Source organism: Necator americanus, chromosome V (genome assembly GCF_031761385.1).
Source record: "Necator americanus strain Aroian chromosome V, whole genome shotgun sequence".
Taxonomy (NCBI): Eukaryota; Metazoa; Nematoda; class Chromadorea; order Rhabditida; family Ancylostomatidae; genus Necator; species Necator americanus.
Genome location: NC_087375.1, coordinates 11,063,806 through 11,305,899, shown reverse-complemented (window position 1 = coordinate 11,305,899; position 242,094 = coordinate 11,063,806). Strand labels below are relative to the sequence as shown.

The following is a 242,094-nucleotide window of genomic DNA, read 5'->3' as shown; positions in this document are numbered from 1 at the left end:
AAGAAAAACGTCTACGAAGAAAAAGTAAATTTAATTTGTTTTTGGGTAACGAACGAAAATGTTATCTTTTTAAAATACTTCAGCAAATATGTCAGAAAAGGTAAAGGGTAAGTATAGAAAAATATAAAAAGATGAAGCACAGAAAAGAATTGTTTGAGCATATATAGCATGAGGATACCACTGACTTATATAATTAGGAATTCTCATTGGAGAAGAAAATTTGGCAGTTTTTTTTAGAAGACAAACAGACAGTGAGAAGATGAGGGGAATAGTATAGAGATGGGAAAGATTGACGTGAAAGCCATCGTGGATGGGATCAATAAGAGCGGACATAGTTAGTTTTCTTTTATCTCTGCTGAAATTGTCCTGCACTCCCACAGAACAGCAACTTATTTTTATTCAAACACTAAGTGTTAACTGGTTACCCGACAACAAAAAAAAAATAGAAATGACCTCAGTGGCTGAAGTAAATGTAATAGATGTTGCTGGTTAGTAAGTACTTTTTCATTCTTTTGGATCGCACATCATCATCAGTGACTTTTTTTTTGTTTTAAACAGCCGAGTCGAATATTGATAATCGTATATTTATTCATTTATTTATTTATATTTCAAATTTTAGTTTTTTCTTAGACATTTATTTATTTATATATATATTTTTTTAAATTTTAATTTTTTATTTATTTTTTATTATTTTATTATTTTATATTTATTTTTTGTTTACTTATTTATTTATATATAAATTTTTTGAATTTTAATTTTCTCAGACAATTTTAGATCTCGAGATATTTCTAGCTCTCGTAAATGTGAACATAATGTTGAGTTTCAATTCCAATTTTTCGGTTTTCGTACGCACGTGGAGATAAATCTGTGCAGTTCTTGAGGTAACGTTCACAGGAAGACACGTTAATGACCAGTTGGAAGACAGAGGAAAAAGAGGAATAATTAGAAAGAAACGGTGATTTTTCACTAGAACATAGAATTCTCCTCTACTACACATTCTTCTCTCTATTCACCCATCCAATTTATTTATTTTAATCGCAACAATTTCTTTTTTTTTACAGATATCTACAATATGTTTTATACCCTACGAAAGAAAATAAACTAGATGAATGAAAGATGAATAAAATACGATTTATAGGAAAATACTATGTAGCTGCTGTGATGGAACACACATCAGCGCTTTCTAATGGCTTTAGACGAGACGAGCATTTATAGCAGGAATAATGTATCCGTCATGATTCCCCACTTATCTAATAAAAACAACAATATCTCATCTGAGTATTGCCCATGTTCGACTGCCTTTGAATCTCGGCATGTTGAAACGTAGTTTTAATTGATTTTCTTGAGCTGTAGCCAAAATTGCGATTGATCGTCTTTATTAAAGAACAACTAACGTTTCGGAGTCATCGCCTTTCGTCAGAGCCTGGAAAATCCAAAGCCATTAGTGATTTATCCTCTCAAGCGCCTCATCACTCTACAGAAAGCATCCAAACGGTACACAAACTCAAACAAACACGTTGGTTAGTGCTCACCTCATTAGCTAGATCTGGTTACGCAACAGACCACCACGTACCACAACCATGAGTCACAAGGGTTTTATATAGCGATCTCATGGCCCGCCCCGTAGATCAAAACCCGCATAGGTCTTTGTGATAGCAATGCACTCATTCGATCAATAACTATCTTGGCTACAGCTCAAGGAAATCAATTAAAATTAATATTTCATCTCTTTTACATTAATTTCGCATTTATTGTTATATTATTTAATTACCAGTCTGAACGTCATACTAGTGCCCGACATCAGACTTCTTGCGGTGCTCGCTTTCACTGTTCAATAGAAATTAAACGCAGTGGCAATTTCCTAGGAATTGAATTATTTTAATTAAAGTTGCATCTCTTCATCCTTTTTTTAGGGATTGGAGCATTCACGAGATGACTATTCACTGAAATGATGAAACGTACCATTCCATCTTATCGCACTGCGCGGCCATCAGCTATCTAACGCCGTTCGACCCGTCTCAGTGCCTAGGAATTTCGTTGCATACCTACATACATAAATACATACATATACACATATACATATACATATATACATTCTGATTGTATTAATATTCCATTAGTTATTAGTTTCATTCATTAACTACATATTTGTAATTCTAACGGACATATTCCTGAACTTATGTGATGGATATTTTGATCTGTATCCATGCCAATGTTATTTTATCCTCACTAAAAAACAGACTAAAAATAGAAGATTTGGGAAGACGAAAGAATGAGAAAAATCTCGTGTTATCCACAGCGATATCCGAATTTTCTTCATCAGCAGGAGAAAGCAAAAGAAAAGAAAAACAAAGGAAATCGGAACTACAACACCGCTACTAACTTGTGTCCCAAAATCCGTCGCCGACGGATTAATCCGTCGCAAACCGTCGGAATTCTTGGAAGTGGTCAAAATTAAATTTTGAAAGTACCATTCGAAAGTAAATGAGCTGCTGATTCCAAATATACTTCGAGAATTTACTTTTGACAAATGTGTGGCCTGAAAGCGGGCAAAGTTTCCTCAAGCCCCGTTAATTACTTTCACACCTCCGCAATCCTGCCATTGGCATATCCCGCGGATACATCACCATGGAAGGAAGGGGTGTTCATCGGATTTCCGCTTATTTCTCGAAATTGGACAAAATGTTTATTACATCCGTAATCAGGAGGTTATTTAGAGCATTTTGGTACCCCACATCATATGTTGGTCCGAAATTTCCATTCTCTTCAGAAATTCACGAAAGTGCTCCATCGAAGATTAATAAAAAGCCATTCTTTCCAAGCTGTGAAAAATCTCCTCGGAAATTTTTCAGTGAACAACTTGTACTCAACAATAGTTTATATTGTAAGTTTCTAGCTTTGAAAATGTCTAGTTTTTCCAGTGTCAAACTTACAACATTACTCTATTTCGCTATTTGGTCCAATTTTTGAACAGCTGTCAACAGCTTAGAATGAACGCTTAAGTCTCGCGATTCGGTACTTGCCTAGAACTCTCCTTCCCTTACGAGAAGTGAATAAGGCGCTAACCTTGGATGAGAGCTAGATGTGGTTTTCGAGTGACCAAATTGGAGAAAATTTCGTCTGTTTTCACAAAACAGAAATTTTTTCAGTACCTCAAATACCCGGTTCTTCTCACAAAAAGACGCTCTTTCGAATGTTGAATTCACTTTTATTTACAAACTTCAGAATTTCAACACTGACTCCGCCCTCTTATAAGGCAGGCGATATTCTATAGCTGGAATCGTTATCGCGGCCCAGGCATGGTCTGCCAGGCATTTCACACCTTCGAGATTTGACTCCTGTGGCGATTTGGCGTCACAGAGAGACAATAATGTTTGAACATAAGTGAACAGTGACAACAATTCTACATAGTTCTCAGTCTTCAGAAATATACAGTTTCAATTTCACAAGCTTTCGGAAAGAAATACAAACAAGCGAAACAAACCTCCTGAAAAAGACAGACATGTAACAAATTAAGACGTTTTATGGAGGAAAAAATCGGAACTTTTTAAATTTTTGAATTTTTCGTGTCTTGCAGTTCAATTCGAATAATATTCACTTCTTCTTTTTCTTCCCTCTCCTTTTCTTTTTGATTGGTTTAGTTTCGTCAGTCATTTTCCTTCCTAGCCGTTTCAAATTATCACTGCTGTTTTTACAAATAAGAACTGTGTAGAATTCTCGTCAAAGTTCATTTATGTTGGAACATTATTGTCTTTCTGTGACGCCGAATCGCCAGAGGAGTCACCTAGCGAAGGTGTGAGATGCCTGGCAGACCGTGCCTGGGCCGCGATAACCATTCCAGCTATAGAATACCGCCTGCTCTATAAGAGGGCGGAGTCAGTGTTGAAATTTTGAAGTCTGTAAATGAAAGTGAACTCAACATCATTCAAAAGAGCGCCTTTTTGTGAGAAGAACTGGCTATTTGAGGTACTGAAAGAATTCATAGAGGCTGCAAAAATTTCTGTTTTGTGAAACCAGACGAAATTTTCTCCAATTTGGTCACTCGAAAACCATGACCAGCTGTCATCCAATGTTAGCACCTAATTCACTTCTCGCAAAGGAAAAAGAGTTCTAAGCAGGTATCTAATCGCGAGACAGAAGCGTTCACTCCAAGCCGTTGACAGCTGCTCAAAAATTGGACCAAATAACGAAATAGAGTAATGTTGTAAGTTGGACACTGGAAAAACTAGACGTTTTCAAAACTAGAAACTTACAATATAAACTATTGTTGAGTACAAGTTGTTCACTGAAAAATTTCCGAGGAGATTTTTCACAGCTTGGAAATCGTGAATTTCTGAAGAGAATGGAAATTTCGGACCAACATATGATGTGGGGTACCAAAATGCTCTAAATAACCTCCTGATTATGGATGTAATAAACATTTTGTCCACTTTCGAGAAATAAGCGGAAATCCTATGAGCACCCCTTCCTTCCATGGTGATGTATCCGCGGGATATGCCAATTGCAGGATTGCGGAGGTGTGAAAGTAATTAACGGGGCTTGAGGAAACTTTGCCCGTTTTCAGGCCACACATTTGTCAAAAGTAAATTCCCGAAGTATATTTGAAATCAGCAGCTCATTTACTTTCGAATGGTGCTTGCAAAATTTAATTTCGGCCATTTCCAAGAATTCCGACGGTTTGCGACGGATTAATCCGTCGGCGACGGATTTTGGGACACAAGTTAGTAGTGGTGTTGTAGCATCGCTCGTGAGATCCTTTGTTCTACTGTTTTTAATCTTATAAATATGTGAAAAGAAGACGAAAGGAACCCATGTAACACAGAAGCTTCAGGAAAAATTCTTTTTTCTTTGTAATTCACCAGATAAACACAAATATACCGTGGTTGCAACTTTGTGATTAAACAAAATGTCATGTACAAGACCGCGTGTTGAATAATTTTAAGTGAGAAGAAGGCCATCAGCAGGAATATCGCTTCCAGAAAAGCTGCCGGAATCGTAGAGTATCGAGAAACGCAGATTGTACAGAGTTCCGGTATTTTCCTACCTTATAGAAGTTCATCATTGTGAATGGTCATAGGAGAGCTGGATTTTTTAAAGTGAAACTGGATAGGCAGAACATCTCTTCTGAATACCAAATGTTTAATTCTCCCTGTCCCATCGTTAATCTTTGGTAAATTTGATCAAAGACAACTAACGGCTCCATTTCTGTTCATCGTGTACGAGAGTGTCCTAATGACTGCTTTTCACTCCAGAGAAAAGAAAAGTATTACATTTTTCTTCAAAGAACTTCGCAAAAAAAAAACTTTATAGTCTGTAGGTGGTCTTTCTCTTGTTATCTTTTATTAAGGCTACCACTATTATTACTGTCATTTATTATTATTTGCCTTTATCTGGTAAAACTTTGTTGTCGTGGAATTGTGTTGCATATACATAAATCTCACTCGATTTATTTCCCTTTCCTTAAAAGAGGATGCCACCTCCATCATGAAATAAGGCTCACACAATACTGATACGAAAATTAACAAAAATTAAACCAACATAAAAAAACCATTGACACCATCTTGTCAAAACGCCATAAAGCCGGGAGCAACTGCGCTCGAAACAACGCGGGTGGACCGTAGAGGTTAGGATCGAGGGGGGACCCGCCCATTGTTCCACACTTTGGCCCGACATACTGACAGAAAAGAAAGGAGAAGAAAACCATGACTACGTAATCAACGTTTCACTCGTTTCTGTACAACAATCGTCCGAAGCTTCAACGTTTAACCGGAATGATTATTCTACAGAATTGTTACCAGAATTGATTAGTTTTGTTTGAAATTAGCTGATATTTAACAGCCAAAGCATCAGTCCAAAACAGTTGTTAAAATAGGTCGTAAATTTATTTTTGAGGTACGGTTTCTTCAAATCTCAACGTTATATCAGTTTAGAAACAGCGTTACTAATGCTAATTTCTCCTTCCCACGCGTCGCGTCAACCTGGTCCTAGAATTCTTACGGAGAAAGAAATACGTAGGTTCTTTCCCACTGATTTGCTTGAGAAAATCAAAGCTATCAATGAGTTATCCTCTCAAACGCCTTATCACATTCCAGAAAACATTCAAACGTGAGGCAAACTCAAAGAAAAACACATCGGCCGGTGCTTTGCAAAATTTGCAAAATCTGTTAACGTAACAGATCACCATGTACCACAACCATGTGTCACAAGGATTTTTATAAGGGGCCTAACGGACCGCCCCGATTCCAAGGACAGTCGAAAATGCGAACTAGTCGAAGACGAAATTTTCGAAGAAAAGACTGTGTGAATCCTTCCGAAAATCATCCACTTTTTGCTTTGCAATTTCTAGAGAAATTGATGCCGGATAGCACCCCAAAACCATTGATGCGATAGTTAGAGCCGGAGCTCCGACCGCCTTCATTTTTGGACAATTACTTTTGGTTGGTTCGGTAAGGGATTCTTATCAGTTGAGCTGGACCCCATGAGCTACAACACTGTCGGAATTCTTTGAAGTGGGCAAAAATTAATTTTGAAAATACCATTCGAAAATAAATGAGCTGCTGATTTCAAATATACTTCGAGAATTTACTTTTGACAAATGTGTGGCCTGAAAACGGGCAAAGTTTTGTCAAGTCCCGTTAATTACTTTAACACCTCCGCAATCCTGCTATTGGCATATCTCGCGGATACATCTCCATGGAAGGAAGGGGTGCTCATAGGATTTCCGCTTATTTCCCAAAATTGGACAAAATGTTTATTACATCCGTAATCAGGGGGTTATTTAGAGCATTTTGGTACCCCACATCATATGTTGATTCGAAATTTCCATTTTCTTCAGAAATTGACGAAAGTGGTCCATCGAAGATTAACGAAAAGCCATACTTTCCAAGCTGAGAAAAATCTCCTTGGAAATTTCTCAGCAAACAACTTCCACTTGACAATAGTTTATATTGTAAGCTTCTAGCTTTGAAAATGCCTAGTTTTTCCAGTGTCAAACTTACAACACTATTCTATTTCGTTATTTGGTCCAATTTTTGAGCAGCTGTCAACAGCTTAGAATGAACACTAAAGTCTCGCGATTCGGTACTTGCCTAGAACTCTTCTTCCTTTACGAGAAGTGAATTAGGCGGTAACATTGGATGACAGCTGGTCATGGTTTTCGAGTGACCAAATTGGAGAAAATTTCGTCTGTCTTCACAAAACAGAAATTTTTGCAGTCTCTATGAATTCTTTCAGTACCTCAAATAGCCAGTTCTTCTCACAAAAAGGCGCTCTTTTGAATGATGTTGAGTTCACTTTCATTTACAAACTTCAAAATTTCAACACTGACTCCGCCCTCTTATAGAGCAGGCGGTATTCTATAGCTGGAATGGTTATCGCGGCCCAGGCACGGTCTGCCAGGCATCTCACACTTTCCATAGGTGACTCCTCTGACGATTCGGCGTCACAGAGAGACAATAATGTTTGAACATAAATGAACAATAACAACATTTCTATACAGTTCTTATTAGGCTCCCTCCACCTGAGAAGGGTCCGGCTCCTCCTATGCCCAAAACACTCACTTACAAGTTATTATTAATAGTTAGTTGTACGCAGACCGTGAACGACGCATAGTTAGCTAATTATACTCGCAAATGGACAACAGCTGAGGATCGCATTAGGAACATGCACATGCATTAATTTGTTGTTCATTTTATTCTCTTATTTATTTACACGTTTCTAACTCGGACTGAAACCCAAAGCGAAGTCAGGAAAGCTTTTAAAAGGACGAAATAATAAGTGAAATTTTAAAGGATTCTTTAACTAAAAGGCTAACACCTCTTTTTTCACATTCAGGCTACTATCCAAAAAGCCAAACAAAGCATCATTAATGAAGTTTTGCATGGTTAATGTACCTCACTTCGGAACGTAAGTTGTCGCAACTGTTGATGCTCGTTCTTGATATGAAAATGACGCCAAGATGAGATCAATGAGAATTATAAAGTTGAAAATTATTACTTCGAACTATCAATAGAAATGAAAAGTTAAAAACGATATATAGCCAGATACGAATGTGTAGTCAGTTTATAGAATCCTCGGAAAATTTTCAACCAGCTATTAGCGAATGAACGTCCCACATCCCCATTCCCTCGGATCTATCTTCAGTCGCTCACTTCACTATATTGTAGGTCTCTTCGGCTATTTCTAGTGCTTCAATGGAACAAACGCCTAAGAGAACATTTACTGTGTCCTAAGAGTGTTATTTATCGGCAAATCTATTCCACAACATCATACAAATAAATCCCATAATTGTAGTGACGCTCTAATAAATCCATGAACTTGAATGTTAAAAGAAGCCTGAACCTAAGAATGAAGCCGTAAATTGAAGTGAAGTATCTTTAGGGATTCTCAAATCTCCTAAGCGAAAGATGGAACACCAAAGAGCTGTTTTCTGGAAGAAATAAAAATACCTCTCGGCGAGAAAAGTGATCGAAAAAAGCCTCATTAGAAACGAGAATGAGGAAAGTGGTTTTAAAGTTCGAACGTAGAAACGAGAATGAGGAAAGTGGTTATAAAGTTCGAACCTGTTTTCGAATCGGAAGTTTTATCTAACAGTGCTCGGTATCAAAATTTCAAAATAAAAGCATTAGATGGAGAGAAAAAAATTTGTTGCAACAATGTTTTTGCACTAGCAGAGAGACTGATAGGTAAACATGTGCTCACCTTAAGCGTATTGTGTAAAATTTTCAGATTAAGAGTTTAATGATGCATGAACACTTACCATGTTTCACCCAAACCTATATATATCTCGCAGGAAACGTTGGTCGCAATTATTAGACATTTTTCCATCTTTTACTACAATTACCATGTAATTTCTCATTTTTTCCCTTGCTGCAGCTAAAGAGAATTTCTATTCATGACAAATGGATGAAATAACTATTTTCTCGGGAAATGTGAACGAATCTCTTAAAAAAGCAGGAAAGCATCTTCCACTGTAGTCCAATGAAAACGTATCAAACTGTAACGTTGTGGACATGATTGTGATTTACTTGCAGTTTAGTGGGACCCTAAACGTTAGTGCTTTACTACATAGATCACACTATGAAGCGAAGAAAAAATTGAACAGAAAGTGAGGAACTGAATGTATCTGATGCAAGTGAAAAAAGGAATTCTGCTCCGAATGCTCCTTCTATGTCCAATATTTGCGGTAAGCGCTCGCGACGATGTTATTGTTATGAAGCAGCGGAATAATGGCGACCAATTTTTGTTGTTCGGTCACACATATTCAGAAAACATGACCTAGAAATTTAACCTGATGAAGGGGCTTTAAACCTTCGACCACCTTGCTACTGTTTAAAATAGTGCGCAGCCTGCTTCTCTACTGTTATATGGTAGAGTCAAAACGACATGAAGCAAGGTCAGTTGCGTAAGCGATTGCGTTCGAAGCGGTGCGGTGGAGCGTAGCGGTTAGGACCGAGTGAGAAACCTTGCTACCACCGTTTATTGCTACAGTTTGCGATGTCACCACCTCAATTCGAACTGCCATCTCTACCGCGTCGAGCGCAACCTCTCACGCGACTGGACCGTGCTTCATGTCGGTTTGACCCGACTGTACATCGACCAACGAGTTATTAATCCTTGAAGTATTTTCTGGAGGTCAAGGCAACTGTTAGGACAAACGATTTGGAGTCTACACATTTCGGGTAAAATTTAGGTGGGAACACTCAGCGGCGCATTTATTTCTCGAATCTCGTATTTTTTCATAAACAGTTTAATCAATCAGGCCTCTGAAGCCTTAGCATTTGTTTTAGAGGATCTATGATATGTAAACTAAAGTAGTAAGAGAAAAAAAAGTAAGTTAAAGCTTCGAGAAATATGGGCGCCGCTGAGTGCCCGCCAACTACATTTTCCTCCACATTTCTTCACAACGCTCATTTGTGTAGTAAACGACAGCTGATAGAATTCACTGAGACATTGTTGCGTGCTTCATCATAGCGAAAATCTGAGCAAGGAGATTTGTAATACAATAGAAACATAGTTCAACGACCTCGGAGCAATAGAATGCTTGTTTCGCCTCGAGCAGAATTAAATCATGTCGACGTGCACATGTTGCGGACCACTTTTACTACTACACCACGTCCGATCACCACCCTTTGATCTTTGATTGATTAAAGAGAGCGTATCGTCAAATCGGCGTGTTATGGAAACCCCAGGGAAAACGTAAAGTTCGGATTGTAGATTACAGAAACAAGCGTGGCTCTGCTCTTCCCCTAATCGTCGTAAAAAACAAACAGCGCGTAAGACAGCGTTGTTTCCTACGAAATCGGTTGCAACGCACCACCTTTTCGCCCGCGTCCAGTAGCGAACGGTCGAAGATTGATGAGGTCTCCCACCAGCTTATTCAAATAGAACCTATGAATAGGCTGATGAGGGAACAGGAGCGTGTACAAGGGATACGTGTTCTAAGTTATCAACATCCTCTAATCGTCGACCTTTTTTTACGACGACTAAGGGAGGAAGAGCGGAGCCACGCTGGCTTTCGAATCTACAACCCGAACTCACGGTCACGGTTCTCCCGTAGTTTCCGTACTCATCTATCTCGTGATACCCTGCCTTTAAGAAAAAAGGATGTATTCTGTGGAGTGTACATGACTTGCGAGGCCAACTGCTTCATTATACCATTTCATCGGCTTAGGAAGTATAGAGCGCTGGTTTGCCCTCGGGAGACTACTGGACCTTCAACATTCAGTCCTCTTAGCGTCCACGACGTGCCACAACTCATCCTACCAGGCATCCTTGACCTCTCTTCTACTGAAACAAGGAAAGAAAGGCAGATAACTCCAGGAGGAGACAGGGACTTCCATTGGAAGTTAACCTTTTTTGTCATTGGCAAGCAACCGAAGAGGAAGACAACTGTGCTCGAATGTCGAATGGAGCGCGCCATAGCGTGATGCAAAAAAAGCTAGGATTTTTCGCGCTCCGCTCCTAGTCATACAGTGATTCCTAGCTCAATGTCTTCCTCGGAATCCGCTACACCAAATATGTCTGGGGTTGAATCTGACTATTCGTATGACTCACGCGAGGGTCCATCATCAGGTAGGAGAATTAGATTTTACGCCTTAAGTTCTTATTTTGTTTATTAGGTTGTACTATAAGTTTTTTCTTCACGATCATCAACACTTTAGTTCACAACAGCCTGAGTCCTAGCCTAAAAGAATCAACAATATATCGCAAGACCAAGACTACTGACTATCCTGTTGATTATATTGTTAATTGGAATATCTTTCTTGTTGAATAAGAAAAACAAATGTCGGAAAAGTAGGAAATAAACTCATGGAAGAACCTAATACTTATTTATTTTCACTACTATGAGATGGTATTCATGCAATTCCTGTTGTGTGGATTCCGCATCTAATATTTAAAAGGTTCGACGGTACCTGTGCCGAAGAACGTTTGCGTTAGTGCTCGAATCGTCGCATAGCTGCGGCAAGGAGGCAAGGAGGTCCTCAGGTGAAAGGAGTCTGGCTCAAAGGGTGCGGCTCAGCTGATGAGGATCCCTCCGCGGACCGTATACAAGTGAAAGGGTCCCTTCGCCGTTTGCCCAAGAATGAATGGGGTCGCGTGTATGGGGTTTCCGTTGGTTTTTCTCAAATAATAAGCTCGTTTAGCGACCGTTCGTAAGAAAAGCAGCAGAACAATGCGAAACTTTCCTTACGAATTCAGAATCTAGATAGACGGATTGTCGTTGCTTCAAACCTGTACGAATAATGAAAGAAAGCGCGTAGCGTTGTCTTCGTCGCCAATTCGGGAGCGAGAGATTGCTTCATCGACGAATTTAACCATAATCTAAGCTTTTTTAATGCTTCGTATAGGATGGATGCAAACAGTTGCATCCTCGGGTAAACTGATTTCCCTGCCGCTCGTGACTCATCCATCTATTTCCTGAATTTGTAAAGAGTATTTGCGTTTTAGCTGTTGCAGTCGCTCTCGAGAGCTTCCTTTAAAACCCTTCGCATCGACGAAGTCAATCTGCTAGAATCAAGGATTTAACGACAAATCTGAGTATATCAATAAAAGTTAGGTCACATAATTAGAACTCAAGCACTGGCAAACGTAGGAACTCCTAATTCGGAATGAGCGGCACTAGCAGTGGAGTGCACGGAAATGAAAACCTATACTTATTTTTGCAATCGACCCTTAGATTTATTCCCTTCGCCGTCAGTGCGGAAGACTATCCCTCGATGTCCCCCGACTGTCGATCAATCCCGCTGCTCTTTGATTCTGGATCAAACCCTTATTCTCGAATTCACATGTTTCTTTTTGTGTTCCGAGTCCAATTTCAGGTGAGAAGAATAGCCACTTCGAAGAAATTAGGGGGAATTAGGTACTGGGTAATCTACTATCAACATCAAAGTGAGTATCGTTTGAGCATGCAAGTTTTGTCGTTTTGATTCCATTGAATCGTACGGACTTGGTGAAGCTCGAAAAAAGTGTTTGCTCACGAATGAATCTAACTAGAGAATTACGATGAGACTAACCTCGTCACCTGTTCAAATGATCGGATTGCTGAGCGTAAATCTCAGTCCTTTTCATGTGTTTCATTCCTTCCAAGTGGCAATCGTGCACACTAACCCCTGTCTCCAGGGTCCTATAAGCACTTTTATGGAATTTGATTGGAAAAGCATTGAGAACTGTCCTCACAGCCAGTAAGGAAACGCCAAGACCTAAGGGTAAAATGTAGTTGGAGGTCACTCAGTGGCACCGTCATTTCTGGAAGTAAATAACTGGTTGGGACCTCAAGATCTATAGCCGGGTCAAAACGACACGAATCACGAGTGCAGTTGCGGTGCGTTTGCGTAGGAGCTAAACGCCGCGGTACATGCAGCAGTCGGAACCGTCGCAAACTGCAGCGATGGATATTGGCGGCAAAGGTTTCGCCACGCCCCAAGCCGCTACGCTTCACCGAAGCGCCTCGAGAGAAGTCGCGTACGCAATTGCGTACGTCCTCCATGTCGTTTTGACCCTACTATACGTATTAGTCTAAGAGGATCTATGACATGTAAACTGAAGTCACCAGGAGAAAAAAGTAAGATAGAGCGTCCAGAAATAAGGGCGCCACTGAGTGCCTCCTTCCCCCACTCAACTATATTTTCCAGACCCTATTTTGGGGAATATGTGATCGTACGAATTTCCTCAAGAAACCCCCACCGTTGTAGCCTCTACAAGGTGAAACTAGTATCCAGCTCGGTAAAAAATCCGCAATTGTCGTGCCGCATTCCGTCGTGCTCCCAACGGATGTACAGAAAACATCTGCGCGGTGGGACCTTCGATCACCTCCTGCCAATCCGAGCTGAACCCACGAGCTACGTCGCTATGAGGCGCTCGTCGATATTTTTGTGTTTTTGGGAACCACATCGCTTTGCCTGCAACTCCTTACACCATATTCCACTATTAATGAAGTAGTTTTAACGGTCATGCTAAGGTATTTGGGGGGAGGGGGGGGGGGTACTCAGTACTGCTCTAGTCGAACTGTACTCTAACTGCATCTGGAGGCAAAAAAGGTGTTCCCAGAGCACAATAACCGTCCTTGACTGTCAAACGCTGATTGTGGAGTAACCACCTCTCAGACTATTTCTGATTCTTTTTCCTCCTTTAAAGTACTAGACGGTATGGCTTAGCTATTCACTTCCAATAAGCTTCTTTGGAACGTTTGGTAAAGTTAAAGCAGTAGTTCCACCTCTATCTTCCTCTTTTCTCTTTGTAACTTTAACCCACAGTGTTGAGTGCAGTTTAATTGATTTTCTTGAGCTGTAGCCAAGATTGGTGTTGATCGTCTCCACGAAACGATACGATGGAGCGTAGCGGTTAGGATCGAGTGGAGAGCCTTGCTAAGACCTCTCATCGCTGCAGTTCGCAACGGTCGCATCTCCATTCTAACCGCAGTCTTCACGGTGGCGCTTGGAACACAGCAGTTTATGCCACTGGTCCGTCCAACATGTTGTTTTGACCCGAAAATACCTTCTACCTCACTACAGAAATCAAAGTCGTGGTTATGAATGGATGGAAGATGAGCATTAAAAAGCGGACTTCAAACGATGTCAACAGTGGAAAATCGAGAACCTCACACGTTGGTCGTGTTTTACGTAAGTAATGGGTAATCCTATCGCAAAGATTCAGCTGTTATTGCAACCATACTTCTGTTAAATCGAGTTACTGCGGACCATGCGTTCATGATTTGATTGTAATAATGCAAGTAATCGGTAACACTCGAAAAATAGAATAGAAACTATAGGAGAAAAAAAGAAGGGACTTTAATGAACTTATCGGCGCCACTGCACTATCGATTATCGTCCTATCGATCGATGGACTGACAGGCCCTGCTGAAGAGCCACATTGATTCCAAATCAACCTGAATTGCGGTCGTGATGGGAAATACATTGATTGAATCGAACTATAGAGCTGAGCGGGATATGTACCGTACCATTTTGGGCACAACCGTTTATGCAATTGAACAACAGGTCAGGTTCTTTTGACACCATTGTAGTGCGCCAGGCTGAACGATACGTTCGACCGTTTTCTCCCTACCTCTCAGTCCTGTCTCAGTCGAAAGCGCATTGCGGCAGCAAACAAATATTCTGTGAACCAACCTATATTCACACTTTAGAACACAATCATCATCAAGACTGAATGGAGTGGAACATCTGTGAATATAATTGTACCTACTCCTCCTATGTACCTGGATTCATGGTTTGGCTATTTTGTTCCAATGCAGATTTTTTCCAGTCGTCATTTTTCGAATAAAATGTAGTCGGGGAAGGAGATGCGGCTACTCATTGGCGCCCTTATTTCTCGAAGTTCATAATTAAATCAGTCGGGGCCCTAAGGCGTAAGCATTAGTCTTGGAGGATATATGACATGTGACTTAAAGTTAATAAGAGAAAAAAGTAAGTTGGAGCGTCGAGAAACAAGGACGCCACTGAGTGCAAGACCCCCTCTCCAACTACATTTCCCCCTTTTTTGTCTATTTTTGAACTTATGCCTCCTTTTAATGAATTATGAGGCTCTTCAACGAGTTCTTCAACGAACGGGACTCTTACAACGAGTTCGATTTCAGCGCACCATCCTTGTGCACGCGCCGCATCTTCGGCGCCATTTTTTTACGGCAATAAGGAAAATATGAACGGAATCGCTTTCCTCCCAATAATCTACGACCCCGTATAGGCATAACCAATCTGAACCCCCCACCACCCCAGATTCGTGGGGTGATGCCTTTAACACTTATTCTGGGACTAGAATCTAGGAAATGATACTGGTTATATTAAATAATTTCATAGTTCCTACAAAAATTCATTTAGACAGCCGTTTTAAACAAAACCGTTTCAGGCTACTATGTTTTCGAGTTCGATGATGAGCCCAAGCGTCACATGAGTAGAAGAGATTTCGTATTTGATATGGTGAGCTATTTCTCGGCATAGAATTGTACTCTTGAGATAAAGTTTTGGCTACATATCTTGCTATAACCGCTACCTCTAGGATCTTTTTGCATTATTTTGCGTTATTTGCTTGCGGAACATATTGTATGATTGCATAGATTCTTGCATTACTTACACAGATGGTATTGAAATGTATTGCGTAGTCAAACTCCTCTATTTTTATAAACTTTTTTTGCATGCCGTGAAAAGTGTATAGTGTCTTGTTTCCCGTTATTAGGAAACATTGTTCAAATAAGTCGATTTTACTCAAGGGAATCTTCTTCAAATTGAGTGCGAACAAGTGCATTTCCCGCCTGTAATGAATAAGTCGATTTTACTCAAGGGAATCTTCTTCAAATTGAGTGCGAACAAGTGCATTTCCCGCCTGTAATGAATAAGTCGATTTTACTCAAGGGAATCTTCTTCAAATTGAGTGCGAACAAGTGCATTTCCCGCCTGTAATGATATTTGGGAAGGTGTGAGTGTTGGGACTGCACAAAAAAAAAATTCCGGACGTTTATTTGGATCATGCTTTTGCTCCCAGAGCAGTCAAAAGGTGCTTTGGCAGATTTCGAAATGGAGTTTTCTTTTTGTAAGATCAACCCCTCTCTAGATGAACTTTCGACATTGATGATAATATTGTGAGTAAATTAGTGGAAGAAATCACAAGGATTACAACTGAGAAGATTTCTGAAAGGTTGAAAATGGATACTATTCATCTACATTTATTGAGTGTACATTTCCTAAAGTTTCACCTGTTGAAATTTATCACTGGATCAGCCTCGAACTTATGCAGTCATCCAAGATCATAACGGACATTGACATTTTAGCTCCTATTGTTCGAATTTCCGCTCATTTTAACATCTTCACGTCAATATTTACAGGTTTCGGCCATGAAGGAATGGGACTACTACAAGGAACGTGAAGGTACGTTTACTCTCTTGTCATTTTTACTGAACTCCGAAAATGAGATGTATTTCGACGGATAACTGTGCCAGCATATTTTGCATTGGGTTATAGCGTTTGCTCTATCTTGGCTACAAAGAAACAATCTCGCTTCTTTGAGGTCTCACAAAAAGACTTAACCATTATTTCACAACCAAGTGAATTGTGACAGGTGACGGTTCAACACATGTTTATAGATTTAGATTTTTTGACAGAATTAATTCATATTTTTCGCCGCTGTCTAGTATGTGCTTTTTTTTTTCTGCTCTTCCGTTTTTAGCTCTACAGAAGCGCTTAGGCGATAAACACCTAGAGGACGATTCTGTCCCCAGCGAGCGTCTCGAAATTCGACACAAAGACTTACCGTCGAAATTCAGAAAGCAAAGGTAACCATAGCTATTTATGGTCCATTCACTGAATCACACGGTTTCATTTTGTAGTTCTCTCGACTTTCTACAACGCTGTGTTGCAAAAAATGTTCTTGCTGGTAGAAAACATTCTGTGGGACCGCTTTTGCCGTTGCAGCAGTATATGATTCCACTTGTACTCTATGGTATGTGTGGAACCTACATCTACTTAATATCATTTTTGTTGGTCATTACCACGAATGAAAGAAAAGGTCCAGGCTCCAAAAAAAAAACGTCGTGAGTTGTTCTTTATAAAGTACGGGGATGATTTGTGAATTACTTCAAGATGAACAAATTGCACGCATAGGTATATCTCTGGAAGTGGTGTCTATAAAAGAACAGTTTTCAGTGACAGTGGATCACTTAGATTTTACTTAGCTCGAAAAGCGTAAATTCTGCGTGAGGTATTGTATTCAAGGCGGAGTTTAGATGTACCTTAACCTCAGAACTTTGAATATTAGCTCTTCTTTTCAGAGATTAGCTTCTTGGCAATGGGTCCAGAAGGATCTGGAAAGACGAGTGGATATTTACTACCGTTAGTGAATAAACTTGTGGAGTTTAAGGAGATCGAGGTTCGTTCTTTAAATTAAGTTCATTCTTTTTTCTCCCCTTATCTCTTTCTGCATTCCGTTGTGTTCTTCAGTCCTCTGATTTTGGACTGCTTTTTAAGGCGCGCGGTCGAAGAGGTCCTCTTGCACTGATAATAACGTATACTGAGAGCAAACTGAAACACATCAAGAATCTCTGTAGTTCCTTCTGTGCTGGTAGTTTTATAATTTTTAGAATATCTTATACATCTGAAAACTTTTGTTACAGGCACTCCTTTAACCAAGCTGTTTATGACGGAGGAGGACGTCGATGTTATGACTCCATCTCCTAATACTGTTATTGATTTGTTATGCGCAACACCACGCACTATGATTAACGTTGTGCAAAAATTTCAGGTAAATCTGCTAGCTCTCACTCATTTTTATCTGTGACTAGTGTTCAGATTCGGAGTATTCTTACTAGTGCACAAAAATCTTCCACTGTTCACTGTTCAACTCATATCACGAGCTGTCTTATCCCATTTCCTTTTTTTTTCCAAACTCATCTCTTCACAATAGACGAATACCATGTATGCTGAGAAAGGGCCATTTTCTTGTTTTTTCTTCATATTTTAGACCATAGATTAGTGAATTTACGTGTATGCTTTGATTCATCGGTAGTTCTTATGCATGATTTTTTAGAAACCCAGGAATATTTGTTTTCTTTTCGGTTCCTTAGAAATATCTATTCAATGTGTTCAAAAGCATGGTACCAAGGATTTTCAGATATCGCCGAAGCACTTGAAGTTTGTTGTGGTCGAAGAATTTCACTATTGCACAAGGGATTCTGATTATAAGGAGGATCTGACTGCATTAACAGGTCTCCTCAACAAAAATGTCTCGGTAGTTTTATTCTACGACTAATTGATAGGTGTTATCATGGTACTTCTATTGGTTTCGTTTCAGCCAGCTTACATGTTTATTTCTCTTCTCATCTCACCACAAAAGCTGTTTGACAAGAATTTCATGAAGGAAGTGGCCCGGTGCAAGCTTGTCAAGCTCATTGCACCACCAGGAGTCGACCATATCAAAATACTAACTATTCCGGTCAGTTTTGCGGTGTGGGATCTTATGAAACAGTTTCTATCAGTTATTTATTGCGTAATTGTAAAATATTAAAGTTATTTCCCATTGTTTGGCGAGGGCAACATTGATTTCATGAAATGATGTTTGTACTTCACCTTCTTTTGCAGACTCGACTCATACCTGATGTGAATGAGGTACTAAGTCTAAGACTAGGGCTGTGAAAAGAGTCTTATTCCTAGTGGTGCGTTATGCAACATGTATTTTGATAGAGGGGATGAGCTGACCTGGTTTTTTTTTATTAGGTGTCGTAGTAGTCGAAGACAAGATCAGGAAACTATGTTTTTACAACAGTAGAGCTTCCATGAAAAGTTGCACTCAGGAGATACCATAAAGCCCGACAAGCTTCACATTAAGTCGCATAGACCCGATTATAGCCATAACTGTTTCTCGTTGTGCCGTTTCTGTATGAAATCTGTACCTGAGACTGAGGAGATGGTGAATTCTCCTAGCGTTTGTTAAATTTCTACTTTCTGTGCGCCATGTAGATAGATTTCCAAGTTGATACGCTTCTTTACAGTTCAAATGGCTCCCAAACGGTTTTGTTCAATTACCTCAGTGTTTTTGTTCGTCGCTGCCCTTGTCGACCTAACGCTTTTATGGGCATCTTGTATGCTTCACTTTGTATTATATTTGATTTCTCAGTCGCATTGTATGTGTGTCCATGCAGAAGGAAGACTATTAGATGTTATTTCTGGGACTAATACCATTATTAGATGTGCTTAATTGTGGTTTATCCATGTACTTTGCAGTGCAGATCAACATGGTGCCATTTTGAGTGGACGCTAAGCTTTTTAGCAGGTATGACAGAACAACTCAGTTCTCCCGAACTTTATTCGTGCGTCTTCGAATTTTAGGTGACGGTGTAGCTCCAAGGAAAACAGTAGTGCTGGCGAACGATCCATGGGTGGTTCATACTCTGACACTTCGCCTCACATTAAATGACGTTCCCAGCATATATTTGACCCAGTGAGTATAATAGGACAACGCACAAATAAACCTTTGCTGAGCGTCATTCATTCATTGTACTATGTGTTTCATTCTAGCAAAGATAGTCTGCTTGAAGCTGAAGAAGCAATTCGATTGTGGCGTACTGAAGAATGCCGGGTGATTGTTGCCGACTATAAATCTTTAAGCGAACTAGACTACGGTTTTGTGGAGACGGTGTGTTACAATTCCAGTAGTTTTTAGTGCATATCTATAAAATTACATCTTTTATATCCTTCATATCCTTTTTAATGTGTATCCCTTTTACGTTATTTAGCATAATTTTTGAAGTTGAAAGTAGAGCAGAGGAGCAGAGTAAAACGAGTAAATGTGAGAGACGCTGATCGTTATGTTCTTTTTTCAGCCTAAACGTTCTTATCAACATCATTTTATTATAAAGAAAATAGCAAGAGATGATTTTTCGGAGCAAATTCTAAAGAACTTCTGCGCTACTTTTAAAAGTGGTTTGGGTGCGCACTCTTTGCGTTTGTGCGAATTGATCAATCTAGCGTCGTTGAGACATTCTTGAGGGTTGGAGATACACTGTTTGCATGGGAAATCGTACTTATATCACGTCGCCTAAGTTTAAGGAAAGGTCGTGTCCAGAATATGTAGCTTTGATCTGAAAAGGTGTAAAACAAAAGACTGTAACCTAAATAAAACAGTACTCTTTCTCAATCTCGCGCATATTCTTACTCTTTCATACCCTAAATCGCAATCCCTACGCTTTAACGTTTCCTATTAAGACTTCCTTAGTGCATATTATTTCCTTGTTTTCCAGTGTATTTTATTCGAGCTGCCTAATGATGATTTTTGTTCGTATCAAAAGCGTATTGTCGAGCTGTCTGCCAAGTTGAATCATCGAAGGCGGATCATAATTATGGTTAATTTGGAACTTGATTTGAAGAATACGAGTGCTGTAATAAATGTGAGTTAATAGAATGAATACTTTTTTGGTCAGTTTCGTAATGTGAGAAAAAATGTATTCGATTTTCTTCATTCTTTGTTTTTCAGTTTATGAAGGACTTTAAGCAACCATATCCCAACTTTCTTGAAGTCATGGAGAAAAATTACATAGTGACTAGATCGAGTGGTTATGCATGAACTGCGTGAACTGAATCTTCGAATTAGTCTCTTTAATTCAAGACTAATCTCTAGAATGTGCTCGAGTTCAGTTAGTGACTCGTCCCTGTTTCATTTTTCCCTTGTGGAATTGTTTGGTTAAATCCAGAATGGAGCACAGATCCACAAATGTTTCCATGTTGTGGATCGCTTCTGCATCCACAACAGTTGGTTTTGAAATTTGATTCGAATTTTATTGTATAATTCGTTATTTTGTTTGTGGTTATTGTATTATGTGATGTACTTTTCTGAGTTCCTTCGTTTTTGTTTTCTTTTTGAACTGCCTCGTCTCCATGGTTTCGACGCTCCAAATTGTACTATAAATTGTTCAATTGTCCGAAGCTCTTCTAGATCTCCACCTTGCCTTGTTTGCACCTGTTCTTTCCAGCACATTTTCTCCATGCTTGATAAAGCAATTACTGTTATGTTAAGTAGTGATCTGTTCTCTACAGCTGTGAAACTTCAGGTTTCCCCTCATTCTAGCAGCGGTATTCTTAGATCAACAGTGATAGAAAAAATGAACTTTTACTCTGGCTCACGATTAGAAAGCTTCATTGGAGGCTTGCTTTTGCCGTGACCTTGTCAAGTCCCTCTCGTAAATTCAAAGATTCATAAATTATTGTAGTTATTCATCGAACGGAAGTCTAGTCGATAATGTGTTGTACTGTACACAAATACGTCGAAACATTTGCTGTCCGGACGTTTTTTTTCTTGAGTAAGGAATTGTTATTTAGGGTCATTCACGCCATAAGTATACGGTGCAATGGGATCCTATGAGAGGTTGGTTATAGCTGAGTTCTTATCAACGACGTATGTTTATCATTTTGTCTTTAAAGAGCAGGAATGCCAATCTTAAGATTTCACTCCGTCTAGACACGAACTGTCATTGAAAAATTTGTTACTGTGGAATTCGCTGAAGCCGTCTTCCATCAATGGAAGTAATCACATGTATTTTTCTACGGCAGCTCCAACACTACTTGTTATTTGTAATTGTTGTACAAAAGGAAGTACCTGATTAAACATGACAGTCGTTTTATAGGTACTGTAGAGTCAGAACGACACGAAGCACGGTGCAGTTGCGTAAGTGCCTGCGCTCGAAGCGGTGCGATGGAGCGCAGCGGTTAGGATAGAGTGAGGACCTCTGGTACCACCGTTCATTGCTGCAGTTCGTGATAGTCCCACCTCGATTTCAACCGCTATCTCCACCGCGCCGCTTCGAGCGCAACCGCTTACGCAACTGCACCGTGTTTCATGCCATGTTGACCCGACCATACAGGGATGCGATTTCTAAAGGAATTTGAGAGGAAGGAAAAAATGCAGTTAGAACGAAAAAAATTCTCGAAGAACACAAAACCATTCCTATCTGCAAGATGCAAATTGCGGAAATGTCAAATCCCAGGCCACATTCGGTTCGAGCTCGTCTCAATCTACTTAAAGGCATCACCCCACGACTCTGGAGTGGAATCAAAACGAATTCGCTCACCTCTCTTTAACTAGTTGAAGCCGCAAGACCGCCGAACAGCTGCAAACGTGTAGAGTTAGAGTCGCCACGATCCAGCTTCCTCCAAACCTACCAGAACAGCTGCCACGCGACCGCTCTTGCAGTCGTTTAAGTAGATTTGGATGGGACCCTTTCGGTTCTTTCATTAGCCGTTCTGGCTGAATTTCCCGTCTTTTTTTTCTCTCGGTAAGCTTAGTCTCCACCTCATAAATCCTCGAAGACATATGCCTAGGTTTTAGAGCCCCGACTGACTCAGCTATTCTTTTACAGTGATGAAGTCTCGATTAATGGATGCTCCTCAAATGGGAAAAACATTTCACAGTTAAAGACGGTTTTATGCTCTAGGCGCGATTTTTCGCGCTCTGAATCCATCTCGAGTGCAGTTCGATTAGAGCAGTATTGAGCTCATACACAAAGTACCTTTGCGCCGAAATTTGTAGTTACTTTCTGAAGTGCTTCATGTATTATGTTTAGTGTACGTACATCTTTTTTTTTGTAGAGACAGCGACGTCGGGGATCAGGCAGCCGGTATGTCACCTACGCTATTCGGTAAGTTACAGACTGCTGACATCCAGTATTGTTTGTCTTTCATTTTTTTTATGTATTACTTTGCAAACTAGGACTACCTAAAGAATGTTCGTTTTAATATAATATTTTAAGCCACCCACACAGAATGTGAATTCTTTTCAGAGCGACGTATGAGCGATAACGGATCAAGCACTCTCAGGTATAATGAGCAATTCTCTGAGCGTTCATTTAGTTAGGGAAAATTTTGCCTGAAAGAAGCTTTTTCCGCGACTTATCTCTTGAGATGTGCAAAATAGGACGAAACTATATGGTTTCTCCTCGACCAAAAATTTTCCAAAAGTTTTTCTTGCTCTAAATATTTACAACCTGCGATGTATTCTATTGTTTTCCATTTCCGTTTGCTCATGCAAAGAGAGTTCAAATCATACTTATAAATTGATTGAGATGCTCCGACTCATTACACTTGCCTCGCAATTTACATGGATCATCTAGTATGTACGAGGATTTTTCCCGTTTTGGAACATGTCGTTGAACATTGAATTTGAATACAGTACAGCGTACAGTGGTGATTTGCCTTATTATATTTCTTCTATCTATCTATCTACCTATCTATCTATCTATCTATATCTTTACATCTCTTATTTTTCTAAACAGTATACAAGCAAATAGGGAAAACACAAAGAGCCGTTAGTACGTCGGAAAGTGACTAGTACATATTAGGAGCAGTATATTATAAAGTTAAGCTTTTAACGACTCTTGAGTACAATGAAGTCGCGGGGCAGAGGTGATAAATCTAATCATCACTGCTCATTAGTTCAAATATGATACTATTAATCTGCTAGAGACGATGCGATTCAGTTCTTCCCTCCGCTTCATGTCGTAATCAACTGCGCTCAGACCCGAATGATTTCCTGTAACGAAAAGGTGTTAATTGTTCGCATGGCCTTTGTCGGGATTCGATTTATTATATGTTAGGTAAAAAATGGACTGCGTCATAATAAGAATGTAAAAGAAAAAAATTTTTCTTTTTGTAAACGCCCCCAGTATGGGGTTGCGATATCATGTTTTTCAAACGTTTAACTGTTACGTAGTCCTTCTCCAGGGAAACACCATTTCATTAGTTCTCCTTCACATCTGGAAGTTCTCGGTGTAGAATTTGTGTTACACCTTGTATTTTTTTTCTCGTTTTTATTTAGATTCATCCAGAGATACGATTTTACTATTTTCTTGAAAAAGAAAGGATGTGCAGAATCCTTAGGAAATAGAAGAAAAACAAAAATAGTGTGTTAGTTGTCGCACACCCTCATTTCATTTCTCATTATTTGGAATTTTTCTTTCTTCCATGAACACGTGCTGAGGAACGTGAGATGAATCATCTCTCATTCGTCGTATCATTCTGTAGCTCTTCTCAGCTGTGTTTCCAAAACATTGCCGTTTCTTTCAATGTCATTTTCCTTTGGCATCATTTGCAGAAGAATGTCCTCAACCACTTATTCCACCGACGAAACAGCTCGTGGAAGCAGTGAGCTCCGTTAATTCTTTCTCTTTTTTCTTATTTCTTTCTATATATATATATTCTACTATCGACTGCAAAGAATTCTATGTTATGTCTATGTACGTATGTACCTAGGCAGTGGAAATGATCAGAATGGTTTTGAGAAGTTTGTTCGTGATCAACAAGATAGCATCACCGTTCAACCACCACACTTTAAACCTCTTAGGTAACTGTTTTCTTTGATTTTTGCTTCTGTTTGCTGGCCTCAGCTCATCATCTTCTCATTTCATCTTTGTTTGCTCCATTTCGTCCGTTTTTTTTTAAATCACATTTCCTTTTTCAATCTACATTCTAAATTCTGCCTCGAAATGAAATAATTGTGCTCTGTTTCCACTGTTCGTCGGATATATGAATCTATCGGTTTGCTTGTAGTTCGATCAATGTGCTCAACGAGAAACTAGTGAAAAATCTGCGTGGAATGGAGTACGAAAAACTGCTTCCTCTGCAAGCGTATTCTACACAGATACTACTATCAGGTACAGTCGAGTCAAAACGACATGAAGTACGGACAGTTGTGCAAGCGGCTGCGCTCGAAGCGGTGGAGACAACGATTGGAATCGTGGGACCTTGACGATCTGCAGAGATGGGTGGCGGTAACGAGAATCCTCACACGATCCCAACCACTACGCTCCACCACGCCACTTCAAGCGCAACCGCTCACGCAACTGTCCGGCTTCATGTCGTTTTGACCCAACTATGGATAAAATAGATCTTGACCAAAGTTAGCCTCTAACTTGTTTCATTTCACAGGCTCACATTTGCTAGTGCGTGCTCCAACCGGGAGTGGGAAGACGGCTGCTTTTTTGATACCAGCCATAGAGTATGTAATTAGATATAGCGAGTCTACCAATTGGTAAGCTTTTCAGCCCTTACTTTTCCGTTTTGATCGATACTGTCTTTGCTCCATGTAGGAGAACGAAATTTCCTCTTGTTTTGATTATTGGAAATACACAAAATTTGATGGAGCAGACATTCAAATTTGCTTGCGCAATGGCTGGTTATGACCCGGATCGAGAAAGTAGGTTTGTTTTTTTAGATGCAACGTTACTCAGTTATTGTTTCAAAATTGTTTATTTTTTGCAAATTATATCGTGAGAAAAGATATTAACGATTTCCTTAAAGTTTACTTCTCCTCCGTTTAAAGGGGAATTTTTTCCACGACTCTAAGTAAAGAGTCTAATGAGGTTTGCTTATGTTCTCTTTCAAGTTCTTCTCTTGTTTGAAGAACTTTAGATGTGCCCTGTGTAAGAAGCGATCTGTGGATATTCAAAACTTCAGTATTTCATCTGTATTGACTCTTCTTCCTTTGCATTACGGCCTAACGTAGCTTCAACTTACCTACACATGTAGGTACATCCGTTCGATCACGCTTTTATTTTCAGTTTCTACAACCCAAGTATGTGTATTAGATCTGTATTCCGGCGGCTCCGGTTTCCAAAGAATGAGATCCAACAAGTCAATGGAGCAGCAAATAGTTATTGCCACATGTGGTGGAGTGCTTTTAGCAGTTGAGAAGCAAAAGGTGCACACAAGCTTTTTTGAAAAAAATTGGAGCAGTCTTCGTTGCATTGCATCTTTCTATTTCAGTTAGATCTTTCACAACTCAAACTACTCATAATTGATGAAGCAGATAAAATGGTGGATATTTCACGTGGATTTGGTTTTGACGTGCAAAATATTCTTTCGAAAATTCCACAAGAAACAAAAGTAAGTTGCCTTTCGTAAATTTCGGGAGAGATACAGTTTCAAAGATTCAGGAACAACTTGTTGTCGCAGAGTTCTCAGCGACATTCTTCTCGGAGGATAACGAAATACACATTTCTGATTTGGACAAAGAGCTTTTTCGGTTTGTTATTCCTATTCTAACTCGGTTCTTGCGATTCGTCACACTAGTTCGTTGGAACAAGATTTTTTTAAAAATATGAATACCATTATGGTCAGTTGAAGAGTGGTAATTAAATGTTGTTGTGAGAAGAAATTAACGCTAATTCTGAATTTCGCATACTTGCTATTGAAGAGGGCAAAGTATGTGGTAGGTCAAAATGAAATGAAGCACGGTGCAGTTGCGTAGATGCCTGCGTTCGAAGGGGCGCAGTGGAGTGGGCCATCGCGAACTGATCCTAACCGCTACGCCCCACCGCGCGGCTTCGGGCGCAGCCGCTTACGGGACTGTACCGTGCTTAATGTCGTTCTGGCACTACCGTACACGGAATTGACGCTGTTTCGATCTTTCCTCGGATGGATAGAGGCAAGGATATAGTTCATGACTACGAGCGTGGTCATGCTCAATTCACGACTATAATCTTATAATCCAGAAGAATACGCGCGAAACAGCCTTGCGCGATTCCTTCTCACCTACTGTACAACTTATTACGGATAAAAGAACGAGTGCACTTCGCAACACGTCTACGATTATGTGAGTGGGGCAGCTTCTGCTGTTTGAGTTCTCTTATTTGGACTGCGATCGCTGGACTTTACTTAGGTTTTATCGTGTAATAAGTTGGATCTTTAGTGAGGTTGGATCAAAGCTTGTTTTTTTCTGGATTGATAGAGAGAATCGATTGGGGTCAGGCTCATACTTATGAACTACACCTCTACCCTTATATTCGTGATGAGATCACAGGATCGTCAGTTCCTTGATGCCCTTCCTTCAATGTTATTTCTTGTTTCAAAAATAGAAGTTGAGTCTACTAGAATGAAAACGACATGAAGAACGGTGCAGTTGTGCTCGAAGCGACGCGATGAAGACAGGGGTTGGAATCGAGGTGTGACTATCGCGCAGCTAGGAATTTTGTCAGCAAGGGTCTGCCTAGATTCTAACCGCTACGCTCCTCTGCGCCACCACGAGCACAGTCGTCTACGCAACTACACCGTGCTACATGCCATTCTGACCCCACTATACATTGAAAATATTTTTAATATGAGCTCGTTAAATTAAAGTAAATAGTAAATATGCTTTGGGCAGCAGTGACGGCTGCAATTTTTTTTTCTGTGGGAGATATTGAGAGAAGAATGGAGTGATTTCCGCGAGCTATTTTGGAAACTGTCTCAAGACCAAAACAGAGTAGAAACAAATCATTTTAGGAATGATAAGAAAGGATGAATGACAACGTGCGTGAACATTCGGTAAATTCGCGAAGATTTCTAAAAAAATTTTCTTGACCCGTTTTCAGTAGAGGATTGGAAGTTTAGTCTCCTCAGATTGCCATTGGAAAAAACTCAACCGAACTTTATTTTTTCAGAGGTGAGATCCCCGCACTCATAGATATTCCTGCCCCTAGAGGTTATATTACTCAGCGAGTGATAGAGGTTGGAGTTACTACCAACTATAATTTTCAATCGTCATCTCTTCTCTTCTGTTTAGAAGGGCGAACGTGTACAAGGCTCGCCTGGATGGGTACCTAATTTTGATAAGGATCTTAGTTGGTTGGTTGGGTTACTTGAAGGTGATTTGAAGATGTATGGTATGAAGAAAGAAGGTTGGATAAAGTTTTGTTATGCTTAGAACAAGTCACAAAGAAATCATTTTCAGGACCTTTCACAAAGTCAACAGTGATATTTGTGGAACGAAAAATCACCTCGAATTACTTAGCAATATTTTTCCAGCTGCTTGGCTACCGTATGGAACCCTTGAACTCGTTGGTTCTATTGTTTGAAGCAAAATTTTTATAATTAGCATTAGCTGATACATTTGCAGAGACTACACCACAACGGACAATAGGAATACACTTGCAAAAATGGAGAATGGTGAGATTCAAGGAGTAGTAGCGACAAACAAGCTGGCTCGAGGACAAGATATTAAGGCAGTGGATCATGTGAGCAGAGAGTTGTGATTCATGTTTATGCTTTAGGAGCAAGGATTTTTTTCTTATGGAAATCCTATCTACTACATTTTAACGTTTCTTAAGTGAACTGACTTGGTAAAGAGTTCAGTTCACCAAAGTAATGGTTGCTTTTTATGCAGATCAATAATAGTCAGCAACTGTTTGTGAATGTGGTTTGTTTAGGTCATAATTTATGAGATGGCGCAGAATTTTGACGACTACACGCATAGGTTAGTTTATGCATTAAATTTATATATGACTAGTCTTTCTTCTCATTTCTTTTTTGTTCAAATACTTGAGTTCAATGAGTAAGAAGGTTAGAAATGTTGGTAATTGTTCTCTAATTTGCTGCAAGATAGTAAAATAAATAAATATAGTAAATAGTAAGTGAATACTATCTGATACTGGTACTGATACTGATAGTGATACTTTTTTTAGTCGTGACGCACATAAACGATATGATATGTATTTTAAACAAAATTATTATGATATCCAATGCAGGATATGCGTTTTATATCCATGCTGTGATATACAAGATATATATATACATAAGTCAATTATCGTTTCTGGCGTTAAAAGAGACCACTAACGAAGCTGTTTTGCTGAATGAAAACTAAGTTTACAAAGATTCATAAATAAACCACTTTTAGAGTCCTGAGTCTATAACATTTGTAGTTATCTCAAATAATTTTAATAGGAGCTGTCGGATAGTCCGGTTAGCTTCTTAAATTTAATTATAAATTCAGGCCCTTTCATCCAGCTGTGGCAAAAATTCCATCCAGTTGCAATTGAATGGACTGCAATTATTGTTAAAGAATGTAATACAGTTATTATGCTTCTTATGCGTTATGAGTTTGTCACGTGACGATAGAAATTACTATCTAGCTGGTAGTAACGAGTCTAAATGTGGCTTTTCCGAGCGAGGAGGGATTATGGTGTTTATTTAGAGATATAATAGTCACCGGCACCTTCTATGGGCGCTTTTGTGTGAAACTATAAACTCCCTTATAGGTTTCATAATGTTTTTACGCTTGCTCTATGTTTTCCTGATTCGAAGTCTGGCATTTGTAGAATTGGTCGCACTGGTAGGATGGGAAAAGGCGGAAGAGCAACAGTGTTTTTCAGTGTCCTCAACGATTACCCTCATGTAGTACCATTGTTTGAGGTGAATCCTAGGGTTTCTTTTGTCCACTATTTCAAATCATTCTTGTTTAATTATGCGGTCCTTTTCTGTTCCTTTTCACCTTCCTCATTCTTTCCCACTAAATTTTCTTCTGCTTTTATATATGGCAAATAACTGGTTTTTTTTCTAGTTCATGTCCTACCACAATCAAGTCATTCCAAAATGGCTCTTCGATGAATATAAGAAGATAAAACGCATTGAAAGCCAGTGGGTCTTCAAAAATTATTCCTGTTTTGATCTTATTTCCGATAAGTCGGTGTTGCACTAATCTATTTTTTAAGAGAAGCGTCGGATAGTTTTGTATCGGCTACTTCGAATGTGTCATCTGAAGAATCTGATGAAGACAGTAATGAGGAACTGATTCAGATTGAGAATAATCGAAATGCTCTGGATTGACCCTACTACATTTCGTAAAAGGCAACATTAGAATGTTCTGCCTCTGTTCACGTCCATTTGTGTCGTTATTTTAATCTTCTATTTTCTCTTTCCTCTTTTTTCAACTTAACTACTACTTTGACTTATATATTTTTTCCTCGATGAACTTCTATAGTCGAGATTTTCCTTTGAAAAAAATAGCAGTTTTATTTTCCTTCTTCCTTCACATAATTCCACGACAATTCTTATTTTGTTGAGGTCTCATGAGCGAATCGAGCTTCTTCCTTTCCCTTTCTTTACGTGAACCAACACCTCTCCAGGATATGAGAATCTAAGACCTGAGAAGAAGAAGAGTCCATGATGCATTACGATGATCGACATGGCTTCTTTAATCTTCTTAGTCGATCTAAAACAATTCATTTTTTTAATTTTGTAGTAAAGTTAGCCGGTGAAGTGATTGCATTGCCACCAGTGTAAAGTAATTGTGTTCTGATTTTGATTTATTTCGCTTCGAGTTCGTTTGCGAACTTTCTCTTGTGTTTAATTGAGTTATAACGAAGTGCTCTTATGTGGAACATGCCTGCATCGGAACTGTATAGTACGTCCGAATTTCCTCTCTTTTTTTTTTGCTCCCAAGTGATAAATGATGGAATTAATCTTTAGCTGATGGATTTGTTTCTGTGGTCGGGTCAAAACAACATGAAGCACACATGCAGCTGCGTAAGCGGCTCTGTTACAAGCGGCGCGGTCAAGATAGCGGTTGTAATCGAGATGGGACCATTGCGAACTGCAACGGTGAAGGATGCTAGCAAGAGTGCTAACCGCTACGCTCCAGCGCACCGCTTGGAGCGCAGCCGCTTATGCCAGTGCAGAATGGTTCATATCGTTTTGATCCTGTTATGGTTTTAAGATATGGAAGGAGCACACTGTTGTTCCTCGAGTAGGAAGAAATGAAAGATAGTACGATGACCATGACCGCTCCAAAATTTAGTCCTGCTGTTTCATCAGCGCCAAAATGAGCTACAGATCATAGTCATAAGTAGCATAGCAGTACGTACGGCAATTAAGTTAAATAATGAAATTACTAATGGTGATCTAAGCTTTTAACAATAAGCATGTTGATTGATCATCATCTATATGTAGACAAATTTTGTTCTGGATTCTAGGATTTCTGCGAGGAACGATTTTGAGAGTAACCTGATAGCAGTTCTTCGTTGTTGTCGCAAGAAGTCATCTCTGCTTTTACTGGTTTATCTACTTTTATTGATTTATCTTATTTAAAACCACTTTCAGCGGCGGTAAAAGGGCATATGCAAGAACTATATGATAGCTCCACGTTCTGCTCTACCTAAATTGGATGTAAGCGCTGCTTTTGATCGAATATTCGATTAATCGCTAGTATGATTTGCCCAAATGGAAGAAAAGCGCCATCGGTAACCTTTTCACTCCCTCAGTGATTGTAACATGAAGAAGATCGATGTATTGTTCAATTAAGGAACGTGATAATGGGACACGTCGTTGATATCCCCGCGAAGCCTGCGCTCTCTGGGAATTCATCAAAGTTCGTGGAAGATTTAGATCAACCAGGCGGTGAACAAGTAAGTAGGTTACTGGTTAATAAACAGGTGAGTAAATTATTGCTTACTGTGCTTTCTTATTTTTTTTTCTAAATTTGATCCAGTTTATGAACTAAGGAGTGGTCGTGTACTCGCTTTGCATGTTTTCAATTTTCTTGCAGTTCTGTGAGTCCTTTTTCTTTCTAAGTCCTAGAGTTCTTCGTAAATGTTTAATGTTGTTGTACTTTGACACTTGTTGTCCACTAGAAACAAAATTGGTGAAGTCCCGTTTTGCAGGGATCGTCTGGATGTTTGTATTTTCGAAAATATTTCTGATTCTGTTAGTGTTTTAGTGTTTTGTATTTGACAAGAGCTGACAGTAATTACTTTAGTTAACCGTTCCTCACAGCTCATGCTGAATATAGCCAACTTCACCAGTTTCCAGGTTAATCTTAGCTCTAAGAAGACTAAGAAGCATCAGTATGTGTACATCACGAAGCATCCCTTTGTTATTTGCGTCGTATGAGACGAATTCGTTATTCGTTCGCCTTATTAACATCAAGTAATGAGGTAGCGACCTCATCTTGAAATTTTTTTACCATCTTCTATTTTGATGTCGTTGTGCATGTATATGTGAAGAGTGGCAACCCATTTTCTGATTCTTAGGAAGTGTGGATAGTAGATTAAGAAGTGTGGATAGTAGAGCTGTTTGCAAATGTTTGGTGGTTTTTCGTTATTTTGGCTTAAGTTTATTTTTGCAAACGGGCAGGTCCTTACCCTTTTTTAATGAAGATAATGTTCGCAACATAATGAAGAATGTTGGCTTCGAAGTCTAATGAAGGTCGTATTTTGGACATCTCATTAGCCGACAGAAACTCTTTGGAATTTTATCGATAAGTAAAATGAAATAGTCGGTGAGAAGGTTCAACCATCTGGAAAAGAGTCTATGAAACAAATATGGAGCATTACGGATGAAAATGTTCAGAAACGAAAAAGTAATGAAGGAAAAAGAGAGTGAAAAGCGCTTTTTCCAGTTTTGTTTTTGGATTTCTGTCAACTTTTCTACTTTCCAGTAGTCCTATGTTCTAGTATATGTCTTACTACGCCATCCGCTTCAGTTATCCTTCTATTCTAAAACCTCAATCCTGGACTACCATTTGGTTATAGTAGTTTCTACTTATCTAGTTCAAATAACTGTAGTTGAACAAAAACCTTAAAATATCCACTGTGATCAGTACTATGCTGTTTACAACGTATCTTGTACTCGCTCTACTTCCGAATGCCCTTTTGAAAATTATATTTACTATCAAATACATTCCCTTACGATGAATTCGTGAAAACGGAGTTCATTAGTCTTGTTGCGGGGATGATTTCTCATTTTCATGCCATTAATTCTGCCGAACGATCATCTTTCGTACGCGGTCAGTTGTCAAAGGCACAACCCACTTACAAATATAATTTTTCGTGATCTTCAAGAATTTTGATAGATTGAACTTGGGCTAAGGTCAGCTGCAAACAGATCCCCTCAAAAATAATGTCAGACTCGAAAAAAGTAACTCTGTAAGTGTGTTTTTCGCGTTTTTCACTCCCTCTTCAAATTTCAATTGAATAATTCATTTTCAATTAATTTCCAAGTTGGTTGACGAGTTTACAGGCGGCGCTTCTCACTCGGACGGCCACCATAAACAGGGCGCGAGCTGTGTGCGAAGCGCAGAGCTGTCGCCAATGCTACTGTAGCAGCCATAGTCGAATCAAAACGTCATGGAACACCGCCCAGTTCCGTAAGCGGCTGCGCTCGAACCGGTGCGGTGGAGGTAGCGTCTGGGATTCAGGTAAGACCATCGGGAACTGCAGCAGCGAGTTGTGCTAGCTAGGGTCCCAGTCGAGTCTAATCGCTCCGCACCACCGCGCTGTTTCGGACGCAGTCGTTTACGGAACTGGATCGAGCTTGGTTTCGTTTTGACCCGACTATATTTACTCTCCGGCACTGTTCATATCGTTGTCGCTTGACGCTCTTGTCGCATTCCGCCATCCATGTACTGGGATTAAATGGGAGTCGCCAGAAAGCAAGAAGACGAGCTTGAAATGCGAAGGTTGGAGGTTTTAAGTGGAAATTTGGAGCCATTGCAGTTCCTGGATAACTTTTTAAGGCGGGAGTTATCGGCCATATCTATGCGATCTATTGGGCTGGCAACTAATTGCTGTCACATTTCAGAGATTTCGCTCAAGGAATTTATCTTGTTGACCTGTTGGTCCAACACTAAAGATTACTAATGTATGATAAATGCTCCATATTCTATCATTAATGCTTTCCCTTGATGGTTTCTTGTGGGAGGGCTTTCCCCCTACCTCGTGAAGCGAGTCCCAACCTCTCGAACCTAGTCCATCAGGATGATGTGTTGCTGGTCGAACGTCAAGGAAGTTGAGGGGTCTCTGCTACATACATGGTTCTACTATCAATGTTGAGGAGCAGCTGGACCAGATGTTCCAAGTTTCATTCATCTCATTTATCCCAAATTTTGTGAAGCTTTATTCTTGGCGGGTATTTTGGATTTGCCATAGGTTTGGTTTATTCTCGTACATTACAGTTCCATGGGTAGCCCTGGATTATTCTGGATGTGTACTCTATTAGAATTGGCCTAATCATATTCCTAGGTTTTATTTTTATAGATAAAGTTTCGGTCGAATTTCTTCCGGGGAACTTCTCCATCTATATCCTAACTTCTGCCTATTTTGCAGTATTTTTAGAGCTTACATCTGAAAACTGAAAACGGCTCATTTGCTGTAGTTATAATTTAAAGGAAAATGTAGGAGATGTAAAAGAAAAAACTCCGTATTCATTAGATATTGATGGACTCTAACTATCTGAACTCCACTAGCAAATTTTCTCTTCCTCTTCTAGCCCTTAGTAAAATTTTTCTTCTTCCTGTGCTATTCCGTGTTTTCTCAGCAGGACTTGCACAGTCCAATTTTGATAATCGTTTGCGAAACAATTAATCGCTTAGTAATTTGACACGTTTCGTCCTATAATTGAAGTATAGATCTCATTGCAAAAATTTGGCGCATTTATGCGTGCAGGATGCTGTGCCTTGCAAGCGTAACTCAGTATGCAGAATAGGTAATTGTGCTGGCAGCTGCAAATTCTGCAATATCTGCAAATACAGTAACGGGCGGTGCCTCGGCGCTTCTTCCGTCACGTTCAGTAGTTCTGTGTCCGTTTTGACCAGATCTTCTCTACCCTTGTAGACGGTGTAAAAATGAATGATTTAAAATGGGTCGTGTAGGCGAAGGGAGGGTTTATGTTTGTTGTTTCTCATCTTCATGGATGAACTCTCGGTCGTTTTTTTTTCTCTCGAGGAAATTCCGCATCTATATCCAAACTTTTGTCTATTTTGCTGCATTTTCAAAGTTTGCTTTTAAAAACTGAAAAGAATTGATGTTGTCGTTGCTTAGGTTTTCTTGCTTTCTGATTTTCGCTCTTTTCTCTGTTTATCTTTCGGGACCAAGTAATCGACCGATGAACTGACATCTTTCTACAGAAGAGCACCTAGGTTACCTGCTCAAGTTCTGTTCTTGAAAACTTCTATTAAGTGTTTTTTTAGTGTTACGTACGAGAACTGCACTTTAACTAAGTTCCACCTTTCATTCTAATTTTATCAAACTTTTTTCTCTTGAATTAATTAAAATATTTTGCACCATTTTAGGCCCTTTCCCGAACGTGGCGCATATGGTCACGAGCACTTTTTCTATTCGTTTTCAAATTTTCTGCTCGGTTTTATTTGCTTTTCAAGAAACAAAGAAAAACAGAGTTCCATGCATTTCTCAATTAAACTTTTGATAGTTTTCAACTTCTACATGTTCCCCATGGGTGACAGATGGAAATTAAAGGAACTCTGAAAAATTGTTATTGCTGCGTGCAAAGTTGTATCTGTAAGTTATGCAGATAGGTACATAGATATCGCTTTCTAAGTGATTTCCGGGAAAATGTTCTCTAGAAATCATGAACACATTGCTACAAAAAGTCGAGGGCGAACGTGAATGACAATTCCGGGGTCACTTTTCTATATTTCCATGGGGAATTTTCGTGCTCCTTTCTTCATGTCAAACTTTATTCATTGCATTCTGAAATTGTATACGTTAGTCTCTTCTTCTTTTTCTGCACTGATTCAACAACATCTACTTAGAAATAGAGTTGCTAAAAATAGGAGAGCGAAGGAAAAATTGGCCAGAAGCCTCCTATCACCGTCAGAAATCTCTATGTCTTTTTTTTTAAATGTTTGGGTTTGATTCGTGGGGTGATGCCTTTAATACATGCTGCAAAAGGATAGTGTCGACTAGGTCGCTTAGAACAACGCCGAATGATCGAAAATGCTGAGTTTGATAATATCAGTTTCTTATCGTCATCTCAGACGATATAGATATTAATAAGGGAATTCGAGAATGTGTGCGAAAGTGATGTCACGTCGATCACTTGTGAGTTGCAGAGATACCGCTCACTAATGTACAAAAACAGTTTGTTCGAAACCGATTCTGCGATCGCTTAACACCTAGTTGCCCAATATGTGTAGTTGTTAGGAACAGAGACTGCGTGACGTCGGATACATTCTCTTTTATAACTTGTCAAGCATGTGGAGAACGACCATTTTGTTCTGTCTGCTCTGTGCGTAGAACGTTAGAAACGTTTGCCATAACTCCAAAAATTGACAAAAATTAAGAGCACATCCCGTGACCAACAAGCTGGTCTCGCACCATGACCTTTGCAAGTTTTGATCTCTGGGACTGATACACGTTTTACTAACGATACAGTTTCGCTGCGCGGAAGTCCGCTTGCATCACGGCCAGACGTCTATTAGAATTATGTTAGCGGTTTGGCAGCACTCTGACCTGTCTCTTGCTCTACTCTTTTGTTTAATGGTAACTTGTGTTGTGATGCCAAAATAAAGCGGTTTTAACAATCTCGTTTCTGTGCTCCACCTGAACGAAAAGGAAAGGTATCCTCAATTTGATCCATTCGATCACTGGTACTTCTTTCTGTTTCTTTCACGTTTCATCGAATTCGACCAGCACTCGTTCCGCCCGATTGATGCTTGATGTTATCAAAGCGATATCATCAGCGAAATGGAAATTTCGGTGTGGTGTAAATGCCGTTCATCAACTCTCACTCCCATGTCGTCCCATTGCAATCCTCGCATCGCGTTCTCGACAGTGGCACTGAATATTTTTTGGTGAGATTGTGTCATCCTGACGAACCCCCTCTCTCTGTGACATTATTGTAGAAGAGGGAAGTTTTGGTTGTGAGGTAGTTATGAAACTCACGCTGTACTTTATGTACGGAGCAGAGACGCCTTGATTCAAAAGAGTTCCATGACCGCTTTGGTCTCAACTGAATCGAAGGCTTTTTCAAGTCGATGAAAACAAGACACAGCAGCATCTTTTATTCTCGCGATACTTCTATGAGTTTTGAAACTGTGTGTATGTAGTCGGTCGCACTGAACCCTTTTCCAAAGCATGCTTGCTCATACGAGTGTCCGCCGTCTAAAATTTATTCTATCCTGTTTAGGATTACTCTTGTGAAGGGCTTGTTGACAGACAGTAGGCAGATTCGGCGATAGTTGCCGATGTCCTGTGCTTCTTTTTTGTACAAAAACACGCTCTTGTTGGTTTTCCATTGCTCAAGAACTTAGCATTACGACAGATAACCAGTGAGCAGCTTAGCCAGTGTTAAAATTTATTCCAGAACTATTATTCTATGCGGAAAAAACAAGCTTTTGCTCTCACTCAGATATCGCTTTCTAAGCGATTTCCAGAGAAAAAAAATTCTCCAGAAATCATGAAGACATTACTACCTTCACTAATTTTTCTGCTTTTGTCTTGTTTTTTCTTTAAAAATCAAATTATAGGTAAAATAAATGAATAAAAGATAGGTATAAACCAATTAAATATGGAGAGGTTCGGTTAAATAAGTGATTGATTGACACTTGTTTTGAAAAGGTGAGGAAATCTAAGTACTACAGATGAAATGAAAACCTCTTATCTATTCGATGTTTTGTTCATCGGTTTGAAAGTTGTTTTTTGCAAAATTAACTCATTTAATAAATTATTTAATTTTTAATCTAAAGCAGAATCGGACCGACTCTGCTTAAGATTAATCTCTATTTCGGGTTTATTAATCTCTACTTTCGTTTCTTCGCTTGGTCCCATTTTTTGCACTTCTTATTTACGTTCCAGTGTAATCGCATTGGAAGTGCACCATATTTATATGGATTTTTTTTCTGGGCGAAAACCTCCGACTAGCATTCAAAAAGATCGGCGCACAGGCGCTTGCATGCGATCCACACATCTGACGGCAATAATTGAAAGTATGCTCGCGGCTCTGACATCCATCACCCACTAAGTTCATTATCAAATTGTCGGCAGCCATAGAGCGGAGCACTCGGACGCAAATACGCACATACACACATATATGCCGCAGGATTTGAGGTCCCGAATGTCCTTTTGCAGGAAACCACCGCCGCCTATTCACCTCGAAAAGTCCGCTGTTGCCGTGCCAGTGTCGACGGCAGCCTGCTACTGAGAAGTATGTCCCGGTGAGGGATGCCGCCACCGGCCGCCGTACGCGACGCTACGCGACCGCTTGTACTCGCCGTCGTGCTGTTCTGTATGATATTCATCCTCATCTATATACTAATTACATTCCCACGTCCCCTAGTTACCGTACCATCTAATACCGCTGCGACTACGAAAATCGATGGAGCGGTTGATGATGATCCGTATCGATTCGCTGATCAGCCATTCCACAGACGTCATATTCCGAATATTGTTCGGCCGTCGCTGTATCAGGTCCAACTAAAGCTCTACCTCCCATGGAGACCGTGAGTGATTTGCATATTTCTAGTTATCCTTAAATTTTCTCATCACCTCGTTTTTTTTCTTTCCCCTGAATTCTCCGAGAAATTCTCTTGCGTCATTTTGCATTTGGTTGAGGTCTTTGACGTTTTTTTTTCTGTGAAGGTCATCATTTTTTCTCCATGAAATACTCCTGGAAAGCCACCAATTCAACAGAATTAAGGTAACGGTTGTCCTTCTCTGCGATTATAGATTGCAAAAAATTCGTAGAGTTTGCTATAGAAAATTTCACTGATCACCCAAAACTTCAGTGATGCGAAATTAAGCGCCCATCGAAGAAATTACTGCTAGAATTCCATTTTTTTAATGGTACTTTCGGTAAAGTCTCAAGCTTAACAATTTCTTCGTCATTACGTACGTAGAGCAAAGACAAAAATGAAATTTAGATCTTTTCTACGATACTCTACAATTTAAAGGTATCCGTGAATGTATGAGAAAAAGCAGAAGAAATTTTGCCTTTTATTGCTGGGTCAGTGTCTGGAGGCAAGATCGTTGCTTGGAGTGAGTTAGGCGGTGAAGTTGGCCAGAGTCAGGCTAAAACATACGACGATGACTGTGTTTTAGTTATTTTCTAGTACTAAGTATTGTGAAAAGCGTTTTTCTTTTCTTTGATTTTTTTCTATCCCTATTTACCTTCAAACCGTGCTTTTCACAACGTCAAGAGAAAAAAAGGACAGAAAAAAGTGTATGAGAAGAAGAGCTGTATTCTACACTTCGTACTTCTTCTAGGAAACGAACACTGTCCTTTCCTACATAGAATCTAGCTGAAATATTTTACTTAGTAGATATCCGGATTTTTTTGTATCCCTATGTAAATTACAAACTTTTTTCCAATGTTCTCCTGTTTGTACTACACAGCTAGATGCCTTCTCGTTGCTGCATTATAGGTAGTGATCTAAAAGATTTTTGAGCGCGAATAAATAAATTTTGAGAAGTGAAGGCACTTTTCGCTTGTATTGCAAATGAGGTTTAAGGGTGTGAATAATTGGAAACATGATTCCACTCGATATGATGAACGAACGACATTTCATGGTGGTGGACGGTAGATAAATTGCTCAGTGTCATTAAACTCGGCAGTTTCAGCCTGCAATTTCGCTGCTAAACTGAATGAATCCAATTTGAATCGGATTGCAACAAAAGTTGAATGATTGGGCTTGCACTATGACCAGAAACAATCATAGAAATGGCTGTGACACTGAAAGCTATCATCCTGGATAGAGGGACATTCCTATAAAGGAAGACCATGTTTAACAAATGGACGGCTGGGAAAATTTCTTTGTTCATTCCGTGTAACGGCAACAAAAATATTGAGATTCTCTATTTGATTAGTAGGGTTCGAGACATGATTTCTAAGAATGGTGGAGAAATACCCGGATACATCTCCGGTAATCCCGAAGGACGTGGTTCACAAGCGTTCTGTGGAGGCGAATATCTTTCTGAGAAATTCCGGACTTTTTCGGAGCACTCAGTAATTATCATCATCGTCGATCATATGAATTGCATAGGTTACATACTTCAGTAGGGATAGTCTTAACACTTCTAGCTTCATAACGACAACATACCACGAAATTGTTTATGTTAATTTCTCCTGATGTAGGGTTAGGGATGTGGATGACGAATATGCACGGGATCACGCTCGATTCTCCATAATCGTCTTCAAAGATGACGTGAAAAACGGCTTTCGGGTTCGAATTTTCCTACGAGACACCTTACGACGCCCTACTCATAAGCAAGCGCTACATCTGCAAGCGAACGGAGGATCAATGAGGCCTGCCCAAGTAGAACGAATGAATAGAACACTGAGCAGGAGCATGTATAGAGTTGACGTGCTATAAGGTGCTTTGTTGGAAAATTTGTTCATGATGGCCGTTTCCCACGCCGTTTTGATGAGGTTTTGGAGGGATTTGGTGTGATCGCGTTCATACTCGTGATCTACACCTCCAATGTTGGCTTTTTGTGGAGAGATCCTAACGCAGGCAATCTCGTGGTATGCTGCCTTCAAAAGATGAAGAGGTTTTAGTGGAATCGGTGACTAAGTAGAAGCCTCGTTCTATTTAAAAAAAATTGAGGCCTCTCATTCCTGGTTTTGTTCAGAGTGTCTCGCGTATTTTTCGCCACTAAAAAAAAGGAAAACAAAAAAAAAACATGAAAAATTACATCCTCTCGAGAGTTGAACTCAAATGCAATCATGAACGCGTTGATTAGGGTTTCGAGCTAAAACTAAATGGTTTTAGTGATTAATAATCACTTAGCCAATGCGTCGATGTTCGAACCTTTGACTCAATGAGTTCTTTTGAACAATGGTTTTGGAGAACTACTTTAGGACTCTTCCGAAGCTACTGTTCCCTACCAAACATTTTTCAGGGGCATTACATTTGGCGCGCTCGATTTCACATTGGATGGTGTGACTCGTATGGAATTCACTGTACAACAAGCCACAAGACGAATACAACTGAACATAAAAAATCTGAACATAACCGCTGTGCGCCTTTACAACAATTCAGGAGAAATCGGCGTCGATAAGGTTTCTCTTTGGATGTAACCGTGATCTCAGTGATTTTTCTCTGTGAAGAATAAAAAAATTACCTCTACAAATGTTGTATAATTCAGAAGTGTGAAGATTTCGCACAACTTCTGGACATTTTCTCCTCGACGGATCTACTACCCGACTATAACTATATTCTTGCACTAGAATTCCGTGCAAAAATCAACAATCCGAAGTATGCTGGGATATTTACAGCGCCATATATGCATGGAGCAGAGAATAGGTGAAGCGAGTCAGCTTATAAATATACCCGTTAAATGAGAATGGAAAAAAGAGCTGGAACCACTTCGAATTTCGATTTTTGAAGGATTTGCTGTTTTTGTTCAGGTATAAAACCGCCACGCATTTGCAGCCACAAGAAGCACGCAGTCTCTTTCCTTGTATTGATAGTCCTGAAGCGAAAGCTCGTTTTGATGCTACCGTAATACATCCGGAAGGGACATATGCATTGTTTAATATGAAAGAGACGAATATATCGACTGAAAGGCGAGTTTTGTTTTCTCGTAGCATCTCTGTACGCAAAGCAAAATATACTTCATATCGATTTCTCGCTTGAACTCGCTTGCCCTTAGTTTTTTTTTGCTGCATGTGCTCAATAGATCTTATTCTGGAAATTTAACTTTTTAAAATTGCTTAAGATCATTGTGCATTTGTATGTGGAGTACGCTGAACGAGGTAGTGAACATATCTTTGAGCGTACAAATGTCGCTTGATCTCGCTAGATGCCGCTTGCTCGTATTTACTCTGTCACCCAGGTTTTTGCTGTCTGTTAGCTTGAGATGCTATTTATTTATATATTCATACATTCATCCATTTACTCGTTCATTCATTCATTCATTCACTCATTCTCATTCATTCTCATTCTCATTCATTTGTTCATTCCTCATTCATTCAATTATTCATTCATTCATTCCGTACTGCGTTTTTTTTGGATTCTGTCCTGTTTGAAGTAAAAACATGGGAATTTTTGGTGCAAAAACAAGGCTATGCGCATATCTACGGATTTTAGTCATTTTCTTGGCATATCGCGACCGCATTGTAGTTTTGTACTCGATCGCTGCATGCAATATTCTATACGTTTTAATTTTTCAGATATTAAGACAAACAAAATTAGTTTTTAATTTTAACCAGATTTTAAATATATAGTTCTTCATTTTTAACAGGCTTCTACATCGCTATGATAGTTGTTTTCAATGCATCGCTTGGAATTCACGTGAGCAAAAATGAACCATCAGTGCCTCTGAACATCTGAAAAACCAGATCATTTGTGGGATATGTAATAAATCAATGCTTACATTCTTTGTTTTTATCACTTTAAAGCAACCTTTCACGAAATTCACCGTGTTGGAGAGTGTGGTTATGGTGGCCATACTCAATTGCCTCTAATCGTTCTGAAAAACAGCGTGGGAACCGGCGTTTGTTCCTACGAGGTATGTTAGAACGCACCAGTCCTGTACACGCCCCCCGTCAGCGAGTGAGCGTACGAGAATCATTGAGATCTTTTCAGCAGTCTACTCAAGTAAAACCAGTGAATAGGTTGCTGAGGGAACAAAAGCGTGTATACGTGTGACGCGTCTTAAGATGCATCGTAGGAAGTAATGGGATTTCCCACGTTATTTTCCCAGAAGTGTTGCGTTAATCTAAAACCCAAAACCTGTATTGTCCCATGGGGCACCCAACATAGTTGATTACTTGATATGCTATCTTTTACAAATGTCCTAATTTAAAGGGGCTGGACAACCACCACATTCCTACGATCTCCTGTCATGTCCACATATCTTTTCGCAATGGTTGTCGGCACAATGCCATACAAAGAGACTTATACGAAAAGAGGAGTGCGGGTAGGCGTAGCTTACACTACTACTGATTGATCCCTGACAATTGAGGAAGTAAATTTTTTAAGATTCGAATCTATGCTGAAGCGGAGAAGTTGGAAGACACCAACTTTGCACTCTCGATTGTTCCAAGACTTCTCGCATTCTTCGAGGACTATTTCCAACTTCCGTATCCACTGGAGAAACTTGGTTTGCTCATTTTGGTCGATTTATTGACTAGTCGGCATTATTCTTTATTCAGTTGACGACAGTTATCATAACAACCTCTAGCTCTACTATACACTCATATTATAGAAATAGTAGTAGATGCAAAAGTTGTTTAATAATGCTAGCAGTTTTGAACTGCAGATGAGATCACGGTGCTTCTTCCTAAGATCATTGGAGGGTTACGGTATCTAGAAATTACGGTACGATTACGGTATAATGATGTGTTTGGCGAACAGTCGGCACAATCGTTCCATCCACGCGGTGTGTTCACCTTGTTCACGTCCTCGCGTATTTGTGAGAATTGCTACCTGAACGTTAGGGATTTTGTGCGGTTTTGCGTTCGTTCGCCCTCATAGAGCGTACGAATTGAGTTATTAGTGTTATTCATAGTGTAAGACATGTGATGATGTGATATATGTAACGTACCTGTAGGTCCCGTCTTGAATACCCTATTCCTTCTGACCCAGCTAGTGAGCCAAGGTGAAATAATGAGCCATCATCTCCTGAAAAATGTCTTAGAGCTGGAAATTCACAACCATATTTCCCCGGGATCGGCTATATTTCTCTCTTTTTCTTTTGCAAAATTACCTATTTTTCGTTTTTTCGAAAGGTATTATGGAGTAGCACCATTAAAATTTTATTTGCTTTATCTAATTAATCATAATTTCCATTTCGAGAAATCAATTGAGAAAAACGGCCATTACCTAATTGCAGTCCTCTTCCATAGCTACGTTTAACGGAGCTTGGCTGCGTCAACATTCGATACCATGAGAATTTTCCGGATTCCAGTAGCATAAATAGACGAGCAACCTAAATACAATAAATATCAGCGAAATGTTTTCAAGCACTTTTAACATTGCGCAATCATTAGAAGACTATTTATGCATCCACACTCACTTTCTTACATGATTTCTGCGAGAACTGGTCCTAAGAAAGAAATCCCCACAGAATTTCCCCGAAGAAGCATGCTTGGCAAAGTATAATGTTAGATCATCGCAGTTGCTCAGTTATCGGTAGGATGATGGGTATCGAAATTTTTCTGGAGCGAAAACTGGTCTTTTCACCGGAATGAGGACCTCATCGCATTTCGTCGTTCTATCTCAAATTCTGAATTTTCTGGGTGCATTAATCTGTTATCTGAAACATTAAGTTCCACTAGTCTTGGAGGGAGGGAACAGAGAAGTATGAGCGGATACCAGGAATTGACATTAAACGGAAAATCCTGATGGTCAAGCCGTGGGTACCAGTTCTCGCAAAGAACGTTACAAGTTTCACAGATGAAAATGATGGTTAGGATTTAGCTGTCTTCGGATGTGTTGTACAGAAATAAAAGGAGAAAACGTCAGCAGAACTCTAACAAAGAAGCTACGTAATTGTAAATAAATAATTACCTTAGTGGATTTTAACGTATTAAAGAAAAGTGCAATAGTTCATTAAAAACTATGTGTTTTAATAAATTATTTCATTTTAATTAACTCTAATATTCAGTTTTTTTTTAAAACTAACGTTACCAATTTTTGAAATTTTTCATTTTATTTTTATTATTTTTAACTTTTCGAAATTTTATTCTATTTCTTACCTCCTCTGCTCGCATCACCCATCCAGCGGCAGCATTCAGCTTTGATGGTGTCCAATAAGTGTAAGGATTGGCATTATCCGTAGAGTAATAGGAGACCTAAAAGGAATCCTTATACGTTCATAGCAATAAATATTTCTCTCATACTGATTTTATATAGGAGGTGTATGCTCTATATTTGTTTTATTCTGACCTCAAATTCTCCATTTTCCACTCCACCGATCCGTCCTTCAATCTTATTGGGGTTCAGAATGACGTCCTGTATGAATTGGTCGTAGGGTCTCAAGCTGATCTGAATATATGTACTGTAATCACTGATGCTCCCGTGAGGAAAGTTAGAGGCTTAGAATAAATGTATGTAAATGTAAAGAAATGTAAAAAATTAAATTTTAAATCAAACAAAGAAAAGTTAGATGGAAAGTTTAGTATTGAAGAGGTAACTAGTAGAGATTTTCCTATTTACTGTTCCATTACTTGGGATTCGATATCCTCATATACCCAGTCTCACTGGCACGAGGTTGAAGAATATTTTGATTTAAAAAAAGAGAGAAGAAAAACGGAAACGCACATTCGAGAACAATTATTCCATTTACAGTCACATTGTAACAGTAACTAATTTCTGAGTGATCGTACCTGTTCAATAATTTTCCCAAGCATGACATAGGCAACATTTGAGTACAAATATCTGGTTCCGGGTTGGAATTTCGGACTATATGATTTGATGTAGAAGTCGAGTAGTGCTGTTCCATTGAGTTCCTTCCTGAATTACTTGAAAAAATCTGAATCCTTCCTCCATTGAAATAGTACGTTTTTCTATAGGCGGAAAAAAGGAGAAAAAACGTATTACTTAGGGATATTTTGAAAGGTTTGCTCGAATTCCTAGTCTTTTTTGGATTTTCTGAACAATAATCTTCTCTTTCTTTCCAACTTCTGTTTTTCTCCAAACTTAGAGACTTTTGACGGTACTTTGTGATAGAATTTACTATAAAGCTTTGAGTATTCTGCTACTGTAGATGTAATGATGGGTAGGCAATTTGCTATTGATTGATTTCCTTTGGAACTCAAAGGCATCACTCCACGAATCTGAGGTGGTACGGATTTCAGGTGGAGTATTCGTATACGGGGTCGCAGGTTATGGAGAGGGGAGTGATTCCGACTATTTCTTCCTAATTGCCGTAAAAAACGGCCCGGAAGATACGGTGCGTTCACAAGGCTGACGCGCTCCAATCGAACTCGTTGTAGAAAATGGCGCGCCGGAACGCCCGAAGCCGTATCTTCTGGACCGTTTTTTACGCCAATTAAGAAGAAATGGACGGAATCACCCTTCTCTCCATAATCTACGATCCCGTATACGAATACTCCACCTGAAATCCGTACCACCTCAGATTCGTGGGGTGATGCCTTGAAGGGAGGTATGACGCTTTATAAAAGCACCAATGATGGATAGAACCCTGACAAACAGCAAAACAGAGCTAGGTTTTTTTTTCTTCCGAAGCAAGTGAAAAGGGAAGATAATAAAGAGAATGTTATTCTTCTATGACATGACAGTATCGACATTTGTGGATATTTTTTTTACGACAGTATCATACATTATTTATCAGTTTATCAGTATTAGTATCATACATTCGTGGATTTTAATGCAAAAAAGGACTACATTCCGTCTTGAGCTAACATTAAAGAGCTTACGTTTGAGGTGTTCGATTAAATTCAATCTTCTCCATATTGCTCCATCCCCCTGATGAATGCTCTAGTAGGTGACGTATGGTTATGAATCGCAACCATGGATGTGCTTGGCTGACGTCAAGCGAAGGCAGGACACCTCGAAAAATATTTACACACATATAATGGCTACATTAAATTTTTATTGCTGAGACTTGATTGAGCGTTGGAAAATAGAAAACAATAAATGATAATATAGTGTAATAAAATGTAATATAATATCATAATAGACAATAAAAACTCAAAAGATCTTAAGTGGAAAACTTCCGTTTTGAATGGAGAAAGGAAAAACCAGGAAGTAGCGAATGAGAAAAAAAAACGCCGTCTCCTTGAAAAGGTGATGTGCTTAGTGGAGGTGAAATTATGTATGAAGCTATGTATAAACGGTATTGGTTACATTCACGATAATATGCAAGAAGGACAAAAGCGATAAATTAATTCTAAGATCGTAGACTCTCACGCACCTTTTAAACCAAACACTCGAGCATCCAAGCTTAGAACTCGCCGATTAATGAGTTCAGCGATCCCCATTGCGGTGATCGTTTTGCTGATCGATGCTATACGGTAGCTGTTTATCGGATTCGCCTGTATACTGCCCAGGTTAGGAAGCTCTTCATGCAATCGTTTGAAAATAGAGTCAAAATTCACCTTCGTGTCGGTTCTTAAATCAGAATATCCATAGGAAACAGATAACACCCGTTTTCCTTGTCGATAAATACACAGCGAAATAGATGGAATGTTAAAGGACCGCATCTAAAGCATGATAATCAGGGTAGCTAATCCGAGGTATCGCTATAAACCTCTTGTTCAATGACAAGATCGAGCTCTGTTGCGTTCGTAGGCTTTGGATCGAAAAGCGTTGTTCGGGGTATGTCACGCTCCGCCCACGAGAACTCGTCCGAACGCCAGATCACATAGTGCTTCGATGAGTGTCGCGTTGACTTCCCAAAAAGAAAAAAAAGAATTAATGCGCTACTGCAGAAATGTCAATGAAAGTGTTGAAAAAGAACGGATACCCAGGTAAAGTTGAGATTTGAGAAGGTCGCATCCTCGTTCCTCGCATCTCTTCCTCCATCTGCGTTAGATTTGATCCGCTTTGGATACGGTACCTCAACGATCATCTTAATATGGATGGAAGAAAATGTTGGTACCATTTTCCCAACCTCACGCCATATCCTTTTTCCCATATGATCAAAGCTGTTGTTTCGTTTTCCAGGCGGTATATCTAGAATATCTACTTGTAATTGTCTATGGCCAGTAACGGTTATCGATTGATTGATCCAAATGTTTGATTCACCTGCAGCGATGCCGGATAATAACCTTGCCTTCCATGTTTCGCGTCCTCTTTGAAGATTGTTCTTATCTCACCTTCTTGCACTATATAATGTCGTAGGTACTCCTTAGAGCCTCGCCAGACGGCCCTGAGATATGGCGAGAACAGGTCCTCAAATTTCTCTGATCCAATTACAAACAATTATCAGAAACATTAAAATCCTCTCAGATAAAGTTCTGACGAGAAAAGAAAAACTTCTTAAAATGTGAAACTTTTTCTCGAGAGTTTCGATGCTAGAGCGATAGAGGAAAACTCGTCCATATGCTAGAACTCAAGTAACTGGTGAGCTTCTTTTTTCGCTGTTTGCAAAAAATGGTGTGATGATACGTTTTTTTAATGCAGAAAACTGTTTTAATAAACTTGTTGCTTGCAAAAGCTGAATATTCGTGTTTTTGTTACTTTTTGAAAGTGAGAGTTATTGTTGAAGGTCTGTTTCCTATAATTACTTCCTCCATCTTCAATAATTAGAGATTTTTTAACATCTGAACGTGAAGGTATCAAAAAAAAGGTAATTTGAATATTTGAATTGTGAAGAAAATTTTAATAGTTTTGACGAAGATAGGTCAAATGAGTTTTTGGTGGTTTTTGAGAAATATTGAATAGCAAAAAATAAAACAAACAAAAATAAAAACAATAAATAAATAAATAATGAAAAGAAAAATAGGGATGAATAGATATTTGTGTTTGTTTTTGACGCCAATCATGTTTGTCCGAAAGACCGCGACGCACCCGCAGCACTACACGCTCCTTCCCTACCCGAGCCATATTAGTTGCGCAGCGTGCTTTCGCCTGGTAGAAGTCACGCTTCATTAGCAGAGCAGTGAAGCAAAACATAGAACTCGAGATTCGTTGCATACTCAATGAGTGAATGAGCCCATGCGTGACTTTTGGGACAGACGATTTTCAGATGTGCAAATTCCTTACTGAAAACGTCCATCAGCTCCTCGGCAAATGTATGACGGCTTCATTTGTTTCGCCAACATTTCCTCCGTGGTTGTCTCCAGTTCGAGCATTGTCAAGTTCAGCGAGATCTCTACCGTGTCTCCGTTGAGAATTTCATCCGTGTTCACAACATAGAAGACCGACTTCATATAGGTGTACGAGCAAATTGATATCACTTCTGATCCATTCAATTCTTTCGCGTAGCTCTGCACGTCTTCCGTTGACATGTGAATACGACTCGCACCAGTGTCTCGTTTAAATCCTGCGAATCCAGGGTATACGGAAGAGATTAGTGTGGGGAAAAGGTGAACGCCACTAGAGCGGCGCGTTCGCCACAGGTCTCGCAAGTGGTACTGGACCAGAACTTGGCCACAGGAGTAAGGAATGAAGTGTGGAGTTATGAGAAGGAGGAACGGCAGCAGCGAGGCGATCATGGCGCGAAGCTCGAAAGCTTTGCTGCTAGTTATGTTCGTCTTGTTCTTGTTCCATGTAGGTGGGACCACAAACAACCAGAATGATCGATTGAGGTGAATGACTGGAATGATCGGATGTAAGCCAATGATATAATCGAAGAAGGCGACTGAGATGGTTGTCGATCGCACCGAGGCGGCCAGTTTTATGCGACAAAACATGATTATCGTTGCGTCACTGCGAACAAGTGATCCGTACAAGGCTGTGCGAATAAAAATAACCACCAAAGAAATGAAAATAGCGAAATTTCCAAAAGTACGTGGTGATCTTGGCATTTGAATTTTAACTTTTTCAATTCTTTTTTGAGTGGAAATGTAGAGTGAAGTGGTTTTTACTTCCAACTTTCTTTCAGACTGTAATAGTCTTTTAATGTATTTCATGATGATATTATACCGTATTTAAAAAACTGCTAGCGGTATTCTGAACAGAAAAAAGAATTCTATCTCTTTTTTGAAATTATTATCAAGAAATTGATTTTTTTCTCACATTTTTCTCTAGTGATAACTCATTAAAAATTTTTGCTTTTTTCTCCTTTGGACGGTAACTTCTGCTAGTCATTCTCTAGAATAAGTTCAAATAAATCTCAAAATCTTTCAATAATTTTTCCTAAGAGAAATACATACATCCTACAATAGGGGTTGGGATAGCTGAAGTATTCACATCTATTGCAGTTTTGAAAATCTTGTTTTATGTCTTAACTATAAATACGCGGTCATAATTTATCGATTTTATTTGAAACCTGCTTCGTCACATCACAAGTTTTGGGATTCGAATTTTTTGAATTAATTTTTTAATGTTTTGGGATGTCGTCGATCGGAATCAAGAGATCCAAGTGAAAGGTAGCGGTGGTTTCGTACGGTTTCCTTGCCGGTTTTTTTCTTTCCGAATCCAGAATTTTCTCGGCATTCGTAACGAACGGAGAAAATTTTTTCAGATGAATCTTTGAAACTGGAAAATGCCGTATTACTAAAAAACACTAACCAGTTAGTTTTTTTATAGCTTTGTATCATTTATTTTGCAGACATCTACGGAATAACAATGATGAAAGTGGCTGCGATGGAAAATTGGGGTGATTTCTCGTTGTTGTGTCGTGGTTGTTGTTAACATCGTTGTGGTTGAGTCCTACTTAACGTCTGCCGTAATTAATGCACTTTTCACCTTATTTAAGGCCTTATTACTGTCCGACAGAAGCTACTGTTGAACAACAGCACCATCTCCACGTTGACGGAAACTCGTCTCACATCGATTGTGCTCGCACATGAAATCGCTCACCAGGTGAGCTGTCAGCTTTTTTTCAATTCTGGCATACAGCCATGGGAAACTTAGACGATAATGCAAATTACAGTGGTTTGGAAATTTGGTGACGATGAAATGGTGGGATGATCTATGGCTTAACGAAGGTTTCGCATCAATGATCGGCTTAAAGGCGAACGATGTCGTGGATAATTCGCCTCTTAGTCGGGTACTTGTGTAGTGATCCAACATAAGACCTTAAGATCTCAAGACAACACATCTCATTCTCAATTTTTCGCAGAACATTACAGTCCTCATTTGAAAAGCAAAGAAGGTAAATATGTAAATTTAAAGAGTGATAGAGGAAAAAGTGTGTAGAAGAAGATAGACCAGGTACCTAACTGGCCTAGTTTTCTTTTTACCATTGAATTTTCAAACTATAGCTTAAACCCCGTAGTCTCAGCAATGTAGACGTTAGACGAGAAACGTTGTGGTTGTGGTTAGCTAATTTTTTATATCAAAATATTTCTCAGCGAATGTCTTTTTTGTTTAAAATGGAATTTCTTTTAAATTTTAAAAATCTGTTCGGATACAGCTCTGGTTTAAAAATTCTCCTTGATAGAAACGATCACTTTTTAATGTTGACCTAAATTTTTAAACTTAAGTATTACTGCGTTTTGCCGAATCACACTCAACCAAAAACACTTACTGAAGGATTTTACAAAAATTGCGCAGTCAAAGATACAGGTACCAGAATTACCGTATTTTCTACAGCAGTGCTTGCAAAAAATCTAGAAAGTCTACAATAAAAAGCTTTTACTTGACTTTATTTCGTTAACAAATCTAGTTTGCGACTGGTATAAGACAGCCATAAATTGTCAGCGAGAAATCTTTCTGTTAGTTCCTTGTATTCGTTCTGATTAATCCCTCAATAGGGCGAGAAAGAGTGAAGGGGAAAAAAACAGAAATACGTAGAATTCAAAGGAAACAGAAGTAGATGTCACATGCTGCTTCGGGTTATGTGAATTAATAAGCTTGTAAGTTTTAGGACGAGTTATCTGTGGACATAGCCAGAGCGATGCGAAACGATCAATTGCCGAATAGTTTACCAGTTTCCAGACGTGATGAAGCATTCGATCCAGAAACAGCATTCACGTCGAACACCTACAAGAAGGTCAACATTTTTGCAAGTGACTTTAGTGTGAATTTTATTCGTGTGTTTTGATGCTTAATCAAAACACAAACAAGCAATATTGTAATGAAAAGGCTTTTTGAATATGCAACTAAAAATTGAATCCTTTAACGACAGCGCGGCTCAACAGTGGTCTGCGCAATTTTTAACGGTTATTTTTTCATGACTTCCCAAACTTTTTTTTCAGTTATTCATACTTAATACCATTATTTATTATTATTATTATTATTATATTATTTATTTATTATTATTTATTTTATTATTTTATTATTTCATTATTATTACTACTTATTATTATTACCTCCTTCCTCGAATATAGTTTATAAAAGTCAGATGTCGGCACAACGATCGTATCCTCGTTTTAGTCCTTAAACTGTTAATGGTCTTTTTCGTTTCACTTCCACTCTAATTCCAATTTTTTAATCTTTATCTTTCTTATTCCTTACTGCGTTTGAATTTTATATGCTGAAGACTTCATCACATTAAACAAATCGATGGATCAATACACATGTGCTTGTTTTAGGCGATGTTGATCATTTTGATGGTGGAGCATATCGTCGGTGAAGTGTCATTTCGCGATGGTCTACGGTTGTTTCTCAATCAGTTCATGTACAAAAATGTTGATCATAATGATCTTTTGGCCATGATCACGAGGTACTACTTAGATCAATCGATGCATAATTGGTTTTCTCGAAATTATTGCGCGTTCCATTTGAACTTCTGTACTAAGTGTTGAATATAGCTTTCTTAAACACGTTGGAAATAGGATAATGAAAACAGCTTGAAAATAAGGAGTAAGAACTTGTTTAAACATTTCTTTCAACACTTCTATTTGAAAGATTCTTGGAATCACTTATGTTCAAGTTATTAAACCTTAAAAACGAATTTAGGCACTTTAAGGTTTTGATTGTTGCTTGCTCTACCATTCACACGTAATATTAACGTCGAATTGACTTCTTTTGGTGGTGATTTAGAGCTAATGAACAAATTCAGGAAAAATACATAGGAATCAAATAACTTCCAAAAGATGGAGACCAGTTCTCGTAGAGCGAACATTCTTTTTTAGAGTTTATACTGGCTCTTCTGTCGGTGGTCGCTTAGCTGACCAAAATTTCACTTTGGCTGAAGTTATCGAGACATGGATCTATCAAAAAGGCTTTCCTATATTATACGTTCGAAAGCGGCCAGATGGGAAAGTGCAAGTCACTCAGGAAATCTACAGAGTGAATTACCACTAATTCTACTTGTCACTTCAAATGTATCTAGTTTAGGTTACGGTATTTTAGCATGTTCCCGGTCATAAACACAGTGGTGTTCAGTGGAAAATCCCGTTATTCCTTCGTGATCCACTCACTTTGGAGCCAACTGTAAAATGGTTGGTTGAAAACAGTACGGGTAAGTGATATCTGCGCTGCATTTCCATTGTCAGCAAAAGGAGTGATTTTTTTTTCGGATTTTTTACTCTTAAAATTTAAGGTGCAAACTAGTGCTGAAACAAAAATTCGAGGAAGACTAGTCTCTTCGAACTTTCGACTAGCCGAATAACTGAAATCTCCATTATGTCGTATTGATTTTTTAACGGCCTGTACACGAGGTTGTTAAATAATTCTACTTATTAACGTTTCGGCAAAATCTCCTTCTTCAGGAGTTTCCAGCTGTCGTGCTCGTACACTTCGGTATCGTCTTTTTTCAGACGATCGATTCTCATAACCACTAGAGACAGCAATTTTGCGAGGAAAAGTTATCTATTCTCTTCTCTCCTCAAGTCCATCACAAACGTTTTCTGTGGGAACATATTGTTAATTGTAGCTTTCTTGTTTTCAAAAGAATAGGCTACCGGAGTGGATACCATTAGGCGACCGTAGAACACAAAAAAACGACGAGGACAATTTTGAAATCACGGTTCAAACGTTAGCGCTCGAATCTAAAACGTTGGAGGAATTTTAGATCCACGCTGAAAATCCTAAAATGAACCTCAAAAGTGAATGTTTCTTGATAGCGCGGGAACTCGCCCCATATCTCGAATGACTCATTCGATCTGAATGAGATATTTGAATCATTCGTTCTCGTGATCGATCATTCAGCGATCAACAGTAGGCTTCTCCAACCTAAGATGAGGATTCAGCGTAGTCGCTACGTTAGTTTTTGAAAAAAAAGGCTTATAGTTTATCTGTTAGTTGTGGAGAGGTTTGGTCGGTTAGATTGTAAATAAAATTGCTCATTTCAGGATCTGAAGAAGACGATTTTGCCAAAACGATAGCCAATAAAATTACTTATTTTTATTATCATTATTTTTTCAACTTATAATTACTAATTATCTTAATATTATTTTATTTTCAACTACATATTATTGTTTTCAATTATTTTCAACTTATAATTACTAACTTATAATTAATTATCATCAGCTATTACATTATCCTTTTTTTCAACTTATAATTACTTCGCGTTCACGTCATTTAAAATCAATACGACATCTTACTATCCTGATATTCATTGACAGTCGAACCTTTCGAAATTTCCCATATTCGAGTTTTCTAATTCTGATATCTTTGAAGTTTAAAGATAATATTTTACTGGTCTGTCCGCATATTAGAATGAAGAATGTTGACTTTACGCCCCGCTCCGCGCCATGGCATCTGTCAAAGTCCCTTATTCAAAAACTACAGCATTACAGCTATTCTTGACCTCGGCAAGGATACGGTACTCGATCGAGAAGGCAGAAGTTTTGTTCGAATACGCTACGATGCGGAACTCTATCTGGACATTACCGCACGACTTCACGCTGATCCGAATTGTATCCCGGTGGCAGCACGGTAAGTTGTTCCTACCACGAATTTCTAGGAAAAGCTTAAATATGCCCTACGTTCAGCACTCGTCTTATGGACGACTCGTTTACACTGGCAGAAGTGGGAAATCTATCGTATGCGCATGCGTTGAACATTTCGGTGTACTTGCGGAAGGAGGTGAGGTTACTGAACGCCAAGGTACCATAGTCCATCCCCATCTTGTGCGCAATCCCACATGAGTTCATAGTGCCGTGTGGCTCAGTGGATGGATTTACATGAGAAGTATGGAACAGAAATTTTTTCAGTAAATTTAGAAAATTAAGACGAAAGAAAGACGCATTAATGGAATCAACCAGAAACCCACGCAGAGCTCTAGAGAATTTTGCATAAATTTCTCGTATTTTTCAGGATAGTATCTATTTGGTCATTTTTTTCATTATAGACTGCTTATCCACCGGTGAAAATGCTACATGCGCACTTGGATTTTCTCGTATCACGCCTCACCGCACATCCAAAGTTTCCGTTATTTCAGGTACCTATTTTTCTCGGAGAAATTTCTAAAGGGTCCATAAAAGTACGACTAAAAAGGAACGAAATTAAGGGAATATCATAGAACAACTGCATTTGGGAGCTCCAATACATACTCATTATTTTTTACTTGAAGATTTTTTTAATGTTTGAGAAGGATCCGGAGTTATCTCACTGTTTTCAAATTTCGCAATTTCAATTTGAGGGCCTTGATTTTATCTTTCGAATTAGGCTTGGTAATATTTCCAAATTATTTCATAATTATATCTATCAATTTATTTCATCAGTTGCTTCGAAATAAAATATTCTAAGTGGAGAATTGTGTTTCGTAAACAACTTTTACGCAAAAACAAGCTTCATTTGCATATTTATTTTGTGTTAAATGTTGATATGCTCAACTAAGCGGTAGTAGATTGACTTACTTACTTACAGACACTTTTTTGCCGTGTACAACAATTTCCGATGATGTTGGGGGATCCATAGAAAAAAATTACCATGAAGATTTGTTGAATATTTAATGTTCTGTAATCTGTTTTCTGGAACATAGTCCGACAATCCAGCCGAGAAACTGACGCGCGAGAAAAAAGGTGGTCACACGTGGTCCCACGCGGCGGATATGTAAGGCGCCGCTTGGTCTTCAATTTGCTAGTCGGCGTGGTGGTGCTAGTGTCTGGCGTGGCCTCACACAGAATCCATCCATTCGTCCATCCGAGTGACCCGAGTACCTTAGGTTGACAACGTCGGACTGTTCAGAGTAACGAAACGGAGTTACCACAGATTCCACGGACACTAGGTATTTGATCTACTGCGCTTGGGTTTTGATTGTGGGCTGGACTTTGCAATATTTCTCTTCTATCTCTAAATATTACTATTCATGGTATCTTCAAGTGCATAATTATTAATAAAGATGTCACATGCAAATACACGGAATTGCACAAGATCTCCCTAACAAAGAGGATAAAGTCACCGATGTATCAATCGGAGAGTTGTTCATGAAGATTCCGCGCTCTGTCTAAATATTGGGCCTATTTTGTTTGTGTTTTGCTGGTGTGCTGGGCGACAGTACCTTTCTTGCAATATCTGGATAACGTCCGCCTTATAGCAGTGGAACTAATACAGTTTGTACGTCTCCAGAGCGTATACTCAAGTGCCTGACTGCATTTAGAAAAAACAGAGCGACAGCGAGAACAGGCAGCAGACAAACTCGTGCGCGCACCCTCGCTAGACTGGGCTACACAATCGCTTACGGGGGCTAGCTGATGTGTCAAGTCAGTGTTTTTAACCTCCTAGACAAGTCTGGTAGCACTTTATCTGCCCTGGAGGAATGAAAGCTTTGGTTGAGACTTGGAGGTTTCAAACCATCGATCGTGCCGTCATAACCAAACCTCCTACCGACTGCGCTACAGTCGCCCCTCAAGAATCAGTGAAATCAGTAAGAGCAACTTACCCGAAGCTCTACAGAGCGCTAAAAAAGGCGAAAAAAAATCCCTGATTTGCATGCCTTCGTTATTTGATCTGTCTGTGCTTCAATTTTTAGCTTACACTCTACGCTTTAGCTGAACAATAAGTATTTTTTGTTGCTAAATAATCCATAATTTTTCGAAATACAGTTTCTCCCTACTTTTAGAAATTCATCATCGCTATCTTGGAGCCATTGTTCGAACATTTTCAACGGCATCCACTCGAAAATGATGTAAAAATCCACGAGGAGTAAGTTCACAACAACTTCTTCTCTAATATAGTTCGTTTTTTTGCTACACTCGGGCAGTTATTTGCGTTTTTTATGTGACCATTCAAAATTTTTCCATTATTGATCATAATGAAAAGGTGTTGGCTTCTGCTTCTGTGAACACATATCATACAAAAAATTTTTATTATTTTTTTTGTAACGAACATGGATGCTGCTCTTTCAGTGCTTCTTTCAGCGATCTACGAGGTACTGTATACACTCGTGTATGTTTAAATGGTCATCGAGCATGTGTCGATTATTCTTTGGAGCTATTAAATAAACTAAGGATATCTTGTGCGAATAGTATGCTGAGTAACAGGACGTGTAATACGTGAGTGGTTCCGGATTGTTCTCGATCTTCATTCAACGAGAACAGATGCAATGCGAGCAAGTATGAACGCTACTTAATCCCCGGCAACAGCGGGCGAACAATCTAGGCGCGGCGCGTGCGCAATGGTGGAACGGTTTCACATACCTCGTAGGACCAAACGCAGTTTATCCCGCCGTTTAAAGGCATCACCCCACGAATCTGAGGAGGTGCAGATTTCAGGTGGAGTATTCGTATACGGGATGGGAGACTACGGGGAGGGGGGTGATTCCGTCCATTTCTTCCTAATTGCCGTAAAAAACGGCCTGGAAGATGCGGCGCCGCACATTCATTCGTTCATTCGTTTTGGCGCACCATTTTGTACAAGAGGTTCGATTGGAGCGCGCCAGTATTGTGCGGCGCCGCATCTTCCGGGCCGTTTTTTACGGCAATTAGCAAGAAATGGACGGAATCACCTCCCTCTCCGTAGTCTCCCATCCCGTATACGAATACTCCACCTGAAATCTGCACCACCTCAGATTCGTGGGGTGATTCCTTTAAGTGGCGTTCGTACTTGGTCACAATGCATCCGTCTTTGAATGGAGATTCTATAACTTTTGAAGGCAGCCTATCACGAAAATTATGTGATACCTAAACCCCTTAATACCAAACACGTAGAGTTCGGGTTGTAGATTAGCGTGCCTCCGCTCAATTCTCCCTAGTCGTCTTATAGACGGCGTGGGAAACTTTGTTTATTCCTACGAGGTACGTGAAAACGTTTCACCTTTGCACGCCACCTCCTCGAGCTAGTAGTCGAAGAACAGTGAGGTCTCCACATCGGCCTTTTCAGGTAAAAGCAATGAATATGTTGCTGAGGGGAACGGAGCGTGATAAGTTTGCGCGTTCCAATGTGCATCGTAGGAACTAGAGCGCTTCCCACGCCGTCTAGAACGACTAGAAGGAATCGAGCAGGACCACCAGGATTTTATTTCCCTAATCTACAACCTGAACTCTACGTTCTTTTTGGGGTATCCTTACCACGTTGATTTCGTGACACGCTGCTTTTAAAAACTGCTGTCTTTCTAGAATTCCTAAAATCCTTCTATATTTTACATTTTCTTATAAGTTTTCTTCTTGCTGTAACAGAGATTAAATCCTCAGAGAGCACCGGTGTGATATTATGAAATACTAAATCTTTTGCACCATTGTACTGCAACTTATAGGGTTTCTTTACCCCGAAATCGCGAACCAATCCTTGAAGGGGTTTGCAGCGTGCCTTCATCGTTCTAGCAATCTATATCTACTTTAGAATCCCACCGTATCTTCGACAACCCTTGTATTCGACAGCTGTGATGTATGGTAACGATGACATATTCGAATTTATGTATTCGAAATGGGAAACGGAAATTTATCAAACGGAAAGGGAACGAATATGGATAGCGCTGGGAGCGAGCAAGAAAAAAGAGCATATCCATCGGTAAACAAGTGAAATTAAATCAGTGACCTAGCGAGTGTTTCTTTTTGGCTTTTTTTCAGGATATTCGATGGGCTCTTCTTCAACGAGGTACCAGTAGATTTACTACCCATGTGTGCTGGTTATGCTAGGTTTGTTTCTTGAAGATGTTATTGTATTGGTGCTGCTTGGAAAATTTTCACGACAATTTAATCGTTTTGTGGAAACCTATCCTTTTTTTAACTTTGAAAGATCGAGGGGACGAGTTCTCGCTCTTCTTACAAACTATTCCGCGGGGAAAAATTATCCTTTGAGTACTAATATCTGAATCTACGTATTTCTGTAAACAATTAACATAGAAGATTTCTAACTGAACTTATATAACAAAATATGTTGAGTTGTGTGAGAAAAATACCTGGAATTCTTTTTTCCTCCATTTTTCTCCGAATTTCTCAATTTGTTCATCTGCTTCGCTTCGTTTTTGAATTTTTTTCGAACTCATTTTCAACTTTACCTTTCTTGCAGCTACAATCACCCAGTCAACCATTTTACGTCGTATGTTCTGGAGAATATGGATCGACTCAAAGAAGCGTAAGTTCCCTTTTTATAAATGTTGCAATAACATTGAACTTCGTCATTTTCAGTCAAAATAGAAATCTGAATTTGTTTGGAAAAATGAAAGCAGTGACTGGAGTTAAAGGATTTTTTTCTTTTCTTTTTTCTGTCACCTTTTAACTGTTAGCTCCATTCTGCTTCGACCTTGCGTAGTTTTCTGGTTTTCTAGATTTGAAAACTTGATATTTACTTCAAGATGATTGCAGCAACACGGTAGAATTCGAAAACATTGAGGTGTTTGGAAATATGAGAATTTTGGTCTTGGTTATTTTCTCCGGCGTTTTTCAGAGATTATTTTCTTCTTTTGTATCAAATTCTTTTTTTTTTAATGCGATGAAGTTACTGTTCACACCTATTTGGTTTCTCCGACCTCTCATGTTTTCAGTGTTCACGGCAATAGACTTCCGGTCGACATTTTCCTTCAGACGTTTGCGCGAGGTATAGTAAAAATTGACGACATTCCAAAGGTACGATAGTTTATTTGAGCTCCTTTAGTAAGGACCCTAATTGCTCCAATTAACGAAACTTTTAGTTCAACTCGTTCGTTGAGCGTTTGGCTCCAGCAGTTCCGATGAAATTGTCGGCGATGCTAAACTCCAGAGTACGCTCAGTTAGCGTCTGGATGGCACGCTACGGAGATAGTGTCATCAATAATATTACGGTAATTATGCGCCAGATCAATACAAAGGAATCGATTGAAAGTATCGATCGACTGGCTGTTAACAGGTCGTCCGATAATGGACGAACGCCAGCGGGCGATTTTTTGGATCACAAATAGCCATTTACTTGTTTCATTGGTTTTATTGATTTTTTGTTTGTATCTTCCGGATGCGGGTGTTAGCAATGCATAACATATCGTTCTCCCATATCGTGACGTCATCAGAACTTCCTGCGAATGTTGAACAAAACATAATCGCTTCCTTATTTGTTTCTGGATTTTTCCTGGCAGCAAACTGGGGTACATTGTTAGATCGTAAAATTTCTTCGCATTTAATTACAGAAACATACCAGCGTATTACTTTTCTAGGAAATACACCAGCTGATTTCTGCAATTTGCTAGAAGTATAATTTTTTTGAAATCTCTATTTTCGAATTTCCGAAATTTAAGAATTCACAGTCGTTTGTGCATTTGCAGAATTACGTAAGTAAATGTACCAAACTTAGGAAAAAAAAGTTCTAGAAATAATCTCAAACACGCACCTATTTTGTTGTACTTCGCACTTTATTGCTAGAATAGAAAATTCTCTCAGTAAATTGCTTACTTCCTGCACACACGTACACAGTTGCAATAGATGTTGTGTGCAGTTGCGTACAAGCGCAGCTGTGTTTCAGTTCTGTGATGTTTCTGAGAAAATCCTACCGTAATTCCCCACTGTTAATGTAGTCATTTTGCAGATATCTAGTCAATTCGAGAGATTCGGGGAAATTTTTGTAAGTACGCAAATCCAGAATCTGGAGAGTACCTGTGTCTCTCTCATCTCGTCGATCTCTGCTTGTTGATCTATTGATTTATTGTGTACAGTCTCTAACAAATTCTATTAATTATTTTCTTATTCTTATTGTTTATTCTCGTTGTTTGAAATTTCAATTCCACAATATTTTTTGTCTTCTATTTTATCCCACCGTGGTGATCGCAACGTCACGCTTGTGGTGATTTCTCATTCTAAATATTGTATCCACTAATCGGCGATAAGTATAATCCTCATGAAATCCTTGAAACGTCCATTAGCGATGATTACAAAACACTATCATTATTGCTGTTCTCATTATGAAAGTAGTGTGCTGCGGTTGTTCCTCTTGATTTCAACATTTACGTTAACGTGTATCGCTTTTCAATACTATAAAGCTTATCTATTCACCCTTTTCAACTATATCTTTAAAGGGGAACTACTTCGTGTTTCAGCGATTTCAATGGCGTAATTTTTCAGAATTGAAGTTCCCCCTCTGTCTCTTTGGAATTCATCTAAATTATGGATTCATTTCCCTTTGAAGTTAAGTTATGTCAATGATTCCAGCATTGTGGTGCTTGGGATGCCACACTTCGTCGTAGCTTTCTCTCTTTTTCGTTCTCAAAACATAAATTATTTCCGATTCACTTTTTCTTAATTTCTAATATTTAATATTAGTGATATAATATTTAATTTTAGTGTCATTTCAAAATTTCGTTGCCGGGAAATCTTTGGAAAATCGAGGAACAGCTTAAAGGCATCACCCCACGAACCTGAGGTGGTACGGATTTCAGGTGGAGTATTCATATACGGGATGGGAGACTATGGAGAGGGGGGTGATTCCGTCCATTTCTTCCTAACTGGCGTAAAAAACGTCCCGGAAGATGCGGCTTCAGGCGTTCTGGCGCACTATTTTCCACGACTGGAGCGCGCCAGCCTTGTGCGGCGCCGCATCTTCCGGGCCGTTTTTTACGGCAATTAGGAAGAAATGGACGGAATCACCCCCCTCTCCATAGTCTCCCACCCCGTATACGAATACTGAACCTGAAATCCGTACCACCTCAGATTCGTGGGGTGATGCCTTTAACATATCCTATGCGCATAGAAGTTTTCGAGCGATCTTCTCCATAGGTGCGATAGGAAGAAACCGGACCCTCAAGTGAAGGGGGTCCCTTCCCCAACTGTTCAAAAGTGAAGGGGGTCAGGGCTCCGACTATCGCATCCATGGAGCTCTGATCTGTAGTGGCGGTGATCTTCGCTTCACTGGTGATGAAGTCAGCATCTTGGACCCCCGCTAGTAGTTTTTCGAATTTCCGTTAGGAGTTAGGTGCCAAACGATAGCTAGTTACAGAAGCTTTAGTTACTGTAGTTACGGAACCTGCATAAAATACCTTCAGTTTGTAAAATCGGTTAATTAATACAGAATGAATGAGTATCTTTTATTCAGAGAAGAAAAAAACTTCTTTTGGCTTGGCGAAGTCCTATAAAGGCATGTGGATTTACGCAGACCAAATGAAATCTTTTCCCGGAAGGATGTCGAAACCTTGGGAATGTAGTCCCGGAAGAATGTAGAAATACTTTTAAACATATTTGCGTAAAATGCTCAGTAACAATTGACACAATTTTTATTAATCCTCTGCTTGGTTTTCCGACTCTCAGCGCCAGCGAAACTTTTTTTTCCTGAAATTGTCAACATCACGACATAAATAACCGCTGTCGTTGGTCGGAAAGAAAAAAAAAAATGAGAAAAAAAAATAGAAAAAAAAGAAAAATAATTGCAGCCTAGTTTTGGCGACAGGAACTATGCCAAACTTAGCTTTACGAATTCACACCTTTTATTGTACTTAAACATAAAAATTACGTTTGTAGCTGTTTTGGAGGCAAACTGGTTACCTATTATTTAATTTTTTTCATGAGCAATTACATTTTGTCGCAACGTGTGATTCAGTTTTTTTTTTTGCTAAAGAAAAATAAATGCGTTAAGGTTCTAACTTAGAATGAATGTGCTCAGGAAATAATATGAACTCACTTTTCCAAAAGTATTTGCGGGAATTTCAAGCAGATCTTCGTTCCCGTGTGCAAAATTTGCTAAAACACCTCTAGACCATCGCGATTCCCGCCATCCAGGATATGGATGACGTCACGAGCAGGTAGTGGGCGTGGCGGCCATGTTTTCGGCGTGGATGCGAACTCAAGCAGCGACAAGAGCAGAAGCGGTAACCAGCGCTGCCTCCGCCGCCGCCGACCCTATCGACAACATCGTCGACGCACGTCCGGTGGCGGTCGAAATTCCCATCGACGACGACGAACCAAATACAACTATCGATCGCGTAGGGTTGAACATCGATCGACGGTTTACGGTCAAAACGGATTGGTCGAAGAAGAGCTGGAAGAACCCTGCCGTGCAGCGGAACCAGCGGCTACGCAAGCAAGGGTGAGTCTTTATTTCGTCAGATGAGGTGCATTTTGCATGGTTAGATCACTTCAAGAGATAAAAGGTGACTATGTATTACAGTTAGATGATCAGCAGCTACTAATTGACATTGACTTATTGACTGTGAGGAAATTCTGGCTGCCAACCGTATTTTATTTAATTTATAGTCTCCTATCGTGTTTAATACAGCATAATTGCATAAAAGTGCCTCCACGAGGAAAACTTTTTTCACTTTCATAGGTTTTCAGCAAATTTCTTGCATTTAAAACCCATGTGCTTGTCCTGTAATAGCGTCTGGATACTGTATTAGCACTCTTCATTAATGCACTTTACATATTGTTTTCTGTTTGAATACATTTCTGAAGTCCTACGTATTGTTGTAAATTTCTTAGGTACTCCAAATCTAATTCCCTAGGAAAAAATCCACATTCTACTGAAAAATTCTCACAAATATTTAGTTTTCAAATAATATGTGCTCGAAACCCAAGAGTCTTGAGGATTTTTCTTTTGGCGGGAGCAATTTTATTGAACATGTGATGAACATCACTTAACTTCTTTAACTTTCTTTGTTCTGCTTGATTGTGCAGTTTTCTCAGGAATTTTCCTTTTCTCCCATAGTTTATTTCTCGTGCGAATTACATAGGGAAATATCTCCTCGATGTCTCTTCGAATATTTTGCCATTCTCATTATGTTCCTGCATCTTCAAGGATCTCAAAAAATTTTGGATTCCTGCAAATAGATCTCGTCTGCAATTTTTTTCTTAGATCCCACTTATTGATGTCTATATTCTCTCTATATTCTCTTCGTTTCACTGCCTACTTCTCATAAATATGGTACTTCCCGAAAAGGCTAATCTAATGGGGCAACGGGCCATCAAATCCAGGAAATATCGTATCGGCCTACATAGGCCGTTATAGTGATGGCTTTTGAACGGAGTAGATTGGCAATAAAAGTCATGTGAACTTTATTTTTTTCTGGAAAACTAATATATTGTATGCAAATGAAGCGCTAACGAATTAACCATAGATCCTAAGTGGAGTCTAGAAACTTTGTGTGTGTGTTCTTTAATCCGAAACAATAAAGTTTTTTCTCTCTGTCTCAACTTGTATAATAAAATAATTAGTTTTCAAATAATATGTGCTCGGAAACCAAGAGTCCTGAGGATTTTTCTTTTGGCGGGAGCACTTTTATTAGTAACAGTAATAATAATAATATACTCCCTAGCTAACAAACCCAAACGAAATTTTCGGGAAACATTCAGATTCTTTCTCGCTTCTAGAAGACAGCAAAAATACTGAGGAGTTTTTTAACATTCAAAATGTACCTGTGGAGAGGTGAATATTTATTCTTATCTTACGACTTTCTAGCGACATTCTTTCCTTTTCTTTTCATTCTCTGCGTTCATTTTGCATAAAATTCATTGGAAACGCATAAGAAGGTTATGGTATGTGCCAAATGTAATGTGTGGATTTTCGTCATTTTTGGAGCAGTTCTTCCAGATGAACGTGGTCAAAATTCCCAATCATCAATCAACATAATCGATTAGTTATACGGAATCAGCCTTTATATATGTACCTTCACGCAGCTATTTTCTTCATGAGATTTCTGGAGAAGAAATCCTTTTCATGGTTTTGCATTGAAAATTTGGAAAAAAAAGCTTGATGCTAAATGTCTTCATTAGGATCGCCGTGCATTCTTCATCACTTCGTCCTCAATATCGTACATGGAAAACTTGTGGAATTCTCAACCGCACACATTTTAAGAAAACTCCCTTTGAACTGGATAGTAAAAAATGTAAAATGTTGTCTTCGTTGATTAGTACTGCTACAAATTCCCCTGCCTAAGGATTACTCTCCATTAGAACACAATAGAGTAGCAGAGAGGATGAGTCCCCGTACATGATTGGAAAATGTCACCGTGGTAAATGTCAGATTTTCCTTTGGTATACGTTGCTATACGTTCTCTTTTAAGTCCGTATATATCTGCCACACATTCCACATTTTTCAGAAATTTTTGTTGATTTCGCCGAAAATCATTAGTTTTCTTTTGAAAAACTTCAATTTCCATTGCATTTTGGACATTTTAACCGTTATAATGCTAGCAAAGCTTGACTTTCCCGGAGAAGAATGTAGCAGTCATTAAAGCGATTCCAGAAAACCAAGCGAACCTTCATTTAATGCTTAGAAAAATGACGAAAACAGTTACAAAAGAAAGGTTTTCCAAGGACGAAATTCGTAACCAAGAGTAAGTAAGGCCATCTTTTGTGCATATAACGCTTTAACGGCGTTTAAGTTATAACGCTATAAAACACCATTTAAAATTTTGTTAATTTTAAACCCAATTGATCATGTAACGAAGTCTTTTGAGCAGCCTTTTTTTTTGTGCCTAGGCTTAGCCACATTTCTTAATTTCAGCATGATTTCCGTCGGTGAACGAACAATGGAAGCGATGGAAAACAACCTCTTTTTCGCCAGTAGAGGGTGGGTTATTCTATTATTTTAGATAGATTGTTTACATTATACGTGGTACGAGTTCTGAAGAATGCTGAAAAATGCTTAGGAAGAAAGAATGTTCAACGTAAAACTATAGGGAGTTGGGACATGAAAGAAAGATCAAGAAGAGTGAATTGAGAGGGCTATTGGGAATTCTCTACGCTTCCTAGTTTTTACTCCTTCTACCGTTATCGGTTCAAGTCATCTAATTCCGCGATCTTAATTGTTTTTAATCTTATCCGTTCGCTATTTTATTTCGAGCAAAGGTTAAATACTCCACTTTCAAAGAAGTTATTCTCCTATTCTGATTACGAAAAATGTTTCCCAGCCTTTTGCTCACAGTATATGCAAAGGAAATAATGCAAGTAAACAGCAAAAAATCACCTTTCGTTCGGTGCATTATATCATATACTTTTTTTAATGGAAATATTCTATTACTCAGCCGACTATAACGTTTCTTATGGTGCGTTATTCAATTCTCAAGTTCAGCAGATCCCAAAAAACGGTAAACAATTTGAGAAATGATGTTGGCTTGTCTAAGTGAGCACGTGAATGGTAGACAAATTTTTAAGAAAAAGATCGTTTTCGAATTTTCCGCTAGTTCACGGGAAGTTAGGGAGCTACAAGAAGTTATTAGGGTAGAAACGTGAAACTCTAAAACAACTAGCACCGAGGAAAACATTTGAAATCTTTGGAAAATAATATCTGTGTTAATAATAATATCTGTTTGTGAATATGTGAAGTTTTTGGAAAAGTCTCAAAATACAAGATTGTGAATTTAACATAGTAATATTATGAAGGTTATGGGAAGAAAATAAGTTTTTTTGAGAATGACCTTCTTTCCGTGTACATTTTTTGTCCGTCGCTTCATACGGTTCTACTTCGATGCCATTTTTATAAGAACTAATAAAAGATGGAAAATAGAGATTGAATCTACATGAAATTGTTCTACCGGTATTGCGGATGAGAACGTCGTCAACATAAGATTTATTTATTTATTTATTTATTTGAGAACACTCACAGGAACCTATAGAATTGAAACAAGGGACACAGCACTCTGAATTTCGGCCTAAATTTTACACAATATGGTTTGGCCTTCATAGCTCATTGTCTGGAGCGTTCACAGGTCAATCTCCTGCTCCAAGAGATGAGAAATCCTCGGTAGAGATCCTTTTCTCAAGCACAGAACCCTGCCATTTGCATTTCCGAATAATCGATGCCGTAGGCGATTCACGTCTGGCGCATACGGAGAAGTAGAGCGAAGCTACGTCTCGATAGCATGCTTTGCTTATATACATATTCGTGGACTATGTCATAAATGCTGATTATCCAGAGGCGAGATGAAATATGCTAACTTCGAATGAATAAAATGATGCTTAAGACCTTTCGTGTGTCACGCGAACACATTGAAAATTAATTCCTCGATAAGAACTTTGAGAATTTTCTATGATTTTTCCATAAAGTACAGAAAAAAACTTAGATGATAAAGATTTTCTGCAAAAAAACCTACATTTTGCAGTTCTCTATTGTTCAGGTTCTTTTCAGAATGATGCTGGATAAAACGGCTATAATGTTTCCAATCAATGCATTTGAGAACCTTTGCAAGTGTAATTATTATTTATTTATTAATACATTACTTCATGTAGACCGGGAAAAATGGGGAACAGATCAATGACTTGATAAAATCGATATTTCTACATTCTTATATATTTTATACTACACCTATTTTTGTTTTATGAAGTCGAAAATATTTTTCGGATTTCTACGACGACCGATAATCTTTTGAATCACAAACTCACTTGTTTTGGCAGGATTTGATAACGCACAAACATAATAAAATCAATAAAACCAATAAAATCAATGTAATTGTAGATTATTGAACATATCAGCGGAAAAGGAGGTCTATTATCTACATATCCTTATCTGATCACCCACCCCAGTATGTCTTCTTATAAATTTTGATCGAAATCTGTTTACGTTGTGGTATTTTTTAGCTCATAGGAGATCAATTATGAGAATCAATAAATTCGAATGACTATTCAGGTGTCGAGATTTTCTGGCATTTCCTGCAAACCATTAAAAACGGAAGCGATCAGATAAATGCATAAACTCGCTACCATGTAGTATGATTCACCTGCTTCTAAATCTGCTCCATTTTGAGGTGTCTACGAGAGTTTCCATGGTAGCGCAAGGATGTCGAATTCCTCACTAACTTCCTGACTAAAAGCGCCCATTAATAATCGAGCACTTTGCGCGCGATGACGGCCTAAGTAGGGCCAAGCACGGAAATTACGGTGGAAAACACTATGTTTTCAGGAAGGTTGCATGATGGAAGTCCACGTTTCCCGCAATGATTACAGGCGTTGTAAGAACCTCGAGAGAGCGTCTACCCAATATCGGCGGGGATGGGTCTACTATTCTAGTGGAAGTGGAACGGGAAATTGTTGAGGATTTTTATTATTAAATATTAATCATTATTATAATTTTTATTACTAATTATCATTTCTGTTATTATTATTATTATTATTTTTTAACGGAATCCTTTTCTGAAAAAAATACACTAATCTTGAAGTATAGCCTTTTCTGGTGAGATATTGTAGAAAAATGCAGTTTAAATTAAAAAGATTAAATAATATAGAACAAAATACAAAAATAAACTAGATGTTGCCGGAAAATTCGTAATTTTGGATTAGTTTTTGAAAATTCCATTATAAAAGGGATTAATTCGATTATCCATTATCATTTATTGCTATGGGACCCAAGGACAAGCCGTCATTATTATTGATTGCTTTGAGGCTCTAGGGATCTCAGTGATGTACGTATGTGCACATTGACTAACCCTTTGTGACAGAATTTAATTGCTTTGTTTTTTTTAATGACAATATTTGCGACCAATGTGATAACTAATGCCAAACTTGTGGGACAAACAATCTGAAAATAAACAGGAAGTTTAAAAAAGAAGTCTAAATGTAATATTAAAAATCTAATAAGTATAAAATAAGTCGTAGCAACTCGTGTTTCTCTCTTATGCATAGTGTTTTTTAATGGAGCGTTTTTTTCGACTGGAGATCACTAAGCAAGCCTCATTTAAAAAAGTTAACAAAGTAGTGAATATTGTCCTCCTTCCCTCCTCACCCTCTGCAGTAACCGCTATGACCAATCACCGAGGAAATGTTTGTGCTAAGGGTTTTTTACCGCCATCCGTTCCACCTAGCGGTACCACTTGGTGTCGATATTTTCAGGAACCACAATTGACCTCTGAACTGTGGTAGACGCATAGGGCGCATAATTATTGCAGTTAATGCTGCCCGACACCGGACACGTGCCAGCATGCACCGGAAATGTCCCAATGTGTTCAGAATGTTTTCCTACATCACATTTCCGGCCGTCGGTTGTTGGATGCTTGACTGCCGCAGACTTTCACGGATGTGAATGAAAAGAGATGCAGGGCGGGGATGAAAAGGGTGAGGTAAGAGTCTTAATAGTTACCTGTTGACTAAAATTACGGTGTCAAGAAAAGCTATATGGACAAAATACAATTTTATGCATGGGCACCTGAGCGAATTACTGTTAATGGAGCATATTCTTCAAGTTACCGTACCCTTTAGGCACATTCAATTAGCCATCTATTGGCAGAATATCGCCTGATATTTTTTATAAGTCCTGAACTTCTACTCAATTAGTTCTCGGAAGTGGAGAAGTTGAACGAGGTTGAAATATCGACTTTATCATCAACGAGAACATACGTTTCATCCGTCTCAATGTTTATTTTTTGAGTCATCTAATTGAGAGGAAGAGTTCGAAATGATGCTTAATACTAACCTGGGGAAAAACCGACATACCGTCATGACGAGGTTCATGAATAGTCGAAAATTGCGATTATTCGGTGTCGATCGAAAGGATTCCCCTTCGTATTAGAGAATGACTCCGTGAGACCAACTTCGCCGAATCTTTCGTCGTTCAACCTTTTTACGCCATCGCGGCGGCATGGGACCCGTCTCAGCCCCTTTTATACGCTTCACTGTTGTGCATAAAGTAGTCCTGTGACACATAGATACAGACTAAGCACATTGTAAAGGATTATTATGCATATATTCGGGGCTTATTTTTATTATTTACTCACTGATTCTACTTGAAACGTAGTGTATGCTATTAGATCTTAGCTTCAAATTCGTGCCTTTCGAAAAATCGATAGAATGCTGCTAATATTACAGCGAGGTGGATGTAGCGCAGTCTGTAAGAGGTTCACCTGTGACTGCTCGGTCGGTAGTTCGAAACCGAACTACTGTGTACCAAGACTTTCGTCCCTCAGGGATCGACAAATTAGTACCACACCTGTCTGAAAGGATAGAAAAAATGATTTCATGGATTGGTTCCCTCAGCAAGTCATTGTATAGGCATCCCAATCCTTAAACGATTCTGAAGAAAGTCAAATGCGCGGACACATCACCATGGGAGTAGGTCAGTGCCATGTGCTTTATCCATTGTGTTTATCCTTTATCACCTCTTTTGATCGATAAAGCAATCGATCAAGCAAATTGAATTTATTCTAAGCATCAGTCGCGAAATATTAGGTACTATCAAAGATTATATGGCTCTAACGTGTGATGTGTGCACTATATGTTCTTTTTTCACTCATGATTTATATAATAGTTTGTCGTCTCCCTTATCAAAACATTGCTCTAATTTAACTAGGCTAATTATAACCAAGACTTATGTCTACTGGGACAACCGCCACGCGTCTGCAGCAACTCACTCGCTTTCTAGTCCTTACCTACACACACTCCCTCTGCGCCTCGCTCTCACTCGCTCGAACATGGGTCTTGATCATTTCAGTTGACGGAAATAACGTAGCATATGCTGAATGATTTCGCCATCGTGTGAGAATATCTGACCATTTTAATCTGAAAGTGAAGGAATTAAAATTTCGTATCGTTCATCTTTTTACACTTTTTTTCCAGAAATTACTGTGAGGTTCATTTTCAAGTCTAATCTTTTTCGAAGATAATTTTACGGATATATTTTGAAGCACATACGGAACTCTGTTAATTTTTTTCTTTATCTCATTGCTCCCCGTCGCCTATCATGAATTTAACGAGTGTATTGCTCTACTGGTTGCTCCGCAATCTTTGATAATCACATCCGCATCAACGATGTTTATTGCCGCTCCTGCAATTATTAATATTTGTGCAGGCCATTGCTTTCGATCATTAACGTGACAGGAATGCGTGGAGCTGGTCATATTTCCTTATTACTATTCACTTTTGGGCAGAAAACTTTGCGGATATCTTTGGATTCTTCTGAAATTTTGGATTTATTCTAAGCATCAGTCGCGAAATATCAAGTATTATCAAAGATTATATGGCTCTAATGTACGATGTGTGCACTATATGTTTTTTTTTCTCTGTTAAGGTCAGCTTTCTGTTTGGGAAGTCCGCGAACATGACAAAAATAACACATACTCTTCGTGGTAATTGGATGACGTAAATTTTGAAAAGGAAACAATTGTGAATCGTGGGAGATTTGAAGAAGTTCAGCTAGACTTGGGTGTTTTAATCTCGAAATGAGATTTGTTCCCAAACATGAAACTGATTTTTCAAAAAGAAATTCCATTTAAAGATTAGACGCATAGAAAATTTTTTACTTGAAAAATGCACAGCCGACCCTTTTATACTTCAGATCATACCATCTAATCTCACGTAAATTTATTTTTTCACAACACAGAAGTTATATTTCTTGACGTTTGAAATATCATAGCCACTAAAATCCCTGAACAGAATCCGAATCCCTAAGCTCATCAGAAACCCACATCGTTGACAACGACGAGCAGCATCGGGCCCAGCGGCTGCGCTTCGCCGCCGCCGGTCTCCATGGCGATCGACTATGCGTGAATTATTGTTGCCAGAAAACAGTACAACGGTTTCCCACTTGCTACTGATACAGTTTCCCTCAGTTACTGCTTACTACATCTTACTAGTACGTAGTACTAGTAAACGGAAGAAGCAGAAGCACTAGTTCTCTACTTCACATCTATTGTCTGCCCACTGATTTTTGCTGGAAATAAAACAAAATGCGCGGATCTTTCGGTGTAAACAAGCTTTTTTTTGGCTTTTAACGTCACTCGGCTGTACTTATCAGAAGAAAAACAGTGTACTGAAGTTTTTTTGATAGTTCAGTTTGTTTGAAATTTCACTCCATATTATCTTCCTACACTGTATTCCAAAGAATTTTCATCTCGTTTATCATTTTGTTTTTTTTTCCCAAATCTTTGTTTTTCTCATAGTTTACCCGGGGATTTGTAATGATCCACAATGCTCAGAACCTTTAGTACACAATCCGCGTACAGATTTCTCACGAAAACTAATCAGACGTTTTATATACGGTAGAAAATCGGTTGCTAAGCTCTGCTTTGCGTTGCTAGAATCAAATTATACCGTTGCATTGCGCAAAAACATCAATTCCTGCTAGGCTTGAGCAAATTTTCCAAACGCTGCTTTGCCTATCTGTCTGTATGTCGCTTACACTCTTGTTGTTAAAATAATTGCTCTTGAAACTTTAGATCAGTCACGAACAAGTGATTCGTGAAAAAATCAATCAATTTTGTATATTTTCGGGACGAGAACGGAGCAAATTATGTACCGTAATTGCAAGGGAAAAGGACACCTTTTCCGAAGGGCTGAGGATAGTCAGACGTATTTATAATATTATCCTTTCGCTCCGAAATTTCTAGCAATTTTCCTGAGTCAACAACTGAGCATAGTTCTATTACATTTCTTCTATTTATCTGTGATTTATAGTTGTTCTGGTACTTATGTTTATCCAGACGACCGCCACCCCTTCGTCTTAGTACATACTCTCTTTGTCTCACACACATCTTTGCCGCAGTCCATGTCGGTTCACTTTTACCGGGAAAAATATATGTAACGACATTCCAGAAATATTGTTTCTCCATTTATTTGCATGTTTCTTGAAAGTCTTCGATTTGAACGGCACGTAAATTAATACCGCGAGAAATGATCCCCGACAACTTCTCAGTGTATTAGTTGCCGTTGGTAACAAACTGTATTAGCCTTCATTGTTCCTCGCTATTATAAGCCTAAGCAAATTTCAATTTCAATAATTGAAAGCAGCAACATAGATGGGACCCTCTTCGTCTGGGCTAGGGTCCAACTTTATGCACAATTACTCAGCTTTTTGTGCATTGCAACTGTGGGGAATAACACCACGATTCTTGGTTAAGTGGTTTTTCTTCGTGTAGTTACTTGAATCATAGTTATTATGCATACATATTCCCGGTAAACAGTAATTTTCCTACTGTAGGTACTAATAAGTTTATTGTTTTTCCAACTTTCTAGCTTTTCTCTAGCATCAATCTTAGTGACACTGTAAAAAGCACTGGGTTCAAATTTTTTTTAGTTTGAAAATTCACTGTATTACTGCTACATTAGTTATTATTTACCATTTTTGCCTGTAGTTAGCAGCAGACTGAGTCAAATAGTTGGTGGCCGCTTCTTGTTTATTTGTTTGTTTTATTTCTTTATTTATTACTTACTTACTTTTTTTTCTTGCCTAATCGATGGACTGCTGTTAGGACCTGACGTGGTCGCTGGCATCTTCGCCGAGGCGTGTCGTCCTTGAACACAGGTCTGCCGAACCTTCTCGATTTACAGCTGAAGCTCGTGCAGAATCCATACATCCGTCACTGTTCCACATCCTGCGAGACTTGGGATCTCACTGCCTGCCTGTGAACTGCCTATCGACACCGAGTGACCCGAGCACCTTAAGTTGACCATGTCCAGCAGTTTAACGTAACGAAAAGAGTTACCACAGATTCCACGGTTCCTCCAGTTATTTGACCTGCTAGGGATGGGTTTTGGCAGTATTCTGTACAACAGCACTTTTTACAATATTTCTCTTCTATTTCTAAATATTACTATTCATGATATCATCAAATGCTTAACTACTAATACGCGTATCACGTACAAATATAGGGAATTGCACAAAATCTTCTTAATAAGATTTTTTTTCTAAACTGCTATTATCTACTCTGTTTTTAGGATATCCAGCTCCTACACTCACCGTATCTCCATGGTTATTTAAACCCTCCTCTTGCCTCACTAGAGGCGGTTGTGGTGTAGCGGTTAGAGGTTCCGCTTCCTGCGCGATCGATCGGAGGATCGCATCCGTTTTTTTTTTTTTTTTTGGGTTCTTGGGGGGTTTTTTTTAACCCCGGGATTTTTTTTTTTTTTTCTTTTTTCCTTGTTTCATTGAAGCTAAATAAAGGTAGTTTTTCCACATCGTCATAATTTCACACTCACTTCTTCTTACTGAAGACCCCCAAGTGATCTCTTTTTACTTTTGCCCTTGAGATTCTTGCTTCTAACCTATCCTTCCGTCTGAAAAAAGATGTAGTACCTTTTTATAATAGTTTTATTCTTATAATTTTTTTACGTAACTTTCGTCGTATAATTGTGCAAGTTACTACTCACATACTAGTTAATCAGGCATTTCAGTATACTGGCCCAAGATGTGTACTGAAGCGAAAATTCTGAAACCGTAAACCTGGCAAAGCGCCAACTTCACGTCACATTCGTGCGCTTTGTTCGTAATCGGCGGGTAGTGATTACCTCATATATAATTTGCAGAAAATTGCTGTTAATTGCTCCCTTGAGAACATCTACCTAAAAGGCTATCTCAAAAAACTGCAAAACAGCGTAGCATATTTTTTTCCATTCTCTTCCACTTCTCTACCTTACCTTTACCGCTGTACGGTTTCAGCCTACTTGTATCTGTTTGTCTTCAATGTGTTTTAAGGGGAAAATTACCTTCTGTAGAAACACTAGTCCGCATTTTTACGTCAAATGTAGCTTGAAAGTTAATGAGCTAATCTATCCATTGTAAATTAGTCGTAGAAACTTTTCGTTAGCGATGAAATTGCACTTTTTTCCATCGTGCTAATCGTAACGTGTATCACGTGAGGCAAACAATCCCTCCACACGTCACGATTTGATGAGGTAGTTCAGTGAGTTTCTAACTGAAGAAGCTCAAAGTGGATGTAGTAGCCTGCTAAAATCTGCACATTTTACGACGGTTGGATCTTAGCGTCTTATTGGTACTGATACTGTATCGTACAGTATTCGCATAAGCCGCATAAGATAAAAAACGAAAGGAACGAAATCACCATTAGGGGAAGCCATTTTCTGCTTTTTATCTGTTTGTTCTTCTTTTCAAATAGCTTTCAGAGCTCGCAATTAAAACGATGAATCTCGTAACTAAAACAGAGATCACAACATTCAATAAACATGCAACAGTTTCCACTTTGTGTTTTTTTTTTCAAACTTCTCACGTAAAATTGCACAGAACATCATTTTTGAAAGGATAAAGGATAAAATCACTGGCGTATGAATCCACTTGGGATGCGCCAACGCCTATTACTGGAATTCGTAATCGTTGAGGTTTTGGAACGCGTGTTGGCCTATACAATGACTTGCGGGGGCCAGCCGATGATCAAGTCAGTGTTTTTATCCTCACAGACAAGTCTGGTGATAATTTATCGACAACAGAGGGATGAAGGACTTGGTTTGCGCTACGGCGGTTCCGAACCCTCGACCGTGTGGCGTGGCAACAACAGGCCTCTTACCGACTGCGCCACACCCGATAACATCACCTTAATGTGTGATTAATTAAAGTGGAGCTGCGCTATCTCATGATTTCATGCATTTTGCATCTAAATTTTATGAAAGTTTCGAATATTTAGCTTCTTATTCCTTATTACCTTGTTTTGGTAGAAATTTCATAACTTGACAATTGGAATTATTGGATATACTTTTAGGATTTTCCCTTTTTTAGAATATTTTGTTCTATACTGTTTCTGATTGGACATTTCCATCGAAACGTGAATAACTACGTATCGTATCGTATTCAGAATACAATAACAATAATCTCATATACTTTTTTTTTTTAAAATGAATCAATGGTATAAGTGTTCTTTTGAAATGTAACAATTCCCCAATTTTTTTTTTAATTATTTTTTTTTTTTTTTTTTTTTTTTTTTTTTTTTTTTTTTTTTTTAATTTTTTTTTTTTTTTTTTAACCCTTTTTTTTTTTTTAAAATATCCTTTTTTTTTTTTTTTTTAAAAAAAATTTTTTTTTTTTTTTTTTTTTTTTTTTTTTTTTTTTTTAAAAACCCCCTTATACTTTTGGTTTTTTAAAAATAAATAAAAAGGCTTAAAAAAGGGGTTTTTTTCGAATCAGCGTACAAAAGTGCTAATTAGTGGAGTTCCCCATTATTCAACCGAACGTCAGTCAGGTTCTTTGTCATTTTTACTGAAGAATGCTCATTAGTTCTCTTTTTTCAATTAGAAGAGAGGGAAGCGACAGAAAAGAAAACAGCTAGCCCATTGTTGTGAAAGACCTTGATGGCTAGCGTTCTTTGTCTGAGCAAGTTCTCATGTACTGTCAGCATGTAATTATTTCCTCTAAGCGGTTAGTTTTCAAATTATTTTAATTCTGGATAACCATCAAAATTTACCTCCATCGTTAAAACTTTGCAGATGGTTGGCGAAAGTCTGAAATTTTTAGGAAGAAGAAAAATCCAGGAAAAATATGAACTTTTGTCATTAAATGTAAATTATTCAGAACTTTTTTCTTTAGGATTTTATGAATGCTTGAAGGCATCACCCTCGAATCTGGAGTGGTGCGGGTTTCAGGTGGGTTATGCCTATACGGGGTCGTCGAATATGGGGAGGAGGGTGATTCCGTCCATTTCTTCCTAATTGTCGTAAAAAACGGCCTTGAAGATGCGGCTTTGAGAGTTCCGGGGCGCTATTTTCTACAACGAGTTCGATTGGAGCGCACCGGCCTTGTGCACGTGCCGCATCTTTTGGGTCGTTTTTTAAGGCAATTAGGAAGAAATGAACGGAGTCACCTTCCTCCCCATAATTACGACCAAGTGTATAGGCATAACCCACCTGAAACCCGCACCACCCCAGATTCGTGGAGTGATGCCTTTAAGTGACCTGGGGGTGAGGGTAAGGCAGGAGAAGGCCACAGTGTTCTAGTCATGTTGACTTACAAAGACTTTTTACTTTATTATTTCCATATTTTCATATTGAATGATAAAAGTTGTTGAAATGGGGGTTCTCTTCCGTTTTCGGCATGGCAAAAGTGATCCTTAGGCACCATTCCTTGTTTTTTTTTATCCTGAGACACATAGCTAAAAACGGGTGCCCGACAACAATCTTCTATAATTCCTCCTTCTCCGCGCATGCATTTTTTTCTCTTTTGAAGACATCCACGGTTGCTTAGTGCAACGAAACCTATCACTATGGTGAAAACCATTTGCCGCTCCCATGATGCTTGCCAGATGGGGTTCCATCCCTTTACCTCCTAGAACTGCTCAATCAATACCTATCATATCCGTGTAAGAATCTATCCGTAGGTTTATTCTGTAAAAAAGTGAGATGTCGACGATTTCAGGGGAATCCGACGAAAGGTGGAAGCGATGGAAAAGTACGAAAAATTGGGGAAAATCGGTGAAGGATCTTATGGTGTGGTCTACAAGTGCAGAAACAGAGATAATGGACAGGTGACCTATTTATTCTGTACTTACTTAAATTACGACCTTTTCTCCCACAGTTGAGTAAATAATAAACATTCTGAAAAAATCTTCTAGACTGAGCAAGCTAAAAAAACCGCGAAAGCGAAAGCAAAGCGAAACAAAAAACACTCTTTTTAGATTGTTGCTATAAAAAAATTCGTGGAAACAGAGGACGATCCACAAATCAAAAAAATTGCGCTGCGTGAAATTCGAATGTTAAAGGTATGTTCATTTAAAAGTTCCAACAAATAGAAGCAAATCAGTGGAAATCGGAGCTAATCACTAAGTTCCCCAAACGAATGCGGGAAAACCAGACGAATTTGTGTGGATACTAAACTTATTGTCATACACGTGACATCCTCGTTGGGATTTTATTAACTCTGCAAAATACTTACGTTCAAAGTCTGGGCGAAATTTACCTGTGGAGCTTGTTTTTCTGGATTTTTTTTTCAATTTATTTTTTTTGCGTGGAAATTATCAAATTTGGTGAGTCTGCACGAAAACGATAATTTTTCTAGGGTAAAGAGGTCTAGAGTAAAGCCTCTTCCAATAAAGACAGGCTTTTATTTTCTCCCATGCGGAAATAAAACATTAAGGCAATAGGCGAATTGAAGCTAATTTCTGGTGCCTTTTTGTCCAATATATTAGGTACTGATAGCCAGGAAGAAACTCTTGAAAAACACTATCCGATCAATAACCATCTACTACACATTCCAGCAACTGAAACATCCGAATCTCGTCTCATTATTGGAGGTTTTCAAGCGGAATAGGAAACTACATCTGGTGTTCGAGCATTGTGATCGTACCGTGCTACACGATCTGGAGAAGTATCCAAATGGGTAGGTCCTGTGGCGAACGAAGCTAAATGAACTTTTCCGAAAGCATTTTATGATAAGCAGTCTTTAAAAGAAACATTCTTGAGACGGAGTGGAAAAAACAAATCCTAAACCATTCTGAGATTGATTCTCTATTTTCATTTCCAGATATTTGAACTGCTTCGTCTTTTTAAACTTATTGTAGAATGTCTTTCGAGAAAAGAAACGAAATCACTTCTGGAGTGCTCAAAGAGTCCCACAGAGCGCTACCATTTCCTTCATCGCGATTTAGGCGAGCACTAATATACATGTATAGTACAGTATACTACGCAAAAATAAGGGATACATGAATGCAAGTGGTACCTTTAGTGTGCATCGGAAATGTTTGCCTCTGCAATAAAAGTACAGCTACTTTAAAACTTCAAAAAAATTACAGTGATGTCAACAGGTTCAAATAAAACTTGGTACAAGCATTCACCGACATTAGTACTGTACTACTTAAAAAACTGAGCATTCATACTGTACCTGCGTTATTTTATGTTCTTTATAATATATCAGTAGATTTTGAACTCAAGTCCAAAATAGCTGGAAATTTTCACGCGTCTCACTTTGCTGAGCAATGCTGTCACCCTTTTTTTTTACGGAGTTTTGCAAAATTCTCCAAAATCTAAGGCATAACTTATCCTCTGGTTGTTGTTTTTGTTTGTTTTCTGCGTTTTCATGTTAAAAACATCAACAATATTGAGGCGTATCTTTTTCACGTTATCTTATATGAAAACGATTCGAATTTATTCGAGGGGCTAAGACCTAGGTTTGTCTGGGCGGTCGCAGAGCGTCCGCAGCAATATTAGCACCGTACTGCGGTAAAAACTAATCAGTCGTGCTATACCTGAGTTACTTTATGTATGTCTTTCTAACCCATTTTTTCGTCGCGCTCGGTCCTCAGCAAATCGAGCGCCTACTACGGGCTTTCTGGCAAGCATAAGTTACGGAATATGCATGTTCTTATGACTTTTCATTCACTTCATGAGCTGTAGCCAAGAGGGGTACTATTGATCTTTCTTTATTAACAGCTAGCGTTTCGGCATTATCGCAGCCATCGAATCCGGAAAAATCGAAGCCATCACTGATTTATGTCCTCAAGTGTCTTCTGTCTTCCCCATTTGTTGAATCTGGTAACGTAACAGAACACCACGTCCCACAACTATAAGTCACTAGGGTTCTTGTAAGGGAACTGACCACCCGACCCGTAGATCAAAATCCGCACAGAGATTGATATGGAGCTAGTGCGTTTCTGATCGCAATGCAATCATCTTTTCTGCTCATTTCTGGATTTTCAGTATTTATTCAACCTGTTTCTATGACTGTTCTTTGAATGATTATTTGCAGTGTTCCTGACGAGTTGACGAAGAAAATAACATGGCAGTTATTGGAAGCGCTACGGTTTTGCCATTCTCATAAATGTATACATCGGTGAGTAGAACTGTTGACGATTTACAGGAGAAAAAATCAAAAATTAGTCTAGTCTGATTTAAATGAAATTTCACACCCACAACTCTGGTATGGATCTCTTCATCGTTCTGATCTTTTATCGTCCCAAAATCTTTCTGATAACTGCGTCCCTAAAATGTCACTTAAAATATAGTTTTGATCATCCTGAGCTACAATTCCAGAGATGTGAAACCCGAAAATATTCTGCTAACAAAAAACGACGTCGTCAAACTAGCCGACTTCGGATTCGCACGTATAATTAGTTAGTTATTCACTTATTTGTTTATTCGTTGCTTTCAATCCCGTGCTAAAAACAGCGAGTAGAAAACATGAGAGAGTTAGTAACAATTTTTATTCAGTTACTTATTTGCCTCGTTTTAATTATTTGGTTGTTTGAGCCTAAACATTGTCTGATTCAGTTCCTTTTCATCAAAGCAATTAATTTTTAAATTCAGATCCGCAAGAAATGTACACCGACTACGTGGCCACACGATGGTACCGAAGTCCAGGTATGCATTTATTTCCTACCTCTGCTTATTTGACAGAATATTTATATTTTTTTCGTTTTATAAACATATACAAGTGAATTGTTCCTTAGTTAGCCGTAAATACTCATATGCTCAGTCTTTATCTAACAAGAGGGCGCAAAATTAGCGATTTGTCACACCTCGTCATTGAACTCCAATAAGAATTAGGAATTCAACTCATGAAAAGTTTACCTACCCCTCTCATACTTCTATCGATTACGTTAGTTCTACATTTGAAGATGTATTTTTTAAGGAAGAACTAACCGAACTTTTCTCCACTTTATACCACCATAATTATTTCGTCTACATAGAATTGCATTTCTTGCTTAATCGCACGACAGGGCGGGTGCAGCGCAGGTTCCGCTCTGACGGCACGGTCGATCGGAAGTTCGAATCTCCTCTAGAGCCAACCAAGCGTTTCATCCCTGCATGCTCGATAAACTGGTACCAGGCTTGTCTGGGAGGATAAAAACGCAGACTTCATACATCGGCTGGCCCGTGTACATATAGAGTGAGCACATATCGGTCGTAAACCTCAAAAAATTCTGAACTGAAGTGAATGTGGTGGCGCACCTTAGGCGGATTGATTAACATCACACATTTCACCCTTTATCTTCTAATCACGCGATATTCTCAATTCTAATAAAATTTCAATCTTACTATAATTATCCCAGTTAGTTCAAATGTGTATTAAAGGGAGCGTTTCACAATTCTGACGTGCTGCGGAACCCACAACGAAAACGTTTGGTTTGGGAAGTAGTTTGCGGGATCAGGGATGGTTCCGTTCATCTCTCACTGATCGTCGTATGAAGCAGTGTGGAAGAGACTTTTTTGAGACGATTTCAGTTGCAACCGCCTCGTGATTGTGCATGCGCCGCATCCAGGTGCGAGCGGTCGAAGATCGGTGATGTCTTCTCAACCAACCAACCTACTCAAGTGAGACCAATGAATAGGCTACTGAGGGGACTGGAACGTGTACATGGAAGCGTGTTTCAATGTAGCTCGTAGAAATTAAAGTGGTTCCCACGCTGTTTTATTTATGGCTAGCGTAGCGTATTTACGGTCAGCGTAAAGACGCTCACTCTACGCTAACCGCCATGAATAAATCGCGGTTAGCGCAAAATCGTGATACTCTGCTTTTAAATACTCGTAGATTTCCTACACTGTCAAAACTACTAGAAATTCTTCATTCCATTCTCGCTACATCTCAGCTCTTCTTTCCAGAACTCCTCGTCGGCGACACGGTATACGGTCCACCAGTGGATATATGGGCAGTTGGATGTGTATTGGCCGAACTGATCACAGGTGAAGCACTATGGCCTGGAAGAAGTGACATTGATCAACTCTACCTCATTAGGAAGACTATTGGTGGGTTGTTCTTTACATTATTGTAGTTATTGGAATTCGCTTGAGCAGGCGTCCTTCTTTAAAGTACTGTATTTTGTTTAGAGGTGGGACCTCATCGAAACTATCTAGTATGTTTTTATGTTGATATAAGTCGGATCAGAACCATCTGTGCCTAGCACTGTTGCGTAAATGGCTGTGCTCGAAGTGGAGGGGTGACGCTAGCGGTTGCGCTCGTGCCGGGACCCTCTCCCACTTCCGTAGCCCGATTGCAGTAACCGAGTCCGATCTCGTTTACGCAAGACATCAGGGATCAGCTTGTTTTAACCGGTCTGTGCCGACATATCCCTACGTTATTTATATTTATATTATCTATATTATTTATTATTTATATTCGGGGGCATCATGCGTTTCCCTGGCAAAAATTATTGTTAACTCTTGTATTCTATTTTTTTTTGCAGATTTGGCCTTGTTTTCATGGTAATCTGACAAAAACAAACAAGTACACAGCTGTTCTGGATTCTGAATTTCTCAGCTTTGAATGATCGCTGGTGTTTGCAGCAATGGTAACAGTGATCGATTGCCACCATTAGTCCCCCTGAAGTTGAGAATCCAGAAAAGTGGCGAAATTCCGAAACAAACGTCACCGTGACTGGGATCATGCATATCTAGAAAAGAATTCTTTGAAGTGATCCTGCAAGTATGCAGCTAATCCTCAAAGCCGAAAAAAAAATTGAAGATTTCTAGTAGTTACTTCTCCTGAGTGATTCCTAACGAATTCGAGTCAATGGAAATCGATTTTCGAGAGCAAAGCTGAAAATTCTATTTTAAAAATATTTCTCGCAATTTCGGCACAATATATAAGGAATCATCCCTTTACATTCTCTAAATAAAAGAAAGAAAAAGAAAAATGCTGCTTTGTCTACACCTGCGTTTCTCAAAACAGTTCTTGGGTATCTTGTTGGTTAGTTATCAAATAAATAAAAAAGTAAATCCAACTAAAGGAATAAAATTAATTCTCCGGCGAGTTAGTCATGTTTGTGCTCGTCATAAAGAATTATTTTTTCCATACTTTAATACTGACTGTGCTATTTTTTTCCACAATAAAATAGTTGCTATGGCAGCCTACATATGTAGTTAGAGGAAGAACACCTAGCAATTAGCGATACGCGGCCATAGGTGATTACAGGCGCGTTATCTTCGATAATAAAGTTCACGGAGACTTTTTTGTGCTTTGGAATGATTAGTAAAAAAGTAAAAAAAAAAACTACTTCTTTATTAGGTAATTAGAGCTACACTGTACATGTGTGTGGGCGTGGCCTAACAATCTAATTACTTTTATTTTCAATCACATGGGTGGTCATTTACTTAAGTTTTAACGGTTTATACGTTATAAAAACAGTCCAAATTCTAGAAAATATAATTATACTTTGTATAGTAGTAATCTACATACAGTAATATTATCTACTGTAGTATTGTCTTGTGAAATTGAGTCACCCAATAAATAATGTTTTTTTTCATAGCTTAAATTTGTACTTTTCGTCACAGGCAAGTAAATTTTGGAAGAAAAACATTGAAAATCCGGCAGAAAGATGAAAGAGGATTGTAGAAAATGAAAAAGAGTATACCTTGGATTGAAAGGATAGTTTGGTTTGTCATAAATTTGGAAAACAAAACGGTTATGGATTAGTGTACTACATATTCATGACCTGCCCCGATATATTCGTGAATCACCAGCACGTGAATCAGCACGTGAACGCAAGTGAAGCACGTGAGTATTGCTCCAGTAGATCAAAAAAGAGAAAATTAGTGAAGTAGTTCAAGAATTTCCATAGCATCACTTCATGACCCATACGCGAAGCATTAAAAGCGGTTAAAAGGAGATGAAATTTGGATTAAATGAAGAATCTCACAAATGAAAAATTGAAAAAAAAAACAATTGAAAAAAGACCATAAGTTCCAAAATTATTTTGAATAGAAATGTGGCGGGTGTGGCGCAGCCGGTAAGAGGTTCCACCGTGGCGGGGCGATCGATCGCTAGTTCGGATCCATCCTAGTCCCACAAACAATGACTTGATACATTGGGTACCGCTCGCAGGTCATTGTTTAGGCTGGACACTTTCGTGAACTTCAAACGGTTTTGAATTTAAGCCCGTAGGGCTTGGTTGACACCGTGCAGTTTATTCTTCTATCCTTCATGGGAATTTATGGGATGGGAGTTTGAAGTAGATTTTTGTCTTTTCTTCTCTAGTTTTTTGTATTTTTAGCATGTCTTTTGTATTTCCACTATCTCAAACCTTTGGATTATCGCGACATGACATGAGTTTTTAAGGGGAACTCCTGCCACGACACGTGTCCGTCTTCCGCTCGAATCAATTCTTCTTCGGTCTTTCCATTCCAGAACCTGATCAACAGGAACCATTACCGCTACGTTTACCGAATGCAACCAGTGTTCAGCTTGATTTTTTATACGTAAGTATTAAATTCCACGTACAGCTCGACACCTACCAGGTTTTTCCCACCTTTTTTTCAGAAATGCTTCGAAATGAGCCCGGATCGACGATGGAGCGCTCCCGAATTGTTGCAGCATAGTTACTTTAGCGGTTGGCAGTTGCGTTTGCGACAAGAGGACATTAATACATCCGCGATTAAAAAAGTATATACACACATATCATTTGTCTTCTGTGGATTCTAATCTTTGATACGGATAGTTGATTTTTCTTAAACGTTTCCTTTCAGATATCCAATTTTCAGCAGCCTTCAACGAATTATCTGCCTTACTTGAACGGAAACGTGAGCACATTGAAACAACAAAACTTGCAAACAACCAATAACAATAGAAGTTATTTGCCGTCAATATAACAATGTTTTCTTCTTTTCATGTACACTTCATGTATGTATTAATAAATACTTTCAATTTCGTCAATAGAAAGTGCTGGAAATTACGTTCCCGTCGACGTAACATTCTGAGGTACTACAATGGGAAATATTATTTTGCTGGATTACCGACTTAAATCAGTGGACTCATCTGACTTCCTTTTTCCATCCAGGTGTTCTTTCACGCAAATACATAGCGGTGTGGTTGTCTCCATTGTACATTCGTGGCGGGATTGGTTACAGAAAATCAAATTAGCAATACATAGACTCATCGTTTCCCTCCATTCCTCTCACCTCATGAAGCGCAACTGACAGAATTACACCATAGATCATGCTATTTCGACAGGATATATTTGAATTTCATTTCTATTTCGCATTGGGAGAGATTACTGTACAAGCAATGTTTGCTCCGGAAGCAAAGTATAGTCGGTTAAAGGCAGCATACCACGAATCTGAGGTGGTGCAGATTTCAGGCGAAGTATTCGTATACGGGATGGGAGACTACGGAGAAGGAGATGATTCCGTCCATTTCTTGCTAATTACCGTAAAAAAACGGCCCGGAAGATGCGGCGCCGCACAAGACTGGCGCGCTCCAATCGAACCTCTTGTACAAAATGGTGCGCCAAAACGAATGAAGCCGTATCTTCCGGGCCGTTTTTTACGGCAATTAGGAAGAAATGAACGGAATCACCCCTCCCTCCGTAGTTTCCCATACCGTATACGAATACTCCACCTGAAATCCGTACCACCTCAGATTCGTGGGGTGATGCCTTTAAAAACATGAACATGACATGAAGTGCAGTTGCGTAAGCGGCTGCACTCGAAGCCGCTATGCGGTAGACAACGGTTGGAATCGAGGTGGGACCATCTCGAGCAGCAGCAATGAGTGGTGCTAAGGAGGGTATCCTCGATGGTGACCGCTACGCTTCACTGCACCGGTTCGAGCGCAGCCGCTTGCGCAACTCCACCGAGCTTCCTTTCGTTTTCACCAACTATACCCTCACTTGTACTCAAATTGAACCTTCACAAATTTCAGATAGAATTTTCACGAGCGTGTCAGCCTTGGCCTATAGTTTAGAAGAAAAGAAGAAACCCCATCGCATTCAGCTAGGACCGGAAAAAAACAGCAATCTGTCCCAGTGGTGTTCAACCAGGCTAACGCAACGCGCATATGGCAAAGGCAGCCACTAATAGAGCAGCACAATCGACGGCAAGCGCATGAGCCAGAGCACAGGTCCTCGCCTTCGCCGCGAATGCGTTGCATCAGCTGTGGTTGAACAGATACGATGCGTATTGCGTAAAAAAACAACAACTACGATCTGGTAAGAAGACCATTTGCTCTGTAATGTCTGAGTTATACTCATTTTGGATCGATATCGAGTCGTTCCAGTAGGAGAAATCATACACATTAGCTAGATCCTGTGGATGAGCCTCAAATCCTGATCCCAATCCTTAGTCTTCAGAAGCGCACGTTCAAATTCCCGCCCTAACCAAAAACAATAGGACTTCCATTCACAACTGGCGTCAATTTCTATCCGTTCGTAGCGCTTTCACTTTCTCGGATTCCAAAGTTCAATCAGCAATATCGATCCTCTATCCTGATTAGCGCTGACTATGCTTCCAGCGTTCATACTTCCACTCTTCTTAACCTCAATTTTTGCGTACAACCTCGGACCTCCTTGCCTCCCGCAAAGAATTAACTATAAAATTCATTATCCATGTTTAGAGAGAACTGGACAAAGTGAGTTGTTTCTGGCGAGTACTGCACGTATAATAATATTCACATTTGAACCGTTGGTACAAAGTCTACTTTTTTGATATTTTTTCAAGAATTTAGACGAATATGATGACAGGATGAGGCTATTACGCGGTGAACCGTCATCATTTGCACGTACTGGATTTTACGACAAATTATTTAGGTGAGAAGATTCTGTACAATCACATTGGTAAGACCTAGTTCCCTAAATTTTTCCGTTTCCTTCCTCTGTATTTCACATACTCATTCACTTCTATTTGCACACATTTATATCAAATTTATAGTTATATGATATCGTTTTATTGACTACTAACTACTGGTTGATGGATTTAACTCCTTGGGAAAAAAAAGAAACTCTGCTTCAGAACTGGCAACACCAAAACATGGCAAGGAACGTACCTCTACGAGCCAACCTACGGATACAATCCAAACCTACCGAACAACGGACCATATTTTGTTTACCGATACAGTAATTTCTTTGCTGATTAACTGCAATGCATTAAATTTTAAAAACAGATAAACATTTTTCAAACTGTTTTCAATCGTTGTGCAGTCACGGAGAAATCGCTTCGTTTCGTATGCGTAGTCGGCGCCGAACATGTTCGACCGGATGAGCGCGATGCGCCTTCGATCGCGGCGATATAAGAGAGAGCATGTATTTGGCAGAGAACGAGGTTGCGTTGCAGCATACGCGTCACGTCAACCCGAGTGAACACAGTCGACGGCGACTATAGAGCTAATTACCAACGAAGACCACAAAAGATGACTTATTGCTTTTAAATGAAGAAAAATTCAAGGGCTGTTAAGTGGTCAGTTACGAATCAATATGTCCATTCAATACAGCATGAGTGATCCGATCAATCAGTGGTTACACAGATGGAGAGAAATGGACTTTCATATCCGGAAATAACGCAGCCGCTCAGCGGTTGCCTTACTGTTGCGCTCATGAAAACCACAAGGTGCTTCTCCTCCACTGCCAGCATTACATTTCTTTGGCGAAAAGGGAGTTGGGATTGGGACGGGGGAGGGAGCACACCAAAAGAGATTAAGGATTTTTAATACCTTATTTGAACGGACCGAGACGGTTGTTCAGTGGAATAATTTATTGTACAGACGGAGAAATGTGCAATGAAGGTGGACGACTGAATGAGTGGGCAGAACGTTGTATGCCGTACTCTAAAGCGATGCAAGTAGTTATGGCACCAAATAACCGAAACAGCGGAGCGCATTTCATACCACGTCCCTTTACGATTATCGTAGTCGATGGTACATTTAGGACTGCTCTCGAATCGAGCTACAATCAGAGCGAAAAAAAAATCGTCCTTGGAGCACAAAGGACTTAACTGTTCTTTTTGCTCCGAGGACGATTTTTTTCTTAACTGTCAAATGGTTTGCCCAGATTTCCGATAATTAGACCTTTCCGGTGCAACACACCAGTTCTCTGATACTAAAGAAAAGACACTCTTAGAAAATTTCCACTCCACACGAATACTCGCAACGTTTTTCTCGCTCAGAAGATTTATGTTCGCCTTTTTAAGTCAGGGCTCTAAGACCTAAGCATAGGTCTTAGAGGACATAAAAGCTAAAGTTATGAAGAGAAAAAAAGTAAGTTAGAGCATCGAGGGATAAGGGCGCCTCTGGTGTCCCCCTCCCTCAACTTCACACACAGCTGGAGCTATGTTCTAACTTTACCAAAGACTTCAAACAGGCTTACTGGAAGTGAATAGCTAACTCATATGGTAGGGTCAAAACGACATGAAGCACAGTGCATTTGCGTACGCGCTCGAAACGGCGCGGTGGAGGCAGCAGCTGCAACCGAAGTGTGAGCATCGCAAACTGCAGCGATGGGTGGTGCCATCGCTGCAGTTTGCGATGGCACCACCCATCGCTTGCAATCCCTATGCAAGGATTCCAGTACGGTCCTATCCGCTACGCTCTACCGCACCACCTTGAGAGAAGCCGCGTACGCAATTGCACCGTGCTTTATGTCGTTTTGACCCACCTATACCATGTAGTGCTTCTAACAGAGAAAATGAGCCAAAATGGACAAAGAGATGGTTTCTCCGGAATCCTCCATTGACATTTAAGAACGATCTTTGTGCTCTAAAAACGATTCTTTGAGCTCAGCTGCAAGTGCAGTTCGGTTAGGGCAGTTTTGCGCTGCTTTTGCAACTCCCTTTTCGCCCAGTTCTGCAATTACTTCACTTCAGGTACTTCAGGTCACTGTCCTTTACTCCTAACTGTCCCGTCAGCCAATCTACCAGATCGAATGTAAGAAGTTCCACAACACCCCAAACCGTCTTCTACGCAAGAGAGAAAATCTCACACAAAATACCCCGTACATTTTGCGTCCTTACTCCAGCAGAAACTTACTTACTTTAGAAAATACGTTGCAGATCCATTCAAGGGAGAAATGATTGAAAATAACCAAATAGCACAATAGTTCACAAACAACTAGACTGCGTCAGTAGTTGTATGCGCCAATGACAAACCTTGCTCCTTTCCATGTTCTCAATGTGTCCTTTAAAGTTTTCGCCAATGTGGAGAATAGTTTCATGCTTGTTTTGTCTTAGTTATTTCTGCTGTCCAGTATGACAGTCGAAGTTGTTGTTCCTTCCTGTTACGACCTTTAATTTCTCATTTTATTCCTAGTTTGGTATTCCCTGTATTTTTTATTTTCCGCATTAAATGCTGTCTGGATGAAATAGGTAATTGAGTAGGTTGGAAGCTGTTTCTACGATTGACCACAAAATTAGCTATACTATTTCAGGCTAATTACCAATTCCCAAGTGTATTACAGGCTGCAGTTATAGGATTTATGCTTTCCTCTGTCCTTGTTTTGCGTGTTTTATATGTAGATGGGGAAGTTTAAAAACTGATTTAACGAGACGTAGGCGCTGTAGTTAGTGTATACTAACAACTCACTGATTTTCCTCTTCTTTCCATCTTTGCTGGTTGAGATTTTAACCAAAGATTTCAGGTCGATATCGAAGGGAACAGTGGAAGTAGTAACTAATGTTCGTTCCAATACCAGCTGAACAAAAAAAAAATAGTTCTGGGGACTAGTAGTAGTAATATAGGCTGACTTTCACCATTCCGGTTTTCTTCTAACTGTATGATGCGGGTGTGATGACACTTCAAATGAAATATGATCAATGAATGCGGTCTTTATACGAAGACCATTCCATACTCTTCGATAGCAGTGTTGTTGTTGTTGTCTTCCTTCGATCTTCTATTACTTCGATCCCGAAAAGACTGAATATGAGCGTATTTGGCCGAAAAGAAATAGCCCTTCAGATTTTTTAGTATCCTATGTTTACTGTTATAATCTCTGAGGGAATCTGCATCTCACTAGTTGGATTTGGTGTAGTGTGGTTGGAGGTGTGGATCCATGACATGTAAACTTAAGTTACTATTAGAAAAAAGTAAGTAAGAGCTTTGGGAAATAAGGGCGCCACTGAGTGCCCCCTCCCCAACGACACTTTACCCGGATTTGGTAGGTCTCCGAATAAAATTGTATAGAATATGTTTGTCCCATACATGGCGAAGCTTCTTCTTACTTTTTGATAGTTTTCATTTTCCTTCTGATGGTTTTCAGATAGTTCTTCAATACGGCACAATGCCAACTAATTAAATGTGCAGTGAAAGTTTTACCCTACTGCAACACTTTTGTCGTTGAGAATTGCATTTCACTAGAAAAGTTCAGGAAACAGCACTTTTTTAGAAATAGAATTTATTATAAATATCTAGAATTGCTTGGTATTTCTTTTTTTTTTTGTGATTTCTGCCTTGTATTCACACTGTTATCTATTTCTTACCGTATTCTGTTCTTTTTGGACTTGTCTTGTTTGATCAGTAAAAATACGAGTGTATTTTATCATTCGTAGTATTTTGCTCTTTTTGGGGTTTTGTTGTTTCAGATTGATTGATTGCATTCGAGAACATCCTTTTAGGTTTCCAGTTTTTTGTCATTTTAGGTGAATTCCCGGAAGCCGTCGTGCACCGTGGAAATGTCGAGTGGTGGGTGGAATGTGAATGCGGCAGCATTCGTACCCAATGTGAACGCACGACCGTTTGTGCCCGGTCAGCCATACATTCCGTCGGAGCCTGTTCCACCACCAGCATCAGCTCCTGCTGAACCTCCAGCAGAAGGTAAATGTGTCTCCTCAGAACTTCTCAAGTGGAATCGATTCATAAAATTGTGGAACTCAAAAATGATGCTAAAATGCAAGTTGCTGGTAATCCATTTGCTGTTTAAGAATGGGATGCTGAAGTGCCGGATGCTCCCGTAGAAGAAGTACAGCAAGATGTGCCTGTTGTTGCTTCTGAACCTGAACCAGAAGTTAAGGTTAGATTGTTTTCTCTTTTCTTACGTATGGTACCATTTAAAATTTGCCATTTCCCTAATAATTTTATTCAAACGGTTTTGTGTAGAAATTCATCGTTCGGATTTTAGTATTTTTGAACTCTTATGCTCTTGATACCGGGCTAAAGAACTTCAGTTCTTCTCTATACCACATTACCTATATATGGTATTTATGAATAGTTTTCCCGATAACACTAACAAAAACGAACATTAGGTATTTGTCTCTTGCGCGATAATTTTAAGCTGGTTAACATTTGCTCTTTTTCCAGCAATTTCATTTGAAATTTTGTGAGGTTTCTATAACGCAATTTCGTTAGTTTTTGACTTTTTTTAAACATTGCGGCTTCACTGTATTTTAGATGTTCACAATTATCGAAGTAGATAATTTCATTCCAATATTGGAAGCACTCCTTTGTTTTTTTGCCAACACGCTTCTTATGTCATTTCCTGCATTTCAGGCCGAACCTGTTGTAGACACATTAGAAGAAGCTGTCGGTGATGAAGATAAGGATGCTTCAGAAGCTAGTGACGCAATAGCTCCTCTAGCAAAGAAGTTTGAACGTATCGCATATGTTGACGGTAATTATTATGTGTAATCTCTTGATTTGACCCTGGCAAGTACAATCTGACAAGCAGTCATGTGAGAACGATGTCTGTTCTCATATATTTTGTCTCTTCATAAGTTAGTCTTTTGTTGTGCCATATATATATATATATATATATATATATATATATATATATATATATATATATATACATATATATTATATATATGCTTGTTTATTTGTTAATTTATTTTGAATTATTAAATGTCATATTAATTGCCCTATTACCTAATCAGTGTGCACACGTGCTGCCTTTTGAGCAATAGTTTTAAAATTTCACTTAGATGGAACACATAAGGAGCATGTCAATATGGTATTTATTGGACACGTCGATGCGGGTAAATCAACTATTGGAGGTATGTGAAGTTTTTTTTTTCTGTGTTCAGCATTTATATGTTTACAAGATGTTTCTGTTTAGGGCAACTTATGTATCTTACTGGAATGGTCGACAAGCGAACTCTGGAGAAATATGAACGAGAAGCGAAAGAAAAGGGTCGTGAGAGTTGGTAAGCAAATTTCTCTTCAAGTTTTTTTCTCTCTGTTCATTTACTTAAATAGGATAAAGATTAGCGTTATGATATTCGAGGATTTCCCCCGGTGTTGATTGCAAATGTCATAGTTCTGCTCTGGATTGAAATCTGCACTTATTCTTTTTGTCAATTATCTTTCATTACTTTTGTTACTTCTCAAGAATTTCATTTCGATTCCTTGCGTATGCGCTCATTCACAATTTTTAGGTATTTGTCATGGTGTATGGACACCAACGAAGAAGAGCGGGAGAAAGGAAAAACGGTAGAATGTGGTCGTGCATATTTCGAAACGGAGAAGAAACATTTCACGATTTTGGACGCACCCGGACACAAAAGTTTCGTGCCGAACATGATCAGTGGAGCAACACAAGCGGATTTGGCTGTTCTGGTTAGTTTTCATTACATTGAGTAAACTCTAAGTGGTCCTCTTAATTACTGCCCGAAATTGAAGGTCATTTCCGCACGTAAGGGAGAGTTTGAAACTGGATTTGATCGAGGAGGTCAAACGAGAGAACACGCTATGTTGGTGAAAACAGCCGGTGTTCGTCATTTAGTTATTCTCGTTAACAAAATGGATGACCCAACTGTGAAATGGGATGAAGCTAGGTTGGTGAACACAGCTATGATTCCGAGATTACGCATACGCAGATACGCCGGCTAAAGATTCTCCTTTCCAGGTTCAACGAAATCCAGGGAAAACTCACCCCATACCTTCGTAAATGTGGTTTTAATCCGAAAACTGATATGACTTACATTCCCGTTTCTGGACTGACTGGTGCTTTTATTAAAGACAGGCCAAACTGCGACCAGGGAGGATGGTATAGGTTGGTTGATGTTATCTCCAGTAGAAAAAATTACTTAACATTTATACGCTCAATCAAAATAGAAAGTCTTGAGAAGTTCTTAGTACTGGCTAATTCTTCTTGAGCAGGGATGTACTTTAAGAGATTAACTACTTCTCCCATATGTAAATTTGTGCTGCGCCTCAGGCTTTTTATTTTCCAACGTTGACGTACATCTAAGTGGAACAATTTTGGTTGTATTTGGTTATTATGTGCTTTTCTATTAACCTAAAATCTCTGAGAATTATTGTTGTAACGTAATTTTTTAATACTATCCATTACAGCGGTCCGTGTTTCATCGATTACATCGACAACCACCTTGTCTCAATGACTCGTGACTATAATGGTCCTGTTCGATGTATTGTTGTTGATAAGTTCTCTGTAAGTCCTTTTTATATCTTGTTTTCGTGGAGGTAATACTAATTTTTTTCATTAGCTCGACCACAGTTTTCTTCAAGTTGATCTCAGCTCCTTTTCTGAAGTCTGACTTCAGAGACGGATTTACTTATCACATACTGCTTGTCAGTTGAGGGTCTCACTTCTCAGGCTATGTTTTTTTTTTCAGGATATGGGTACCCTAATTATTGGCAAAATGGAGTCTGGTGTAGTCGTCAAAGGCCAGAATTTGATACTAATGCCGAACAAAGTAAGACTTATCTGTACTTTCTCTAAAGGTAGGGTGTCACAAAACTTACGAAGTTGGGGTCTCTGGGGCAAAAATGGAGTTTGGAGTATGGACTATGAAAGCGAGCGCAGCCCCACTCAATTCCCACTGTTTGTCCTGAAAAGTGGGGAAAAGTTTAAGTTTAAAGATTTAGTTCCTACGAAAGATGTTAGAACGTCCCATCTTGGTTCACGTTCCTTTTCTGTCAGTAGCCTTTCTATTGTTTTACTTGAAAAAGCTGCTGAGGAGACCTCACTGATTCTCGACCGATAATGCTGGAACAAATTTGAACACAATTACAGCAATCTGTGCAAGTGATTCAAATTTGGTCAGACGATGTGGAGACTGATCGCGTGGTTTCTGGAGATAATGTGAAGTTCAAATTGAAAGGTTTGGGAATTTCTCAACATATATGCGGTAGTCGGATGCGGTGCTCCGACCGCCTTCACTTTTGCACTGTTGGCGAAAGGACTCCCCTCACTTGAACTTAGATAGACCCCTTCACCTGAGGAGGGTCCGACTCCTCCCTATCGCACCTATGTTTTTGAACTTTTATAGAATTGAGCATTGTAGTCACGCATAGTAGGGACAAAACGACATAAAGCACTGTGTATAAGTAAGCGTAAGTATGCGGCTGTGCTCCAAGCGACGCGGTGGAGATAGCAGTTGGAATCGAGCTGGGACCATTCCGAATTGCAGCGATGAGAGGCGCAAGCATGGGTCCCCCTCGATCCTTACCACACAGGGCTTACACAACTGCACCGTGCTTCATGTCCTTTTGACCAAACTATAACTGTTTTATCGAGACTCTTTTCTGCATTACTTTAGTTTCGGGTTTACTTGCAATGCCCTTACAACTAAACCACGATCTTGTTCAGTTTACATCACAAGCAGTTTTTGTTAAGGAATTGAAGAGAACGAAATTCAGTCTGGATTTATCATTTGTTCGCCAGATGCACTGTGTAAAGTTGGCCGCGTGTTCGACGCTGAGGTGGACGTTTCTCTTTTTTTTTTGCTAACGTTGATTACATTCGAAAATGTTTGTTCCCACAAGTTATATGGAGGTGTTTTTCACAGGTTGTTATTTTGGAGCACAAATCCATCATAGCTTCTGGATATACATGTGTTCTTCATATTCAGTCAGCAGTGGAAGAGGTTGCTGTGAAGGTTAGTGATTTTCACGTCTACTAAATATTGGCTGCGCTCATTCTTGTTTATTAGTTCTTTTTTTACCGAACAAGAAAACCAGAAGGAGTGAACGTTATTGAACGTAAAGGTCTTCTGGGAATATGATCTATTGTAAAAGACATTTTTTCACCGCTTAAGTAAATTGTATTTTATTTATTTTTATTCGTTAAGTCCAATTGTAGTGCACCAACACTTTTTCTGGAGGAATCACACTTTTTTAGATGGTTATCTGTACCATTGACAAGAAAACTGGCGTTAAGAAAAAGTCGAGATTCGTTCGACAAGACGAGAAGTGCATAATGAGGCTTGAAAGCACGGAAGCGTTCTGTCTCGAACCCTTCAAGGTAACCCTCATTTTAATTCTACTCTTGATCGTATTTCATGGTTAGTTCCTGGAAATTATGTTTTTACCTTCTCTTTGATGTTCTTCCTTGTAGGAACTACCTCAGCTGGGTCGTTTCACGTTGCGTGATGAGGGACGTACCATTGCCATTGGAAAGGTTTTGAAAGTCATCGAATAGTTGTGATTCTCTCCACAAACTTTGTCATGTTATCGCCAATCGATGTAAAGAACTTGAGTTTCGAACATTTCTCGTAATCTAGCCTTCTATTATGAGTTGTTGCGTAAACTAATAGCAAGATGTTTCAATGTTGGTAATTATTCCGAAAAAAAAAACTAATTTCTCATTTATTTTAGAATGATTTATTTGATTTTACTTGTTGATTGTTATCGCTTCGAGGACGACCACTATCACTTTACTGGGTGGTTTTCTTCATACTTTCCGAGTCCAAAGTGTTTCGCGTCGGGACCTTTTTGGAGTTATATTGTTGTTCACGTCGTTTCATGAACTGATTTTCTTTATGGTGAAATTTCAGTGAATATGAATGGGTTGTGCGCCCTATTTGCTTCTTTTTCTTCTTGAAGATCGGTGATTCGTTCAGATTTATGTTCTAATAAATGTTTATGGGAGCATTGTTATGAAAAAAAAAACTTTCGATCTGCCTTTCGGTTAGAACTGCTTGTCAGAAATACTAATAATATAATACCAAATACTTTGTTAGAAATCCATTTTGACGCAGCTACATCTACATATTTTCACTCTTCGTTTTTTAAATAGTAGCTCATTATCAGTCATCGGTGATTTGAGCTCACTATAATACTAATAATCTTTGTATTGCATGGAGGCTTGAGGAACGTAAATCTCTTATCACAGAGGCCTGTTGTAGGTTAGAGTTGGATGACTTTATTTTCTATAATCGACCGTGTGACCGCTGTACGGTAGCAATTACTACTCATATTCCATGGTTACACATTTGTTCTCGAAGTTAGGACTAAGATCTAAATAACTCGTAGGAGCTGCATGGTGTCGATTTGTTCTGTCAGCAATGTTACTTTAACACGTAGCGATATTCTTTGTTAAGAATCCCTAAGCAAGACCCGTCATCCCTTTGCTAAATAAATTACGTGTTATCCTAATAGGTGGTAGATGCTACACCATCTACACGAGTGAGTTCGTCAATTCTCGATAGGACTACGCAATGTCCTTAATATTCTTTAGTTGTTGCTGACCGCTGCACTATGATCATTGTAGGCAATTGCTACTTAACTCACTAAGAATCTTTGCAATGGTCGTCGATCGACAAGGTGACCGATTTTGAACAGCAACCGTTCCCAAATGGGTGTCAAATAGGAAACGTTACATCCAATTTACTATTAATTCGGTGGCTTTCATACTGTATTGAACGACATAATGCTATTGTGGTCTTCAGTAAAGAATATGGTTTCTTTCGGTATAGAATACAGTCAGGTAAAAAAGACCTGAAGCTCGGTGCAGTTGCGTAAGCAGCTGCGCTCCAAGCGATATGGTAGATCGTAGGGTGAAGTGGGACCCTTGCTAGCACCATTCATCGCTGTTGTTCACGATGATCCCACTTCGATTCCAGTAGTTATCTGCAGCCCGCCGCTTACGCAATAGCATCGTGCTTCATGTCTTTTTGGCATACTATATGACTGGTTTTTGTGGCATATTTCCTATCAGGTATAATTTCGTAACAATGTTTGAGTCGCTTTTCCTGTTTTTTGCTAGTTGTATTCCTCGTTGTAGACATCAAAATGCTGATGCAAAGGTAGCGGGGCGATAGCAATCGACGTTGCTCCAATCGAGGTGTACTTTGGCAAAAAAAGCTTCCCTAGAGCGCAAGGACCGTCCTCAACTGCAATTGTCTTTGTCATTTGAGAAACATTTGAGAATGCGACAATTCACCAATCGATAGTTCATCGCGAGAAATGGATAGCTAAGTGAGTTGAGGTCCTAAAACCTAAACATTCATCATTGAGGACATGTAGATGAATGCTACTGAGAGCAAAAAAGAAGACTGAACTGGAACTACCAATGGTTTAACTCTAAGAAGGTTTAACCAACATGTCATGGGTCCTCGAAGACTGATGCTTAGGTTCTAGAGCCCCGAGTGACTTAACTATTAACTCCCAGTGATGAACAGTCGATAGATGAACTAGCGTCTTCTTAACTGGGAAAGATATTTGTTGCTTAAGAATGGTTTTTTGGGTAGAATGTAGTTGGCAGAGGGGGTCATTCAGTGACGCCCTTGTTTTCCGACGATCTAACTCACTTTCTTCTCTTAATAACTTTAGTGTACCTGTCATAGATCCTCTAAGACTAATGCTTAGGCCTTAGGGCCCCGACTGATTTGATTATTCACTTCGAGAAATAAGGGCGCCACTGAGTGCCTCTCCCCCAACTACTTTTGCAGCAGGCTGTTTATGTTTACAAGCGTTTTAATTAGTTCCTGTCTTCACAATGAATACTCCCTTAACTTGTTTACTCGTTTCATTTCAGCGCTTCTCGGATGAACCAACGACAAGCTGTGATCGCACTCTACAGACAGTTGTATCATTTGGGGAAAGACTATCCAAGAGGAAAAGACTGGTTCCACCCTAGGTTGAAGGCTGCATTTCTGAAGCATAAAGTTAGTTCTATTCCTCATTATCGCAATTGTTCGTGTTTGCGGTTTCATAGCACTACCGTAAGCTTGTACTCATGCTCCTGGCATTCCGTTGTGTTACACATTTGATGGTTATGACATCTATTTTATTTAACGGGTAGTTATCTAAGCTACTAACTATGCTCTTATTAACCATACTTACAACAGCTGGAGAATCAGGATGCAGGAGTTCTCTTATTTCAATATATTGTATGGCGACCGTAATGTTTTCAGAATGAAACTGATCCGGAAAAGATCGAAGCGTTGATTAATAGGGCGGAATTTGTGGTGAAGGAAATCGAAGCGCTCTACACCCTTCGGAAATATCGTGCGATGAAAAGCAGATATTATGATGACAAAAAGTAATTAGCTTTCTTTCCTTTAGAATAGTGCAGTATATCTCTTGTCTCTTGTGTATGCTCGAGAGCTGTGCTCATTTTGATGATTCGGACACATAGGTACTTGCCTTATTTGTATAGTATGTACATGATGATACTGTAATTACTTTTGTGCTACCTCATCTACTTGAACCTCGAAACCTCGAACTATAGTCTAATAAAGATTATAATATTGCTGTCGAGATTTATTTTTACTTTCTTCTGTCCGCTGCTATGTAATACCTTAGTGGTTTTCTATATTGATTAGAAAGGGTTTAAGATAGTTCGTCTGGAAGAGGTAGTTAACTAGTGAAGAAGGAAGGAAGGGTGGGGAGGGGGTAAGCACTGCTCTAATCGAACTGCACTCGAACCGCACTTGGAGCGCAAAAATCGTTCCTAGAGTTTAAAGACGAGGAAAATGTAGTTGGGGGTTCATTCGGTGACCCTTCTCGACGATCTAGCTTACTTTTTTCTTTTAGTAACTTCAGCTTACATGTCATAGACCCTCTAAGACTAATACCTAGGCCTTAAAACCCTGATTGATTTGATTATTTCCTTCGGAAAATAAGGGAACCATTGAGTGCCCCCCCACCAACTACATTTTATCCCAAAAACGGTCCTCGAAGGCATCACCCCACGAATCTGGGGTGGTGCGGGTTTCAGGTGGGTTATGCCTATACGGAGTCGTAGATTATGGAAAGAAGGGTGATCCCATCTATTTCTTCCTAATTACCGTAAAAAACGGCCCGCAGGATACGGCTTCGAGCGTTAAGGTGCGTTATTTTCTACAAGTTCGCCTGGAGCGCACCAGCCTTGTGCACGCGCCGCATCTTCTGGGCCGTTTTTTTACCGCATTCACGAAGAAATGGACGGAATCACCCTCCTCTCCATAATCTACGATCCCGTATAAGCGTGAGCCATCTGAAATCGGCACCACCCAGATTGGTGGGGTGATGCCTTTAACCGTCAAATACGGATTGCGGGAAAGCCATCTCTCAGGCCGTTTTCGGTCCTTTTTATCTTTGAAGGTACTACAAGATATGACTTCGCTACTCAATTCCAGTAATTCTGGTTGGAGAGTTTAATGAAATCAAAGTATTCGTAGTTCCAACTCTATCTTCCTTTTTTTATTGGTTTTAATCTACACTTCACCATAGTAACCATAGATCCTCGAAGGCTAATGTTTAGGTGCCAGGGCCCCACCAGCTATTCACTTCCAGTGAACTGTCGATTGTTGGGCTATCTCCTTCTCAAATTGGAAGGAAATTTGACAGTCAAGAACGGCTTCCTGTACTACAAGAGCGATGTTGCGCACTAATATGGAGTTCGAGAGCAGCTCGATTAGAGCAGTGTTGAGTACCTCCAACCCACTTTTGCCTCAGCAAGAAATTCTGTAGGAAACGAAGTATCCTCATTGTAGATCGGTACATCACTTTAACTTTACACCTTAAAGGTTAAAGTTTTAAGCATGGGATTTGAGTTGTTTTAGTTTAGCATTGCAAAAGTTTGTCTTAGGATAGGTCTTGATCCGACCAGTCGCAGCATGACATTACACAACTGAAATAGACGGGTAGAATGTTGAATATGGACCGAGGATCACTTCGTGGTTGCTCTGAAGTTCCATACCATCACGTTGTACATTTGTGCCAAAAATAATGGGACCCTATCAAAACCCTCATGAGGAGTTTCTCGCCGATAGTGTAGAAATAGTAAATGCTATTCCTCCCGAATTTGAAAGAGCTACTAACACTATAGCATCATAGAGGTTAAGGGTGCAGTCCTGGCTGGTCTCCCAACAACGTTATATAAGCTGGATAATCTTCAAAGCATTCAATTTCTGACTTCATAGATGTTTCCCTCAAACCTATTTCTTAAGATTTTACACTCACCTAATTTTTTGCTTTATCTTCAAAGTTCTTCATATTTAGTATCTGTCATCGTCATCCACATTCGACGGTATGAGTGAGATTAGAGGTATAGGATCAAGACGACATGAGGAAAAAAAAAAACTGGTACAGCGGCGTAAGCGGCTGCGCTTGAAGCGGTGCAAAGGAGAAAGCGGTTGGAAGCGAGAAGGGACCATTACGGAGTGCAGCGAAGATTTGTGTCACCAACTGTCCTGCTTTGACCCTACTATATGCTCGAAAGTTTTGTCTCAAAATGGAAACTAAAACAGAAGCTCGAGAAACTTCGTAAGCTGAATCTCTTTCAGGTTTCAGGGAGCCAGCAGGTGCACAAATTGTTTTCTTTAGGTTATGAGGAAGACTAAGGGCTACTATCAGAAATGTTTGGATGAAGGTATTAAAAGAACTCCTGAAGTTTATTTGGAGCTTGAAAAGCTTAGTGATTGCTTGAATGCTACCTTGCTTATCGCTGGGAAGTAAGTCCACTTTGATGTGATGCCCAGAAAGATGTTTCAGTTTCCCAAGAACTATTCCACAGTGTAGTTGGACAATAAAAAACTATGTCATACATATTATGCCAATTAGATTGGTTATAGAAGTTCTTTTAATTGTCTCGTTGAATAAGCGCCTGCATTAAAATATTGTAGAATGTTTGAATGCCATTTCAAATAGGAGTTCAGATGTATCTCTTTCCGCGGCAAAATATGCGACAATAAAAGCTTGAAAATGTAGGATGCATGAGACATTTGCGCCGTAAGGGTAGCAAGACGTAGTTTTCTATTGTCCAACTACACTGTGGTTGGTTTTCTTACAGCTGATAAGTTTTTTATTGTCCAACTACACTGTGGTTGGTTTTCTTACAGCTGATACCGGGGCAGCTGAAAGTGAACATCGAAAGCGTTGTTTTTGATGCACGATTTCAGCTGTCACGGTAGATTTTTGATATAATAGCTAGGTTCAGCTTTTTTGTTTTTCTTATCTCTTATTATCTCATTTTCTCTCTCTTTTTTTAAAAACATTAAGCCCTCTTTATATTGATTTACAACAGTTTTCTTCTCTACTTCGTATTCAATCATCAACAGCGGTTACTGCGAGGTTTCTACTGACTTGAACTAATCAAGCACAACAAGAAATGACTACGAAAGCATTTGGTAGAAATAATGAAATTCAAAATGAAAGTAAAAAGCGTTGTCTGGCTATAAAAAATCAGAGGAATGTGGTAAGTAAAGTTATTATAATTGATTGATAACTTCCAGGTGAATTCTGCAGAGAGAACTCTACGGTAAACCTTTTTTCCTAGCCTTTTTCCATACTGTAAAGTCGTGATGTTGAAGGAGTAATGCCAGAAATTAGTTTTTGTTTAATAATACCTCGACCATGTTCTGAACAAAGTTCAACAGGGCTTTTTCTATCTTTCTAGAGAAGTGCACTGTCCATTTAGTCAAGCTTCGTTCAATGTTAGCATAGCTCGTTCCAGCTTTTTTTTAAGAAACGTAATTAGATCGCGGAGCTCACCACATGTTTTCTGAACAATAATGCTTTCAACTGACAGGTGCATAAATTGGAATTTTTATTCTGGAAATCTCTGCAGTTCCCTGCATCACGTTTCTCAAACTTTTAAGATGTCATGTGAATTGAACTCTCTTTGTTGCGATGGAACTTGTAGTAGGGTATAGTAGGGTCAAAATGATATGATGCACGGTGCAGTTGCGTCAGCGGTTGCGCTCGAAGCGGTGCATCGGAGCGTAGCAGTTAGGATCCAGGAGGGACTCTTGCTGCTCCTTGCTCTATATCGCGATGGTCCCATTTTGATCGTTTTGACCCGACTATATGTACATGTATATTACAGATGCTTAAAAAAAAACTGGTTTTAATGCCACTATATCAGACTTTTCTCAGAAACTTTCGCCAACTATTACTACGATGAGTTCTTGAAAACAACAGTAAATTAAAGGTGGGATATTACGAAATTGACAATGTTGTGGTTTCTGTGGGACAAGATAGGGCTCAGGTTGTAGATTACGAAGACGAGCGTTGCGATGCTCAATTCCAGCCAAGTACCCTCGAAAACGGCGTGAGAAATGACCTTAGTTCCTACGAGATACGTTAGAACGCACAACCTTTGTACACGCTCCGGTTCCCTCCCGGCAGCCTAATCCTTGGTTTTTTTCAATAGGTTGGTGATGAGACCTCCGCAGTCTTCAATCGCTCGCTCGCGCACGCTTTGCGTGTACAAAGGTAGTGCGTTCTAACGTATCTCGTAGGAACGTTTCTCACGACGTTTTCTCACGACGACATCACAACGCTCATCTTCGTAATCTACAACCTAAGCTCTATATTGTCCCACAGAAACCCCAACATCATTGTTTAGTGATATGCTGCCTTCATTCAGCGATTTTTTGGAGATCAGAAGTGAAGCAGGAAATGTTCTAACATCTCTTGTTGAAAATTTAGAGGTATTGTTAACTGAAGCACTCATCATTCGATATCGCTTACAATTGACACCGACATTCTATATCCAGTTGACTCTAGTGTAGATCGCTTTGAGGATTGGAGGTGTCAAGCGGATGAAAGACATCTGTTACGCCAAACGCGTCGACGTTAGCCGGTTGTAGGATTTTGGTGTTGATCGAAGAACTTGGTTGAATCATATCCGGTTTTCAACATTTAAAAAGAAAATGAACCTCTTCTGACGTAGCACTGGTGTGATACATTCCGGATCATTTAGATTTAAATGTTCAGCTCTGATTATGAGGTTTGCCGACTGCAGTGATTCTATATGTAAGCTCTACAAAAAGAAAGCAAGTTTACCGCTCCATAAGTATGGCGGCGTTTTTTTTCGAACCTTCTGCGGAGTGAAATCTCATTTATACTTCTTTCACTGATCTGACATCAATGGGGCAAAATTAAATCTTGACCGACACTTTTTAAGAAATTTCAAGCGTTCTAAGTGTTTCCCCGCTGCCAATACGTACACTATGCTACTGCCTAGTTCGTATAATTAGTTGTGCTAAGGAAAAAGCATACACACTACTATAATGTTAACGTTATTGTTTCTGTAGCCTTCTCTTCAGGCGTAAAAGCAGAGAGGATTAACAAACTATTTGTGGTGTTGAGGTTTGTGAGCGTTTGTGCATCCAATCTTCGTTTCCCATTGTTATAGAGGGGTAATAGTGCCAATTTGATATTGAATTAATCAAGTTTGTGTATATCATGATACCTTGAATTTTTCTGCACAGACTCTTCTGTACAATTGTGTAGCATTAAAATTTTGTTGTCTTGTATAGTGTTGTTGACTTGTAGTAGAACTTTGGAAGAATTTGTTGCCGTTGATACAACCAACATCATGAAGTTTGAAGTTTGTGAAAGTTCGTTCACCTCAATTCAGAATCGTTTGAGGTTTACGAACGTGTATCTGGCCTATACAATGGCTTGCGGTGGCTGGCCGATGTGTCAAGTCAGTGTTTTTATCCTCCCTGACAAGTCTGGTACCAATTTATCGACCCCGGAGGGATGAAAGGCTTGGTGAGCACTAGGGCGGATTCGAACCTCCGATCGATTGTGCAGGAAGCGGAACCTCTAACCGCTACACTACACCCGCCCTTAACCAGTATCATAATTCGAACTATTTAGACTAATCCTTGAAAATTAGTGAGAATTTTAATTAATAAATTAGATTAATTTCTGCTGCTACTGAGCGATCGATCGCTAGTTCAAAACCTCTCCAGTGCCAGCCAAGCCTTTAATCCCTCTGAGACCGGTAAATTGGTGCTAGATCTGCATGGGAGGATAAAAACACTGACTTGACATATCGACTCGCCTTCGCAAGTCAATGTAAGGCGCGTTCGTAAATCTCGAACGACTCTGAGTTGAAGTCGAACTCGTAGACTCGTCACCATAGGTATTCATCAGCGTCGTGCACTTTATCCATCTATCTTTTAATGTTCGAAAATTACGGGAAATTACCAGCTTATACGGACTAATTATCGGAGAAAAAACACGGCAAATACAATTTGGATTGAGAAGAATTTCATTGTTAGGTTTTTTGCACCTAAACGTCCCACTCTGAAAAGAAATGCTGCTTTAGATTAATGCACGTATTGTCGATACTGGAGGCCCTGTACATTTCTTCTTAACAATTATATATCGACGGTCATTCTAGTAATTTTGAACATAATTTGTACAAATCAACGTATAAGTGGTGAAATTCAATTAAAATTTATTCGAGTTACAAATGGTCAACATAGGAGAGTCTTAAAATTGATCAACATCTTTTTCTGCAGTCTATCAAAGATTTTTTCTTTAAAGTTTCTCAGTGCAATGGATTGTTTCCAACAGGGCATTGCTAGAATTCACTGCTCTTAGAACTCTTAGTACTTCACCACAAGCTATATATCTATCCGCTCATCATATTAAGTTCGATTTTCATCTCGTTACTGTAATATGACCAAATTATTTTCGAGTTATATGTAGGTGCTGGGCAGTGAAAATTTGAATTAACCCGAATTTAACTCATCAGCTAAAAACAGGGCAAATCATGGTTCCGGATAAGCTACTATTACTATTACCAGCTATTTTGTGTGTCTAATTTTTTAAATTTAATTTTCAAGTATTTAACCGTAGTGTCAAATGTGAACAGGTGAAAATCGAACTTAATATGATGAGCGGTTAGTATGTAGCTTGTGGTGAAGTACTAAGAGTTCCAGCAATGAATTCTAGCAATGCAAAGTTAATTGAGTATAGTCGGGGCTGCTAAAACTCAGCAGAAGCTTAGTTGTTATTATTCCGCTCTTTTCAATTTTGTGACATTTCTCTACCCTTCTCTGCTCCTTTTCCTCCGCCCACCGCCTCGTAAGGGAGGGGAGTGCGGAGGGACCATTTGTGCTCTTAATTCTAGTTCTTCTAAGAATGCCGACTTTTCTTTTTAGCTTATAAATCTTGAATGACTATTGTTAACCATTGCGCAATTCCCACAGGTTTCGAACTTCCGCAAATTTCAGATCTTAGAACAATGTATGAAATTTGCGGAAGTTCGAAACTTTCTCTTCTCGTTCTTATGAATGTTTTTTTGTGGCAGAAGTCGGGTTGTAGCGATAAGATGTAAAATGTATAACATTTTAACGTATTGTAGTCTACTATGCTACTTCTTCATGGTTTATCAAGATAGAAAAGTTTTAGCCTGTTCTCTTTTGCGCTCATATTTCGTAGATGGCTCACTTATTCAGGGATACAAATGAATGCTACACAAGTGGATTGCGATATAATGGAATCGTTAGCGACATCGACAAAGCTTATTCTAATGCTTTCTATACACTTGATTTGTTCAACAATTTCAATACCTATTTTATTATTCACTGTTATAAAAATCAAAAACATGAAGCTTTTACATCCAAACACGAGAGTTATATTACTTGCATATATTCTTTTTCTTGGAATACACTCCCTATCCAGGTAACCGAAATCTAGTCTATTATGCCACTTATTATTATAAAAGTCGTTCTGAGGTTCATGGATAATAAGGGTTACTGGTCATCTTCATTGGTCGTTTTCTCATAAAATCCTGATGCACCTCTCCAGAGCGCACACTTCTTTTTGTTCTCCTTTTCCCTGAAGAAAAAATGAAGAGAAAAACCATTCAAGTGTGTGGTCTTTAGCGGAATTATGAATAGTAACCTGAACTGCTTACAAATGTAGTTATATCTATTCAGTCAAGTTATGATGATTTTTCGCTCTTCTATACCAGGATGGGTAAAAGAAAAACGTTGGCCGTTTTTGATGTCCTCGAGCCTTATCTTTCTATCTATTCTTATATATCTTTTCTTCTACGGCTAGAAACTACAGAATGAGAGCTTTATAAATTGATATATATACATATATACATACATACTGGACGAGATTCCTACGCCATGGTGAGATCAGCGATCAACAGCCGCGAGTATCTCTACAGGCGCCTGAAAATGGGAATTAAAGGTAGAACGTCGAGTGTTAGTGTGTTTGGTGATTGCAGGAGGACACGTTTACGCTGTTCTGCTTCTCTGTCCATTGGAGCTGCATATAGTAAGGTCAAAACGACGTGAAGCACGGTGCACTTTCGTAAGCGGCTGCGCTAGAAGCGGCGCGGTGGAGAGGTTAGAATCGAGGTGAGACCATCTCGAACTACAGTGAGAAACAGTGTCAGCAAAGTGCAACTGAATTCTAACCGCGCACGCTCTGCCGCATTGCTTCTACTGCGGCCGCTTACACAACTTCACCGTGGTTTATGTCCTTTCGACCCCAATTTAATTACCCAAGTTTGAAGTAACTGTCGTTCTTTTTTTGTTTCGAACTGTTGCCGGTTTTCGTTCGGCCGCTTCTCCGATATTCTCAGAAGATACAAAGTTCCCGCTTGTCGGTGGCGCCGGTTTGATTGTCCACGTTTGAAATGTTAGTGTGGATCCACTTAACTGACAGGGAGGCGGGGGGATTTGTTGCTTTAGATAATTGCGCAGCTCATGCATCGACAGTCAAGAAGCTGTCGTTCGAGGAACTAGTTGGAAAAACCGATGCATATACACATTCATCCTAACTTCATTATATTCTGACATTTTTTGATTTGTATACATGTGAAGAATGGAAATAGTGTTTTTCTATGAACATGCACTTGCTTGACTTAAAAGCATCGCCGCATGAATCTGAGGTGGTGCGGATTTCAGGTGGAGAGTTCCTATACGGGGTCGTAGATTATAGAGAGGAGGGTAATTCCGTCCATTTCTTCCCAATTACCGTAAAAAAACGGTCCAGAAGATGCGGCCCATGCACAATCCTGGCGCGCTTCAACCGAACTCATTGTCGACAATAGCGCGCCGGAACACTCGAAATCGTATTTTCCAGGCCGTTTTTTTACGGCAATTAGAAAGAAATGGACGGAATCACCCTCCTCTCCGTAATCTACGGCTTATAAGTATAACTCACTTAAAACCCGCACCACCCCAGATTTGTGGGGTGATGCCTTCAATCGGTGAGCTGGTTAATCGGTGCCTGGCGCGGTTCGCGGAATCTTCACGGAGGTGTGTCGACCTTTAACATAGCTCTGCCCAACCTACTCGATCCTCAGCAAGGTTTTGCAAAGAATCAGTCCATTTGTCGCTTTTTATGGAAAACAGGTACATATACATATATACACAAAGAATTAAGAAGGACCTTCTTTTGTTTTGGAATGATCTTATTGCCGTTAGTACGGTTGTTAATTTCAGAGTTGTGCTGTATGGGACCGAATTGCTTCGATTCGCATTGCCGCGCGAAAGTGGCTGTGATGTTCTACCATCATTAATGCGATGCTTTATCCAGCGACTTCCTCTAAACTACTCCATGTTCTTTATTGGCAGGTTAGTTTATCGCCAATTTGTAAAACACGAATTTTCCTTAGAGATTAGGAAAATAAATTTTCACAATGAAACAAGTACTATCAATAGGACGTTGTATTATTCCTGCGGTATTTCCGCAGATGTCACCACCTCTCACAATCGTTGTTCTTGAATCTTTCAAAGGCAGCACTCTGCGGAACTGACGGCGTTGTAATCTCTCTTCGAAACGACAATGTTAGAAGTGTACATCACCAACATGGGCACACCGCGCTTATTTTCCCCCAATTGTCTAAAAAAAAACCACTCACCACCTCCGCAAGCGCTTTTCCGAGCGACGAAAATTCGATGTTTCCTCAATAGCCTATCCAAGCAACGCCCATACTTGTGATCTACATCCCCAACCCTACTTTTCCATGAATAAGTCTCAACATCGTCAATTCCGCGGTATGCTGCCTTCAATTGACCAGTATTTGAGAAGGGAACGTACCGGCAAGTGGCTCTCAAAGAGCTTTTTTCTCAAAAATAAAGTATGAAGTGCAGTATTGTGTTCGATATGGAGTAAGTCAAGTCTTCTTTGAATTTTTTGTACGATATTTATCACAGCTTATCAAATTTCGCCTACAGTTGCTCTGAATGCGCTATGTTTTTATTTCATTTTATTTTCATATTCTCATTACGCGTTGTTCCGTTTCTAGCTCTCCTTTTATGATATCTATCGAGCGTTCAATTTCGACTATCAAAATTTCTAAATACGAAGAAAACAGAGCGATTGGACCAATACTTGTTGTCTTACAGGTATGAACGTGTTTCTATGCAAGCTTTTTAGTGTTCTTCCTCTCACGGAAGGAGAAATTTCATAGTTTTCTACTGAACGTTGCAACATTTTGTCTTTTTTCTCTCTACGGAGCATGCGTGTTTGAACCGTTGCTGATTTGAACTAGGGAAGACATTCCGAAAAAGTTTCTCGTAATGCTTCATACACTTTTTGCTGATTGAGGCTAGACAGTATTTTCCCGTAAATTTGCTATCTTCTATCACTTTCAATCAATCAGGTAACAATCATTGGTTGTTAGCTGCTCGTGGTCCCCCTGCATTTGCTAAACGCAATCAGGCACGTTTAGTATGTGCTTATGAGCTATATATATTCGCGCTGTTATATGGCAGAAACTTCCCTAACATTGCAAAAAGATTCATTCGTCTAGCACCTCGCTAGAGCTCATAACCTGGAAGGTAAACTGCTTGAAGGGAAACATGGAATCTTTGGCAACAAACATCCATCTCGTAACACAACACAACTGCCGGTCGCTGTCAAGTGAACTCCAACAAGCCGCTGTGTCCAGACTTCTGCGATATCTGTATGCCCCGTTTGCTGTATTTCAGGAAACACGCATCAGGGATCACCCCTTCATCAATATTGAAAACTACACCATCTACTGCGGCGACGCTGATGAATGGAAAGTAGAAAGGTGCTCAGTAGCTATGAGGAACGACTGCAACTAACTGGTGGAGGAGATTGGATCAATGTTGTCAAGATGCACCTTTGTACGACTGCGGGATCCTAAGAGACTCAATTTCTGGACCGTAAGTGCTCAAGCACCTGCGGAAACGGCTGAGGACTACAACAAAACCGCATTTCATGATGAACTCAATACGTTCATATACAAGATATCAAGCCAGCAGGCGGAAATTTCGAAATTAATGCGAATGCAAAGATGGTATTTGAACAACAATCCAAAAGCTTGGAAAATGGTTCTATCCAATGAAGCAAACATCGACAACGGAAGTCGTCTGACTAGCTCGAGTACGTTCTGACAAAAAAAAACATCATTTGTGAGGTATCTGAAAATCTAGAGTTGCGTGGAATGTCGCATTTGATTCCGACCACCGCCAAATTCTTCTCGGCTCGATGGTGCAGTTCCAGAAAAGGAGTAGAATTCAACATCAACCGAAGCTCGACCTGGCAGGTCTGAAAAAAAACGACGGATGCAGAAAGAAGTTCCTCCAACGAGTGTCAATCAATATTCGATTACGAACCAAGAAGAGAGTGGATGATGCTTTCCCTAAATGCATTGAGGACGCTGCGAAGAAAACGCTTCCGGTTTTAACACCGAGGAAGAAGTTTGACTTTGCATCTGTGGCGACAATATCTACGTTCAATTCTGCACGTGTTGCCAATACTGCTGTTGACTTCGCTCAGGAGAAGCGTCTGAGAAGGAGGTTGCGTCGTCGTCGTAAAGTCGGACATTTTTGAGGACGATAAGCCGCGGACAGCTGTGTTAGGCCGTAACAAAGTTCACCTATTAAGCCAAGTCAGGTTAGTAATTGTCACTTTCATTACGTCAATGCTTCCTGGTTGCTGCTTTTATATGGGTCACAGCATCTAGAAGTACTATTTTCTGACAGCCAAATCTATAGTGAAATCTACTTTCTGATTGATTTAATATTGGTATAATCGCTAATTTAATCGTAATAAGTGTTATTAATGGAATCTGTGAGACAACTTATCGTAAAAGTTGCAGATTTGCAGCTAAGTGGACTCTGCTGCTTGTATGTAGATGTGATAGGTCGGAGCACAAGTGCCAGGTAAAGGGGGTGCACCTCAATTTTTACAGTCTAAAGTGAAGATGGTCATCGATAGACGACCGGGGAGGGGAATTATCAATGCGTTTATCTCAGTCATTTAACATGATAGAAAATGTCATATTTTCATGTAAATGTCTCTCAAAGAAAAAAATTGTTTGTCTTTGTGGATCAAGGGAGACAACTCAGAAAGCTGTTTCATAGTGATCATCAACAAAAGAACATTTGGAAAGTATTGAACTAATTAAATCAGTTGAATATTTACTCTAAAACGTCATCACCCAGGGAAGGGTTCGTAATTTACGATAAGATCAAGGGAGAATTCGTCTTGCTAGCTTAGTTGCCAGAATATAAAACGTTTTTTTGGCAGCAGTGCAATCAATTGTTTCATTGGGTTTCAGGTGGAGTATTCTTTTACGGGATAGTAGATTATGGGGAGGGGATGATTCCGTCCATTTCTTCCTAATTGGTGTAAAAAAAACTGTCCGGAAGATGCGGCCCGTGCACAAGGTTGGCGCGCTTCAATCGAACTCGTTGTGGAAAACAGCGCACCGGAATGCTCGAAGCCGTATCTTCCCGGCCATTTTTTACTGAAATTAGGAAGAAATGGACGGAATCACCCTTCTCTCCGTAATCTACGTTCCCGTACACGAATACTCCACCTGAAATCCGTACCACCTCAAATTCGTAGCGTGATGCCTTCAAATGAAAACCTATCAATGAAAGGTACATATTTGCTCTAAAATTCTTCATTGTATACAACAGAAACTCACTCGATTGCAGAAATGCGCAGTTTTTCCAGAAAGATTGGAGGAAAACGCTATCGTTGACGTGCTCTTCCCCGGCTCTCTCACATTTTATTGACTGTATAGCAGGAGAATTTACAATCGAGCGCGCTTCACCCTTTCATCTCCATTAAGAAAAAGGATTTCCTCAAAATGTTACATATGTCCTGATAGGTCGTGAAATTAGGACTTCCTCGGTATAGATCTACTTATCCTTTCGAATACCTAGACAAAGAAGCAAAAAACTCGTAAATATCGACGTTATGGTCTCCACTTTGAGGTTCCTTTTTCTCAGAGTCGTCAGTTTAGTCTTCAGAGTGGAAAGACAAGATTGAGAATGTCGTGTAGCAAATTTTCTTATCCAGATCATATTCCACCCGTTTTTTGTCAGCCTCTCTCACAACAAAGTTAAGGGCTCAAAACTGAAATCACTCAATTTTTCATGCCCAACTTTGGGCTCCAATTTCTCAGCAGAAACGAAACCACATTGGATGTGTTGTGTACTATTTATTTTAACGTTCTGGTTTATTTCCAGACTCCTTTCATTGCCTTGCGGTTTTCCTTCTGAACGGAGATATTAGCTGTTTAACACTGCGGAGTTTCGCAAGCAGTGACGAGCGCGGTCTAACTGTACACCCTCGCTTTATTGGTAAATGACTCCTTCAAAACATTGCTTCTTTATTTTGCACTACTGCATTACATCTTGCAACATTTCATTGTTCCATCTGTTTTGCTCATTTTCGTTCTTCTCGTGGTAATTGGAGAGCTTAGGTGAAGGGGGCCACTTCGCCAACCACCCTAAAGTGAGAGCGGCCGGAGCACCGGCTCCGACTATCACATGGATGCTGCTAATATTTTACCAAGTTCATGATATCATCTTCGTCACTTTGTGCTTGATTTTTTAAATCTGCTTGAACAAACGCTAGTAATGATTCAGTTCTTTTTTATCGCGTGAAAAAAATAGAATTACTTCTATATGCTAAAGAGACAACGAGCATCGTGTTGATTTTGGACGGACTAAAGGAATCTGGCCATTGAGTTAGTGATCTTCACTTTCATATTGCAAAATCCAGACGCTTATGGTTCTTGTCTTAAGGTCATCGATAATACGCATTTTTATAGCATCCAGCTCAGACAAACATATTTTCCTTGACAAAAATAGGGCATCACTGATGTTTGATCGTTAACGCAGAATGGAGCTCGAAATCCTCTTTCTCATTCGTTTCGAGAATTAGAACACTATACAGTCTAAACATTCTGATTCGTTTGTTTCCGACAATATTTTCCATCCATAAGTTTTGGTAATTATCTAGTTCCTTCCGTCCGCCCAATATTCGTTACCGTATCATCAAGGAATTTGAGATGAGTAACTACCGTGTACAGGTTCCGCTTCAATTTTATTACAATTTTATTTTTATTTTTATTTTTTATCGATCTTCGCATTTCGCTCTCGAGAGTAGATTGCTATGCAGCTCAAAAAGAACCTTCATGTGTTGAGATGTAAAATGCGTTTTCGCTCGGATCAAATTTTGATACTTGTTGCAGCAACATAGATGGGTTTTCTTCTATTAAACATTTTTCGCATTTAAACTTTTTTCAAATGACTTACTTTAATATTTAGACGATTTCACTGAATGAATTAATGTGCGCATCCCAGCAATATGTATTTCTAGTCATTCGTTCCCCTGTCTATCACTATCCAAAGTGTCTGAAAGCTTCGTTTGTGACGTTGACGAGGTGCTTGTGCCAAGTAGGCTCCAGCTGCGGCGAACGCACCAGCCCATGTCGTGGGTGGTCGCCTTGAGGGCGTTTAGCTCATGGGGTCCACTGGCATTCTTTCAGTGCACCTATCGTTTTTTTTTTCGTTTTTCTTTTCATAATGTGGCCATCCCATCTGTGCCTTCCTCCGATATATATATATATATATATTCCGATGGGTCGCGAAGATGGACATTTCTCTTAAGTCGGAGTTACAAATGACCGGCTAGGTGTTATGTGCTCCGGTTAAACTTAAGATTAAATCAAAGGCTCTGTGAGCAGCCAGCAGTTTCTTAGACGTGGCAGCGGTGTTTCGTTTCAAAACACATGCATTTTAAAAATTTCCTGCTCCCATTCTTAATTAATGAGAGCTATAATAACTGAGCGAATAAATTGAGAGCGGTTGCTGCGCAAAGGGATTGACTATTTTCCGTTCTCGTATCCATAATCTAAGATTTTATGTGATTGTAATTATTTGCATAATAGAAACTTCGCTGAATATTTTAGGTCATTCTTGTCGCATTTCTTGTCTTCATACTTTACTACAATACGGTTTTCTCGGATAGAATAATCTATTATTGCTTGGCGACAAAAGCAGGGTCTCCATGGTTTTCGTACTCCACATTCGGTATCCTTGCTATCATGCAAATATCAGCTGTGATCATTTTATACGCACTAAAGCGCATCAACGGCGTGAGTTTCTGACGCGTTTCATTACTGAACCTCCTCGGTTGTAAAGAAGTCGTTTTTGTTCGTGTCCTACTTCCATGACATTGATATCTATCATTCACTACTGTAGTTTGAAAATTGCTAGGTAAATAGGAATGTGTTTAGAGAGTCGCCGTTCATCTGCAGAGTAACCCAGATCTGCGAGCACGTTACGATGTGAATGAAAACTTGAGGTATGTGAAAGAGAGTAGTAACTAGTTGATAGAAAGTATTCTGTTGCTTGGAAACAATTTCGAGAAAGTGGCGTTTCTCGAATAGCACAATCTATAGGCATAAAGTAGAAATCTCTTTGAATACATTTATGTATCTTTAGTATATAAAATTCGGTTTGTGGACAAATTTCATCCGAACTTTCCACTCACACTCTTTAGAGCAGGACACAGATTGTAAACTACTTTTCGTTTGGAAGTATTGGCTCGTTCAGTTTACTAACTAACTACTAGCTAGATCTGAGCGTCTTTATTACTTTAGGCGTATTTTTCTTTAGTCATGGAGCAGGTAAGTTCCAAGTTTGCCCTTCTTTGAATCTTGGTATTGTAGAGTTTGATTGTGTACTAAAAACAAAGATCCCTTTCTGCCTTCTTTTTATTTCGGATGACATGAGCAATGCAGTGCGAACAAGCTTAGGACAGGCGGGTCTGCAAGACTCAGTCAGAGTAGTGGCCATACCACCTGCGAACCTGAAGTGGCACCTAGTACACAATCGCGCCTATGACAGACTTTGTGAGACACCCAATTGCATCGTTTGTCCGAACGGGAGGCAGGGTGATTGCGTGATATCGGGAGACATCTATCTAATCACCTGCCAGTTATGTGGGGCTGAGTACATTGGCGAAACAGGAAGATCACTATGTATCCGCGTCAAGGAGCACCTAGACGGGCTCGTAAAATCAAAAACATCATCCCCTTTAGGTGCTTATCGCAGACAGTGTCATGACAACACCCCTTTCAAAATAGTTGTTACGATCTTAGCATGCGAATCAGACGTTCTGGCGCGAAAAACGTTAGAAGCGTTTTATATCACGGCCAAAATCCAATCATGAATCGTTAAGAAGAATGCATCGCTGTGACCAACGAGCTGGCACCATATCAAGACCTTTGCGGGTTTTGACCTACGGGGTCAGAAGCGGGGGGCATCGTTACAAGTTAATACTAGCGGCGCAACTCTAACAACTGGTGGTCCGCTAACATCACGATTTTGTGGCTATCAAGGTGAGCGCTATGGTGGTCTGCTTTTCTGACATTGCCTTTGAATAATCTGTTTGCTAAGTCATATCTTGTGGAATGACGAGGCGTTTGAGGGAGCAAATTACACGTGTCTTTGATTTTTCCATTCTCTGAAGAAGGCAACGACACCGAAACGTTAGCCATAATAAAGATCAATAACAATCTTGGTTCTGCTTAAAAAGTAGTACACAACGGTGTAGATAATTTCCATCATCATTATCATTTATGAGGGAATGGTAGCGTAGAAAAACTGGTTTCGTATGGTCCGATAATCGAGAACACTCCTGCTAGCAGGGAAAGGGAAGGGGCGCTCTGGCTCCGCTTCTTCTATGAATACCAATTTTACGACGGAAACTCATCCTCTTAGCGGGAATGTCGAAATCTTCGTAGGAACTCTTGTAAATCCAGCCACAGGGGTTTTGACGCATGTCGAACTATTGTAGTATTCTCGTAAAATATCAATTTTGCTGACTCTTTGATTTCTGTTTTTTTTTCTCTTTATGCTAACTTTAAGTAAGTGGAATCCTTTTTAATGGAGTTTTTTTCGTTTTTTCTTCTCTACTTTCCTTGGATAATATGTTTCAAAAACGATAGCCACTGTAAACGAAAATCTCAATTTTATCGATTTATCCGTTTTTCTTCATGTCTTACTGGGGCTGATGAGGTTAACTCATCAATCGCTCAAAAAGCGTGAAAATTCGTTCTTTCTTGAATTTTAGCATGATGACTACAAGTCGTCGGTGATAAATGTGGAGCAAGAGGCAATATTGTTAACACTCCTTATTACGGCTAACGCTTTGTCATCGTCGACTTCCTGAGAGCCTGATCAGAGTGATATATCCTCTCAAATGCCTCATCCAATACAGGTTACTATCCCATAAGAGATCACATCTCAACCAAAAGAGCCCAAGTCGTTGTGCTTACTTCGGTAGCCGAGCTGTTATATTAATGGACCACCATAGGAATAGGAAAAAAACGTAGGTATGTGCATGGGGTGCTTATATGCCTGCCAAATTTGCTCGTAATTACAACAGGAATTCAAGGGGCTAATCTACGAAACCTATAAGAAAAAACCCCAAAATATTTCTTGTCTTTGGTAAATTGATGATGGTTTCTTATATTATCATGTTTCAGGACAATAACAATCGTGTTCCCATTTTGTGCAGCAACGTGTATTTGCACTAGTACCTTCTTTGCTGTTCTCATTTGTGTCATTGCTAACAGCAGTGCATTCGACTATCCGACGTTGTATACGCTCATTGATGGTAAGCATATAGAGGGTGCGGCAGAAACAACTCCCAGGGAAGGGAAGTCAAAAGGGAAGTTGAAAAAAAGTGGTTTGAGCTATCACCAAATTTTTTTTATCTTCCGAATGTAGGTAAACATTTTTTACCCTACGTTTTGAAAATTATGTCGTCCAAGTGGGTCAAATGTTGCACAATCGCTAAAACATTCCGCCGTAACTGCATGATCGATCGGAGGTTTGAATCCGCCCACGTGAAAACCAAGCCTTTCTTCCATCCGTTATCGAGAAATTGGTATTTAATGTGTAGAGGAGAATGAAAACATTCAACACATCGGCTAGCCTCCGCAAGTCATTGTATAGGCGTGTTACACCTTCGTAAACCTCAAACGAATTGAAGTGAACGTAGTGGGGCATCCTAAGCGGAGTGATTAACGCCAGACACATTATCTACTTTACCCTTTTATCGTCCAGGTGGTAGCCTTGACGCCTGATACACAGCGAAAAACCTTTGGACACGTACTTAGAAGTTTCCCATCACTCTTACTAGCATGTCGAACAAAACTCATCTTTTTTCATTGGACTTGAAATTCCTTTTTGGATGGACTTCTCTAGTTGGTCCAGCGACCGAGGACAGTGTTTGAAAATTTCAGCTTCGGAAATTGAGGTGAGGACGTCTGTGTGGATGTCTCTTCAGTGAAGATCCTGTTACTTGTACTCGTTGAACCCACAACAAAATTGTCTTTTGGTCCGGAACACTTTCATTATCAGGTGAACTTAACCGCGAGCGAAAGGACCTCCGCGTCGCACTTGTAGATTCGACATTTTTGAAAAAAACAGCTTCCACTACAGTACGATGTTCATCTGTCTACGAGTTGGTGGCGACTAAAAACTTTGTTATGTACCCTATCTGACGGAACGGTCCCTCTCACTGCCTTGGGGGTTCCGCAGTAATTTTTCAAAATGTGAGTTCTTTCTGGCACCTCCTATAGGTCTGCAGAAGAAATGACCACATTAGTACTTCATTCAACCGGGTGATCGTGAAGCGTTTTTGATTAGGAAGGCACAGGAAGAAAACACTGCGCGAAAGTGGAGAAACAGTTTGCGTTGTACAGTAAGATAGCTAATTCTTCGACAGAAGAATTCGACATTCGCGTCTTTTTCGCCTTCTGTCGAAGAATTAACGATCCTACTGTAGCAAACGCGTCGCTGTCACTCAGTTGAAGATGCCGATTTAGCCCAGTCATGGCGCTGTATATATTCACCTGATACAGTGATTCTTTCCCGCATTCCAATTTGAGCTACAAGCCTATATAAAGGTTGTTTTAGGAAGTCTCCTTCTACCGGAATTCGCGCTTTCTGTGCCAGTTATCATTGATCGAATGAGCAAAAAAGTTGCAGAAGCGGTAAACTTTTTGTGGGAATAATTTTCTTAATTTTTTTTTTCACCTCAGACCTCAACTTATTCACCGATTCTTATAAAACGATGAATAAGTATATTCTTGAACTGAATGGAAGTGGATTTTTCCCGAATTTTTAGAAGCGAACCACCTTTCAACATCATATGTCCACTACGATTGACTGCGTAGGAAATTCGTATTTCTCCACAATTGCAGAATCTTGGGCAGTGAAGGAAGGACCGGAGAGAAGTGTTAAGAAAAGTTCGCTCTGTTTTAGGAAAAGCAGAATTAACATAACGTAGTATCAGTTTGATAATGATGTCCATAAACCAAGGTGTGTTTATTTGTGCCATCTAAACCTGTAATATTTGACTGTTGGGTAATTTTTCCTAGTAATTTTTCTCGAGAATTTTCACTACAGAAAATATTATTAAGTTCGTAATAACTAAATTTCCTATTACTAACTAGAGACTAACTGTCAGTATTAGCGGTATTGGAAAATAATGTCTTTTTTCAATCCATGTCAACATTTCGCCGACGCTTTGCGAAAAAATCTCTATGTGCGACTTTCGATAAACCTCGGCATGTTGCTGTTCCAATAATTGATTTCTTTGAGGATGGAGGACACGAGGTTGTTACTACCCTTTATTCGTGGCTAAAGTTTCGGAATATCGCCTCCTTCAGAGCCTGAAAGGGTGAAATCGGCTTTGAATTTCTAGCGCAGCACCATTAACTCAATAGGGTATGGATGAGTACCAGTAAATCAACGCTTTTACCACCCTCGACTGCAACCCGGCTTAAAACAGAGTTATCTGTGTTCCCTGTCTTACCTTCCTATAAAAACTCACAAGCTGAACTCTGATAGTGAGCTTGCCTCTGAAGATCCTGCACCGTTCAATATAAGACCTATCATAAGCTGCGCAGGAGGTTCACAGACGGGATCGCTTGGTTCTTAAACACATTGTTGGTGCAGCTGCTGAAATTCGTACCAGCACACCTTTCAAACACCCATATGTTTTTGGACTATCTAAAGAACACGCATTTTGATAACTCACGTGTAATGGAGTCTTTCGATGTTACTGGATTGTAAACGAACGTCTCCAACGACTCGGCTATACAGGCAGTTTTTGAGCTTTTAACTGGACACCAGAGCTCAGTCAATCTTTATGGCTTTTCCCTGGAGCACTTGATGATAGTTTTCAGGGAATGCCTCAAATGCACTGTCTTTAGATGGTCGAGAAACTATTTTCCGCAAATCGGGGGTCTTGCCATAAAGAAAATGGGAAAACGGTCGCCATTGCTTTCATGGCTAAAATTGAGGCACCGATTTGGAAAACACAACCTTTGCTTTATTGCCGATGTATCGACGATTGTTTCCTTGTCTGTTCGTCTCAAGCAGAGATGGACAACTGTTTCAAGGTGCTAAATGAGCAGTCGGAGTGTATAAAGTTCACTTGGGATAAGTCTAAAAGAGAATGGTTAAACGCTGTTTGAAGTACAATGTCGTTCCGTACTTCATCGCCAACAAATGACTTCACGAAACATGCGGACTGATGAAGGGAAGCCAGCAAGTGAAAGGAATCGAGCAACTACTGCTCCGAACACCACTGAAGACCAAACAAGACCGATTGTATTCGATGTTGTTAAAATATGCTTGTAAAGAAGAGTGTTGTAAACGATTCGTTCCTGGTAACCTTTGGAGGAGAATCAAGGGTGAGTCAAGAGTCATTTGCGATAATATTCGCTCTAATGCCAAGTCTAGGCTACAAGGGAAGTTCGGTAGGTTTATTCATCGGGAAATGAATCAAAAACAGTCTATAAGAGTAGTAGCAGACCCTGGTAGTGCTAGCCGTAGTGATATTTCCGAAAATGCAAAATTACCGCCTCGCGTTTCGGTCATAGGTAGTATGTCTCTTTCTAATAATGCGCTCTTAGTTTTGGAAATGGGCCAGGTTTCTCACCCGTTCAATCGATTGGGCCCAGGGTGGTACGAAAAATAGTGGGCAGCCTACAATACGTACGTGACAGTCTACGATATAGGGCAAAGATCGAAGAGGAAGAGACGGTAGAGGAAGTAATATTAATGCAAATTTCGCTTTGGTACCATTTCCCGCAATGATATTTAAACCACAGGATCCCCATTCTCGAGTGGATGTCAAGTTTCGTTTGATCACCGCACCAGTTTTCTCTATTCTCAAATGTTTTTCGAGGAAACATCCTATTTCTAGCCTCACGCCAATGCAACGCTCTGGCCTACGTGAGATACGCGAACTTTCAACACGTGGTGAGATAAATGTCACAATCAGCGATAAGGGAGGAGAGTTTGTGGTCATATTACGTGAACTAGACATGGCCATCACTCGAAAACATCTGGATGACGCTACATTCTACCACTCTTCGTCACATGAAGAGTTCGTAAAACAAAGTCGCCATTTCAATGAAGTTAGGGTAGAGATCGAAAGGACTGCGGGGTTACATAAAACAATGATCACAAGGCTGAAATACGAACTTCCTACTTGACCAGTTCTATACCTGCTAATAAAAACACACAAACTCTCTTCCTCTGCTTTCCTCTCTGAAGACCCAGAGGTATTCAAAGTACGTCCTATCATAAGCAATGTAGGTGGTCCTACGGATAGAATATCTTGGCATTTGAACGCTACACTTGCACGATTGCTCAAGTAAATTCCCGCCCATCTAACCAACACTCATGTTCCTTGAGCAGCTTCAAACAGCGCGTTCAGGAAAAGAGTCGCATCGTCGCATTTTTATACAAATGTTTCAAACAGCGCTGCAACGCAAGCTGTGTTCGAGCTACCCGTAGAACATCGAGACTTGCGCGGGTTTTCCATAAGGCAAATTATGACGCTCCTGGATGAATGCTTAAAGTGCTCCATTTTTCGTTAGACCGGACACTATTATGGACAGGTCAAGGAATTGGCCATGGGAAAAAGACTAGCTCCCACACTAGCCATTGCATTCATGTCCAAAATAGAACAACCCATGCTGGAACGAAAACCTTTTCTGTACTGCCGGTACATTGATGACTGTTGCATTATATGTCCCACTCAAGACGAGATGAACACTTATTTCGAGCTTCTAAACCAGCAATCCCCTTACATACGGTTCACAAGGGAAAAACCCAAAGAAAATTGGCTGTCCTTCCTTAACGTAGAAATACAGTGGTCAAATGGTGAATGGAAGACACGATGATTCCGAAAACCTAGCAACAAAAACATTTTAGTTCATTGTCTTTCCGCTAACCCTTGGAAAACTAAGAAATCTCTGGTTAAATACATGTTTATGACGGCCGTAAAGGTGACATCAGATGTCCAGGAGCGGATCGATGCGATCAACCTAGCGCAACGTATCGCGAATTCTAACGGTTACACTGGTAATGTAGCGCGTAGGCCAGATCTTGGTGCATAGGAGCGAGAATACGCAACAGCGGTTGAGTCGAATAAGATCAATTTCTGCCTACCCTTCATAACCGACGACTTAAGTAAAGCTGTACGCCCGAATGGGCTAGACTGGTGAAATGCGGTCTCGAGGACCAAATGATAATTGTGGAAATACCTCCAACAAATCTCAGAAGCAACTAGTTCGAAATAGAATGTACTGTCGCTTCTGTCTTACTCCAGACTGTTTAATATGCCCATTCGGGAAGGAAGGGGACTGCACGGTCTTTGGTGTAGTCTATCTAATTTTGTGCAGAACGCGTGGGGACCAATACATCGGCGACACAGTGCGACCCCTTTGTGTTCGCATTAAAGAACATCTAAATGGGAAAGAAACAATCGAATGCAGCAAATCCCCTCGGAGCTCACCGCAGACAATGCCATGAAAATGTTCCTTTCTGCATAGCTGTCACGATCCTATCGTACGAACCCGGAATTATAGCTTTATAATTATAAATAGCTTTATAATTATAGCAGAACTTTAGAAGCGTTTTGGATAAATGCAAAAGGTCCAAAAATTTATAGAAAGGAAGAGTGTAATGTAATGATGTAGAGCAATATGAATCAAGTCATAGATAAAAAACGAGAAAAAAATCGTTCCCCATTTTCTGGCGAAGAATTACCATGCCTACTGAACACGTCATTGGAGAGGTTGTGATGTAATAGAATCTCGAAAAAGATCGTTGATATTTTTATCGATTTCAACTCACATTTGTTTATTTATTTGTTTATCTATTATCTATATTTGGATAGTAAGATTACTTTCTCGAGAAAAGTAACAATTTTATTTTCCGGCGACATTACAAACACATGCATAAATGCTAGAGGTAGTTTCAAGTCCTATTCAGTATTCAGGTAGTCCTATTCAATTTGGCCGATTTTGATCACTTTGAGTTTGATGAAGACACTTTTTGCTCTCTTCCTTAATATCCTAATACTAACATTATGTATCCTTAATACCCTATCCTTAATATCCTTATGATATCCTTAATACTAACATTTATGAATTATGCGCGAAGAATTTCTTCGCGGATAATAAAAAATCCATTATTTTTCAGAATTTCTTGTTATCTTTTCTTTTCTATTTGTTACACATAGTCCTGCCCATACGTTTGGCGTGGATGATTGCGGGTATCGGGTGTTCTCATGGTTGCAACGAAGTCGTGAGGCATTCTGTATCTGTATACATCTACATCTTTTATAGTTTCGATTTTCTCAGCAATTCTGAAACCAAAAACAAACCTCCACAGAAGGACTGAGACGTCATTATTTTACGTGTTCTCTAAAGATGTGAAAAAATGCTGTGTAGAATTATTGTAACTTTTCGGTACAATTTCTTACTAGAAAATCTGAAAAACCTATGTTTAATATAAATGTACGCATGTCTGTGTTTATTGGTTTTCCTCACAAAAATATTCCTCTTTAATTTCTGTTTTCTTTTTGTCTGTATAAATGTGTGGATGATACAGTTCCAAATTGAAAGTGGTACCATTCATCATTTGTGAAGGTGAATTTTTTCAATTTGTGCGCAATTTTCTATTTGGTGGTTACGTTCTCAGTTCTCTTTTCTCTTGTTCCTTGATATTGTATATTGTACTACATAAATATGTCACGAAGATAGAATTTGATATATTCATGCATTGTATGTATTTTTGAGAATCTGTGAGAAATAAAGGGTTTTTCGACGCAACCTTTAACATCTGCCTACTTTGTGTCAGCACGTCATAACTCGGCTATTTAACATCTATTTGGAAGCCTCACAGAGTTTAGCAAACTTCCTTAGAATACATCGAATGATCAACGGCGCGTACAGGATGCCTGAACCTTCTCAGCAATTCCCACACTGATCAGGACATCGAACGGGAGAGACTACATGCTCTACAACTGCTTCAAGGTAGTTGTGCGTGTCGTTTGTTGTCTTTCGATAACATCCGTAGGTGTACTCATGTTTACATGGATGACTGCGTTGCGCGTTGGGCAGCCGAAGCGAGAGCGTACTGTCGCAGTTAGTTCAAAGGCAGTATCCCACGTATCTGACGTGGTGAGCGAATAAGAATGTTACTTGGGAAAAGCTAGAAATGAGGTTGTAGAATGCGGGATCGGGGGTGGTTCCGCTCAGCGCTCACTGGTCGTCGTAAGAAACGGCGTGTGAACCGCTTTGCAACGCCAACTGCGGTTTCGATACTCAAATGTTCTTGTGGATAGTTAAACTAATCTAATGTTGGTAGTGGTCGAGCATGGGTATAACGACGAATGAGATTTTACAACACCGCATGAGATGATAATCTGTCCTTTCATGTGTTGTTAATGAGTTTGTTTGTGGTGTAAATATGCGCACAAACAGCGTATGCACCATATATATCGAAGGCGGTTAGGAGGCGAATGAATAACCCGGTCGTAAGCGCATCTTCAGGAATATGCGGATGTTAATTTAGAGCTCTTGGAAGGTGCAGGTAAAATCTCGGTTGGCGAACTGGTTATCCTTATATAGCCCTTTGATGACAGCACGGCATACCTGTGAGTCGCATATTTCTCAGCAGTCGTTTTTCCTCATGATTTCGTAAGTTTTCAAGACATTTTTGTCCTTGCTGAGTTTTTGTCCTTGAATATAATACAAATATAGCTTGCAAAGGTCGATTAGCCTTGTCCCACACGCCCGAAAGCGCGTTGTCCTCAATAGGTTAATGGAATTCAGTGGAACAGAATTTTCTATCCATGTACTGTCCGAGCTTGAATCCTTCCCCACAATGTTACATGCCCCATCCTTATTCGAAGATCATTATTAAAAAAATTCTTCCTACCAGCGTATGTATCCATTCTTTCCTCTTCACGATAACGCAGGGTCTAACTTCTGACGATGTTGATCCGTGACCGTTCCAACACTTTTTAGACACTTTTTTTTTAGGAACTATGAATTGTCTAGGATGTCAAAAAAGGAGAAATGCCTAAATGTTTTCGTCGAACGTCCTAGAAATAATCGAATATTTTGCCTTAGTTCACCTAATGTTTCGTTGAAAAAAGTGGTTGTCATCGACAACAACAGTTTCCCGTTTCTCGCGGAATTCCTTTGTACAGCGAAAACTGGATGCAGCAATTCTTCATAGATCGCTGTGAATCGAGTCGGTTGTTCTTTATTTCAGTTGGCAATGACATTTCACCAACAAACGGTGGAAATTTTCATGTTAACGTGTGGTAGAAGCGATTGAAATGCTGTACATTGCTTCCTTTTCGTGGAACTTTCTTGTTCAGAGGCCAAATGACACGCTCTATGAGATCACGTTATTCTTCATAAGTTCATCGCTAGCACATGCTGGTCACTAGATTCCCTTATGATCTAGACACTTATGGCAGACATCAGTTATAATTGTGATGGTTTATTAGAGCCTAAACAGTTAAATATCCAGACAAATAATTACAAATAATGATGGAAACTGCAGGATTGAAAATTTTGCGCTATTTATTCTCTTAGAGAGTGTCCATGTTCGACAGTCCTTGGATTTTGGCATTTGCTTTTGATTTGCTAGAGCTGTAGACAAGATTAGTATTGATCTTTCTTTATTAACTAACAGCTGACGTTTCGGCGTTGTCGCTTTCGTCAGAGCCTCAATTGCTGAATCTGGTAACGCAACAGATCACCAAGAGATTACGATTGTTACGTTATCAGATCCAGCAAATGTGGGTCTAACGAAAGCGATAACGCCGAAACGTTAAAGAGTAATGAATAAAGAATAAAATGTCTAGCGTTAATCAATCCGCTTCGGATGCGTCCCACGTTCACTTCAATTCAGAATCGTTTGAGGTTTACGAACGTGTAACTGTCCTATACAATGACTTGCGGTGGCTAGCCGATGTGTCAAGTCAGTGTTTTTTTTTTCCTTCCAGACAAGTCTGGTACCAATTTATCGACCCCTGAGGGATTAGGGGCTTGCAAGCACTAGTGTGGATTCGAACCTCCGATCGATCGTGCAGGAAGCGGAACCTCTAACCGCTACACCACACCCGCACAACCGAAACGTTAATATAAATAGATAGATAAATACCAATCTTGGCTACAGCCGTGGTAAATCAATGAAATTTACGGTGTTTTCCTATCTCTGATAGCATTTCGATTTTAGCCAGCGATTCTATCTTTTTCCAATTTTTTTGACGGATTTGGTTCCTGTTTTGCGTATGATAGTTTTCGAGGTTAAGTGATTTATTTCACCTAAGAACTGAGGGGAACAGCGGGTGAGAGCGAGGACGTTGTCACAGTTACACAACGCGAACGCATTAACGGAGAACCGGTACGCAGCTGGTAACCCGTTGTTGCGCACATGACACAGTCTCTCACATTCGTCGTTTTCTTCGAGCTCATATTGAACTCGGAACAGTTTCCGGTTAATTATTCTCTCTTCTTCTGATTCTGACGAGGTCAACGCAATTTTAACACAAAAATATCTCCTTCTTCATAGCGTATAGCCATGTCTCTATTTGATTTGAACAAAAATCACGTCTACAGATTTGCTACGAGACCCTTTTTCCTTAAATCAAATAAAATATGGAACAAATTACGCCACATTCTACTTCTCGTACTTCTGTACTTGTAGTGTACTGTACTTTCTTGTTTACCGCAAGTGTTCTGTACTTTTGCTGTATCGTTTTTAGCCCTAACAAATTTGCCCGCGCAAAAATTTTGTCGATTTTTTTTTGGAATCTCCTCTCGATTCCCTTATTTGTCCAGTAGCAGCTGATTATATGCCGCTCTTTGCTCGGAGGCTTCATTTTTGTTCGAATCTGTATTTTTATCCTGAGCAGGTGATCGGTTAATTCAACTTTTGAACCCTCGGGTACACATTTAGTTGTTTCAATCCATAAGTAAGATTTCCCAGCTCTAATAATGACTTGAGAACCATTTCCGCTCAAAAAATACGGTAGAACTAGAGTTCACATTGATACTTAACCATAAATCACACCAAACAACTCGCGGTCACCTCTTAATTCATCTACTGACTTTATCTCGCTACCGTACCCATCGTCTTCTTTATCATTTCCCATCCTGTTATCAATTCGTAGATCACCTGATGTAACGTCATCCTTATCAGTGAAGACGAAGGTTCTCCCCAGAAGAAAAGCGATGTTTGTATAGCAGCGCATTCTATTTATGGTTATCGATCCGTGTCTGAACAAAGAAAAAGTGGAAGAAGGCCACAAGCTGAGAGCTCCCCACTACCATGTGTAAGTGAAAAGTGTGCACTATTCCATGTACTACCACGCAAAATTGTCCGTGCTACTGCATCTTTCAAATCCATAAAGTACGCAGGTCGATTTTAACCTTTGCTCGACTGATCTTGATGCTTTCGGGACTGCTTTGAACTTGGAATGGGAGGCTTCGTGAGATCAAAACCATGAGGGATGAGTGTCAGTTCTGTGAACCACCTTAATTCCTTTACCCTCGAACAATTCAGCGATCCATGCAGTTGTGGCCACGACAGCTGTGGTTAACTACCGTAACCCTACCTGAATCTCACGGATTAAAACGATCTCCTATTAACCGCTGAAATCCGCCACCAACTACGCACAGTAAGTGCTCTGCGTTGGTTTAAAATATGATATGTACGATATAGCAGGTCACATTACAAATATTTATCGACCCGTTTTCGAGCAAACGAAAACTTTTTCTTGCGTCGGTGTGTATTCCCTCAAGATAAGAAAAACACCGGGAAATGTGCATTCCATCATTGTTTTTATACATCAATCTTGCTCCTCTCCGCTGGTATGCATGAAATCATCATTAATCATCCTCAAAAAACGTTTGCAACGAAAAATCGATGCTACTCGGCTGGAAGAATCCGCTATTCGCTCATAGTCAGCGATGATCTCCTACAGATCGCCGTAACCAGTTTTTCTCCATGATTCGTAGAGCTTGAAACATATCTGATTATTTTCATCATTTTACCACAACAAGGAAAAAATAAACTGCCACATCTCTATTTTTTAAATATTCAATTCTGCTTCTCTTGACAGTTATTTATAGAGTCCCATAAAAAGGTCCCTGTCCCTAAGAAAGAGCTTCGCGTCCCTATTCCGCTCTGGGAGGTCATGCATCCTTCAGAGTAATGGGAATCATACGTTTCTTTAAGAAAGAGCCAAAACAAAGATTGTGGAAGAGAAGAAAAGCCAGATGAATGGATATCTTCCAAGTGGATTGAAATCAGCAAAACAAATAACTACTCATTAGAGAGCAGGAATGTTTGTCCTTATCAAAAGTGCAATATCATGCTCCGTCCCGAACAGGGCTCGTGACACTTAGGACATGGATGAGGTGATAACGAGATCAAGAGGTCGCAATATCGCGACAGTTAACTAGCAGAGCTTTGCCTTGCACACTGCTTTCCTCCATAACTTTTGTTATTTTGACCTTTCCGCCATTTATGTTTCCTTGTTATGCCAACGAGGTTTTGTTGAAACTTTATTTATGGTCTGACGTTTCGACAAACTCGTCTTTATCAAAGGCCTGAAAATGGTTCGAGGTCTTTGATGCTATGCAAATCCCATCAAACTCCTCCTCTCTCCTTGCCAAACCTCGACATCGTTCTAAGTACACTAACCGAGAACTCCAAAAAGAAAACAAAGTGACCAGCATCACCGACTAGCGGGGCTGCCGAACCACTGGTTCTTGCAGATTGTCATCCAAGGCGAATGAGATATAGGCACTCTGCAGTATCCTTAAGTATTTGTGTCTGGATAGTGTTAACCAACTGCATGCGGGACACTGTTATAGCTCACAGAGTGAGTGATGAAATCATCGACAATTGATAAGCACTCATTTCTGTTGTTAATCTATGGATTCCTGGTTCTAGACTGTATGATACTACTCCGCGAGAAAGAAATATCTGCTAGACAGGAATTGGAAGCATTGTGGAAATCCAAAGCAAGCAGATATTTCTTCCTCGTGGGTAATATCGTACTCTTTATTTGAGACTCATCTCCATCATGTTTCTCATTCTTTTGGCTCCTTAATGTTGTCATCGTGTTTTCACGCCGTTTACCAGCCAAATGAGCACAGTTGCAAGATGTGCTGTATTAGTGAACATCCCGAACGACAGCATCAAACGACAGTTGGTTCGTAATAGACTACCATAACCAATATGTATCGGAGTGTTGCGTTGTTTGTCCATTCGGTAAAACTAGAGATTGCAAGAAGATCGGAGTAATCTACCAGATCGAATGACTGTCATGCAATGCCACTTATCTTGGAGGAATACTTAGTCTGCGTATCAAAGAACATTTGGCTGGCAAAAGGCGTGGAAACGCGATGACGCCATCGCTGAACATTTCTTCCGAATAGCCTTAGATGTAGATGATGCTAGGATCCCTCACCCAACTGCGAGGGGTAAGGAAAATAAACGGTTCACGCGTACGAGCGTGATCACGCTCAATTCTCTCTAGTAATCCGGAAGAAACGCATATGAAACAGCCTCGTGCGCTCGCGTCTCCCCTACGATGCAGCTTATTACGCGATAGAACGAGGGCAATTCCATGGCCATTCACGTCCAATCCAACTAGTATAGCATAAATAAGCAGTAAAAGCTCCCGCACCTGCGCAGTCGCTGATGCGCTGCGGATTTCCATCTACATATTGCCGTAATAAGTTGCATCATTGGCGAGACGGGATCACACAAGCTGTTTCAGACATCTTTGCCTGGATTAGTGGCGTGAACTGGAGGACCTATTTGCGGATAATCCCAACATCGTCAAATTCACGCTGTCTTTAATTCATTCATGAGTTTTGGATCACCGTCTCCTGAACCTCTACGTTGTTCTCGGCCATAAATAACAAATTAGTCGCTGAATACATGTTTTTGGGCTTGTTTCTGGGCACAGCCGAAAAACAAAAGCCCTCGATTACGGTTCTTGACCTCAAGAGCGTGTTTTATTCGAACGTGACTCTTATGCTAAACACTTTTTTTTCTGGGAGAAAACCGATGCATTGTTTCCATGTGCCAATAAATCCTGGTTTTTGTGCACCCAAAAAAGAAGATTGATCAGCGAGAGATTCGTCCTTTTTTTCGACGCTCTTTATTCCCGAATGTATTGAAAAAAAAGACAAATCGGACCATTATTCTCCTCTTTTTTATAATCTCGTCTAATCTATGTCTGCGCTGGTTTTTTTTCCCACAATTGAAGCAAAAACTGAAACAATATTTAACGATGTTGTCGTGGAATTTGCGCTGTAGTAATTATAACTAATTAAAGTCCAGAAAATTAACAAATTTACGGACAAGAATTTCTTAATGACCCTAATCATGTCAATGGTTCTCAATTAATGCATAATTGTTGCTTGTTCTTAAAGTACAGCATGCAATCGAATATCCACAAATAAACTTATTAGCTAACGGGACGTAATATTGCGTTCAGTACACTTCGCCAATTCTGTAATATCGTACAAAAGGACTATAGAAGGCCGTTTTCTCTCTTCAAGCAACTTTTTCGCACATTTTAAAGTATTCTACGCTTACGCCAGTTCGAAAGCCGTTTTGCGATCGAGGGTTAGTTTTACTGCGCGCATTGTTGGTGGGTGGACCTATTCATGGATGAGTCATACGCTGGACGGACGATACGAATGCATTTCACAACCCATTTCATAGCGCTATTTCGTACATCGGCAGAGAAAAATCCAGTGAACAGCGCGTCGTTGGTCTCTGCATGGTCCCTCCGCTTCGTATCTTCATTGAATAGGTCATTTATAGTTCTTATTTATTTATATTCATATTTCATTTACGTACTCATCACATACGTTCCGTCGTATTTCGTTTCATTTGTAAAATATATGTAGGATAAAGAAATTGAACTTTGAAAATATTTAGGGAGATCGCAAAAGGGGTGAGATCCGTCTATTACCATGTCTCAAGAGAAGCAGTCTCTAGTACATAGAAAGACCAAATTTGGTCGTTCATTTTCTCATTCATTCGTTCATTCGTGCATTCATTCGCTTGTTCACTCATTCATTCATCTAATCATTCACTACTCCCTTCATCTGTTCACGCATCCATTAGTCCATTCATTCATTCATCATTCATTCATTCATTTATGATGAATAGATGAATGAATGAATGAGCTAAGAGCTTTTCCATTTATTTATTTATTTATTTATCCATTCAATCGCTCTTTCATCTATCCGTCCATTCATTCTCCCACTTCCACACCTCTCCAAGCTCTCAGAATCAAGATCAATTAAGCCGTCTTATATCTTCGGCGCATCATTATTAACCTACATTATCTATCGTATCTATCACATAATATTCTATTATCCATCATCTATGATTGCCTTCTATCTAGTTTACAATTACTATGTGACCTCCCGGAATATTCTGGAAGCTGGTCTGACGTGTTTGTCGTTAACAAACTGGTTATTGAAAGCTTTATCTTATGCGCAATTAAGTTAATGTATAAGTAACCTAGTGCGAGAACTGGTCCTCATCAAATCCTCAAGGTAAAAACTATTTGGTATATGAGGGACATCTTGAACATTCATGCGATAGTCGGAGCCGTGCTCCCACTACCATAACTTTCGGACAGTTGGCAAAGGGACCACTTCTTTTTTGGATCATCATCACTTGAGCTGCACCGGATGAGCTAAACTCCCTTCAGCTTAGGTGGGTACGGCTCCTTCCTATAGCATGTATGATCTTTAATGAAGTGGTTATATTTATTTATTTTATTTATTCTCTTATGGCGTATTTCTAGTGCTTCACCATCCTATGTTAAAATTATTTATTGTTTACTTGGACCTGTAGCATATCCTCTGTGAAATCATCGCACTCCAACCTTTGATGCCATCATTGCGCTCTGTTGGAGCTATCCACTATTGTCACAACCACCGTTTATCGATTCTTGATGTGTTTTAGGATAAATTATGAGGATAGGTTTCAGGTTCACGTAAGAATTTCTCTCCAATACGACTGGATTTGATTACAGTATTTGTTCTCAATGTTTGACATCATGGCACTATGTACTGTGCTCAATTTAATTTCTCCTTTCAATTTTTGATCTGGATAGAAGGCGGTAGATTTAGAGAAATCGATTATCTAGGCCCCACCTGCCCTTGTTGTTTTCTCGTTTTTCTCTTTTTCTTCCTCTACAGTCGCATTGGCTTCTATATTCGGAACCATTTCTAATAGTTATTCGGAAACTATTGCGTTGAAGGTGAGATTTCTGGCGCTGAATTGCCTCTGTCGTTCCGCCTCCGTAACGACTGCCTCGGAAAATGTTTATTTAGGAAGGTGAAGACTCTGCAAACGCTGACCTCTTTTTCTCATCGGCACTGATGTCTATGCAAATTTACATAGTTCCATGAATGACGTATGAGGGATATGTTATGAATAACATGTCGAAATATGTTTACGTGACGTGAAAAATAATATCAAATGAGGAAAATTACATGGTACAGTAACCTAAGCAGCTATTTCGCCCAATATTATTTTTTTATTAAAATATTCAGATACTACTAGTCAGTTTCTGAAGAAAATACTTTCGAAAAACATTTTACAAAAAAACTCTTCTCCAAAGAGTCAGCGCTACATGTGCCTGCCAGGTTTTATAGGTTATCATATTTCTAGGTTTAATAAATAGTATTTATTTATTTATTTATTAAACTTGCTGCGACAACTACTAGCCATCGTGGAACTGATGCTATTCTTCGAAAATATTACCGTATCAGGAACTCTAGAAAGAAGTATATATAGGGGTCGTCAGGATTTTCGTTTCTTTTTCATTCCTGTATTTATTTGAGTACGATAATAGTGTTCTTATTGAAAATGAAGTGAACTAAAGACTTTTTTCAATCAAAGCTGTCTTCTAACAGATTAAAAATTTAGAGGAGTGAAATAAAAATAAAGAGAAGCGTCCGTGTACATAAATGTAGAAGTCTAGTGACCTCTGAACACTGTGATCGCTGTATGTTTGCTTTAATATTGAGATTACTTTTTTTGTTATTTAATTCTACATTATTTGTCGTGTTTTTTTTTTGCGAAAAACCACTGCATCCCTATTTCCATCCATATTTCTCTATAATTATGGGGATTTTCGTTTCTGTCAGACTTTAAACGGGAACTATGTAGTGTGTAATCCATCGAACCTGTCTGAAACCACATAGATCCGTCGTCGAGAGGTTACGGAGATTCTTCACTTTTTCACTGGTGCACTCGTCACATGATGTAAACTGCTACGTGAACCTATCTATGAGCGGAGGAAGTCAGTCTAAGTGGCTTCTTCATACTATTACATTCTGTTAGTTGAGATCTCCGAGATGGTTCTAGAAAAAAAACCGGAGATATAGTGAGGTGGAAACGTCCTTGTATTTCTAGGAATTTCACAGTAGCATCGGCATCATTGAATCCAACGTGCCATGGTGAACATCGATTTATTTATCGACTAGTGTATTTGGAAAACTATCGATCAAGAGGGAGCGGGAAAAAATTCTTATTACAGGTCTTACCTTACTACTACTAGCTTCATAAGGATACTAAACTGTTGGTGTTCGGAATTGGTGTTAAAAGCTACGTCGTCGGAAAGAGTGGTAGGAGGAGGGAAGGGGGAACAGCCAAAGAAAACAACTGAAAATTTTCCTAGGTTGCCCGAAGTTAAATGCTAACCTTGAAGTGAAGGTCCAACATTTTCTCACTCCTCCATATTTTTGTCCAGAGAACAATAGAACAAGAAACTGTTATTGCCAGTGTACTCTTATGATTCAAATAAACCGTTATACGTTAATAGAAATCCAATCAAAAGTGATATTGCCGTTCTAGACTATTCGGATTTATATCACGTGCTCTTATTCATTGACTTTTTAATAATTCATTTCTTATCTCATATATTTCTTGGACAATACTTCTACGTTCTCTTCGTTCTTTCTCGTTACTCCAATTTAAATTTAAGAAAAACCTAAAGTTTAACATCTTTAAAATACAAAATGCTAACATCTTATTTTAAAGAGAAAGCGAAATTTGAGTTCTGTAACTTACTTTTTACAGATAATTGATGTAGCGACATACAAAGTCCTTATCTGTTGAACAAAAAAATTAATGCAATTTATAATTTTGATATAATTTTGAACCCTCCTTTAAGGTTCATGATCCGTTGATTGTCATTCATTAATAGTTATTTTCTATTTATTTTGTTTACCCTATTTCCTTATTTTTTCCAAGTATTTTGTCTTGCTACTCTTCTGGTGACCATATCTAGGTTGTTTTCTTTTTCTACTTTCGTATTTTTCTTTATTTATTCCTTTTAAAATGTTTATATCTGTTTTGAGGTATGCTTATAGAAGTGTTTAGTTCACGTAGCAGGTCCAACAATCTCCAAGTCCTCTTTTCTTCGAATCTCGGCATGGTGAACTGAATTTAATTTCTTTTTTTTTTCAACGACGTTTTGGTGAAACTTTATCGAATAAATCAAATCAAGTGAAATAAACCATTTTGCTGTGCGACGTTGGAAAAACAAGAAAACATAAATATGTGGCAAGTATCCGGTCGTTACACCACCCACCTCATATGCACGTACCTCCTCAAGGGTGCGTCTTCTTCGCAAACCAAGTGCCACATCTCGTCCTACGCCCCTCCTACGCTCATCTCGTAGCCATTCTGACTTGCCTCAGCCATTCATGATTTTCACTTCAGACCACATATCTAAGCCTACGATCGATTCATTTACGATCACCTACGCTCAAATCCTACTCAATTTCCTATAATGGATTATAAATGAGCATCATTGTTCTCCGTACATAACTTTTTATGTGCACTGCTAACTCGCATACATAGTTAATTGAAATAAATTATAATTATACGATAGTTATAAATTACCACTATTATTATGAATTATAATGATGATGGTAATTTATAACTATCATGGTTTTATAATAGATGCATTATTCATAAGGATATACACATATATGAGCGCACCAGGATGACGTTCTCTCATTTCACTCGTCTCGTTCCACGAGAAATTTGCCTTCTTTTTTTCGTGCTGTAAATGGTGTTGTTTTATTCAGAAAAAAACCATGGTAGTTGAGAAATAGCATTCAAAACGTTCTCCTCGTGTTATGTAAAGCGAATTAAGGCAGTCTAGAGAGGACCACATCTTGGATTATCAAAGAAATTTCCCAGATTATCTATTTATTCATGTATCTATTTATTTGCTCAATTATTTATTTATTCGATCTCTCTATAAGAATGAAAAAGAGGAAAAGGAAATAATGAAGTAAGGAAAAGCTGAAAATTCTAATTATAGCTGAAATCCTAACTTCATTGGATTCATAGCACCTACTATGTCTTTTGATGATATGAGACGAGATAGGAGTAATCATAACATCTACCATGTCTCTTAATTCATATGGAGTAGAAGATCAGTGTTTTTCAACCATTATTGTCTTAAGTTATAGGGTAGGAGGGTCCCAAAGGTAAATGATTATTGTTTATTTGGGGTCACCAAATTGTAAACTCAACCATATTTGACGCTAACCACCTATATTAGGCGTGAAGACCTTATTTTTGCCAGTAACTGGTTGTGAAAATGGATCAGAGGAGGTCCGATCACGATTGTTCCGCCCACAATATCTATTTGTACCATACCCATGAAAATATATGTGCCTATACTTAAGTATATACCTATCAAAATGATTGAATACAAGACATAGCTTTAGACACGTTTAGATTTGAGATCAGGAAATATTCATGAAGATATTCAAACAGCGCACCAATTTTAGGATTTTGAGGACGAGTTTGCGGTAGTACACGTGCGTGCAATCCCCTGAATATACAGTACAGGCGTTGTCAACTCATGCATGGTGCGAGTAATATTTGTGTTTGTCCTGACGAGATTTTGTAAGGCAGTCTGGGAAGGACTTCATACTGGATTTTTAGGGAGATTTGCAAGATCTTTCCGCTTATACCGGATAGCTGTTGTCGAACTCGTGAATTTTGGCATTTTGACAATTGCATCCGTGTTTATCCTGACGAAGTTCTGTTATTTGTCACTCTATAATCACTTTATATGCAATACAGTAGTCTAATACAGTAAGAAATTACCATTATTTCTTCAGATGTCCCTGAATAATAGATTTAGAAGAAGAGAGCCAGTAAACCATCTTATTTTTCATTCTATTTAACGAATATGAACATTCTATTTAATTTTCTGCAGTGCAAAGTTATTCTTGAACGAGTTCCATGTTTTTAGCGAAGGAAGAGAAAACTTCCGATTTGCCACCGGTTGTTAAGGTCACTGGGAAACCGGTAGTTATCTTACTTGCGATCTTCCATTATACAGAGATTTGCCTCGTTAAAAACACAGCAGGACAGGAATAATTATAGGGTCTGTTGAAAGAAAAAAGGTATTCAGACAATAATTATACTTCCAGTTCACGGTGGGTTCAATAATATGGCTAGGAACTATTGTATGTGTCTCTATAACAAGGGGGGAACAAAGTTCTGCCTGACATCTGAATCGGTGGAACTGTTTTTTTCTGTCCTTTCCTGTTTGAATTCCTCTGAAGACTTTATATATTTTAAAAATTCAAATGGATCAGATCTTACAACTTTGTTTCCTTTTCCTTTTTCTGTTGAAAAAAGATGTAGATTTCATATACTACCTCATACTATCCTTACGCACCCCGCAGAGTTCAAGCAACGCCCGTAAAACGCGCGCGCATCCTGCGGATGAACACTGGATACTGTAACAAAGTGTGGTGGGTTAGGAGGTTAAGAATAAGGCGACTTTTCTTAGTTCAGTTGTCGCGTAGCTATTAATGGTTGCATTTCCCATCGATTCTCGTCCGAGCAAAAGGACACGCTCGTTCCGGTTTTTTTTTTTTGTTTCGCGGTGGTGGGACTTTGTGGGGAGCATTGTGGGTGGGAAAAAAATTGCGGGAAGTAGGCATCTGTTCCTCAATCGACTACATTTCCCTCTTTTCTAGGAATGTCCATCCAAGTTGTTCGATTCAATGCTCATGCTATGGTACTTTTCTGCCTGATTAACTTCTATTCCCTGTATGTTGTGGCTTTTTTCGGTAAATGCTCTATTCGATGATAATAGTTCCTAGTTTTTTCTTCTCTACGGAATGGACAAGTAATAGGGAGCTGAAGCCATGGGAACGGCAAAGCTCAATGAATGAACAAGTCGCACTTTTCTCCGCAACAAATTGTGATTTACACATTTACATTCCCATTCCTCGTGTTTCAAATCTGCTCCCACAAGTTTTTCATGCAGAACCCGTCGCGGAAGTGATTTCCGAAGAGATGGGCGCAACGTAATACACACGCAACGTAGTGCACACGCCCACCTCTTCGCAAAAAATTCGTGCTGTTTTTTTTCTTGCGTTCACGGGCTGCCAATAGAAAAATAGGATGTTTTAAATTGTTGGAGAAACGTTTGCCCATGTTCGACTGTCTTTGAATCTCAGCATGTTGAAACGTAGTTTTGAATTGATATCCTTGAGCTGTAGCCAAGATTGGCATTGATCGTCTTTATTAAACAACGGCTAACGTTTCGGCGTTATCGCCTTCGTCAGAGCCTGGAAAATTCAAAGCCATTAGTGATTTGTTTGGATGATTTGGAGAAACTTTTGTTTATGTGTCTGAAGAGACAGCTGCCAACTTGTCACATTGTGGCACGCCAGTTATTTGCTCACTCTCACTCACCCGGAGCCGCAACTGATCTGGAGCTGAACAGAGCGAATCTCTCTCGTTGCTTTGGATTTTCGAACATGATATTTCACCATAAATCAAAATTTCTTCATCGGATTGCTGTGGACTGGAATCCCAAATATTCGGAGGTGAATTTGGCTGCGACCGCTTACCGTGAAGAGAGAAGTAAACATGTCGAGTAGCCGAGATGATTGATATGTCTGCAATGGCGCTACAGTGGACGTCGAAATTCTTTGCCCAGGCGACTGCGACGGGGCTCCAGCAATCACACCTCCTCTTTTTCACGTACACCCCCTTTTCCGTCAGTTGTGCCTCACTCGAAGAGATTCAATGTCAACTGCGGTTGATCCTGCTTTACAAAAATCCTCCAGTATGTTAACTTAAGGTTTCCACATGCGTTATGTTCGTATTGAATTGGGCTGGAGGAAAAAAACTCCGTTTTTATTCGCTATTTTCATTCATCTGATAGGAAAATGTCTCAACTGAGGGCTTCTTTTTTCCCTAGTGAAAGAATGGTTCTTAAATCGCCATGGTGCAGGACCACTCAAGGAAAAAAGGATATAAGAAGAATTTGCTGTGGTTCATTGAGCAGTCGATTTTGTATCGTAGTTCCTTGTAGCTTCACCCACTCGCATTTATAGCTGTTTGACGAAGCTAATTTGCCAAATGGATCCCCGCCGGTTAAAAAAAAAATGGCTAGAAGTTGCGTGCATGGGCGTAATCAATTTAGGATTGTGTAGAAAGAAATGATCCCTTCCTGGAAGACTCATAATAATTCGTTGTACATATTGTTGTTGAGTGGAACTATCTCGTACAGTATCCAGCGCATTCCTGCGCACCTGACCCCTTCGAACTCAATTGCCATGCATAGATTTCATTAGTTCTCCGTATTAAATTATCTCCTTTTTTGCACGTTTGAGACTGCAGATCCTCCCGGAAGTAGTTCTTTTGGGAACAAACATGGTGTGTTCAAACCTTTTTTTAACGACATCACACTATAAAGTTGAAAAAGTTGTGATCTCTCCACGAAAGGACAGGGTTGGGAAGTAGGTAATGAGTATGAGCGTAACCACACTTCATTTGTCCTGATCGTTTTGAAAAACAGCGTGGGAAATGGCCTTCAGTTTCGAACTTTCCTACGAGAGAAATTGTAACGCACCGTCCCTGTGCACGCACCGCGTCTGTGAGCTGGGGACGGTAATAAATTAGACTTCCTATTCTTTAATAAGCCGGTGCGTTACAATAAATCGAATAAATCGACTGTTGAGAGAGCAGCCGAGTATATAAGGGAGTGGCGTTATAAGATGCATCGTAGGGAAACTCGAACACGAAGGCAGTTTCCCACGCCACTTTTCAGGATGATTAGGAGGAATTGAGCGTCACGACCTTACCTATGATCTGCACCCCTACATAAATTTTCTCGTGATGAGATCTCAACATCGTCAATTTCGAGGCATACTGCCTTTAACCGAGGAGTTCTAGTGTTCGGATGAGGAAAAATAGTTAATCATGAGACGTTTGAGACGCTGTCATTTTCAGTCGGTCCAGGGACACTTCAAAGGCTGTATAATCTTACTCACCATGAACTTTTGATTCTATGAATGCATATCCGACGTCTTAAATTTTCGATTCTTCTTTACGACGACGGGAATGCGACGCATTATGGCGCAGCACCGTCATTCCATTTGTTTAACACCTGCGTCTTTTCTTCGAATATGCACATCGCAAACGATTTCTTCTTCTTCTTGCGTCATAGTAGAACTATCGTGAATTTGATTGTGTGCTTCGGAGAAGAATCCATGTTCCCATCCATGAAGTCCCATTAACACATTAACGACTACGTGCTTTTCAGTTTTCGCTGGACATAGCGGACATAGCGCTGGACACGCTGGACATAGCGGCCATAGCTATATTTTTGTCCTCTCATGTACGACCATGTGTGGGTCGTGGCCGCAATGGCAATCCTTTTGTATCACCTCTTTTTTTCTTATCTTTGGTAGTTTTTCTTTTTCTTTCTTTTCTTTTCTTTTTCGTCTACTAATGCACGATTATTACGCATGTATTTACATGTCGTCTTATGTGGCCAAACGATACAACCCCTCTTGCTTGTGGGTTTCTATTCTCGTCAGTGTGTTAGGTTTATGCTGGACTCGGGTCCCAAACTACATTTTGTGATACACCAGCGACTCACCGTGCCGCCTTATCTCAAAGTGCGTGGCGCTGTTGCTGTTGTGACCAGTTCCGCCGTCAAAATTGTACAGTTATGCATCGCAGAGCTTCGTATAGCATCTTACAAGAGGGTTCTTTGACATCAGTGTGGAAAAAGTGTCAAGAGCAAAATGAATCAGGTGAAATCTTAAGGTTTCGGTAGATGCAGAGCACTGTTAAGAGAAATAAGAGGGAAACGAGCCTCACGACACGGTAATAAGGTACGAAATGGTAACTGAGAATCTATTAGGGGTACCCATAAGTAATCTATGATTATTAGTGTGGATTATTTGCTTCAGTCTAATTCAGAGCGTGAATGCATAAAAAAGTGTTCCATATGGCAATGATACAACTCGTGACGTTGACTTTTGTGACAATTACATTCAAACGTTTTTATGACTTCGTTGTATAATGGCGAACAATCAACCATTCGAAGAACACGTCACGTCATTTCATTCATTTTCGATTGGGTGTCAACGATTGCAACAAAGAAATTTTGTGATGTGCATCTTGACGTATTGAAAGTTACTGAGCGTCAACGCTAATTTAGGAAATTTTGATGATTTCGACTTGTTTGCTGGCGATCGAAGTGGACGCCCTGTTGAGGTTGATAATGAACTACTGGAATCCTCAAAATCACTGGTGGAAACTAATCCCAAAATGAGTATTCAGGAAGTAGCAAACACTCAACAGGTTATTTGGTCGTTGGTCCAAAGACATCTTCAAGAAAGTGGAGAAGTTCACAGGCAAGGTATTGGGGTTCCGCGTCTACTCCACCACGATAATCCCAGACCGCACGCAGCAAGATTAACCCAGGAAAACATAAGACAGCTAAACTTGGACGTTTTAACACATTCCCCATATTCTTCAGACCATAGCACCAGCTGATTTTCAATTTATTCCGATCGATGGAACATTTCCTAAGCAATAAAAGTTTCAAAAATATCAATGAAGTGCGAGCTCACCTAGAATCATATTTTCCTCCGAAGGAAACGAAAGTTTATGACTACAGATTGAGATTACATAATCAACTAAAGCGAAAATTAAGAGTAATTATTTTTTTTTTGCTGCCAGTGAAATGAGTAATTACTTATGGATACCCCTGATACTATTGTAAAATGATGCTTTTTCTCTGTCGTTCATTGATATGTGCTCGAAATTATGTTGCTTTAAATTGAAGATGAAGAATTAGAATAAATCACGGAACGATTTAGTAAATAATCGTTGTTTGCACATATGTTCAGATATAGCAAGTGAAAAATCGTGTGAATAATCGTTCAATTCCCTGAGCACCTATTTTTCTATACAGATCACGTTAAGCAGGTGGCATTCGTGCCCAGCATTCATATATGGTCGCAAATTTTTACGCACAAATGCCAGTACTTATGTGTACTCGGACAACCGCAGTGCGTATACGATTGGAGCACGAAAGGGACAGAGAACGCACGTGATAAGTAGGGAAAAAACGTGACGCGTTAGTTGTCGCTTGGTCAAGCGGGTTTGCTACCAAGTATATTTTTGCTTTGTGCCATGCTGATATTAAAAGTTTACTTCTTCATTCCAGCCTTCATTGCTACGCTACGGATAATGCTAATCTTTATTTTCACCGTTTTCTAGTGCTTCCAAAACGAAAAACTTGAGAACTAAGCAAGAAAATCGCTATATTATTCTAAATGAATTACGCGTAGTCTGACAGACCACACTAAGATAAACAGCTAGTGGACTGTTCAATTTCTTTTCTTTTCCATATACAATGAATCTAACGTTCATGATTATGCTATAGATGGATCTAAGGGTGGGTTTTGTAACTCTCTGTTCCACTAAATTGGGAAGATTCGGTCTCATTCCGCTAGGTTTCACGAAATAAACAGAGAAATTCCCGAAATGTGTCAAAAGGCAGAAGAAAAATTGAACATATATGAGCCACTTAGGTAGTTGAGAGGGGAATTTCTACTGATAATTTCTCTTGATTGGATGGATCCTAGTGCTTATTTTGCTCTAAAAACGTCATAGGAAACTATGTGCTTGCCGGAAGGTGTTGATTTGAAGGGCCGAATGGATAAAACTATGTTTCCTTTTGGAATGCTGGTTTTTTTTTCATGGATTCTACCGAAGAAGATTGCAGGATATGCTGACAATTATGCGTAGTCTGCACTAAATCTGTCGTGAGAAGGTCTATACATGCTTAAAAATGTTGAGATTTTTTGGTGAGTTTTTCTGAGTTTTGGGATGCTAAGATTCGGCCACGGTCGAACAAAGAGTTCAGAAAGGGCACTCCAGGACTGCTCTAATCTCTTAGCGATTAAAGTGCAAAGATCGTTCTTAGGGCACAAAAATCGCTCTTAGCTGTCGATTGCGAATTGCGGAGGAACCATCTCTGGGGCTATTTTTGATTCTTTTTCCTCGTGGGAAATACTACGTGATATGGCTGAGCTATTCACTTCGAGTAACTTTGTTTGGAGAATTCGTTAATGTTAAGGTACTAGTAATTCCAGCTCTATCTTCTTTTTTTTCATAGTAATGCAGAAGCATAAGCATCCGAACGAGAAGAATGTCGTGAGTATTTGTGTCGAATGGAAACTCATTAGGAAGTATCCCCTCCTTAATATCAGAGAACTGAAGTGTGGCACGGGGGAGAAGTTAAATTATCGGGGCAGGCAAAAAAAGAAGAGTTTATAGATGATATTGATCCCAGTCATCCGAAAGGACGCTATTCGTTGATTCTGTAACATTCGACAGTGTTATGTTATGTTATTTTTGCCAATTTTCATTAATATGGATGCAACAACATTCAAGTAGGGGATATATAAGACATGAAAAGTAGCTGTTTTTTTTTTTTCTTCTTGAATTAATTGTCAATTGAAATCGATTTAAAAGTGAATTTCGTCATGGAATTGGAACGTTTAATGTTTTGATTCAGTAAATTATACATAATCGATCGATGGACTTTTGATCAATCACTCGATCATTTTAAGCATCTATTCTGCATAGAGCACCTGCTGCAAATCCTACCTCACGCCTCAAAGCGGCGCAGCGGTGGCCCTGGCCGTCGGGCAGCTATGGTGGCGAGACTTCGTCTCGGCAGGTTCAACCATGCCACAAAGGTGTCCGGCTAGTAGCCCGGTCCTTGGGCCAAGGCTACAGGCTAGCTAAGTGAGGAGGTAGTACGACGATTCCGGTGCCAGGCTGCTAGCTTGCTAGTGCGACAAGCCGACCGAGGACAACACCCCCGTCGCGTCATACTGCTAATGTCTACTATGTGTTCTTCAGAAGCTAGGGCGTACCCCAGAAGCGACGCGCATTGTCCTCGCCCGGGCAATGTGGCAAATATGCGAGGGCTACCGGCTAGAGGACGAAGCCGGCCAAAGAAGTTAGTCCGCCATCGCCAGCAACATCCAGTGCGCTTGGCAACACTTAACGTTGGGACGCTTACTGGAAGAAGTCGTGAACTGGCAGACAGTCTCAGAAAACGCCGTGTTGACATATGTTGTGTACAGGAGACTCGCTGGAAAGGCTCCAAGGCAAGGGAATTAGGCGATGGCTACAAGCTGATCTACCACGGCACATCAAATCGCAACGGCGTTGGTATCATATTGAACGAGTCGTTTAGAAATAGCGTCACAGCGGTGGATCGACTATCGGATCGCTTGATGGCTGTAAAAGTAGATACAGGAGAAGTGGAATTGCGAGTCGTCTCTGCTTATGCGCCACAGATGGGCTGTAGTGAAGAAGAGAAGGCGTGCTTTTGGGAAGATCTGGAGCAGTACGTCCAATCCCTGGAAAGCGAAGAAGTACTTTTAATCGGAGGAGACTTCAACGGACATGTCGGTTCCCGGAAAGACGGATTCGAGAGTTGTCATGGTGGATACGGCTATGGAGCTCGTAACGACGACGGGTTGCGAATCCTGGAGTATGCTGTTGCAAGTGACTTGATCATTGCTAACACGCAGTATCGGAAAAGAAAATCGCATTTGATCACGTACACCAGCGGCGGTCGTGAAACACAAATAGATTTCTGGATGTTACGCCGACAAGATCGCCGACTTCTGCAGGATTCAAAAGTCATCCCTACAGATCATGTCGCTGCCCAACACCATCTGCTCGTTATGGACTTGAAAATCTCCCGTCCAAGGAAGAGACATCCAAGGACTGAAACACAGCGCATCAAATGGTGGAATCTGAAGGATCGAAAGGAGGTATTTTTCGCGTCCGTGGCTCCATCTACACTTCCCCACCCTACTCGTAGTGTGGAGGAAATGTGGTTGTCTACTTCCAGCGTTATACGCTTGACCGCGGAAAACACTCTGGGAAAGACGACTCTAGGTAAGCCAAAGGTACAAAAGGCTACGTGGTTTTGGAACGAGGAAGTTCAGGCGGCAATTCGTGAGAAGAAGTCCAAGTATAAGCTCTGGTGGAGGACGCGTCAGCCTGAAGATCGGGGTGCTTACCTAGCGGCGAAGAGGGAGGCTAAGAAGGCAGTCTCCAAGGCGAAGTCGGACCGCTACAAGGCTGTGTACGACATGCTTGATACCAGAGAAGGCGAGCGGGCAGTGTATCGTTTAGTCAGAGCACGTCATCGCTCAACGTTGGATATGGAGCACACCAAGATCGTTAAGGGAGCTGATGGAGCCGTTCTGCGCCGCTCTGGTCAGATCCTGGAGAGGTGGCGAGAGTACTACAATCACTTGTGTAACGAAGAGTTCTGTCATCCTCCCATCCCAACCGTTCCCAGCGTCGAGGGTCCTGTTCTACCAATTACTGCCGTCGAAGTCAGTGCTGCCCTCGCAAAAATGAAGTCGAACAAGGCAACCGGTCCTGATGACATACCTGTTGATATCTGGAAGCTGCTAGGAGATCGAGGGTCCATGTGGCTCGCAACTCTATTTAACAAGATCGTTGCAGAAGGACGGACTCCAGACGTTTGGCAAACTTCCGTGACCGTGCCTGTCTGGAAAGGGAAAGGAGACATTGCTGACTGCACCTCGTACAGGCCTATACGACTGCTCTGCCATACGATGAAGATTTTTGAGCGTGTCCTGGAAGCTCGTCTGAGGAAAATTGTTAGCGTTTCACTCAACCAGTGCGGTTTTGTGAAGGACTGCAGCACTATAGATGCTATCCATGCTGTCCGAATCCTCCTGGAGAAACATCGAGAGAAGAACCGCAGTGTGCATCTTGCTTTTCTCGATCTCGAGAAAGCTTTCGACCGTGTCCCACATGAGCTGTTATGGATGTCCATGAGGTCGCATAGAGTACCAGAAGAATATGTGAGGTGGACGAAGCTGCTTTATGCGAAGCCTACCAGCGTTGTACGATGTGCTGTTGGAACAAGCAGGCCATTCCCTGTACGAGTAGGGGTTCATCAGGGTTCATCCCTCTCACCTCTGCTGTTCATACTGTGCATGGACACGATAACGAAGGAAATCCAGAAGCAGCATCCGTGGACTCTACTCTTTGCCGACGATGTCATGCTCGCGTCGGAGTCTCGAGATGATCTTCAGAAACAAGTGCAGTCTTGGAAGGATCAGCTGCAGCAATATGGATTGCGCCTCAACACATCAAAAACTGAGTACATGGAGTGCGGACCAAGGATAGAGGATGGTTCAATTCGTGTTGATGGCACCGAATTAAACAAGGTGAACTGCTTCAAGTACCTTGGATCCAAAGTGACTTCCACAGGCGACATTGATCAAGAAGGTCGAGCACGTGTTAATGCTGCATGGATGAAATGGAAAATGGCAACAGGGGTACTGTGCGACAAGAAAGTCCCTGTTCGACTGAAGTCGAAGATCTACAGGACGGTAGTGCGTCCTGTTGCCCTTTACGGATGCGAGTGCTGGCCGACAACGAAAGCCTTGGAAAGAGTGCTGCACGCTATGGAGATGCGGATGTTGAGGTGGACGATAGGTGTGACGCTAAAAGAGAAAGTATCCAACGACACTGTGCGCTCCATCTTCGGTGTCGTCCCGATAACTGAGAAGATGAAGGAGGCGCGACTGAGATGGTTTGGTCACGTATTGCGGCGGGAGGAAGATTCTGTTGCCAAAACCGCTCTGAAGCTCGACGTTTCAGGAGTGAGGCCGCGCGGGAGGCCAAAGATTCGCTGGTTAGACCGTGTGAAGCTGGATATGATAGATGCACGTTTGTGTACGGCTGATGCAATGGATAGAACCAAATGGAAGACAAGAAGCAGAAAAGCGGACCCTGCAACAACGCGGGACAAACGCTAGGAAGAAGAAGAAGGAGATTCTGCATAGAGCACCTTGGTCTTCTCCCAGATGAGCGCAGTTGAATCTCTATCTAGAATAACTTCAAAGCTCAGGCAGTAGGCGGTTCAAGCGGTAGAAGTTAAAGCATCTGCATCGCAATTCTTTTAACTTCTACCGCTTCCTCTAATAGGTGAGGCTTTTTGGGTAAGGCTTCAGCCTCCAAAAACGAAAGGTTCTGAACTCTGCCTAAGTTATTTGACAGTTAGGTACTGTTTTTGTGCTCTAATCACAAAACGATTAGAGCAAAACCGGAGTGTGCCCGCTCCCAACCCCCTTTCCGCCCATCCATACTGCAGCAAAGCCAGAATAATCCACTCCGGCCCGGACGGATAGAGTTTCGCAAGCGCGCAAAGCTCAGCCTTGATAGGACCAATGCACTAACGGCATTGGGACAACAAATTGTTGCGTGGGTTGCGCGTGCAGATGAATGGAACCGGGTTGTCGGATGTTCGTTGGTCGGGTCGCACTCTCACTAATCCGAACCCGTCCAGTCCGGGCCGCCCCGGGGGGACCCGACCGCTCCTCGTCAGATGCTGACGCTGTGGATATCGATCGCCATCGCGGCGCTGCCGACGGGGGGCAGCCCTCCTGTCGGTTGAGTCGCGGCGAGAGCCTGTTCCGCACTCCGCCTCATGTATGTATGTATGTGTGTATGTATGCAGGTATGTATATGCATGGAAATCGTCCTCCGCCCATCATCAACATTAAAGCCACACACACTCGTGTTCTTCTCTTCCGTCCACTTCACACGTAATCCTCATTCCTTGATTCGGAAGCTCTCATTATTCGTATATTGATTTGAAGGTCTATTAACACTATTTTCGTTAATAATTGCGCGTAATTATTGTTGTTATACAAGCTTATATTATTAATATTTCGTTTTTTAGTCCATGACACTTCATTATTCTGATCTATATATCCTATCTTCATTATTCTATTCTAATTAAGCACACTATAAATTCCCTCCTACCTTTCGTGTTATTTATTGTTCACGTACAAGAAGAGATTTATTGTCGTTTTTCCCGCATTTTCTCTCTTCCTGTTAGATTAAGCGCATGATTTCCCACAAGTTGAGTGTTATTGTTGATTATTTTCATATGTTATTGTTGATACAGTTTTACTTTCTCAAACAAACCTCGTTCAAAACTGGATAACCTTAAAATGTGTACTACGAAAATTAAAGCAATTTTATCCGCTTGATTTTCGGCACATTATACAGTCTATCATTGTGGATTATTGTACTATTCACAATCCATCCTGTTCGGAAACAGCTTAGCATATAAGCAGTATGTACGGTGAAAGTGCAATTTTTTCTCCCCCTGAAATTCCTGTATTTCTTTCATTTTTCCAACTTTAGATGTTTTTCCCTCGAATGTTAGTTCTTTGAAGTCGTTTTAATCATACGCACAACTGCCGGTGAATATTATTTTCGCTTTTTTTATACTCTTTCCTTGCTCATTGACACTTCCTTTCAATTAATTAGAATGTTTGGTTGACATGTGACACGTCTAGCAGCATCACATTTCTCGATTTCTCTAAGGAAAGAGACACTTTTCAGATAATTTTCTAACAAATGCATCAAAGTTGAAGATTAAAGTTGAAAACAAGAACATGTCGAGATTTGAGTGGGTATTTTTTGAGTAGAATTAGAGTTCCCCCACCTTTGCAACGGATTTTCTTAGAAGTAGTAGTGTTTCATCGTAAACTCGTTGAAGTCGTTCCACGTTTTCTGGAACTACCAGGAAGTGATTCCATTTCCAGCTTCTCCGTCTTCGGTTATTGCTTCCTGAAACTTTTTCAAATCTCAACGAAGTGTACTGCGATTAAAAAAAGCAACCTAGTTGTAATGAGATTGATATATTTGTCAGCTTTTGTTGCACTCAATTACTGTCAGCAAGTAATATGAACCTAAAGGAGAAAAAGCCGTGAATTTTACGAAGTAGCTACATTACCAAAGAAAAAGTTCTCTGTGAGCATGGTACTAGAGGTTACGAACAACTTGTCCTGAAAATTGCGATCTCCATCCAAAAACATTGTTTACGCGCACACTTGAAAGTTATCTAGTGTGTAATGTGCTGTGACTACTCAACAACGATGTGGGGTCGTAATTCTAGTTACGTTCGTGATCTCACTTTTTTTTTCTTTGAATATTTTCATTACTGTAACATGGTTGGTATTCATCCTTTTACGCGGACTTTGTACGCACACAGTTTATTTCTTATGTTTTGTCTTTCCTAACAAATCAAATCCAGAGATATTAAAACTCGCTTAGAAGCAGCAAATGACGAATTTAAACAGTTCACAGATTAACACTTAATTATTGAAGGAAATGACTACCTTTGTTTCGCAAAAACAGGCTTTGCTGCTGCAGCAAGTGCTCGTTATTGTTGTGTTTATACTTCTTCGCGTTCTTGATGAATATCACAGACGAAGGTTCCTCAATATTGATACAAGTGTCTCAATTTGCCGCAGTATTCCTATATTTTCGTGAGAAATCGAGTTTCAGTGCTGGCGCAGTTTTGTGAGAACTTTGAGTCACTGCATTATCCATACCACATTTTCGCTTTAATTGTTTTTTGTTGATTCATAGCTTAAATCTGCCCTAAAATGAAAACTTGTTTTTGAACGATGACGATCATGAAATAGGTGGAAACCAATTACTAACTTCTACTAAAACGGCGCTGCTGCAATGCGCCGGATACACCCCGTGGTATTTCAAATCCGGTGATACTTTACATCGGTGCTTTCGATCACATGTTTCAACGGACTATATATGCTGTTTTTCTATTGTTCCATATGCTAGCCTACAGTATTTGTCTTCTTCTTTTTCCCTCATAAAACGTTCTCGATTTTTCTTGCTTTCGTGCTTCCCTGCGCCTCTCAGATTTACATTAATGGAAACTTTTTCTAGTGTATTGTGGGGACATCTTGGCTGGTGACTATCCCATTCATCCATCTGTGCGTTGGTTGGCAACCATGGCACGAGTTCCCGTCCGACTCAATGTTTATGATATGGTGCGTTGTGTTCTTTTTCTTTTATTCTTCATCATACATACGTGGGTTTCTCTTTTTTTCCCTTTTGATATATTCGTATTGGCACGTTTGCTGCATCATTTCTTACCTACATGCATCACGTAAGCGCTATTTTTGAGTTTTAACAATATTAGCTTCCTTTGTGCATGAGGGAAGTAAAAAGGTAGTTTACATATCTTTATTAATATCCCTAAGTCAAGTAGTTTTTCGTGTTTTTTTCAAGACAAAACGAATCTCTATTAAATGGCTCATTTAGCCTTTCGCAGATGCACACTTGACTTTGCAAGGGGAAGGTTGCAAAATGTGTAAAAAAATTATGTAGTTTTTAAAGGTGAGGTGGTTCTCTACAGCTGGTTCCTCGTCTGATGTCCTTTGCTAACGAGATTTGATCATAATTGGGATTTGCAGTTCTTCACACTTTATATGTTTAGTTGAACTTTGTCCGATGGTTTATTTAGCTAACACTCTCATTTCCTGACCGCATTGACATCATTCATTGATGCTGATGCTTTGTAATTGAATTATGTTGCGCTATGTGATCATTCGTACGTGGCTGATCCCCAAATAAGTGCAGCGATTTTTTTCTGTCAAACGTCATCATTCTACGCAGTGAACGGATAGAACAGGCAGTTTGTACTTTCTCCGTCGTCCGCTCAGCTGCGTCCGGTGTTAGCGACTCCTAGTTTGCAAACGGCGCCAGTCTGGCCGGTCGACCGGTCGTTTCAGCGGATTTCTTCTACGTGGCTAAACAAACACAGGGCTGGTTTGGCGACGATGAAATGCTCTATGCTCAAGAGTTGTAGTTCCCATGACAAACGTCTTTCTTTTGCTCATGAATATACTCCATTTTTAAACTATTATAAAGAGCAGGAGAACAAAAAGAACCGTTGTACTCAGAAAGAAATATACACAAACTTTAAACTTATTAGAATTATAGCATAAAGAAGTGGACACTTGAATAGAAGAGGTTATTTCTTTACTGTTACAATACCCTTGAACCAAAACTGAAAAGAAATCCTTAAACATCAGCAAAAGAATAGCAGTTTACCTATTTATTTATACTACATGATTTGAAAACTGCAGCGTAACGTTGTTTTCATAGTCCTGTGGTTTCATCGCAGATCTTTAGGAGTACAAATGTTCCTGCTTTTTAATTAGCTCTGTTAATTAGTTACTTTCGAAATGTATTGCGGTTAACTGTCAAAATTTGATTGTTTACGTTATGAGGACATGACGTTTTAACTCTGCCTTGCTTGTTTTTCAAGAACAACTTTTTAAAATCCGCTGCAAAAATGCTATTGATGAGCAAAACTGCTGCAGCATATATTTTTTCAAATACTTCAGTAAGTAATTAGTCAATGTTCCCACATCAATTGTACTAAATCAATGTGTCACATCGAAGATTTCGTCATGTCGAATGAAGTCGACAAGCAAACAGTTGTTTGTTTTTGTGGTAAGAATGACATGTGAATTTTAAATTCATGGAAATATTTTCCCACCTCTGTTTACTATGTAGTCACATGCGTTTTTCCTGTAGAAAAAACGTATGCGGCCTTCCTCCAATACCATTCACTTTTCTTTTCCATTTTAATGACGCGATTGAGGAAGTTTTATTAATATTGCTTCTTTTGTAGACGTGGCTTTCATACATTTTTTTTTAAACGATTGGCCTTTCTGTTTTGTTACAACTTTTCTATGCGCAGTCATGAATTCATTAAAGTAGATTTGCATCACATTGTAAACAAGATCTGTGTTTCTGATAAAATTAGCATAAAACTCACCTGACTGAATTTCCAGTTTCATGTCGGTTTTTTTCCTGATTGTAGGGACGTGCATAATCTCCAAAATAAGCATGCTACATACATTAATTGCGTGAAGTGCCGAAGGATTTGGTCGGATAAAGTGTGTAAAGTGTGTGGCTTTAATGAATCCGCTTGGGATGCGCCACAACGTTCACATCAATTCAGAATCGTTTGAGGTTTACGAACTATCCCATACAGTGATTTGCGGGGTCTGGCCGATGTGTCAAGTCAGTGTTCTTATTTTTCCAGACACTTCTGATAGCAGTTTATCGAACCGGAAAGATGAAAGGGTTGGTGAGCACTAGAACGGATTCGAACCAATTTCCAACCAACCAAGATCAATCGTTTGGACAGCGGAACCTCTTACCGACTGCACTAAACCGTCCCTTGCTCGAATATCAGCAATTTTTTGAGTCGTTCAAGAGTAGCTGTTCACAGTGAAATCTTCTGCGTATTTTTGTTGATGAGACAGTTTTAAGCAAACACAAGTTGAGTCATCTTGTGGAAGGTTTGTAGGGTTATTTGGTCTAAGAAGATAATTTCAGCGAGCGTTTGACGCATAGTTTGATGCACCCTTAAATTCATAGGCATGAGACATCTCTGTAACGAAAGAAAATGTGTGGAATGCTGTTTCCTTTCTATTTTTATCGAATTCCCAAAGTTTTGGAATTCCTCGACATGGTTCCATATATATTATGCAAGAAATTGTTCCTTGTAACCTAATAATGTCTGCAAATATATGCTGAAATGTCATTAATTTTGGAAGCAACCTAATTAAGCTTGTGGTAATAGTTCGGAGTACGAAGGAGAGAGGCAGTAGTTGTTTCTCTGTTGTTGTAACTGATTCCTTTAGTTTCAACAAGCTAATCCTCATACATCACAGTTCTTGGAATTTTCGGAAGTGTTGTTGGCTTGCTACACAGGATAGTATGGGGGGTAGTAGTGGTATAAACAACAAAATACTCTAACTAATGCTGTATATGTTGAGAAGTTTAAAAAGATTGAACTTCAAAGCCTATGGATTTTGTGGTCGTCACTTATGATTTTTTTTGAGATTTTCTCCCTTGGAGTCTTAAGGGATGAGGACAAGATCGCTCTTCGTTGCGAGTGCAAGAGGTACTGCTTTTAAGCAACACTGTTCAAATAGTTTTAACATTAACTAAACGTTTGGCTACGAGAGAATTTAGATGAATCTCGTAGTAAAATGTTGGGGCTATTTTGAGAGCACTATTTTCACTCGAGAACGTGTCACAGAAGTCTTCTCCTACCTTAATAACGTCGTCGAGTTTGTTCCTTTTTAAAGGGATCATAACAACCGTTATTTTAACTATCATTTCTGCACTATGAGGGAATGGTTTTATTACGGATACCCAACAAGCGAGTTACAGTTAGCGATTATACGGATTTTCAAGAATTTCCATAGCTCATTCCACTTTTTCGCAACTGCTTTAGAAAGCTTAAAAAACATGGGTTCCAGCTATGTTACTTTATCGATTCTCTATTGAAGCTTTTCATTACTATAGCTTTTTAAGGACTTGTGAGCGATAATCTGGAAAATTCCAAGGAAAAAAGTGAGATCAGACTTGTTCTATTAGATGGCTGGTAGAGTACAGATTATGGCGCAGCTTATCCATTGTCCACTCGGTTATTTTTCTTTTAGTGTTAACGTAACCAGTTATTACGTATGTGTATGGAAGCGTATTTATCAATTTCACATGTGCGAACAATGAAGGGGAATATGTAGATAATTTGTGGAACCTGGATGATTTGGACTAACTAGCGAACTTATCATATTTTTTCCCTCACGTTTTTCTTTGTAGTGATGGGCTTTCATCATTTAAAAGATAAGAAAGTTTTTCTTTTCAACAATAAGTTCTCATTTCAGTACTGGCTAAATGATTATGCATCGAATATAGGATTTGGTATTTTCCATTCTGGCATCGAAGTCTATGGAGTTGGTGAGTTATTGGGGTTTTTCATCATTGCTTTATTCATTGATTTTCAATATAATCTGTGTTTTCATTAATTTTTGCCAAGTATTTGATTTGAGAATATGCTTACGGTGGGCATCCTTACGCATTCTCCGGAGTTTTCGAGAATTCGCCACAAGATGCTGAAGAACTAGGAGAAAACTTCAAATTTAAGTGAGTTATTGTTGAAGCGTATTGTTTTCAAAACTGGGGGTCTTAAAACAGCGCATTTTTGAAAAAAATCCTCCACCCTAAAGGGAAGCAAGGTTTCTTCATACTTCCATTTGCAAATATTTTGGTCAAAGAGTGGCAGTGTTACGTTAGCTAAATTGCTTCAAAACCAGAACGCTGACAGAAAGTATGCTATGTAGAAGTTGCTCTTCTGTCCCTGTCAAAAACTTTCCACGCAAACTTTGATTTTGTGTGTATTTTTTCTCGAAATCGACAATATATGTTTCCAACTTCTAAGTTTCAGCTGAACATAGTGTTTTAACGTTTTTCTTTTCTTCCTTCACACCTGTTCACCGCACCCTTATTTGGTTTTCAGCATTTGGTCCCATAACATGATCATGTGAACTGAAAATGAACTTCACTTGTGTTTTCTATTGAATAAAATACAATGGTCGGAAATGAATGGCCGTTTCAGACAATCAATTGTAATAGGAGAAACAGCAATTACTGCCGCTGGAGTTCGAGAGCTGATCAAATCGCTTGGTCAGGAGTATCGAGGAGACCGATACCATCTAATCTCTAGAAATTGCAACCATTTCAGTGCTGTTCTGGCTAAAGTGAGTCGTAGCTATGCGTTTAGCTGACTTGGATCAATCGCAAATATTCCAGGCGCTTACTGGAAATGATATTCCGACCTGGATCAATCGACTGGCGAACCTCAGTGGATCTATTCCTTTTTTAGAAAGAGTCAGTTACCTCTTTGGAAATGTTTGCACATCGCAGGCTCTCGTCATATATCTGCGCGTTCATTTATTGTATGTGATTCAGTGTTTGCCCCAAGAATGGCTGACTCCAGTCGCTCTTCAACAGTCTCTAGAAGACCAACGCAACGCAGAGCAATCTAAACAAAATAGTGCTGAAGCACAGAAAAGGCTGTCAATCGATTCTGCAGAGGATGCTTTAGACGCAAAGTTGAACGGTTAGTGTCAGACGTGTCAGTTAAATTATTTGTCGCAGCGCACACTAGTTAATTAATTAGAACCTTTTTTTTTCTCCTAACATTCTTAAAAATTGAAGCTATCAAGCTTTTTTCCATGGTTGAGGGGATAATGGAGCTGTGTCTAAGCGGGTCAATTTCTTGGGATTTAAGACGTCATTTGGTTTCTGGAGTAAGCCGGTCATTTATGGTTATACTGGTTCTGAAAATAAGAGGAAATAGTCTAGTCGAGCGTGTTTGATTATTTCTCAAATTTTGACGCGTTTCTCCTGAGGGCTTTTTCTGCTAAAGCTGCTGCTTAATCGACATTCGCATGAAAGCTATTTTGTGTTTTGTGTTTATTTAGCATCCGAAAGCATTATCTGCTTCGTTTATTTTTAGTGCCTTAGAAGTAGTTCTTGTATCAGAGTAGAGATTTCTACTGATTGTGTTTTGTGCAAAAAGCTTATTTCTTTTTAAAAGTAAAAAAATGGTTACTAAAAGTTAGGCACGGAATAGTTACATATGTTTGAATCTTTGTATGTCATTGATGATATCTTTCATTTGTCATGTGAAACTCTTGATTCTTTTCACAACTGATTGACGTATTGAAGGATTCAAAATTCATAAGCTCTTTTCCTATTCAGAATATTTTTTCATCGTCCGTGGTTCACGGATGAATTTGGCTTATTTGACTGACATCATTAAAACATGTTGTCGTGTTGAATACGTACAAAGTAGTGTGCGTTCCAATCCAATATTTTAATTCTTCGATAGTGTTTGAAATTCACAATAATCCGACTACGTAACCACATGTTATGTCTAGCGAAGTGCTGTTGAGGGTTGAGATAACTTGCTGTTATACTGTAATGCCTAGCCATTTCGATTGTGCGTATAGCTTTTCATAGGATGTTACATCAGGACGTGGACACTAATGCAAGGGACTTCAGATGGGAAAATCTATTTTTATACGTGTCGGTTCTGCAAAATTTTGTTTTATATTGAAAGGACGAATCATAGAATTGTGTAAAGAACGGAATTTGACCTTTATAGAAGAAACATACAAATGCAAATGGTTTCTTTTCGAACTTTTTCCGGAAGATATATAATCTTTCCTCAAAAAACCTAGTTAAAACAGACATACTGTTGTTGTTTTTTTTGACAAGTGACTATGTAATTACATTAGCTCCCATTGACTTGACGCAATGCTGGAGGGAATTGAATTTTCGTAGTGTCTGGCTGGTTATTATGCGTCAAGACTTTTTCTTCATTGATACTCTATATCTTTTGATCCATAGGCTGGGGAGTTCTGTTAAACTCGTATATCCTTGTGTTGGTAGGATCGTTTAAATCTGAGATCTTAAAGTTACACTCAGCAATTTATACCATTAATCAAGCACAACTTTCGGGCATCAAATGTTTCCTCATCTTTGAAGCTTAGAAATGTAAACATTTCTCCTTTTTCACTTTTTCTTTTTCTATATCTTTGTGTTTTCTAAGTGCATATAAGCGTCATTCGGTTCTTCCATTGTTTTTGTTCAGCAAGTTGTGCAGCCTCCTTTCATTGAGACACTTCTGATGTCGCACGTACCCGCTTTTTGTTGCAGACTCTCGTGCCACAGTGGTTTCTGCTCGAGGATTCACATGCAATGACAACTCATCACCGCCATCATCCGGAATACCGAGTCGTTCTGGTTCGCCGCCGTCCATCCAGCGGATATGGGCTCAGATCAAGTCCACAATGGCTGGAGATATTCGGCCTTGAACTAAACGGGATAACCATATCTTAAAATGCCACAGGCATGCCAAATTAAAGATGGTAAGCATTTATGCTTTGGATTTTAGCTGATATAATTTCTTAAGAAAACTTTCTTATTTGCGGCCTGGAAAGAACCGGTAATACGGAACGTTGAAGGGTGTACTTTGGATGTCAATGTTTTTTTTTGCTAACATTAGGAATAGTGTTGTCAAAGGGAACCATGGTGACTAGAAAATGGATAAATTATGGGAACCTTTATTGTCTCTGCTCAAGTCAGAACGGAACGTCGTAAGTTTGTCTCAAGAAGGGCAGTCCTGTGTGTGGTGGTGGTGGGGGGGGGGGGGGGGGGGGTGTTACGGTAACGGATCCTATGCTTGAGAATATGAAGATAGTTCGTGGATAGCTGAAAATTCCTGGATGGGATGACTTCTACTAATTTAATTCAAATTTGAATTGAAGTAATTAATTTAATTTTAGGTAGACTTTCCTAATGAGTAGAAAATATGCATGCATGCTGAATGCACGATACTAACTGCTACATTAGAAATAAAAACACTCGGGTTTGAACAAAAATTATAATCGTAAGACTCTGTTTTACCCCCGTGTGTGCAGCCTACATTCTTGGATTTCTGAAGAAGTTCCCTTTAAGTACTTGCATGATTCAAATTTGAAGACTAGTTATTAAATCTTAAGTGCAATCTTCGGAGTTTTTTTTGCTTTTGAAATGTGGAATCTTTTTTTTTTTTGGCTATCTGTGGTCATGCAATCGTATTAGATCACGTTGACTTTACGTAATATTGGGAACAAATGGATTCTCGTACGAGTTGTTTGGCTAGCTTTTGCGACAAGACTTTCTTCTCATTGGTATTTCTGGAAATGAACAATATAATCGGGGAGTTTGGGACCAGTATAACCTACAATTTGGCCATTGTTGCGTTTACTTTTACTGCATTCCTTACTTTTTTTAGTTTGTAAAAACTGAGCCGCACTCTTTCGTTATACTGAGAACACCTTAGAAATTTTTCTCCTTGTTTTGGTGGTGGAAAATAAAGAACCTTACTCATCTTCAGCGGCTGAGAGACGTAAAATTCGTCGACATAATTGGACCTATTTCGAAAATCTGTTTTTTTTTTTTTGAGTTTACGATTATCTACGGTCTAATCATTCTATAGTAGAGTTATAACGTTTCCTTCAAGAATGTTCGATTTTATGAAATTCTCAATTTTCAGGGGGCCTTTGTTCGACTAGCTGCTTTAAACCAGACGTTTTCTCTCTATGTACTGCCCCACTCGCGAGACATTTTCCTCAATTTCAACGGCTAGTAGTGTTCTCACAGAATTTGTTCAATCATCATAGCTGTATTAATCATTTCTACGTTTCGTCTCCTTTTGAGGACCTCACAGATTTCCGTTCAGGTTCGAGTCCCCTCACTTAAACATCGTGAGTGCTAAAATGACCTCGTAACTTCTCGCCTGATTTCTTTTTCTCTGCTCTTCACCTTAAATCATAAGTAGCTTTTCCTATTTCTGGAAGAGCAGTAGCGTCTAGAAATCCGACCCAATCCCATGATGGTATGTGTGGTAGGAGAAATGAAAGAGTGATCAATGAGATCATTGATTGGTCGCTGGTTTTCTGGATCTTTCTTTGTGCGCCATTGTGGTACAATGCGTTGCTGTCGCTTCTCTCAAACGTTCTTGCCTTTTCATTCTGAATGAGGGTAGAGTATTTACATCATATTTTGCCTATTCAAAACTGCTCCAGGTTTACTTTCATTTCTGTATGTTTTTTTTTAGTGAACGCCTGTATTATATGTCTTCCACAATGATCATTGTTCTACTTCAATGTTGTCACTTTAATTCTGCCTTAAATTTGTGTATTGGGAAATAAATGTTCTGTACATATTCATCCAGAGTTCGCGCGTTTTATTTTTGCGACAAATTTCCAATTTTTTTTCCTCAGATTTGTTCATCCGTCAAAAAGGAAGTGTAGTAAGTTAGGAGTGATGAGGGAGAGGGGAAGACTCGAGAGGGTCAAGGACCGTTTCTCCTAGTAGAGTAATAGTGCGGTCGTAGTCATTTTGTTAGTACCTTAATGTTCGATGAAGCACAATATCTGCGTGTCAGGATGTAATTCGATTAATCGATTCGATTACTTGAACAAAGAATTTATGTTTAAGTTTTCGTAATTTGCGAGCGAAGTTTTTGGTGAAAATTTCATTTATGGCCTGACGTTTCGACAACGTCGCCTTTGTCGAAAATCTGAAAATTGTAGTATTTAACTGAATATAATTGAAGTATTTAATACTATGTATTTGCCATAGGATTGCTGGACAACTAATGTTGAGTTCTGCGGTGAAATTGGAGAAGAATGGCAATGGATACGGTCCCGCATAATTTTCTTTTATTTTCCACGTGTTTGGGGCTGCGGAGGCGGCATCTGAGAGATGAAGCGACGATTAAACATGCAATGATGTCAATGCTGGAACGTTTGGAAGAACGGGAATTTCAGCGCTGAGCGCTTTCAGCAATGAAATGAACGGGGAAAAATATTCCCATCAGGCGAGGGCGGAAAGGCAAATAAAATCACTGGGAGTTAAAGGCATCACTCCACGAATCTGGTACGGATTTCAGGTGGAGTATTCGCATACGGGATCGTAGATTATAAGGAGGAGCGTGATTCCGTTCATTTCTTCCTAATTGGCGTAAAAAAATGGCCCGGAAGATGCGACGTGTGCACACGGCTGACGCGCTCCAATCGAACTCGTTGTAGAAAATAGCGCGTCGGAACGCTCGAAGCCGTATTTTACTAGCCGTTTTCTACGGCACTAAGGAAGAAATGGACGGAATTACCCCCCCTCCCCCCTCTCCTTAATCTACGATCCCGTATACGAATACTCCACCGGAAATCCGTACCACTCCAGATTCGTGAGATGATGCCTTTAAGTGCATGGGAAATTCCAATTTCTAGACTTTTTTAAACAGTACGGTTTTTTTTTTCGATCGGATCCTAACGTACAATCCTCGTAGTGTTTTCTTTGTCTGTTTACGGTTCAGTGCAATGATTATTTGTTCGCTTGGCCATCTGCCTAGCTGTGATTTTGATCACTAGATCACAATTGGTGGTGATCAGTCAATTGTGATCAACCGATAGTCAGTTTACAGCGCTTTTCTTTTGAAAAATGGAGAAATTAGGAACATAATTTTTCTTCTTTTTTTTTTGGTAGAAACTTTTCACACATACAAATGGATTCAGTCTCGAATGACCATCAATTAGCCTTGCTCTTTGAGAATTTGGAACTTGTCCAAAACACTCGTTTTCATATCAAAAACCGAGTTCTTTATGAGTTACTCGTCGTGCTAATCCTCTTCGCACAAGCCGGTTCAACCAACAACAAATGAGAATTTGTTTGTTGTTTACAGCTATTTACAGTTGTTGACCTAACAGTTCGTGACGAAAACATTCGGAGATGAACTGCAAGGGAGTAAGTTGTTTAGTTTGGAATTTGAAATCTACGGGGACAGGGCGGTCTTTGAGAATACAGTATACAGTTGTGATCTTTCTTTAAAAAACAAAAAAAAAGGTATGAGTAAGTTCTGAATGAGATTAGAACTACATTCTGTTAATGACAATTCTTGGATTGCAATTCATGTGAACCATAGAAATCATGTATGCAAAATAAATTTACGCTCCTCTTTAATTTTCTAGGATGCTATCATCTCATAACTACATGAAAAAACATTTTTATGGATGTCTTTCACGTACCTCAGTAGATCCGCACATTGTACATAGTTGACCAATTCTCCACGTTTCCCTCTGCATGTGGATTTTTTTTCTAAAAAAATACTTGCAATAATTGAATTAGTAGTTTCTTTGCTCTTCGATGGTAAACGTTATCGCGTCGATTTTAAAATTTAGTTGGATTTCTGTACTTTTTTATATTTCAAATACTATTTCAAGTAAATTCAAGCCAAAATTTCTTTTTTTCCTAAATTTTCTTGAGCTTATTTTCTTTCTTCAGCATAACAGTAGGTATCATTGATGAGAAAATCACTCTCTGGGTTGCTGTAGGTGTTGGGTGCTATGCAGCAGGCTGGGTTCTATTTTCAGTGATCAAGAATGCCCGAAAATAGTTTTGGTCTCGGGACCCTGTAAGTAGAACTCATGATATTTTTCAATGTTTTGCAAACACCTCTTGTTTCGGAGATTATAGTTCCGCAAAGAAATTTCTTCTGATTGTCAACCTACTTCTTTTTGTGACCACGAACAAACTCTGGAATCGTTAACAGAGTCGTTGTTCAGGAAAAGTGAGGGAGTATAAGATAGATTCTCGAAATATTGGTTTTTAGGTTTTATCAGACGGGTGGAAAGGATGCAAGAACTTTTTGGAGTTGCCCTAATATCTTTTGTAATCCTCCAAATTTGGAGCGAGGATCCCATCCTTTTGTTCGTTACCAATGATCTTTGTCTGATCCGATCCAGCGGGCCTAGAGTTGCCAGAATTTACGCTGAGGATCAATAGAAAAAGTAGGGACGAGCTGCTTAAATGAGGCTCGAATAGGAAGAAAACGAGTTAGAAGTGAGCCAGACAACGCAGCGCAGTTAGTGAACGCGGCGGTTATAGTATAACCACCTGACAGAGTTTCCTGGTTGGATTAATTATGAGCTATTGCTGAACCGAAAAACGAGTAAATTTTTATTTGGTGTTCAAAATTTAAACAGGTAGACTCTTTTTGTTAAAAGATTCTCTGGTATTATCTTTGTCATTAAGAAGCTAGTTTCCTGCTAACCATAACTTGGTCACTGGGATGCTGTAGAGATATTTGGGATGCAATGTGGATTTTTGCCAGTTAAAGGCATCACCCCATGAATCTGGGGTGGTACCGGTTTCAGGTGGAGAGTTCCTATACGGGGTCGTAGATTATGGAGAGGAGGGTGATTCCGTCCATTTCTTCCTAATTGCCGTAAAGAACGGCCCGGAAGATGCGGCGCGTGCAGACGGTTGGCGCGCTCCAATCGAACTCGTTGTGGAAAATAGCGCGGCGGAACGCTCGAAGCCGCATCTTCCGGGCCGTTTTTTACGGCACCGCCACAGATTCGTGGGGTGATGCCATTAAACGCATGTGAATGCTTCTTTTGTTGTTGATTGCACGTTATTGATAACAGTAGAATCGTTTAAATATAATTTAGCACTAATAATTTAGCAATATACTGATATAACTAATGTTAATATAATAATATCAATATATCGTAATATTATTAATAGAATAGTGTTCAATTTCATTAGAACATCTATTTCTTTATCTAATCCTTGATGAATTACTTCGTGGGTGGTGAACTGTTAGAAATCGAGCAAAAATGGTTATTTTTTCTTTGCCTAAAACCGGGATTGAAACTGTTTTTGTTTAACTTGGTAATATCGAACTCAGTAAACAACGTGTGCTGCGAATGAATAACACTCCTGTTTATCCTCACCCAAAATCTTCGTTATGCTCATAATCTTCTTAGGGATTGACGTGGAATTTCTGGAAGAGTCTGATGACTTCACTGCTGCCAGACCGTAGCCATGCGGCGTAATATTCATTCGAGAAAAGGGATGTACAGTGGGGGCGATAGAGAGATGGAATTTTTAAAGTTCAGAAATCTTGAAGAGTTTTTGAGATTTCTGGAACGATTTTGGTCTGGAATGGTTTTCGAGGGACTAGGAGTTAAAAAACAAGAATAAATATTGGATTTATTCGAGACATTTCTGACTGCAATGTATTAATAATAGAAGACGGCGTTATTCTTGTTGTGTCTTTTATCTTTTTTCAACAAGATTATTCGGAGAGAGAAGGATTGCTTTTTCTATTTCGCCTACAATTGTATGTGCGTAGGCATTTGACGAATGTTATTACGCCTACGCTCCTCATATGTAAGCATTGAGGGTCTATTTAAAAACAGAATAATTTCTTTGTTAAAAAGAAGAAGGAACAACCTTTTAAAGTTAAAGTTAAACTTTCTGCCGTTAATCAATCCGGTTGGGATGCGACCCCACGTTCACCTCAATTCAGAATCGTTTGAGGTTTACGAACGTGTAACTGGCCTATACAATGAGTTGCGGTGGCTAGCTGATGAATCAAGACAGGTCTGGTACCAAATTATCGACCCCGGAGGGATGAAAGGCTTGGTGAGCATTAGGGCGGATTCGAACCTCCGATAGATCGTACAGGAAGCGGAACCTATAACCGCTACACTACACCCGCCCGTTATTCTTGATATGTCATTCTTTTTTCTACAAGATTATTCGGAGAGAGAAAGAGAAGCTTTTTCAATTTCGCCTACAATTGTATGTACGTAGGCAGTTGACGAATGGCATGTTACTACGCCCACGCTGTTCATGTGTAAGCATTGAGGGCCTACTCAGAAAAACCGAATAATTTCTTTGTTAAAAAGCTGAAGAAACAACCTCTTATAATTAGTAATTTAAAGAAATTATTGTTCCTGTTATAATTTCATTGCCATTAAAGGCGCTGTATCATGGACGTACGTAGTGTGGAAAGCTGATGGAAAAGTAGATTTGGAAACGTGGACTACGAATATGAGCGTCTTCACGCTCAATTTCCCTTAATGGACCTAAAAAAGTGCATGGAAGGCGGGGTTTATTTCTCCGACGTGTATGAAAACCCTTCACCTCTGTGAACGCGTCCACGAGCAAGCGGTCGAAGATCAATGAGGTTTCCTCACCAACCTGTTCAACTAGAAGAAGTGAATAGTTTGTTCAGGCGGCAGGATTGAGTGCAAGAACGGCGCGTTCTAACGTGTCTCGTAGGAACAAATGATGTAAACACGCTGTTTCCCAGGACGATTAGGACGAGTTAGGTATGTGTTGAGAGGATGATAAATATGCAGATGGACAGTACCATATTAGAATCATACTTTCCCACAGAGTGTCGTATTAGTAACCGTAGTCACTAATACTTATGTTTATCCGCGCAACCGCAACCGCACTGCCGCAAACAAATCACTCTTTTCCGTCACCTTGCAACAGTTCAATGCATTTTGCATTCCGGAATTAATGGAGGTCATTGTTTTCTGAACATAGACATCCTTATAGAATTGATCTAACGTTTAAATGGTTTCTTACTTCTTCTTGGGAAATACATACTTCGGATTTGTCGCGTTTTCATGTACATAGTACATTTGACAATAAATTATTCAAAGTTGGGAACAGGTTGCTTCACACTCGGATATTTGGATGGATAATTTGAGATATAACAGCAAAGAGGAACGTATAGAGCAGATAATTCATTGAGAATGAAAAGATACACGAATAACATATAATAATTACACATATAGATGATGTAGTCCACCATTACAATAATACAGATTACTGTATAATAATGGGGCTGGTGTAGTGTAGCGATTAGAGGTTCCGCTTCCTGCACGATCGATCGGAAGTTCGAACCCGCCCTAGTGCTCACCAAGCCTTTCATCACTCCGGGGTCGCTAAATTGGACCACACTTGTCTGGGAGGATAAAAACACTGACTTGACACATCAGCCAGCCACCGCAAGTCATTGTATCGGCCAGTCACACGTTCGTAAACCTAAAACGATTCTGAATTGAGGTGAACGTGGGGGCGCATCCCAAGCGGATTGATTAACGCCAGAAACGTTATCCTTTATTCTTTACTGTGTAATAATGTACTCGTAATGCATGTTACGATCGCTCCCCTAATACTTACTAATACTTCGGGGTCATCGCCTTCGTCAAAGCCTGGAAAGTCACTACATTTGTGTTATATTCACTCAAATGCCTCGCAGATCAAGAACAAGTCATCATCCTTAAGGAAATTACATCCGAAATCAAAAGACCAAAAGTGCGTAAATCCCTGCGTGCTTGTGCCGAAGTGGCCGGGTTGCCGTTCGCGTTGCGTTAGAGAACCTCTGCGTGTTAAGTTCGCTCCCCTAATACTTATGTATTAAGATGGGACCCGCAAATGTAACCCTGTAGATTAAAACTTGCGAAGATTTTGATACAGAACCAATCTACTGGATATGCACTCGTCTTTTCTGTTTATTTTTAGACCCTTAGGGTTTATCTAAATGTGCATGCTTTAAACTGTACTTGTAATTCTTTGCACTATTACACTAGTACTACTGTTTTACTGCTTAGTTACTGGCAATATAATAATATTAGCTCTGTTAACTTGTAATAAACAATGGGGGAAGTGTCTACGCTTGTTTTAATTCGCGAAACTCCTTTTCCGTGCCCTATTATTCTTAATTAAACTGAGATTTTACAGGATCCCCTGCGGAAAATGACTATATCGTTTCAAAACCTAGTCGACGCCCATGCTGTTTCTCATCTATATCTATGTTCCAATTAATCCGCAATACAGCTCAGTTTTTCCTTCCGAAATGGCAAAATCCGTGCAGAAGCAGAAAATTAGATGGCTACGGTGTAATAAAGAGGATCATATGAAGTGTAACGTTAGAGCAGATTTGTCTGCTAATCCACCTGCTTTTTTTTCTCATTGAGGAAGTTTTTTGCTTATTTCTCTGTAATAATTGCCTCCAGTTCCTCGCAAAACGTCGGATGCCATCGTTGATGTGGGTGTTGATGAGAACCAAGAGTAGTTCCAGGTGATTAATAACGGTAATTTTGAAAATCTTCAGCAGTGAACGACTTAAATCACCGGATCCAATTTCAACCTTAATTTATTTTCTTTAAAAAAAAGAAGAGGAAGAAAACGTATGCTGCAGTACGTGGGAAAATTATAAGTGTTTGATATGTACATTTCTGAGGAATTATGGAAAGTTCTCTGTTCGCGATTGAGCTGGGGAGTTTAAGGTGTTCAAGGGTGTTAAATGACCTGTCTGCGAAGCCTATTTCTAGGTTTCAGAGCTCATAAATATTTAAGACTACGCTATAGTCCTCTTATATTATTATGGATTTTGAGAATCTTAAAACTAATTTGTTTTTACGGCGCGGGTACACAGCGGAGTCGGTGAGAAGTTCGACTGCTTCTACACGGGCGATGGTTCGAAACTGCCCTCAGGCTAACCAAGCCTTTCATCTTTCCGCGGTAGACGAATTGATACCAGACCCCTCCAGGAGGATGAATACACTGGCTGGACACTCATAGGTTCGCCCTTCGTGTCATTCTAAAGCTGTACACGCGTTCAATAGACCCTCAGACGATTCCTGAATTGAAGTCGAACGCGTAGGCGCATCCCCGAAGGGATTCATCAACACTGACTCTTCATCCTTTATTCTCTATGTGCACGCTGAGTGGACTCTAACCGTTCACTAATGGCGGCGTATCACGAAGTTGACGTGGTACGAAATCTCCAGGAAAAACTTGGAGTTGAGGTTGTTGATCACCGAAACAACGAGCACACACATTTCCCTTATCGACGTAAGAAAAAACGGCGTGGGAACAGGTTTAGAGCCTACGAAGTACTCAGGAACGCGCACTTTCGCACATACTCCTTTGTTTTTGGTCATTGGTTTCACTTGAATAGGCTGGTGAGGAGACCTCATTGATCTTCGGTCGCTCGCTCCTACACGCGGCGCGTGCACGCGTTGCTACTGAAATCGTAGTAAAAAAAATGACGTCTTCAGATGGATGAGCCACGCTTTTTTCCGTAATCTAGAACACAAACTCTACGTTTTATTGGGGTTTCGACGTCGATTTCATTCCTGAAACGCTGCCTTTAAGATCGCTGCGCGCGCCTACCCATTATAACCAGCTGGGAATGTGTTTCGAGAAGAACTGTTCTTTTTGAATAGAAAAAATGCCATAGTTTTAAAGCCATTGGTCCCTTATCGTTTATGAACTATTATTTCGTTAATTTCATTTATTTTTTGGTCTTCTTAAAATGGACGCACAACAAAGTTTATTATGACGTTTTGACTGACTGTAAACCGGTTTGAGACGAAGATAACGATATTAAAAAGTAATCTGCGATGAGAAGATGACTCGTGTCAGGAAATTATCTCGATCATCTTGACCTTGAATCTTGATCATCTGGACACAACGATCGTTCTCTGAATTGATCGAGCAGACGCCCACTCATTCCTCCTCATTTGGAAAAATCCCCTTAATACAGTACATAGACATATTGGCTCATCTCATAGATAATACAATATTCTAAACTTCCTCTGATTTCCTGAAACTGTTTGCTGCGAAACAGGACGAAGAAAACGTTCTCAAATTTGAAATATGCTTCCCTTCATTTTCTAAAGACCTCGTCCATCTTCTGTTTGACTTTTAATACCTCTCCTCTCTGGAATTGCTTTGCCTATGACGAAAATTACCCATCCAGTGCTGTTAAAAAAACTGCATTATTTATGAAGTGACCCAATACACGCTATTTTTCCAGGATACCTCCTCGATTTTCCCATATGGAAAATGCGAATGATTTCCAACAACCTCAAAGTCCTCTCTTCCTGAAACATTGGCATTTTGAGAGTGTATTTATGTTTTCTTGTTGTGCCAACGAGGTTTAGGTGAAACTTTTTTATTGGCCTGACGTTTCGACAAACTCTTCTTTTTCAAAGGCCTGAAAATGGTTCGAGGTCTTTGATACCATGCATATCCCATCAAACTCCTCCTTTCTGCTCGCCAAGCCTCGATATTGTTCCAAGTACACCACGCAAGACCTTCGAAAGGAAAACAACTGACCAGTTCAACCGACTAGCGGGGTTGGTGAACCACCGCGTTCTTTAAGACTGCCACCAAGGCGAATGAGATCTACGCACTGTGCAGTATCCTTAAGTACTGGTGTCTGGATAACGTTAAAGAACAGTATGTGGGGCAATCTTATAGCTCACAGAATGTTACGAACAGCAAGAAGTCATTGGTAATAGATACGCACTCATTTTTGTTATTCATGGACGGATTCCTGACGGAAATCCAGAATGCTTCCAAAGCCTTCCTAGCAGATATTTCTTTCTCGTGCGCTAATATCGTACGTTTTATTTCAAACTGATTTCCATCATGCTTATCATTTTTGTGGCACCCTAACGGTGTCATCGAACTCCCTCGCCTTTTACGAGCCAAATGTTCCTTGATACGCACCTTCAGCATCCTTCCAGTTTCTCCAATATAAATAGCGTTGCATTCTATTTGGTAAATAACTCCGATGTTCGGGCAATCAGCGTCCTTACTGAACGGACAAACCACGCAACATTCTGACCCGCATTGCCTATCATAGAATCTATTGCGAACTAACTGTCGCTTGATGCTGTCGTTCGGGATGTTCACCAACACAACATCATCTTGCAGCTGTGCTCGCAAAAGAGTCCGGTGTATAGCAGCAGTTAAGGAGTCAGAGACGAAGGGGATGCACAAAGGAATTCTACCTTCACGTGGGATCCTCGCTGTCTTGTTCGCAGTTCGAGATTGGGTATTAGATTTTGATCTCGTGTAACCGTTTGAACTAACTATGCTTGTGGCTAGTTTTAGTGATTCCTTCTCTATCCCCTGTGTACATTGCTGTTGCTGTCTTGACCATATTTCGGATAACTGCCTTTTTCATGCCATTAGGATGGGCTGACTTTGCGTTTATCAGTATGTTTTTCGAGCTTCCCTTGCGATACCATTTCACACTTGCAATGCCATTGTGCAGTTTTATTTGAGCATTCAAATAAGGCAGCCAACCATCTTTTGGTTGTTCTCGAGTGAGTTTTATGTACTGCGATCGTTCATTCAGAATTTTAAAGCATTCGTCCATATCGGATTGCTTTGATGTTATAATGAAGCAATCATCGATACAACGGCAGTACATTTGTGGAAGACGTTCTATCACTGGTTGTTCTATTCTGTTCATAAAGCAAACGGCAAGAACTGGAGCAAGCCTTTGGCCCATAGCAAGGTTTCACCTAAACCTCGTTGGCACAACAAGAACCTAAATAACTAATAACAACCTAAATACACTCTCGAATGATTTCCGCCTGGATTTGATTTATAATGATTGACGGCAAAAATTCCCCTCCTACGATACTTTTCAATTATTTTCTTCCGCAAGATACTGCACATAAAGGAACGTAGAGAAGTTATATTCTGTTCAGTTCGATCCTAGAATCGGAGAAATCGTAGCAGTGGAATTCCCGTGTTTTCTTTTTTTTTGTTGTTCTAAGTACAGCTGTTTAAGGATCATAAGGATTGTTTAAGGATTTTGCATGAATGTTTTGATTTAGTATTTTGATTGGAGGATTTTGCAGCTTATACTTAACAACTTATGAAAAATGTGATAAAAATCCATAGTGATATGAAATAGCAGTGAAGGTGTACTCATTTTTGATTCTTTCCTGCTCCGAAATTCAATCCAAACAACGGGAAATTTCTATTTACTTATTTATTCAATCAATAGCAAATCCTAGATTTTTCTCGGAGGTTGCATTCTGTTCTTTGTGGATACGTAAAGTTATTACATAATTTCTGTTGGTTTATGATAATCCCGAAATCCTTACGGTACGCCTTTGAGCGGTGTAGTTCTTATGGTAAAATTTCACTATTTTCTGTCTAATCAAAACTTTCCATGCTCCCATAATGTAAAAGATCCTGTTTGGTCTTTTTGAAGATTGATTTAATGGATATTATCAGGAGTTTGACCGATCTCTTCCTAATCATATATTTCCGCATTATTTTCGCTTTTTTCTCACTTTGTTAAAACTGTACTATTTAATTTTCAGCTTCAATAAGAAGACCTGAGCAGGATTATACTATTTGACGGTGCCCCGTGTACGAGTCTGATTGTCACCTGTCCGCAGTGGCCATGTTTGTACCAAATGCAGTCAGGCATTTGAGTGTACACTCTGGGCGCTTCGTGTAATATCCAGGGAACTTCCGCAATGGAACTGTACAACTTGTACAGTTCCATTGCGGAAGTTCCCTGGATATTACACAAAGGTGCTGCCGTCCAACATACACCCAACGCTTGAAGGCATCATCCCACGGATCTGGGGTGGTTCGGAATTCAGGCGGGTTATGCCTATACGGAGTTGTAGATTATGGAGAGAAGGGTGGTCCCGTCCATTTCTTCCTAATTTCCGTAAAAAAGGCCCGGAAGATACGACTTCAGGCGTTTAGGCGCGCTATTTTCTACGAGGAGTTCGATTGGAGCGCGCCAACCTTGCGCACTTCTTCACCTGAAATCCGCACCACCCCAGATTCGTAGGGTGATGTCTTTAATAACTCTTCGTTCCACGTAGTTCTTCAAACGTTCTCGTGTCTGGAAACCTTGGCATACTTCTGTTTATATTTCTAACAGTGTGCCTGTGATGTTTTTTTAGATGACGTCTGACGTTAACCTCTATTTAGGCTTTTGAAGACGACGAAAAGCCAAAATTTCAAAAAATAAAACCTCGTAGATACATTATTAGAGAAAAGAAAAGAAAAGAAAAGTACCGCCGGCTACGGAACAGTGACCAGCATAGATGGATTTTGTGCGAGCTCTGGCTGCAGAAGAACAAGATTGGGCAGAGCATGCATTCAACGACGACACGCCTCGGTGAGGAACTGGGTAGCCGCCTCGAATTGTAATACCAGCCCGTCGATGAAGTAAGTAACACTACTAGGAGTCGTACCGCTGTTAGTAACTTGTAAGAACTAGACCTCGGATCTGATCACATAGATCAAAAACCAATGGTAACCAATGGTTCAACGTGGTCAGGTTACGTGGTCATCACATCCTCTCTACGATTCATTTTCAAATTTATGGGCGGGATTCAAATCTCTGCAATATACGTTGCACGCTACGGTAGTATAGCAGCTCATTTCCCTGTTTTCCGTTTCGGACCCAAATTTTCGATGAGGTGATTCACTTAGCTTCTCAGAAATGTATAGTTTATGTTGTTTCCTAGCGATCGTGCTTAGTGGTCATGCTAACCGCCTCGCTCTGGCTCCGGCGATTATCCAGGCATCATTCAAACCTCAAATTATTCTGTTATTGATTTGTTAGTGGCGCTTATGAAGTGCTTTTTTAGATTTCTGTCATAATTTTGTTTAATTCCATTTATTACATACTTACTGCAAAGAAAAATGAATCTGAGCCCTATTTTGCTTATCCTTAAACCGGTTTAAAAAGAGAAGTCTCTTCCCCTCCTAATTTTTTTCTCTCGTAAAGAATTGCTAATTGTAAGCTTAAGTTCTGCCTTCATTCGTTATGATAGTCAGTTTTTTTTTTCAAAATTCTGAACGATTTTTAATTGAAGTAAACTATTGGCGTTTCCTCAGTGCTTGCTTTTGCATCCTTGTCATTTTTTTTAACCCTTTAATCCCGTAACGTTCGCTTTGCATAGTGTTTTTTCAAGCAGATGATTTATCCTAGTGTCTTTGTCCTGTCTTGTACTTTGTCCCAACGATTCTCTCAATCTCATGGGAGAAATTTGTTAATGTTTGCTGTATTGTTTTACTTTACCAATTTTCTGCAAATCTTGAGTTCGCGACCAATCTTTCCTTTTTTCTTTTTTTCTTCTTTTCTTTTTTCTATTTTTCATTGTGCTCAAATTTCATATGCACTACTGTTTACTTCAGTACTGTTTTTGTGGAGTTCCCCTGGAAAATCACTAAAATCACTTCCTTAGAAGTGCTGTACTCACGAAGTATGGACAACTAATCAATTGAAGGACAACAAACGAAAACTTTAGCAATTAATAGGACTGTGGATAAGTGCAAAGAGCTATTTTAATTACTCTATTATTTTAATTAAATATGCGCACACACGTCCTCGTTGATAAGTGCTAAGAGTTATTTTAATTATTCAGTATTGTTTGCCTATTTTTATGGGAATGTTCATGTTGGGAGCTGGTCCATCTCTATTATATGAGTATGAGAACGAACCTAGTCATCGTGTGGGACTGACCGAGGTTTAATTAGTGTTTAGTATTTTAGTATAATTTGTAAACAAAAACTAATGGCAGCTATGTTTTTGCTCAGGTTTCATTTTCCTCTGTAAACTATATTCTCTAGGATAGTGCAGCCGTTCCAGCGTCTCGAAATTTCTGCATACCTCTGTCTATGTTTTCTATCAGTTTGCTAACGAAGTTTGCAAATAGAACCTTTAATCGTCTGACGTTTCGCCTTTTTCACCGTTTTCAGACGACTAAATTGAGGTTGATTGGAACAATATCACGTTTATTTCGTGGATTGGAGCAATATTACGTTTATTTCTTAGTTTTCGATGTATTTTCAAATCACGGAGTCATATTCTTCTTTGCGATTCATTTTCAAATTTCCTTCACATCTCTTATCCACATTAAACGAAATATTTAAAGTATGTTTAGCGAATTTTTGAAGTGACGATCAAAAATAGACTCTGTGATCATTTGATATCCAGAGAAGTATTTAAGCAAATAAGTAGAAGATAGAACGGTAACCACTGTGTGGGGCTCGTAATTGGTTGGAAGATACGAGTAATACAATCTTAAAAGGATTTTAAGATTCCTTAAAAAGATTAGTCTCTCTCCTCAATTTTTCTTTTTTTTGTCGGGAGAATTGTTCATCTCTCCAGCTTTTGTACTGCCTGATCTGTTTACTAGTTGGGAACTAATTTTAAGGGAAGGAACAAAACTTTTTCAGAAGTATGTGGATTTCTGTTGAACTTATTACTAGCAGGAGGTCTCCTTCATAATTTCTAATTAGGAAAGAAGAAGAAACACAGGCGCAAATTTTTATGTTGTAATTAGAAGTAGGAGAAAATAATGGAAATAGAAAGGCTTGGTGAGCACTGGAGAGGTTTTGAAACGCCGATCGATCGTACAGTTACAGCGCAACCTTTCACCAACTGCGCCACACTCATCCACATTAAAAATAGAATAAAAGTTTACGAATGCTCATAATTACCTCGATCCTGAGCATTGAAAGTACTTCTTCTCCGGTTTATTCACGTTGCACTTCACTCTCATAGCACCACGCAGCGCTCATCATGCGCATCGAGAAGTTTTTCCGCCGCGTTTCGTCCTAGACCGCATGCCTCATCTTATATCTTTTATAGTTCTCTCTCTCCTCCTGTCATAACTTTCTTTTTGGAGATTTTGCTAGAATTTTACGGAAGTTTGCTGGAATTTTGGAATAGTGCTTGACTTTTACTTTTTTTCTGAGAAATACTAGTAGTCTTCGTGTAATTTAAGGATTACTGCAATATCCTTTCGAAAAATTCGAATTAAATCTTCCGCATTCGTTGAACATGCGAGAAGTTATTCCTTCAGATGTTGTTGTTGGTTGATTACTGTAAGGGTGTGTAGATGAAAATAATAGGGAGTATCTAATATTCAGCTATATACTAATCTATTTTTCTATTAATTTACTGCATTAGACTACTATCATGACGAAAGTTCTAATGACGAAGAAGGAGGTGCGTAGTACTAACGGCGGGCACTGTAGCCACGTAGAAGTCCGGTCTTGTATATTGTGTGAAGTTAATCTGAAGAGCAATTGGATATACATACATATGTTTGCATGTGCGACCGCGACGCAAACACGCTCCGCCGCTGTCTGTAAAAACCTTGGTAGCGACTTCTGTAAATTCAAAGCAGAAAAATGATGTAACCTCTTTAATTTTCTCTGTAACATTTTTTTAAATTTCTCTTTTCGGCTGTATTGGATCCACTTCTACTGAATATTTAATGGAAGATAAACAGTAATCTCTGTTTATGTTCAGGCAGATCAATAAGAGAAATCTATTTTGTAAGAAAAAAGAAAATGAAACAAGAAAATTATCAAACTTCCCCAGCAGAACGACTCCGCTCCTCAATAAATCACAGAATTATCGGTCACATTTGAACTTTTTTCCACTCAGTGAAGTGGTTTGTGTTTAAAATGAAGCGATTTAACCGATGCGAAATGAGCACAACATCCTTTCAGGCAGTACTGTAATGACGACAAAAAAAAGAGAAATGAATGAATGGGATGATGATGATGAGATAATAGTGGAGGGGTCTATAGAATTGTCGTGCGTAAGCGTTGCTATGTCATTTTATCGCAAGGGTTTCACCTTCAAAGGGGACTTTGAAATTATTGATCACTTTTTTAAATTATAATTGGATTGAAATGAAATGTAAAATAAAAATACACAATCCCATTTCCTGGTCAGTTGTTATCACAACACGTTAATGATTTGTTTCTCTTTATTATATTGTCCATGGATTCTCCGAAATTAAACGTGGAAAGCACGCTCCTTTTCTACGTGTGAAATGATGAAAATAATTGAAAATGAAAATTTCTTCCTAAATGTTTTTGAATAATATTCCAAAAAATTTATAGAGAAAACGAGAATTTTGACTCGCGCAATGGTCCAAGAATTACGGTGAACCTCAAAAAAAAAAAAAAAAGGCTGCGTTTCCAGATAAATAGAGATTAGAAGAGGTTATTAGACCACTACAAAAGTTTTTCTTTTCTTATAAGACTGTTTACAAAGCTGCTGCTTGTTGTCTGAAAATCTTTTTCAGAGTTTCTTCTGAGTTTTTTTCCCACATCCAGACTTCACTCTTCTGAATTGTGCTTTTCTCTTTCTGGAACCAACTTCCACATCTTCGATTAAACTCTCGAAATCGACCTTTTTTAAGGTTCGTAACTGCACTGTCGCTAAACAATTCTCGTGTTTTTTTAAAAGAGAATCATGCACAGCTTTCATTCATTCTATTCTATCGGTCTATTTTTCTACATTTATTTTTCTACCCATTCATGTTTTTTCTGGAGAACGTTTTTCTGTCTTCTCTCCTCGAGTTTCGTATATCATCGTATATTAAGAACAAGTGACACCAGTTGTAATTTTTTTCTTTTCGAAAAAAATTTCACAGAAAAAAAATTCCATTCATCCTGTTTACTGCTTTACGTTTTCACTGCTCCGTCTTTTCTGGACACTTTTTTTTGTTTTCTCTTCTCGAATGTCGCGTATAATCTTATGTTGACATACGAGTGACACCATGCTCCTTACTATAATAGAATACATCAAATCTCATCACGCGCAGCATTCGCACCTCTTCTCCGTCGAGCACGAGAAGACCAGCTGGTCCGCAATGAGGTTCGCCATGCGCCCATCCGGCTGAGCCACTTAGTCTGAAGGAGATCAAGTCGGTCAGGGGAATGGAGAGGCGAGCCGTCCTAGCATTCGTCGAAGTAAGGAATGCATCGTGGTTTTATCTTATGTTTAAAATAATTCATAATTACTAATCTATAAATTGTTAATCTTTTGTAAATAATGTAATGTAAAAGTAAAGTAAATAATAATTTTTGTAAATAAATTGCAAACTGTAAAGTGTTAATAAAAAAGAAAAAAGTGAATAAAATGTAAATAAACTGTAAATTTCCGTGGATATACTACGAAGCAATTTATTCACAAATCTACGAAACATTCAAGAGAACTACAATGTAAGTAGAAGAAAAAAATAAAATAATAAATTTGATTTTTTTTGAAATTTAAGTTTCAATGAATTAATGCTATTTAAGAGCTGTTCCCATGTCAATCACTAAATAATCTGCTTCATAACTCGTTAACTTATGATCTGGTTATTTTTTTAAAACGCATTCGACAAATATATTTCACTAATTTACTAAAAAACCCAAAAGGAAAACACATGAAGTTGTTTAGTTTTTTTAGCAAGATTTTTTTCTTAAAAAATGGCACTGAGGTAGTTATAGGCACGGTTTTGTTTGAAAAATTTGTTTTTGCTAATTCATCCCCACCATGAATCTTTTTGTTTTGCTTTCATTTTCTTCTATGGCAACATTTTAGGGTGTATATTCGGCGTACTATGACAACGTCACAATGTCGACAGACGGACACAAATCACTTCTCGAATCCTCTGATTTCCATGGAATCCATGTGTTTGCGGATAACGAAACCAGCAAAAATGTTGTCAAGTATTTTCTAAGGCCGAGCTACGATCAGGAATCGGTAAAATTCATTTTGTCTTTTTTTCACTAATTTAATTACTATCAGCTAGTAATTTTCAAGCAGAATCTCGAAAATTTTTCTCAATTCAGTAATTTCCGGACATAATGTGCAGAATTTCGAAGTCAATTAAAATGTGAAATTCCATTTCAGTAGTTTTTAACTCTTTGACCATAGCGCTGCTCAACGGTGAGCTGCACATTTCTCAATGGTTCATAGTTTTTTCATTCATTTCTAATTAATTGAAAAGTTTTTTTTTTGTAATTTATAGGTCTGCTATTATCTACTAATCTGAACGTCCGGCTAACTCCGGGCATCAGATTTCTCGCCTTGGACGATTCCCCTTCATTGATCAGTAGAAATTAAATATAGTGACAGTTTCCGTGAGATTAAATTTGTATTTTTTCTAACGATGTTTCTTTCATTCTTTTTTTCGTAAATTTAACAACGTTCATGAAATGACGATGAACTGGCGCGATTATTTTATAGTTTTTTTTTAAACACAAAAACATCAGTACTACATTTGGAAAATACTCAAACTTGATTTTTCATACCTATATTCTTTTGTTACCGCCACAATTTCAAAGTTTTATAAGAAGTATGAGTTTTTCTCTTCCTTTTTCTCAACAATTAGCGCAGAATAATGTGCTGACATGAAAAGACAACGTCATCATACCGGTATAGATAAGGTTTTGCGTCAGATCGTGCAAACTGTTAGATAGTATTTGAATAGCCGGTTTTATTCGCATTTCCAATTTTTGAACAAATGATGTTACCAACCTGATGAGGCAAACATGCGTTGGGAATAGACATGCGGCGGAGTAGACAAGGGTGAATCGCTACACAGCAACCATGAAATAGTTCACAACATTTCGTTCACTTCTTGACAAATTCGCTCGGATTTACTGCGCGGTATTTTTGGATCGCGGTGGATCAATTCGGAGTGGGACCCGTCTAAGCTGTTTTGCTGTCTTCTGGCGCTGGTGCACCAATTCCACGCCATGGGACCCGTCCTTCCCCATTACAACGGTCATTGGCGCCTGCGCACCAATTCGACGCCATGAGACCCTTCTCACCCCCTTTATGACTTTTTGGTGTTGGTGCGCCACTTCGACGCAGTGCAACTCGCTCTCCCCCTTCTACCCCTTCGCAGCGCTGGTGCACCAAAGCGGCGCCCTGAGCTCCGGCCCACTCCGTCTTATCGCTGTACCGCCCGAGCCCACCTGCATGATTGCCATTATTTCTTTGTTTCAAATATGGTTTCTAAAAGTCGATTGTTTTTATAGAGGTTTCAATGGTAAATGCGTAAATGTTTAAGGAGTCTATAATTAGAATAAATGCAGAACATAAAATTTATTCTTCACGACAATTTTAGTTGTATTCGCTTGGGAATGTCGTTTTTCCTTTCTCATGACCAGAGTTTGTTTGTGTTGTGTTTTTGGAGAAATAAAGTAGCCATCTACTCGTAACCAAACGGCGGTTATTCGCATTCTGCTGTGTTGGATGGTTTTTTAAGTGAGTTTTGGTATAGAGGATAAAGTCTCTGGCGTATCAATCCACTTTAGATGCGTCGACGTGCCTTACTGCAAGTCGTAATAGTTGAGGTTTTTGGAGCGCGCGTTGGCCTAAAAGGTGATTCAGGAGGCCCATCATGTATCAAGTCAGTGTTTTTATCCTCGCAGACAAGTTTTCCCACTGTTGCCTCTATAAAAACCGCACTTTCGTATTTCGTCATTCATTGGAGCCATTGTTGGGTCAGCGAAGAACGAAGAAGGTGAGTGGAAATGAGCCAAACGGACAACGACCGCAACTCTCGAACAGTACTATTAGCCAGAGGAGCAGGAGGGGCTACCGCAAGCCGGAGGTGTACCAGCGTTGAGTCAGCGGTGGTTCAGTTGTTCGTTAGATGCCACGTGAATAAGCCTCAAACTTGGGTAATTAAACCTTTATTTATCACGTACAATATACACCAATATCAGAGGCATGTTATGTCATTATATAAGGCACGTTACATGGCAAATGTAAAATAACAGGAGTGATATAATAATGCACACACAGAAATGCATAAACAGAAATGCATAAAATACAAGCATCACAAGAAGGGAGGCAAGAGAAAAGGAGATGCTTTAGGCGAATGCTCGACTATGCTCTGAGCAATAAGCACTCTTGGACCGTTTATATACGGTCCAAGTTCTTTGTCTGCTGTCGGCACAGTGTTGCTCTCGCAATCTGATTGTGCTCGAGTAGTTTTTGCACACCAGATGCGCTTGCTGCGCGAGAGTGCATCTCATTCATTGCCTGTTATTCAAATGCTCTTTGTTTGAGCATACCGAGCGTAAACATATTTTTCTTACTTCTTCATTTTTATTATCTATGGTCACGTCATTCTACAAGAACATCATCAATGACGTGAAGAGGGGGGTCCGACAGGGTGATACAACTTCACCCGAAATATTCACAGCCACCCTCGAGAACGTAATGCGAAAGTTGGAATGGGACGACATGGGAGTGAAGGTTGATGGTCGGCAGCTACACCATTTGCGCTTTAATGATGACATCGTACTGATAACACCTAGCATCAGCCAAGCGGAACGAATGCTGACCGAATTCGACGAAACATGTGGATGCATCGGTCTTCAGCTGAATCTACAAAAGACGATGTTCATGCGGAACGGATGGGTCTCGGATGCCCCATTCACGCTCAACGGAACGAACATATCCGAATGCACCAGCTACGTTTATCTGGGTCGGGAACTGAACATGATGAACGACCTGACCCCGAGCTGGGCAGGAGGAGACGAGCGGCTTGGGGAGCGTACAAGAGCATCGAGGATGTAGTGAAGAAGACCAGGAACACCCGGCTCCGTGCTCACCTCTTTAACACCACCGTACTTCCTGCTTTGACCTATGCTTCGGAAACCTAGACATTTCGCAAGCAGGAAGAAAACGCGGTGAGCGTCATTGAACGCGCAATTGAGAGAGTGATGCTAGGAGTATCCGGTTTCACATAAGTGAGGGACGGGATTCGAAGTTCTCTCCTACGTCAGCAATCGAAGATTAGAGCCGCCGCCGCGTTTGCCAAGGAAAGTAAAATAAGGTGGGCCGGACACGTGATGCGCTTTGATGACAACCGTTGGACCAGAGCCGTGAGCGACTGGGTTCCCCGCGATATTAAGCGCACTACAAGAAGACCGCCGACCCGATGGTCATGGTTCTTCACGATGTCCTTGAAAGAAAAATATGATGCTCTTCGTGTCCCACGCGAAAGGAGGAACCACTGGGCTACTCTGGCACGCGATCGGGACAAATGGAAGAATTACTGGCGCCCGCTCGACCAGTTCGAAGATCAACGGGAGTCAAGGTGATCAAGGTGATGGTCACGTTTGTGACAAGCGTCCCTGACACTGTCTGGCGGAGTGGAGCAGTGGAGCATACGGCGATTCTTTGCTCATACTTCTGGGGATCTGCAGTTGCCTGGCCCGTAGTGCGAGGTTAGAGAGACTCCACCCTTTTTACATGTAGTATGTATATTTGAGTTGTGTAGGATAAAGACTGAGTGAATATTCATTGTGTGCTGTCTGCAGCCGAGTACACACAGCAGGAGCCAAAAGAGTGGTGAAGCAGTCCATATGTTATATGTATATATATATATATATATATATATATATATATATATATATATATATATATATATATATATGCTCAAAAAAAAAATATATATGAGCCCGGAACGTTCGTGGGCGGCGGTAAGTGCAGTCGTACAAGTGTCAGAGCCTAGCCCACAGGTGGGGACGGAGTAAAGGTAAAATACAGGAAAGTGTAGCCCTAGATAAGTGCTTCCGAGAGGCAAGGCATGAACCGTCGATGCCGACGCAAGCCTAAGTGGCTACCATTTCCTCGTGTTGGCAACCTCTTTCCCCGACTAACCGCACTACATCGAATACTGGTGGAGTTAAGATCCCAGTACCAGTTCCTCACTGGGCCCACAATGTGTGAACGTCCCGGAACTGGACCTGAGAGACGAGTACCCGGGAACGCGACTGAAAACTAGCAAGATTACACCCGAAAATCCACACTTAGGCTATTGTTTGTGCCCAAGAAAAATACGTCGAGGTCATATTGTCCTTTCCCCGTTTTTGGAAAGAACTGAAGAAAACACTCCTACTCGTGATCATTACCTTAAACCGAATCTTTTCCTGTATCGACTTTAACATGGTGAATTTCGTTGACTGGTCGCGAAAAGGGGTTTTAATAGAAAGGGTTTCGCCTCTTGGTTTGAAAAAGTCACCTCACGAATCCTCCACTATTGTTCTGTTGAAAATCTTGAGCTGAATGCAGAGCAAAGACTAGTGTGGCCATCAGAGAGCACATCAGAACCATGCCTAGTTGAAGAAATAGGTGTTAACTAGAACTATGAAGTAAAGAAGTGAACGAATGAATCAAAAAAGTACCGGTGGAAGTTTTCAGAAGTGGAGAAACTGGTAATTCTAGAAGTTTTAAATTCAACTCAAATTTTAGATCGATATGCTGTTGATGCTATCGATGTGCTGTCTATAGTTTAGTCACTTAAACATGCATTTTCGTTTTTAAGATTAATGAAAAAAATATCCATGATCTGCTCGAATGCAGAACTCTATGGTTTTATGGTAAGTATTTCACGCAATCGTCTACGCATTGAAAAGTTCGCAGAATGCTAGAACCCTATAACAACGTTTTGCTGTTTAGAGACGAGCGTGCTATTGTTTCTTTCAATTTCTTCGGCTATTTAAAGGACGCAAATCTTTAGAGATTCTCCCAACAACCTTAAAACCCTATTCTTGCATAAAATCTGGACAAACCACAAAAAAGAAACGGGTCCACAAGTGGGCTGCTTCAATGGTCAACAAAATTCGTTGACATAGATCGTCCGTCAAAGTTTCTCAATTGGTTCAAAGCCACCGTTCGGCAAGGATCCGTTACAAAATTCTGAGTTCAGTAGTCGAAGACATTTTCTGAACGTTCCCATTGTTCATTACGTTGTTGTCTGCTCTCGAATCTTTTTTTCTTGGTAGGAGGATTGCTTAGATTTTCAATAAATAGCCTGTGGATTGGTCCTGAAGACCTTTTGCATGAAGTCCAACAATTAACGAAGGAGAGCCTGAACGCGGTTCTTCTATTCTAGCTTCATTTGTCCTTTCCTAAATGAAATTGACCGCTTCACCTTATTGGATTTCTGCTTTGGTGGGCGAGTTTTTAAGTGTTCCACTTTCTCAATGAATTTATTGCATCTTCTTTGGTCAGATGACCGTTACAGTATTTTATCTATCCTTATAGCTTTGTGGTTTAAGCTATTAGATCTACCGGGAAGTTCTCTCCTTTTTTGGAATGAAAATTTTTTTCTCTCTGCCAAGATAAGTTATTGAATAATATACTTGCCATTATTATTATGACCACTAATGACCTGTTGCCAGCGTGAGGGCAATCTGTATATCCCATTTTTGAAAAATGTGCCATCTTTTGATGCAGAAAAATTGAACCGAAGCTCGTTTGCCATCTTCTTCATTTTATAATTCTTTGCCACTAAAAATATTTTGTAACGACAAAAACAAGTGGTCGGAGGCTGCGAAGTTCGGGGAATATGGTGGATGCGACAGAATTTCCCAGCCTAGTTCTGCAATTTTCTGACGAGACCGTAAAGCAGAATGTGGTCTGGTATTATCATGGTGCAGTATGATGTCCTTTCAATTGAACATCCGGGGCCTCTTTCCTTGGACTGTTGTCTTTAAATTATCCAGTTGCTGAGAATACTTCTCTGAATTGAGCTTTTCGTTCGGTTTTAGTTCCTCATAATGTGTTAGTCCTGAAATGTCCCATCATATACACAACATTCTCTTATTCGGTGTCAAGTTTGGTGTGGAGGTTATCAGGAAGCTATCCTATCACAAACGTTCATCAAACACTTCCAATAAATTTCCACATACTTCTTTAGCATTTCTTCCTTGTTGAAATTCTTACAGTGACGTAGATGAACTTTATCAGTCCCCATGGGTCCACTATCGCTTTACCATAAAGACTAGCGTGAATCAAGTGTGTTTCATTTAATTTGCGGTATGTATACATTGAGCGATAAAGATAGATAGCCGAATATGCGCCAAATTAGCCTGTGCTTACGTGCCGAAAGCTGTCGTAACAGAAGTGGAGAGAACTTTCCGGCAAACCTAATATTTACGATTTTATTCATTCAAGTGCTTGCACATGAAAAAAAAATGACGCAAAATTCCTTTCCTCCTGAAATAGATGGAAGATGGCGTCAAATGTCGTCAAATGTCCTCGGAACATTGGCCAGTAAATCTAGATAATTTTTATTTATCCACAATTTCCATAATAGATGATAATAATGATGTTTATGAATAAAAAGTGAATAGAATAAAAATTAAACCAGCGTTTTCTTTATGTACACATTCACGAAAACCGTAGAATAATTTTCTCATTCTTTAGTCAAACTCTTCCCAGCATTCAGTTCCGTTTACTTTAAGGATTTTATCTATAAATTAAACTAGTTACTAGTTTACTTTATATTTCTAGTTTTTGTCAGTTATCGGGCTACTGACACGCATTCCTTTTTGAATTTTTCATGGTTTCTCAATCACACATTGACGAATATTCGTCATTGTGTTCACCATGACTGCTTATCGCTGTGTTCGATTGTTCTGAGAGGGTCACAGTGTTCTGGGAATCAGAAGTTGAGGGGCTGGGACTCAAAGAACAACTCGAAAGCGGGCTTGAGGCCAGCGGAAGAATTGAACAGTTTTTGATTCATTGAATGCTTGAGGGCTCTGAACAGCTGGTATGAGTGTGTTAAAAAAAGAATCCAACCTAATACTTTGTTTATGTTGTTGTTTGTTTATTTTGTTGTAAATTACTGTGTAAATTTAGATTGTTTGTTCATCTAATACTTATGTCAGTCACTCAGATATACGCGTATTTACAAATTACAAATTAAACGAACATTTATTTACGCATGTGACTACATTATATTTTAAATATTCTCGAATTACGTTGTATATACGGTTCTTCTTTGCTGTTTAGATTAGTTATCCTGGAAACTTGGAATTCTTTATCAAGACAAATTAAATAGAGAAGCTTAATTTTTTGAAAATTGCTGAGAAATTATAAATGGTGTTAATATTGACGGGACGAAGAACACAGGAACATGGTCAATGGTTCTGCCTTAATTGCAAATTACTGAACCCGTAAGATCTCAATGTTTACGCTAAACTATTCCATGGCGAGCATATCTAATGGGATTACTGGATTACGTGACGCAAGCTCATTGAACTCTTCATATCCTTCGACAATTATTCTTTGATGTATAAACTTAGACTGTTTTTATTTACGCAACGACACCACTATGCATACTGAATAGAATGAAATTCTCGTTGAACGGTGAAAAGAAATATAAGTGCTCCGTAAAGGTGAACTCTTTGAATGCTCTATAAACGCTAGCGTTAGTAGGATCATCAAAAACATTCCATTTTTCCGGAAAAGATAAGTTCCTAGCAAATTTGTCTGGGAGGGAAAAGAAATTCTGACTTGGTACATCGACTTAGACTACGTAATCCTTGAATATACATAGTTGGGTCAAAACGACCTGACGCTCGGTACAGTTCTCTGAAGGACTGCGCTCAATGGGACGCCAGTGGAGCCAGCTGATAGAATCGAGGGAGAGCTTTGCTGAGATCACTCATCCCTACAGTTTGCGATGACTCCACTTCGATCCCTGTCGCTAGCTTCACAGCCCCGGTTCGTGACCAGCCGCCCACGCAACTGCGTTGATCTTCAGGTCGTTTAGATCCGACTATAGGCGCCGTAACGATTCTGAATTGATGTCGAAGTCGTTGATCCATCTGAAAGGAATTGAATGAATGAAGTTCAGTAGTTCGTCCCTCATCCTTTATCCTCTTCGCTCACAGCGAGCAGACTCTCAGTGATCGCTAAGGTCGTCCCTCTAGTAATCAAGTAGGAATTTCCCTCGAAAAGAACTCGAAATTTTTGTTTCGAAAAAAAGGACCACTGGTGACAAGTAAATTTACCATTATTCGGTCTAATTACAGTGCCATGAACTCATTTGCCCGTAATGTATTACCTTAACATCCTACAGATAACTCCGCGCGACAAAGTGAGCGCTATCTGAATCAACGTCGTTACCAGTAAATTGTTGAACTCATTAGTTTTTGGTAAGGTAAGGTAAGGTTTTTAGTAGATAAGGTTTTGTTGTTTGAAATAAAAACTCGTTAAGAAACCATTATCAGGCTAAAAAAATTGAGTCGGGGGTAACACAAAGCATGCATCTTTCCACAAAAATGAAAGCGAACTCATCTATAGGGTTTATGGGTAATTTAAATAATAAACTGGTTGTCCAGAATTTATTAATCACCTTATTCCAGCCTAGTATGTGGTTCGGACTGCATATTCGAACTATATGTGTGACTGTAACTTGTATATTTGAGCCCTGAGGGCATAGCGACAATCCCAGTGTGGGCTTTTCTGAGTCAGAATTCAACTCTTTTAAACGCAGCATACCACGAATCTTGGGTGGTACGCATTTCAGATGGAGTATACGGGATTGTAGATTATGGAGAGGGGGGTGATTCCGTCCATTTCTTCCTAATTGCCGTGCTTCGTGCGTTCTGGCGCACTATTCTCTACAAGGAGTTCGACTGGAGCGCGCCAGCCTTGTGCACGCGCCGCATCTTCCGGGACTTTTTTTGCGGCAGTAAGGAAGAAATGGACGGAATCACCCCCCTCTCCATAATCCACTATTCCGTGTACAAACACTCCACTTGATGATGCGCACCACCTCAGATTCGTGGTATGCTGTCTTTAACTTAAGAGTTTTTAAATTTCCTAAAAAAAATCAATAGAAGAAACTCGTTCATCTCTCGCTGATTGCCCGACTGTCAGCTTATCACTGAAGAGGCACTTACTCACTTGACTCATTCGTTTAGTACGGCGGCGGTATCTTCTTTTTTTCTAACCGGAAATATTTCATTCCACCACTACGGTACTACCCACAGAATACGCATCGACGATTATTCTCAAATAAATTCACCCGATTAGATTAGTTTGATGAGGAATGACTCCCTCGTCAAATCATTTTTTTTTCATAGCCGTAGAGTTCGCTGCGATGAATTGTCCTCATCTTGGTTGCTCTCTGCACAGGAGCTTTGTTTACACACGAATGTTTCAGATTTTTTTCGTTTTCGATTTTTGGAAGCTTTGATTCAAAGTTTACATAACGGATCGAATTTTGGATTTGAACCGGTTATTTCTGGATGCTTTGTAGATTGCTCGCAAACATTGTCAACAGAGATATTTTTGACCTGACCCTTTTTTGTTTTTTTTAGAAGTATGATGCGTTCTAGATCTTGTCGGATGTTGACCTTTCTCTAATTCTGGCCTTCTTCTGACATTTCTGGACAAATATCTATTGATAGAAGATCCGTGGAGATTTTTAGTGTCAGTAATTTCTACGAAGGCGTTGAACCAATTTGTGCAGCTTCCAATACAATTATGTATGTTCAATCCGATTCAATCCTACCCGAACCCGATCCATTATCAATGATGCCAAAAAAAATACAAGAAAAATTTTTTTACAATCTTTAGTTTTCAATTTAATTTTCAAATATTATTCTTGAATGACTTATCTTACCTAGCGATTGTTTTACATCTCAGCTAATTTCGAAGTTGGTAAAGGATCGAATGGAACTGGATCCAGGCCACTATACATTTTTAGAAATTCGAGTAACGACCTCTCCGAAGTACAGAAAAACCTCTTGCTGCTATTTATTGATTTAATTTTCTTTTTGTAGAGTGCACAGAACAGAGAAAGAATTTGATTTAGACCAATTCGAGCGGCTGGATAATTAAACCCCTTTTTTTATACAATATTGTCCTTTCAATCCGAGAGTCATGCTAAAATGTTAAAAAAAAATTTCCAAGATCGAAAAATTTTTCTACAGCCCGGAAAATCCAATTTTCTATCCTCTTACCGTGTTATACACATCATTCATCACTTTCTTTTTCTTCTATAGAAGAAAAGGAGATGAAAGTTTTTTTTTCTGGTGGGGGGAGGGGGAATCATACTGTATAGTAATGGGGTAAATCTATCACGTGTGTGTGCAAGGAAATTTCAGAAAGCAGTGACCCGGTCCAACAATATCAGGCACACCAGCAACCGTTATAAATGGGTGGGACGGGTCCCAACGTCTAAATAGTGTACCGGCTCCAGCAACCGTCATAATGGGTGGTTTGATTGATTGAATTGAATTAAATTGAAAATTAATGAGTTAAGATTAGCTGAATACTGTATCAGACTTGTCCGGGAGAATAAAAGCACTGACTGGACACGTCGGCTCGCGCCCGCAAATCATTGTAAGGCTGTGCACACGCTCATAAACACTGCAACGATTCCTGACTAGAAGTTGAACGCGTAGGCGGATCCCAAAAGGATTGATAGGCTAGAGACCTTTCGAAATTTTTCTTTGATTTATGCGTAATTTTGAATGAAATACTACTTGATCTATGTTATTTATTTATGCTGGTGGAATTCTCACAACTAGTTGATGTTAATAATTTTTTTCAAGAAAAAAAAGTACAGGACGGAGGTGTTACTTTAAAGTGTCAATTTTGAGGAAAGCTCAAGTATCCAAAAGTGTAAATTTGTTTATTTTCGTTTCATCTGGCGTGTGAAGGTTTTCCGCGAAATCCTAGATATTACAGAAAACTACAATTCGAGGAAATTTATCTCTACTTGCTTAAATATCATGTCAGAGTAATTCAAAGAAACGAGAATGAATTAATTATAGAAATCTAATTATGACTGTAGGTAACTCCTATTCATTTCTACGCCTAGTAATTTCCGAGTATCCCTTTATTTTTCCTATGCGATAAGTTTGTTTTTCCGCTTTGCTTTCTTTGCTTTCGTCGATCGTAGTCATTTTGATACGTTGATGTTTACGTGATTGTCTTCCTCTATTGACTGCACTGAGCTCTCGGATTTTCCTCAACATCCCTCAGGGGGGTTGAAATGTATGTACGTGGCATCGTGCGTTTCTTACTCCTCCCTCTTCGATGTTTGAACGAGCTGCTCATAATCACGGTTGCAATTAGAGGCGCAGCCAATTTACGTGTGCGAAAGAAAGAAGAAGCGTCTTTTGTTTTCCATAAACTCTACTCCAACTATTCCCTCGAATCCTGATTTTCTACGGATGAAAAAAAAAACAAATATTAGGCTGCTTGGAAAATCTAGTACCTAATGAATTTTAAACTAGTTAGTTATTGAACCATTAATTATTTAGTATTTTTTATCAAGTTTTAAATTTATTATCTTTTAATTTCATTTGTTACGGTTATTCTCTTGTTACATTTTTGATAATTCGGGCCAAGCCAGAACCTCTCGCACCCAAAGCGAGAATCAGACCACTAGATCACTTGGCCGTGGGCGGAAAATAATTTATTTTTAGTTTTTATTTAAATCAGTTTATATATAGCAATACAATTCTAATAAATAAAGCAATAAGATAATAAAATTTAAATTTTATTAACTTATTGTTAATTTCTTCACGAATTTTATTATTTCAATCTACGAAATAAATGTTAAACAATTAATAGTAATTAATAGTAGTTAATTAGTTATCATTAAGTATGTTCCCATGGACATCTGTAATCTTTGCCCATCTCTCGCCCAGATCATGATGTCCTTTCCGCAAAATTCAGAAGTCTGCAAAGTGAAAAAAGTTCTCGACCGTTGTTTTCTGTTTTGAGATCGTCGTACTTTTGCTCCTTTTCCTCCGTAGCAGTTGGTGCTTCTAGCGTCCGTAACAAATAGCGTGGTTTGATGGCGCAAGGCCCTGCGGCTGGAAAACCGAAGGCAAGCGAGCTCTGCAATTTTTTGCAAATGTTCAAAACAACGTGCAGAATTTGTTGTTCGCTTATCATGCCCTGCAAATTTTAAAAAAGTCAAAGATTAAAAACGAACATGCGTACCCTTCTTTTCTCAAAAAGGAGAAGCTTCTAGAACTTCTACAAAACTCGTAAACTTGCTAGAACATTCGATTCCTTAATGAAATGTTCTAGGTTTTTAAAGGTCCCTGTGTGAGATTTTCCGAAAAACCTGATTTTTGATAAGCACAATTTTACTGGTATGCAAAAATGTTTACATAGGAGCTTCGTATAATTTTTTTGTTATGTTCGACCCACCTAGCTTGCAACGTAGCTACCTTCTCCCTTCTAGCTCACTCAAAAATACAATACTTATTTATGCGTGTGCACCTAAGAAGGCCCTAAAGAGAAAGTGAAACGGCTAAAGGATGACGTCACTCCACTATCCGCACCTCATTGTCTGCCGCCGAAACTACAGTCGTTGAGTTAAATCTTCCTCTCATCCTCATCTCTTGAGTTGTCAAAAATTTCGCTTTGAAATTTCTACCGGAGAAGAGATTTTGTAAGATGAATAACTGTGTATCGTACGTAATTTTTTGATCGTGTATCTAATAAGTTTTCCCTTTTTTGGGAATATTTTTGACTGACGTTTTTGGACGGTAACGAATATCTAGATATCTAACATCTCCTTTAGATCTACTTTTACCACTACAGTATCTTAACATCTCTTGTTTTTAATCCTTTTGTTGGTTATGCTTAAAAATAAGTCCTGAGGAGTGCTGTAACTGTTCCGTGCCCTGAACAAAATAACCATCCTACCGTACAGTTCCTGTTTTTTTTTCTTCTCGAAGCATTTGATTGAAATCGCTCAACTTGCACAATTACGAGTACGTACTGCTCATCTGATTTACCTTCTCTTCATTCTAATTAATACTAATTATTTATTAATCCTTGGATTAACCCTCATACAGTAATCTAGGAATAAAATTTTCCACCACGGAAAAATTCTGTATAATATAATTTTCTAGGTTTTTTAGTAAAACATGCCATTCTGCCGATTAGACTTCCTTGAGGTATCCAGCAAGTCTCGTGTACTTATTAACAAGTTGTCTTCATCTAAAAGTCATGCACAAAATGAAGACCGCGTTCTGTTTTTACATTCTTATAGTACGCAAATCATAATTTCTGACTTTGTTTTACTTTAATATCAGTAGTATAGGAGTACAAAATTTAAGGAAAAAACTAAAGGACATAAGAGGTGTTTTTTTTTCGAAAGATCGAGTTTCAAGTGATTAACAAAGGTTTTTCCGCGGATTTTTCAACACAATTCTTCTTTTTCCCACAGTCCTTATGAGAGATCCGTGCAGAAGTTAATTGAATAAGTTGAGTAAGTCAAGTTAAATGTTGTGTATGAACCATAGTTAGAGTCCGAAAAATCTTTCATGTTCAGAAACCCTTTTTGAATCTTGAATAAGGAAGAACTTAATCAGAAATGTTACAACGAGTAGTTCTAGTAACATTATTTAAGTAGTAACATTATTTATCCTTTTAATTTATGCTTATTTCTATTACTTAGGTCTTTAATTTATGTTTATTTCTTTAGAGGATTATAACGAGTAAATTAGCTGTATTCTAGGTGTTAGTAGGTCTTACTAAGTACAAAATCAATGTTGAATAGAGTCGTTATTGGTTTTCGCCCAAGTTGTTGTCCTGAGTTTTCACAGAGTTTTTTTTTCTTCTCTGGATGCCACTCAAGACTGCAATGCTGAGAGTGTTTCCTGCCGGTTGACGTTTCGCATAGCTGCGGCTGCCGTTTTTTTTTTTCGAGGAATATTTTCCTTATATCTTTAATTCTTATTTCTTTACATATTCAAATTTTACTATCGACAAGTTGCAATCTTTCTTATTCTTTTCTTATATATATTTCAGATTAGGCTGTCATATATTGGGTGAACTAAAAAGTTCTGAGCTTTTTTTGTTAGATGTCTTCAGTGAACCATATCTGACGATGTAAACATCACCTCGGATCATACTATACGGCGACTTCAAGGTGTTTACGAGAATCAGAACCGAAAAAGATCGTGGTCCAATTGCAGGGCAAAACTAGCGCCAAACCCAGATTAAGTGCCAGGAAGGTTTTGTTGTGTGTTTGCTGGGACTGGAAGGGAATCATCCACTATAGGGTCCTCCAATCGGACAAAACACCCATTTCGGGTTTCTACTGTCAACAGCTGACCGGATTGAAGCAGACGATCGACCAGAAGCGGCCAGAATTGGTCATTAGGAAAGGAGTTGTGTTCCATCAAGATAGCGCCAGGCTGCAAACATCTTTAACGACGCGTCAGAAGCTGGGAGGGCTTGCATGGCTATTTCTATCCACCATCCGTCGTATAATTCAGACCTGACACCAAGCGACCATCACCTTTTCAAGGATTCGGAAAATTTTCTCTATGGTACATAACTGACCTCAAGAGAGGCTTGTGAAAATAAGGTGTTCACGTTTTTTTGGCAATAAGGATGAGGACTTCTCCAATTGCGGAAGAGAGAAAGAAGAAATTGCCACCAAAATGGACAAAAATTAACAATCAATTAATTAACAATAAAATAATATTTGATCCGAATCGGTTAGTCCTAAATTATATTAATATCAGCATCAAAATAAAGCGAGAAAACGCTTGAAAGTTTTACTTCACCTAATATTTATTTTTTCTCAGTACTTTTCCTGCCTTTTCTAGACTTTATCTTTCCTTACTTCTATTTTTCGCACTAGCTGAACTCTTTCATGAAAGATGCCCTGAAAGTGACGAATTTTAGAGAATGTAAAGAAAAAGTAGACCTCATTCAAGTCAATCGTTGCCTTCCAAAAATCCAACAATGTAGTCTCTTGCTCCAGAATTTTGCAATTTTAATTTGCAAAATTTTGAAAAAAAGAGAATTGAGTTGGAGAATTGAAAAAAAAGAGTTTTGCAAAAAAAGAAACCACTTAGCATCAAAATTAATCAATTACATCAAAATAACATTAATATTTATTTTTATTTATTTTTGTTATTATTACGGTCTAAAAAAGAAACAAAGACGCTTCCATTCCCCAGAGTTTAGTTGAGAAATTGAGAGGTTCAAACCGCTCAATTTCTTCTCTTTTGAATAATGATTTTTGAGAATTTGAAAGTGAATTAATAATGAATTTTGTTGAGAAGAAAATATTTAATAATTGCAAATATACGCCGAGAATTTGGGTGGTCTACAATATATCTGATTGTACATATAAAACAAAGCGTTCACATTGGAGAGGCGATTCTTTTTTATCGTCTGCGGTGACGTCGTTTTAATATTTGAGAGGTAACTACGTAGATAAAGGAACACTCTAGACGTGGTACTGGAAAAACACCTTGCCACCAAATATTAATGTATGCAATTTCGCGCTCATCATCGAATCGAAAAAAAAGGAAAATCGTTGCCGCTCCCTGGATATTTCACGTAGGCGAATTTATCGTTGTGAACAGATTTGGAAAATTTCAGATTTTGAACGTTGAATGAACCTGAAAAAATATCATTTACCCTTACAATACAAATCCAATCCAATACTACGTATACAGCTTTCTAATCAAATTCAAATATTAAAAGAAGTGAATTTGCAGCTGAAGTCTTCAAGAGTGTGATTTAAAATTTAAATTTAAGTTTGAAATTAAATAAAAATTCGAATTCAGATATAATTAAAATTTAAATTTTGATTTTTACTTTTTAGAATAAGATTAGAGAAACGCTTTTTTTCTGCAGAGCCAGTTGTTGTGCGACTTTCGAAAAGTTAATTCACTACGGTAACAACAATATTTTCAAAAATTTGCTGGTTCCGTCAGGACGGACTTTCACTTCTGGGCAGAAACGAAGTTCTCGATGACTATGACTATTTCTGGACTCCCTTAGAAATCCTTTTTTTTTAACTTTATTAAATTTGGATTCTATCCGATTCGAGGATAGGGATTATGAAAAAAAAAGAACAAAGAAATCGACGATGAACAGACAGATTTCTTCAATTTCTTTGTCATGCATCTAAGATTTTAGAATGAAATTATGGGAGTTTTCCTGTCCAGAGCAAGTTATCAAGAGCAAGTTGTCGTGCTACTTTCGAAAAACTGTATTTCGATGAGGACATAAATTTTGCAACCTGCTAAAAGTGCTTTCAGCAAACCAGCGGGATAGTGTTAACAAGAAAAAGAGAGAGCCAAAAGAACTAGGAAGAGAGAAAACGCTAAATTTTCACGTCGCTCTCTTTTTTTTCTCCCTTGAAATTGACTCCTTTGAGAGTTATACTTCACCCGACAATTTATAGGGAAAAGAGGCCGTCTTTGAAACCTGCAGAGGGCAGAGGCGCTTATGGGGCAACAGGGAAGTAGCTGTAGCTACGGTGCATGCCTGTCCAGAAATTGAAATATTCGCAAGATTCGCAACGAATTTGATGGAACTGTGGAAATCTTGGTGAAATTTTTTTCTTTTTGAGTTTTCTAGCGTTCCTCCAGTGTGATCGAATGTTGAACGATTGAAGGAATCGTGGAGGAAGTCGGGCTTTTCTATTTTCCGGCCATTTCCACTCTTGAACACAGCGCAAAATAAAAATTGTTCTGAGGATCGTGAAGCGATTCGAGATATCCTGGAAAAACTTCTCTCTTCTCGAAAATTTTTGATTTTTCTCAAATTTCTGGTAGTCCTCGCCTAGTGCTACTTGGACCTGTATCCATCCGGCTGTTATATGGAATAATAAAAAATATAGTTATTCTTACGCTATGTTAAACATAGTTCTCCTTACGTTTTCGGGACGTTCGGTAACGCACAATCGTTCGCCAATCTCCTAAAATTGAAGGAAATTTTACTATTTCTCTATCGTTTCATAAAAAAGCGGTTTTTACCAGTATTGCTAGTGGTATGACATTTAGAGGCACCACCTCACGAATCTGTGGTGATGCGGGTTTCAGGTGGGTTTTCCCTCTACGGGGTCGTAGATTATGGAGAGGAGGGCAGAGGATTATGATTCCGCCCACTTCTTCCTAATTGCCGTAAAAACGACCAGGAAGATGCGGCTTCGAGCGTTCCAGGGCGCTATTTTCTACGGGGAACGGTAAAGAGGATCCAAGAGGATTTTCCGTGAATGCCTCCGAGACATAACGTGCCCAGTGGATACGCCGGCGGACACGGGAACATACTTCGAGGTGGTCGCGCTCCGGTCGTTCATAAAGACGCAGAGAGCCGCATGTTCTTTCGAATGTTCTTAAATGTTCTTCTAGCCACAACGACGCAAAGAACTGCGCAGTTACAAGGAAATATGCAGAGAAGAGTGGTGTGAGTTGTCGAAATTACCGAATAAGTCAAAGAATAATAGCGTTAGATAGAAGTACATGGGATTTCGCATGGTGTTCTAATAAAGGAAGGGAGTGAGTTTGTCTTTATATCACCTCCAGAAAGTCCAGAAATCGTATCAAATTTGAACTCTTTTTCTTCCTGTAACTTCCAAGAAGTCAAAGATACAGAAGGACCCACTGCTCAGAAATAAACTAGGCTACAAAAAAGTTTGGGAGCTACAGGATAACGATAATTCTGATTACCTGTACTTTTGAAAGCTGGAATGTTCCGTTTTAACGGAAATTTTCATATACGGTGTTTGAAGCGATTGGATGCATCCTTATCTCATATTTCACGTGAGTATTTCTCCTGCTTCTGGTACGATTTCAAGTCCACCTCACATCACAAAATTGCAGTGGATGTGCCTGATTCACCAAAACAATTTAGTAGATAGTGGATTACATCCTAGCCTGTGATACAGCGCACGATTAGCGGTAGGTAAGCAGACTCAGGGCTATTTAGGTACAAAAAAAAGTGAGTCGGTTTAAAATACGCACTATCGCTGAATGCTGTGAAGAGGTATGACCGGAACATGCTCGAAATTCCACCGGAACCCTCTTTACCCGCTCCCATTTTCTGCAACGAGTTCGATTGGAGCGCGCCACTCTTGTGCACGCGCTGCATCTCCCGGGCCGTTTTTTAAGGCAATTAGGAAGAAATGGACGGAATCACCCTCCTCCCCATAATCTACGATCTCGCACACGAATACCGTATTATTTGGTCATAAAGGATAAAAGGATAAAGTTTCTGGCGTTGATCAAACCGCTTGGGATGCGCACCCACGTTCACTTCAATTCAGAATCGTTTGAGGTTCACGAAGGTGTAACTGGCCTACGCAATGACTTGCGATGGCTAGCCGATGTGTCAAGTCAGTGCTTCTATCCTCCCAGACAAATCCGGTACCAATTTATCGACCCCGGAGGGATGAAAGGCTTGGTGAGCACTAAGGCGGATTCGAACCTCCGATCGATTGTGCAGGAAGCGGAACCTCTAACCGCTACACTACATCCGCCCACTTATATAGAGAAGATATGTACTTATATGTAGAATGCTGCATTATTTCTATTATTTGGTCATAATAGAAGTAATTCAGTATTCTACATACACCTCAATTTCTTTTAGAATAAAGATAAACAGGATCTAGAAGACACTCACAGCATTTTCTACGATCCTCTTCCATCTTTCTACGATTTCCTCTTTCGAAAATTGTCCGTTAGACGATGATTGTGCGTGAGCCTTCCTTCTAAAATTCTCCCTTAGACTTAGTTTTTTGTTTTATTCAAGAAAAATTACGTTATTTGTGCGGTGACGCCACAATTAATTGATTAACCCAACAGAAGCATATAACCCGACGACTACGGTGCATTTCCATTTGAAAAAGGACGGATACCATAAAGTTTGTTCCAAGTAGAGGGTGGCAAGCGCTGCAGCAGATGCGTTCGTGGCCACATACATTTATCGTCTTGTTTTTTTTTTCTTGAAAAAAAGAAGGACTTGAATGTTTGTTCTATTATTTGAACTAAATTATATCATGAATATGGTTATAGAGACACACAAATTTCGATTCGGGGCTCATTTAAAAAGACGTATAGATCACTTCTTCGTTGGAAAGATGTTTTTCTTATCTTTTTTTGGTCTTTTATTTTTGAATTAGTGCTTTCTCTCATCATCTTGTCACTCGACTTCGCAAAGCCTGCACAATCCAAAATGGCTAATTTTAAAATTCGCAGAAATTGCCATAAAAAAAGAGATGTGCTTGTAATCTCACGTAGTACTTTCTGGAAAGTCCTTAGGCTTCAAACAACTAACCGAATAATTCCATGCTAAGGAAAATGAAGCAGAACTCATAAACAAAAAGGAATGCTCTTCTACTTCCTGGATCCACTTTACAAACCGAAATAATGCACCCATGAATTCGAATTCGAAAGTGCGTATCGATGTGAGCGTTCCCAATTGTCCTACAGCTGCTCCCCTATTTTTCGATTAAAAGCGTCGATGAACTCGAAAGAGCACTCCATCCACGATAGTGCCGATGTGTTTTTCCGCTGCTTGAACACTTTTGCAGCACTTTTAGATCGTTTTACTCATTTATGCATAGCTCGTTGAGTCGTACATATTGTCTGGAAAAATGTAATGCTTTTCAAATGCAAGTGTTCAGAATGTCCGTCGTCCTCAACGCATTCCTTTTAATTTTAAGTTTCTTTTATGTTCTTTAAATTTAATTTTAATCCAATTAACTTTTGTATTATTTATATTTTTTATATTTAATTTATTTTATTTGAAATTTTTTAAGTTTTTTTTTTAATTTTTAAGTTCGTCTATGTTGTCTATGTTGAAGTTGATTGCATTGTTGAATTTTTGGACGTAATTTATAATAATTAATAACTAATAATGAAACAAATAAAATTCATGATTGATTAACGATAATAAATTATTTAATTGACAATTAATTAATAATAAAGTAAATAAATAAAATTAACCTAAATCATTGATAATTATTTAATGACAATTGATACCAGTAATCATTTTGATAACAATAATAATAATCATTATTGGATGTAAATTTTGGATGTAGTTGATAATTAACAATTACCGGAGTCAAAGCCTACTTTTTGATTTTAATTGTCCTCCGTCTGGTTGAATCATTACTGCATCATCACAGGAAGCAATTAAAAATAATAAAGAATGTTAAAATATTCTTCTAATCAAATCCTAAAGTCATTAAAAGTGTTTTGGCTAGTCTAAAGTCCTTCGTTTTTTTTTGACGTTTTAATTCTGCACGTGCACGTTTTGCACGTTCACATACTATGATGTAATGTATGAAAATGTTCTAAGTGGCGGCTTCCTGACTAGAAATATATTGAACACTTTGTCCAATTTTGAGAAATTTGTGCGAAAACCTTCCTATGAACTTTTCCTTTTTTTCCACGGAGATATATCCGCCGGATATACCAACGGCAGGATTGTGGGGGTGTGAAAGTAATTGATGAAAATTGGAGGAACTTTGCCCACTTTCCAGCATCAAAAATTTGTTAAAACTAAATTAAACATGTTTATTTAAAATCAGCGATTTGACTGGTCTTGAATGGTGTTTTTAAAGTATAATTTTGTTCATACGCACGGATTAATCCGTTACAAACCGTTCGAATACCGGCGGGTGTGGCGCAGTCGGTTAGAGGTCCGTTGTAGCCACACGGTCGAGTGTTCGAAACCGCACTAGTGCAACCCAAGCGTTTCATCTCTTCCGGATCGATAAATTGGTACCGGACTTGTCTGGGAGGGTAAAAACACTGACTTGATCAGTGGTATGCCGTCGTATACGCCCACACGCGTTCCAAAACCTCAACGATACGGGTTTCAGTAAAACGCGTTAGCGCATCCCAAGTGGATTGATACGCCAGTGACTTTATCCTTTATCCTTTTAATCCGTTACAAGTTGCTTTTTTTGTGGTTGGTGGGGGGCACGGGTTAATAGTGGAGTTGTACTCAGAATGAACTCAGAATGTACTCAGAATGAAAACTGACAAAAGATCTGGGGGAAAAATCCACAATTTGAATTCTAGAGAAATCCTATTCAAATTATCACGAATGTACTACCTATGGTGAAAAAATATCAACACCAATCCTTTTTTTTTTGTTTTTTTTTACTGATGTCATAGACGAAATCAATTAAAGGCATCACCGCACAAATCTTGGACAGTACGGATTTCAGGGGGAGTATTCGTATACGGGATCGTAGATTAAGGAGAGGGGGATGATTCCGTCCATTTCTTCCTAATTGCCGTAAAAAAAAACGGCGCGGAAGATGCGGCGTGTGCACACGACTGGCGCGCTCCAATCGAACTTGTTGTAGAAAATAGCGTGCCAGAACGCTCGAAGTCGTATCGTCCGGGACGTTTTTTACGGTAATTAGGAAGAAATGGAGAGGATCACCCCTCTCTCCTTAATCTACGATCCCGTATACGAACATTCCACCTGAAATCCGTACCGCCTCAGATTCGTGGGGTGATGCCTTTAAGGACTGCCAGTGCAGAAATCCGAAAACACTCATCCGGAAAAGTTTGTCTGTGAAAACGTCGTAAGTGCAGTACTCGTTTCTGTCCTTTTCCGAGACCTTATAAATAAATTGACCTTTACAAATAATAGAACTCTATGAAAAAGAAAAATAGTATAGCACGCCTAAATTTAGCCATATTCAGCCTGAGCTGAGCGTCGATTAATCTCTATCCTCGAGCCTCGAGCAAAATCCTCGCTGAACAAACATGTATGTACGTCTGCTGCTTCTGTTGCTGCAGTGAACGCGGATGTTTTCATTCTTCAAACTGATCTACACAGGGAAGGCGGAGGCTATCTTTGATATTCTATTGTTAAAGACTTGTTTTTGGCACACACACAGATTTCTTTTCTTTTTAGGACCTCTTTCAAAGCAAAATTACCCATTTTTCCCCGTAGACAACGTTCTATTCACTGCTATTGTTCTCGCCTCTGCTAGAATTTGGTCAACTAAATTCTTAATAGAAAAAGAAAGTTTATATGGAATATGAAAATATAAAATATTTTCTATTCCCATTCAATGAATCGCGTTTATACCAGAATTCACCACCGATTAAGTCATCCCCTAACTCATTTCCTCATATTCCATTCATTGTCCAGCCATTCTCAAGCGTCATTTCCAAGCGTTCGCTAGTTGTTCCTAGAACTACGGCTATATTTTTAAGGATAAATTCTAGATTTGAAAGTTTTCCATGAAATTTGAGAGGCGAAGACTTGAAAGCAAGTTCTGCTTCCGAAAATAATCTAGAAATTTTTCTCTACCAAGTTTCCTCTATCATTATTAAATGAGTATTATTATTATTACTAAAATATTATCATTATATTAATGTCTACTTTGAAAAAACAAAAAAAGAACATTTAAATCTGAGATAGAAAAGAGGAATCCCTAGAAGATAGCGGTCAAATTCAATCAATAATCGTTAGTTAATCAAGAAGTCCAGGAATCACTACATGCTGTAGCTCCTTTCTTTCTTTTTTCATTCTTTTTTGCTCATTTCTCCTAGTCGTGGAATCCATGTGTCCGGTAGACGATCCACGTCATTTAAGGTCTGAAAAACGTCAGAAAATATTCAAATACTAATTTCTATTGATTTAAGTTTAATTTTGAAATTTATTCGGTATTAAAATAATAATAATTTTCAAGGTAATAGAACGTTAATATTAACTGTTTCTTTCACTAATCAAAAAATGTAGAAATAGATTTCGTGTCTGGTTTCGCACTGAGTTCTCATAATCATCCACTTATCCGTTTTTCGAATCCTGCTCTTCTTTTTCTTCTTTTTTTTCTTGTGTCTCTCTTTCTGCTCGTTAACATGTTAATGTAGTTGAATGATGTGGTGTTTGCTCTACCATTTTACAACTATAAATCCTTAGGGGATTAGTAGTCGTAGTCATTCCGGATATATGGGTTTCACTTCCAAATCGTATCTATTTCGGTTCTCATAAACACCACCAGAGTTTGCTAATCCACTAAAGAATTCCCGCTGAACGTCAACTAACTTCAAGCAAAGTTTTTTGAAGTGAAAAATTTCGGAAATCTCACAATATGTTTAGCATTCTTTCGTAGCATTTCCTTTTTTCTAATAGAATTCGTTGCAAATATTCCTTTTTAATTTTCGTCAACGCAAGAGCGTAGGCGATTTTGCCCTCTTCAATCATGTGAGGGGGATGGGAATTTCAGGAACATTCATATTATTCATTCCAGAATTTTCAGAAATTCACGGAATATTTGATATTTTTCTCAGTCATTAAGCACTTTAACCAATGCCTACGCTTACCCTATAGTGAACTATGATTTTAGTCATATGTGCTTAGCAGATAACAGATGAGAAGTTCACCTTTCTCGCAATTCCTATCGGTAAGTCGATCGATCGATAGTTAGGAAAGGTAACAGAACGAGATGATTTTGAAAAATTTCAAGTTCTTCAGTTGACATCTTTTAAATGTTTCTCTAATCTCTAATGTTAATCTTTTAAACGTTGATACTATTAGGGACTTATTTTACGAATAAATTCGATGCTTAAATGAAAAAATAAATTAACCGATGTTCTATATTTTATCTTTTATCTGTTTATTTATATGCTACTATTATTCATTCATCATATTTTTGTTTGTTCATCTACTTATCTACCTATCTCCTATTTATTATATTATTTTGTATTATATTATAGCAGTCTGGCGTTGGCACTCTTATGGTGCACGCTTCGTCCATTTTCACTGATCGGTAGAAATTAAATATGGTAACATTTTCCGGAAAATTAAATTTTCACTTTTTCTAATGACTCTCCTTTCGTTCTTTTTCCTTCAGAAATTTAAGTGATGAGTCATGAAATGATGATGAATTGAAGTGATTATTTCATACCTAGAAGCTTCAGTACTACATTTGGGGAGTAGTCACACTTGATTTTACATCCTGTCAATGTTCCTTCGGTGTCATAACAATAAATTAAAAACTATAAAGAAATAAAAAAAATCAATATCATATCATAACAATTTAGAAAAGTGTTTCGAAGCATGAGTTTCTCTTTGTTTTCTCCCCATTGGCAGAATAATGCGTTAACATGAAACGAAGTGAACGTCATCATCATTTTGACAAGGATTTGGTTTTTAATGTTTTACGACAGCTAGTACGTAAGCAGCGGTTTGCGCTCATGTTTCCAATTTCTGAAGAAAGAATGTCATTAACGTGACCTGAACGTGGAAGTAAGTAGGCAGGCGGAAGAGTACATAGGATTAAGCGAAATAGCAGCTTCTATTTCTATAAAATGGTTTACAACGCTTCGTTTATTTTTTTAAGAAATTCACTTAGAGTTATTGTGCGGTATTAGTGCACCGCGGCGGATCAATTCGATGTGGGACCCGTCCAAGCCATTTTGCCGTTTTCTGACGCTGGCACACCGATCCGACACCATGGGACCCGTTCCACCTTATTTATCGCTTCACGGCGCACCAAAGCGACGCCGTGAAACCTTTCTCACCGTATTTTAACGCTTCACGGCACCGATGCAGCAATTCGACGATGTGGGACCCGTCCGCTACGATTTCGGATCTTTCCGGCGCCGGCGCACCACTCCGACCCAGTGGGCGCCGCATCATTCCCTTCTATCGCTTCGCAGCGCCGGTGGACCAAAACGATACGACGGGACCCGTCCAACCCCGCTTTGTCGCTGTGCGGCGCGAGCACACCTATCTAACGCCGTAAGAGCAGTCTCCATCCATTCTGGAATTTCGTTTCACCACTTCATACATAAATACACACGTGACAGAATAAGCCTGTTATTATATAGCACGTCATGTTCTATATTCTTATCACTAATGACTATATCCTTCAGGATTCAGAATATCTCTCATATTTCCTTGAAATCGTAAATGTGACACTTCTTTTCACCTGCCTTCACAGCCGAAACTGCTTGTTTTTAAGTGTGACACATAGCAGACATATTCTGAATTGAGGGGCACCAAACATTGCCTGAGGCTATGAATGTATTAGAGAGTAAAGACAGCTTTATATTCGGCCACTCTCCATGTATTTCGTACCATTGTTGTCCATTTAAAGGCATCCCCCCACGAATCTGAGATGATGCAGATTTCAAGTGAAGTATTCTTATAATGGATAGTAGATTATCGAGAGGCGAGTGATTCCGTCCATTTCTTCCTAATTGCCGTAAAAAAAGAAGATATGGCTATGGGGATAAGAGGATATGGCCGGCCCGGAAGATATGGCTTCAGGCGTTTTGGCGCATTATTTTCCACAGGGAATTCGACTGGAGCGCGCCAGCATTGTGCGGCACCGCATCTTTCGGGCCGTTTTTTACGGCAATTAGGAAGAAATGGACGGAATCACTCCTCTCTCCATAATCTACTATCCCTTATACGAATACTCCACCTGAAATCTGCACCATCTCAGATTCGTGGAGTGATGCCTTCAAGACTAAAAAAAATTCTTACGTACCCAAAAATAGCGTGCCATGTACCGTAGTCGCACAGTACGTGAAACACTTCTTTTATAAAAATTGTGGTATCTGGATTTGTGGAGAGCATGGTAAAAATTCTCCGTTCTACGTAATTAAGGAGATTGTTTTGCTTTATTCCATGCACTAATCCTTTTTTTTCCTTCATTTTCTCATATTGTTCATTTTCACCCCTTTTTCTATCTGAGAAATTTGCTTTAAGGAAATTTTTCTTCTTGGTAAAGTATCATCCATTAATAGTTATTAACATTTTTAATAGAAAGTATCAATTAATTACTATTGAACTCATAATGGCTGGCGAAAATAATCAAAATAATAACTCATAATGGTTTACAAAAAACGAGTTTTAATAAATAATCTTAGTCAGCGTATTTCCTTCATATAAATGATGGTAGCGAGCTGATTCCGACTTCCGGCTTCCATGATCTGCCTATTAATATGAGTAACAATAATAAAATAATGATATGCATAATAATCAATTAATTACTGTGAATTACATAATGAAGTCATATACCGTAAATTTAATGTTTTATTTTTTAGTATTTATGGTATGGTAATAATAACAACAATAATAACAATAACGATAATAATAGTTAATGTTATCAAAATACTAATGTTAGTATCAATGTTCTAGTATAAATACAGTAATCTTTTTTATACTATACTAGTTACTAGTATAGTATAAAATACAATAGTCGCTAAATACAAATATACTAGTTACTAAAAAAAGTCCCCCAATTTTTTTGCTGAAAAACAAAAATTCCCAAATCTGCTGTTGTTATACATTTATTTGCACTATTTAGGTATATATTTTGATTTTCTATTTATAAGCAGATTATATTGGGGTGTGTGCAGTGTAGCGGTTAGAGGTTCTGCTACCTGCACGATAGATCGGAGGTTCGAATCCGCTCTAGGGCTCGCCAAGCCCTTCATCCCTCCGAGATCGATGAATTGGTGCCAGACTGGTCTGGGAGGATAAAAGCACTGACCAGACACATCGGCTAGCCACCGCAGATCATTGTGTAGGCCAGTTACACGTTCGTAAACCTTAAACGATTCCGATTTGAAGTGAACCTGGGGGCGCATCCCAAGCGGACTGACGCCAGACACTTTATCCTTTATAAACGCATTATTACATGTTTAAGGGATTGTGTAATAAGTGAGTTACTAAAGTATTAGGAACGGAGATTTTTCTAACAAAGACCTTTTCTCTGTGGAATCAAGTGGAGCGGGATAACAATTTAACTTTACAGTTCTTTCCCACAATGTTACAGTGAACTGTGGAAAAGTAAACAGACAAAAGTGGATGCATGAACGGACGTTAATCGAGTGCAATCTATTTGGTTACCACGTCCTGATGAATATATTGACGTAAGAAGAGGAGATGGTGGTGGAGGAGGAGCGCAGTAATTACCCTCTGTCACGATCTCTACTCGTTCTTCTTCGTTTTTCATTGTTTATCCTTTTTCCGTTCGCTTTTATTAGATGTTGAACAGGAGCGAAAAAACCACTCAGGCGAAAAATTTGAAAATTAAAAAGCCAATAGCAGGTCATAGCAGAGTTACCTCAATGAATGAATGAATGAATGAATGAATGAGCGAATGAATGAATGAATGAATGAATGAATGAATGAATGGGCGAATGAATGAATGAGCGAATGAATGAGCGAATAAATGGATCAATGAATGACTGTGTGAGTCAATGAATGAATGAATGAGCGAATGAATGAATGAGTGAATGAATGAATGAGCGAATGAATGAATGAGCGAATTAATGAATGGGCGAATGAATGAATGAATGGATGAATGAATGAGCAAATGAATGAGTGAATGAATGAACGAACGAACGAGCGAATGAATGAATGAGTGGATGAATGAATGAGCGAATGAATGAATGAGCGAATGAATGAATGAGCGAATGAATGAATGAATCAAAGAATGAATGAATCAGCGAATGAATGAATGGTGAATAAGTGGTGAATGCTAACAGGGTCACCTCATCATGAAATTTTGATGCCGTCTAAAGTTTACGATATTTTATTGTATTGTTTTTTTTAGATCCATCTCTTCACTATGTATTTTCTCTGCCTACTTTGTATTTGGCCTCCTTTTTGGCACCCTACTAAGTGTAATAAATAAATGAATTAATTAATAAATATTTTCTCGCATGACTTCATAGCAAGCCATAATTTATCGTTAGTTTTTTCACGGATTTTCAAGTCCTAATAAACTAACCGACACGAGCTTATCGAGCTTTTTCAATTGGCTGCTGATGCTCCTTCGAAACCACGGGTCCGGTACCACTTGTTGATTTTCATTCTAGAAATTACCGTTGTATTTTCCAATAGATACAAACCTAGGTGCAATCAATCCGTTCAGGACCTTCTAACAGAAAGATGTTTTAATACAGTAGAAACCGTGCATATTATCATTTTTCTTCCTCCTTCTGTCTTTTAGCCACCTTCCAGTTCCGGAAAGCAGGAGTACACTCCGAATAAACGTCCGAAATCTGTCGTCTCGTTTTTGTACAGTCCTAACACTAACATCTTTCCAAAATTCGTATAGCATTTCATGCTGCCAATGCAGTTTTTCGTTCTCCATTTGGAAAAAATTTCCCACAAATCGATAAAACAAAAAAACCAAAACCCTAAATTTGCTGATTTCATACATTTATTCGCACTAATCTTAGCACTTATGGTGGATTTTTTTAAATCTTTAAACTAGTTATTCCTTTGTTTGTTGTCTTGTTGTTTTATAATAAGCTAAAGCTCTATAATAAGCTTAGTTTTTATGATATAATATATAAGCTGATTTATAATAAATTCGTGCAAATATTAGAACCTTTTCCTAATTTTAGAAAATAAATGGAATGAAAGAAGAAGGAGCACAAAAATCAAGGAATTTTTCTGCACTCCTTACCACGTTATTTGGATACCAGTACTAGTGTAAGGTGGCCGATATGAGCTCAAAAAAAGAAGCTCATCGGTTGACTCAAATTTCTGGGTGTCAGTCCAGACCTATAACGTTTCAAAGCAAATCCTTTACGATGCCGAGAGCGATAAACGTATCCGGAAGTATTTGTCGGAGCACATCCAGCCCAAACACTTTTTTCATAGTACTGCATCGAGCAATACTATGATAGATATATATTTTATGTCACAATACAGATTTATTATTATTGTTTTTTTTTATTATTTATTGTTGTTATTTATTGCCATTCGTTGCTACTCTTTTCATTTTGTTTATCGTTATTGTTTTATTGTTTGTCTCTTATTATAACTTTACATATACTTAATACTATAGCCAGAAAGTACTTGCTATGCGCTCCTCTGTGTTTTTTCATGAATTTCAAAAAAAAAAGAAAGTTGTGATTCCATTTACTGTGGTTACGTGGGTTTTGAAGGCTTCTGGTTCTTGTCCGAGTTTATTGGTGTCTCGTCGCTTTTGTCTTTCTCCTCCGAGTTATTGGAAGGATGTGCTCGGGTACTGTTCTATTCATGGACGTACCTCAAATTTGCACCTGGTAACTCGTACAAACATCGGTATCCATCACTATTCGCCCATCTGGTATAAATTTTAGCTATAATTTCCAAGAAAAAATCGTTCAGGCTAACTCATGGCTCAGCGATAGAATAAAATATGTACGTGGAAAAATAAATTATATCATTGAAAATATAGACATTTTATGTGGCCATTTAATAGTAGCGGTTTTCTTCGTTTTTTTTTTCTCTTAATTTTCTTAAACGCCTTTTAGTTCCATAATGACCTAATTTTCCAGGCCTTAATCTGGGTTATGTACAACATATGTCTATGCATTGGGTTGAATCACAAATAATTTCGATTTGGTTTTTCATATATATATATTTTTATCACGTACATTATAATACGTCACAGTCTATTTGTATTATTTTTTAAAATCAACAACATAAAAAATAATTTTAAAAATCGAATATCGACTTCAAAATATCCTCATCAAGGTTTAAAAGGCAATCCTCCCCACTTCTTTTTGGTTCGTCTTTCAGGATCACATTCCCAGGACGGAGTTTGACAAATCAATTTCTAATCACCCGATCGGCTCTACTATTCCTTCTACGTACACGATGTCGTGGGCTCAGCACTATTACTTTGTTCAAATTCCTAAAGCGTCAAATGGCGCAAATATATTTTTTTATTCTTCATTTTTATTAACGAATTTAATTTATTAATTACTATTATTAATTTTTATTTAATTAGGCAAAAATTAGCCGAAACATCTACAACACTAGAATGCTGCCTAAAGATTTGCTGAACTCGTAGAGATAACAAAAATCCCTTGTTTGGGTAACTCATATTGTATACGTAAACAACAACAGGTACCATGTATATGAGCGAAAGTTATTTATTATTCAACATATAAATAATCGTAATAATTCTGCGTAAATAATAATCGTTAGTGGGCACAGACCGAACACAGGATGTGAATTCATTCAAAGCTCAATCGGCTTCTACTAGCTCGTACCGGATTCAAGTTGTTCCGTAGCTAATTTTTTTTTCCTTTCAATCTCATTACTTCCCGCAATTACAGAAAGGACAGGGAAGAGATTCGCCGAGTAATTTCCTGCCGCACGTCTTTTTTCCTCGTGCTTCGTAACGCTTTTCTAGGCGAATAGCGTTTTTCTGTGCACGATGTGTTTTGTTCCACGCTCCGATAGTGTTTTATCCGGGAAAATCTCCAGTGACTGACTTGATTGTTTCTCTTTTATTTCTGCATGAATGTGTGCATGTGTCTGTGTGTGTATGCGCATCGCTTTGCCAGACGTAATCAGATCACAAGTAGCTGTCGTATCTCGGCTGCTCCGGCTGCATTCCGGAAACGTGTTTGTTTCCCATCACTTTTGATGGATATTTGAAATGTCAGCCCTACTAGCGGAATCTATGAGGATAAGTCACACTGCGAAGACTATGTTATTCGCCAAAGAGATCTACAAGAGATGCTCACTTCTGAGCGGACCACTCTGGAGGATCCCAACGGTGTTTTATCTTCGAATTTTATTAATTGCACCTGGCAAAAATCACGACGAACATCGAGCATTCATCTATTTTTTCTTTGGTGTCCGGATCCAATCATTCCAGATGAATTATGGTTCTCTTTCTGGTGTTCTGGCTTCACTGCATCCAATTCCTAGAAGTCTCACTGTATCCGATAGGAAAGCACATTTCTTTTCCTTCAAGTTTTCATCACTCTATGAGTGCCATTGAAAGTTTCAAATAATCGTTAAAATTGCTATTTCTGGAGCTTCCTCCTGAAAAATGACGAAAAGACAGATGGGACCCAATCTCTGGACTTTACATGGGACACTTATTTGGTTTGCATATTCAGAAATGCTCCTAGATTTTCGTAGTTGACAATGAAATTTTTCGTTCGATCAGCACCGATGTGGATTTATGTGATCACGGCAGCGTGGGGTAAGAGGAAATGAGTGTGTGAGGCAGAAAAAATGTGCCCGTTCACCGTAGCGATCACCTGGATAAAGAATTTAAACAAAAAGAACAAAAGTTTGATTCCGTTTACATTTACATCAATTTGTTTACGTTTATTTATTTACATAAGGTGTAACATGATGTTAATCTCGACATTTGCAGTAGTCTGTGTGGAGTACTCCTTTCCTAGAGTCATCATGCAAAAAATTCTATAAACTTAAAGAAAAATGAGTAAGAAAAATTTATTTCCCGATCTACAGAGCTTAGATTCATTCCTGTTGCGTTACTAATACGGTAGAAAACATCGAAAATGAGTTAAATTCTATTTTTTTTTTCTTAAAAATAGTAGCATTAGAAAATAATCCTTGCCAAGCAGAATTTATCCGCCTTGCTGTTTTCTGCCAAAATTATATTTTTCTGTCTTTTCTTCTCTATCTTCTACTTTATATCCTTGGATCTTCCATAGTATAAATCGGATCGATCATCGTATAAATAGGTTGAAAAAACAGGAACAGTACTTCTGTCATTGGATGATTCCCTGGTGACAAGATTTAATAGAATCTTCCCTATTTTTTTTCTAAACGATTAACATTTGGAGATCTGGAAGACTCCGGAGATTTCACATGTACAGCTCACAAATGGCGTCTTTTTTTTTGATGAAGCAACTGCTGTTCGTTATAAATTACCGCTACTCTTTTTATATGGGCATGCGACAGACAGCAAGCACATAAATCAAATTTATTTCATTTCATGGCTCGTACTCTGGACATAATCCTAGAATCCACTTCGAACATATGAACTCGCAACTCGGAAAAATCCTCTGTTTCTCCGAAGATTTTTCTCCTGCAAAGAAAACGAGTACATGTGAGTAGCGGTTTAGCAGCGTGGAACTTTTGTTTTGTGTGCGAGTGTGTGTGGTGTGGGATAAGCCACGCCCCTTTGCATTAATCTTTTGTCGTTGTTAACCTCGCTCGTCGGATTGAAATTCCGACAGGACAAGGATCGTGAAATACATCAATCTTTGTTTCTTACTTCACTTCCTCCACAGATCTGCAGAAGGGACGCCGATAATCCATCATTTCCAGCATTATCTGGTTGTTCATCAATGATTTTCTTCGCCGAAATCATTCTTTCTGCAAATCATCCCGTTCTCATTTCACACTCCTATCATATCTTGGAATTTCAAATCCGTCTCCTTCTAACCTCCTTAGACCTTACTCCTTCTTCACTTCAGGAATCTAAACCCTTTTGCTTTTAATCCGCCGACCAACCATTAAATTTCTTCCAATTTTATCCTTCGATTTCTTTTCAGCGTTGAGGAGATCCAGAAAATGAGAGATGAGTGCTGGTCCCAGGGGAATTTCGCTTCTGGAAAGCTTAGTTGATGTCATATTTGCTACCATAATAATTATTCGTTTCTGCTAGGTTTCTAAACTTATTTGTTTGCCTTATTCGTTCGTTGAAACGCCTGAGGCGATTCCTCAGAGATCATTTGGAAGTTTCGACGAGTGCGACAGTTCTTCTCATGATTTTTTTTTTACGATCTTTCGCTGGTCAAAATTTTAATTTCGCCAGTATAAATCCTTTATGGATAGAGATTTCCCCAACCAGACGTCTCCAAGAGCCCAGTACCACCTTCTGGATGTCGCCATCGCTGATTCATGGATGTTCCGACTTTATGATCGGTTTATTAGCTACTAGTTTTTTCTTTATGATATTTGTCCTATTTGCGGAGTAGGAGATTGGTGCGGAGTTGACCTTCCATTCATTTCTCCTCTAACAACATTCACTTCACAACACTTCCCTCACTCAGAGTGACCGTACTTAGATCGTTTTCTGCTTGAGTTCAATAGAGTTTTAGTTTTTTCTTTCCTTCCGACACCACTAGTGATCTTATTCGGTTACGGGCAGTCAGCTCACGCAGATATCACAGCTTCTAGCCAGAAAACCCCTGAGGAGTTGAATTATTTCAGCCTTATCACCTCTGTGAGGCTTTAACGCTAGAAATTTACTATGTAGAAAGCGTCAAAATCATTCCAGCGTCCACGCAGATTCTCCACTGACCCTATATCCACAGCGCTAGCGAACCCAAGAGTTAACATGTCCCTGGATTCATGTATTATACCATAATGTCATAGCCCAGTGCCATGGTACGGGGCAAAATTGCTCTGACAGGATCTTTTTCTGATTGGGGAAACTAGGGCACATAATGAGGACCCTTGAGGACGGCCATTCCAGGATACTTTGACTCGTTACTGATTGCAAGCAAAAAATATTTAAACCAGATCCAAGCGTTGCTTTTTTTATCACCACATCTTATTTTTTCGGAAGTAATTATTTTACCATTTTTCGTCGTGTAAACTTCGGAAACGATTAGAAACATTTCGACAGAAAACTGGTAAACAACGGTTCAACAAACAACAAAATTTCGTTCTGAGACATGCACATGTGAACGTTACTTAAATTCTGAACAATACATAAATACATGGAATTGCTGAATTGCATAAATCAATAAATAAATTGCTGGAATATCTCCTGGTTGCAACCTATCGTAAGTGTGTGTACGCCTAGTCTCATTAATCAAAACGTTCTCTGGAAAATTCCTGAATTTCTTCACGATATTCTCACGAGATACAATTAAGTTCTCACATGTGAGAGGAGGAAGTAGAAGCAGACGACGTTCCTACATACGTACGTGTGAAGAGCTTGCTTGAGATTCATTATCTTAATCCGTTTGCAGTAATTCAATGCAGCCGAGTGCTGAGTACACTGAAAAAAGGACAGCCTGGAATTAACCGGATATCAGGCATGAATGGAATTCTCGCTGAGATACGCGCTATTCCGTTGATTTACAGGCAAAAAAACTACATTTTGTCACCACGTTCTGAGAATTTCATTTGTTTCTTCGATTACATTTCTATTCAACAAAAAAAACACAACAGAATCACAAAACAAAATTTTCGAGAGTTAGTATGATGAAGTTCCTTTTACGTAATTTTTTTTCTTAAGTTAATTCTCCTATTCTCATACTTATTAGAGCATTAAAACAATTTTGTATTTAATTTCGCATTCTAGGAAAAAAATCGAATCTTTTCAAAAACTTTTTTTTTCAAAACAAACATTTGCTTTTCAAAACAAACGGATCAAGAGAAATGCCACGTCAAATGTTTTAAGTATTACATCACTGCAGTTTTTTCTTTTTCTCTTTTTTCTTTTTTTCCTTTTTTTGAATGAGTGCCTGGTAAGAAAAAAAAGTGAAATGAATGTATATATGAAATACGCAGATATTTTCTTCGTTGATGTCTTCTGCATGAATAATTCGATTTAGTTCTCATTTTCTCAATCTCAGGACAAAAGATTCGTCAGGTTAATGAATGTCTAAAGTAAGAATTTTCTGATGAATAAGAATATTTGATTTAGGAGGTAATAAACAACTAAATTCAACATATTCATACAGAAGATACTTGTTACTTAATGTAGTTTTCGTGGAATAAGTTCTTTGCGGGTTTTCTTTCAGAATTTTATGATTTATCAGTAAAATAAAAGTAATAATATCGATTAAAATAGGCCGGGTGCAGCACATTCGGTAAGTGGTTCCGCTGTAGCTGTATGATCGATCGGAGGTTCGGATTTACTCCGAAGGGATGAAAGGCTCACCAAGCCTTTCATGCCTCCGGGATCGAAAAATTGGTGCCAGACTTGTCTGGGAGGATAAAAACACTACTAACTTGACCCATCCGTTAGTCACCGCAAGTCATTGTTTGGGCCAGTTACACGTTCGTGAACCTCAAACAATCCTGAATAAAATCGTAGGAGTAGATCAAAGAATTAGATCTAATACACTTTTTTCGCGGGTCTAACTGCATCGCTGGGCCTGCATATTATTGAAGAACATGACGTTTTGGATGAATGAGATTATGAAGCATGAAATTGCTTGTTTGTGATGGAAAGAAACATTTTATCCGCTAGTAGCAGTCAACGCGCTCATTGCTCTCTCACTATGTTTTCGAATCGCGGAAAACTCGCACATCCGTGTTCATCGCTGTCGACATTTACCTCGTTAAATGTCAAATAATCACCTGTTTTTGCAAATCCTCTATTTTTGAAAAATTTTTGCCGATTTTCTTTCTGACTTATACATATAGATGAAGAATAAGGTTGTTTACTACCGTATCCATTTGGTTTTTACTATATATATATATATATATATATATATATATATATATATATATATATATATTACTACTACTACTACTACTTTTATTATTTACTGTTATCTTTACATTTAGGAAATTACTGGCTAATACGGGAATACTCTAAAAGCAAAATTGAAACGATCCTCGTGCAGTCCATAGCTTTCTGTACCCGTATCGAATATATTTGTTCTTAGAACAATAAATACGATGAAATCGAAACCAGGAACAACTTCTTTTTCCAACCGCTCTTCCAAAAAGTACATTATTGATTTGCTGTAAATTTGATGCAATGGTACTTTATTGTGGGACCTAACCGTTACTTGGACAAACATTTCCAAAGCTCCTAAAAGCAGTGGATAAGTATTTCCGCTGCAAAATGCATTTATTCGCGTTTAAGAACTTACTGGATAGCATTGTTATATCCATTACGAACCAATTTCTCCGTCAGAGCCCGTATCCGGTTAGATGATGATATTGGACGAGGGCCGAGGACTCCAGATGACTTCGGACAACTTGTATCAACTTAGCAAGAATGTATAGATTTCTGTGGTTTTTATTTAAAGGCATCACTCCACGAACCTGAATTGGTACGGATTTCAGGTGGAGTATTCGTATACGGGATCGTAGATTATGGGAGGAGGGTGATTCCGTCCATTTCTTCCTAACTTCCTAACTAACTGTAATGATAATTACAGTAATATAGTGTATGGTAATAATGGTAAAAGTAATTGTAGGCTAAAAAATAGCCTAGAAGATACGGCTTCGTGTATTCTAGCGCACTTTTTTCTACAAGGAGTTCGACTGGAGCGCGCCAGCCCTGTGCGGAACCTGGCTTAGTGCGACACCTCGTGGCGAAAGACCGAGGTTCGACTGCGAGTAATTGGACATCTCCTTCGATCTGTGGGGAAGGTCCGAGGCGCTGGTGTAATACAATCGAAACAGACCATCCCTAAGGTGTTTTTCCGGAAGTGAGGGCGGTTGTAGTCAGCCCCATGAGCATGAGGCGCTAGAAGATCTGCGCGTAGGGCAGACCGGCGGAACCGGAGCGGTAGCGCTGCATCAAACGAGACGTTCGGAGGAGAGGGAAGGGTGGGGTTGTGCGTGGTTGCCAATTTATGCTTCTAAAGGCAGCATACCACGAATCTAGGGTGGTACGGATTTCAGGTGGAGTATCCGTGTACGGGGTCGTAGATTATGGAGACCGGGGTGGTTCCGCACATCTCTCCCTGAATCACTGCAAGCAGCCGGCCTCTGAATGCTGTTTTGTACGTCGTCATCTATTGCAACGCTCTACGTCCGCCGCCTCCGCCCTGCGATTTGTCGAAAACCAATTCGGACTGCCCCGATAGGCAGTAAGGGACCCTATGCGTGCAAGGGTGGCGCGCTGCAATAGAAGGCATCGTACAAAACAGCATTCAGGGGCCGCCTGCTTGCAGTGATTCAGCGAGAGATGAGCGGAACCACCCTGGTCTCCATACTACGGCCCCGTATACGGATACTCCACCTGAAATCTGTACCATCCCAGATTCGTGGTATGCTGCCTTTAATCCCTAAACGTACTTGGGTGTTAAAGATAAAGGTTAGTAGGCTGTCTTGTGCTTAGTGAAAAGAATAAAGAGACACAACATTTCACTATAATTACATACCTTTAGGTGGTGGTGAATCTCTCCAGTCTTTACATTCTCTTTACTTATTTTTCCTTTAACTGATCACTTCTATGCTGCTTTTGCTTTAGGGTATGTCCATTTGAATTCCGCATCTGAAAAGTGCATGAACTCTTTATACAATCTAATATTTTCCATTTTTCATGTAGAAAAATTGTAAAAATCAGGAGATGAACGAGTGGATGTTCTCGATACATTCGTATTTCGATCGAAATGAGCATTTATAAGCAGGGAACTAAATCACTTCCCTACATTTTTATGCATTTACTAAATATTCTGACACTTTTTCTTTTCTTTTCGCGGTTGTTCGATGCATGTGCGCAGCGATTATCAACGCCTGCTCTCACCTTGTTTATTGTTATTCAGAGCAATTACATACTCTCTCATTTTTGGAATAGTAAGTTTTCAGAGATCATACCTAAGATCTTTTCAAGCTGCTCGGGAAGGTGGATTTGGGTTTGGCTGAATAAGATTGTTCTATTTTGTTCGGCAGCAATATCCCGGACTTTTCCACTGCGCTTCTTGTAACTTGAGCCATGAGGTGTAACTTATTTATTGTTTTTTTGTACCTCCAACACTATCGTGACAGTTCATGATTTTTTTGTTCTGTCTCGACTGAGAGCACTTTTCATTAGTAAAAGGTAACTTAGGTGGACCACCACCATCGAGGAGACCATCGAATGTTCAAGTAACTGAATGAGGGGAAATACATACGTCAACAATCTACTTGAAACTTTGTGGAGAGTTATCTAAGTTATTCGACTTTTCGAATCATTCGGGGTCGAATTGTTCTGTCCTATTCTATTATGGTCTGTTCGATTACTCGGATATCCAATTCGGTCCCAAGTATAGTAAATTATTGCAATCGGACGATGCCCCTCATAATGGCAAAGGCAATCGAAACAAAAAAAAAACGGAAAAAAAAGGCAGAAAAGAACTAGAAAACTAAAAGGTCCAGGTTAGATGCAATATGCTCAGGATATATCGTGTATCACCTGATCGATTTCACCGACCAATAGTGGTCCCAAGAGGAACGTTTTTGTTGTGTACTTTATTTTCGATGGTCATATTTTTTTTGTCGAAAATACAAACGTACGAGCAAACAGAGTTATGAGATCATTCGTGTGTATCCCAGTTAACAGCACCAGAAAAAAAGCCAGAAAAAATATCGTCTTCGATTCCAGCAGCTTAGGAATTCACGTAGCCGCTGAAACAGTACTATCAAATATTCCTGTATGGAATTGCGCTAATTCTTCTAAATGTGTTGTGTGGAAATAAGGTGTGGAAACGATAACGGTCACTAAAATCTCTTTTGTAGCAATTTTTCTTCCCTAATTTCTATGATGCTTTCAACCTTTGTCTTTCAAAAAACAAATCCCTCACCTCATTATCCCGTAGAATCTCCAGTTTTTGATTTTTGGTGTTTCTGGTGGTTGTTTTCTGAAAATTTATCTCCAGTTCCTTTACAGATTTTCTTCTGTTAGTACCGTAACTGCGTTGTTGCCACGTGTCTAAGTCTTGGAAATCTCTCTGGTCTGGAGCTCATTGATCCTTTTTCCATGATTTGGCAAACGATTTTTTTCTTTTCCATATGTGGAAGTATTCCGAATTGCTGCTTGCGATTTGTTTACTTAGAATTCTTGTACTTTTCAGAAAATCGCGTCTTAACAATTAATTATAAAATAATAGATAGTAAGAATAACAATAAATATAATAGTATATAATGATATCAATAATGAAGAGAATAAAAAATAAAAAATATATTATAAAATACGAATATATGATGGAAAAAATGTCAATAATTAATGGTATCAACAATGAATAGAATAAATAATAAAAAATATATTATAAAATACGAATATATGATGAAAAAATGTCAATAAATAAATCAAAGAATAAAATAAATAATAAAAATACATTATAAAATGCAAACATAGGATTAAAAAATGACCATAAATAATGATAATAAATAATAATAATCCGTAGAAAGCGTAAGAGTTCGGAACATACGGAACAGTTTCTCAGTTCGGGAATCTCTGCCGCTTATGTAAACATTAAATCCGCCTCATACTTAAGATCAATCTTCAAAGTCCAAGAACGTTGAAAGACGAGGAAAAACTCCGAAGGCTTACATTACGCCTCGTACTCGATGGTGCCAAGCCGGTTTCGTATCTTCTTTACTGGGACCTTCTTCTTCTGTACAAATGTACTTACTGACGTCTACGTTCTCCCCCTAATTTTCACTCATTTTTTTTGCTATTTTTCTTAGGAATTTGTGAAAAAGGTATAACCTATCAGGTACTCACTAGGGTCTAGTTTTCTTTCAAAAAATGAGAGGAAACAGGAGCAAAAAAAAAGAGCTTTAGAGGAATAAGAAAGGCCTGTGAGCCCAGTTTAGCCCCTATTCTCCTCTTGTGTTCTCATACATCGACTTCGTTTTTTTTTTCTGGATCCTGCTTACATATTCAATTTTTGAAATGAAAATTCCCAGGCCACCTCTCCCTCATACAAATCACTGTAACGCATCAACCTAACGAGATTTTCATTAGAAACAACGGCCATTTCCGCGAATCCAATTGTCCAGACATCTTTTTCTTCGTACTCTGTTTTTTCTTATACTTTTTGCTACTCCGCTGCCAGGTGGTCCTCGACTGGGAACTTCCAGAATTCCCTTCAGTTGACAAGTTTCCGAAGAAGTACGAGAGTTTATGAGAATTTTCCAGCAAAAACCGAACACATGTGCTCGAATGCGAACACAAACATGTACGTTTTGTAAATCTGTCAAGTTGGCTACTTATTTTTTTTCTACACACATACCGTTTACAATTTCATATTTTTATTGGTCACACATTAATGATCATCCGTTGATTCATTCACCATAAGTGCCTATAACAATGGTCCATCTTTTTGAGAGGGTTCCAATTCCTTGGGACCAGAAAATAGAAGCTGAAACTGATGAAACAACTCTACAGCGGATTTGAAGTCCGTGAAAGAATTGGGTTTTCGTTTTAGAGAGTGCTTAAACAAGATCGTAGATTAATGAGAAGTGGGTGATTCTGTCCATTTCTTCCTAATTACCGTAAAAAACGGCCCGGAAGATACAGCTTCGAGCGTTCTGGCGCACTACTTTCTACAAGGAATTCGATTGGAGCGCGCCAGCCTTGTGCACGTGCCGCATCTTCCGGGCCGTTTTTTACGGCGATTAGGAAGAAATGGACGGAATCACCCCCCCCCCCCCCATAGTCTCCCATCCCGTATACGAATACTCCACCTGAAATCCGTACCACCTCAGATTCGTGGGGTGATGCCTTTAAGGGCAGCGTATCACGAATTTGACATGAAATGATCAGAAAAAAAGAGTTCGGGTTGCAGATTATGGGAACGAGCATGGATCTGTTCATCTTTCCCCAATCGTTAAAAAAAACGGTGTGGAATACTGCGTTTTTACCTACGAAATCAGTTGTCATCATTGTGCACGCCCTAGTCTTTGCATTATTTTCTAAACTCTTACGAGAATGCATTTTGCTTTCAGCGATAACTTAAACATTTTTAGTCAGTGGATATTTTGCGGTCCAAGAGAGAGTGATCGATGAGTAATGAGGTCTCTTTATCAACCTAATCAAGTGAAACCAATAAACTCTACTAGGCTGCTGAGGGAACCGGAGCGTGTACAAAACGGTGTGTTCCAACGTACTGACGCTGGTTCCCACGAGGGTTTCCGCAGCATGTCAATTTCGTGATGCGTTGCTTTTAAGAGTCCAAAAGAGTTGGTAGTCTTACGAGGAATAGGGTGGATGGGTGACCATTTCCCAACTCATGGCCTCAAGTTGGCAGCGAATGGTAGTGGCGGGATTTTCTTTCGACTGCTCGCGAAGCTGCCTCGTGCAGACTTTAGCACCTCCTGTCCGGTATTCGGACAGAAGGTCCTACCACAACATTCCCAAAAGCAGCAGAGGAGAACCTTCCAGATCCCATTCTGGCTGCCGCAGCGACTGAAAGCCCCGGGAGAGTTGATAGACACTCTGGCTATCGCTATTGTAGAACTCAAAACTCTCGTCTTCCGTGACGATATCCTGCAGAAACTCCGCATGACTCGATTCTACTCGCAGAAGAAAAGCAGTCGGAGATTACCTCGATCCCTGCGCAAAAAAGACGCAGAAAAACGGCAGAACAAAGACGTGGCGCTCCTACATGCTTACGGCTAGGAAACTCGTAGAAGCTCCTCGCTTTTTCCTGTAGTCCCAGGAAAGACGGCGTTTCTTAGCTGTCAAGCTTCAAATTCTTTCAAAATATAGGAAAATATGCAGCCAACCTAGTAACAATTTCCTAAAAAAGATTTTCTAGAATAAAAATAAATAACAATTTTCTGGATAACAGAATAGAAGTCAGGAGTTTGGAAAAAACGTCACGGTAGGGACCGGATATTTGAATGGGATCCAACGAGAACGTGTCGGCGATTATGCTAGAACTATGGCATGAAGTTGAAGAAAAAATTTTAAAAAACCAAACTTAGAAATGGAAGGTTTTGAACTATGGAATTTTTTATTCTTTTTTTTTCGAAACATTCTGTTTATCACAGTTCACCTGTTTATCAAAGAAAGCTTGTGGAGGTTTTCACATGGATGTGCTTCTGTCGCATTCCAGACGTTACCCCTCTTCTGCTTCTTCTGAGCGTAAAATTGAGCTAATTCACTTTATTTCTAGACATCGTAGCTGGATTATTTGTTGCGAGCACAAAAAAAAACAAAGAAAAAGCATAAAAAAACAAAAAACAAGAAAAAAGCACAAAAAACAAAAGACAAAAAACTCTAAATGAAATAGCTATTAACAAAAATGAGTTATTGTTTCTATTGTTATTTTCATTTTTTTTTAATTTTTCTTGTTATTTTTTATTTTCGAATAAATATTTTACAAATTTTCGAAATTTTTTCACTTCACAGTAAAAGTATATTTCTGTCAAGTATTTTCCATTGGTTCAGAAGACAAGACATTCCAACACACCTCGTAAGATAATATAAGGGTTATTCTAATTTTTTTTGTACATAAATTTAGTTAAATCACCAGAAATACGACTACAATTTCTAAAAAAGAAGTTTTTCTGTAACTGCACACTTTTTAATCGATTCTAGCCCCATGTTATGGACGTGTGATCTGTTTCGGTTTTGTAGCTCAAAGAAACAAGTCGAAGACGATAAATCAGCAGTAATTCTACTCCACATAAATGGAGCCCCAGCCAAACATGACGAGAACGTCTCGAAGCGGGTCCCGCAGCGCGTATTCGTCACTCAAACGGAGGTTTATAATCATTAGCTGTGGTGGCCTCGTGTCTTCTTTGGATCTATTTTCGCGGAACGCATTGCTATAATCAAATATACACATCACATTGAGATTTCCACAATGCAATCCCGTCACGATTCATTTTCGTTCGAGGATTCTTTCCAGGACCTCTTCGTGGCAGATACTCATAAGTTGGTGTTGTCCTGGTTGCCCTGTGCCATTGTGCTCGGTTCATGGGAGAAAAAAGTTGTGGTCGGTCAAATATGAGGTGTGAGGTTGTGCTCTTTCTGAATCTTTGCTTGCCACTTGAATTAATCCTTCCAAGACTCCATGAGACTCTCAAAGTTATCAAATAACTCTCGGATAATAAAGGAGGAAAAGTAGGGTGGGGGGTAAATGTAGTTGGAAAAAAAAGCTAGTCGTAGAGGATCTGCGACATGTAAACTAAATGTAGGGAGAGCGCTCAGTGGCGACCTCATTTCTCGAATAATATAATCAATTGAGCCCCTAAGGCCTAAGCATTAGTCTTAGAGGATCTGTGACATGTAGACTAAAGTTACTAAGAGAAAAGAAGTAAGTTAGAGTCCTCAGGAAACAAGGGCGCCATCGAGTGCCCCCAACCACACTTTTCCCGGAAAAGTGCGGTCATTAATCTGAAAGGCAGGTGTGATCCTGTTAATTGCCACCTATCTGTCAATATCTTTGGTAGGAGGTAGGAGTGCGAAGGATGTCGTCTTCGTAGTGATGGTGGATGCTTTTCACTAAGCCGTTACACCCTCACCGTCTCCCGTGTTCACTTCCGATCCTCTTCATCATTTTTACTTATATCATTATTTTCAATTATTTGTATTACTACTTATTAATATTATTTTTTTTATCATTTATTTAAATCACAGCCATCAGTATGGAATATTCTTTCTTTGTAGGAATATACATAATCTAGATGAAACCATCGACAATCTTTTTCGACTATTTTGTTTTTTTTTTATTTTTTATAGACATCCCTCGAATCTGGAGTGGTACGGATTTCAGGTGGAGTATTCGTATGCGGATCGTAGATTATGGAGAGAATGGTGATTCCGTCCATTTCTTCCTAATTGCCGTAAAAACGGCCTGGAAGATACGGCTTCGGGCGTTCTGGCGCTCTATTTTCTACAACGAGTTCGATTGGAGCGCGCCAGTCCTGTGCGGGGCCGCATCTCCTGGGCCGTTTTTCACGGCAATTGGGAAGAAATGGACGGAATCTCCCCCTCTCCATAATCTACTATCCCTCACAAGAATACTCCTCCGGAATTCCGTACCCCCTCAGATTCCTGGGGTGACGCCTTTAAATTTTGATATTATTTGCATGATTACTCGACGTAAGCTCTACGCAACTCGGGACTTCTTTGTTTTTTCCCCGAATTTTTGCTGATTTCTCAAAGTAATAATCAGATGCGAGGTGGTTGATCTCATTTCTGGATTTTCGCAACGTCTCAAAACTATCGTGATCAAGTTTTCGCTGATTTTTATTTTTGAATTCGTGACGTTTTGATGACCCTCGCAACAGCACGTAACACCTTCCCCTTCCCCTCATCTGCTCTAATGGAATGCATCTGAGCCCGTCTGAATAATCATAAACACTTGTAACTGTGGCCCATGAAATTATTGGATTCTTCAGCCTTGGTCAAGCTGAAATCTATGGGAAGGATCCATGATTGAATTTTACGTTGACCTCATAAAAAAACTTTTGTAGTTGCTTCGAGTTAGTTTTGATCTTGCGAAAAGAGATTGTTTTCCGGAAGAACGCAGATACAGAAATAGGAAGGACGTGATTGATGTCAACGATGTCGTCATGGTTGAGCGTCGGAATGAATGTGTTGTCTCAGTGATCATATTTCATACTTGCTGTACTTGTCGCACCAGCTGTTTTCATGTGAACTCGTCCACATCGCCGGATCTCATCCGTGGCTGGAAGATGACCTTGGGGAATCAGAGTTTCTGCTTTTGCTCCAGTATTGCGTCAAATTTTCCCGATTTAAATGCTTTTAATACAAAAAAAAATAATTTGATTAGTAATAGATTTTAATAAATAATTATTGTAAATTTACACCTAATAATTGCCTTTAATTAATTAATTAATTAATTAGGTGTTCAGGGAGGCTACCTGAGAGTTCAGGAAGAGAAAGAAAGGAAATTGGAGCCGATTTCTCATTTTTAAACTGATTTTCTCGTTTATTTTCCAATTTTTTAACAGCTGTTGTAGGCTTTAATATTTGATTTTGTTTATTTTTGTTCTCGATTTTTCTTTCTTTCAAGACATCTTTCCATAGTGTAGTCCCCGGAGCGCAAATTTCAGATTATAATCTGAACGCGCCTCCTACACGTTGTTGTTTTTCTGTTTTCTACTTCGAGCCTCATCATATAAGAAATGCGATTTCCCAACGTCGATCTCGTGCCTTCCTCCTCATGCACAATTTTTTTTCCTTCTGAGTTTTTTTCCTAAACATCAATTTCCCTCTAATTGAAATATCGCATGATATCTATGCGTAAACATTGCGCTACGACGAAAAAAAAAGAAACCGGCTTCTGTTCGAAGAGAATTCGAAGAACACTACATTGCAAAAAACAACGTTCATCTCTCGATTTCCAATATAAAAATTGGTTCACGCTAATTTTGTTGATTGTTTACTTTGACAGATGCTTTATGCCATTACGAAAATAAACCTCGTCCCGTAGTAGGATTGATTTTTCCGGGCTGTCGACGTCATCTACTCAGATCAACTCACCAACTCCTCTCTTTCCCTCGCACCACCGTAACCCGACTAGAAAAGATCGCGATCAATAATCCATTCTTATGCGTGTTGTCGGCTAATCTTGATAAATATTTTGCGGAATTTTCGCAACGTAACAACACATGAAAAATGATATGTGCACGTGCAAACGTGAAAACCTCATTTATTTCTTTCTTTCTCATTCCCCAGAATTTTTTTTCTGAGCTGATGGGAAGCTGCGTTTTTTTTACATGAAATTTCAGCTTATCTTAGTTTTTTTCTGGATCGTATCTTATCAGTTCCAGTTCAGTTAGGCAATAATTTTCTTTTTCTTTTCATTTATTCTTTTCAATATGAAGACCGATCTAGTTCTTATTAGATGCTTACACCTTCAGAAAACTATTTATTTTAATCCAATTAGCCGACTTTTTTAAATGTGTTTATTTATTTGTACTTTTTTCCTAATTTATACTTGTGTTCCCCGCAAAAAAAACAGCGAAGTGCATATTTTTTCCTTTCACGCGTTCTTGCTTGTTTCCTTGCTATTTTTCTTATAATTTTCATCTATTTCTTCGAATTCTTTTCTTCTTTCTTTATGTTCTTCTCGATCTTCTTTATTTGTTTCTTTGTAGCTGATCCACACTATGAGGATCCTCTTCTTCCTGCATTTCTTTTTCCATTCATTTATTATGTTAATGCATAAGTAATAGCGTTTTTTTTTCAAAATTCAAACTCACATATCAATTCAAACTGGAAAAAAGCGAGTACAGCGTTATGTCACACGTTGTAAGGGGATTCCTTTTTCTGGTAAGCAGTGTCTTCGGAGTTTTTATGCTGATTTGATTTTTGTTAATTTGTGAATCAATGTAATGCTGTCATTCTCTTTGCAATTTTGTCGCATTAATTCTGTTCTTTCCTTTTTTCGTTCCAGAGAAAGACGAAAATTTTCTGAAGAGACGAACTTTTTTTATTGGGCTTATTACATCCTCATTTCCCTTGTGCTTTCTTTGCGGCAGCCCTTTCAAACGTTCGCTAATCCCACAAATAATCCAGTTTTTTTTTTCAATTTAATATGTCGAGATCAGAGCATGAGGAGGGAAACAAGTGAGTTCTGGAAGATCATTAGGGATTGAAAGTTTACCGGAAAGATGGAAAAGAGTTGTTGAAAGTGAGTAAAAGTATATTTTCGGGTTGAAGAAGAGTTCCATTTATGTTAACATCGTGAAGTAAAGAAATAGTAGAATTTCATATTATTCCTAGGATAGCTTAATTTTTCTAACTTTACTGGTTTGTCTAGACATTTCTATTCGATTTTTGTCTCATTCGATCGTGTAAAGAAGGATTTTAAGAAACATCACAATAGTAACGTTTCTTGAAGTCCTTCGTTTTGTGGCTGAAAACGGTTTTTTGCCTCTGCCTTGGATTATCCTGACCATATTCTTTTGAGCGCTTTTTAAAATCCAGTTAGCTGTCATTCATCGAAATTGTAGTCTGGAAAAAAATCAACGCGGCCGCGAGAGTTTGAAATATCACCGCTGACGTCGGGACCTTTTGCTCCCATTAAACTGAGTCCTTTGCGTTTTTGTAGGATTCGCCACAGGTTCTATTCCGGGTCACTTTTAGACCTCGTGTCGGTTTCTGCGCAACTGTAACCTGTCTGGAACTGTTCACCTCAGCTCGCCTCCGTGTTTACGGTTTACCCCGGGTGAAGTGGAAATTTTCTTTTTATTATATGCGAATTTCTCGCACAATTCTTAGCGGATTCTCGGCTAATTCTTCACCTTAATTACTACTCTATGAAAATATTATAAAATAAAGTTATACTTGACTGCATTTGTATGTACATTTATATTTTAAATGAGGTGAATGACTAACGACTTTCTTTGAAAAATAAACAACAAAATTTAGCAGATTCTTTTTGCGATTGTTTGAAAATATTGTGATTTTTCATAAAGAAATCATTTTTGAAACAATATCGTGAGCGTAGTATTTTATTTTTTTTTGGTGTTATAGCGCATTGATATGTGTAAAGTTTAGCTGGAGGAGTTTCCACCACTGCTCTTCATGGACTTTTTTCCCAATCTATATATTAGATGTGCCTTTCAGCAATTGAAAGAACCCTCCACATCCATAAAGTACACTAGTTTAGCTTTCTGTTACTCTAGGAAGAAATTCAACGGTAATTATCTGTAGAGCACGTTGAAATGAGGGTCCCATTATTCGGATGTTCAGACGGTTAAATTCGCGATGAAAAAAATCTTTCTAATAGTGTCCCTACGAGGTTTTTCTCTGAATAGATCCCTCATTCGTCCGACTTTTCGGCTTCGAAGATTTTTTTTTGGAGAAAGTTCCAACTTTTTAAAAAGTTCCACAAAGTCTAGAAAAATAATTTGAAAAAATTAAAAAATTAAACTAACCATCATTGAAGGAGGAGGCGGTGAGACCTCCCTTCTATCCTCTCTTGTCACTTGCGCAAATTTTTAAATGACTTTGATTAAAGTTTAAGAAATGATATGTGAAAATAACTAATAAAATCCACCAAAATCATTTTATTGTTTCCTTCATAATTAACTAATAATAATAACTAATTTTTCATACATAACTAATTTTTCTTCTGAATGAATTACTCATTGTTGTTTATAGGAGACATTCATAATTAGTTGTAGCCGTATGCTTCCATTATCGACTGCCGCTTTCTCAATACAGCTCAGATCTTTTTTCTTTTTTTAATCTTCCCTTTTCTTCGGGATCATTAGGACCAATGCGAACCTCATGGATACGGTTCCGATTTTGCTTAAAACATTAGCAAGAGCATTAGCCTTGGAAGGTCGCAAAATTGCGTGGTAGCTGAGAGTGTCGGCGAATAATCTCATACCGAAATTTTTTAAAATTCTTTTTTCCACCTACCTATCTCACTGTTACACCACATACATATGTGCTCATCACACATTGTTTTATGCAGATCTTCTTTTCTGATTGACGATAGCTGTCTGCAGTTTTGCGTCAGCTGTTTCGAGTGTTTGTGTGTGCTCCTACTTCATCTGGTGATACTCTTTCTTTTTCTATCGCTGCTCACTTACATCCGGTCATATTTACTCTATTTGAGTTCGAGGGGGAAACGGTTACAGGTACATAAGTATCTTCGCAACCGTATATTGGACATTGTTCGAAAGTAGCCGTCAATTTTCTGGAATCTTCTCAATTTTTGCTAAATTTTTCAGAAATCCTGTTTTCCTCGTTCTTCTAGAGATCATCAGTGAAGAATACAGCTTATTAATTTGTAGGAGGTTACTGTAGTCCTCCCCTGTTCAAAGAGATCACCCCACGAATCTGGGGTGGTTGGGGGGAGGGGGTTTCAGGTGTGTCATGCCTAAACGGGATCGTAGATTACGGGGAAGAGGATGATTCCATCCGTTTCTTCCTAACTGCCGTAAAAAACGGCCCGAAAGGTGCGGCGCGTGCACAAGGCTGGCGCGCTCCAATCGAACCCCATTGTAGAAAATAGCGCCCAGGAACGCCCGAAGGGATCCCACCCGTTTCTGCAACCTACGATCCCGTACAACCTTTGTCCATCGGAAATCCATGTAACGTCAGATTCCTGGGGTGATGCCTTTAAGTACAGTTTTTTTCGTGCCATATAAGCTTTTATTTTAACTAATACTGTATGCACAGTACTAGGGTGTATGGTACTTTTTTTCGTGCATGGTAGAAATAACGTTGCTTTAATACCACGCCTATTTCATTATTTCACTTTCACTATTTGAAAAGTGGTCCCGAAGTGAATTGTTACGGTAATTGGCGCTACTTTCGGGAAATTGGTTCCTGTCGCTCGCCTACTGTAGGCATGCAAATTTTCTTACATTGTTAAGTTTAATTGATTTCGGTGCCGCTTTTTTTCAGTACTCTCGTTTTTCTGCAAATTGTACAGGTATAACATTAAAAAAATAACAAAAATAAAAAATAATAAATATACTTGGTTCAAGTTCAAAGTTCAGTTGAAAGCTTACAGAAGTTTCGGGTTTTCTGTTTTAATTTATTGCACTTTATAAGGTTTTACGTTGTTTTCTGTGGACGTACGTATTTTTGAGAAGAAGACGGTGTGAAAATTAACCGACTACGCGGATCCTGTTCAGATCTGCCTCCGACATTTTCCAAGAGATTAAATCGAACCATTCAGCTACGTGGGATTCAAAAAATATGTGGAAATGGAAGAGCGAGGGAAAAATGCTTTGTTCGCCACACTGACACTTACCTGAGGAAATATGTGGTTATTGTGGAGCCAAGAAAAGAATTATCCAAGAAAAACCAAAGTTTTTTTTTTTGAAAATTTGATAGTTTTTTAATTGTACTCGATAAGATGAATACGTACATAATCATGTATATGGGAAACGAGATACATAAGTTACCCAAAAACGTATTTATATGCGATGAAGCAATATTATTTTCCGAGAAACCAGGATATCTAAGAATATCTAAGGAAGTTTTTCTTTCTGAAGAAAAATTAACTTAATCATGAAATTCTGAAAGTTTCCTGTATGCTTCAATCAGTCGAAAGCTCTAAAATGTATTTGTAATTTTAAAAATTGTTCAAAAAATTTCATTATGAAGCTGTTCGGAGCTTTTTTTCAGCTTTCGAACTTACTCATTATTTTGTTACTACTTTTTATTATACATTGTACTATCGCTAGTACATACTATCGACATTATTATATTATTTATCCAGGATCGTTCCTTATTCAAGATTCACCCTCTGATTCTCCTTCTTGGGTAGACATTTTACCGTACCAGCAATGCTGAGGTTTTTTTTTTCTGACGAGTATAATTTTTGAGACCTTGTAATATAATATTGTGGATTTCCTATACATCTATACATATCCTACATATCTTTGACACGAATGGCTTTTTGTCCATTTACGTCGTTTAGGTTTGCAACGAAAAAGAAGTTTCCCTCAGAAGGAGTTTTAAAAATTACCTGCATAGTCATCCAGTGAAATGTTTGAATCGGTTAAATCCGAGGATTTTTCCGAAGAATTTAACATGCGGAAAGAAAAGATACCTTTCTGGAAGGAAAAGTTTTTTTTTCTGGATGAAAAAGAAATTTGTCTCAGTGTTTCCATGGTTCCGCAAATGATAAGGAAAAAAGAGATATCCGTCTCTGATGTTAGGGTGCGCTAACAGGAAGAAAAGACGTTCAAACTACGTTTGATGGCTACAGAGGCAGAAAAATTAATGAGAGTCACGGAAGTTGGTGTTGAGTCGAAGGAAAATAACGACGTGACCGCCAAAAGCAAGGACGTATTTTTCCCAGTTGATTTTTAAAATATTTGCGTGTTTATGTTTTAAAAAAATGTTCACACACCACAAAAAAACAGCTGATGAAGATATGATTCTACGGAGATCTAAGACATTTCTATCCGCTTAAAATCCTTAAAATCACCCTTTTGGAGGCTAAAAGAATTTACGGTAGAAACCGTTACTCTTTTTATGAATAGTACAAATAAATGGTTTTCCTAGATAATTTTCTGCTCTTAACCTTTCCCGTCAATACGTTATTTTACATTCTAACATAAAAAAAGTTTTACAGATTTTTTCCCCACAGCGAGAACATGATATGAATCTTTCTTTATGTGCTGAACCTCTGCAATCTTATAACAGGCGCACAACAGCTGATCGTTTGCAATTTTGGGCCTTGAATGTTCTTTTTATAGCTTGTAGTGATTAATTTCTTATAAAAAACGAAGGAGAGATGGACGATCAGAAAACTGTCCACTTCGAAAACGGAAATGTTCCCTAAGAGCCACGGGCTTTTGTGGAAATCGAAGGATTTCTTCTTCACTTTGGCTTCCTGAAATCTCCAACTTCAATTCCCACAGTTTGTTGATTCCGATATCGCATCTTAGGAAGAAGGGAGGATTTTACAGAGCAGCTCCGAGTTCCTGCACTGAAGAGCTCGCACACAGCTACTCAAAAATTCATGTAACGGAAAAAAATATCGAATTAGTGTATTCGATCTCGAAAAACCACGTCTTTTTTGAAAAAGATCCTAAGAAATTGAAGTGTCGCCAAAAATAAATAGTTTTCTGAGAAAATCCTGTGTCTAAATCGTAAGTCTTTTCTAGCGAAAGAAGTAATTTTTTTTGACTAACTTAAAATGTGCCACTTCCGGCAAATTCTAAAATATTAGAACTTTCTAATAAATACATGATTGGCGTACCAAATTGTACACGACCTCATCTATTTTACAAATACAATTTAAATAAAGTAAGTTCACCTTTCTTGCATTTTTTTCGACAAATGTTATATTTCCTCAAGGCGCAATTATCTCAGTGACTGGTTACCTAATCAGTAGCCGCTGGTAATTTAGAACGTAAGCGCCTTCGAAAAGGGAAGATTCAAAGATTGAAATAAGCTTAATAAATAGATCGCATCATCAAAAATCGATTGATGAGGGATAAAGGATAAAGTGTCCTGCGCTAATCAATCCGCTTGGGATGCGCCCCCGCGTTCACTCCAATTCAGAATCGTTTGAGGTTTACGAACGTGTAACTTGCCTACACAATGACTTGCGGGGCTTGCCCATGTGTCAAGTCAGTGCTTTTATCCTCCCAGACAAGACTGGTACCAATTTATCGACCCCGACGGGATGAAAGGCTTGGTGAGCACTAGGGCGGATTCGAACCTCCGATCGATCGTGCACTGAAGCGGAACCTCTTACCGAATGTGCTGCACCGCTCCAAACCTTTAGAATCGGTTAGTAATGATAATGCTTAATGGTATCGAGCAAATTGTGTCAAGCTACGGAGAAAAAAATGTGGATATTGTATCAATAAGGGAAGTAGGCAGCATTCGGCCCTCCTTTGATTGAGATCAATGAAAGTAGATCGTCTCCGGAAAGGAGGCGGTTTCAGTCTCGTACCGTACTTGGTCATTGTTCCTCTATTGGACTTACTTCAATTCGCCCTCCAACTCCTCTAGGTGGGAAAAAAACGCACTACTTTTTGGATACGAATCAGCGACGGATTTAGATCTTAACTAAATTTAACTTAATTAAAATCATTATTAATCACATTTTTTGATTTAATTTAGATTTTATGCCTAGAAGCTTTTTTTATCACTGACATGTTCTAAGCAAAAACTGTGATTTCTCTTTCTTTTTAGTGCGAAAACGGAGTTGTTCGTGGCATTTACATAAAACCATCGTGAAAAATTAAAAAGAAGTAAAGAAAGTTGAAAAAAAAATTACCCTAAAATGATCACAGGTTTTTGCTTAACGTTAGTGCTTCCACAGAAGAACTTCTTACACAGCACGTTTCCTAGGTGACATATTCTTTAATGTTTCTAAATGTAGAATTCTGAGTTACCTCGACAACAGTTTATTTTCATCTCACCCTTTTTTTGACTCAATAGGTAGGTACGGTCTGTGAGCTGCTCCAGTAATTCTCTCAGCAGTTCTCCTAACCATTTCCAAGGGAATTTTCTATGATATACATTGGTGGAGGTAAAAAATGTGTATGAAATTTTCCGGAGACAAATTTATGTTCACATATTTTTATGCATATTTTCTTAGGGGTTCTATTCAAGTTTCATGGTAGTTGCAACATAATTGTGTCCGCTTTTTTTTCTTGCTGCACAAATTTGTTTATTTAGTAAGTGGTGAGAGTATTTGTTTGTGTACAATGGCAAATACTAGAGGATAAACAAATGTAAGCATGGGAATGACTGAGAACTGAAAAGCACGTCATTCTCAATGGACTCACTGGAGGAGTAAAAATAAACCATTTTTAGATTGCTAGTCAGCTTCGAGTACATGTAGCAAGAGGGAACGGAGCAAATAGGAAAAGAATCCGAGAAAAGATATGAATTTTTCTTCTTTATTCTAGAAAATCATTTTCTAATTCACAAGACAGGGATTGGCGTCATCTGAATTCGGATTTTTTCCCGGACTCTCCGCCCGATTTGCAACGTACAAAGTGGCTTGTGAACTTCTCTTTTTTTATAATTTAATCGATTCGCTAATCCTTAACTTTCTGGATGATTCGCCATATCCGCTCACTTTCCATCTACCCCTTCCCTAGAAAACAGGAAAAATTAAGACTATGCCCTTTCTCAGGAAATTTTTCTGGGTTCCTGTTTTTATTGTTGTTTACCCCTGTTAAAAGAGAAAAGTTCCTGCATCCAGAATTTGCGGTTAGAATTTTGCAACTTTTCCTTTTTTGGTACTTTTTCTCGCAATTAGTTTCTCCAGTTTCTCCACGGAAAACGTTGTAATAACTGTAATTTTGAATCCAGACAATTAATCCCCACAGGGACAAAGGCCCTTTCCATTGAATAAAAATTACGGTTATAGTTTTGTAAATTTACAGTATATATCTAAATTGAATACCTGAGATTATTTTCCTCAGGTAGGAAACTTATGTTGACAAATCCCCGTATTGAATTGGATTATCACAGCATTATTCTATAGAAATCTACTTTTTGAAAAATTTCAGCTAAAAAACTACTGCGACCATTGTTCACATTGTTGATCCATAATGTGCAGAACAGCAATGACGCAAAAATCCGTTCTCCTCTCTGAATGAATTCCATTTCGCCTCCGTTTCTCTGCTTCCAAACGTTAATTCCATCAAATTCCTCGAGGAAAGCGCAAGTGAAAGAAAGTCTGTTGTCCTTTTCTCAAGGAATACGTCACAGCTTTCTCCTGTGTTTCTCTGGAGACAAATATAAGTTTTCCTTTCCGAGCCAATTATATAAATTTATTCATTATTTTACTATTTATTGTTTATAATTATTTATTTATAATTTATTCAATACAATATTTATTCACATCATGTGAGTCTGACATGAGGCGAAAACAAAAACGAAAATCTGAACTCTGACGAAATTTCTAGGAAAAGTTAACGAGAAATCAACAGTGAGATAATACGTATAGCATCAAAATATGCTATAGGATACATACAGTTTACAGTAATATAGGATATAGTACATAGTACTGTAGAATATAATGTTAGTGAACTAAGATCGAAAGATCACAAAATTAGGCTAAGTTTTAGAGTTTTTTTTTTAGTTTTTGAGCTGGAGTTCTTGGATCCTGGATTATGAGCCCTAAGATAATCGTATCTAAAATTTTGACTTCTAATATAATAATGGTAAGAAAAAAGATTTAAGAGCAGTTCTGTTGGCGTTTTTCCGCCCTCGAAATTTCCCTCTCACTCGACTTTTCGGCTTTTTCAGTTGTCGGTGAGTGTCAAATTTGAGGAATTCTGTGTCGTGTCAAAATGAGTCTCGTCCGTAATCGTATTTTATCCGCTAAAGAGTCGTACGTACGATGTGATTCACGTTGACGACGTTGTTCATTTCCCTCCGGCGTGTCGAGAGACGAGCGCGAGGCCGGCAGGGACCCTTGGCCGGCTACGTGTGGGCGGCGGTGGCGTCACGAAGTGAAGAGCATTCGACTTTTCTCGTCAAACTCCTATCGTCTGTGTTTTTTCCCCACGTTGATCACATCGATATTGATTGGTTTCTGGAAGTAGTAATGTATAAAATACGTCATCAAAGCCTTTAATACAGAAATAATGAATAGAAAATATGATTTGAATTACAGTAATCTCATAATAAGAGTATAATTTCCTCACGAAACCGCAATACTATGAGAGTTACTGTAGGCGTACTACCGTAAACAGGGACGTGACTTCTGCTTCTTCACATTTTTGTAATAATGGAACTTCGTAGGGGTGTCATACTCCTATTATCCATATTTACTGCTTATATTATTATTATTATTATTATTATTATTATTATTATTATTATTATTATTATTATTATTATTATTATTATTATTATTATTATTATTATTATTATTATTATTATTATTATTATTATTATTATTATTTCAGATATATGTATTACTGTCAATATTGTCATTATTATTGTTGCTATTTTTAATATTCCCTTACCAAGGTTAATTGTTAAAATTTCAGAGCATATTATTGCTAGTGTTGATTTTTTTATTGCTATTGTTCTTCTTTTTTATTTTCATATTTTATGACAAATATTTTATTTTTCAAACTAGAATTATGGGGGTTATTTCTGTTTTTTTTCCTCCAATTCTTCGTATGCTCTGCCGCTATTTCTACCAGGTTCTAGCGATAACCGGAAAACGACCAGAAAATTTCTATCCCTATTCAAAATAATATCCTTGTTTTTATAGGATTCAAGGTAAAATTGGAAATTAATTGATTTATAGAATATACTGTATCTACTGTATCTATGATAATAGTGCACAGGAGAGATATCCCATTAGGACTATTTCACCAGACCTTTGTATGTGCCTGAGAATTTCGTTGCAGGACCACGTGGCGCTGCAGTGTAACTCGTCCATAGGGACTCGACGTGAGGAACTATTGCTTTGGTGATTGTGTCAGATAGCACATAGTTTAATCATTGCTAAACAGACAAACCCACAATGCACGGTACAAATTGGTCCTGGTAGGAAGTTCGTTGGTCCTTCGAAGTCCCTAAATGAAAATTTTCAATTGTTTGCCGAGTTTTGAGGAGTACATGGAACTGTGTGGTGGATTTTTTTGGACCCTTTATGAGAATTAGATGAGTCCCATCTCATCGTCGAGTCCCGGTCTCGTGAAAGTAATGAGATGTTTTTTTTGGGAGACGAATGGCGGATGAGTTTTGAGTTCGTTAATGTAAATATCCGGAGGTCATGTACCTGCACGCGTCTTTTGTTGTTCTTTGTTTTTATGTGCTGTCTAGGACATTTAGGGCCTACACGGAAATCCATTGCTAGCTGGGACACGATAACAATAATAGCGACGATGTGATGTTGTTCAGCACCATTTATTTACGCGATAAACGATTTATTCAAAGATGGTTTGGATAAATTGCTGAACCCAAGCCGAATCAGTTCCCACATTTAATATTTAATCGCCTAATAAATAAGTAACTGAATAATAAATGAATATTTTTCGAAAAAAAATCGAAAAAAATTCCCGTAGTTTCTGCTCTGTTTCGTGTACTATTAACTCATCCAGACGTTTAGATTTTTTTTCGATTTTTTTCTAGCAAAAATCTATCCTGTAAAGTAATCTTGTAATATTAGGTTGTTCGGATATAAACGGGACTTTCGACTCAAACTTTCGAACATCACAAAATTTCTTATAACAAGTCTTTATTCCAAACAATATTCTCCACAACTATCAACAACGCTTCGCCATCGATCGTGCAGGTTGCGGATGCCGTCCTCAAAGAGTTTGGTTGGCTGTGAGTCGAAGTATGATGCGACCCAAGATCGGACTTCGTCGATGTTGTTGAACTTTTTCTCCGACAATTCGTGATGCATCGATCGAAAGAGATGGTAGTCCGAGGGAGCCAGGTCCGGACTATACGGCGGATGCGGCAAAACTTTCCAGCCCCACTCTCCGATTTTTTGCTGCACCGATTTGACTTCCCGATTGTATGTAAATGCTCGTCAATTGTCGAAATCGAACACCCGAACTCTAGGGCAAGTTTTCTTGTTCTTTTTGTGTCGGATCAGACTAGATCGCCTTCTTCAGTAATTCGTCGTCTACCACTTTAGGATGACGTCGGTGTTCTTCGCCTTCTAAGCTCTCATTTCCATTTTCAAAGCGTTGAAACAATTTGTAGCATTGACTTCGCGAAATCACATCTTCAATAAAATAAAAATAAATAACTAAATAAAAAATTTTAATTTTTATGAAATAAAAAATTCTTATGAAATAAAAAAAATATTACAGAAATCAAAATAAACAAAAAAGAAAGTAAAATGTACAGGAAAACGCCAGGAACAAAATGGAACCAAAATTGTCCAAATTGCTGTTCGAAATTCGTAAAGTTTCGAAAGTCTCGTTTATATCCGAACAACCTTATACTTCATAGATGTCTTTTTTAGTATTTAAAGAAGCCTTGGAATCATAAGAAGAAACATGGAAACCCCTAATGCTTTGGCTTTGATCTTCGAGAACCCTACAAGGTTTTCTTCCAGACGTTCGCGATAGTTCTGTTCCTCATTGCTACTAGTTAAGATTAAGGATTTTTCTATTTTCCTGGAACATTTTTTGTCGACTGAGCTGAGGAAGAGGAATTATTTAATGAATTTTCCATGCGCAGATTTATGTCTATACATTTTTCTTCAGAGTATTTAGTAAAGATTCTTCTTAATTTTCTGTAGAATTTTTCCAGAAGTCGATTTTTACTGTGTTTATGAAAATGAAAATGCACAATTTTTTCGATGACGTTCCATAGAAGAGGAAATTGCTCCAAAGAAGAAAGAAAAACTTTTTTTTTTCAAAGATCTTGATAGAAAAAATTAAATAGTATAGCGAAATTCATAAATAAGAATGAATAGAGGAACAAGGATTAGGATTTCAAACCTGCACTTTTCTGGAGTTTACCAAAGCTTTTCCATATTTACCTTCATTTTTTCTCCACATTGTTCGGTTTTGATACTTCGCAACTTTCAGATATCTCAATTTTCACTTAATAGATCCAGACGAATGTTTTTAATGAAAAAGAAAACAAATTTCTATCTATCCATCGGAAATTTTCATCATCGAAATGCCATCACCATTTTTTTGTTTGGATATTCTGATGAAATATCTGCACAAAGTACACATCTCATATCTTTTCAAGAGGATTTATTGCTTCCAGAGAAAGTACAAAAGTGAATATTCCATAGTGTGTCTGCAAAGAAAGCAGGGAATATCTGAAGACTCTTTTTTTCCTCGTTGAGAAACTTTCTTTCATACTGATGTAATTTTTATTTTTTTTTCTATCCTCAATCATTTTCTTCCTTTATCTTACTTCTTATTTTTGATGCGTTGTTTTGTAGAAAAAAGAACGTCAATTATTGTTGGAGAGATGCGAGGGATTTTTGGATTTCAGGACAGCGTGGGAACTCCTTGGAACGAAGTGAATAACGTTTTCTTCACCAAACCTTCCCGCTCCGCTCCTAGCGCTCCATCGTTTGATATTTTGCTCAGCTGCGCAATATTCCAGAAATCTCTCTACGATTTCCTGAAATATGGTTTTATTTGGCTTCAGAAGTTTTGTTTTTTTATTTTTGAGCATACTATGCTCGTATTCTACGTTAATACAATTCTGTCTCCGGAAAATGTCATGGATACAGAACGTAAGAATAGCAAGTAAAAATTTAGACCTTAGTTTTGGAAAAAAAAAGAAAATTCATTATTGAACAATAGGTTAGCGCACCCTATTGTTATGTATTTTTAATTTTCCAATAGCTAATTAAAATTGTTCAATTTTTATGAGAGAAAAATAGAAGATTATTTTGAGAAATCCTAAGAATTACCAGAAAGAAAAGTCGTCCAGAAATTTCAACGCACTACCATTTTGCAATTTGCAAAGTGACTGAATGTTCGCTGCCAAAGTTTTCTCATTTCTCAAAATTTTCATTTTCATGTTCGCCTTCGTTCATTCATTGTAGCTCCGAAAAGAAAAAGTTGACGGAAATTCGTCATTTTCTGTCCATGGAAAAATATTTGCTGTAATGCTGCGGAATTCTGCGGATTTTGCATCCTGCAACCGATTCATCCCTGCTGAACAAAGCTGATTTTTGATTTCCATTGAGGGGGATTTCGTTTCGCTTCCCGCCTTCTTTTCGAATGAAGATGAGATTTGATTAATTTAGGGATTTTCTTCTGCTTTTTTTCTCCAAAGAAGGCGTTCACAGAATTTTCGATTTTGGGTTTCGGTAGCTAGAAGAAACGGTTCAAAACGTAGTTCACAGAATTCACAGCAGAAACATGATCCACTATTTATTTTCATTTCGCCCATCGTAATGGTGTAAAGAGCTGCCACGTTGGATAAATTGATCACTCGCATTTCTTGAACCATTCGCTTCCTGTATTCCTAATGGGTGCTCCACGTATTTCCGTTGTGATCTCTGTATCGCTTGTACTTCTTTAATTCCACCTTATAGTCGGTAGAGACCAATATCGAAAATTTCCACAAATGTGGCTACGAATCCCGAAACTCATCTCATATCTCAGATCCAGAATTCACGTGTTCGAGAATCGTGCACTTCTAGGACCTGCAGGAAAAATCCCTTTTGCTAATAGTGCCCTCAGGGGAGAGGGGATGTAGCGAGACCGGTAAGAGGTTACGTTGCGACCGCGGGGTCGAGAGTTCAGAAGCGCCGTAAGCCAACCAAAGCTTTCACCCCTACGGAGTCGATAAATTGCTGCCAGACCTGTCTGAAAAGATAAAAACACTGGCTTGTCTTAACGATTCGGTTTATTCGGTTCATAACCGCAAGTCATTATTAGGCTTTCTGCATGCGTATTCATAATCCCCAAATGATTTCTGGACTAATGTCGAACGTGTGAGTGGGTCCCGAGCGGATTAATGACACCATTTATTGGTATTTCCATATAAAATGTTAGCTCCGCTAACAGTTGTGACGTCTGAAGTGAAATTAAGCAGTTCTCCTTGGATAAGAGCATGATTTTTCGATATAGCCGTTGCAGGAGCGATCTGTTCAATCTGTCGTCGAGTGCCCCGTAGTGAAATCCTCGTCAAGGCCTCTTCGCCTGGATTTCATTAGCCTATGTGTACGTATATGCGACAGCATTTGTGCATGCTCTAAGCTGCTTATGTAGATAGAATTAACCGCATGCCTCTGCTGTTCCTTTGCTATTCGTTAAGAAGATACCTTACTGAAGGATCACGGATAAAGTGTCTGACGTTGATCAATCCGTCCGGATCCACTATCTCGCTCGACTTCAATTCAGAATCGTTTGAGGTTTACGAACCCGTGCCTAGCCTGTATAGTACAGTCGTGGCTTCTAAGCCTACGTGCCATTTTCATCGCAGACAGTTCATCGATTCCGGAAGAATGAAAGGTTTGGTTTGCATTAGACCGGTTTCGAACCATCGACTGACAGTACAGTCAGAGCAGACCCTCTTACCAACTGCACTCTACACCCAGCCCAGACACCTCACTATTTATACTAAAATCATACTAATTCACGAGTTGATCAACCATATAAATACGCCGTTACTGGATCGAAGACGAACGCGCTCTGAGCGCTGGTCCTATAACGAAACCACTTGAATAGAGCTGATATAGCATTTTGTAGAAACTTTCCTCTTATTTTTTCTTCTATGTCTCAAATTGAAAAAATTGAGGGGACCTTAGAATTAAGAAGTAGGAAATTTCCCTATATTTTATTCATTATTTTTTTTTATTTTATTATTAATTTTCCTTAAGTTTCCCTTCTAAATCTACAGGTTTTTTTAAACGCAATGTTTTTGAAATTTTAAAGATATTAGTCTTGTTATTCAAAACTTCTCCCTCTCGCTGACGCTTCTCGCTCTTAAAAAAAACTTCCCGAAAGAGAAATTATTGATCATGCGCTGATCCTGGGCCAATGAAAATTTGCGCAGGTGTTTAACGCCATTTCTCGCGAAGTTTCTATAAAAATGAGATGAAACAGCTGCAAACTAGCATTTATTTTCAGAAACGTTTCCATTTTTTTTCTCATTTTTGCAGAAATTGTAGTTTTTCTCCGTTTTTTGCATATACGCTGGGAACAGGAAAAAAATTTGAATTAATCTAGTTAAATACCACTTATTTATTTATTTGTCTGATCCTCTCTATATACAATTAACGAAGAGCATCAAATTTTTCTTTAAAGGACGTAGTACCGTAATCATATGTACAGTTAGTGGTCACGTTGACCTATGGTGGTGCACTGAGGTGAGAGAAAAATCTTTTTCTTCAAAAAAAAAACGTTCGCACTACAAATTCACCACAAAAGGACTCAATATCACACTTTTTTCGCATACTACATTGCCGTTCTTCCTTCGGCAAGTCCCGAAAAAGGAGTTCTCGGATTTTTGTACTCTACTCAATTGACACTTCCCGCCGGAACTGCCTTAACTTTGCAGGGAAGGCTCGTATTCGTATAGTCCGTGGTCTGAAATAAGCCTCCTAGCTATTTTCAGTTTGGGAATTTTTTGAGGTTGAGTTGAGCAGATAACATAGACATAAAATAAATATATGAAGCTAGTTTAGCGTCCATTGAAATTTGGAAAACTGGCGAAAAAAATCCGAATTTTTGGGATCTGGGTCTGTTCAATCACGAAAAGAATTGTGAACATGATCACTTCTCATTTAATAAACATAGACGAAAAAAAAATGCAATTCACCCCAATCTACTAATTTTTTCTTCTTCTGCAATCTCTTCTATTTTTTTTTCCATTGTTTTCATTTCAAGGGTAGATCTTTTATTTTAGATCTTAATGAACTCTCAGCCTATAATTATGTTCTCTGTTGGCATTTTCTTATGATCGTTTCCGCAAATCTAATTTCCCGGATACCATTCCAAGTATTTCCATGGATATTTTAGAAGTTACCAGCTTTAAATGATTTTCTTCTCGTTTTATTTTCGCAGGATTTAGTTTGATTGCAATTAAATAACTGGCTTATTTGAAAATCGCACTTCTTGAAAATTTTCTCAATTTTCAGTTTTTCCAATTAACACTCTTTTTCATTTCTGTAAAACATAGATATGATCCCGAGAAATTTTTGGATCTTCCCGCTTTTGCGGGATCTCTTCTGGTTAGGCTCTTGGATTCAAATCGAGAATCGTAGAGAGGCCGTGTTTCTCAACGATGATAGACTAAGGGTCAATTTTTCCTGCAAAAATAGAGTATTCCAGGTGGGAATCCTTAATGTTGTTAGCTATTTCCTTTTTAGAGAATCATCTCCAACATAACTCGTTTTCTGGAGCTAACCGAGCGCTCTTTTTCGCTTATTTGACCTCTGCCAACGTTTTTGAGTTATATTTGAACAATTAAATAACAGTAGATTATAATGAACCCATCAAAAATAGGAAAAAATTGAAAACGTTTGGAAAAGCATGAAAAAATAACCATTGAAAAGTATGTGGCTCATTGTTGAGCCGCGCTATCGTCAAAGGATTCATGTAAGTTTTCCTAGACTAGCTTCCTCCTACAGTAGTTCTTTTTTTAGAGTTTCTGCTATGTTTAAGAGGATGTAAAATTAGTAGATATGTAGTTATTTTTGAAATATAATATTTCCTATCATGAATTATTTCAAGCGAAACGTTATTGTACATTTTTTGTTGTAATTGAACACTTAATAAATGAAATTTAAATTGAGCTTGGAAGATTGTTTCCTTTTCAAAAAGAAAAAAATTAACTAATAATTAAAAATAAGCTGGTAAACCTTCCACAAATATTTAAACGTTGCCTCAGGAGACCTTGTTCTCGCTCTCTTGGTAGATCTTTAACCTATCGTAAGTAGCAGGTTCTAAGTATCTTAAGTATCGTTCTAAGTACCTAATGAATCTTAAATCTTACAAATGATATCTCTGAATCTTGAATAGTTACAAAATGCTTCGAGAAACAAGTGTTATTCGTCGCGTAGGAACGGATGTAGCGCAGGTGGTAAGACTTTCGAAGGTGACTGCATGATCAATCAGAAGTTCGAATCCGCCCTGGTGCCAACCATAAGGCCTTCGGCCCTCCAGGTTTACCAGACGTGTCTAGGAGGATAAAAATACTGAAATGATAAATGATTCGTCGGTTACCACCCGCAAATCATTGTAGAGGCTAGACACGCGTTCCTTAAACTAGAAACGATCCTGAATTGAAGTGAACCGCGCCTGGACGCATCTCTATAGGGATTGATCAACGCGGTGCACTTTATCACTTAATCCTTTTGTTCCCGGCACAAATACGATTCCAGAACACGGGAAACCGCTCTTCGATTTTTCACTTGCGTACTTTTGTTGCTGTCAAAAATTAAGAATTAGACTAACCCTTCTTTTTTTCCTAGAAATCTGTTCTTTTTCGCCACCTTCTTTTTCTGAATTAATGCGCTTAATTTAAGAGCTCTTTTAATGATGCGCTGCGTCCGCCAAACCTCCCAAATATCTGACTTTTAGGCTATAATTATGTTTTTGTTGAGAAATTGTCTTTCAGCAGCTCAATGAAAGCGAGAACTGATCTCCGTTCTCAATCTCCGTCGTCTGTTTATTTGATCTTGGCTTTCATTCTAGCTTCGTATATTATCTAATTTTTCTGGATTCTCTAAAGATTTCATGTTCTTTCTTCCTTTTAAATATGTTTCAATTACATTTTCTTCTGCTCTGGAGTGTGGTTTTTTTATTGAGAAGTATTTCCCAGTTTTCTTTTTCAAATTTATGACATCGAACATAGAAAATTTTTAAACAACGGTGTCAATCGTTAAGATTTTAAAAAATATTTCTATAATTTTATTGCAGATGGCATCTACAGCAGTTTTTCTATGTGGTCAACTTGGTGCTCTTTCCGTTGTACTCAACGTTTTTGTAATTTCCGCTCTAATCAGGTAATATTTGAGGATTTGAAATGGCTGGAATTAAATTTTCACTGCTTTCAATCATTTTCCGCCCACCTGTTTTTTTTCCAGAAATCGCCGTCGAGTGCTCACAAACGTTTTCTATGTGATTGTTCTTCACTGCGCTGTTCTGGATGTGGCACGAGGACTCTGCCTAATCGTTTATGGACTTCCCTATTTTGCTAACACTATATACAAGATAAATTTATCCATATCGACAAAAGTAGCGTTATTTAGGGTGAGTGTTTGATTTTGAAGTGAAATTTGCTTTTTTCCACAGGAGAAATCCGGAACGAAACGATTGTACTCCATCTACATACACATGTTACATTAAATTTCACGAAAAAAAGTACTCTTTTGTCTGTTTGAAAGAATTCTCAAATCCGGAAGGAAAGGCGGATTTCGAGAAAAATAAACTTCCTCACAATAAATAATTCAATAAGTTACAAGGAATTAGCAAAGCGGAGCGGTTTTTTTTTCAGGATTTCCTACAAAACATATTTTATTTTGAGTATTGGAAAATGGTGAATTTTTCACAAGGTTTCGGAGACTTTAAAATCCAGTTGCTTATTTCTTTTAGCTTTTTATTTAGCACTATGCAATAAATCAGTAAGGGGTACTGTAAGTTGCTGTTAAATCACATCTTATTTAAAGAATTTGTGTAATTATTACTTATATAATAACTGCGTAATAATCAAAATTACTACTTGTATATTTTTTGTGCTAAAAAATAAATTAATTAGTAAAAGATAAACTAAATGAAATAAAATTTCAGCATCTGAGTGGTGGATTATTTTGTTTTCGTTTTTTTTTCAACGTTGTTCAGTTTTCTCCATAGCGACGAAGCCGCATCCGAGTGCGGCTCTGTGCATACTTTGTCGCCTCCTCCCATAGAGAAAAATTGTTAATCTTGTTGTTTACTTGTTTATTAATCGAACCATGCTCTCCACTCTGACCAAAGTGTAGCCCTATATAGCATGTCGAGTTCGTTGCAACCATATACATATTCTGTGAACTGGGCGTCAAATCTGCATTCTATGGATGATCTTCCATGTCCGTGTCACTTTCTTCCGGAAGAGGTTCCTTGAAATCACTTCAACCTACCTGGATAGGGAAGGATCTGAGATCAGTTCAGATCACATCAGTCGGATTTTTGTGTGAATGCAGGGTTAAGGCTGATTTTATGAATGTAGATCTTGTTTATTGTGTTGAAGCGTTCAAAATCCTGCTCCAATTCAAAATCCTGCTGGGACCGTCGTTTTGCTGCTTTTTTTTGGCGGGTGGAAATAACGTGTGTAATCCTAAAAACACATATAGTCTTCTATGAAAATAATCTCTGGAAGATTCATACACGAGCGAAGCTAAGTCCTGGAGAGAGATAGAGAGAGGAAAAGACGAAGAAGGAGAGGAAAAAAGTTCCTTCCAAGCTCCTTCCATTCTAAGCTAGCTATTCGTTAAGAAAATATTTTGAAAAGATACATTAAAAAAATAAATATATGCGCACATACGTACATTCATGCGTAAAAAAATATTGAAGGACATTAAAATGTTGATTGCTACGACGGAAAAAGCGAAATATGCACATATGTAGTCGGCCACTAGCTGTTGGTTCGTGGAAAATTAACAAAATCCCCATTTTCCCACTTCTGTTTTCTTCACTTTCTTTGTAGAGATTGCTGCTTTAAAAGCAAGAAATTTGAAATTACCTTTTCTATATTTTCAGGATGTTTTTTTTTTGTTTTTTTCTTTCCTTACCTATACGTTTTTCGTTTACAGTGTTTTTTTTTATTGATCGGTGTTTTAGTATCACTTTTTTCAGTCGTCAACATTCGCTTTAGTGGTTTTACGTATCTGTAATTTACTGACAATATTCAATCTACTAGTATTCACCACAAATGAATTTGTTGTAATACGATATCCTTTACATTATCGGCGATATTTTCGACGCAGAGCTGTTCTAGGAATATTGAGCTGTTGGTTGGTCGATATTCTGCATATTTTTTTCAAAGCTGTGCAATTTTTCCAGAAGAAAAACCTTTGAATGCGCTTAAATCCATATTTCAGTTGGGTTATAAGCATCATTATGGGTCTAGGTCTGCTCGTTCCTCCTTCTTCACCTTATCTACAGGATCCTGGTAAGTTATGTACATCCAAGATTTAACCGTGTGCGTATAGTTCTTGTCCAGTAAATTTTGTTTTTGTTGATTTGTTTGTTTACCTTATTCTCTTGTATTTATTTTTTTTTTGAAGTGGACTTTTCAGATGAAAGGCCTTGGCACATTGACATTGCCACGTTAAGTATGCTGATGATCTCTATTTTATGTTTTTTTGTCCTCGCCATAGTGGTGGTGAGTGACGCACAGTGGCGAATGTTATTTCGCTAATAGCCGAGCAAAAAACAGTAGTGTTATCTGTATGAAAATATGGAGATAGGCTGAGATAACTGAGCATAGCAACAAATATGTACTGTGAACCAAGGAAAGTACAATCTAGATCTCTCGCATGGTTGACGCTCATCACGCATTCATTCATTCATTCATTCATTCATTCATTCATCGCTTCACTTTCCTTCATCCCCATCTCTCATTAATTTTTTTCTCTGCAGTTTATTCTAGTACTTGTATTTTTTGCAGCTTCGTCCATTGTGTTACCCAGTAATTTTTTTCATTTTTTTCGCACAACTCTCTTCATCTCAGTCATTTTACGCCTCAGTTTTTTGTTACCAGTTTTTTGTTGTTAATTTAAATTTCTTACCTTATTTCCTTAAATCCTTCGTTTACTTTGTTCGCCCACAATTTTCTGCTTGTTTCGCTTCCTACTTTGCGACTAAAAGTAAGATACCAAGGATAATTCTTCCATAATGTTCAGGAGCCCTTTATCAAATTTTTCTACCACAAGCGAATTTTTGCAAACAACTTCTAATATTTACTAAGATAAAAAGTAGTTTATTTGAATTCGCAGTTAAATGTGGATTTTTCGTTCGGCTGCTAGCGAAGTGCCAGCTTTTAAACAAGCTTTTGCTGGTTGTTCTTTAAGGTTTGCTATGCATTTATACTTCGAACAATTCGAAGATTCAAAGATGAAAACGGGACTTTGAATGACGGCCGTAGTTATAAGCATAGAGGTTCAAAGAAAACCACGAATGGAACAAATAATTCTGGAAGAAAGTGAGTGTGATTCTTTTGATCTGGATCCGAGAAATCCAGATTTTTGCGCAGCTGAACCGTCTGATCTATACGATTTAGGATACAAGCAATGGCTCGACATAAGTACATCTATGTGATCGGTACGGTACTGATCGTTGATCTACTTTTCCTCTGTCCATATTCGGGAATTCAACTGGTTGCCTTCCTACATATTAATCATCTTATTGAAATCACTCACAGCAGCACGTTGATACGGTGGTGGCTACAGGTTTGTCGGCGCGAGACGTGTTTGCAAATTTTCTTAGCAACAAGCAGTTTTCTTAAGTTTAGCGTAAGTTATAAGTTTTGTTTTCTATTTTTAGCGCAAAGATTGGATAGAAACTCGCATATGTGGCTCATTTTTGCTTTAAAAAAAGCAATTGGTGAGCACAACTCTATTTCTAATGCGTTTTTAAAATCAGGAGGAACGGCTTCGAGTCATTTAATTTTTATCCATTTTTCATTCATTTTTGAGTGATTTCGAGTCTATAGTCCCAATACGCCTAAGCGGCGCGATAACCGTAGGATTTGAAGGAAGTGTCAGGAGAATTTCTCTACACTGGGAAATTCTGAGTATTTTTTCTTCTCGAAGTAAATGAAGTTAGAGGCATACATGATTCTTAAATGTTAATGCAAAGCATGGAATTTTCTTTTTCAAATCAAGAGATCAGAGACCTTAGCGGCGCCCCAGGCATCACTTCATCCAACGAAACAACTCTTTACACCACAGCATGGACAAAAGAAAGGGTGTGAAGTGATGTAATAAATTACCTATCGTGAATCATTATTTACCCAAAGCAACTTCTTACTTTCATAAGAGTCATGGAACTTACTGCACTTACTCATACGCAGTTTTGTTTCGTCAATTCCATAGGTGTAAGAAGTAAGTTCGTTAGGTGAACTGATGCCGCTAGTGCTCCTGAGGTCTCTGAATCCTGGAAAGGTGGTCTTCGAACTGAAGGAAAAGATTTTTCTCTCATTAATGAACTTGATTCCGAAGAATAAAAGAGATACACTGTTCGAACACTTTTCAAGAAATAGATAGAACAAAGCGACCTCAAATTTCCTCCTAATTCTCGAAAATTTCTGGATTTTTCCACTAACCATGGGCAGTTTCACGGTCTACAAACAAACACCATTCTGAGTTATCCATTTCGAGAATGCGCTAGAAAACAGAAAATGTCGGTGTCATCGGGTACCGGTGGTTTTTACATGGCGAAACTTTCCATGGTTTCTACGTGAGTAGCTTTGGGTTAGCGTTTCTAACCGTTTCATTCTATTTCCTGCTCAAATTCTTTCTGCCTTATTTTCAAATACATTCATACATTATTATTTAAGTCATAGAAGTATCCTTTTTGTCGAAGGATCACTTTTCTAGGTGTTCATTGGTGTTCACTCTGTCTGTCAACCGCTCTGTTACTTCCGAATGACGGAATTTCGTCGCCTAGCCTGCTGTGCATCCCGTGCTGCTTGGAACAAATCCAAGAGTTTCTCGGCCTTTAATAAGAGCTACGGTAGTCAGTTTCTTTTTCTTCAAATCACTCTTGATTTGGTGGTTTTTCAACAAGCACATTTTAAGCTAATACGCGATCAGTAGTCAGAGACGAGGATCTGATAGATCCTCCTGATTCGCCACAAATTAAGGATCCACTATTGGTAAACGAACAAGTGGGTTTTCTTTCTGTTTGCTTGTTTTTTTTTTCTTAAGTTTTAGTTGTTACTTCTCGGTACCATTCAAGATAGGGGTGGATGTAGAGCAGTCGGTAAGAGGTTTGGCTGGGACTACACGATCGACCGGAGGTTCGATTCCGCCTTAGTGCCAGCCAACCCTTTCATCCCTCCGGGTTGATGAATTGACTTTAGCCTTGTTTGGAAGGATGGAAACCTTGTTTTGATATATCCCCTGGCATCTCATCAAATGATTCTGAATTGAAGTCGAACGCGTAGGCACGGCGCGTAGGGTTCCGTCAACGCCAATACACTTTACTTTGCTTTTACATATCAAACAAAAAAAATTACATAATTTTTAGAAAGTAGCTCAAGCCTCACCAGCTCATGTATGGTCCCGTGGCGAATCCGTACGAATAAGGACAACAAACGGCACTCAAGTAGGTTTCGGTCGACTTGACAACATCATTTCTTCGAAGCACAATCTCCTAGCAATCGCAGCAGTTTTTCTCGGATTTCCCGACGATTATCCGACTTAGCTGTGGATCATCTCTAGATTATCCCGGATAACGGGCTTATCCTTGCTTAAGTCGCTCAATCCTTAGGAAGGAAGAAATCCTAGAGAAATATTGCACCCTTTATAGGAGCAGGCGAGTCGTGCGTTAGCATTTGGTAAGAAAGAAGAGCTCTAAAGTAAATAAGCGATAGAGGAAAGTGCTGTGCTTGCAAAATTTCTTTCTTTTTCAAATCCTTAAAAAAATGTTCTTTACGACTACGCTAAGGATTAGTAGTTACGCACTAATCAATCGATGCATCCAGGAAATTGAGTTCTGCTTCCATGATCTCAATGTTCAATTTCATGGATTTAAATACTGCATTTCACAAAAAAACTGACAATTTTGAGAAAATTATTTTTCTAATTTGAATTTTCTTCTGTTCTTCTTGCTCATTTCTTTTCAAATGCACTAATCAATGAGGTAAAGCAGCAATATGAAGCTGGGCCTAAGAAATTTTAAGAAAAAGAAAAAGAAAAAGAAAAGAAAAAGAAAAAAGCCTAAGAAATTTTCTGTCTGGCTGGAGTGCCTAGATGATAATGCACATATTTATGGATTTCCGTAGAGGTTGACCAAGACCGTGACAGAATTTTGAACGAAACAGAATTTTCCGCTAAATTAACGATATTCAATAGGTCTGTCTTTTTTAAAAAAAACTGTTATTCATTAGGTTGAGTCAAAAACAACTTCCACTTTGCTTTTCACGGATTTATTTTGATGATGATTCATTGGGATAGGGACGTGTTGAGCTTGTCTGCTAACCCTCTCGTTGTTTGACGCAGGGTTTGTGCTGAACGGTGACCCTCGGCTCCTCCTGCCTCGTCTTTCGAGGTCACGTGTCCAGAACGGAATTTGACAAGGCAATTTCCACCGCTCGATCGGTGGTTATCACTCCTCCACCATACACACTGGGCATTTTTTGAGCCCTGCACATGACCTTGTTTGAAGGCAGCATACCAAGAATCTGAGGTGGTGCGGATTTCAGGTGGAGTATTCGTATACGGGATAGTGGATTATGGAGAGGGTGGTGATTCCGTCCATTTCTTCCTAATTGCCGTAAATAACGTTCCAGAAGATACGGCTTCAGGCGTTCTGGCGCACTATTTTCTACAGGGAGTTCGACTGGAGCGCGCCAGCCTTGTGCCCGCGCCGCATCTTCGGGGCGGTTTTTTACGGCAATTAGGAAGAAATGGACGGAATCATCCCTCATCCCATAATCTACGGTCTCTTATACGAATACTCCACCTGAAATCCGCATCATCTCAGATTCGTGGATTGATGCCCTTAAATTCCCAAAGGACCACATGGCCCAAGTGTATTTTTAGATTCTCCATTTTCAAGGTGAACAAAAAAAAAATCAAACGGAACGTGCACAACACTAAACTGAGGTCTAAGGACTAATCGAAGTTCTGCCTGAGTAGCGATACCAAAGAAAAAAACCCTTGTTTGGATAACCCATCGTAAGCGTAAACCATAGAAAAAGGTACCATGTACCTGAGAGGAAGTTATTTATGACTCAATCTTTTATTTTGATATTTCGAGAAATTTTCGATGTATTGTACAAGAAATTAGCTCCCTGTAAAACTTTAT

The 242,094-nt window shown here is 39.0% G+C and overlaps 18 protein-coding genes across 39 annotated transcripts in view; 14 read left to right on the top strand and 4 right to left on the bottom strand.

The window, feature by feature from the left end:
- Positions 1-10,391: 10,391 nt before the first annotated feature.
- RB195_013551 (uncharacterized protein) lies at positions 10,392-10,928 on the top strand (the record flags this gene model as incomplete). 2 transcript variants are annotated; one of them, XM_064203429.1, is made up of 1 exon in its annotated part: positions 10,392-10,928. In XM_064203429.1, the coding sequence occupies one exon, from the start codon at positions 10,392-10,394 to the stop codon at positions 10,926-10,928; it is 537 nt and encodes a 178-aa protein (XP_064059310.1). The 2 variants fall into 2 exon arrangements, with proteins under 2 accessions (XP_064059310.1, XP_064059311.1); XM_064203430.1 differs by having other exon boundaries at positions 10,404-10,928.
- Positions 10,929-10,988: 60 nt separating this feature from the next.
- On the top strand, positions 10,989-20,562 carry RB195_013550 (uncharacterized protein; the record flags this gene model as incomplete). Its single annotated transcript, XM_064203428.1, has 15 exons — positions 10,989-11,073; positions 15,361-15,431; positions 16,334-16,376; positions 16,675-16,780; positions 16,835-16,947; positions 17,276-17,373; positions 17,472-17,565; positions 17,618-17,745; positions 18,115-18,231; positions 18,295-18,435; positions 19,224-19,272; positions 19,329-19,440; positions 19,518-19,635; positions 20,240-20,386; positions 20,473-20,562. 15 exons carry the CDS (start codon positions 10,989-10,991, stop codon positions 20,560-20,562), a joined length of 1,512 nt encoding a protein of 503 aa, XP_064059309.1.
- Positions 20,563-21,343: 781 nt separating this feature from the next.
- RB195_013549 (uncharacterized protein) lies at positions 21,344-29,567 on the top strand (the record flags this gene model as incomplete). The annotated part of the gene is made up of 19 exons (XM_064203427.1): positions 21,344-21,360; positions 22,581-22,630; positions 22,772-22,808; positions 24,082-24,131; positions 24,240-24,330; positions 24,537-24,640; positions 24,915-25,017; positions 25,076-25,182; positions 25,547-25,686; positions 25,752-25,871; positions 25,922-26,010; positions 27,407-27,473; positions 27,529-27,643; positions 27,697-27,802; positions 27,862-27,979; positions 28,172-28,218; positions 29,060-29,153; positions 29,302-29,378; positions 29,453-29,567. The coding sequence occupies 19 exons, from the start codon at positions 21,344-21,346 to the stop codon at positions 29,565-29,567; spliced, it is 1,647 nt and encodes a 548-aa protein (XP_064059308.1).
- A 1,392-nt stretch (positions 29,568-30,959) lies between these two features.
- RB195_013547 (uncharacterized protein) lies at positions 30,960-59,979 on the top strand (the record flags this gene model as incomplete). Of its 6 annotated transcripts, XM_064203422.1 has the most annotated exons (27): positions 30,960-30,979; positions 31,042-31,144; positions 37,604-37,679; positions 37,812-37,974; positions 40,373-40,532; positions 40,619-40,776; positions 40,881-41,039; positions 42,283-42,394; positions 42,457-42,577; positions 49,658-49,705; positions 49,805-49,911; positions 49,982-50,098; positions 50,918-51,043; positions 51,585-51,715; positions 52,128-52,284; positions 52,348-52,456; positions 53,736-53,874; positions 53,931-54,024; positions 54,290-54,379; positions 56,003-56,085; positions 56,301-56,435; positions 57,721-57,888; positions 57,948-58,016; positions 58,390-58,455; positions 58,865-58,946; positions 59,012-59,140; positions 59,875-59,979. In XM_064203422.1, 27 exons carry the CDS (start codon positions 30,960-30,962, stop codon positions 59,977-59,979), a joined length of 3,027 nt encoding a protein of 1,008 aa, XP_064059299.1. The 6 variants fall into 6 exon arrangements, with proteins under 6 accessions (XP_064059299.1, XP_064059306.1, XP_064059307.1 ...); XM_064203418.1 differs by lacking the exons at positions 30,960-30,979; positions 31,042-31,144; positions 37,604-37,679; ... (4 more) ...; positions 42,283-42,394; positions 42,457-42,577 and adding an exon at positions 49,430-49,475; XM_064203420.1 differs by lacking the exons at positions 30,960-30,979; positions 31,042-31,144; positions 37,604-37,679; ... (4 more) ...; positions 42,283-42,394; positions 42,457-42,577 and having other exon boundaries at positions 49,675-49,705.
- Positions 42,802-48,911, bottom strand: RB195_013548 (uncharacterized protein; the record flags this gene model as incomplete). Of its 3 annotated transcripts, none has more annotated exons than XM_064203426.1 (14): positions 42,802-42,903; positions 43,022-43,098; positions 43,300-43,405; positions 44,175-44,270; positions 44,365-44,463; positions 44,805-44,931; positions 45,858-45,990; positions 46,355-46,475; positions 46,539-46,643; positions 46,691-46,810; positions 46,907-46,999; positions 47,059-47,115; positions 47,188-47,311; positions 48,148-48,911. In XM_064203426.1, the coding sequence occupies 14 exons, from the start codon at positions 48,909-48,911 to the stop codon at positions 42,802-42,804; spliced, it is 2,124 nt and encodes a 707-aa protein (XP_064059303.1). The 3 variants fall into 3 exon arrangements, with proteins under 3 accessions (XP_064059303.1, XP_064059305.1, XP_064059304.1); XM_064203425.1 differs by lacking the exon at positions 48,148-48,911 and adding an exon at positions 47,953-48,033 and having other exon boundaries at positions 46,691-46,831; positions 47,054-47,187; positions 47,259-47,334; XM_064203424.1 differs by lacking the exons at positions 42,802-42,903; positions 43,022-43,098; positions 43,300-43,405; ... (8 more) ...; positions 47,059-47,115; positions 47,188-47,311 and having other exon boundaries at positions 48,144-48,797.
- Positions 59,980-62,095: 2,116 nt separating the features above from the next.
- RB195_013546 (uncharacterized protein) lies at positions 62,096-85,752 on the top strand (the record flags this gene model as incomplete). Of its 5 annotated transcripts, none has more annotated exons than XM_064203415.1 (14): positions 62,096-62,361; positions 64,777-64,842; positions 76,333-76,441; positions 76,592-76,675; positions 77,171-77,292; positions 78,658-78,741; positions 78,942-79,021; positions 79,215-79,268; positions 80,511-80,654; positions 82,963-83,102; positions 83,164-83,286; positions 83,385-83,423; positions 85,338-85,426; positions 85,629-85,752. In XM_064203415.1, the coding sequence occupies 14 exons, from the start codon at positions 62,096-62,098 to the stop codon at positions 85,750-85,752; spliced, it is 1,524 nt and encodes a 507-aa protein (XP_064059294.1). The 5 variants fall into 5 exon arrangements, with proteins under 5 accessions (XP_064059294.1, XP_064059295.1, XP_064059297.1 ...); XM_064203416.1 differs by having other exon boundaries at positions 83,370-83,423; XM_064203414.1 differs by lacking the exons at positions 85,338-85,426; positions 85,629-85,752 and having other exon boundaries at positions 83,370-83,492.
- A 3,521-nt stretch (positions 85,753-89,273) lies between these two features.
- Positions 89,274-117,467, top strand: RB195_013545 (uncharacterized protein; the record flags this gene model as incomplete). Of its 5 annotated transcripts, XM_064203411.1 has the most annotated exons (28): positions 89,274-89,415; positions 89,523-89,611; positions 90,088-90,208; positions 90,519-90,590; positions 90,653-90,740; positions 90,972-91,152; positions 91,216-91,370; positions 91,442-91,588; positions 91,891-91,987; positions 92,172-92,252; positions 92,573-92,660; positions 93,176-93,261; positions 93,348-93,437; positions 93,680-93,802; positions 93,896-93,958; positions 95,708-95,757; positions 96,317-96,446; positions 96,696-96,823; positions 99,015-99,030; positions 99,091-99,218; positions 105,975-106,106; positions 106,781-106,880; positions 111,716-111,901; positions 112,043-112,110; positions 114,299-114,429; positions 115,737-115,813; positions 115,948-116,068; positions 117,304-117,467. In XM_064203411.1, the coding sequence occupies 28 exons, from the start codon at positions 89,274-89,276 to the stop codon at positions 117,465-117,467; spliced, it is 3,054 nt and encodes a 1,017-aa protein (XP_064059291.1). The 5 variants fall into 5 exon arrangements, with proteins under 5 accessions (XP_064059291.1, XP_064059290.1, XP_064059293.1 ...); XM_064203412.1 differs by lacking the exon at positions 111,716-111,901; XM_064203410.1 differs by lacking the exons at positions 95,708-95,757; positions 96,317-96,446; positions 96,696-96,823; ... (8 more) ...; positions 115,948-116,068; positions 117,304-117,467 and having other exon boundaries at positions 93,896-93,979.
- On the bottom strand, positions 116,197-124,299 carry RB195_013543 (uncharacterized protein; the record flags this gene model as incomplete). Its single annotated transcript, XM_064203407.1, has 4 exons — positions 116,197-116,252; positions 116,863-116,946; positions 121,781-121,866; positions 124,256-124,299. 4 exons carry the CDS (start codon positions 124,297-124,299, stop codon positions 116,197-116,199), a joined length of 270 nt encoding a protein of 89 aa, XP_064059288.1.
- On the top strand, positions 118,046-118,327 carry RB195_013544 (uncharacterized protein; the record flags this gene model as incomplete). Its single annotated transcript, XM_064203408.1, has 1 exon — positions 118,046-118,327. One exon carries the CDS (start codon positions 118,046-118,048, stop codon positions 118,325-118,327), a length of 282 nt encoding a protein of 93 aa, XP_064059289.1.
- A 16,108-nt stretch (positions 124,300-140,407) lies between the features above and the next one.
- On the top strand, positions 140,408-143,380 carry RB195_013542 (uncharacterized protein; the record flags this gene model as incomplete). Of its 2 annotated transcripts, none has more annotated exons than XM_064203405.1 (1): positions 140,408-143,380. In XM_064203405.1, the coding sequence occupies one exon, from the start codon at positions 140,408-140,410 to the stop codon at positions 143,378-143,380; it is 2,973 nt and encodes a 990-aa protein (XP_064059286.1). The 2 variants fall into 2 exon arrangements, with proteins under 2 accessions (XP_064059286.1, XP_064059287.1); XM_064203406.1 differs by having other exon boundaries at positions 140,480-143,380.
- A 466-nt stretch (positions 143,381-143,846) lies between these two features.
- Positions 143,847-153,136, top strand: RB195_013541 (uncharacterized protein; the record flags this gene model as incomplete). 2 transcript variants are annotated; one of them, XM_064203404.1, is made up of 8 exons in its annotated part: positions 143,847-144,057; positions 146,331-146,434; positions 150,140-150,212; positions 150,305-150,398; positions 150,871-151,012; positions 151,065-151,142; positions 151,224-151,374; positions 152,979-153,136. In XM_064203404.1, the coding sequence occupies 8 exons, from the start codon at positions 143,847-143,849 to the stop codon at positions 153,134-153,136; spliced, it is 1,011 nt and encodes a 336-aa protein (XP_064059285.1). The 2 variants fall into 2 exon arrangements, with proteins under 2 accessions (XP_064059285.1, XP_013301386.2); XM_013445932.2 differs by lacking the exon at positions 143,847-144,057 and having other exon boundaries at positions 146,396-146,434.
- A 10,667-nt stretch (positions 153,137-163,803) lies between these two features.
- RB195_013540 (uncharacterized protein) lies at positions 163,804-164,985 on the bottom strand (the record flags this gene model as incomplete). 2 transcript variants are annotated; one of them, XM_064203403.1, is made up of 4 exons in its annotated part: positions 163,804-163,902; positions 164,196-164,283; positions 164,350-164,479; positions 164,562-164,985. In XM_064203403.1, the coding sequence occupies 4 exons, from the start codon at positions 164,983-164,985 to the stop codon at positions 163,804-163,806; spliced, it is 741 nt and encodes a 246-aa protein (XP_064059283.1). The 2 variants fall into 2 exon arrangements, with proteins under 2 accessions (XP_064059283.1, XP_064059284.1); XM_064203402.1 differs by lacking the exons at positions 163,804-163,902; positions 164,196-164,283; positions 164,350-164,479 and having other exon boundaries at positions 164,557-164,985.
- A 6,218-nt stretch (positions 164,986-171,203) lies between these two features.
- On the top strand, positions 171,204-172,306 carry RB195_013539 (uncharacterized protein; the record flags this gene model as incomplete). The annotated part of the gene is made up of 3 exons (XM_064203401.1): positions 171,204-171,236; positions 171,853-172,014; positions 172,283-172,306. 3 exons carry the CDS (start codon positions 171,204-171,206, stop codon positions 172,304-172,306), a joined length of 219 nt encoding a protein of 72 aa, XP_064059282.1.
- A 2,078-nt stretch (positions 172,307-174,384) lies between these two features.
- RB195_013538 (uncharacterized protein) lies at positions 174,385-174,849 on the top strand (the record flags this gene model as incomplete). Its single annotated transcript, XM_064203400.1, has 1 exon — positions 174,385-174,849. One exon carries the CDS (start codon positions 174,385-174,387, stop codon positions 174,847-174,849), a length of 465 nt encoding a protein of 154 aa, XP_064059281.1.
- A 275-nt stretch (positions 174,850-175,124) lies between these two features.
- Positions 175,125-175,376, top strand: RB195_013537 (uncharacterized protein; the record flags this gene model as incomplete). Its single annotated transcript, XM_064203399.1, has 1 exon — positions 175,125-175,376. One exon carries the CDS (start codon positions 175,125-175,127, stop codon positions 175,374-175,376), a length of 252 nt encoding a protein of 83 aa, XP_064059280.1.
- A 4,299-nt stretch (positions 175,377-179,675) lies between these two features.
- On the bottom strand, positions 179,676-179,897 carry RB195_013536 (uncharacterized protein; the record flags this gene model as incomplete). Its single annotated transcript, XM_064203398.1, has 1 exon — positions 179,676-179,897. One exon carries the CDS (start codon positions 179,895-179,897, stop codon positions 179,676-179,678), a length of 222 nt encoding a protein of 73 aa, XP_064059279.1.
- Positions 179,898-212,464: 32,567 nt separating this feature from the next.
- RB195_013535 (uncharacterized protein) lies at positions 212,465-212,875 on the top strand (the record flags this gene model as incomplete). Its single annotated transcript, XM_064203397.1, has 1 exon — positions 212,465-212,875. One exon carries the CDS (start codon positions 212,465-212,467, stop codon positions 212,873-212,875), a length of 411 nt encoding a protein of 136 aa, XP_064059278.1.
- A 21,234-nt stretch (positions 212,876-234,109) lies between these two features.
- Positions 234,110-242,094, top strand: part of RB195_013534 (uncharacterized protein) — a gene marked incomplete at both ends in the record, with an annotated part of 9,479 nt that continues 1,494 nt past the window's right edge. The window contains 11 exons of one of the 3 annotated variants that reach the window (XM_064203394.1): positions 234,110-234,163; positions 235,003-235,088; positions 235,170-235,335; positions 236,917-237,074; positions 237,162-237,232; positions 237,360-237,445; positions 238,134-238,264; positions 238,343-238,511; positions 239,661-239,799; positions 239,862-239,950; positions 240,313-240,390. In XM_064203394.1, the coding sequence (XP_064059275.1) occupies positions 234,110-234,163; positions 235,003-235,088; positions 235,170-235,335; positions 236,917-237,074; positions 237,162-237,232; positions 237,360-237,445; positions 238,134-238,264; positions 238,343-238,511; positions 239,661-239,799; positions 239,862-239,950; positions 240,313-240,390 (1,227 nt within the window). Of the gene's footprint in view, positions 234,164-235,002; positions 235,089-235,169; positions 235,336-236,916; positions 237,075-237,161; positions 237,233-237,359; positions 237,446-238,133; positions 238,265-238,342; positions 238,512-239,660; positions 239,800-239,861; positions 239,951-240,312; positions 240,391-242,094 lie in introns of those variants that run through there. The other 2 variants (XM_064203396.1, XM_064203395.1) reach the window with 2 other exon arrangements.